At 51.9% G+C, this 243,047-nt stretch overlaps 2 protein-coding genes and 1 long non-coding RNA gene across 8 annotated transcripts; 2 read left to right on the top strand and 1 right to left on the bottom strand.

Annotated features, from left to right (window-relative positions):
* The first annotated feature begins 47,909 nt into the window (after nt 1-47,909).
* Nucleotides 47,910-206,496, top strand: TSPAN18 (tetraspanin 18). 4 transcript variants are annotated; one of them, XM_037522410.2, is made up of 12 exons: nt 47,910-48,023; nt 81,437-81,521; nt 152,820-152,890; nt 157,632-157,762; nt 187,335-187,418; nt 190,665-190,737; nt 192,773-192,967; nt 199,521-199,595; nt 199,949-200,047; nt 200,595-200,777; nt 201,561-201,644; nt 203,258-206,496. In XM_037522410.2, the coding sequence occupies exons 6-12, from the start codon at nt 190,675-190,677 to the stop codon at nt 203,303-203,305; spliced, it is 747 nt and encodes a 248-aa protein (XP_037378307.1). In that variant the 5' UTR covers nt 47,910-48,023; nt 81,437-81,521; nt 152,820-152,890; nt 157,632-157,762; nt 187,335-187,418; nt 190,665-190,674; the 3' UTR covers nt 203,306-206,496. The 4 variants fall into 4 exon arrangements, with proteins under 4 accessions (XP_037378307.1, XP_037378306.1, XP_037378309.1 ...); XM_037522409.2 differs by lacking the exon at nt 152,820-152,890; XM_037522412.2 differs by lacking the exons at nt 152,820-152,890; nt 187,335-187,418.
* TP53I11 (tumor protein p53 inducible protein 11) lies at nt 206,250-218,755 on the bottom strand. Of its 3 annotated transcripts, none has more exons than XM_037522413.2 (8): nt 218,696-218,755; nt 212,572-212,744; nt 211,818-211,969; nt 211,145-211,203; nt 210,867-210,915; nt 210,397-210,493; nt 209,062-209,163; nt 206,253-208,647 (listed from the first exon to the last, which is right to left on the bottom strand). In XM_037522413.2, exons 3-8 carry the CDS (start codon nt 211,944-211,946, stop codon nt 208,517-208,519), a joined length of 567 nt encoding a protein of 188 aa, XP_037378310.1. In that variant the 5' UTR covers nt 211,947-211,969; nt 212,572-212,744; nt 218,696-218,755; the 3' UTR covers nt 206,253-208,516. The 3 variants fall into 3 exon arrangements, with proteins under 3 accessions (XP_037378312.1, XP_037378310.1, XP_037378311.1); XM_037522414.2 differs by having other exon boundaries at nt 211,818-211,952; XM_037522415.2 differs by lacking the exons at nt 211,818-211,969; nt 212,572-212,744; nt 218,696-218,755 and having other exon boundaries at nt 206,250-208,647; nt 210,474-210,493; nt 211,145-211,184.
* A 14,538-nt stretch (nt 218,756-233,293) lies between these two features.
* On the top strand, nt 233,294-240,828 carry LOC119255334 (uncharacterized). The gene is made up of 4 exons (XR_008553452.1): nt 233,294-233,753; nt 233,969-234,071; nt 237,724-237,886; nt 239,733-240,828. It is a non-coding gene; the product is annotated as an uncharacterized LOC119255334 (long non-coding RNA).
* Nucleotides 240,829-243,047: the final 2,219 nt, after the last annotated feature.

Raw genomic sequence — 243,047 nt, 5'->3', positions numbered from 1 at the left:
CTGGCAGGGCCAGAGGCAGGGGCAAGATCGGAGCCTGAGGACATCTCCCAGACTCAGTCTGAGTCTCCTTCCCAGAGGAGCCTCAATGTCAGAGAAAACCAGCGTCACTCGAAAGCATAATGTATTCTGCACACAGGAGCTGACATCATTAAGAATGTTCTCAGCCTTCCGTTCCCCAAGAATTACACCCTATCTCACCCTGCTCTTCTCTCACCCCACCATGCTTCTGACTCCTGTGTGCTATTAGAAAGACAAAAGGCACAAATGTCAGGACCATTGATTTCTTTCTTATTCCATCTATTAATCTGCAAACATTTATTCAGGGGCTGTCAAGGGCCTAATTTCCACAGTGTTCTTTCTTTTGCAGCACTTCCTGGACCCCTACTGTATGCCAGCCCCTCCCCCAGGGCGTATCATCCTACAGCAACACGGGGCTCAGCCCGGGGGATCATCACTGCTTTACAGATAGGAAAACTGAGGTTCCAGAGCAGTGACGTGGCCATGCAGAGACCACCCAACTAGTAGGGCCAGACAGAATTTGCTTCCAGCTTCAGCTGAATTTGGGCAGGGCCTCTCCTAGTTTATCATAGCAGCTGTGGTTTGCCCAAAGGGATTTAGAAATGTCCCTGGGCTCTGTGTATGCCAGGTGGGGGGCTAGAAGGCTGAGAGGAGAAAGAAAATGCTGTGGGGGTATTGGGGGACAGGTTCCCTGAATCTCAGGGCTGCAGGCCCCGGGCCCTGGGTAATACTGTGAGGGTAGCAGGCAGACTGGGAGGAGGAGGGAAGGGGAAGGAAGAGGAGGTGGCATGTGCTGGAGGGGTGGAGAGAGCAGCACGGGCTCCATCCTGCTCCCCTGTGTCCATAGCTGACAAGTCACAGCCATCCTTCATCCTGCCCGGCTGCTCCCCCCTCCCGGTCCCTCCCCTGAGCTCCTGGACCACTGCCATCTTCCGGCACCAGGCACCGGGCATTGCGCCCTTCCCCTCCTAGCTGACCTGTTTACAGATGCGGAATTCAGGACAGCCCGCGCTGTCTCCTCCTCCTGGGGCAATCACACCCCTGGGATGGGGGCTTAGCTACAAGCCTCCCAAGTTTCCCAAAACCCAGTCTCTGCTAAGGCCACCTCCTCCAGGCTGGCAGCCAGTCCCACCCAGTACCTGACTGATCAGAATCTAGCTAGAAGGAGCCTGTGTGAAGCCCGGGAACACCCACAGATGTCTGTGGGAGGAGAAAGGGTGCAGGGATAGAGGCAAGGAGGCCTGAAGTTCTTCCAAGCATTGGTGGGAGTTGGCATCCCACCACCACACATGGCTCTCTTCCCCCAGGGCGACGTGGGCACTAGAAAGACCCCTGCACTGGAGGCCCTCATTGGCCAAGAAACTTTGCCAAGCCTCTCTACCTCTCTGGTCCTTTACCTCTTCATCTTTCAACGGGAGAGAAAATAAACACAGAGTCACATACCAAACAGACATTAATAGCGAAGGTTTCTAAGTGCTCAGCACTCAGCACATGGTGTATGTGTTCTAACACTGTGATGACAGTATATTATAGAACAAGATGTTATAATACTATGTTATTATTCCCCCAAATGGTTCGAAACTGAAGCAGCCTTAGCATCATTCCCATTTTACAGATGAGAAAACTGAGGCCACTTAATGTGATTGAGTCACTCGCCCAGGGTCACACAGCTGGTTGTGAGAGGTTGTGAGTGGTCATTTGCACTCAACCACCTCAATTCCCAGCTGAGCGGGCTCCGGGTCCTGGCTGCTGGCCTGCTCAGGAACGTGTGCACACCCTGCCCGCTCATCAGTGGCCGGTCAGGCTGCCAGAGCTCGCTCAGCCCTCACCTCCTCCCCAGGGTTATGTGGCTCAGGTGTGAGCCGTGTTCCTCTGGCCCCTGGAAGCATCTCCTAAGGGCCTCCTCCTGCTAAGCCTGCTCCTCCTCCAGCTCTGCCCTCAGGAATCTCCACTGACCAGGCCTCTAACGACCCCGGTGACTTGCTGTGCCTCTGACCCTCTCCTGGGAAGAGTCCAGGAAAACTGGGTGAGTCTGCACCCCGGCATGGGGGAGCTCCCAAAGCGAAGGGCCAATTGTTAGTAGAAGGCCAGGGTCAGAGAAGGCTCCCAAGCCTTCTGGGTACAGTGAAGCCCTGTCTCCTGAGCTCCTGGAGACCCTGGAGGGGAGGCCTGGATGAGGGGTCGTGATGAACGAGAGTCATGATGGGAACTGGTGCCCAGACAGGTGAAGGACGTGTCTGCCTGAGGTGTAAGATTGGCGGCTGGAGAGGAGGAGAGACCCTGTCAAAGCATTTTTTTGGAGGGAGATGTGGGGGTGCTTCGATGTCCAGTAGGCCCTGTTTAGGGGGAGAGAGAGGTGGGAGTAACTGCCCCTCCCTCAGTCTCGGTCGAGGCTGCTGTGTGGACCTTGAGAAGAGAGTAGTGTGTGTCTCCAGCAAGTCGGGCATGTAGAGGCCTGGACATAATTGTGGGGGCGCTGGGCCGGCTCCTGGGACTGGTTGGAGTGCAGGATACACGTGTACTTCCTGTGGGCCAAACAGAGGCCGGGTCTGCCAAGGTGTTTCACAGAACATCGTATTCGTCGCCATTGTCAGGGTTACGGGGTCCAGTAAACTTGGGAGACAGAGTCTTTGTGGACCCGAAAAGCCAGAAGCAGATGGGGGAGCCGCCCATGGATGGAGGAGGCACAGGGTGCTCTTGAGGGAAGTACAGTTGAGCATTCCCAGGTGGGGAAGGTCAAGCCCCTTCTCCAGCTCACTGTCTGCAGAAGTCCTGACCCCGAGACTGATTGAAAGTTGTGACATTCCCCGGGGCAAGATGCTTCTCATTGTCAACCTGACTCTGAGTTTGCAGCTAGAAGTTGCAAAGAATCTTGGTCACCTAACAGAGGTCAGAAAAGCTGTGGAACGGCCCACATTTTCATCCACAAATGGGGAGGAAGGCCCTCCTCTCATGATGGGTTTGCAGAGATATCAGGAGGCAAGAATACTTTAACCCCCAAGTTCACCTCATCTAAGGTGCTGGTTTCGGTCGTCTCGGGTGTGAATGTCTCCCCTGCTAGAATGTGAGCGCAGTGAGGGCAGGCCCCTGCGGACCCAGCCCTGCCCCTGTGGACCCGGCACTGCCCCTCAGTACCTGGCCCAGGCGCATCCACTACAGCTCTGTAGAGGTTACTTTACTGTCTTCCCCGCAGACCAGGGTTTTCAGAGGGGTGGCGTCAGGCACCTGGGAGAGGATAGCCGGGGGTCCTGAAGTGGCAGAGGACTGGGCCCAATGCTCCTGACATCTCCAAGTGTCCTTCTCATAAATCAGTGGGACAGGCCATCAACCAGCGAGGCCAGTAAACAGTGAGGCCATCAGACTGCCAGGCACGGATCAGGGCACGGCTCGCCGCAGCCTGGCTGGTCAGACAGACCGACAGACCACCTGATGAGGCAACACTCAGGCTGATGTGGACACCGCTTCCTGGAGCCCCTCCCAGGACTCTGAAAAGGTCTCTCCTCTCCCGAAGACCCCCGGCCCAGGAGACCCGGGCACGCGTGATCCTGGCTGGGTGCCCATTCCTGATCACCGACTTGGCAGCCTCCTCTGCTGGCTCCAGTGCTGCCCCTCCTCCTTCTCTCCCTCCCAAGGTGGGAGCTTCAGGCTCTGCCAAAGCATTACTAAGAGTGGTGGTGACGTCACCCTCCCAGTCCCACCCCGCCCCCGGCCCGCTTACCCTTCACCCTTGGCTGCCCCTGAGATTATGACACATCCTGGGGGGGAGGGGCTGTCCCCTAGGGACAGACGTCCCCTGGCTTATTGCTCAGACTGCCCTGTCTGCCTGACTGGGGGCTGCTGCCGGCTTGGAGCTGTTACCATCAGGGAGACACAGCCACAAGATGCAAACAATCTCTCGGGCTCCTCCAATCTTAGCTGGGTGGCCCTGGACCAGGGATTTTGTCTTCTTGAGCCTCATCTCTAAACCAAGGATGATTGGGCCTCCCCAGTGGCGCGGCGGTTGAGCGCTGGGTTGCGCAGCCTCTGCAGCGCCGGTTCGATCCCCGGCCACAAGGCGAGGATCCCACTGGCGCAGACCTCTCCTGCGGCCCGCTGCTCCCCTCAGCAGTGCACTTCGTCCGTCTGCCTGCTCTGCTCTCCCCTCTGGCTCTGGTGAAGTCTCTCACCCTCCCGCGCTTCTGACTGTGCCCAGTGCTTGTATAAATAAATAAATAAATATTTAAAAAAATAAAATAAACCAAGGATGATCATCAGACCTGCCTCCCAGAGGCGTAAAGATCACAGACCCTCCTCCAAGGCTGGAGCTCAGTCCATCTGGATTGTCTGGGGCTGCTCATTCCTCACTGTTCAAGGTCAACTTCAAAGTTCAATGGCCAGTGCTCTGCCATCACATCACAGCCAATTGGAGGACAAGGACCTCTCACAATGCCCTCTAGCCGCAGGGCCAACACCCACTTCCTGGGACCATGGACCCCAATGAGGCACCACATGTGGAAATTCCCAGTACCGGGCTGAGGGTTGTTAAAAATAATGAGTTTGTACATGTAATCTCCTAAGTTTCCACAAGTTATCTGATGCCTGAATTACCTAGACATTCTCTCCCAAATACATCAACTAAAAAAAAGGCAGGTAAATATTACAAAAACTAGGCAGAGGCCAATAATGAAGTGAATTCAGGAACTCTGGAATATGTTAGTATTAAGCTGGCTTTTATTTGCTAGACACTGGGGACTTCAAGCTTCTGTTCTGATATCTGTGTGGGGTGCTTTACGTAAAGCACAGGGGGCCTACCTAAGGTGGAGGGTCTATCGGGGATACCTTCATGAATCTGGTATCTCACAGGACTCCACCTTGCATAAGGGTAAATGATAAAGAATCTAGAGCCAGAGGGAGAAGCAAGGAAACATGCATGAAAGATGCGTGGAGGAGGAAAATATCTGCAATGAGAATCTGTCACCATTAGCCACCCTGATGTAAATTTACGTCTTGAATTGATGCCACCTAAATCAATATGTACCAAACTGACATGTCCATTAATGTGGTTCTGGGTTCAAAATACTCAAATTTGATTTGCAGGGTCAAATAGAAACTCTCTCTGGAGAGAGTCTCTAAAGAGAGTCTCTAAAGACTCTTACAGGCAAAGTTCTAAAAAATATGAGATCTCAGGGGAAAAATTATAAAGCACCCCAACAAACAAAATACTATAAGATTCAGCAGAAACAAAAGATAACAGGATCAGAAATGGAAAAATGTTAGATGCTGGAATTAGAGGTGAAATACAGAATATTTAAAAAAGAGAAGAGTCTTTAAAATATGAACAAGGTACAAGAGTCCATTCCAACTAGATTTAGAAATTAATCAAATAAAACTTCTAGAAGGGAAAAATATAATCCTTGACTTTACAGAATTTCAGGAGTGAGCCACATAGGAGATTATACCAAACTGAAGATAGAATTAGTGAAATCTAAGCTAGAGCAGTAAAAAGTACAGTTGCATGCAGCTCAAATGAGAGATAGAGAAGAGAAATACATTTTATAAAGTTATAAATAGTAATTGTTATATACATTTTATGTAAGTATGAAGGAGAAGTCAACATACATGGGGGGGGTTGGAGAGAAGAGATCTAATATGGTTAATCAGAATCTGGAAAGAAAGGAGAGAAAGTACAGGGAGAGGCAAAGAGATCATAACCCAGAGATTGCAACAATTATTGGAGGGAGAGAGAGAAATTTCCTCTAATGGAACAGCATTTAAGTAGACGGTCGACTTCTCAACAGCAACATTTCAACCCAGAATATAGCACAATAATATTTTTAGTATTTGACATTTATATTGCTGAAATAAAATAGTGGTTAACCTAGAATTCTCTATGTAATAAAGGTACTTTACAAGAACAGATGTGATAAAATGGAGAGTTTACCACCAACAGACATCACAAAAGGACATTCTTAAGTCCGCCTAAGGTCAAGGACAAAATACAGACGTCTGCTCTTACCACTTCTATTTAATATTGTACTGGTGGTTCTAGCAAGGCAATTAGGCAAGAAAAAGAAATGAATTCATATTGGAAAGGAAGAAGTAAAACTATATAGAGGACGTTCTTGTATATAGGACATCCTAAGGAATCAAGTTAAAAGCTATAAGAACTAATAAATCCAGCCCATTTGCAAGCTAAAGGTAAATGTTCAAAAATATATTGTATTACTACATATTATCAATGGAAAGTCTAAAAATGGATTCAAGAAAGTAATTGCACTTAGAATATTAGAATAAAATATGTAAGAAAACATTATTTAATAAAAGAAGGGTAAAACTTGTACTCTGAAAACTACAAAATATTACTGAAATAAATGAAGCCCTCACTAAATGGGAAGTTATCTCCTGCTCATGGATTGGGAGACTTAGTATTGAGATGGCAATATACTCCAACATGATTTATAAATTCAGTGTAATCTCCATCAAAATCCCAGCTGGCTGTTTTACAGAAATTGACAGCCTGATTCTAAAATTCATATGGAAATTTAACAGACCAAGAACAGCTAAAACAAACTTGAAAAAAGTTGGGAGACTCCCACTTCCTGATTTCAAAATTTATTACAGAGAATATAAATCAAGACTTGAGAAACTGACATAACAATAGACATAACAATAGTCTGATTCGCTCAGACCTCCATAGATCAATAGAACAGAAATGAGAATCCAGAAAACCCACCAGTCCATTTATAGTTAAGTCTGCCTGGACAGTTCAATGGGGGCAGGATATTCTTTTCAACAAATGGATACTCACATGCTCAAGAATGAAGCTGGAACTCTTCCTTAAACTACACATGAGAGTTAAGATGAATCATAAATGTTAGAGTTAAAGCTATTAACATGCTTAGAAGAAAGCACAAGCAAACTGTGTTGACCTTGGGTTAGGCAGAACCTTATGAGTTATAACACTGAAGTACAAGTGATAGAAGGAAAAACTAGATAAAATTGGACTTTATCAAAATTGAAAACTTTCGTGCTTGGAAGTAGACCATCAAGAACATGAAAGACAAACACAGAACCAGGTGATACCTTTTGAAATCACATATCTGATAAAGAAGTAGGATCCAGAATATATAAAGAATGCCTGCAACTCAATGTTAAAAAGACAAGTGGCCGAATTGAAAAAGAGGCAAAAGACATTTCTCCAAGAGATATACACAAATGTCCAAAAAGCATCTGGAGACTTCAATTCATGTTCCACATAATTAACCATCATAATTAACAAAAATCAAAATGCCAGAGAGACCCCACTCCATGTCCAGTTGGCTGGCCATACTAAAACTTTGAAAAAGAAAGAATGAAAATATCAGGTATTGGTGAGGATGTGGGGGGGACTGGAACCCTTCTGCATTGCTGTGGGAATGTAAAATGGTATCGTCACTTTGGCAAACAATTTGTCAAACTATGTAGTCTGAACATAGTCTGAACATAGTCTGAACATATTCCTCGGACTATGACCATGGGGTCCAGTCATCCACTCCTAGATACACACCCAAGAGAAAGGAAAACGTGGCCAATACAAAAAAAAAAATGATGCACAAATGTTCAGAGAGCATTTTTCATAATGGCCCAAAGTGGAAGCAACCCAAGGCATTTGCTGACGAGTGGATACATAAAATGGGACTCACTGGACAATGAGGTCTTTGCTGACCGCAGCAAAGCGTGGCAGTGGGGAACTGTGTGCACTGGACATGGTGTCACCTTTGGGGGCTCATGGCCTCATGTGAAAGGGCTCCAGGCCTGGGTACAGCTGATATCCGGGGTCTTCTACCACTTCCCGTGCCCTTTCCGTGCTGGCCTCCGAGTTCAGCAGGGCATCCATGCCATTCTCTGCTGCATGGGACCCTGGTGGCTGCCCAGAGCTGGTGGTCAGGGCCCCTGAGGTTGAAAGCAAAGCTGCCTGTGGAGGAAACCGCGGTGAGGTGTTTACTGCAGGGCCAGGGCCTGCAAGCCAGGCCTGAGTGCTGACCAGGGACTTTGGAAGGAAGAGAGAAGGGGGTCTGGATGTTTGAACAGCTGTGGTGGATCAGGGCTGCCATCCGTGTTCCCCTCCCCGCACCCCTCCTTCTGGTTCTAACACCCCTTCCTACCTGAGCTCTGGCTGCAGGATAGTCACTTAATGGAGCTTTAGGGCTGGAGGCCATTTTCTGCCCTCAAACAGACTGTTGCGGGAAAATGAGTTTGTGGGTAGGGAGCTCACAAGCATATAGGTAGATTTATGCCCCGAGGGTCCCCAGAAGATAGGCTTGGAGAGCCAGTCCAAACCAGACGTGCTGGTGATGTGTGACTCGTCAGAAGTGACAGCTAGCTTGGACAAAGGATGCCTTCTCAGCAAAAGATAAAGGAGACATCAGGTCTCTCGTCTCCATATACCTCGTGGAGATAGGTCTGGGAAGGTGGGTTGTCCAGAGTGAGGGGTGTATCATAAGGACCGGACATCTAGGGATGGTCACTCTGTGGCCACCTGCAGTGAGCCTGGGTCCCGAGTTCTCTTCCATGTGATGCCACCAAGGCAGGGACCCCATACACTTCAGGCCATCCATTGCCCATGCAAAACCTTGTGCCTGGAGAACCCTGCCAGGAGTGGCTTTGAGGGAGAGCTCTCAAATGCAAGCATACAGGCACCCCAAAAGGGGCTCTCCAGGAAACCTTAAAGATAGTCCTGAAGATTCGCTCAGACCTCCTGGGCCAGGAGTTTCGCTAAAGTGGCCCAGAACAGCAGCAGTGACTCAGAATGGACATGACAGCAGCTTGTACTCCCCACACCCCAAAGGGGGGGCAGGCTCCGAAGGAGCACAGATTTAAGCTCAAATCCCAACCACACGGCTCCTCAGCAGTATAATCGGACTGAGCCTCAGTTTTTCCATCTGCAAAAGGGGGTAGTGACTCCTACCCACAGGTTATTATGAAGATAAAATGAGACTTAAACACTCAGCATATAAAGGGTTTGCTGAATGATCGTTCAGTTCTGCTCTGTTCTGTTCCACCCCCCCAACCCCCCCACTCCTCCTTCAGATCAAGAGCTGCACTGGAAATTCCATCCTAGTCCTGCCCTGGAGCTGGGTTTTCCTGTCTCCTAGCTGAGGGCATCCCTGCCACTATTTTTCTAGAGCTTTCCAACTTCCTAACAGCTTGCAGCCCCTGGGGCATAGGGAGGGGGTGGCTGCAAGTCTGGGGGTGGTGAGAGAAGTAAATTCTGCTGACTTTGCCCTTTTTCTCCCCCTGGATCAAAGGGAGAGGCTCGAGAGGAAGGAAAACCGCCCCATTTCCAACCAGCCTGCTTCCTCTTTCTCTTCACCTGCCAGCGGCTGCAAGATGCAGGGTCAGAACACGGCCTGGAGAGGCAGGAGCATGGGGATGTATTTGGGGTTCAGGTCAGGCTTGAGGGTCCCCAGGAAGACACTTAAAAGCCAAGTTGTCTTAACTTGTTTCTCTGTGGCTGCTTCCCTCCTCCTTCTCCCTGGCCCCTGAAGAACTGTTGCCAATCCTTACACCCCCCCAACCAGGCAGGTGGGCATGGGGGACGAACCCTCCTGGGGGTTTCCAGCCTCCTTCCTGCCCTCCTGAGGGAAGGTGGCCAGGGAACTTGAGACCCAAAGCAGGAAGGCAGTGTCTCCTGCTTGGGTCACTGGACAAGGCTTTCCCAGGGCAGGGCTCCTTAGGAAGTCAGGGCGTCTTTAAGGAGGACTGCTGGCCATCCTCCGCTCTCCCCCAGACGCCCTTATTGCGCTCCCTGCCTGGCTCACCCAGCACCATCCTGGTGCACAGGCCTTGAGCTATGACTATTGAGCTATGCCTGTGTGGTACTGGCTGCAGTCAGGCATGCATGGTCACGCATGTGTGGACATCAGAGTCAGTGGCCACCCTTTGGTGGGCCCCAACTTGGCCAAGGCCTAGCCGTGCAATTTGGCACATTATTTAGCCTCCATGGGCTTCAGCTGTTGCATCTACCAAGCGGCCAGGAAAATACAGTTGACCCTTGTTAGTGAGAGGGGCCAACCCCTGTGGAGTCAAAACCCAAGTATCACTTTTGACTCTCCCTAAAACTTAGCTAATGTGGTCCCTGCATGTCAGGATGACCCTCCCTCCCCACTTAAATCCTTTAATGCTCAAGTCCCTTAGAGTTGGCCCTCAATAACCACAGGGTCCACGCCTGAGGATTCAGCCACGTGACATCTTCGGTTGGTTCATTCTCGAAGGACTCAAAAGATAATAACTTTATTTCCTGTGACCCCACGTAGCTCGAACTGTGCAGTCCAAGGGCATGTGGAATGAGAGCAGATGCAGGCAGTGAGCCGTCCAGAATGGCACGGAGGAAGTAGGCCCTTTGGTTATGGTCTTGGCTGTTGTCCTGGATGTCCTGAGTGTCCCTGTTCTGGGGGTGTCTGAGAACTGGGCTGTAGTTGCCAAGGGTGAGCACCCTCAGTGGCTGCGGTGGGGTGTAAGAGAAGCAAGGTCGACTGCTGCTTACTTGACCTGTCTTCTAGCCAGTGAGGGAGCTCATAAGGCTAGGATGAGATGCTTTGTGGGCCAGTAAGAGTAGAGGAACTGCAGCCTTGCCAGAAACCCACTCATCCTCCCACCCTCTCCATGCCCAGCCTGGTGGCCCAGGTCCAGGGCAGGAGCAGAGGACAGAGGACAAATGTTATTGCCACCATATGGACGAGGCAAGTGCCTGATCCACCTCCTCCCAATAAGCCCGTGATGTAAATATCACACCCACTGTGCAGGTGAAAACTAGGCTCAGGGATTAATCGGGGCTCCAGGGCACCTAGCCCTGGTGGGTGGCACCTAGCCAGGTGGGTGGCAAAGCCGAGCTCTCAACAGAGATGACCAGGGGCAGGTGCACAGGGGGCCTTATTTCTAAATGACTCTATGTGGGACACCTCAGCGTGCACAACACAGGCCTGTGGTCCTAGATCCCACGTTTCTCCTGTCCTAAATGCTGTATAATCGGAAGATATTATTATGAAGATAAAGTGAGACTTGAACAACTCAGCATATAAAAGGTTTGCTGAATGATAGTTCTGTTCTGTTCTGTTCATTACCCCCGTCTTCAGACCAAGAGCTGCATTGGAAATTCCATCCCTGCCCTGGAGCTAGGTTTTCCTGTCTTATAGTTGATGGCATCCCTGCCACTATTTTTCTAGAGCTTTCCAATTTCCTAACACTAGGTAACCTCTTGGCCCACTCCAAAGCCAGGGCAGGACCCAGGAGTCTTGACGGTGCTGGTTCGGGGGAGGGCTTCCAACCCCGACTTTATATTTACTAGCTGGGAAATTTTTGAAAATTATTTCATCCTCTCAAGGCTCATTTTTCATCTACAAAATGGGGATAGCAGTGGTGCCTACTGGAGAGGCCTTCCTCATTTAATCTCATTGGACTAAATGAGATGCATGTCAAGTCTCAGCACCTGTTGTACTTGTGATGTATTCGCTCTCATTGCTTGATTTCCAGATTCTCTTTCTCCCTTCCCAAATGCTTTTATGGCCTAGACAGGGCTGTTCTAGAACAGGGAAGGCAAGGGAAGGAGGTATTAGGTACAGTCAGATCAGACTTGTGCTCCCCAAATTCACAGCCAGTGCTGAAGTTGGTGGAGGAGGACAATCTCAGAAGACTTCATGGGGGAGGCAGCTTGGAAGAGGGGTGTTGACTGACAGGTAGAATTTCTTCTGATGAGAAGACTGGGGTATTCTAGGTTGGAGGAGCAAGCAGGCATGAATGCATTGAGCTTTGGTCATGGGTTGAGTTTGGTGGAACATTGGATTTGCTGGAGGAAAATCCTGAAAGAGGAACTTACAGTGAAACCAGAAAGGCATCACACATTTGATCCCCAAAGTAGAGCTGATGATAGGGTAGAGGTGCATTCATATTTCCTTCCTCTGTCAGGGATTCAGTTATAAAATGGGGGAAAAAAAACACATTTTTCCCCCAGGACTACTAAATGGAAAACAAAAAGAGGGTAAAGCTTCTAACTCAAGAAAGCTGGGTCCCTCTGAAGTGTCTTTTCTGTCCCCCTGCTTTCCAAGCACAGCCCAGACCCACCGCAGACTCAGCAGAATTGCAGTGAGCTGTGGACTTAAGTCTCACTGCAGTGTAAGGTCCAGAAGGCAGCGTGCCATTAGTTCCAGCAATAAACATTTATTGAGGTGTCCATAAATCCCTGATTTCTCCCTGAGATATCTCCTCAGTTCCTGAAGGGATACAGTGGTAGTGCCTGGTTCACAGACAGCTCTCGATAAGTGGAGGCAGGAATGCGGGGATGGGAGGAAGGAGGGAGAGGAATTGGAGAGGGATGGAGAGGGGGCAGAGGGCGGGGCAACTAGCGAGATGAAGAATAAAAGTGGCGGGTGGAGCAGGGAGGGATAGAGGGGAAGGAGATGGATGGATGGATGGATGGATGGATGGATGGATGGATGGGCGGACGAATGGATGGATGGATTGGTAGATGGATGGATGGACGGACAGACGGACGGACGGACGGACAGATGGATGGATGGATGGACAGACAGATGGGTGGATGGATGGATGGGTGGATGGATGGATGGGTGGATGGATGGATGGGTGGATGGATGGATGGGTGGATGGGTGGATGGATGGGTGGATGGGTGGATGGATGGATGGATGGATGGATGGATGGATGGATGGGTGGATGGATGGGTGGATGGACAGACAGATGGGTGGATGGATGGGTGGATGGATGGATGGATGGGTAGATGGATGGATGGGTGGATGGATGGATGGATGGGTAGATGGATGGATGGATGTATGGGTGGATGGGTGGATGGATGGGTGGATGGGTGGATGGATGGATGGATGGGTGGATGGGTGGATGGATGGGTGGATGGATGGATGGGTGGGTGGATGGATGGATGGGTGGATGGATGGATGGGTGGATGGATGGATGGATGGGTGGATGGATGGATGGATGGGTGGATGGATGGATGGATGGGTGGATGGGTGGATGGGTGGATGGGTGGATGGATGGATAGATTTTTGGAAGAGTGGAAAGTGAATGGAGGAATGGAGTGATAAAGAGATTGAAGCAGATCTTGAGAGGTGGTTAGCTGGCAGGCTGGCTGACTGACGAGATGAATGGATGGAGAGAGAGCGCGAAGAAGAGGTCTCTGGTTGACTGGAGGATGGGTGGCTTGGTGGTGGGTGAGTCAAGGCTGGCTGGGTGGGTGAGTAAAGGGAGGGAGTGAGAGAGGGACAGATGGCTGGTTGACCGGATGGAAGGGGTGGTTCCATGGCAGAGGGTTGGGAGGGGTTGAGGTGGGCATGGGGGAAGGCTGGGGAAGTGGAGAAACCGGTGGGTGAAGAGATGGAAAGGTGGAGAGGGAACGGAGGAATGGAGAGATGGAAAGAGGGATAAAGGGGGAGAGAGAAAGAGAAAGGGAGAGTGAATGGAAGGAAGCAAATTTGGATGATGGGTAGAGAAATGGACGGAAAATTGGGGACGTGTCATTCTTTATGGAGATCACCTGTCCTTGCAGATGTGGCGCAGGATATGCCCCTATTTGATTTGGGTTTGATTTCAGGGTGATTCGGTTAATTGAAACCAAGGCAGTGGAGGTGCTTTGGACAGCATGGGCTCCTGCAAATGCTACCGCAGCCCACTTGATCTCCTGCTAGGCTGGGAGTGGAGGTCGCTTCAGGAAGACAAAGAGAGGAGGCAGGGAAGTGTGCTGGGGAGGAGGAGGAGGAGAGACAGCTCAGCTGTTCAGCGTGAGCGCCCCACCCCGGTGGCATATGGGGAACATGTGGCCCCTCCCTCCTGGCACTGGAGAATGGCCGTGCCAGACCTGCTGGCAGCCAGGGGCACAGAGTGTTCCCAGAGGGAAGTGCTGGCAGTTGGGGGGAGAAAGCATTTGAAGCTGCAGAACCTGGCTCTGGAGTAGGCCTGAGGGACTACAGGATGCTGAGAAGGGGGCCTCTGGGCTCCCTGTGCCCAAGGTCCCCAGCAGGGACCAGGCTCCTGCCCCCCCAGGCACTTGAGCCCATCTAGCTTCGAGGAATCAGCCTGGAGGAAAGAGCTCTGAATTTGGGGTCTGTTCTGTTGCCCCCCACAGGACCTTGAACACATGCATCGCTTCTTTCTGGGCCTCAGTTTCCACGTCGTTCCAAACATGGGGAGCTAGTCAATGATGAGATTTTATTACCAAGTAAGAAAAGCAAGTACTATGTGTTGAATTTGTCTGAAAGCCCAGCATTTTCCCTAAAGCACTGTCCATGATCTTGCAATCACGCCCTCCCCCTCTTATGTTTCTGGCAGAGTGCCATTTCTTTTACGAAATAAGGTCTAGTAATGGTAATCCGGTCAGACAACCCTCCTTTATGTTCGCCGTTACTTTACCGGGTGCGTGAAATCCCAAATTGTGAACACTGAGACGAGCTCGTGTCTCACAGCCTTCCAGGGGTGGGTGGAGTCCACGGCTGCAGATACACCTGGCCCCCGTGCTTACAACCTTCCTCTTGAACCTCCACCTATGCTCGAGGCAGCAGGACCCTCGGAGCTCAAGTGCAGGCTGGGGATACCCTCTGGGGCCAAAAGTGGGTCTTGCCCTCAACAAACCATCTCAGCCTGGAAGGTTGATGCTCTGTATGCATGACCCCACCCCCACCCTACTCAACTGGAAGCTGTTCATTCCTGCAGACTCCCAAGGGGCACCCCAGGACAACTCCAGACAGGACAACCGTGGGCCGATGATTGCTTTCTTGAACTATGCAGCATCTGGAGAGAGTCAAGTTCAAGTTCAGCCCATTGGGCTGGGTGGGTCAGACCACAGAGACTTGATTGAAGGCTTACGAGCCTCCACACTCATGAACTGGCTGATCTGGACCCTGAGTGCTCAAAGGCCCTGCCAGACAGGACTGAGGGAAGTAGGGACTGGGAGGTGGGGGCCCAGCAGAGACAGCAGGAGCGTGGGAATCAGAGACCTTCCCAGGCCAGGCCAGAGCAATGCTACCAGAAGCCTCCGCCCCAAACACAGCTGCCTCTCCATTTTCTCCTCCTCTCTAGATAACCATACACACAACCACCCGGTAGCAGTTTTCCCAGTCTACAAACTTGCAAAAGAAACATCCTGGCCAGTCCCAGCGCCATCCGCCAGCTCAGCAGTTCTCCCTACCCCACGCCCAGCTCTGAGCAGACTGGAGGCAGCTTGGGAGGCCAGGGAGCTGCAGACAGGCCGGGCCCAGCCGGGCTCTCCAGTTTCCTGGATCTGAGAGTTTGCACTCATTTATTATTTAGCTAATATGTCTTAATCACTGACTAAGGGATGTGTAAAGCACCCCAGAGGATGGGGTGGGAGTATGTGTGTCTGGGTGTATGTCTCCGTGTGCCGGTGGGTGTGTCTCTGTGTGTCTGTGCACACACGTGCATGTGGGTGGGGAGGGATTGCTGAGGGATTGGAGGTAGGGCTGCTGTGCTGCAGGGGACCTGGCTGCAGGTGGTTTTGTGGGGGAGGTCGGTGCACCCATGTTCATGGGAATGAATCAGAGGGTGTTGGAGGCTCCTGTTGTGTGCACAGCCCCTGAGACCTGTCCTCACTGTCAAGGCAGACCCAGGGGTAAGTCAGGAGCCTTGACTTTCTGAAGCAAAACTCACAGTTCCAGAAAGAGGAAGAAACATGGACAAGCTTAGGTTTATACATTATTTAGGATTTAGTTTTTTAATTGGTAATACACACACCATTTCAAAAATGGAGATAATTGGGAAGAATGTGGGTGAAAAATCAGCCCCACTGCACCCCCCACCTGCATTTTCTCCCCTTTACTTACAGGCTACCCTTGAATCTGCATTCAAGGGCAGGGCCTTTATGTCATGTCTGAGGGATGCAGTCAGGGCAAGAGCATCCAGATGGGGAAACTGAGTCTCAGAAATCACCTCAGCCAGACTCCTGCGTCCCACAAACTAGTTGAGCCAGAGAGGTGAAGGCTCCTTTAGCTGACAAGGCAGCAGAGGCTCCTGACTCCATCCCGCCTTCCCGCTCCTGAGCTCACTGCTCCCCTGGCTGCAGACCAGGGACACTTAAGAGGGCTTGGGACATGGTCAGTGCTGGGACCCTCCCAGACAAAAGCCACACACCCAGCAAGACTTCTGATCAGGGAGGCCTCCTGGGGGGCCCAGCCAAAGCAGGACCCCTGTCTGGGCCCAGACGGGCATCGGCAAGTGGCTGGGGGAAGCTGTTTCCTCGTCTGTCTGTCTTTCCCTCAGAGCAGACTCCTGGGGTGGGGGGAGTACAGAAACATGGCCCCCCTCCAACTGGCTTGCTGTTGCTGGCGAGTGTGGACTCCTCCCTGGGTGGCCTTCGGATTGTAACTCACAAAGCTGAGGGAACCATGGGCCAGGGTGAGGTGGGGGGAGATAATGGCCGTGGGCCCCTCAGCTCCCAGCCCGGTGCAGATGAGCAGCTCAGACCCAGCGGGGAGGAACATCACCCGGCCTAGTCTCACTCTTCGCCGCAGCACTGGTCAGAACTTGACGTGCCATATATTTTCCTCATTTGTTGTGTCTCCCCCTGAGAGATGTTCCACAAAGATGGAGATGTTTCATCGTTTTGGTTCATAACAAGTCCCCAGCACAGGAGGTGCCTGGCAGAGGAGGTGCCCCATGAAGGCTTGCTGAATAGTGAACGAGTGAATGAATGAATGAATGAATGAACGAAGCATTTTATCTTTGAGTGTGAACACCTTCCAGTGTCTCTGTGGAGAGAGGTGGACTGAATGATGGAGAGAGTGGGGGGGACAGACATGAGCCCTGCTCAGAGGCCTGGCCAGTCACTGAGAAGACCCTTAGTCCTGTCAAGGGCAGAAGGACCTTCTGGGCAGAGAGGCTGGGGGAGGGGCTCTCAGTGTCCAGCTAGATTTTCAGATACTCAAGATGTGGCTACCCGCCCCCATTGCCAGAGGGCAGGACAGTTCTTAGACTACCCCCGGGCCCCCCAACTGTGGGACAACCTATCTATTGTGTTCCTGGGCCTGGGCAGGAGGTGCCTGGTGCTCCTATAGTCCAGTGCTGCTGGCTGCCCCAGTGCTGGCCCCACCCCAGTACCACAGAGACCTAGTTCTGGGTCTCCCCCACTGTTTGCAGGCTGATTGATTATCACTTGACTAGGTAGACCCAGGACACCCAGGGGACACTGATGAGGTGAATAGGAGCAAGGGACTCAGTGCCTCCCTCACACACTTTCAGTCCCATCCTCATTCACCTCAAGATGGCAGCCGCCGAACAGTTCCCGGGGCCAGGGGCTGCCTCCTGCATTTTGGACACTTACTTAACAGGCAGCTTTCCGGGAGCTCACCAAGGTCCACCTGTGAGCTCAGATGCTGCATCTTCTCCCCATTCCTCCCCCACTTCACCCCAGGATTGGTCTCAGGCCCTCTCCCTGCACCTCCCATGAAAACAAACCAGGATTTCCTCAGGGCACTCCCCCCCACCCCCCAGGGCAGCACCAACCCTGATTTGGAAACATGCCTTCCTGCCTCTGGGTTTCCTTTTAATTGTCCTTTTCCTCTTACTTGTTGGGGGCAGGGCACAGAGGTAGGAAATACAGCTGGGCCAGTCCAGCTGTTTCCCCAACAGCCTGGAGCTGCTTGGGAAACAAAGTGACAGCCATCTCCCCCAGCTCCCCAGCCAGGTGAGGATTAAGTTAGCAGGCTGCCAAATGTTCTGGGGCGGCCACCCCTGGCCCCTGGGCCAGCCTGCTGCCTGCTGCCCATGGAAGGGGGGAATGGGGGAGAGGGGAGTCTGCCCCGGCCCAGCCAGGGTGCTGACAGTCACAGAGCAGCAATTCTGAGCTTCCTTCCAGCTGCCTCCCACCCCTACCTTGCTCTTCTTTCTGCTGCAGTTTCAGTCCCAAGGCTGCTCCACGGTGTGACTGGGCAGGTCTTCTGGCATCTCTGGCCTCCCATTTTACCTTCCAGAGGGGGCAGCAGACACACTGAGGCTGAGCAGCTGCTGGACTTCCATCATCACCAAAGTCCCTTTGTGTGCTGAGCTCCATCCAAATGCCTGTGTTCACCTAGTAGTTCAGTCCTGGACTTCAGAATGTGCTGGACCAGGTGCTGGTGTTAGGCGGGGCTGCCCTATAATACTGGGACACAGGGGTGACAAAGCACAAAGGTGGCCCTCAGGGACACAAGATGGGGAAGGGACAAAGAGAATTCAATGCAATCAGGGCTCTTGACAAGGAGGGCAGAGCACTGCCAGGCACAGAAGGGAGGTCAGGGAATGTCAAGACTCGAAAGGTAACCACCGGGACAGAGTCCTCAGCAGGCCTAGAACTGCCAGCGTCACTCACCGGCTGCTCTGTGAAGGCTCAGACTTGTCAGTTTCCATCTTGCCTGGTGGACTGTCACCCTTTAAAGCGCACTCATCAATGCCAATGGGGCCTCGAGTGCCCTGACCCCTTGTATTAGTCAGGGTTCTCCAAAGAAGCAGATCTAATGGGAAAAGATTTATTATAAGGGGCTGGCTCACTGACTATGGAGGCCGAGAAGGCCCTTGATCTGCAGGTTGAAAACGCAATTAAGTTGATGGTGTAATTTTGTACAAGTTCAAAGGCCTGAGGACCAGGGAAACCAATGAGGTCGATTCTAGGCTGGATCTGAAGGCCTGGAAAAGGAGAGGGAGGGCAAGGAAGACGGCTGTCCAGCTCAAACAGGCAGGCAGAAAGGAACAGATTCTTCCTTCCCCTACATTTTTGTCTTTTCAGACCTTCAGTGGATTGGTTGATACCTACCCACATGGAGGGGGCAAACTGCTTTATTGAATGCACCAATTCAAATTGCACAAATTCCAGAAACATGCAGATGGGCACAACCAGAAATAATATTTAGCCAAATACCTGGACACCCCATGATTCACTCAGGTTGACATAAGCATTAACTGCCACACCCTTCTCTTTACTTCTGTTCTGGTAACCACCTTCTGGTGGCTTCTGCATCCTGAGAATCTACTGCGGTCCACGTCTATAAACAGCACTCCTGCCCATCCCTGAGGCCCCTCTCCCATCAATCCACCTGCAACATTCTACCCCAGATGAGTTAATTCTCAGCTTTCTCTCTACCTGTGGGAGAAAATCACTCCCAGGGAAGGCTGGTCCCCCTGGAAACACAGGAGCCTCAGGGGGACCCCCATTAAACCCACAGTTCTCTAGCATATCTGGGGACCACTCACCCTCTCTAGCCCTGAATTGTCTGTTTCAGTTCCACTGAGTAACAGAAGTCATTGGCTTAAAATGACAGAATTTATTTAATTCACACATTTGCAGTTTGGGTCAAGGCTAGTGAGCTGGTGCTGCTGGGTGCTGAGAACTCAGAAAAAAAAGTGTGTGTGTGTGTGTGTGTGTGTGTGTGTGTGTTAGGGCTGTGGGGAGGGAGGTAAAATGTTTATAGTAAGTGGATCTGAGCACCCCATGAGGGTTCTTTGTGCTATTTTTATTTTTGCAACTTTATTTTGTAAACTTGACATCATGACCAGATAAAAAGTCAAGGAGATAGAGCAGATCACAAAAATTCCAAACGTTTGAACATTCTGTAGTTACCAGCATTGATTTCACAATGGTCAAAGATCAGGGCATGCTCGGGTATTATCTTAATCTTTGGAAATTTGTTGAAACTTATCTTATGGCCCAGTAGGATCAATTTGGCAAATACCATTGTCCTTGAAAATAATCCTGTCATTATTTGATGTGTTTTGTCATCTGCCTGAGATTTTGTTCTGTTTTTCCTATCACCTACATACTGATTGATCTTGCTAGTTTCCTCTACAAGTGATAGGAAGCTATGTTAAAAATCTCCCACTAAGATTACTGATTCATCTAGATCTTTTTGTAATTCTCTGGGTTTTTTTTTTTTTAAATAACATTACTAGGTGCATATGAAAAAACCTTTATGTTTACATTTGGCTAGATGATAAAGTTGAGAGATGCACTGTAGTAAAATGGGATAACATGCATCCTATTTTATTTTTTTAAAGATTTATTTATTTTTGCATAGAAGAACTGGGGTACAGGCCAGAGGTGTGGGAGTGAGAGAATTCACCAGAGACAGAGCAGGGAACAGAACAGGCAGACTGACCGAAATACACTGCTAAGGGGAGCAGCGGGCGAGACAGGAGAGGTCTGCTGCACCGTGTTGGTTGTTCCCTGGCCGGGGATCGAACTCGTGCTGCAGTGGCTGGGAGTAGCTTCATAGGTTGCCTCTTAATCCCTGCACCACCAGGGAGACACCACATGTATCCTATTTTAAAATGAAAAGTATTGCACTTAATTTCACTTAACTTTAAAAGTATAAAAACAAATGGGAGTTTGAAAAAAAATACGCAGCAAAACAAGTCAGAACAATAAAAACAAATATTGGACATTCCTATAACAGACAATTTGACAAAGTGAAACCCTTTTAAAAACTACAGACACCCCAAGTGCTCTAGAGTTAAGAGGGGAAGAGGGGAAAAAATAAGGGGGCAATAGGGGTGGTAGGGCCTGGGGAGGAAAAGACAGAAGAGCTATAAGAAGTGCTCCAGTTTATTCTGTTATATTTATGTTACCTGAAGCAAGTCTTCATTGTAGCCCTGACCTGATTTTAACAATCATGGTTTTCTCCTTATTCTTAATCCAGAGCACTTTATAATAATGTGGTTGATAGACTATAAGGAATGACAGACCCATATTCTTTCTATTAAAAGATAAACCCTGTTTCTGTGCATTTTCCTTTGTGAAGATTTTTAAGATCTGAGCAGTAGCTTTTTAAAATATAGTCTTTTTGAAAAGAAATGAGTAAAGGTATGAAGCAAATCAGCAGAAGGAAGAGGGGAAAGATGCAAAAGCTGATACAAGTAATGAGGATGAGCATTTTACTGGATGCTGTAAAGCTAAAGAGGAGGCTCTGTACATAGGGGGACTGAGACAGCAACCTAAAACTGCTTTCCATGTACACGAGGGCTCAGCAAATAAGTATATATATTCTAGATAATTATAGCCAGGTTTTTTTGCTGTCAGAGAAGAATTACAAATAGGGGCGGAGCTAGCATGCTGCAAGGTGTGAATTCATGACTTATGTATATGGACAGGTAGGTGCAGAAATCAATCTGGTTATGTGTGTCCCCTAATATTTCTTAGCTCTGCCTGCTGAGAGGACCCAGAGGCAGTGACACCCAGGAGCAATAAGCACGTCTGTCACCCAGATCTTGATTTCTAAATCCCTTTCTCCATACAAGAAACCAGGGCCGCCTGGAGAAATGGCTGACTGCAGGGCAGAAGCAAAAAAACATAAGATGAGCCTGGAACACCTTATAGCACCTGAAGGGGAGAAAGTGCTTACAAAAAAATAAATAGAAAAGATAGAGGTAGGGCCTCCCTGGTAGTGCAAGGGATTAAGCACCACATTATGAAGCAATCCGCAGCCTCTGCAGCACGAGTCGATCCCAAGCCGGCCAAGGAGAAACCCACATGGCGAGGCAGACCTCTCCTTGCACTACCAGGGAGGCCCGCTGCTCCCCTCAGCAGTGTATTTCAGCCAATCTGCCTGTTCTGTTCACCACTCTATCTCTGGTGGATCCTCTCACCCCCTGTATCTCTGGCCTGTACCCCACCTCTTGTATGCATAAATAAATAAATCTTTAAAAGAAAAGAAAAGATAGATGTATGTCCAAAGGACACAAAATGTTTAAGTCACGAGGGAATTATGACTTAAAACAATAATGAGACACCACTACACATCTGTCAGGAAGGCTAATATCTAAAACACCAACACCAGATGCTGGTGCGGATGTCGAGCCGCAGGAACTCTAGTTGGTTGCTGATGGGAATGCAAAAATGTTACAACCGCGTTGGAAGACAGCTTAACGCTAAACATAGCCTTACCACACAATCTAGCAATTGTGCTCCTGGGCATTTACCCAACTGATTTGGGTATGCCCAGACAATAACCTGCATGAGAGTGTTTATAGCAATTTTACTCTCGTTGCCAACACTCGCAAGCAAGATGTTCCCACAGGTGAATGGAGAGGTGAGCAGATAAACACAGCAGCACACACACAGTGGAATATTATTTGATGATAGCAAGTAAGGAGCTATCTAGCCACAAAGAGACACGCAGGAAACTTAAATGCATATTGCTTAGTGAATGAAGCCAATCTGAAAAGGCTGTATCCTGTATGATTCCAACTACATGACATTCTGGAAAAGGCGAAACTATGAAGACAGTAAAAATATCAGTGGTTGCCTGGAGTTAGGGAAGGGAGGGATGCATTGGCAGAACACAGAGGATTTTTAGGGCAGTAAAGCTATTCTGTGCACAATAGTGGTAGTTACATGTCATTGTACATTTACCAAAACCCATAGAATGCACAACGTAAAGAGGGAACCCTAAAATGAACTATGGACTTTATTAATAATTTTGCCAATATATTTTTTTAAGATTTATTTATTTATGCATACAAGAGCTGGGGTACAGGCCAGAGATGTGGGGGTGAGGGGAGGTGAGAGGATTCACCAGAGACAGAGTAGGGAACAGAACAGACAGATCTACTGAAATACACTGCTGAGGGGAGCAGCAGGCAAGACAGGAGAGGTCTGTTTTGCCATGTGGGTTGCTCCCTGGCGGGCTGGGGATTGAACTCATGCTGCAGAGGCTGCAGATTGCTTCATAGTGCAGTACTTAACCCCTTGCGCCACCAAGGAGGCCCAATTTTGCCAGTATTGACTAATCAATTGTAGCAAATGTATCACACTAATAGTGACAGGAAATAGATATTTATATGTGTGTGTGTAAAATTTGGTCATTCAAATGAACAAAATAATGTTTCTTTGATGTATTTCTTCATCATCCACAGTTCCTAGCTCCCAGCTCCCAGAGTTTCTCAATGTTGTAGGTGATAAGGTGTCTCTGGTTATGTTAATGAGTGACTTTTAGGAGGCATCTGAGGATGGAGGCCGGTGGCCAGTGGCCAGGAGATGGACCCCATGATGGAGGGTTGGAACTTCCAGCGCTACCCCCAGATCCCCTGCCAGTGGCCAATGAGTTCATCAGACCTAAGCACGGAAACCTCCATAAGATCCAAAAAGAGGGGCATCAGAGAGCTTCTGGGAGATCTGGGGGAGAATGTCACACACAGAGAGGGCATGGAAGCCCTGCATCTCTCCCCACACCTTGCCCCTGCATGGCCTCCATCTGGCCTTTGATCCTTATCCTTCAGCATCCTGTGTGATGAACTGTGACCTAGGGAGTAAACAGGGTTCCTGAGTCCTGTGTGCAAACCAATCTCAGCTGAGGAGGGGCTGTGGGGGTGTTCTACAGAATAACTGCCCAGCACTCTCCCAAGGGCCCAGGTCACAGATTGGAGGAGAGATGGAAAAGTAATGACTAGATGGGACAGTCCTGGAACAGAAAAAGGGGATTAGCAGGAGAACCGGTGAAATCCAAACACAGCATATTGTTTAATTAATAGTATTGTACCACGTGAGCAGCTAAACGTGGACACACGTGGCATGGTTATGTAAGATGTTAACATGAGGGACATCTGGGATGAGGCACATGGGGGACACTTAGCAACTTTTCTGCAAATCTAAAATTACTCCCCCCAAATGCTTAAAATTAATTTAATTGAAATAGAAGAAATTGTTAAATTCAAATAAGTGCCTTTCTGCCCCCAAATGATATTAGCTCCTACCAGGCCCTTAAAGTTAGGAAACACAATTATATAAAATATTAATCATGAGGTGAGAGTAATTATGTTATATTAATGACATTTGCCCAACTTTATGCCAAATATCTATTGATTCTAGCATGAAAAATGAGGAAATTAACCCAATCACTCCTCCCACTTTTTCTATCATCTTTCACTTCGTATCAATGATATTAAAACAATTATTTTATTGTTGATGTTTATATCAACACTGTATCCTTTACTCCAAATTCACAAGATTTTTATTTCTGTATTTAAATGGATTCGGTGCTTATCACCAATATGTTGGCCCTGGCTTCTCTGTTCTGAGCTATTTGTTTTGCTAAATCTCTTCCGTGATGAGATTTTATTGCCCAATTGTTTGCTTCAAGGACTAAGAATAAAGAAAAGGACTAAGGCACTCATGCCCTGAGTTCTAGGATGCTTAGGAATGTCTGTCTATGGTCTTTTTATTTGCATTTTTTTAAAAGATTTATTTATGCATACAAAAGCTGGGGTATAGGCCACAGGTGCAGAGGGTGAGAGGATTCACCAGAGACAGAGTGGAAACAGAACAGGCTATTGACTGAAATACACTGCTGAGGGGAGCAGCGGGTGAGACAGTTGAGGTCTGCTGCGCCATGTGGGTAGCTCCCTGGCTGGGGATCGAAGGCATGATGCAGTGGCTGCAAATAGCTTCATAGTGCTGAGACTTAACCCCTTGTGCCATCAGGGAGACCCCAAGGTGTGATGGTTCCTATCCAATTCTTCTCCCGTGTTTTTTTCCTGGTATCTGTTCTTTTTTCCTTCTCGGCTCCACGCCTGTTTATTCTGAGTTGTTTGTCTTGCTTTCAATACAACTTTTTAATTTCTAGTTGTCTCTCATTGTTACATCCATTTCTCTTCCGAGTGCCTCCAGCGTCCCTTCTGTCTGCTGTGTTACCATCTCCTTGTCTGGCTCTTGACGACTTCCAGCTCAGCCAGCGAGGTCAGGCCTGCCATCCGCTAGCGAAGGAGAGCTGTGCTTGAACTCCCCCCTGCTCTTGTTTTGTGGTAATGCCTCTTGTGATGGACGCTCGTTCCCCTTTGGCTTATGCCCCTCCGTTTTCTAGATTTTTGGGGGGTGGGGGGGTGGTGTGGTGGGGATCCCTCATTGGCCTTTGTAATCTTTACTCATCTTGGAACTGGACTGCGGAAGGAGGGTGCTGAAAGGAGCTAGTAGGTGGCCTGGGGGCTATTAAGTTTTGTGCTCCCCAGCACCCCCTGCTGGTGCACAAGAATTGCTTCTTCTTGTAGGGAAGCTTCCACCTAACTACATTAAATCCTCCACTTCCCTCCCCTGGAAGGCATCACCCTCCCACCCAATCCCACCTCCATTTCAGTCCTAAGTGTTCTTAGCCTCTCAGCAAAGATCCTAAGCTGAGCGTGCTCCAGAGAGGCCTTCTGCAAGGACTTCTACCTGCCTCCCCTCTGCTGGCTCCTGCGCTGGGAGGTGTTGGGTGCTGGGCAGGGAGAGATGGGGAGCAGATAAGCTCCCTCCCACTCCTGAGCTGACCTGTAGCATTGAACTGGGTCTAGATGAGGAAGTATCTTGTGGCCCACTGCTTGAGCTCAGCTCAGATTCAACCCCCACCCTGTTTTCCTCCAGGCTTCCCAACTGTGCCATTTGCAGGGACACCTACTTCCTCTCACAGGCTCTGTCCCCCCCTTGTTTGAGATGATATTTTACAGCATCTAGCAGATACATTTTCTGGTTTAATAAAAGAGGGAGGTCTTGCTCTTTTTTTCCTCCAAATTCATTGTTTTTAGCAGGCTCTGGGTGCTACATGCACAGTAAATATGCCTTCAATCTGCTGATTGAAGTTCCTGCATTCTTTGACAATCACTTTCCTTGGCTACTAGAACTGTTATTGGGCAGAATGAGGAGCACCCCGGGACCCACAATCCTGCCTGCTCTCAGTGGGTTCTGCCATCTGCTGCATGAAGACAAAACATATTATAGTGCATAACTCCTTCAATGGAAAGGAACTTTAATACAATTAATGTGCAATAAAGAGACGAGAAGGGAAAGCATAGATAAAATAGTTTCCACATGAAACCCCCAGAGTTACCCATCCCCTGTGGGTAAATGTCCAGCCAAACAGGGTTGGCCCAAAGCAGGGCCAATGAGGTCTGAAAGCTTGCTACAGTCTAAGGCACCTTCTGGTGGGGACCCATGGGAAATGGCTGGAAGGGGCAAGCAAGTCTGGAAGGAAAGGAGTAACATCAAAATCAAGATAAAAGCTGCCATTGTCGCCCTCCTCCTGGGTCTCTCACCCATGTCTATTGCAGGTGTCTCCTTCCGTGTCCCCCACATCCCTGGGGCGAGTCCAAAGCTGAGAAGCAAGTACAACTTGGTCATATGTTTCTCTGCTCCCCGTGCCTCCTCCAGGTCTCCTTGACCTCCTCCTCCCTCCTTTCTTCTCTCAATCTTCTCTAGATTCTCCTTCCTGCTCAGCTTCACCCTCACTTGCATAGGCAGGGAACCTGGAACCTCCCCCTTCCCTTGGGATTACCCTGCTCCGGAACCTGAAAATATGCCTAATTTTCCTCTTTCCACCCTGACTTGCTCTCTGCTCCCTCATCAGTAGAATAAGAATTGACCCAGTGCTCTTTGCAGTCTCATCTGGACTGGCTGGTCCAGGTGTTTCTCAAACAGGAGACGGGAAATGTATTCTTGGGATTCCTTGCATCCCTTGAATATTTAGTGAAAAAGCTTGCATGCTTCTGTTTGGATAACAAAATCAAAGAAATGAGTCCATATACACAAAATGCTAAGCATCACGGCTGACACATCGTGAACCCCCCTTCCGGGGGAGCCATTTTCATGAAGGAAAAAATGCAGTTGCCATTCTTCAAGATAATGCCTCTCTTTTGCAGTGATAATTTGCAACAGAAAGACATTTGCTTAGACTAAGATTTTGGTACTTGGGCCAGAACCAAATCAGGGCCAAGATACTTCAAATCAGTGGCCTACACACTAGTCAAGTCTAAAGATGACACACAGATCCAGGACCCCCAAGGAGCTCTGAAATCTCTCGTCTCCACTCTCACAACTTCCCTTCAGCCACAGTGACTTGCTTTTTCCTGAGGTTGGCAGTGACCTGGGAAACACACATACCTTTCCCAGGAAAATGAGTCCCCGAGGAGGCCTCCCGGCCCACAGACTTGCTCCAGCACCTGTGTTCTGTAACGCAGCCCTAATTGAAATCACATTAACATTATGATTCCATTATGGGGAACAAGAGGTTGGCTGCAGGAACTCTCCCTGTGGGGCCTAATCAGCTGGACTGGATCATTTATAAAGGGCTGTGCATCTGCTTGGAGCTCAGTGTTAAGTAAGGCAGACGGGGGCCTATTTATTATTAACAAGACTATGTGTTTGGCCAGGAGAAGTACAACGCTGGCCACAAGGGGTGTCTGACAGAGGGAAGCATGAAGGTACCACCTGCCTGGCCCATCAGGAAGCCCAAGATGCTTCCACCCAGGTAGAAGTGACACCTCTCCCCAAAGTCTTGCCTATGGTGCCCCACCCCATGGGAGAGGCTGGGTGATTGACTGGAGGTCCCATAACAATTAAGTGGTAGAGTCAGAATTTGAACCTTAGGAAGCTGGGACCAGCCCCACATGCTCAGTCAGCCTGCCGTACACAGTCCACCCCTTGGCAGTCCATACTTCTGCTGGACTGGCCAGATGGCCCACTGAGCGTTCCAGCAATTCCAGCTCTTTGAGTTCGTGATATAGATAAATGAACACTGGGAATCAGGCAAAGAAATCAGGACATGTGGTTGGAAGTGAGCTCTTCCATTCATTGATTTCATTTGTTGCTCTACCTTTATTTTTTTTTATAAAGAGAGTAAATTCTTTTTTTTTAAAAAGATTTATTTATGCATACAAGAACTGGGGTACAGGCCAGAGGTGTGGCGGGGTTGGGGGAGAGAGGATTCACCAGACACAGAGTGGGGAACAGAACAGGCAGACTGACTGAAATACACTGCTGAGGGGAGCAGAGGGCAAGCCAGGAGAGGTCTGCTGTGCCATGTGGGTAGCTCCCTGGCGGGGGATCGAACTGGAGCTGCAGTGGCTGCGCATAGCTTCATAGGTTGTGTCTTAACCCTTTGCGCCACCAGGGAGGCCCTGTTGCTCTAACTTTAAATGCCAGTGCTATGCCAGGCACTGTGCTGGGTGCCACAGGTAGAAAGGTGAGTAGACCTAGTCCTCACTCTAGCGGAGCTCAGAACTATGTGGAGATTCCCTGCTCTCTGCAGAACCATGTGTACTAAGCACAGAATAGATGTGACCTGGCGGAATCCTTAAGAGCACCAAGCAGTCTTAATTGTAGTAAGAGCCATAAATAGAGAAATTAATGAACTATACCTATGCCACTATAAAATAGAAGTGTGTAAATTAAATATTAAATTTAAAATGAAATATATTTGGAAGGGACTAGCTGAGGATTAGGAGCACAGGCTCTGGAATTCTATAAACCTCCATCTTCATCCTGGATTTGGGGGTGAACGGTTGTATTATCCCTGTTATTTCACCTCCATGTCTACCCTGCCCATGTCTCTGCCTTCCTTGTCCTGCATTTGGCAGGGAGGTGAAATGACCGCAATATTACCATTTTGCTAGAAGGGGCATTGCTTAGTCGCCACAGATGACATTGGAGCTGGGAAGGGAGCTGTCAGCCTGCAGGGCGTGGTGTAGGCGTGTGAGCCCTGACAGCTCTGGGAGGCAGGGTAGAATGGACCCAAATCATGACTCACTTGCAAAGGTCACGCCCCCCTGGGGCAGGTAAGTCTCCTTAAGGACTCTCAGTTTTGATAGCTGTAAAATGGGACAACAGAGCACACCCATGCAAAGCTAGTATGAGGATGATGTAAAGCACATAACACGTGGACTGACACATGGTAGGAATTCAGGGGAAAAAAAAAAAAAAAACGCCTGAAACGTGTCAGTCATTTTTTTTTTTCTGAAAAGATTTTATTTAGGCAAGAGAGGGCCTCAGTCTTTCTTGGCAGTTGCCCTCATTGCCAGCTTGCTGCTCAGCTCTTCCCTACCTCTTGGCACGGATGTGGGTCCCCACCCTTTTCTTGATGAACACCAGGACCCTCTTGTCCTTGGAGACCCTGATCAGCTTCAAGGTGCACAGCTCATAGCAGGCAGGGCCACTCCCCTCCCAGATCAGTCCTGACACACTGTGCTTGGTGAGGCGCCCCTGGCAGTGGTGGAGGTTGCCTTGCTCACGTTCCTGGCCACTCCCCCAGTGGAGGCCCACGGCCATGGGGAGCTGAGTCATGGCTGCTGCGCAGCAGGTGGTTTTTGCAGCATGTTCACGGTGTGAGGGGCGCATGCTTAGACTTCCACTAGCTGTGTGCACTTAGCAAGTCTCCTGCAGGACCAGCCACGTGACTGGAGGCTCGGGACAACCAGTCCCTCTCTGACCTCCCAGCACAGACAGGGGTGGAAGCTGAGGTCAGTGACCAATGAGTTAATCATTGGCCTAAGTAATGAAGCCTCTTTACAGCCCCCAGAAGAGGAGTTTTGGAGAACTTCCGGGTGGGTGAGCGTGCAGAAACAAGGCGAGGATGGTCTGCCTGGAGGGTGTGGAGCCTCTCTCTGCCCTGTGCATCTCTTCCTGAGTTATAGCCTTTGCAATAAATTGGCCAGATCTAGTGAGTTCTGTGAGCTGCTCTAATAAATTAATCAAACCAACGGGGTCCTGGGAACCTCTGATCTGTAGCCAGTGGGCCAGAAGCATAAGTGACATCTCGGACTTGCACCTGGCATGTGATGTGAAGGCCGTCTTGGGGGGGCTGCTTCCTCTTCCTGTGGAACCCAACACTACCTCTGGGTGGACAGTGTTCAGAATTGAGTTGAACAATTCTTGGTGCCCAAGAATTGTTTGTTGGCTTGGGGACGCCTACCTACACACCCGTTGGAATTGGTTCCACGCCCTCTGAACACCCCCAAATACATAAGCTGAAGCTTTCTGAGATCCAAACCCATGATGCCCATCTCCCCCATGTCCATAGCAAGGACTCCCCATGACCTTTCTTATGCTGCGGCTGGAGAGGAGGGGGTTCCATGGGACAGGGCAAAAATAATCCCACAGAGAAGACAGAGACAGAAACTTCTTTCAAAGCAACCCAAAGGAGCCAGTTGTCTCCCCTGATTAAAAATGGAAGCTGTGAGCCTGGCTGCCCAGCAGCTGAGCAGGGATCAGAAACCACCACCAGCAAGCCTGGGTCTTTCAAGTCATTTATCTGTCTGCATTTCTCATCGCTTGCCATTGATTTGCAAAGGCCCTTCCTGAGAGCCCCTGGGGTGCCCGCCTGGCAGGGTAGCTGGCTCATTGCCACCTCACCCCTGGGGTTCCCCCTCTTTCCTGGAAGGCAGCGGGCACCAGCTGCCAGCTCAGTGGCCTCCGAACTTGGATCCTCCATTAGCAGAACTGCACAGGCTGAGGCCTGTTGTGCCTTCTCCTCACTCACACCTCCCCTCGCCTTGAAGGCTGTGGAAGTTCTGGAGCAAGCAGATTGTAAATGCAGCCCCTGTCCCCCTCTCTTGAAACATCCCCCAGACCACACGCTGCCCCTCCCAGCCCCGGGAGATCCACCTCAGCCCTGTCCACACCTCTCTGAAGTCCCTTCATTAAACCCTCCTCGAAATCCTAGCTGACATGACTTCTCTTTCCTTCACACCATGGATGAGCCACAAAAACTCTTGGCCCCTGAAAGGCAAAGGAGGGACAGAAACTAAAGCTCTGCCAATCAAAATCACAATGAGGTTTCCTCTCACACCTGTGAGGATGGCTTACATCAAAAAGTCCCCTAACAGCAAGTGCTGGTGAGGATGTGGAGAAAGAGGGGGCCCTTGTACACTGTTGTGAGAATGGAAATTGGTGCAGCCATTTTGGAAAGTTGTTTGGACTGTCCTTAAAGAATTAAAAATAGAAATACCATTCCATCAGGCAATCCCATTTCTGGATAGCTCTCTGAAGAATACAAAATCATCACCTTGCAGAATCACATGCTCCATAATGTTTATTGTGAACTTATTTATAATAACTAAGGGAGCAACTTAAGTGCCCACGGAGAGACAACTGGATAAAGAATATCTGGAACAGATACACAAAGGAATACTCTAAGGAAAGATGAAGCTCTGTTCAGCTATCAGGAAAGATGAAGCTCTGTCATTTGCAGCAAAATGGAAGGAACTGGGGCAGGGTGGTGAGGTGGGGAGGGGTGGGGGCGATTCTGCAAAGTAAACTGAGCCAGAAAGATAAAGACAGGTCCTCGCCGTGGTGAAAAGTGTCAAGTCTCCGCACTGTGAAGCTCTCTGCAGCCACTGTAGCACAAGTATGAACCCCAGCCAGGGAGCTACACACATGATGCAGAAGGCCCCTCTCCTGTCTCTCCCGCTGCTCCCCTCAGCAGTGTATTTCAGTGGATCCACCTGTTCTGCTCCCCACTCAGTCTCTGGTGAATCCTCTCACCCCCCCCTCCCTGCCTGCTCCTCTGGCCTCCACCCCAGCTCTTGTGTGCATAAATAAAATAAATCTTTTTTAAAAAGATGAAGACAAATATTGGTAACTCCACATATATGCTTAATATAAGGACACAAAGTGAATGAAGTGACAAAGCAAAATAAAGATAAACTAGTGGACATTGAAAACCAAGCTGAGATGACCAGAGGTGAAATGGGTGGGGGCACAGGCAAGGGTAGAAGGGGTGTAAGAGCAGGTGGAAGGTATTTTGCTTGTGTTTTCTTCGACAATCAAAAAGGTGAACATTTTAAAAAAGAAGTGAAAGCTTTCAGGGTAAGGATGCCAGGACCCCGGGAGAGATTCATGTTTATTCCTGGTTAGCGAGTGTAAGTCACGCTCCCTCCATTACACAGCTTAGGTGAAATGTTTCTCTCTCCCTGGGCCCCCATGAGTGAACAGGCTCCCTTTTTTGACAGCTGCTGTGTCTCAATGCTCTACAGACCGTGTTTTCAACCCTCTTGAACCCAACACCTTTTTTTTTTCATTTTAAAAATGTATAATATCCCCTTTAGTGCTCTGGGATGAGCTCCATGGACTCTGCCACCTACCTACACTCGCAATTTAAAAAATAATGACCCCATATAATGCCCCAGCTGTAATATAAAGGAGACATGTGAAGAACCTTGTGCAAAATAAAATCTGCTTGAACGTGGAAGTGCCCAGCTGTTCTGGGAGCTGCAGTGAAGCTGTCAGGCGCCCGCAGCCCTGCAGAAACTCCGCGCAGGCAACAGCTACAGCTGTGCCGCGGCGTGGGGTTCCGGGGGTTCCTACACCCCCACAGCAGCACCTTCCAAACCCGGAGCACTTCTTGGCATGCTCTGAATAAAACTAAATATAGACTTCGCTTGTTTTTGTCTTTGTGTACACGCTAGGAAAATTCAGTTTATATTCAAACTGCACAGGAATGCTTCGTACTTAGAGTAAGGCAGAGCTCGCTCAAATCTAGACCCCCAAGTTACAGGCGTCCCGTCTCCCCCATGTGGGTGTCCAACCCCAGTGTGGGAAAGCCTTGTGGATCAGGGGTGTTCCTCACCGAGCATCCCTGCCTTCCCCAGTCCACTACCCCCTCCACGCAGGAGCGCTCCCCACCTGCCCCCATCTTTGTGACAGTCCTGAATGGCCTCCATCCACCCCCAAGACATCCCGTGGAAACAGTGCCATGCAGTTAAACAGTCAGTCAATCATCTCAACAAGTGGCTGGAAGGAAGGCAAATACCCCCATTTTACAGATGACCAAGCTGAGGGAGCCCAGGGAGGAGCAGCTGAGCCAGGACCTCACTTGGGGGCTGCTTGAGTGCACCTGGCCTATGCACAGCTTTCCCTCCAGTCTAGAAATCCCAGACTCCACATCGGGCTGTTCCTTGCCTTTATACAACTCTTATCCAGCCCAGGCTGGCACCAGGAACCCAAATATAAGAAAGAGCACCTTTTTGAAGACTTATTTATTTATGCACACAAGAACTGGGGTGTAATCCACAGGTGTGGGAGTGAGAGTATTCACCAGAGAGAGTGGGGAGCAGAAAAGGTGGACCTACTGAAATACGCTGCTGAGGGGAGCAGCAGGTGAGACAGGAGAGGTCTGTTGCGCCATGTGGGTAACTCCCTGGTCAGCCGGGGACTGGACTTGTGCTGCAGTAGCTGGCGATAGCTTGATAGAGTTGTCTTGAACCCCTGCGCCACCAGGGAGGCCCCAAGAGCACCTTTTTGGATAGATCCCTCCCTATACAGCACAGTGAGACCTGAGTAGGGGAGCTGGGATGCACAGGGTCGTGATGGCAGAGAAGAGCTGCACAGGTAAGCACGGTGGGTGAACAATGGGGAACAGCATCCTGGCAGGGGGACAGCATAAGGAAAGGTGCAGAGTGAAGTCATTTACCTCTTGTGAGCGCGCGGGGTGATGGTGGCGATCCAGGTGTGGACAGGAGGCTGTGGTGTCATGGTTCACCCAAGCAGCCCAGTGCAACAGTGTGGCTTTGGTGGAGTAAGCAGTGGGAGCCGTGGGAGGCTTTTGAGCAGGGGGTCCCATGAGGCTGTTCTGTTTGCAACAACCCTTGGGAGCAGGGGTGGGATGAACTACAGGGTGGGGTGAGTGGAGGGGGTTCTCAGCAGGCCAGGGATGTGGCATGCTGGCATTTTAGTTGGTAGATCCCCACATCATGATAGATGGGCTGTCGCGGGCCCAGTGAAGAGAAGCCACTAAGGGCTTGGGAAAGAGGCAGTGGCTAGAGGAGACACAGATTTGAGAAGTGGGGTTGGGACCTTTGGTTTGGAGTGTCCTCTCTACCCGCCGCTCCCTTACCTGCAACAGTGTTCCGTGGAGTTCACGGCAGGGCTGTTAAGTGCGTTGTTAAGTGTGTCCTCTTGGGGAGGTTGTCCCGCCCACTCCATTATTTCCTGCCCAAAACTTGCTGCTCCCTTTGTAACACTCATCCCAGTTGGCAATTATTCCTGTTCATGCCCTGCTTCTTTTCTGTTCCCTATGAGAGAGCCAGGAGTCTTTCTACTAGGGGTCGCATCATTCTCCTAGGGCTTAGTACATCATAGGTCTTTGAAAATGTTTGTTGAATGAATAAATGAGATACCAGTGGGCCCACAGGGACAAAATATCCAGGACTACTCAGAAATGTCCCTGCTTCCCACAAGCCACGCTTAGAGTCCCTTTCCTTTGATGTCGCCCTGTCACCTCCTCCACTCACAGCCCTCGTTAAAGTCACAGAGGGGACATGGACATCAGCATTTCTCCCCGAGCCATCTGGCTAGAAAGGCATGTGTCAGGCTCTTAGGAGAAACCTGGAGCAGGTGTGTGTGTATGGTGGGGGATGGGGGAGAGCTGTGCACTTTTTCTACACTTGCTGCAGGAAGACAGGAGGGGGCACCCTGCAGCCCTGCTCTGTGTGAGTAGGGGAGGTGGTGTGGGACAGTAGGGGGAAGGGAGTCTGGAGCTGGGAACCTGGGTCTTTCCTGGAAGCCAGAGGCAGAGTGCCAGAGGGAGGCATCTCCCCAGCAACTCCCAGGCCCAGGGGAGCGTGCGCAGACCTGAGCTCAGCAGGTCCACCATGCACCAGAAGTCCCCGCCTGGCCTGAGGTCCTGAAGCCCCAGAGACAACCCCTCTTCTGCCCCACAGACCTCCTCAAGGGATTGTCTGCCTTAATAATAGAAGTTAAACGTCATCAGTCAGGCTGTGACTGCCATTGTCTCCCTTCATTCCCACACTGGTCCTGAAAGATGGGCACTGTCTCCACCCTCATTTGACAGATGGGGAAACTGAGGCAGCGGCGACTGTCATTTCCGGGCTATGATTCAGCAGAGGCAAATGGCATGCTCTTAGCCGTGCTGCCTCATGTACCGTCATTGTCGTCACCATCCTAGTCCTGCTTCTGGGTGCCTTGCACATTGGATGCTGCTGGCAGGGGAACTGATGGGGACCCTCTGGCCAGAGGAGTCCACCTACCCTGGAGCCCCTGAAAGCACTGCTCCTGTAACAGGGTGGTCCCCAGGAAAGGGGGAGTTTCCCTGCCCCACCCAAGGGAGGGTGGAGCTGAGCAGGAAGAGGAGAAGCAGTAGAAGGGACTGAGGAAGGAAGGAGCAGGATGGAGCCAGAAGGAGACCTGGAGGAGGCGCATGGAGCCTAGAGACACGTGAAGAAACTGCACTTGTCTTTTGGTCGTGGAATGGGTGACACAGATGTGGGTGAGACCCATGGGGAGGTGACCATGGCAGCTTTTATCTTGATGTTGATTTTGCTCTTTTCCTTCCGGGCTTGTCTGGTTGTTTCTGACCCTTTTCTGTGGGTCCCCACTGGAAGATGCTTTAGACTTGGGGCAGGCTTTGGGGCCTTGCTCTGGGCCAATCCCATTTGGATGGACTTTTACCCACGAGGGGACGGGTAACTTTAGGTGCTTCATTTAGAAACTAGACTCTTTGCCTTTCCTGTATTGTTTCCTAATTAAAGTTCCTTCCCATTAAAGTCTCCTATGTTTTGTGTTGATGCGGCGGATGGCAGAACCCATGTAGAATAGGCAGGTTTGCGGGGTTTGGGCTGCCCCTCTCCCTGTCCTATAACACTCCCACTATCTCAAGCACTCACAGGAGGGCCTGCTTTCTTCTCTCTGTCTCCTTGGGTAGGAAACTCAGCCAGGAGAGAGATAAGGAAAAAAGAGGAGGGGGGAGAACTTTCTGGAAGGGGGTGGCTGCTGCCTCTCCTCAAAGAGGGCAGAAGAATAGCAGGAAATGACCAGAGAGGCAAGTGTCTGCCTCTGGGGGGTGGGGGCAGGGAGGTTATCATCTATAAATAACCCTATCTCCAGGATCCCTGGGAGAGGGGCTGGAGGGCCTGAGGCCAGAGGGTCTGCTCCCTGTGGCTGGAGGGGGCCAGTGGTCATTAGTGACGGCCTGGGATTCAGGTCAAAGGGACAAACAGGATAATGGCTTAATCCGGGAAACTCCCTCTTGCCTCCCGCTGGAGGTAGCTGGCCAAGCAGGTCGTACATTCTCACACCTCCCATGTATTCTTGTATTCACCCACCCACCCATTCATTCATTCATGCCTCCATTCAATCATTCATTCATTCCACTGCCGTCCATCCACCCAGCCTGCCTCCCACCTGCCGCCGAGCCTTCTTGCTGCTTATTCCTTCTGTCCATACTCCTTCTGTCCATACACTCTTCCTTCCCTCGTCACCTCGCTAACCGGTCCTTAGGCCAGCTTAGACACGTTATTCTCCAGGAAGACTTCTCAGATTCCCCAGTCTGGGATAGGGGACATGGACCATCAGGGCCCACAGCCCTGGGGTCTTCCCTTCCTGGGGTGCTTATCACAGTTGTCATTTTACCCGTGTTTTCACCTCCTCAGCTCTCGGGGCGGGGTGGGGGGGAGCCAATAATTCTGCAGCCCCTGGGATGATGCCTGGCACATAGTAGGTGCTTGATCGTATTTCCTCTTCTCTTTCTGTCCCTCCTCCATTTCAGGGCTCTTGAGCACAGAGCTGGCATGTGTGTTGTTGGCACTGGCCCTGAGGCCTAGCGAGCTGGCAGACCAGGGAAAGGAGAGGGGAGCCAGAACTTTGATAAATCACAGGACACAAGGTGGCAAGAGAGAGACCATCTCCTTGGACATCAGGAGAGTAGGCTGAGAGTCAGTTTGCAAGGAGGAGATGAGAAAGTAATAAAGGTGGGTTTCAAGGAGGAGGAAGCCCTTGGGTGGGACTTGACTGTGTGGAGGTGGCAGTGAGCCACGGGGTGAGCCGAGCTGGCTTAGGAGACACATGGTAAGAAAGTGTCTTTGTGGAAATGAAGGGACCCTCTCTGAAGCCGGGGTGGGGGGCAGAGGGAGAGTGATGAAGCAGTATCAAGACAGAGAGAAAAAGAGACAGAGACACACAGAGGATGAAAAGCAGAAAGATGAGGGGGAGACAAAGGAGACAACATTACAGAGAGACAGGGACGGGGGGCGCCGTTGCAAGGCCCCATCACATGGCCAGGCTGTGGGTGGGGGGTTGGGGGGTGCACGGGGGGGGGTGGTCCCGGTGCCTGGACATGGCATGTCTTGCCCTGAGAGAGCGGACAGACTGCTGGCTCCTAATCTCCTCAAGAGAAATGCTCACGGTCACAGGGCCTTAATGGAGCTGATGATTCATGGCTGGAGGCTGCTGCCCGGCGTGTGGTGGGGGAGGGATACGTGGTACATGGACGCTGGCTCTGGCTGATGGAAGGCTGGAGCCAGGCTCGGGCGTCCTTGGGTCCCCTTACTGCCTAGGAGCCTCTGACATGGGGTTCTGGCCCCAAAGGAGAGGCCAGACTGAGCCCCATGCGCACTCCCCTCAGCCTCCGGCTGGATGTGCCTTCTTCCCGCACCTCTTCCTCTCTGGCCCTGGGGACGGAGGTCTGGAGCCTTCCCTAAGAGGGCTGGGCTTCTGGGGGTAGAGCAGGAGAGCAGGAGCACAAAGCCTGAGACCTTTCAGGGGTGCTGAGGGGTCCAGGGCCCAAGGACACTAGGCTGTCTGGGAGGTGACTTCTGAAGAGGAGGGAGCAGGGCGTGAGGACAGCTGGGGAAGAGCACGCCAGGCAGCGGCACCAGGCCTGAGGCAAGCGCTTACTAGAGGACAGTGGGGGGGGGGGGCAGAGTGCAGTCAGGGAGGGCCTGAGAGCCACGGGAGAGGTGGTGCTGGCCTAGCGGGTCGGCCGTGCAGGGTCATTAGGCCACTGCACAGACGTTGGCTTTTCCCCAACAGGAGATGGAACCAACATAGAGGTTTGAACTGGAGAATGAAATGATCTGACTTGTGTTTCAGCAGGCTCAGTCCGCAGCTGTGCAAAGATACTTGACGGGGGGAGGAGGAGAGGTGAGAAGAGGGAACAGGCAACATGTTAGGGGCTTTTGCAGTAGGCCAGGCAAGAGCTGGCCGTCTTGGACGGGGATGGCGGCGGTGGAGGTGGGGGGAAGTGAGGGCATCCCGGGCACATTTTGCAAGCGCAGCAAACAGGATTTCCTGAGCAGTCAGATGCAGGGGAGATTGGGGATGAGTCAAGGATGACACCAGGGCTTTTGGCCTGAGCGACTGGAAGGATGGAGTTGCTCCATCAGCTGGATAGGGAAGGCTGGGGCTCTTCCTGCTGCTTCTCACAGGTTTTGGCGGGAGGTGGGGAAGATCAAGGGTTCAGCTCTGGACATGCGAAGTTTACAAGTTGAACTTCTATTCACCTTCAAAACAACTGCCAGAGGGATGTTTCCTTAAACACCAAACAAGTGAACAAAGCAAACAAGAACCCTAGCATGGGGCAGGGTGGGGAGGGTCTGCAGTCAAACCGGCCCAAAGACATCTTTCCAGGCATTTTCCTACCCATGCCCTCCATGCACCAATGCCTCCGGCCTCCACGGTCTCTCTCTATTTTTTAAAAGATTTTTATATTTGTGCATGCAAGAGTTGGGATACAGGCCAGAGATGCAAGGGAGTGAGAGGATTCACCAGAGACAGTGGGGAACAGAACAGGCAGACTGAGTGAAATACACTGCTGAGTGGAGCAGTGGGCGAGTCAGGAGAGGCCTGCTGTGCCATGTAGGTTGCTCCCTGGCCCACCGGGGATTGAAACTCAGGCTGCAGAGGCTGAGGATTGCTTCACAGTGTGGTGCTTAACCCCTTGCACCACTAGGGAGGCCCCTCTCCACAGTCTCTTAATGCTCATTCATTCATTCACACATTATTTGTTTAGCATCTGCCCTGCCAGACTCTGAGGTAGGTATCAAGTCTCCCCCTCCATGGAGCTCACAGTTGCCCCCTACCACACTCGCTCACACTCTAGTGCCTTTGCACAAGCTGTATCATTTGCCTCAAATCCAGGTCACCCTACTCACTTTCTAAGGTCCAGCTATTACTTTTTCCTTTAGCGGAACTTTTTGATGTCCTAGACTCAGGAAGATTGGTGTTTCCAGAAATTTCTGTCCCTATCATCTGTGAAGGTTTCTCAAAAGCACAGACCCGTCTTTATTCAGTTCTTCATCTCTAAATGCTTGAATGAACGAATCATTGAATGAGTGTTAGGAAGGATTTGGCCGCTGTGATCTTGGTCTGACCCTCACTTAGCTAATAGTGTCTTGGTCATGAATCCGTTAGCAGGAGCTAGCTGTGCTCTCACTACTCTTTCCAAATGAACTGCCGGGAATGTCCTCTTGAGAACTCTGTGGCCTCTTAGAGAATTGCAGTGGGTTCTCCAGGATGGAATCCTGGAGAGGAGAGGAGGCGAAAGGCCTGTTAAGGAGGACCACAGGGTCAGGGAGGCATTTCTGGTCCCAGTTAGTCCAAGCCACCAGCACCAGTCATTCTCCGTGGCCTCTGAGGAGAGCCGAGGTAACCATGGCAACCAGGCACCCGAGCCAGTTGTGGAAATGAGCCAGGCCCGTGGGGAGGCCTGCAGGCCAGGCCAGGCTCCAGGGCCACTCTGTGCATATCAGGTGGGGGACCAGAGAGATGAGGGGAGACCTGGGGTGTGTTGGCTGTGTGAAAGGGGGGTGTCTAAGGCAAAGAGTGAGAATTCTGATCTGATTAACTGTCCCTGTGACTTATACAGGTCAGGGCTCACTGGGCCCAACCCCCTTCTCCAAGAATTAGAAAAAAACTGTGGAGGGCCCCCCTGGTGGTGCAAGGGGTTAAGACACAGCACTATGGAGCTATCCGCAGCCGCTGCAGCACTGTTCATCCCCAGCCAGGGAGGTGACCCACATGGCACAGCAGACCTTTCCTGTCTCGCCCGCTGCTCCCCTCAGCAGTGTATTTCAGTCAGTCTGCCTGTTCTGCTCCCCACTCTGTCTCTGGTGAATCCTCTCACCCCCTCATCTCTGGCCTGCATAAATAAATGTATGCATAAATAAATCTTATGTGCATAAATAAATAAATCTTTTAAAAAAAAGGTGGAGTGAGGGTTATGGAGACAGAGACTGTTTCTCTGAAAGAGGCGGGGATGCAGGGAGGCAAACACTGAGAGAAGGAGAGAGAAAATGAGAAAGAGAGAGAACAGGAAGGAGGGAAGGGAGAGAGTTAGATAATCTAAACAGAGGAAGAGAACTGACAGACGCACAGAGATGGCTATGTGGAGACAGAAAGAAAAGGGGAAAAGCCTATAAGAGATGGACAGTGAAAAAAAGAGAGAAGGTAAGACAGAGCTAGAGCAAGAGGAGGGAGGAAAAAATGATGTGAGGATAACAGAGAGAATATATGGCAAAAGAGAGAACAGAGAAAATAAAGAGACAGACAAAAACAAGAATTACCAGCAAGAGAGAGAGGGAGGGAGAGTCAGAAATAGAGAGGCCAGCAGGAAAGGGAGTGGGAGGATCGAGGCTGGAAGAGCATCAGGTGGACAGCGGGCACTGGCTTGTTCAGGGGGCCTGGCTCCCCACTGTGTCCCACAAGGGTCTTGATCCCCAGCTTTGTGAAGGATCCAGAGAGAACCCCAGTCTGTTCCGGAGAGGTCTGGAACTCCCCCCCTTGCTTCCCCAGGAGAGACCAGGCAGGTGTCCCATCAGGGTATCCCCAGGTGCAGACTGCTGAGGGGGGACTGCGAGCAGCAGCGGTGGCAGCAGCAGGCTGGCTGCGGAGACTTCCTGGTAGCGGCTGCACTACCAGGGCCTCCATATGTCCGTGCATATGTTTAGCAACCTGCCTCCAAACTGAGCTGTATTTACACCCAGAAAGGGTGGCTATTGTTGGGGAAAAGAAGCTGGCACTGCTTTAAATTTCAAGGTGGTGTTGCCGTCTTTGCAGGTTGGGATTCCCAGGCTACCTGCGGTTCCTGCTTAGTAGAAAAATCAGATGTACTGTTTTTTGCCGCCAAGAGATAAATTCCTCCTGGATGATAGTGCCAGGAAAGAGACTTTCTCTTTCAAATAACTTAATACGCTTCCCTCTTCCCTCCTCCCCCACACCCAAGACAAATAAGAGCTATAGAACCCAATGTCTCCTTTTTGCCTTGGCTGCTAGGAAGCTCAGATCTAAATTGCGATTATTAATGTATTTATAACCAGTTTCTAAGCCTGGGATTCTCAATTTGAAGTCCATTCCATAGGCTTCCTCAAAACCTTGAAATTTTATGCAAAATAATCATCTTAGTTTGCTTGGGTTGCCATACCAAAATACCACAGACTGAGTGGTTTACACCACACACATTTATTTTCACAATTCTGTAGGTGGAGAAGCTCAAGATCAAGGTCCCAGGAAATTTGGTGAGAGCCCTCTTTCTGGCCTGTACATGGCTGATTTCTTGCTGTATCCTCACATGGCAGAAAGCAGAAGTGCTGGTGTCTCTTCCTCCTCTTATAAGGGCACTGATCCCATCACAGAGCATCCACCCCACCCTCAGGGCCTTGTCTAAACCTAATCACCCACCCTGGTTCTCGGAGGTGTTGGGGTGTGTGTGTGTGTTGGGTTACCAGGTATCTCAGAAATGAGAGAGGCAGGGAAATGCATCAGTGATATGTAATTAGGTAATTGAGAAGTAAACGACATTTCTTTACTTAAATATTAAGAGTGGATAACAGGACCTGCGAGAGCCATCAGCACAGGGACCCTATCTGTCAGGTGCCCCATGATCTGCCCGCGTTCACCTGGCAGAGTAGCTGGCACACAGGCGGTGAGCTCAAACACTGCCCTGAAGAGTGGGACCTCTGATTTGAGCGCTCATGCCCCAGATCAGCACAGAGACTGATAACGGGGTGCTCAGTGCCATAGCCCATCACAGTTGGGTCTTTTGGGCCAGAGAGGATATGCTATTTGATTCCCCCCGCCCCTTCAGAGGATTTATCTCTCAATTCTGTTTTGCTAAAATTGGTATTTTTTGATTATTGTGTTTGTTCCTTCATTTACTAGCTGCGCATGAAGCCCAGGTCACATGCCAGGGGCTGTGAATCCAACACTAGACGAGGCTGTCCCAGAGCGACTGGCTCCTGCTCGCTCAGTCGTGGTCAGTGTGGCCTCGATGTCACCATGCCCTGAGCAGACCCAAGGGCCCACAGCCAAGGCCATCCTCTTCAAAATATGGAGCGTGTAAGCGAACACTCTGGGGGAGCTTTATGGAGTTAAACTGTTTATGCTGGAGAAGCATTTCTAAAAGCTGCACATGGGGTTTTTTTTATCTACCTTATAATTGGCTCCGGCTCCTTTGTAACTGGGGATAAATCAGACATAAGCCTGTCTCTAGGTTTATTAGAGGTTTACATACCTGGAATAAAAAGCAAGCAAGGAAGCAGGCAGGCAGTAGCAGAGAAGGAGAGAAACCCAGGGAGAAGAAAATCGAGAAGGAGAGAAGTGGACAGTTGGACTAATGGGCCTGGAACCGGGTCTGCAACCAATCACGGAGTGAACTTGACTGAGCCACTTCCCCGCTGTGAGCCGTCAGGTTCCTCGGCTGCAAGGAAGGTTGCTGTGTAAAATCGCTTTTGAGAATGTGTGACACGCACTCCCGTCCCGCTCTTCAGGGAGTCCTCACTCCCTGTCTTCTTCGTGAGCTCTCCTGCCTCCTCTTGTTCCAGAACGCTAGCCGAGGTCAGCAGGCATTGCTGCAAAAAACAAGAAAAAGCTGATCGCCGTCCAATACTTGTTAACTCAAGAACAAGCTACACGCTGTATTTTTTGGTAGAAGGGTCTTGAGGGTCAGCTCACATATTGGCACAGGCAGTAGCTGTTCCCATTAAATGAGTTCGTCAAGATGTGAACATTAATTTGAGTAAGTGAATCGGCCTCACTCTGAAAAATAAAAAAGATGCCATTAAGCAGTGTGGACATGCACACACACACTGGCATGCACTGTTGCACGCACACGCACACACAGACATATTCATTATGCTAACAGATGTATACACGCACAGACACACGCACTCAAGCAGAAGGCTGGCCCATCACTTGTGTTCCTTCCATCCCCCAGCCCCGTGAGCTCCATGATGGGAAGGAGGAACTCAGAGCGCATTGGAAGGTGTTAGCTGTTCCCATTTAACAGAAGGGAACGCTGACAAGATGGAGCCACGAGAGGCAGCAAGACAAAGTGACTAAGAGCTCAGGTCCCGGGGCCAGATGGCCGGGTTTGAATCCCAACTCTGCCACTTAGCTGTGCAACAACTGTCAAGTTACTCAGTCATTCTGTGCCTCACTTTCCCCATCTGTGAAATGGTAGTAATGATAATAGCAGGGATTCAGGAAATACTTTGAAGCGAGCCCTTTGTACTATGGTTAAATAAGAAGCTGTCTCCAAAGAGCAGGTGAAGTTTCTGGAATCCTATGCTTTTGTGCATGTATTCCAGGGACAGCAGGTGTGGACACATTTGACAGTGAGAACTTGACTTTTTAGCCTCATTGCCTTGAAGTGTGTGTGTGGAATATGGAGGCCACGCGGAGCAGTGCAAAGAGGGGGTACTAGTTTCCTAGTAACCCAACCAAGAGCCACAAACTCGACGGTGGCTTCAAGGAGCACACCATGATTGCCTGCTGCGCTGCAGGTTGTGCTGCTGAATCAGGGCATCCACAGGGCCACGCCAGTTCTGAGGTTTCTGGGTGGGTTGTTCTTGCCTCTCGCCATGTCCCAGGGCACCCGCCATCAGTGGCAGACCTCGGTTTGTAGCAGCAACAGTTCAATCTCTGCCTCCGCCAGCTCTTTGCAAAGACTCATGATGTTGTCCTCCCTCTGCTCTGTCTCGGTGTCCAAAATTCCCTTTTCTTTTTTTGTAGGGACACCAGTCTAGTTGGCTGAGACCACCCTAATAGCCTCATCCTAACTTGATTGTCTGCAGAGTCACTATTTCCCGAGAAAGTCCCAGTCACAGGTCCCGTTGATTCAGACTTGAACATCTTTTGCAGGAATACAATTCAACCCATAATAGAGAAAGAGGGGAGGGCAGTGAGGGAGAGGAGAAGGTTGGAGAGAGTGAGGGAGCAGGTGCCAGCCCGTGTACCCAGGTCACAGGAGCAGGACTGTGCTGAGCGCAGCCCTGCCACTATGACAGCCAGGTGCACATCTGTCCCTGGGCCTGGAGATGCCCCAGCAGAGGCCAAGGCACTGAGCCCCACTCCCTGCAGTTGACTGGCACCCCAGAACACAGAACATACATTGAAATGAATGACCAGGGTGCTGCTTTCTGGAAAGCTAGCACCCAAAGGAAGAGGGACCTTTGGTCCCTCCCAGCACAGCCATCCAGAACCTACCTCTTTTCCTGCAGAGGGTAGGAGGAGGGAGTGAGCACCATGCCTTTCTTCCAGATACCAGCCAGCAGCATTCCTGGGGGTGGAGGAGGGCCAGGGCAGCCAGGCCCTTGGGTCCTGTGCTGAAAATACTTAGAGGCTGGCCAGGGTTTATGGTTCACTTGTTTGGGAGTGGAGAAAAAAAGAGAAAGAAGAGGGATCCCTGCAACTGACCCAGGCTCTGGAGGACCAAGACCATACTCTTCAACCCCCCCAAAGGACGTTCCCAGAATTTGCAAATGTATTTCTATGAAAATCATTGCAAAGATAAACAAATTCAATCATACTCAGTTGTACATTTAATGAACTGTCATTTGGGGGAAAATGATTGCAAATTGCATATAAAAAGAGATGATTCAGGGGAAAAATCAGGGACATAATGATTAAATATTTAAAATGCAGACTGACTTGGAAAAGCTGGGTCAAGATGTACTAAGGACAAGATGCCTCCTAGAGAAAGGGTCTGCCCTGGGTTAGCATCTACGTATGATAGACTCCCCTTTATTGAGTATCTATTATGTGCCAGGGGTTGTGCAGAGAGCCTTCTAGGAGAATCTCATAGTCACCCAACACCCAGAGGTGCAGCCCCAGTTCCCACTCTAGAAATGCATCCACTCAGGCTCAGAGAGTGTGAGGGGCTGGTGCAAGGTGGCACAGATGGGGGTGGCACCCAACACCCCTCTGAGCACCCACTGTGGAGGGCTCCAGACCTTGAGAGTTTCACCATCTGATCAGCAATGTCAGGACAAGAGGTCATCCGTTCTTGAGACTGCAAATTCTTTTCAAGTGAAGGACATGTTCTCCTTGAAATCATATGAGATACTATCGCACAAGACAGATGAAAGGGGAACTTGGTCCGGTTACAGCGGGAGGGAGGGTTCTTTCCTCCCCAGGAGTCCTCGGGTTCCTAGGATCAGGGACTGCCAGCACCCCTTGCAACCTATTCAGCTCACCTGTCTCATTCCACAGGTGGGAACACTGAAGCCCAGAGAGGAAGGAAATTGTGATGTGTCTCCAGGATGCGGCTTGTGGTTCGCACCCTAGTGTCCTATGCCCAGCTGCCAGGCACAGCTGTCCAGCACTCGGCCACACTCGTGAGAGTTTGGGGCCTTCAGGTCAAGTCAACATTTCTTCCAGGCGCCAGAGATAATGAAGTCTGAGTGCTCCTTGGAGGGGAGGTGAGTGCTGTCAGCAGAACGTTTCTCCCAGGCCTCCCTAACAAGGGACTAAGGCTCACCTGCCTTCAAGCCCCCTCCATTCTCTCCCGCTCTCAGCCTCTCCCCTCCCCGCGCCCCTCTTTCTCAGTTTTCTTGCTTTCATCAAAGAATAGCAAAAGGGACCCCGGAGGCCATGCCCCCTTTGTGTCGATGGAGATACTGAGGCCAGAGAAGGAAGGTCTCGCAGTGCGTGGAGGCCGTTCTCTGCCACCCAGACCGCCTGCTCTGGTCCAGAATTAAACTCGGGGTTCCCAGTGTTTCACAAGCAACACTTTTTGCCACACACTTAGGATGTTGTTCCCCAATCGTGAGATATCAGATTGTCAAGGAGATTGAGGCCAGCTAGGGTACCCCAGCTGACCTGGGAGCCCTGGGGGAGGCAGGCCTCTTTCCAGATCTCTGATCACAACTTGGAGTCTCAGTTTATTGCTAATGTGTCCTTAACACCTTTCCAGCCCTAGCTAATCTCCTTTTTCAAGGACTGGGGCCCCTGGCTCTGGCTCAGCACTCTCCTTAGGGAGCTGTATCTTCTTAGAATTTTTTTTTATTGTGGTTAAATATACATTGTTCAAATTTAATAACACTGTTTTATTTTCATTGTATTTATTTTTATGGTTACCTTCTATTTATAGTTATGTGATGCTGGTTTTCCATGTATGGTAATGATATAACATTTCTTTGTTGAAAACAAGCACATTTAAGTAAAAAAAAAAAATAACAAAACGAGAATTGATTTAAAGAAAGCTATTAAGCCGAGGTGCGCAGATAGGGCCAGATTCCCCCTGGGGGAAGGAGAAAGGCTGAGGTGTGGGAAATAGGACTTGCTGGAGCTGCCCCCCCCCCCCCCCCCCCCCGCCCCCTCAGGTCCTGCCACCCACCAGCAGCCCTCTGTCCTCTCCTGCACTCTCTCACCCCACCCCTGCCTGCTCCTTCCAATCTCCACACACCTTCAGGAGCTGCCTCCCTCCATGCCAGCCTCTGGCTTCCACCTCCCAAGTGGGCACTCTCACCCTCACTGTAGGCCATGCTGTTTCCCTCTTTAAATTTCTGTGGCGCCTCGCTCCAAGGAGCCCACACAGCCGCTCTTGCAATAGCATTCCATAAAGGCACAGCCTGTGGTTCTCAACCCAAAGGTAGGCCTCTCCCCCAGGGCTGTTTTGGCAGCTGAAGGGGTGAACATGCAGCCTGAAGCCCCTTAGACTTTTCCTTGTCCTCTTTTTACAGAACTTGCGCTGTGAGAGCTGTTTTCCCTTTGGGCTAAGCACTGCTGACTCAGGTCCATTAATAAATGGGAGATCCAGGGCTTTCCCCTTCCGGTCACACCTCTACCCCGTGACTCCCTCCTCAATCTGCTCAGTGACTCAAGGGATGGCTGAAAGAACCAGGCATCTTTGAAGCCCTTGGAGAGACGCGTCCTTTTCCTGGAATGTGGGCAAGGAAAGGCAGCAACTTCCTGGCGCTGGAAACCCTGCCCTGTGGCCTGACATCACCCACATCGCTCAGACTCTAGGGTCAACCCCTATCACTCCCTCACACCTTAGTGTGAATCAGTGGACCAAAGGGGCCTCTTGCAGAGCGTGCGTGTGCGTGTGCGTGTGCGTGTGCGTGTGTGTTCTTGACCATCCAGGGTGGGAAGGCATGGGGTGGATGCTTCGAAGCTGGGACTCAAAAAACAGTTGTCCAGGCGAGAGTGGGCAACCTGAGCCCGCCACATCCGGGTGGTCACAAGCACTTTTTCTTGGGCTGCCTCTTTGATCTGCGGGCTGGCTCTTTTGTTTCGTGGGGTCAAGTGAGATGGGTAGCTGCTCTGCAGAGGAGGTTCAGAGGTTAAATGTCTCCGCGAAGCCCTGGCTGGGGAGGGGATGTGTGGCTGTCTCAGTGGGAGAAATAAAAGGGTAAGTCCTGAGACTGGAGGCATCGGTTTGGCCCCTTGCCATCAAGTCACTGGTATTTGGTCTGGGGTCACCCCCTCTTCCTCTTGGCTGCGTGCCCCCTCTCAGTGGCCTCAGATGTCATCCCTAGCAGCCCTTGGAGGGCGAATGTCCTGGCTCTCAACAGGTACTCCCAGGAGTAGAAACCCTGGATGCAGCAGGGCGCAGCAAGGTTGGATGGAGGACCATGAGGTCTCCATTCTGCAGTCGGGCCCTGGGGGTGCAGGGAGGGCAGAGGTTGGGGGCATGGGGGAGAAGTTTGCCTGGAATGAATACTCCAGGTCTAGCTTGTCCCTCCTCCCGGGTCCCCAAAGGGTGAGGTACGCAGAGGAGCGCAGGAGGGGAGAAGAGAGAGCGTGGGCCCAGGGACACCCCCGTCGTACCCCCCCCCTCCCCGCGCCCCAGCAAGGTCTGGAGGCTGGACTGCAGGAGGAGGCCGAGGGAGGCGCGAGGGGCAGCCGCCGGAGGAGACGTGCCTTCGCGGCCAGGCAGCGGTGGCGCGCCTGGAGCCGAGGGGCGGAGGTTGGGGAGGGGGGAGCGCGAGGGGAGGGACAGCCTGGTGGCGGGGAGGTGGGGCCGCGGACAGGCGGGCGGGCGGGCGGCTGCAGCTGCCGCCGGCGTCTCCGGGGCTCCAGGCTGCGCGGCGGACGCCACGCCGAGCTCCACAGCCGAGCCCGCTGCCCGCCCGAGCTCCGGCCCCGGGGTCCCCGACGCGCGCGCCGCCCCCGCGGGGAAGGCGCAGACGCCGGGCAAGTTGAGAGCGCACCGCTGCGCCCCGGAAAGTTTCCCCCGCTGCCGCCGGTGGCGGTTGGTTGGTGCGGGGTACGGCCGGCCGCTGCCGCTGCAAGGTAGGGGGCTCCTCACCTCTGTGCTCCCGGGCGCCCCTCCGCTGCGCCCCCCGGGACTTAGATACCCCCGGGCGCGCGCCCCTCCTGGGCGACTGTTGGGCGCTGGAGTCGGGGAGGCTGTGGGGTGGGGGGTAGGGGGGAGCCTAGGACGGTCCCGGGGAAACCCAGGAACCAAGTTCTGCTGAAACTAGCATGGGGAGGGGCCGGGGAGCCGTGCTCACCCCAACACTGCCCGGGATCCGGGAGGCGGACTAGGGGCTTCGCCCTGCACAGGTGCAGCACCCCTTGGAACTGCGCGCTCTAGGTGGGCCAGTGGGGTGTGGGGTGCTGGAGAATGGTGGGGGAGAGCAGGTGTGGTTACGAGGTTGGGGTTCTAGGCAAGGGCTGTGCCCCAAAGGAGGGGGTCGCCCCACGTCATTCTGTAAAGGGCAGGTAAGGCTTATGGAACAGGAGCGAGAATCGGGTGGGAAGATTGGGGGGCGCAGCCGGGACGCTGAGAGCCCGCCGCCTTCGGGGTCCCCCGCCGCGGGGCGGGGCTGAATGGGGACACCCACTTTCCTCCAGGACTCCCCTTCACCCGTGTGCCGTGCGTGCTGTTTGGGGTGGGGGGGCTTCGTGGGGTGCTAGGTGGCTCCGAAGCTCGGTTATGTCTGGATTTAGGGGGTGTAGTTAGAGGGTTTGGAGGGTTTCTTCGCCGGGGTGGGCTCGCCCGGGCTGCGGGTGCCCGCTGGACGAGGTGGGTTGGCTCCCGCCAGGGGGCGTCCTTTCCTGGCCTTTCACCCACGGGAAGGCTGGTCCTGGTTTCTGGGAGACAAACGCGCTGAAATGCAGCGCTGACAACCACAGGACCCTCCAACATGCTTGGGGTGCGCCTGGAAAGCACCCCTCGCCCCAGCGGGACCGGGGAAGAGGGCCCGAGCGCAAGGCTGGGGTGCCGCTGTCGTGACTGCTCCGTGTGCCGGGAAGCGTGGCTGTCTGGGGTGGGTTTTTTGGGGGGACTGGCAGGGTGTATGGATGAATAAAAGATGCACCCCCAGGAAAAACATAATGGGGTGAATTTAACACTAACCGTGAATTTGTGTGGAGAAAGTGCATGGAGAATTAACTTTTTGAGATTTATTTGGAATCTGAACCCCAAGCCCCAAAATGTAAAAGTTGTACCTTTGTTCCCTGGATCTGACAGAACCTTGCCTGGTATGGGTAGGATGAGGGTAGGGGGTGGTAAATTCCCTCTTATCCATCCTCCCTTGGGGTACAAGTAAAGTGGGAGACACAGGGTGGGGGTGATGGGAGCCCCTAAAAGATTTTAGCAATCCAGGCTGAAGGGGTAGATTTCTCAGCCGCCAAGAAAAGCTCCTACCCAGGAACCTGGAGTCTGCAGGACACGTTCATTAGTCACGTCACCATTATTGGTGGAACCCTGCTTTGGGTCCCCTTTATCTGACCTCAGGTCCCCAGGAGTTGAGTCTGCAGGTCCGAGATAATGCCTTGGGAAGCCAGACAGCCTGGGTTTAATTCCTGCTCACATGCTTGGCTGGCGATCATCTGAAAAATATCCTCTCTGTCACTTATGGAGTTGTGTGACATGGGAGAGACACTGAGGAGACCGTTGTCTCCTCTCCGATTCCTTCCCTCCCTCCTGCACCCCAAGTTGAGTACAAATGAGCAAACCAGAGAGCATGCAGGGGCCTCACAGCTACCAGTGGAAGTTTTCATCTTTCTCTTTGCCAGAAACATGTGTTCACTGGGCAGTCCTCAACCCCTCTCTGCTGTCCCCAATGTCCCCTACAAAGGGGATGATTCGGGACAGTCCCCGAAAGGGAGGGGAGGTTCTTGCTTTCACTGCAGCCCCCTGACTGTTTTTGTTGGCTGCTACCAAAATTATCCAGGAGAAAGTTACCGTAAAGAAGGGCCAACATGATTCGTATTTTGAATAGAAGTGGAGGAGGAGGGAGGAGACAAGGAAAGGGTGGAGAAGACTTGTCTCTGGATATGTCTTTAAGACATTCCAGAAAACAAAAGAAGTTTTTTGTTTTGTTTTTAGTGACTTGTTTTTTTGTGAAGGGAAGACTGCCCAGCACGATCCAGCCCTGGGAACCTGGGGGTGAGCACGGGCCCCCCTGAGGGCAGACTGTGCCTGTGTTCTGCCCCTCCTCTTGCCCCCATCCTCACCCCACCTGTCCTGAAGACAAAGTGAACCCCACCCTCCACCCCCCAGGGCTGTTGGTGTCCGTGTTTGGTCACCAGCTGCTTCGAGGCAAACTCCCAGATCTCTGATTCAGCAAATGTTCACGTCTTGAGCACTCCTGTGTGCCTGTCTTCCCTGCGCACCATTCAAAAGGCCAACCCCTCACTTGAATGGGTAGGGAAAGTTCCAGGGCACATTCTAGAAGTAGATGTTAATCTGGGGTTGGAGTCAGGACACCTTGGGTGGATTCAAAAGTTCCCCTCCCCACCCCCCAAGAAAATTTGCTGTCAGCCCAGAAAGAGCTCCTGGAGTTACAGAAGAGGTGAGGTATTGATCTTCTGGGGGGCAGATTAGCAGACAGGGTGCTGAACAGGGTCAGGTATGGGAGGGGCGTATCAGGCAGGGGGTTATGACAGGCATTTGTGGGAGGTGGTCTGCAAGGGAAGAAGCAGCAGATTCCAAATGCACCGCTTCTGGATCATCAGTGTGATCGTTCCCAGTCTGTGAAAAGAAGGGTGTTAGCCCAGAAGATTCTGGAAGAGAGAATTGCAACTTAAGTTGGGAGAGTTAAACTTTTAGGGTTCTAGACATCCCCACTCTGTGATATTTGCTCCAGTGGTGGGCCCCTCTCCTGGCTGTCATCCTCCAACCTCTGCTGCCCTTACACGGCAGAGTGGACCAGGCTCCTGTGCCCCATCGGGTAGCTCGGCAGGTTTGGGTAGAGGGTGATGTGGATGACCAGTCCCACGGAAAGCCCCACTGTTGCAGGCACTCACGCCGCCTTCCTCTGAACACCCGTCCACCCCCTGCGAAGAGCAAATGTTGACGGCTTGCTCCTTTTAGGGACCCCTCCTTCCAGAAGGCTGCTCTTCTGGCCTATTTCATCAGTCATTGAGAAGGAAAATCGGGAACATTTGTTCTTGCTCAGTTGGGATGTAGCAAAGGGAGGGGACTTTGGAAACCATGGAGCAGACGATCTGTGGATGGAGTATTTCTGCAACCTGGTGCCACTGAGCAAACCTGCCAGCATGGGTGCCTCCTGCTGCACGGACTGGCACCTTGGACCCGCATCCGTGTCCCGGTGCGGGGGCAGGGGTGGGGGAGGAGATAATGGAACCCCTTTAAAACACACACACATATACACACACACTCACATGAGGGAGATGATGATGATGATGATGATGGTGATGATGATGATGGGGCTGGGCCCCTGTGTTCGCACAGAGCTCAGAAGCAGCTCTTTCATCTCGGTATTTGTTATGCTGACGCCCTACCCTTGTCTGTCCCCTGTCTGCCCCCAAGACTGCTGGTTTAATTAATGATTAAACAACTTGGAGATGAGCAAAAACACATTTGTTGGTTGTATGTGGGCAAACTGAGAGGCCACAGGAAGGAGTGGAGAGGTCACCGGCGCAAGATGAGGAGACTTGTGTTCTAGCCCTGCTACAAATGACGTTGTGTGACCTCAAGGAAGTCACTGTCCCTCTCTGAGCCTTAGTTTCTCTGTTTCTTTAAGCACAGCCAGTTGTTGAGGCTGCGTGGGTTCAAATGTTGGCTTTCTCCTGTGTCACCTTAGGTCATTCAATCTCTGGTGTCTCCAGTTCCTGAACTATAAAATGGAACTAATAAAAGCATGCCAGATTGTTGTGAATAGTCAACGAGATAAAACACGTTACACACGTAGCACGGTTCCTGGCACACGGCGAACGCTCACACGTACTTGCCATTGTTATTGCAATTATTACCTTCATTGCTGTTATTGTGAAGGGGGAAGCATCCACTTGGATCCTTTCCGACTTGAATATTCTGGGGTATGGTAGGGGTAGGGAGGAGGGAGGACTATGTCTATGCTTTGGGGATGGAAGATGAGGGTGAAATGCTTTTGGTTTTTTTTTTTTTTTCTTCCTTTCCCTGCCTCACGGAGGGACTCCTGAGTTAAAATCTTGCTAGCATTCTCACGATTGCCCCCTCCCCATGGTGGCAGGAAGCCCAATTCAACGTCACTGAAAACATCCTGGTTTCTGGCACTTGAGGGATGATATTTCATCAGCTAGCAGTTGCCCACCCTTCCCTCTCATCCTTTTGTTTCCCACCCTCACCCATAGTGTGAAGACCATATGTGCAGACAATGAGTTTAAGCTGATAAACAACTCTGACACCCAAATAGAAGGCCATTCTAGAGGACACTTTCGACTTTAAAATAAATAAACTGGCTCCTTGGCTATGTTGCATGATGTCTGGCCGGTCCATCTTCCCTCTTCGCCCCCTTCCCTTGCTCTGTTGCAAGGCCACAGACCGGGCCAGGTCTGCAATCTCAGGCTTGGCCATTATCAGCCTTCTCTGCTGGCACCTTCGCTGGCTTATCTTCCTCATCTTTCTCCAGCAAGGCGGGCACTCTGAGTCATCCCCGGGGGCAGAGAGTTGGGTGCACTCACCATGGGGCAGGAGCCAGACAACGCTAGCCTCACCCCTTATCTCCACCATCAGGCGTGGTTCAGCTAGCACCCCCATTCTGCAGATTAGAAAGTGAGACTCAGAAGAATCAAGACACTCAGTGGTGGGACTGGGCTGAGATGTGCTCCTAGGTTGATCTGATTGAGCATCCGTCCTGTGCTCAAACCAGTATGTGATATTTCCTCTTGTATCAAAACCTCCTGTGAGTCCCAAGGCCCCAGATATCCCTGAGATTTCACCATCCCCCTTCCTTCTTGCGTTTGATCCTCTTGCAGGCTCAGAGTGTCTTATGAGGTTTCTTTTTTCATCCTGCGTGAATTACTCAGCCATCCTGAGGCTAATCAGGGTAGGAGTTTTGTGGGTGGGGTGGGGTCAAGGCTGCTTATGGGAGGGGAATGATCTTATTAAGCAACAAAAGGTTGTAATTGAAAGAGGATGTGTATTGAAGTGCAGATCTGACTTAGAATCTTGGTTCTGCCACTTACTGGCTATCTGGCCTTGGTTTTCTTATCTGAGAAAAGCAGAATAATGGTAACAATAATGCTGTTAAGACAAGAAACACTAGCTGCACAGCCGATGACCCCAATAGCTCGGAGGCTTAATAGCGTAGGTTTAATTCTCACTCAATTACTTGTCTTGAACACAGATCTCTGTTCCATATGGTAACTCAGGGATCCAGGCTGATGGTAGTTCCACCATCTCTGCAGCCGCATCTTCTGAAATACATGGCATCCAGCAGGGGATGAGCCAGTGCAAAAGGCACAATAACACTCATTGCTCCCTCAGGAGGTCACACAAGCACACATGCAGGCTGCAAGGGAGGTTGGAAGGCCATAGAGAGTTGATGAGCACTGACTTTCTTTGCATTTACATTTCCTAAATAGAGTACTCTGAGGCTGTTGAGATGTGCATTTAAAGCTTCTAGCATAGACCTGCTAAGCCGTAGGCCCTTAAAATACGAAAGTGTGCTTTCCCTAATAATTGCTGGTGTGCGCTGCACTGTATAGACTGCATAGGGTGACACGGAAATTATCTAGGCTGGCTAGTTAGTACATAGCAAGGATGCTAACCCAGCCCTCGACCTTCAGCTGGTTGCTCCTGTGGCCTCCTTTGATTTACTGAAACTGACTCCCCTGACACCTTCCTCCTGGATTCTCCTACTTTTCCACCATCTCTTCCCCTCATACCCTAGCAGAGTATGTTGGGGGTTAGGGGGTGAGGAGGTTTGTGGGGGGCACTGCAGGAATTATCTGAAAGCCAGGGGGAAAGGGTAGGGGATTGAGATGAGGGAAGTCACAGTTTTAGAACTCCCTAGAGAAAGTCATGGGGATCTGGATCCCACCGACAATGCTTCAAGAACTGCTGTGCAAGCTCTGGCGTGCCCCCAAAAGATACACATGTTTTCCGGTGGTTGCTGCCTCTCCCGGATAGCCCCTCATTGGCCTTTTCTTTTTGTGTGGGTTTGATCAGGGAAGACAAGGAGATGAGACTTTCCAGCCCTGGTTTGTTTGTTTTTTTCCTGTGAATCATAAGATGATCAGAACTGGATTCAAATCCTGTTTCTTCTACCTAACATTTATGCTTCTTTCTGGGCCTTAGCTTTTTCTTCTGTAAAATGGGGAGAACATGGGAAAGCTGTCAGGCCAGGCCAGTCCCTGGCATGTGGTAGGTGTACACCTTTCTTCTCTCTCACTTTAGAAGGATAAGATGCCTTTGGCAAGGGAACAGCATGCCAGGGGGGCTAGAGTCACCCGGCAGCCTGCATGTAGGAGTGCCAGGCTCCCTGTGACCTTAGACTGAGCTGGCATGTTGAACGAATATGCTTCCATTTGAAATGGGAGAAGAATTTGGAGCCCTGGCCCTTGGGTTTTAGCCTGCCTTTTCATGTCTAATTACTACTGTGGGCGTGGGGCCTGTGCGTGGGGGGCTGAGAGGGCCCCCTTCTGTGTGGCTGCCTCTTTGGCTGGGACAGATTGCTGAGCTCCCTGGCCAAGTGCAGCTCAGCCTCCTGGGGGAGCAGCCCCACTGCCACCTGGTGCCTGACATTTGGGGCTCCTTCCAGCAGGCCCGAAGCACTCCTGAATCCGCTAGGGCTTGCAGCCCCTAGGGGAGTGAGGCCTTCTCCAACCAAAATATAGACATTCCTTGTGGGGATTAATTGTCCTGCTCAGAGCATCCTACAAGCTGGACACCAGGGTGGAGGGAGGGGTCTTTGGTTAGGAAGAAGATGGCTCCCTAAGACAGGTGTAGTGGACACCATCCCCAAGTTGCAGAGTGACCTTCTACTCCCACTGTCACCCAGACACTCAGGAGGCAGGCTGGCTGCTGTCTTCTTTGAGAAATACCGGCAGGCAGGTGTCTGGGAGTCCTCTCACAGTTCTGGAGGCTCCAAGTCCACAGTCAAGGTGCCCGCAGGCTCTACAGGAGGGTCCTTCGGGCTCCTTCCTAGCTGCTGGTGGCTGTTGCCAGTCCTCACTGTTCCTTGGCTTGTGACACCTCTGTCCCCACAGGTGCTTTCCCTGTGTCTGTCTTTCCTTTTCTTCTCAGGACACCAGTCCTATTGGAGTGGGGCCTAACGGCCCCATTTTTATCTGCTCACATCTGCAAAGACCCTATTCCCAAATAAGGTCTCATTCACAGGTATAAGGGGTTAGGACTTCAACATCTCTTACTGGGGGACATAATTCCACCTGGAACAGGGGTACAGCTATTGTCCTATTGTATAACCAAGGAAACCTATGCAAAGAGGTTAAGTGTTTTGTCCAAGTTTGTACATACAACTGGTAAGTGGTTGGTCTGTTCATCTCTGCACATTTCAGTGTTGATACCAGTTAAGTGGGGATTTGCACCCACCTGGAGCCTAATCATAGTCGCTGGTCAAATGTGCTCCAACCACCGCTAAGCCTCTGTTGTCCATGCTGGTTTCCACACCTGGCCCCTCCTCACGGGTCTGAAAGTGTGCTGTGTGCTGGGTGTTCAGTTGACTTGAGAAACAGCAACCTACGTGAGTGCAGCCAATTGCAGAGAGAGGGTTTTCTAGAAAGAACGATTTGAAGTGACTTCATGAAAGGCACTCTTTATATTCTTTACAACTGGTCTTGCTGGCGCCGCCCATCACACCGCCTCTCTTCTCTCTGGCTGAGACTCTCTGGTTGAGAGGAATTGTTCTTGCTACTTATCCTGGGTTTTCCCTTAGCACGGGAGTCACTGTGGTTTTTGCAAGCTGGCCTCCTCTCCCCAGGGATGTCTCCTGGGCATCTCTGCAGCAGGAGGGAGCCTAAGAAGGGTTCACAGACACCTCCCAGCTCCAGTGCCCAGCTTGTAGCGGCCCACAAGGGTTTGAGGGCTCAGCTGTGGAAGCTGAGGGTTCAGAGATGCAGCCCCATCCCCAGATAGTGAAAATAGAGGCAGCAATGTGCTCTCGGGGTTCAGAGTGTGACTTCTGCTCACAAGGCCTGGGTCCAGCCCAGCTTGGCTGTGAGCCTGGACCCGTGTTTGGCCTTCGACAAATTACTTCTCTATGCTGCCATTTTCCCTCATAGTTTTGTGAAGCAAAATAAGATTAAGATGCAGAAATGTGATCTTTTCGGATTGAATGTGCCACTTCAAAAGTATTCAAGAATGTCAGAATTATTTTGACAAATTATTTTTCTATGTCACCATTTTCCCTCATAGAGTTTTATGAAGCCAAAATATGATGAAGATGTAGAAATATGATCTTTGAGGATTGAATGTGGCACTTCCAAAGTATTCAAGAATGTCAGAATTATTGTAATGATTTTATGATGATCTGTTTCTCTCAGCGGACTGAGGGCAGGGTCCTGTCTGTTTTTCTCCAGGGACTCTGTGGGTGCAGCTCTGAGTGTGGGGTGCACTCGACACCCAGTGGGTACATGCTGAATGACTGAGAGCATGAGCAAGAGGAAGAATTCTCAGTCCTAGCTTCTCTGTCCCCGTACTTCCACGCTGTGTGCCGAGGCCTGGACCATGTGCCCCTCTTGTGTGGGGACACTGGGAATATCGTGGGAACAAACCCAATGCAGAGCCCTCAGGCATTCTGAGAACCCCAGGAAAGGCACATATATATGGGGTGGGGGCAGGAAGCACTCCCTATGGGAGTGAAATACAAGCAGAAGTTTACAGGATGAGGAGGAGCTGGGCCTAGGGGACCTGGGAGGTTGGGGTCACCACAGGAGACTGGATGGGGCAGCCCAGTTGGGAACCTGGAGTGTTCCCATAACTGATGGGGGAGCAAAGGAGGCAGCCAGCAGAGCCGCTCCCACACTTAGGACACGAGAAAGGGAAGCCAGAACGGCTCTCACCACAGAATTATTACCTGACTGTGTGCTGCCGGATCTATGAAAATGCCAGCTGGATCAGAGGGTCTTCATTCAATTTACAGACAAATCAACTCTCAGATTCCTGTTGCTCCCTGCTGCCGCAAAAATAAAATCCAATTTACAGAAGTTCAACTTACACACTTTGTTAGGGAAAACATCTGTTGTGTAATGTGAGCATGTTAGCAGCCGCACACGAAACCCTTCCATAGATTCTCAAGTGTGTTCTAAAGGTTTTCCTGAGGATTCTGCACCCCCACCCCCGCCCAAGCTTGCCTTCCTCTGCTCCTGCCCACCTGCCACCTCGCTTCCTTCTTTACACTCACCTGCACAGGTCTCCTCCACATGCTGTCCCCTCAATGCCGGGCCTTTTCCTTCCCTCTTAACCTTTCCTCATCCTTTGGATTCAAGTTCCCTTGCATCACCTCCTCCAGGAAGCCTTCCTTGACTCCCACACGGGCCAAATTCCCCACCTGTTGACTCTAGTTACTCCATAATCCCTGCCTTAATGGGATTTTGTCATAGTGGGGCCATTGTTGACTTGTCTTGTACAATTGTTTAATATCCCTCTCTCTCATTCCCCATAAGCCCCAGGAGGCAGGACCCCTTTTGTCTTTGCTTATTCCAGTATCCCAGGCACCTGGGACATGCTCGATGAGGCCTCCCTTCATGCTCTCCTCTGCAGGCTGTCTTGCTCAGGTCGGTGTGGGTAAGGAGCACAGCTACTATGCGCTGGTCGCCTGCCCTGTGCAGGCGCACGTCAGCCTCCAGGAGCATGGCTTACATTCTCAACTCTCCCTGAGCAGCCACAGCCTTGGGGGGCAGGTACTCACCCTTCTGCACCTTCGTCTTCTCATCTGTAAAATGGTACTAAAAATAATAGCAAATTGATTGGCTTATGGTGAATTAACTTAAGTAAATTAATTCATGTTAAATTTTTTTCCTCACCATTTTGGAGCCTGGAAGTTCATGTTCAAGTTGTTGTTGCAGGTTGGGCTTCTTCTGAGGCCTCTGTCTGACTTTTGGAGGGTCACTGTTGCCCTCCTGCCCACATGAGGTCTTTCCTCTGTGCATGTGCCCCTGTGTCTCCTGCGTGTCCAGTTCTCTTCTTATTAGGGTAGGAGCTAGATTGGATTAGGACCTGCCGTGACAGTTTAATTATAACCTAATCACCTCTTTAGAGACTCAATCTCCAAATACAGACACATTTTTGAAGGGGTAGTTAGGGCTTCCACATATGATTGGGGGAAACACAATTTAACTCAAAACACCTAATTCAGCAGTATGATTAATCCCATTTAATGGCTAAGGACATGGTGGCACAGAGAGGTTAAGGTATTTGTGCAAGTTCATACAGCTGGTAAGCAGAGGTGTAGAAATGTAAAACCAGGTGGTCTGAACCCCACACCCACTCTGGTCTCTTTCTTGGTTATATTTCTCTGCAGGACACCAAAAATCTTCTCTGTCAGAGTCAGCTTGTGTCTCGGCAGCCAGGGCCGGCAGGAAGTCAGGGTCCAGGGGTCTCAGACACATCTCACCTGGCTCTTTGTTCTCTTCCGTCTTTACATCCCTTGCTCAGCTGCAGCTGACAAGCCTGTGAGGGGCTTGGCTCCTATGACCCTTCACCAGGCTGAGGGGAGCCCAAGAGGGAAACTGAGGCCCCAGGAAGTGAGATGGATCATCCAGGGTTTCCTGCTCTCCCTAGTTCACTTATTTGATTTTCAGGATTTCTCAGATACTCTTTGAAGAGAATCAGGTTTACTGGTGAAAAACATAGGAAAAGAAATCAAAAGCAACAGAGTAAAAGGATATGGAAATAGAACAAAAGCATATTGAATGGAAACTAACTCTCCGTGGCAGCCAGTCTCCTCGCCCCAGGCAACCAGCGACAGCAGCTACTTGTCTCTCTTGAATTGTTCTCTCCTAAACGAGCAGGTCTGTGCAGACAGCGCCCTTCACTCTATCAGCCTGGTGGCTTCCACGGCTGTGCTGCATCTGGCATTTTTCACTGGTTCTAGTGTCTGCTCATCCTCCTCTGCTTGGGTGCCTCCAAGAGCAGACCCCGAACAAGGATTTGGGTGCAAACAGTTTATACATGAAGTTGATCCCAGGGCAGTGGGTGTAGATAGTCTAGGTGCAAATGGATAGTGAGCAGGGAGGGAAGGAGAGCCATGGGAAGTTGTGCTCATCACCGCTGGGGACAACCTGGACCCCATCCCTCTGGGACCCTCCTGCTGAGGGCTCCAGGGATCATCCCAGTGAGCAGTCACTACCTGGCTTCTCTCATTGGGGTCCGGAGAGGCGCTCACCTGTTATGTTAGATGCCAATGTTCCCTGCAAGGCCACCCACGATGCTTTTGCCCAATCCCTGTGCATGAACTGAAACACCTTCTTGCACACACCCCTTTCTTTTTAAAGATTTATACAAGAACTGGGGTGCAGGCCAGAGGCATGGGGGTGAGAGAATTCATCAGAGACAGAGTGGGGAGCAGAACAGGCAGATGGACAGAAGACACTGCTGAGGGGAGCAGGGGGCAAGGCAGGAGAGGTCTGCTGCACCATGTGGGTATCTATCCGGCCAGCTGGGAATTGGACCCGCGCTGCAGAGGCTGCGGACAGCTTCGCAGCATGACCCTCAACCCACTACACCACCCGGGAGACCCTCTCATGCCCCTTTCTTGATGCGCCACCAAGTGGAGACCACCTATGGAGGAGCTGCCAGCTGGCTCAATGGCCATCTCCTCTCCCCTAGTTGCTTGGCCCCCTCTGTTCTCTGCCTGCCCCCTACTGTCCCCACAAAAGTCATGTTGACCCTTTCATCTCATGGGGTCTGGGAGCCTGGGCTAGGTGGGGTCTGTGAGAGCGCCCTGGGCTCCTTTGGAGAGCACTTGTGAGAGAGGCCAGCGGGCCTTCACAGAGGATTTCCACCTTACTCTGGCTTGGAGGAGGCCTCCATTGGCAGATCAAAGGGTTTTTTGTTGTTGTTTTATTCTTTTTTTCCAGAGGCTTCTTGCTGGGGAAGTGGGCTGTGGAGCCAAGGCAAACAGTGTGAGCTTGGAGGCCCCTGTCCACTTGTCCTGCAAGAAGCTAAGAGTCTGGGGGCCCAGGCTTTGGTGCTATGGAGGTGATAGAGTTGGAGCCACAAGTGGAAGCTTCTCCTGGGCCCTTCCTTCCTCCTAGCAGAGACACTGGGGGCTGACCTGAGATGCTGATGGGCCAGGAGGCTTGGCAATGTGGTATTATCATGGAATTAGGGGGGTGGAGTGGAGTGTCCAGAGGTCTGGCCCACAGCTGAAACTCACTTCTGCTGTGGGCTTCTGCTGGAGAGGGGCCCTCTGTGCTCCTGGTCCCTGTCCCACTCCAGAGTCGTCTCCCCTGAAAGTCTGGAGCCTGATCGAAAAATCTCGAATTCCATGGAGGGAAAAAAGCTCTCAGGAAGCTGAGGCGTGGTTGTTGATGGAAGTGGGGGTGTTGTTTAAATAAATTAAGAGGAAAAGAGGAAAATCCATCAGCATGATTTTCAATAGCTGGAATGATACGCATAACATTTCCTCCCTTTCATTTAATAATTTTTCCTTCTCAGAGGGGTTTGAAGAAAGAACGTGTCTGATGATTTGCTGCACAATGAGCTCAAATAAAAATATTCTTTTTAGAAAGTGGTTGCTATGTAATTGAATTTAAATAAAGGGCAATTGTTGTGTCTAAGTAGCCCAACTGCTCACGAAGGTCTATTCGAACCTGTTTGAAGGGTATGACAGTGTGTGTGTGTGTGTGCATACAGAGGAAAAAAGACCTCACTGCTAGACTTTTGGCAAAACAATGAGAATGGTAATATTATATTTAAATAAAGTTGTGTACCCCTGTTCAGGCATGTCTGCTGGGATTAAAATTCCACACCCTCCTGTAAGGAAACTTCCAGAAGGCAGCTGGAGAGTCTGGGTGGCATTTGGATGGGGGCTGGAAGCAAGTGGGAGCCCCCAGACGTGAGTTCAAATCCTGGCTCTGCCCCTCACTAGCTGCATGACCTTTGGCAAGTCATTTATCCTAACCCAGCCTCAGTTTCCTCCTCTGGAGAAAAGGGGCAGCTGCTGGGCCTGGCATGACCAGCGGTTCGTCTCTTTCCTTTTCTAGCCTCTAGAAACACAGCAAGCTGTTCCATGTGCTATGTCCTGAACTGGCCAATGTGATCTTGTTGGATGTACAGTTATATGATTGGCCTATTTTATGGATGGGAACACAGGGGGTCGGGATTATGGCGATACAGAAGTGACCCAGTTAGTGGAGCAGGGTATAAGGAGCTGGACGGGCTGGGCTGAACCATCACAAGGCCTGGCCTTTTTCACTAAAAAGGAGTTTCTACCTGTTGAATGGAGAAATGGGCTCCTGGTGTTGCTTTGTGCATTCGTTCATTCATTCATCATTCTTCTATTGAGTGCACCCACCTCTTACTGAAGATTTGAGGCTGAGGGCGGCACCTCCAGAGGGTGTAAACCTCTGAGCCTGACACTATAAAATGTAGACTTTTCTGGGTCTAAAAGCCCCTGAGCAATTCTCCTGGGTTGCTGAGTCAGGCTGGACCCGCTGTCTTCTCTGCTCATCTCCCAAGCTTCTCACTGTCTCAGGGCCCTCTGCCTCTCCCTCTGAAGACACAATTTCTGCTCTCTCGATCTCACCTGGGGGAGCTCCTGTCCCTCAGGTGTGTGACTCAGGCTTGGTACCACGACCACATGAAGTGCTGGAGGACCCAGCACCCTCTCACGCTCCCTTCCCGCCTCTGCCAGAGGCCTTTTCTCTGGTCAGGGCCCTGGCACAGGACATTTCATGGGTCTAGCAGGCCAGGGCTTCTCTGGGGCCACTACCCATCTTGTACCTGCAGGGGGGTGGGGGCAGCTTCACATCCTGATGAGGCCTGGTTGCCAAGACTGAACTTTGTGCACCTGTATTTGAGAAGCTTCCTTAGAAAACATTGTCCTTCAGAGCCATCTTTGAGGAGTGGCAGGTCGTCTTTCTAGCTCACATCTGTATTCTTGTCTCTTCTGCTGCTTAACAGGAGGCTGTGGACAGAAGTAGCTCTTTTTCCCTTAAAAAAGAACTCAGGAGCTGATGCTGGGCGTGCCTGCACCCCATGCACGTGTAAGCATTCTGCCGGGCCAGACTTCATGCCTAAAGGTGTCACCCAGACCTCTATTGGAAATAAGAGTGGCCGCTAAGGCAGCAAATGGCTGGGTTTTGTGGTTGAGGAGCAACAGGGTGCAGGCAGGGCCTGTTCTGGCCACGTCTGTGGGTAGTGGGGAAAGATCTGGGTGGTGCAGTGGTTAGAGCCAGGGCCTGGGGGCAGGCCTAGTGAGGATTCTGGTCCTGCCACTTTGGAGGGGGCAGGGCTTGTTAAGTCTTGATATTTCTCTCTTTTCCTTCCTGTGACCTAGGTAACAGTGGTGCGGTTGGTGGGAGGGACACGTGGCTATGTGCACAGGGTGAGCAGAGCACCAGACAGACCTCACTGGAGCAGTCCCCCATGAACCGAAGTCCACAGAACTTTGGGGCGAGGGAAAACTAAATCTCCTGGGAAGGTACATGCCCAGAGTTAGGAACCCTCCACCTTTTGGGTCACCCTTGGATGCTTTCTGGTGGCACATCAGTGTCTGAGACCAACTAGGAGTCCCCCAGACTCTGCCGTCTTTTCTAGAGTCCTATCTTTACTTCCCACATGTGCCTGGGGAGCTGAGTGCCTTTGTCGAAAGCCCCAGGGCTCTGTAGAAAGAAAAGATTCTGGAGATGAAGGGAAAGCAGTTTTTGAGGGAGGAAAGACCATCCTGACATAATTTGAGGACCCTGTTTTAGGCATAGTTTGAAAAAAAAATATCGTCTCCAAAGGCAGAATTGCAGATGTTAGGGAACTTTTGGTATTTTCGAACATTTTTGTTTTAAATTTCTAGTATGAATGAAGAACAAGGAGGAGCCATCTGGCCTGGTGGAGGGAGAAAATGACATTGCTTGGTTTTCATTTGCAGGAAATGCACTGTGAGTTTTTCTGCAAATGTTAATAAAGACAGAAAGTGGTAAGACAACACCAGCCTCCTGGGCTGCAGCTGGAAACACCTCCACGCTGGGGCCCCTCCCTGGGCTTATGTGTATTATCGCTTCGGAAAAGGGCAATTTTCAGCTATGTCAGATCACCAATCTCAGCTGCATTAGGGAAAATCTCTTTCTTATAGCCCAGGGATCAGCGCGAGTCCGACGCCTTGGCTGCTCTTGGCTGCAGCCTTGCCTCTCCGCTGGGATCCCAGCCTGGGCGCTGTCTCCACTGTTTACTGCTTAGTGGGGAAGAAGTGAAACAGATGTGATTGGTTTGAGATGAATGAGGTTACCATCATGTTTCTGGCTTTTCCACGGGCTCCTAATTCATTGTGAGAGGCCTCGTGGGGTGGAGGGAAAGAGCTCTGGATTAGAAATGGGGAGGTAGGTTCAAGCTCCATTTTGGCCATGGCCTCACTGTGTGACCTTGAACAAGCAACTAGTCCTCTCTGAGCTTTGTTTGCTATCTATGAAACCCAGGGAAAAACCAGAAACAATCAAACAAAAACAATCCAGGGCAGAGATAAATGATCTTCATAGCTAGCTTTGCAGGCTTGGTGTGGAGATCAGATTCAGATAAGCTGGAGAATAGGGACAGGTCTGGGTTTGGTTCTTTGTTTCTCTGTAACATCCTGGGTATAAGAAGGCTGAGCCACTTAAGAAAGTAGCCAGGGTTCCGGGGCCAGCACTGACTAGCAGCTGCTGCATGATATGGTCCCTGGATGGCAAATACTTTTCATCTCAAATGCCAACTCTGATCGATTGGTACAGCCTGCCTTAAGCCCAGTTGAAGCGTGGATGAGGCTGTGTTATTCAAGCTCAGCGGGAAGGAGAGCCAAGATCAATTATTGATGTCTGCTGTGGTTGGAGGATGGTTGGAGGATGGTAGAATGCTCGCACACAGGGTGGATTTGGGGAACCCTGGGGTGCTGGGTACAGCCTGGGAGCTGGGGATCTGGAGACCCTGCTGTCACTGGCTTGGTTGCTGTGTGATCTAAGACAACGGTCCTCTGTTGGGCTAGATTTCAAAATAAACATGCCTCAGTGTCTCCATCAGAAAGTCTGGTTGATATTTGGGGGCTGGATTACTGCATTTTTTGAGTGATTTCCGTGAAATTCTGCTCAAGAAATAGTCACTAAAAGACAGCCAATCTAGGCCTCAATTCACTCATCAGAAGGTATTAGAATTTTCCACCTTTATTACATGAATTTGCAAGGAGCCAGTATGTTCTTCAGGTAAAAGGCCTGGCCAGTAGCCAAAATGAATGAAGCACACAGGCCAGTGATGCAAAATATAGGCGTGGAGGCCACATCTAAGCTGCAGACGTGTTCTGTTTAAGCTTCTTATTGTTGACAACATGAAACTGACCCAACTTTATACTACTGGAAAATGTAACTAAAACTGAGTATACATGTGCTTTGTGACCCAGGAATTCACTCCTAGGCATATATCCAGCAGAAATGTATGCATGTGCTCCCAGAAAGCCATGTGTGAGAATGTTTATAGCTTCATCATCCATGAGAGGCAATATCTGACAACAATTCCAATGTCCATAAATAGTAGAACAGAAGGAATCTATTGAATAGTTATATAATGGAATACTATGCAGCAAAGAAAATGGATGAGCTGACAACTCTCAGCATCCTAATGTTGAGTATACACCAGATGTGAAAGACTATACACCATAAGACTCTGTTTCTATAAATTGCAAAGTCAGCAAAGTGAAGGTACTGTTCTAGAAGTCATGATGGTGATTACTTTTGGGCAGAAGTTGAGGAGGACTCGGAAGAGGGCATGAGGGGCTTCTGGGTGCTGTTCTGTTCATTTTCTTATTCTGGTTGATGGTTATACAGCTATGTTCAGTTTGTTAATATTCATAGAGCTGCACATTTTAGATCTGTAATATTGTATTTCAATAGAAAGCATGAAGAGGAGTTGATACACAGAGATATAGCAGAAAACCATAAATTTCTACTTTCCTTGACAAGTGGGACCCTCTGACAGCCTGAGCCCCTCTGTGCCAAGAGTGAACTGGGTGTAAGCAGCACCTCTGGTACCCCCTCTGGAACCATGCGCTGCCTTTCTCCCATCTTGCCCCTGGGTCCTCCCTCCCTGCTCCAGATTCTAGCTTTAAGAGAGCCAGCATACCCTTGGAGGATATGGAGTTGGGATAGGGGATGGAAACCTGTTCTCTGAGACCCTGGCACTGCCTTCCTCCCTGGCCCAGCCCAGCTGAACAGGCAGTGGCTTGCATGGAAGCAAGGACCCTTCTCTGCCTGGTCAAGGCCAGGTGCCCAGTTGAGGTGGTGACTGCAGCAACCAGAAGCTAATCCTGCTGGTCAGGGAGCCAGGCACTCCTGCTGAGGTGGGCCTCTGCTTTGCCATGTGAGCACGGGGGCATACCACCTTCACTCCTGGCATCTTAGTTCCTTCTTTTTCCATTGTGCCCACAGCAGCCAGAGCAGCCGGCCTTGAGGCCACGGTTCTCAGGGACATGATGCTTCTGTGAGACCTTGCTGGTTGGGTCTCTGTGCCTACCAGGCCTCCTTATCCCAGAAACCACTTGGACAAGGAGTCCTGGGCACTGAGGGACTCTCTAAGCCTTGGTTGCCTTACCTGGAAAGTGGGCCTTTATCAGCCCCGACTCATGGTTGTTGCTTCACAGTCGTAAATGTGACTGGAGGTGCCTGGGACTGTTATTACTGATTCTGAGAGAGCATCAGGTGGCCCTTTGGGGTTGGCAGGTGTAAAGGATGTGGTCTGAAATGGCCCCTTCATCTAGCTCAGTCTGTTTTGATTTACTCAACTGTGGGAATTGAAAACGACCCAAACGTTTTTCCTCCTCTTGTTCTCTCTCCAGCCCTCCGATTTCCTTTCACTCAGTCGCTCACTCGCTCTCTGCTCGTGTCCCTCACCCACCATCACTCCAGCTCACACTCATCTTCTCTCGTCCAGTCAAGGTGCAGCTGGCACTTCAAATGGCCCAGATGTTTTTCTTTACACCTCAGAGGCTTGCACTCGAGTGTGAGAACAACTCAATATGTATGTCCTGCCTCCCTCCCTCGCTCCCGACCCCTCCACCTTGTTCCTGTGCCATTTTTTTACCAACTGGTTCTATGACTGTGTGACATGGGTCAAATCACTCAACCTCTCTGGGCCTCAAGTGCCTCCCTTCCAACAGAGGCAAAACCACCAGTTTACATTTAGAGATCATCACTTATGCAGCCTCTCAGATGCTCTGAGATAAGGTTCTTTCTGCATCTAAATTTCCTGACTCCACAAGAGTGGATTCGATCTCCTTAGGCCAACTGCATGCCAACCTGAAATGACTTTTTAGCCTTTCCCTGGAACTGAGGAGCCATCATTTTATTTTCAGCTAGAAATTAACAGGAGGTCAGGAGAAAATAGAAAGTTCAAGAAGATGATTCACTGTTGATTTCAGAGAGAACCAGTGTCATTGCCTGTCACTTGACATGCCTCTCACTTCCTCCTGATATCCCAGACAATTTGCCCCTGCTCGTGGGGGAGGGGTGGTGCAAATCAGGACAAAGGCCCTAAGTTTCCCACAGCAAATCCACCAGAAGGATATACTTCATTTTGTGTCCTACTCCCTCACTGCCCCAGGTTCTAGCTTGAAGAGAGCTAGACTTTATAGAGAACACCCCACATGGCTTATACCTTCCCGCTGAACCCTCACAACAGCCCACAGGCTAAATGCAAACATCATTCCTTTGTCAGGGAGGGTGAAGGTGGATGCGTGCCTCACACTGCATTGCTCTGGCAGCTGGGTCTGCAGCTGGGCATTGTCTGTCCTTGATGAAGCTTCTGGCCACCAGGCCATGCTGTCCTGGGTGACCCAGTGACTCCAAAGTGGAGTGGGAAAGCATAGGACTTCAAATCAGAGCCTGAGTTTTAATCCTCCTCTTCTAGAAATTCTTTATGATCTTTCAGTAAGTCTCTTACCTTCTCTAGGCCTTGGTCACTCATTCTAAAATAGAGGAGAGGGGATTTCCCTGGTGATGCAAGGAGTTAAGTCTCAGCACTATGAAGCTATCCGTAGTCACTGCAGCACGAGTTCGATCCCTGGCCAGGGAGCTGACCCACATGGCACAGCAGACCTCTCCTGTCTCGCCCACTGCTCCCCTCAGCAGTGAATTTCAGTAGATCCGCCTTTTTCTGCTCCCCACTCTGTCTCTGGTGAGTCCTCTCACCTCCCTGCACCTCTGGACTACACCCCAGCTCTTGTGTGCATAAATAACTAAATCTTCAAAAAATAAAATAAAATAGAGGAAAGTGATCAGTTGATACCTAAGCCCCCTTCCAGCATGGTATTCTGTGACTTTTTGGGGCAGTATATTTAAGGCAGTGATTAAAAGTCAGGGTGCTGGGTTTAATCCTGGCTTAGGAGATGTGTGACCTTGGAGAGGCTACCTAACATCTCTGATGCCCAGGTTCACCATCTGCAAAATGGGGAGAAGATCCACACCTACTGCATGAAGTTGTGAAGGAGGGAGGTAGGGTATCTGGGACAGTGAAGGTGCTCCCACATTGTCAGCTCCCACTGTGGGTTCACCACCTGTCTGGGGCTGCACAGCAAGCCCCATTGCAGCCACAGGCATTCCGTTCCCAAGTGACGTGGTACCTGGGTCACCGCGATGGCTTTGGATGAAAGCCATCTGGCCACCAGGGTGCTTTAGGGCTTCTTTACAAGGTGCCCTCTTGGGTATCCCAAGTGCTAAAGTGAAAAGGACCTGGGGTGAGTCCAGTGGCACTGGCTTATTTGTTTTAGTCACTGAACTGAAAGGAAGTTTGACTTGAAGGCTCCCACGTGAAGTTGCTGGGAGTGGAGCTGCCCTGCTAAAGCAGGCACCAGGTCTGCCCGCTTCTATCCTCCCCCTGCCACTTTGGAATCTCCCCAGGATCCCCTGGGAAACCCATTTTGAGAATCGAAGGCCATTAGGCGACAAATAATGAATCTGAGACCCCAAAAGGAGCAGTAACTCACCCAGGAACCAGGAGCAGCCACATCTGCTAGAATCATTTTCATTAACGGGGTCGTTCTCCTTGTCTGTAAGAGGCTCTCCTGTGTTTCTTTTGGCCATTGGTCTTAATTAATCACCTAGAGACGCGCCTTTCAATATTGACACTTACTTAGTAGCTGACATTTCTGAATTATTCTCTTTCCTACCTTCCTCTCCTACCTTCCATAGGTAACGGCTGATGGATATTTATTGTTAAATCAGGGAAAACAGGGCTTTTATTTGGAAGCTTTGGAAACATGCTATTTACCCAAATAATCCTGCCTGAGTCTGCAGGCGTTTGGAGACTTAGAAAGATATGTTTGATCAAATAAATAAATTGTGACCTGAATGAATCCACAGATGCGCTGGCTGTAGGGGCTCTCCAGAGCCCTATTTACATGAAGTAGCTCTGCCCTGCCACCCACACTTCCCTGTTTACAATCCCCACACCCCAGTTTGTTTCACTACCCAGATCACATGGTCGTCCTCCCTTCAAAACCTAATTTCCACGCAGATTTAGCCAGCAGTGACCTGCCATGTGAAGAGCTTTGGGGCAAACCAGTCTGCGGGGGTCCCTGGACAACTCCGTTCCCGCTGCATGTAGAAAGAACACCCCAGCAGCAAAACTGATGCAGGGGTACATGGACCAGAGAGAGCAGTTGGCTTGCCCAGGGTCACACAGTGATTTAGAAGCAGAGCCTTGGTCTCTCAGGTTGCTCTACACGAACACCTCTTCGCTGAAGCCAGCCTGCCCTTTGCTTTGTGGTCTGGGTAATAAACCAGCTCTGCTGTGCCCATGTGGGCAAAGAGAGAGGAAGGGAACTCTCCATTAGAGGCTGGTTTTTAGAGGACGTGCTTGGGTTTAGCTGGAGGCCATGTCATCTGAGCTGGTAGAAGGTGTTCTGAGGCGTTAGCCTGCCAAGCACCTAGATCGCTCCCTTCCAGTGTGATGGGAGGTTTGAGAATGGAAGAGATCTGGTCCCTGCCTGCAAGTGTGGGAAAGACACATGTGAGTTCAATTCCAGGCTGGCCAGGCTTGCGCTTGGCTTCCCAGCAAGCCGCTCTGGGAGTGGGTGGGGAATGCGGTCTTCTCCAAGCCTGACCCTGGCAGCCCAGCAGATGTGTTTATTTCTCCCTTTTCCAGTTGGGAGGCTGGCTGGCTGGCTGGCAGGCTGGTTAAACAGGCAGCCGCTGGGCCCAGGCCGCCTGGGGCTCAGATCTTGCCTGTGACGTGAAGCTATAGCCCTGTGCCTCTGTTTCCCCATCTGCAGTGTGAGGAGAGTAATAGTGCCTTGGGCAGAGGGTGCAGGTGAGGGCTTAATAAGATCACCCACATGAAGTGCGAAAAGCCCTACCCCAACAGATGAGACAAGCAAGAAATTTGCCTTAGCTGTGTTTGGGGAATTTTAGATGGGAGGGTAGGTTTTCTTCATTAAAAAAGATATTTATCACTTTACTTTTCTGATTATAAAAGTCATGCTTATTGATATTCCAACATTTTGCTATATTTTCTTCCAGGTTTTACCCCCGTCCTGTGCAGTGTGTGTGTGTCTGTGTGTGTGTGTGTGTGTGTGTGTATAATAGAGCATGTACCATTAAAGTATAATTTTCAAAAAAATCATAAACCATACAAAACCTCATGACGTGGGGCCAAGATTGATTCAACTCATTAGCAAGGGAGTCGTGAGATGGCAAAGTTGGTTCTCGGGAGGTTTAGAGAAACGGTGGTTATGTTATGGAGCAGCTCCGATATAAAACGGGTTGCCTGGCTTAGGACATCCTTTTCCCCCTAACAGTTACAGAAGATTGCAGAAGGAAGGCTGGAGTCAGATGGCTGGGTTGGAGTCAGATCTGGTTAATGTCTTACAGGGCAATCATACCATGACATCTGGGCTAATCTTTCTACTGACAAAAAATCTGTAAGTTCACGGTCACATGTGACTTCAGAGTCCAAAACAAAGTTACATTCTTCTAGAATCCCCTAGATAATTAAATAATCCTTGGGTGGGCCTGCTGAACAATGCTCCAATGTGTTGTTGAACACACAGGCCTCTTCTTGCCTGATTTCCAAATTCTGGATCATTTTTCTTAACAGTATTGATGTATTTTTTCTGATCCTACCTTACAAAACATCACATACCTCACTTTTCACAGCTCATATATCACATCACATCCATTTTCAAAAGAAAAATTTTGAGGAAGGGCCAACAATTCCCCAAAGGGAATTGATCCAGCTTGATTGAGGTGCCCCCTGCCCCCCATCAGGGTCCCAGGGCAGCTGATTTGCCTCTGTCCCGAGTTTTATTATACTCATCAATTTCCCTGTCTCTCTCCCCACCTAGAATGAGTTTCCTGAGATCAGGGATTTGTTGAATTCAGCTAGCTTCCTGATGCGGCTCTCCTAGGCACCTATATTCAGCACAGAGTGAGATTCTGGAATGAATGACATGGGTGTTAAGAGGCCTGGCCTTTGTCAATTACAAAAGTTGATCCCTGCTGTTAAGAACAAGCTGCCTCCTCTCCCAGACTCCACTGAGTCCTTCTGTTGTGTCAAAGAAGCTCCCCCACTAATCTCCCCCTCCCGGACAGTGTCACCCCCACTACCCCACCCCTGATTCTGTTGTTTAATTGTGTTTGGAGGATTGGACACACACAGTCTAGAAACCCGTCTTGTCTCTTCTCTATAGGACACTTCAACTGAGCTCCCTCATTTTCTAACTTTCTTTTCTAATCAGGGTCTTCAAGGGGGAAAAGTTCTTGGCCATCTCAGGCTGGGGAGGGAGCAGTGGCAGGAAGGATTGATCTCCACACTATGAATTTTAAAGCTCTCTTGTTCCCTGGAATGGGAAAAACCCATCAAAATGCTAATGGTTCTGTGGTCTTACCTCCCACCAACCGGACCCTCTTCTGAATTAGAATATATTTACATGGACTCAAGCTGGGAAGAATTGCAAAGAGTTAGGGTGCAGTCCTGCCACCGGTGGACTATGAAGCCTGAACTGCCACGCTGAGGAGCAAAGCTGTGGTTGGCTGTGTGCCTGGTCCCTTCACTCCATCCACTCCGGGGCTCTCAGCTTTGGCCTCCTTGCTAGTTACAGGGGGCCAGTTTGGAAACATCGCTATTCCTGTCCTATGACATTTTCATCCTGCTGCTTTCAGAGGCAGACTCCTTGACAGGTAGTCCCGTCTGTGTGAAAGTGAACAGCGGATCCACATGGAGTTAGGATCTGAGACGCATTGAGATAATACACACCCAAGCCAACTTCAGCACGAGGGCAGTCTCTGCCTGCCTTGACCCATGTACCACAAGCACTTGTGGCCTTCCAAGTCCCAGGTATCTTTGCAAACAGCCCAGTGGCCTGAGACCCTCCCAGATGCATCCTCAGATGATCAGGCCAGACTACGGGGCTGGCCACATGCACCCCCAGTGCAGGCTGGACTCTGGTGCCGGCTCTGGGGTTAGTGGCAGCCAAAATCCTGCTTCGGATTTGGTTCTGGTTCTTAGCTGGGCTCAGCTGTGATTACACTAGCCGCATGGAACCCCACTGAGCCTCAGTTCCTTCCTTTGCTGGTGAGGACACTGGGTAGCAGGGTTGCAGGACTTCCCTCTTTCTTTGTTAGATCATGCAAATGACACCTTGGAGTCAGGCTGGGTTCCACCTTTAGGTTTAAGCCATTGGGTTTCTGGGTCCCCCTAAGATCTAGTGCCCAGGTCTGTGGCCCCCTCCTTATGAGAATGAGTGAGTCTCGCCTAATGGACATTGTCACTTGTACTTTCTCCTTCCCTTTCTTCCTGAACATCTCAGAAATGTTTAATTATATAAAAGTGCTATGACCAACCTTTCCTACCTGTTCAGTGGGGAGACAGAGTACCCTTGCAGCCTGGGAGGAAGAATAGTGAAGAGCAAATATGGGGTGAGCTCCAGTGGATGGCGAGCCCTGTCCTGACCCCTCTGGGTAAGGTGGAAGTGCTTCCTGACTGGACAAAGGGGGAGCAAATGCTGGCACCCTGCAGGTGACTAGGGCTCCCAGGGGAATCACATTCCCCCTCCTGTTCTCTTGAGCTTCCATGATGTCCAGCTCCAGCAGGTGCTGCTGGTGAGGGCACCAGAGACCTGCCTGGCATGTGCCAACTGCAGAAAAGTCCCAGACCAGATGGGAGGCGTGGAGTGAGGAGAGAGATTACTGTAAGAGATGCATTGAGAATAAATAGCTTCAAGCGTTAATTCGTGGGTTTGTCCGCCCCCTCCTCCCTAACCCTCCGCTCTCCCCAAGCCAACAAGAGCTAATGGACTCAGAGTGGGAGTCCCTGGCCCACCAGGCAGACCCTTGGGGGGCCTTGCCAACAGTGCCAGAGCCCTCTGTCCCTTGGATGGTTACCCTCCACTCCCCAAGCAGAACCAAGTCCCAGTCTTTCTGAGGAGGTCACCTCTGTCCCACTGTGACCCTGGAGCAGAATTCGCAGGCCCACAGGGCTTCATAACGGGGACAGAGTGTGATGGTTCTGAGTGATGGGGCGGGTGGCACTAGGAGGGAAGCGTTCTCTGCCCCCTCACCCACACCCCAGACAAGTGCAGGTAGGGAGAGAGGGCAGAGAGAACTGAGCAGCTGGGGGCTTCATTAAGAGCTGCCCTGGAGATTGTCAGGATGCAGGACTCAGCAGGAATTAGTCCTGAACCAGCCTAGCTCCTCTCCCTCATCCCAACCCCCACACCAACCCCCTGTGTTGCTAATTTAAAACAAAGCAAAACAAAGCCTGCTAGACTCTGGAGCCATAAACTGCAGAGCTTTAACTGTCAACAAGCGATGCATCAGGCTGGCAGCTACGCAGCCTGGCTCCTGTGGCCTGGATTGGTGTGCGGAGAGGGGCCATGGCTGAGAAGCTTCCAAGGTTTCATGGAGGACACTGCCCCTTCCTTCTGGGGCACAAGATGAAGAGTCCTTGTGTTCCACCTGGGAGCCAGGAAAAGATGTAGGGAGGCTGGAGTGGGAGGCGGGGAAAGCAGAGTGAGATTAGCAGGAGCTAGGCAGGAATAAGCTCATTATTGGGCTGATCAACCCCCTCTCTCCTATCCTTGCTGTATTTTCCAGGAAGCCTTCCCAGCTCTCCTCTGAAATCCTACTGACTTGGGATTCTAGGGTATCCAGAGACCGTAAACAAGAGTTTTCAAGGTTACCTGGAATGTTAATATACAGCCATGCATTGCTTGGTGACAAGGATATGTTTTGGGAAATGTGACATTGGGTGATGTCCTAGTTTGAGTGTCACAGTGTCATCACGCACACCCAGTTGGCAGTGCCTACTGCATGCCCAGGGTTTGGGGGCACAGCCTCCTCCTCCTAGTATATACAGCCTGTCATTGATGGAGATGGTGTGCCGTGTTGCATGGCTGTATAAAACTTTAGAAAGTTCAGGACCTCCCCGGTGGCGCAGCAGTTGAGCGCTGGGTTGCGAAGCTGCCTGCAGCCTTAGCACCGGTTCGATCCCCAGCTGCTCCCCGGCCACCAGAGGAGGGTCCCACATGGCGCGCAGACCTCTCCTGCCGCCCGCTGCTCCCCTCAGCAGTGTACTTCGGTCCTTCTGCCTGCTCTGCTCCCCGCTCTGGCTCTGGTGAATTCTCTCACCCTCCCGCGCTTCTGACTGTACCCAGTGCTTGTATAAATAAATAAATAAATAAATAAATAAATAAAAAAAAGAAAGTTCAGCCATTGTGCATTAAGTGAATGTGTGGATTGGGGTATCAACTCCATCTGTTCTTTGTGTAGACCCTAGGAAGGGAGGGAGGGGTCTGAGGAGTATGACTTGAACCATGGCTCAAGACCACCCCCTTTTTCCATCACTCCTGCTTCCTCTTTCTGTTGGTGATTATTTTGTACTGGTATCACGGGGATGACTGACTATTTAGTTCCTCTACTCCCCAACTCAGGCCAGTGAGGTAGGACTGTGTCCACACTTTACAGGTGACTTCCCTATGGTAAAGTGGGGTATGGAGCTTTCCCCAGACTCCATGGCTGGCAGGTGGCACATGCAGGCTTCAAAGCCAGGCCTGTGGGACGGGAGAGCCTCCTGACCACAGTGCTGTACTGCCTTTCAGTGCTGAGGGCACCCCCCACCTGCCTGACCCACCTTGAGTCAGCAGCTGACTCTAATGGGGGCTTTGTCTCCACACAAACTCACTCTCGATGGCCCTTCAATTGGGGCTGTGCTGTCTACTTATCCTGACCTGTCAGTATTTGTACAGTTACCCCCCAATTTCAGAGTCCTCCCAAGTGGTGTCTTTGTACCAGCGCGTGGAATTTCATCACCAACTGTCCATCTACCCTAAACCGGCAGCTGGCTTGGCTGCACAGTCGGCAAACCAATGGCCCCATGACGGGGACTTAACTCAGGCAGGGCCGTCTCTGGCCTCCTTGTGGCCCAGTTCTTCACCACGCAGGTCAATGGAGGCCAAGGCGAGAGGTAGCTCTGACCCCTTCTCCAGAGGGCCTTGTCCTGTAGGTTCACAGTTAGGTGAAGTGCTGAGAGGCTGGCGTTGGGGGCTGATAGTGTTGGAACCCCAAGTGGTCTCTGCTCAGATTCACAGACAAGGCGCCCTTCATAACCGCATGAAGCTCGGCCTCTCCGGAACCGAGAAAATTATACAAGTAATTGAGAGTCATTCATTCCCTTGCTTCTCCCCATTAACCTAGTTCTGCCTTCTCACTATTAATTTAATCCATTTTTTTTTGTACCCCACACTCTTATAGGTCCTTTGTCTTCCATCTGCTCTTCTGTCCATTCCTGCATCCATCCTACCTTGCAATCATTTATCCTTCCATCCATCCTGCATGCATCCATCCATGCACCCATCTATCCAGCTCTTCATCCATCTGTCCCTTCATTTCCTCACCCATGCACCCATCTATGCACACAGCCCTCCGTCCAGCATCCTGGCATCCTATAATTATTCATTCATCACTGCAACCAACTGTAACCTAGTCCCTCCTTTCCATCATTCAAGCTATTTTACATACCTGTTCGCCATCCATCCATCCATTATATATCTATCCATCCTATCAATCTACCCATTATCTGTCTACCCATTATTTGCTGAACCAGTCTAGTGGATGAGAAAAAAATCACATGAATAAAAAGAAAACTGTGGTGTGATTCTGACTTTACATGATATCTACAAAAATGGTTAAAAGAACCCAGAGAGGGGCCTCCCTGGTGGCGCAGCGGTTGAGCGCTGGGTTGCAAAGCTGCCTGCAGCCTCTGCGGCACCGGTTCGATCCCCGGCTGCTCCCCAGCCACCGGAGGAGGGTCCCACATGGCGCGCAGACCTTTCCTGCCGCCCGCTGCTCCCCTCAGCAGTGTACTTCAGTCCCTCTGCCTGCTCTGCTCCCTGATCTGGCTCTGGTGAATTCTCTCACCCTCTCGCGCTTCTGACTGTACCCAATGCTTGTATAAATGAATGAATGAATGAATGAATAAATAAATAAATAAAAATAAATCTTAAAAAAAAAAAAGAACCCAGAGAACAGTAATTAATCCTTTCTGTGGGAGTCTGATTTCAGAGAGGATATATTAAGGAAGGTTCTGAAGGATGAGTAGGAGTTCACCAAGCATTTTGAAGAGTGGGAGGAAAGGTGCAGATCAGTGTTAGGAAAGGAAGAGGGGACTCCCAGGCAGAGTGAACAGCAGCAAGGCTGGGCTGAAGATGCTGATAGGGTGTGTGAGTAGATTCGGTTTGACTATGGGGTCTGTGCCCAGGATGAGGACCTGAAGAAGGATCTAGAAAGGCTACCAGGGATCAGATGCAGAACCCATGTACGTAAGGGGCAAAAGGAGGCCAGGGAATCCACCGAAGCAGGAAAGAGACACAGTGTTTCACATTTATGGGCTCAGTCTGACAGGGTGGGCGAGGGCAGGTTGGAAAGACCAGAGACTGCAGGCTGGTGGACCAGGGCTGGGCAGGGCTGGTGGGGTAGGGAGTCAGGGGCCATTTGGGAGACCCGTGTCTCCCAAAGAAGAAGAAAAAAATGGGAAAGAAGAGAGAGAAAAAAATGGCTGGGAAAATAGAGGAGGACCTTTGATCTGGGGTTGGTTACCCGGGGTGCCCTATTTCTGCAAAGTCAGTAGCCGTTTTAAGGCCCCCCTATGTCAGGGTTTCCCCCAAGTGGTCTCTGCACAGGAGTATGAAACGTCCATCACCAGCTGTCCATCTGCCCATGGCGTGTGCACTCGGGGGCATGCATTTTCTATTTCAGTAAAAAAAATTTTAAAACAGAGCAGGGAGCATCAGGGCGGACAGCAAAGCTCTCATCTGGGCTTCATCCAGGACGCTGAAGTGGCTCTCAAATTCCCTCAGGAATGGAGAGCTGGTTTCCTTCCCACAATGTGGATTTACTCTGTAAGAAAGAAGAAGAAATAGATCTAAGTTTTGGGTCAGACCTTGAAAAATGGGAGGACCTGATCGGATCCGTTCATACCATTGGTAAAGCTCTTACTATCGTTTAAGGATTCTAAGACACTTTACTCTTTTCTGTCTCCTAATGTTTTTGAAACCAACATGCATCCTACAAAAAGTGACAGGTCATAATTAACTGGCAGTGTTCTTTTCTTAGAAGCCCATAAAATTAGGGTGTGATTATAATCCACAGAGTCTTAAAGAATTAGGACATGGTGTTCTAGACTCTCTGCTAAGTCCTGTATACACTTGACCTTTGAACAACATGGGTTTGAATTGCTTGGGCCCATTTATATGCAGATTTCCCCATAGATACATAAATGTATTTCCTCTTATAATTTTTTTAAAGATTATTTATGTATACAAGAACTGGGATACAGGCCAGAGGTGCAGGGGTGAAAGGATTCACCAGAGACAGAGTGGGGAGCAGAACAGGCAATTGACTGAAATACACTGCTGAGCAGCGGGCAAGACAGGAGAGGTCTGCTGCGCCATGTAGGTAGTTCCCTGGCTGGGAATCGAACTCGTGCTGCAGTGACTGCGGATAGCTTCATAATGCTTAACCCCTTTTGCCTCCAGGGAGGCCCCCTGATGATTTTCTTAATAACATTTTCTTTTCTTTAACTTGCTTTATGCTAAGAATACAGAGTCTGATACATAGAACACACAACATAGGAGTTCATTGTTCGTTATCAGTAAGAATTCTGGTCAACCGCAAGCTATCAGTACTTGAATTTTGCGGGAGGTGGGATGTCCAGTAATTAACACGTGGATTTTTGACTGCCTGTGTGTTGGTGCCCCAGCCCCACATTGTTCAGGGGTCAACTGTATATGGTCCTCACTTAAACCTTGAAGCACCTAAGGCGCTCTCAGCTACTGTTCATTAGCTCTGCCTCCCAGATGGGGAGTTGAAACCCCAAGTAGGAAGGTGACTTGCTCAAGGCCCCAGGGATGCTGTCGGCCACCTAACATTGATAGAGCCTTGGAAACTGCAACTTTAAGACAAAGCAGGTCCTCACATACCGTTGGTTCATTCAACATTAGCAGGGATTATGTGTGTGTGTATATATATATATATATATATATATATATATGTGTGTGTGTGTGTGTATATATATAAAATCAATATGTGTATATATATATATGTGTATATATATAAAATCAATATGTGTATATATATATAAAATCAATATTGTAATGAAATAACATTGAAGGAGACTATGCTATTTGAGAACTGCCATGGAGGGTGGTGGACTCAGAATGTCAATCTGTGTCACGTCCATCCTGGGGGGATATTTCTGCCACGTCTGAGGCAGTCTGGGATGGGGGAGATGCGGCTTCCCTTTCCATAGCCCAAGACAACCGAGCTCACAGCGACCACTGTTGCTCAGCCTGTCTCCTTTCAACGGAGCCTCATGTCACCCAGCCCCAGTCCCCCTCTTGGCCCCAAACCCTGGGATTCTTTCCTCTCTCCCAGGAGAGCTGAGGGTCTGACATGTGCTCTCTTGGAGAGGAGGGGGCTGGAATGAGATCTCAGGGGATGGCGGGGGAATTCCAAACCCAGCTGGTTCCTCTCACACAATGCAGATTTGCTTAAATGGGAATTAGGATTAGTGCAGGATTTTGTCTCTCCTGGCAGACTGGTAATAAACTAATCTCTCAGGCTGCAGGAAGGCAGAATTCCACCGAAGACAGGAGACAGCTTCAGGCTCAGAGCTCAAATCCTACAAAGTCATTTTGCTATCGACGGGCCTGCCCGCCCGCCTGATGCGCAGCCCTGACATGCAGCCTGCAGCTCCTTCCCTGCGTGGCTGCAGCCTTTAATTTCGATAATGTGTGACATTCACCCGGGCTGCGTGGCTGATGGGGACGTTTGACATTAATACATGTTCCTCGCGGTCCCCAGAGCTCATAAAAGCTCATTATCAGTTCTGAGCTGGTAATGTAGTTCCCGGCTCAGGTGGGCCTGAGTTCCTCGGGGGCGGCCCTCAGCGGTGGAGTTGTGGACATCTGCGTGAGCCAAGGAATTAAACTGCTGCCTGGGTCCAGGGGGCTCTACCTCCCAGGCCCCTGGAAAGTAACCCTAAGGGATGGGTTCAAATTAGCATCCACAGAAAGGGGCGCCTTCTCTGCTGCTATTTGGGCAACAGTTTGTCAGTGTCTGTCCGCATGTGGAATGAGCAGGGCCTCTGAGCAGCCGTCCCTCTGCTGGCACCCCAGCTTTGGAATTGCATGGGCATTGCCACATAGAGATGTGGTTACCGAGAGGATCACACACTCAGGCAGTGATGACCAGACATGGAAACAGCCAACATGTCCATGGTGGGGGATGCAAATGAAGTTGTGATCCACACCTGCACGGGGCACTGTGCAGCAGTGAGAAGGACTCCAGAAGGTCAGGAAGGCCTGTGTGTCCTTACACCCCTTGGGAGACTCAATAGCCCCGAGCAGTGGTGCTGTCAAACACGTGTGGTGAGAGTCCTCCTGTGTTAAAAGCCCTACTGTGTGCTTTGGGCCCCCAGGGACACATGCTCACATACACCTATGCACAGAGGTAGGTGATTACATGGAATATGGTCTAGAAGGCCACAGTACCAAGGCTTTGTGATGGTTCTCGATGGTGAATAGGCTGCATGGGAAATATACATGTGTGTACATGTATATCTCCATGGTGTATACACTACAGTCATGCATCTTTGTGCTTGCAAGGGCAGGTTTGCCTTGCTATCCCAAAGTAGAGTGTTCGATGAACCTTTCATGAGATGATGTGGCATAAAGTGAAAAAGCAATTACCATTAATTTACATTTTCTAAAATTTGTCTAAAAAATAACCTACCAAATAACACCTAAAACCTGAAGTAACAGGAACGGTGTGATGCAACGCACCCTGTGGAGTGGCTCCTGGGGAAGGAGCGTGGTGGGGCCACCCTCACTGCTAGGGGTGTACCCTGACTCTTGAGTGGCTGCTGCCAAACCAACGCTGAGCCTGCTTTGCTTTTGACATTTGTCCTAAACGTGAAAAATCTTTTTCAGTTTTTTTTTTTTGGGGGGGGTGGTTAGTGAAAATAGAAACTAATGTTGGTCTTAAAAGCAAAGTGGCATAGAGCCTCCCCTTCCCACAACCCCTGCAGCACCAGTTCAATCCCCAGCTGCCGGCGAGGGTCCCACATGGCGCACAGACCTCTCCTGCCGCCCGCTGCTCCCCTCAGCAGTGTACTTTGGTCCTTCTGCCTGTTCTGCTCCCTGCTCTGGATCTGGTGAATTCTCTCACCCTCCCGTGCTTCTGACTGTACCCAGTGCTTGTATAAATAAATAAATACATCTTAAAAAAAATTAAAATAAAATAGTGGTATTTAAAAAAAAAAAAAAGCAAAGTGGCATGGCATAACATGAACTTTTGAAAACCGGGGGATAACTAGACACATATATGTATATATGTATGTGTGTGTGTTGTGACTTCCTCAGATTGCAGCCTTAGTCTGACACTGCTTGGGTGGATGTGGGTGGCAAGAGAGCCACATGTATCTAGATCACCCCCTCCAGTCAAGCCTTTTTCCCATCAGTTAGCAGGGAGCTCTGAGGACCTCTTCCGAGCCTGGCTGCCCTGATGCTAGGCCCGGCAGGGTAGACCTTGACCCCACTGCTCTCCTGCAAGATGGCACTTGCACCAGGCTTGGCTTCCCGGGGACCTGAGTTCTAGTCCCGGCTCTGCCCCATGTCAGGCATGTCAGGGGTGTAACCTGGGCATGTCCACTCCTGAGCTCACATTCTCGTTGCTGTAGCGGTGCAGCGACGCCCGCCGTCAGAGGGCAGATGGGGGACTCAGCTGGAAGTTTGTGCCTTGGTTTCTCAGCCCTGCCTGTGAGCAAGCCGGTCCCCCAGAAGCACTAGCCGGAGTCTGGGCTGGCAGGAATGGGGCCCAGATGTGGTGAGGGTCAGCCTTCTCCCATGAACTGGAGAGAAAGTGGGTGAGCAGCTGGTCCTCTGGCCCCATACTCTGGGCTTGAGATGTTTCTCACCACCAGAGACTTCTCGTCTTGCTTCTTATCTTTCCCCAAATACCAGCTCTTGAAGGCACTGGTTTGCTCCAAGGGTCTGCATTCATTAGACTTCACTCATTAATTCTCTTTCCCGCTTTCAGAATTACTCAGATGCCTCTTTTGGCCTGAGGAAAATGGAGTTCCCACATTAAGTTGATAATATTCTCGCTCGAAGCAAAGATATGTGATGTGATCCTGTGATTAGCATGCTCGATGTCACCGCACAGACATTGTACAGGCGCCTGTGCTGGTTTTAGAAGGACTGAAGATAAGCCCCAACCCATGGGCTCCAGGGGCGCCGTCCTGAGGGCCTCTGTGGGGCTGGGAGCTTCGTGCTGACTTTCTGGCCACGGGCACCCTGTCTGGCTTCTGTACCTGCAGAGATAGAAAGGGGAGGGACCCATATAGAGAAGGGTGAGAATCTGGACTGAGCAGCCCCCAGAAACCAGAGGCTCCACTCACCTGGCCTTTTTTTTTTTTTTTTTTTTAATAGAGGCATGTTTTATTTATTTATTTATTTGTTTGTTTGTTTGTTCGTTTTGTTTATACATGCACTGGGTACAGTCAGAAGCGCGGGAGGGTGAGAGAATTCACCAGAGCCAGAGCGGAGAGCAGAGCAGGCAGAAGGACCGAAGTACACTGCTGAGGGGAGCAGCGGGCGGCAGGAGAGGTCTGCGCGCCATGTGGGACCCTCCTTCGGTGGCCGGGGAGCAGCCGGGGATCGAACCGGCGCCACAGAGGCCGCGGGCAGCTTCGCAACCCAGCGCTCAACCGCTGCGCCACCGGGGAGGCCCTCACCTGGCCTTTTTAATATCGATCTCTCTCTCTCTCTCTCTGCTCCTTCTAGAGTTTATCCTGAAGCCACCAGGAAAAGGTCGGTGCGCTCGAGACATCTTGATGCCCCCGAAAGACACAGACATCAATTGAAAGAGGTAGGACCTGGCCACAGGCTCGTCATAGAAATCTCTTGGTCTTGGCTTTCTGATCTCTAAAAGGGGCCTGACACCCAGCCATGGGGTGGTTTGGGGCGAAGGTGTAAAGAAAGCGCAGAAGCCACCCACCCGATTCTTAAACAGAAGATGCCCCAAACACCTCCCACCTGCCTTCCCCATGCCTAGGGTGCTGTGGAGGGTGGGGGTAAATACTGTAAAGTGCTGTGCCCAGGTACCTGGTGGCATTTGCAGTCTCAACCACTTTCCTTGTCGCTGACCTTTGCATTTTCCCTGTGATGCCATCACCTGCTTCCTGGATAACAAGAGAGACCTTGTCATCGGGTCTCCAAGCTCAGCCTCTCACTGTTGGCAGGTGCAGCTGCTGGCCAAGATTATTCTAGGCTGGTGACCAGCCCCCACTGGCAGATAACGCAGGGCCTGCCTGAGGCCCAAGTGGACTGGCACAGAGAGCAGTGAGATGGGTTCCCGCAAGGGACTCCCTCCCGCCCCACGGCATCTGTGCCCCCAGCTCACCCTGCCCTGCCAGCTGCCGCCGGGTATTCACCATCACCCTCCCGGCAGTGGCTGTCCTGATCTCCTTAGGAAGCTGTGGCCTTATCACAGAGCCCCATCTGCCTGGTTTTCTAATTCAGGAAAAGGTGCTGAAGCGAGTCGGAATAAGCTTAACGTCCCCAAGATCTTTCTGCTGGGCAGGTTTCTGTGGGGGTTGGGGGTGGGTGGCGGGGATAGGCCAGGGGCCTCGCTGCATGAGTGGAAAGAATCTCTTAAAGTTCAGAAAGAAGTAGCAAGAGTGGGTGCTGCTGGTCTTGCTTCCAGAGGGAGACTTTCCTCTCTTGCTAACCAGGAAGCAGGTGATGGCATCACAGGGAAAATGCAAACATGGCTGTGACAGGCAGACGAGTTGTGCTGCTGTGGAAAATCTCTGCTGGGGGCTGAGTCCTAGCCCTGCCCTTCATTAGCTATTTGACTTGGAGTCAGTTTTACCATCGCTAAAATGGGCAGAGAGCATGCACCTTGCAGGTGGTTGTGAAGGTGGGGAGTAGCCTGCAGTACGCTCCTGTTGCTTTGAACTATGGCAGCCTCTGGAATAATGTGACCTCCCAAGGTGACCTCCTTGAAGAGGCAGTGGCTCTGGGGATATAAGAGCTGGGTGTTTGTGAATAAACAGTGGGGTTACCCTGGAGACACATACCTCTTTTTGTGCATGGTCTAAAATAGGGTTATGAGGGGGGCCTGGATTGTGTCAGCTCTCTGTTTTGACACCACTGGGGTGTGGGGTGTGAAAACTTCTTCCTGAGTCTTTATCCCCATGGTTTACACGTCACTGCTAATGATCTTTACTGGACACTTTTATAGATAATCACTGAGCCTCCGAGGCAGGTATTAATAAGCCCTTTTGCAGTGAGGACAACTGGAGTTTAGAGAAGTTGTAAATAACTCCAGGCTTCCCCTCCAAAAAACAGCAAGGTTATGACCCAAACATGGGGCTCCTGCCCAAGAATGGTGTTTGTCTTGCACCCCATAGCACCCACAATGTCTACCAAGGCTCCCACACAGTGCTCCTCTACATCCACGAACACCCTGCACCCACAACCACACCCCAAGGTGCCAATGTCAGCACCTGCATATCCACTGTGACTACTCATGGTGCCCACAGAGTGGCAATTCTGACAGATGGGGTGCACACCCATGGTGAGGGCCCTTGTGGCCTTCTTCCCCAGTAATCCACCCAGCCCTGCACAGAGTTGAAAGCTGAGACAGAAGGAGAAGTCCCTTGATGTCCTGATCTTTCCAGCCAGCCCTCCTCAGCAGGCTGAGCTAGTGAAGGCAATTTCTAGAAGGCACTGAAACCTTCCTCCTACTGAGATCTGACAGTGGGAAGCAGGTGGCAGGGAGGGGCAGACAGAGGCTGGCTCCCCCAGGAGAAACTGTACTTGGGCTCACATTTGTCTCATTTTTCTTTTGGTGCTCAGGCTTTTGGTGTCACAGCTAAGAATCCATGGTCAAATCCAAAGTCATGAAGATCTATCCTTGTGTTTTCTTCTAAGATTTTATATTTTTAGTGCTTATATTTAAATCATTGATCCATTTTGAATTACTGTTTGTTCTGATATATGGTGTGAGGAAGGGGTCCAGCTGTACTCTTTGGCACGTGGATATCCAGTAATCCCAGCACCACGTGTTGAAAAGATTATACTTTTCCCATTGAATATCTTTGCACCTTTGTGAAAAAACCAGTTGGCCATAGATATAAAAGTTTATTTCTGGACTCTCAATTCTATTCCATTTTGTCTATATATCTATGCTTATGCCAGTCCCATGCTGGTTTGATTACTGCGGATGGGGTTGAGGGACTCCCACATCCTGGTTAAGGTTCTTCCATGTCTTTTCATGATCAATAGCTCATTTTTAAGCTTCTTTTTTAAAAAAATGTTAAAATATGCATAACATGCAATTTACTGTCTTAGCCCTTTTAAAATATACAGCTCAGTGGTATTAAGTACTTTTATATTGTTGTGTAAGCACCGCCACCTTTTATCTCCAGAACTCTTTGTATCTTGGGAAACTGAAACTCTGTACCCAAAAGACAATAATTTTCTATTCCGCTCATCTCCCAGCTCCTGGCAACCACCATTCTGTGTTCCATCTCGATGATTTTGACTACTCAAAGTCCCTCATGTAAATGAAAGAACACAGTATTTGTTCCTTGGTGACTGGCTTATTTCACCTAGCATAATATCCTTAGGGTCCATGATATAGTGGATGTCAGAATCTTCTTCCTTTGAAAAGCTGAATAATATGCCTTTGTATGTATAAACCACATTTGGCTTAGCCATTCATCTGACAATGGTTATTTGGGTTGCTTCCATGATTTGGCTACTGTGAATAATGCTGCTAAGTTCTTTTGTTTTTAGCCTGAAGCGCTGAATAATATTCTATTGTATGGAGGTACTACTATTTATCCTTTCATCTACTGAAAGACATCTTGGCTGCTTACAAGCTTTGGCAATTATCAATAAAGCTGCTATTTGCATCTGTATACAGGTCTTTCTGTGGACATAACTTTTCAAATCATGTGAGTAAATACCAAGAAATATGACTGCTGGATCATATGGTAAAAGTATGTTTAGTCTTGTCAGAAGTTGTCAAACTGTCTTCCAAACTGTACCATGTGCATCTCCATCAGCAGTATCTCAGAGTTCTCCTTGCTCCATATCCTTGTCAACATTCGATACTGTCGGTGTTCTGGATTTTGGTCATTCTAATAGGTGTGGAGTAGTAGCTCATTGTTTCAGTTTGTAATTCCCTATTGACAGATAAGCATCTTTCCCTTATCCATGTATCTTTGGTGAGTTGTCTCTTCCAGTCTTTTGGCATTTTTAATTGGATTTTTTATTTACTTGTTGAGTTTTTTGGTTCTTTATATATCTTGAATAGCAGTCCTTTGTCTATGTATCTTTTGCAATTATTTCCACCCGGTCTGTGGCTTCTTATTCTCCTGGCAGTATCTTTAACAGAGCTGAATTTTAAAATTTTAATGAAGTCCAGCTTTTATCAATAATTTCTTTCATGTCCTGTGTCTTTCTTACATGTCCATGACTATTGTATCTAAATAGTCATGGCTGTACCCATAGTCACTTAGATTTTCCCCGTGTGTTGTCTCTTAGGACTTCTGTACTTTTACATTTTACATCAAGCTACATGACTCATTTTTAGTTCATTTTTGTGAAGGTTGTAAGATCTGAGTGTAGAGTCTGTTTGGCATGTGGTGTCCAGTTGTCCGCACACTATTTGTTGAAAAGACTACATCTTTACTGGATTGCTTTTGCTCCTTTGTCCAAGATCAGTTGACTATATTTATGGGGATCAATTTCTGGTTTCCTTATGCTGTTCCACTGAACTATTTGTTTATTCCTTTGCCAATCCCACACGTCTGGATTACTGTATCTTTATAGTAAGCATGAAAGTAGGGGAGTGTCAGTCTCTGACTTCCTTGGGTGACATAGCAACTCTCAAGAGTAGCAGCTATACAGCAGCCTCACTAAAATGTCAGGGTGTCTATTTCTTCTTATAAGAGCCTTGGCAGATTTGGCCTATCTCCTCTAGGCTATCAAATTTGTGAGCATAGAATTATTGATGATATTCTTTTATTATCACTTCAATGTTCATAAGAACTAGGGCGGTGTTTCTGATATCAGTAATTTTTATCTTCTTTTTTTCTTCGCTAGCCTGTGTGGAACATTTTTGTCTTTGTTAATCTTTTCAAAGAATCAACTTTTGGTTTTGTTGATTTTTTTCCTATTGTTTCCTGTCCTCTGAAGCCCATGTTTTAATCATGACTTTATCACTATCTGAGGGACCCTGGGGGTAAATTCTTTCCACTAACTGAATCTCAGTTTCCACCTATCTGCCAAATATGTGTGATGATAATAAATACCTATTCTGGAGTTGGTTTGAGGGGAAGTGTCAAATGCAAGCCCACGTTCATTTATTCAACAGCTAATTGTTGATTCCCTACTATGTACCAGGCTAGCACTGCTGTACACACTGGAAATGTTGTAGTGAACAAAATAGCAAATGCCTTGATGGCACTTGTCTCCTAGTTGGGGGAGACAGAGACCAAGCAAACTGAATGTCAGGCAGTGAGAGAAGCAGGGAGGGGGCAGGGAGTGACCAATAAGTTGTGTTTTGAATGGGGGCTCTTGGAAGTCCTTCCCAATCTGCTGTCACTTGAGCACAGACCTGAGATAGTGAGGAGCAAGGCTGGCTTCATCTGGGGGAAGAGCCTTCCTGACAAAGGTGTCAGCAGGATGAGAGCCATTAGGTGGGCAGGGATTAGCATGTTGGAGGGTGATGGCACAAGGATGGTATGGAAGGAGAGGAAGCCAGGAGGGAGGTGCCAGCCAGGATAAGGACTCTGGATCTTGTTTCTATGTGTGATGGGAAGTTGGTGAGGAAGGTGGAGGTTCAAATTTGCAATTGAGCAAGATCACGCTGGCTGCTGGGTGAACAGTTTCGAGGAACCAGGGAGAGCAACATGAGACTGATGTTAGAATCTGAGCAAGAGATGCAGGGGGTTGGAAGTGCCAGTTGGTGGCAAAGGTGCTGAAATCTATTCTGAAAGAAGAATCGATAGAGGCACTGATAGGTGGGGTGGGAGTAAAAGAGAGGCATCAGGCATAGTTGTAGTTTGTGCCAGAGGTGGAGAAATCCAGGCTGCGCTAGGCTTTGACAGAGGGTGAGACATCCAAATGGAGGTGGTTGCAAACCTGGAGTTGACGGGTGAAGCTGGGACTGTAGAGAGCAATTTTTTTAAAAAAAATTATTTATGCATACAAGAACCGGGGTATAGGCCAGAGGTGTGGGAGGTGAGAGGATTTGCGAGAGACAGAGAGGAACAGAACAGGCAGAATGACTGAAATACACTGCTGAGGGGAGCAGCGGACAAGACAGGAGAGGTCTGCTGTGCCATGTGGGTAGCTCCCTGGATGGGGGATCGAACTCGTGCTGCAGTGGCTGCGGTTAGCTTCATAGGTTGCGTCTTAACCCCTTGCACCACCAGGGAGGCCCTGGAGAGAGCAATTTGGAAGCCATCAACTTAATGTGAGTATTTCAAGTCCTAGGTCTTAATGAGACTGCCTGGGGGTGAGTGTGGAAGGAGAAGGTGGTGGGTGGATCCAGGTTCTTGGAGATCCACTGAAGCTGCCTACTGGCAGCGACCTGCCAATGAGCAGCCCATCCAGGAACCGAAGCAAACAGATCTCATTTTCTCAGTGCCCTGGGAGCTGTTGAGTGGCGTGGAATGAGGACAGGAACCAGGAGTCGTAGGCTCAGTGCCTAACCCAGAGCTGTCGGTGCCCGGCAGAAGCAACAGGCACAGAAGGGGCTTACCTGGGGGGAACTGATACCTGGGGCAGAGGGTTTTTTAATACCTGCCTGTTTTATACAACACAATTATTTTCATTACTAATACTAAAATGAAATGAAATCATTTCTAATAATGGCCAGAAAAGAAACACACAGTGAAATTTTCTCTTGGTGAACTTTGTAGATAAAACCATACCAGTCAACAAACATTACAGAAACAGAAAGGGGGGGGGTGGAACAGAGGGAGTTACAGGGTAATACTTTTGAAATTACATGGTAGATTTTTTTTAAAGATTTATTTTTATTTATTTATGCATATAAGAACTGGGCACAGGCCAGAGGTATGGTGGGTGAGAGGATTCACCAGAGACAGAGTGGGGAGCAGAACAGGCAGATCTACTGACATACACTGCTGAGGGGAGCAGCAGGTGAGTCAGGAGAAGTCTGCTGAGCCATGTGGGTCACCTCCCTGGCTGGGGATTGAACTTGTGCCGCAGTGGTTGGCAATAGCTTGATAGCACTGAGACTTTAACCCCTGCACCACCAGGGAGGCCCACATTGGTGGATATTTAAAAAAAAAAAAAAAGTTATCAAGAAACTTCCCAAAGAGTGAACCCGTAAGGTTCAGAGGTGTCCTGGTCCTTGTAGCCGCAGTGCTACCTTGCGTAGTTCAAATCTACTATTAGATCTGCTGCCGTCGGGGCTGGAGTACCAGCTGATACTTAGGCACTCCCACGATTCTGAGTCCTTATTCTGGAAATGAACGTGTGTAGCAGAAGGATCTGGCCGTGTGAGTAGGCATTCTCTGAGTGAGCTTCCATGTAAACACAATGCTCATTAGAGGTTAAGTAATAAAAAGTGCTCATTTGAAGCTGACACACATATTATTAAAACTCACCAGTGTCAACAGCATTTGTTGAGATCTTAGCGCAACAAATAATTTTTTTCAAGGCGTGATGTTTTATCACGAACGCTGTTTCCAACTGTCGGCTTGTAGCTGGCTTTTTGTTTGCTTTTCAGTTCCCTACAGACGGCTCACCCGTTGCCTACTCCTGGCTCGGACTATGCCCACTGCTCTTGGCACGCAGTAGGGAGATGTCCCCAAGTTGTTGCTGGGGTGGGGGAGGGTAGAGGGGTAGGACATGTTCAGGAGACCCCAAGGAGGAGACAGGGTGGCTATTGGCGTGATGTGACAGTGATGGAGATGCAGAAAGGCCTCTGGGTGTTCAGTTTTCATGCAGGTGGGAAGCAGGACAAAGCCTAGCGTCCTGGGGACCCTGAGATGATAGGTAATCAGTTCCAGCTCCTGAAGGCCATCGAGTGCCCTCTATACAATGGGTGGAGAGTTACCCAGAATGTCCTGTCCTCAGGGGCAGTTTGCCCAGGTGAGTGGTTCTGAATCCCCCCAGGGCTGCATCCAGCTGGGTCCCTGGAGCCCTCCCCAGCCGCTTCCTTTCACTCTCGGCAGAGCAGTCCGTGGAGACAGCCGTTCTAATGAAAAATCTCATAAATACCAGGAGATAAGGATTCAGGGCCTTTGGTTTTTATTTCTGCTGAGACTCCTGGGGAGCCGTTGGATAGGAAATGTCCCTTGGGAGCTGAGATTTTCTCCCAGACTTCAAAGGCGGGGCTTCTTAGGATCACACCATCTGTTTAAACTGAACTTGAACTAAGTGGCAGGCAGGCCCCACAGGAGAGGGACCAGGCTCTGCAGGTGGGTGCAGAGTCCACCTTTTGTCTCCGGGGGAAGCCCCGGGGGCCTGTCTTGTGTCTTGTGGTCTGGACCATGCTGGGCAGTGACTCTCGGTCCTTGCAGAGGCCAGAGGCTGGGCTTGGTGCTTCCTGCTGTCCAAAGAGCATCCAGGCCCACCACCCCAGAGGCCTCCTACCAGGGAGAAGTGGCAAAAAGACCAGGCGTGGGTGGTGAGACGGGGGTCCTGAGGTCCTAGGAAGTCACTTTCCAGTTGGGAGGGTCCACGCTCTCAGCCTTTGCATTCACAGCAACTCCGTCACCTTCCCACCCTCTTTGTCTTCTGTTCTTCCTCCCCACTCCACTCAGCCAGCTTCCACTGGGACACAGAGATGTAGAAATTCCCAATCTCCAATCCATTTCAATGAGCTCAAAATCTGATTGAAGAACTTGATTGCTCTCAAAAGACAAGAAAAGTTGCGTGCCCTGGGTATGCCCAGAGTGTGCATATACACTCTGCTTATTGTTAAGAAAACAACATGACAGAGCTTGCAAAATGGATGGAAAGAAATCACCTACGCTCCCTCTCGGGACAAGAGGCCCATGCGTTTCCTGCTTTTGTTCACACTCAGACACGTGTTTAACAGAGTTGCTTCCAGAAAATACCATCAATTCAGCTTCCTGCTTTTCTTTGCTCACCAGCTCCCACTGCATGACCACGTGAGAGATTCCTTCCTGGGCAGCACTAGGCGGGGGGCCCCGAAGCTGACCTGCCATTTGCTTCCAGTGTCCTCTGTGTGATGCATGCCTCTTGCCAAAGTTTGCTGAGTCTAGCAAAATAAAATCACGGGATACCCAGTTAAATCTGAACTTTGTATAAACAACGAATGACTTTAGTGTCAGTACGTCCCATGCCATATCAGCCCCATGTAATATTTAGAACATGAGCTAAAATATTTAGGACGTAAGCCCAGGGTGGCTGGGAAGATGGACGGAGATGCGGTGAACAGGAAGGGCCGCTGCAGCGCACACGCCACCCCAAATGTCTTGTTTATCTGAAAATCCACTTTCCTGTGCATTCTGCATCTTGGCGACGCTATTTCTGGAGTATCTTTTTGTGTTTGTGCAGGCAGTGCTGCTCTAGTTAATGATAGAGAAGACCATCCAGCTGCCAAATTTTCCTTCCCATTTCATGGGAACACTCTTCCTAACTTGAATCTATACCCTACTCTCCACCGTGTCTCCCCCATAACCCCAATCTCCACTGCTCTGTGGTTTAACGCACTTGGCGGGCAGGGAATTCAGCTCTTTTGTGTCTCCTCCACGCCCCCCCCCCTTCCCCAATCTTCTGCTTCTGGGAGTCTCCAGTGAGGCAGATGTTAGGTATGCTCCTTGGGGAGGGGGGGGGAGGGCGGGGGGGGGGGGGGGGGTGGTTCGAGGCTGGTGGGAGGTGTGAATTAGCACTCCCTCGAGGGCCTGTGGAGCCATGAGCATCTTTGGCAGAGCATCCCATGTGAAAGCATGTTCCCCTCGCTGTGCTGGAGGGAGCAAAGCTTTGAGGGCGTTGTCCTGTGCTGCAAAGCCACAGATGCTTATGACCGCCTTCTCTCCATTGGTAAATTTATTTTTCATTCGAAGGCAGCCTCAGAGTGATTAAAAATACAAATCCAAGTGGCAGACAATAAAAAAAAAAGTGATTGACTGGATCCTGGGAAGCCAGGGCTGCCTTGTGGTCGAATAGATTTTCTGTTTAACTGGGGGTTAAGTAGAAAACTCGTTTTCATTCAACCTCTGTTGTTGCAAATCTTTCTAAAATGTATTAGCCTGCTCCCTGGTTTTCCTAAGTGCACCATAATGACCATAATTGAATCTTTTTGCTGACGGAGCATCCTGTGGGGCGTCGGGGCGCACTGTTGTAAATGTCAATCCCCTGGGTGCAGCCAGTTCTGGGGCTTTGGAGCCTGCTGTGTAGTGTGAGCTCTGCAGCCCCCCTACACGTTCTCCTTCCATCTTCCCAGCCACCTGGCTGGGTGAAAGAGACCCTTTGACAGGTGTGGAGATGGAGGTCCCAGGTAAAGGATCTGCCCCGAGTCGTGTCTGGCTTGTGTAAGATCTGGGCCTGAGGCCAGCAGAGTGACAGCGGTAAGCTGCCTCTCATTCTGCCTCTGGCTCTCCCTTGCTGGCTGGAGGAAAACCCGTGGCCTCATGAGCATTGGTTTCTTGAATTGGGCATCATCTTTCCTCGTAGCGCTGAGATTAAGTGAGGGGATGATGTGGGCAGGCTGCATGCCAGGGCCTTCATGTATTTATTTTTTTCTAAAAGATGTATTTATTTATGCATACAAGAGTTGAGGTACAGGCCAGAGGTGTGTGTGTGTCGGGTGTGTGTGTGTGTGTGTGTGTGTGTGTGTGTGTGTATGTGAAAGGATCACCAGAGATAGAGCGGGGAACAGAACAGGCAGACTGACTGAAATACACTGCTGAGGGGAGCAGCGGGCAAGACAGGAGAGGTCTGCTGCGCCATGTGGGTAGCTCCCTGGACGGGGATTGAACTTGTGCTACAGTGGTTGCAGATAGCTTCATAGGTTGCTTCTTATCCTCTGCACCACCAGGGAGACCCCCTTCATATATTTAAAAGGAAATGGCAAATGCACACCCCCCCATTCAACACACCTCGTCCTGGGACCCTACATCCAGCCTCTGTGCTTTGCTGCCATCCCTTCTCTGCGCGCTGACAGGCTCCCAGGCAGACTTGGGGCCAGGACGTCTAGGTTTGAATCTTGAGTTCCTTTTACTCCCTGTGGGCCTCAGTTTTCTTATCTATAACATGGGGACGATAAAGTCATCTGCCCTGCAGGGCTGCCCAGGGTGCGGAGGGAGAGCATGCCTCCCGGGCAGGTACAATGCCCGCGTTGCTGTTGGCATCCTGGCACTTGGGCCAGTGAGTGCAGGCTAGCCAAGCATCCCTGGATTGGTTGCTACTCCAAGCAGGCTCACAGGATTGGGTCTGGGCCTCAGCTCTCTGTGGGTGCCCCAGGAATTTGCATGGTCAGTCTGGGGAGGGATAAGACACCCCACTCTCCTGACTCTGCTCCCTGCCACTGTCTGGCTGATGCTTAGCCCTCCCTGGGGCTCAGGGAAAGAAACTGAGGGGGATTAGTCCCAGGCTGGAGGACTTCTGTCCCCCATGAGTGACTCCCCTTGCGTACAGACCCCTGCCCAGGGCATGCTGACCCTTGAATCGCCTCAGGCTGGCCCTCCTATGCTCCTTTCCTCCCCTTATGCTTTGCAGGCCTCTCATTTTAAGGAAGCAGTTATTTTTCTCCTTATCAAGGGATATGCTTGGAGCACAGAGGCTTCTCCATGTGTGACCTCCCCTGGCCCCGGTGGCAGTGGAGAGGTCACTCTGTCCAGCCAAACCCTGGTCCTCGAGGCCACCTGTTCTGCTCTCCGGGCTGCTGGGTCACAACTCCCTGGGCCTTGTCGGGGGGTCCACTTCAGCCCCCGAGTGACCAGCGAAGAGCTAGCCACCTCCCTCCTCTCCAGGTCACCCACATCCCAACACCCTCTGGGCCTCTCTGGGAGGTGCGGGTGTGGGGTTGCAGGCCCTGGTATTTCATGACGGGAGCATCAGCCTGTGTGCATGGCTCTGTGTCGGCTGGTGTATTTATGCATTTGTCTTTAATGGGAAGGCTGAGCAAAATCCGTGGTTTGTGAATATTTACAGGCAAATTACTATAGGGAGGAAATGAATTCATTCTTTCTCTTCTCCCGCTGTTAACAGATCACACTGAGGTTGCCCGCCCCTGCCTCCCACATCCCTCCTCCTTTTTCTCTTGCAACTTCTTATAGCCTTTATGCCAAGAGAGGCGGCTGGGTAGACACATCAGTATACTTCACTGTGCATTTATTGAGCACCAGCTGTATTCCAAGCCCTGGTTCAGGTGCTGGGGATCCTGAGGCACATGCCAGATCTCACCAATCCCCTAAGTATGGAAAGAGCAGCAACTCTGTGGGAAGAAGCTGCTGCTTTGAGACCTGGGAGCCTGGTGGGCTCTGACTGCAGGCAGAGCTGGGCAAAACCTGGGCAGAGGGCTGCTGCTTATTCTGCGCCTGGAAAGATTTATTGTTTTTAGCAGAAAGGTTGATTCATGTGTGGGAGGGGGGACAAGCATAAAACCTTGGGGTGTAGTGAGGGGACTTCCCACAGAGAAGGGAATCTTCTGGAAGGAATAGGAGAGGAACTAGGCTGCTGACCCCGATCATGCTGACTTGGGGATGGAGAGGGAGGCACAGAGGAGGGGAGGTGGCTCAGGGTTGCCCGGTTTCTATTGTACAGGATGGAGCTGGCCAATCATAGCCCTTATGAAGAGAGGGGAGTTCATCCCTCTTCCCTTGAGGCCAGGAGGAGCACGGTGGGGCAGGAGTACTGCCCCCTGCGCCCTCTCTTTCTCATGGCAGGCACCCCTAATCAATCCTGGCACCTTTGTGAGTACTAGAATTCTCAGTAAAGCCAGTTAGGCAGGAGCTGCCAATCCATGTGTCCTCTGTAGGGAAGGTAGAGGCCTGTGGGGACTCCTGGACCTTGGGGTGGCTTTGGCAATGGATCTGGGAAAAGGAAATTGCTTTTTCTCTCTGGACCTCAGTTTTCTAACCCAGAAAATGGGGGAGAGGAATGGTCTACTTGCTCTCTAGGGAGCTTTCCAGGGCTGGCCAGTCAGTGTTCATAAATCTGACCATTCATCCTCTCCAATGCCACCATCACGTATCTGCTCTGGCTGGAGCCAGGGAGGCACTTCCTGGGAATACGCTGGTGAGCCCGGCCTCAGTCTGGGTCTCAGCTGATCTATGGTCTGTACATCTCAGAGTCTCAGTGCTGAGCTCTGTCCAAGGGCCAGGCTGCCTTGACTGTTCCAGACAGCAGGCTGCCAGCGTGGCTACTGCCCAGCGGCCAGTGGGCATGGTGATCCTGTGGGACAAGGACCTTGGTCTTTTCTAGGCCCACACGCCAGGCATCCTCATGTTCAGACTGTACAGTGAGAGCTTCAGCCCAACTCCAGGTGCTGCTGGGCCCAGGGTCTGGCCCCCGAGGGCCTTGGGGGCTGCAGGCTGAGTGTCTCTGTCCTGGGAGCTTGTTTCAAGTTGAAGCCCTCTGCCCAGGCTTCTGCCTCAAGAGAAGACTCCATTGTGCTTCCTTCGAGCTTCCAGTGAGCCTCCCTACCCCACCTCTTCCCCTCCTCCAGCTCCCTGTTGGCTCTGTCCTCAGTTTACCCCAGGTCATGTGAAGTGACAACAGCCTTTCACCCTGAGGACTCTGAAATGGGGCCAGGGAGAGACCAGACATTTCAGAACTCTCCAGGGCCTCCTCAAGCCTAGCTGCCCTCGGATGCTAATAAAGCTCTGTGCCCTGTACGTATTCTGCCAGGGCCTCTCCTTGACACGCCACGGGAAGGAGGGAGTGGGGGCAGGCCAGATCTTGGGGCACAGGAGGTTAATGGGGGGCAGCAACTTTCCTAGGCTGGGAGCTTTGGGGATTAAGGCTGTGGATGAAATTTGTCACCCCAGGGAGCAAGTGGAGGATGCTACTGTGGCCTTAAGACACACACACTCTCTTCAGTGGCTCCCATTGGGCACACTCACTTGCCCTCACTCCTTCCCTTGGTGCACATGCCCTTCGCACATGTGTGCTCATGCCTGCATGAACCTGCTCACTCTCCTGCACACACCCATCCACACAAACACTCACACCCCTCCACAGGCCTCCTGTACACCCACCTGCTCCCACTTATTGCCCATGTGTCCTTCTCTGCACACACACCTCCCTGCCTCCTTCCACACGTCTGCCCCCTGCCCCCACCATTCATGTGCGCACGTGTCTCTCACAAACACACACACGCACATACACTGCAACCAGACTTTTGGATCATCTTTCCTGTTTCTCAGCTCTTGGCTTACACAACTGTGAATTATGTGGGAACCTTTACCCAGATGCCCAGCACAGCAAAAACTCCAGGGAGAGTAGGAAGATTTCATCAGGCAATAATTCTGGACCCAGTGCAAGCAAGTTTCTTCTGAGGCTGGACGCATTTCCTGACTCCTCCTATCCCTTCTATCCATCCACCCACCCACCTGCCACCCAGCCAGCCAGCCATCCACCCACCCATCCACGCTCTAGTTCATTGATAGCAGTGAATGAGGTATTTCCTTCATGAATGGATAAATCTGTATGAAAGTAGTCTGAATATTTTAAAAGACTCTCCAGACCAGTATTGTTATCAAATAGGCCCAGGGATGTTGGAGACAGAGACAGAGGGTCTGAGGTTTTGTTCGGGAAAATAATCACAGAGAAATACTTGTCTTTTGAATCGGGAACTCTGGAATCCACTCCTGATACTTGCTGTGTATGTGGCCTGAACTTGGCCACATCCTTTCATCCCAAGCTTCAGTTTCCCCACCTGTGAAATGGGGATGGTGGTGCTTCTCTCCCAGAAAGAGCTCTGGACACTGGGGTTGGCAGTTGGAGGACTGGCACAGGGATTTCTCTGCCCATCAACAAAACCCTGTTCACAACAGTGGGCAGGATGGGGCGCAATAGTCTTCCGGAGCAGGCGCGCTCCCTGGGGCCTGTCTGAGGTGGGACGTTGGTGGTTTCAAGTGCTGGCGGGTCTTTGGGCCTGCCTGGATGCCCGCTTTTCAGCTCCGGCAGGTCAGTTTCTTTTTTCTCTCCCTTAAAGAGAAAGCAGCTGAGAAAAGACTGGCTTATCACACACATTAAGGAAATAGGATGCTCTGGAGATTTCTGCAACGGCAGGAGGAGCAGCCAGAAACCGGTGGCTTAGTCATAGCCTTGCTGCACTGGCGGCCCCGGTCAGTCTTTAGTCTTGAGTCTGTAGAACAGAGATAGTGAAGCCTGTTGGAGAAGTTTGGAAAACCTCGCTGACATCTACACACTGGGCCTCACTGAGGGGCCCCCCAAAGTCACCAGGTTCTACCCAGAGACCTGCCTCCCCCCATCTGGCTCCTCCCCTCCCGCTGAGACCCAGGACCTCCTTGATACCCGTCCAGATGTTGGGACTGCCAAGGGCCTGGGGGGATTAAGAGGCAGTGGAGTGACTGTTTATTTTTAAAAATTATAGCACCTTTAATTGGTCGTTGGAAAATATGATGGTTAACTTTAAGAGAAGTGAGACAAACACACCTCGGCAGGACCACTGTTAGGTGTCGATGTATGAGACGCTACCTAATCCATCTTTGTTGCTCCAAGACTGCATGGCACATAGTAGGGATCGACAGATCTTTGTTGGCTAATGAGTAAATAGAACCTTCCAGCATCACGTGCCCTGCCTCTGTCTCTCCTCCCACATTCTTCAGCATGTTTGAGCCATGCCCTGAAGAAACTTTTAAAAGAACACAAAGCACTTTCACATACATTCATCCAGCAATTTTTTTTCTCTTCCCCCTGCAAAGAAATAGAGATTTTATTGAGCTACCATTTATATGCAGACCTAGAGTATACAGTTAATCCCTTTTGACTTTGTATACACCCACATCAGCCACGCTCCCAGCAAGAGAGCTTGTCCATCAGCCTAGAAATTTTCTTCATGCCCCTTTCCAGTCAATCTCTGTAGCATTCCCAGACCACTGGTCTGCTATCACCATAAGTTAGCTTCTCCTGTTCTAGAACTTTCTATACATGCCATCCTCAGTTTGCATTCCTGTATCTGGCTTCCTTCACTCAGTTTCATGTTTCTGAGATTCCTCCATGTTGTGGGTTATATTGGTAGCACATGAATTTTCACTGCTGTGTAGTATTCCGTCTGGGATGTGTGTGTGTCTGTGTGTGTGTGTTTGCATGTGTGTACAAACCTGGGGTTAGGGGAATCAATCTGTATATAACTTTTGAATCCTCAAGCATTTAACCCCCAACAGACTTCTGTTGAGCAGATGCCTTACCAATAACCTAATAGTCGAACATATATTTTGTATGTTGGATGTACTATGTACTGTATTCTTATAGTAAAGTAAACTAGAGAAAAGAAAATGTGATTAAAAATCCATAAGGGAGAGAAAACATATTAACAGTACTAAACTGTTTTTATGGATACCCTAAGTTTACAACATTTGTTTATAATAAAATCTGCTTCTAAGTGGGCCGTATCATTCAAGCCCTTGTTCCAGGGTCAACTGTAATCATTTGTTTACCCATTTACTCTTGGATGGACTTTGGGTTGTTTCTAATTTCTGGCTACTATGTAATCAAGCTGCAATGAATATTTGAGTAAATGTGGACATAGGGATAAAGGCTTTTTTTCTCTTGGAAAATACTTAGGAGTAGAATGGTTGCATCCTAGAGCAAGGTGTATGTTTAACTTGTAAGAAAGTGCCAGGCTGTTTTCTAAAGTGGTTGGACCATTTCACACTTCCACCAACCACGTAGAATAGTCTAGTTTCCCCATAGCCTGGTCAACAGTTGCTATAGGCAGGTTTTTCTTTTTAAACATTCTAATCCCCATGTAATATTTTCTCACTGTGGTTTTAATTTCTATTTCTGTCTGGCTAGTGAAGTTGAGTAGCTTTTCATGGGCTTATTGTCATTTGACTTTCTTCTTTTGTGAAATATTCATTGTCTTTTGTCCATTTTTTATTGAGTTGTTTCTTTGTGTTATTAAGTTAAAAGAATTCTTTAACTGTGGAAAGAAAACATAGGAGAATATTTCACATCCTTGTGGTGGGCAAAGATTTCTGAGCCAGGACATTAAAAGCAGTAACCATAAAAAGGAAATTTGATAAATAGGACTTCAGCAACATTTAAAACTTCTCCTCATCAAAGACACTGTTAAGAGAATGAATAGGAAAACCACAGACTGGAAGAAAATCATCACAACATACATTCCAGAACAAACCACAACAGTTTCTGAGGACTTGCTTATGGCAGGCACTTGCTGCATTCTATGAGGTCCCCCAGAAGCCCTCCTGCCACAGCTAGAGAGCTCTTTGTGGGGTACCCAACGTATCATGCTCTCTCCTGTCTATCTGCTACCCGAGAAGGATAAATCCCCACATCATGTGGCCTCAAGGCTCTGCCCCCTCCCTCTTTTCCCCTGGAAACCTCCACATAGGCTGTTTCACTAGAACACACTTCTGGCAGCTGGTCTGGTCACGCCGCTACCTCACCTCCCCCGTCAGAGCTCCTCTTCCCTGTGCCTGCGTCAGGGACACTTGCATGCACACCAGAGACACAGTCTGGCTCTCTAGTAGGGCGCAGGGTGGGAGGGAGGGATCGGGGTGCAGCCTGCATTGATGACTTGGGAGGAGAGATTGAGGTGCCATGTAGAACCCCATCTTTTGACTCAGGGACAAAATGCAAACTATCTATGGACAAGCGGGCACTAGTGCTGACCAGCTGGAGTGGACACTGGTCCTGGTGCTGGGCCCCAGCCCCTGCTGGGCCACGCTCCTCCTGTCGCTGCTGGGGTATAGGGAGGGATTGGGGAGGCTGTGGGAAGACTCTGGAATCCAGAGAGAGCCACAGTTAATTACCAACTAGTGCCAATGCGCGGCAGGATTTTGTTCTGGTGTGTAACAGGCGGGCTCTTGGCCCTGCTTTCTCGGCCTTCTGTTCCTGGCTCATGGTCTGGCTTTTACCCCATCCTCTCTAAAGCCTTTTTATTCTTGTCTTTATAAAAGTCATATCAATTTTTCAACCAGACCACCAGTTTGGGGCATGTGTTCAGGCACGGATGCCCCAGCTCTGCCACTCAAACCTGTTGAAGCTTTAGTCATAAGGGTCCCTGTGCTGTCACTTCTCATATTCCTCGGCATGTTTGAGCTGCGCTGCCCTGAAGAACCTTTTAAAATACACAAAGCATGTTCACATACATTCATCCAGCAGTTTTTTTCCTCCTCCCTCCCCCAAAGAACTACAAACTTTATTGAGACATGATGGTATAACCTTGTCTGTCTCTGTCCCTGGACAGCAGCCACTACCTCTGTGTGTTCACCCAGAACCCCATCAGCCAGAGCTGTCCTGGCACCCAGGAATTACCCAGTGAGGGCTTGACCCATCCGTGAACACCTGCCTGGCTAGATAGCCCAAGTACATTGCCCCATTTTCCCAACTGGGAAACCGAGGCCCCTAGCAGTTCCAAGGCTGGGCCAGGGTCACACAATTGCTAAAAGAAAAGACCTTTAGGGGTGAAGGGTGGGGCCTCTGGTTTCTAGTATTCGTGCCCTACAATAACTGAGGCCTTACTTCCAGGCTTAAACCCAACAAGGCGAGCAACGCAGGCTCTAAAGGCAGAAAGTGCTAGGTAGATAAAAAGTATCATGAAAAATACCTACAGTGATTTTAATCATCCCTAACCACACTAATGAGACAAAGTGATACTCTAAATAGAGGCAAGGCTAGTGCTAACATCCATATATTTCACATATGACTGCTTCTGTTAAATGATAATGAGATGCAAAAGGGTATTTATAAAACAAAGGTAGGGTATGAATTATAACATACATTGAACACAAGGACCCACCATCCAGACCCAGAGCCACCACTGGAGGCCCTGCTGCCTGAGCCACCTCTTCCCAGCTGCCTGAGCCACCTCTTCCCAGTCCAGATTTTACGTTTATCCTCCTCTTGTCCTTTTTCATGTCTTCCCCGCATCCGCTAACTTTAATATCTCCTCTTTATTTATGTATTCCTTCGGCAAATGCTGCAGGCACCAGTAGAGTTTCCAGGCTTCCTGACCCTACCCCATAGTTGTTAAAAGGGAGAAAGATGGGCAAATTTTTTTCCCTCTAACAAAAAAAAATTCTCCTGCTGGTGCGTGCCCCGCCCTCCCCCCCACCCCCCAGGAGCCAGCCTCCCCCTGCGGTGCCTCTTTGCCATTTCGACCTGCTTTTCAGCCTACTGTGAGTTTTTTTCCACCAAATATTTGTGGCTTTGGCAAGGTGGCGTGTTCTCTCATAGTGATCCCTTTGTCCGGAGGATTTTCCTGCCTGTTTCTCCTGGTGGTTGCCTGGACCTGGGGTGGGCAGAGCAGGACGTGGCTCCTGGAGCTGCTCACTGGTACTACTGGACGAAAGGCCAGGGCAGCTCCAGTGCTGGGGCGGCCTGGGCAGGGGCCGGGTGGAGGTGCCCCTGGCAGCAGAGACTGTGAATGCTTACTATGTAATGTCTGCGTGCCTTTGGGCAAGTCACTCAGCACGCACTTTCCTGGTCTGAAAAGTGACACAACTGTCCGCCTGCCCGCTGGGCCGCCTGGGCCACCTTGAGGACTAGGCAGGAGATGCCCAAGGACCATGGCAGGGCCTAGCTGTTATTTTGATTAGGTAAGACAAGGGCACTGATGGATGCTTCCCACAGGCCTTCACAGTGTTTGACCCTTTGGGGTTGATAGACCTTTGTGCACCCGGTGTGTCGTCCAGGCTCATGACGCTGGGGGGCATAAGCTAATGTGTCTCATGCCCCCATTTGACAGATGAGCAGACTGAGGCTCAGGGAGATGGGGTTTGCCGGCAGTTCCTTGCTGGTAAGGGGCAGAGCAGAGCTGGAGCCTCCCCTCTGCTGGTGGACTGCCCACCCAGCCCTCCTGCTGGCTGAAGCCCTGTGGTTCTGTGCCCTGAAGGCAGGCACTGAGGAGGGTCAGAGTGGAATTCCGTGATGTCTCAGAGCAACTTCCTGGCAATTGCGTGGCATCTGTTGCTCCTGGGGGACAATGTTTAGGGTATTCTCTCCTGTGCCCCTTTGGTCGATGGGCATTTTGGGCAACTGGGGTGGGCTGAGGACTGTAGACACCCCCCATCACCTGCACGTGGGTGGGTCATTTATACTCTTAACCTTTGCCCATTCTGCCCTCAATGTTTAGGACAATCTTAGGAAAGCAAACCATTTTCACTATTAGCCAGAAGAGAGCCTAATCAGGAGGACGTATTATATAAGCCGCTTGCAGGGATGGGGACAGGATGCGGGGCGGGGGTTGGAGGGTGCACAAGGATAGAATGGATTCTCAACCTAAACAGTGTTGGGGACAAAAATTCCAACTCTTGAAAAATAATGGCACAAGCAACCATTTTGGGGTACTTCTTATGCATTAAGCTAATATTGCTTGCATTGATGCACTTAATCCTCATGAGGTATATATATGCTCCAGGTATATACTACCTGATTCCCATTTTATAGATAAACAAATGGAGGCTTAGAATGAAGAAATAACCCTCATGCAGTTCGTAAGCAAGACAGTGGTGCTCGCTGCCTGCTCTAATGGATTCCAGGCCCATCACCTTTCCCGCCTGCAATTTGGTCTTCCCACCGCTGTGGGTGGAGCAGAGCTGACAAAATTCGTACAGTGGGCCCCTCTGGCCATTCTGTGTGCTGGCCTCGCTGGAGGCTGGAGGTGGGTTCTCATCCACGAGAGAGAGGGGAGGCAGAGCAGGGTAAAGGAGGCAATGGGCTTGGAGAAGAGCCAGGTTGCCTGGCTGTATCACTTTCCTGTGCCTCAGTTTCCTCATCTGTAAAATGGAAGTAGTAACCTGATCTCATAAAGTCACCTGATCTCTGGAAGGGTTAAAAGAAACGAAGCATTTAGCACCTGGGGAGGTTCAGAGCAAACAGTAAAGAGACATGGCAGGTGTGAATTTCACCTCTGTCCATGCAAAATCTTGGGGGCAGCTGGACCTGTCCTCCTGCTGACCTGGGATGCTTTTAAGGTGATTGTTGATGGCCCGTTCTCAGCTGAGCCTACTCCCTGGTACTCTCAGAAGCTCCCCACTTGTCCCTGCTCATGGGACTCCCCATTCCCAGCTGTATGACTGCCAAAAGCCCCTCCTGACTGCTTGTGGCGGGCGGTCACCTTGTGTACCCACTGGGAGCCTCCACTCTCTGGCAGAGCAGGTAGCATCACCTCCCAATATGAAGATGAAGAAAAGGTTGTTTATCCAGAGTATGGAGATAACAGCTGGCTGGGTGTGGCTTTTCCATGCCTTGTCTTCCTTGGGGGGTGCCTGGGCCCAGAGGCCGTCTGCAAACAGCCAGCAGGTTGAGGCTGTTGGAGAGCTGGGGAACCAGGGCACAGCCCTCGGCCCAGGCTCTCCACCCCAGGTGGTGCAACCTCATTCTGCGGAACTTTCTGGACACACTCCAGATGTGCTGATTTGCCCCACCGAACAGGGAAACTATGATAGAAGGACTGATAGAAGGACTGATATTTTCATTTTATTGAATTCTTATTAATTCAAATTTCAATAGCCACAGGTGGCTGGTGGCTGCTCTCTTGGAGAGTACAGCCTGGAGGAGAGATTTCCTGACATGGGGAGCATCTGACCAGAGCTGGTGGTACCTCCTGAAGGATTCATTTCTCTTCTATCTGGAGAAGCTGGGTGGGATTAGGGAGGGCACATATCAGACATGATTTTGCACTAATTCCCTCACCACCACTTGAGAGAGAGGAGAGGGTCAAGTGAAAGGGAGGATCCGAGCATGCGGTTGCCTCTCCCTCCTGCAGACAAGCTCTGCAGAGTGCCTGGGTGATGGGGAGACCTACAAGAATCGACACACTCACACTTGGGTAATCCTTGCCCCAGCTTTCTATAAAGCCACACGCAGCAGGGCCTCCCCGGTGGTGCAATGGTTGAGCGCTGGGTTGTGAAGCTTCCTGCAGCCTCTGCAACGCCAGTTCGATCCCCGGCCACCAGGCGAGGGTCCCACATGAAGCGCAGACCTCTCCTGCCTCCCGCTGCTCCCCTCAGCAGTGTACTTCATCAGTCTGCCTGCTCTTCTGTGCTCCCCACTCTGCCTCTGGTGAATTCTCTCACCCTCCCACGCTTCTGACCATACCCAGTGCTTGTATAAATAAATAAAATAAAATCTTAAAAAAAAAAAAAGCCACATGCAGCAGCCAGAGAGGAAGTCAACAGCAAAAGAAGAAAGACGTGAAGCTTTTCTCTTAGTGGCAACGCTACAGTAACACCCTCTTGTCCGACCGCTGGATTCCACTCATCTGGGCACGTCACAGGGACTCATCAACGACTTCTGGTCACAGCTTCGAACATTTCCACGAAACAGAGAAGCTGATGGCCTCACTTCCCGACAGAAACAGTCACAGAAGGGACACAAAAACAACCAACAGATCTTATGGAACTTTTGCCGTCTTTTGCCAACACTGGGATTAAATTGTTCAATACCGTTTGAACCTTTGGAGGGAAAATTGCTCTATTGGCTTTTATGTCTGCTTAGGAGAAAGCTTTCCACAATGTCTGTTCCTTTGTGAACTTGCTGAGTGGCTTCAGACAAGGTACTTAACCTTTCTGAACCTCCGTCTCCTCATCTGACAGAGGCCGGCGATGATACCTTCCAGGGGCCTGGTAGACATTCAGTGAGCCAAAAGGAGGGGGGCCTTGGCAAGAGTGGGGCTCAGTCTGCCTTTGAGAATGGCTGGGAGGAGGCAGAGGGAGGAGTCCTCTGTAGAAGGCTTCGAGATTAGTGATGCTGATCCAGGAGCGAGCCAGGCTAAATGATGCGCCATAAACCCAGAATTATGGCATTTGTGGAATGAGAACAAAAAAACACCCAGATCAGTGGGAAATGAGCCTTTATTTTCATAGTCTGTCAGCAGGACACCACAAGCATCAGAAAAAGAAATCAATAATAGTCTGTGTTCAAAATGTGTCTCCAGGGGCTCCGGGGAGAGGGAGTCCTGCCCACTTCCTCCCAATCCTTGCCTGTGGGGAACAGTGTGGGGAGCCTGGAGCTGAAAGACACCCCCTTCTGGGGCCCTCACCCTTTGCCGTGCCCCTTTCTGGTATGTTGGGAGTCTGGGAGATGCTGGCTGGTCCACTAGGGAGCTAGGTGTCTTGGGGTTTCCTGGGCTGCCCCCCATCACAAAGTGTCCTTGTCCCTGATCCAGGATCTCCAGTCTTGTGGACTCACAACCCTAGTTGGGTCCCCCAGACAGCAGCCTCACAGCGGGCTGCTGTGTGTGTACATGTGTGCATGCATGCACACTTACTCCAGGTGTAGGAAAACAGAAAGGAACATGGGGTGACAGGCGTGTAAGGACACCTAGGACCCAGTCAAGCAGCATGAGGTACCCAAAAGGCCACAGCACAAGGCTTAGCATCTGGCCTGCTCTGAGCCTGAGCACCCTCATCTGTCAGGTAGGGCTGCTCACAGCTAGTTCACAGGGCAGAGAACAGATCAGTATGGGTCCTGGGCACAATGGGCTCCAAAAATTGGTTGCCAGATGACAGGATGGACCCAGAATTCTATCACCCTAAAGTTGTTTCCTTTTGTGGACCCCTTCAGGAAATGCAAGTTTGTGTCTGAAGTAGGAGTTTTCCTCCTGCCAGGGGGATTCTCCCAAGACCCTCCTCCAGGCCCTCACATAATGAAGGTTTCTCCAGCCCCCAGTGTACCCCAAGTTGGGTGGGAGTGGCAGCCTCCTGAGAAGTGCTGTTCCCTGGGAGCTTTTAGAACTGGGTCTGAGGTGGCTTTCTCCTTTGCCCTGTCTTGCCTTCACCCTGGAACCATTGAACAGGATTGGGGTCAGCACTGGAGGGTAAGCCCTGGGCCCAGCACTGCCTGACTCCAGCCTGTGCCTTGGGTGTGAGCCATGAGATCAGTCTCATTGGGTCCTGCTCCTCCCACTTTGGGAGGGAGGAGCAAAGGGTTAGGACTGAAATGCTTCTGGAATAATTTGATTCAAACATTTGAGCTAATTGGCTCATATGTTTAATTAATAATGGACATGTTGGGTCCCCTGAAGAGGTTGGAGAGCTTCCATCTGGACCCCCAGTAGGGTACTGGAAGCCTTGACAGTAATTAAGGGGCTGGTGGGGGCGTCTGTTTCCTTTCTGGTTAATTACTGCCTATGCTGCCTCCAGTCCCCCCTCCCTCACACAGACACTGAAGTGCCAGGGGCAGCCTAGTCACCTGCCCTGTGGACCTTCTCTTCCTCCTGCCCCCGCTGTGTCCTAGCCATATGGGAGCCAGGGCCGAGGTCTTGAGGTTGCTCTGGAAAGATGGGACAGGTTGCAAGCAGCGAGCAGGGTACTGTGTCCCTGGTATACATTCACTGTCCAGGCTCCGTGGCCATGGGGCCCCGGATGCTCTGGTTCTCAGATGTGGGCGCCTTGGGCAAGTCACTGAACCCCACAACCTTCGGTCTATAACAGCACTTGCATCACAGGACTGTTTCTCTGCACAAAGTCAGGGGCTAGTGTTTCAGTCATTCAGAAATATTTCTTGAGCTCTTACCGTGTGCTGCAGACAGTGTTCTAGTACCCTGGTGACAGCAGTGGACAAAGGTCCCTCCCGAGTGGACCTGATACTGTAATGGGGGAGACAGACAACTCGATATACAGTGAATGTGAATGATTTGTGCATCACACACATCGAATTATGTGCATATGATCAAGTATCTTTTACTGGCTCATAATAATTAGAAATATATTTTATTTTTTTGTACATAAATAATGTAAGGGAGTGAGAATTTCAATGAGGGATGGGGCCAGGGACATCTCTCTGAGGCTGACCTCACTCTCAGGAGTGAGAGAACCAGCCCAGAGTCTCTGTGGCAGGAAAAACTGTAGTTCAGGGAGCCGCAGACATGAAGGACTCAGGGCCATGGCAGGCAGGTCACCCCCAGGACAGGAGTGAAGTGATGGGGGGTGAGTGGAAGGAGGCAGAGGAGGCATGTGGGGTCTCAGGAGGACCGTAGGGTGTGTGGCACACAGTAGGTCCTACTTGTGTGTGCTTCACTGGCTTCATTGTCTTGCTCAGTGTCCTTTCTCGTGTCCTCAGTGAGCACACTGAGCGGGGCCAGAGAGCGTGGGCATGAAGGCCCAGAGCCTGTGGCGCCCACAGCCTGCTCCTCAGGCCCCAGTGCCTCCTCAACACAGTGGGCTTGGGTGGAACTAGTGGGAGTAACTTAGAGGCTATGAGGTCCCTGGGCCCCTCTGAATGCAGGAGCGGGGACTGAGGACCCATGAAGGCCTCAGGACACACTAGATGATGCCTTGGCTAACTCTTACAGGAGTGGGCCCTCCCCCAGCTCCCGCCCCCAGCTCCCTCCCCCCAGCTCCCTCCCCCCAGCTCCCTCCCCAGAATAGCTGACTAGGATGTGCCAAGCAGCATGGACAGAGAAACAGCACATGCCAAGATCCAGAGCCTCGAGGGTGTGGCTTGTAGGTATAGGGCATCTCAGTGTGGCTGTCATGAGGGCTTTGCAAGGGTGCAGGGGGTGTGGGTGATGTAAGCGCTGAGACCAGGGAGCCAGCAGCTCCAGCATGTCCTGCTGCGAGACCCAGGAGCAGACCCCAGAACAGGACTCCTGTGCAGGGACTTGCTAGGGGTCTGCCCCAGGGGGAGCTGCTGCGGGAGTTGGGGAGACAGAGAGGAGGGCAAAGTCCCCCAGAGGGTGACTTCAGCTCACCCGTGGGGAAGCTCAGACCTAGTCCTCATTGGAGGCAAAGGGACCCGGCTTTCCTAAGCCCACACTGTCTGCTGTTGGTTCAGGGCCACCCTCTAGGAGGGCCGCAAACTCCCAGGAGGCAGGCGGCATGGTCTCGGTCAGACGTCTACAGGAAGTGGGGGACAGGTGCTCAGGTGACCTGCCACTCCAGTTTTCAGGGACAGAGAGTTTCCTGGGGTGCAGGGCATTGAGGACTAAAACGGGAATGACCAGCCCGTGGGAGCCCCCACAGAGTCCACTATGGTGACCTCACCATCTTGAGCCTCAGTTTCCCCTGCTGTAAAATGGGACTCCTAAGAGCGCCGACTTCATGGGGATGCTGGTGAGATTCAGGACCAAGAACCCAAGCGGAGCCCATTGCCGGTCTAGAATCCCCTCGAAGAGTGTCTGTTCTCTAAGCCTCCCCTTCACTTGCTGGACACCCGGTGACCCCAAGCCCCAGGATGATGAGAGCCAATGTGTCCCAAGCCAGGGGGCCTCCTGTTTCTTGGCCCCCACTCCCCAAGCATTGACAACTGCCCGTGGACTGAGGCCCCGAAGAGGAGGCGGCGCTGTCTTGAAGTGTTCCGAACAGCACTGAAATGTTATGACAGTGCCTCACAAGGGATGCGGTTTCCACGGCAACCCCACACTAAGATAAGCAAGCCGCCTGTATTTTTTTTTCCCCTGAAAGGTTCACGAAAGGGGGGTGGTGGTGGGGGGTAGTTAGACGATCTGTCAGTGGGTAGGACGCGAAAGCAGGAGCCACGGCCATTAATCCTTGAGCTCTGATTGTGTTATCCGGAATGAACATGAGACAGTAGAGGAAGGAGAAGCAGGGCCCCGTCTCCAGGCGCCCCGTCTCCTGGCCTGAGCAGAGCCTCTGGACGCAGGGCAAAAGGAAAAAAAGAGAAAGAGCCACGGTCAAGTTTTGTTTGAGAAATTGCAGCCTTCTCGGCTCTCCCATCTCCACGCCCACCATTTCCTGGAGTTAAAGCCCAACAGCCAGGGACTTCACGTGTGTGTGTGTGTGTGTGTGTGTGTGTGTGTGTGTGTGTGTGTGTAACACAGGGTGGAGGTTAGTATTAAGGACTGAGACTGTGCATTTAGACAGACATGCGTGTAAATTCTAGCTTGGCCAGAGGCTAGGGTATTGGACAAGCTACTTCACTGCTAAAGTCATCCGTAAAATGGGGTCATAATCATGGCACCTGTGTCACGGGGTGGTGGTGAGGATTTAATGAAAAACAAATCTAACGGCGCTCAGCACAGTGTGTGGCACCTGGTAGGTGCTTACCAAATGCTAGTTGTTTGCATTTATTATCACTCACTGCGTCCGTGGGGGAAGTGGTACTCCCCTGGCTGATGCATGAAGGAGGGGCCATAGCTGACCTGGAGCTGGAATCAGTTTTAGCTAAGTCCACCTAAGAGCGGGGGCCAAGTCGGCTGTTAGAACCCTTGGGGTCTTCCCATCACACAGTCAGACCTATGCTCCTCGCTGCGGGGCTAGCTCCTGGCAACCTCATTATTACCACCTTCCCCCTACCCACTCCACCCCAGCCACACCTCCCTGGATTCCCTCAACATCTGGTTCCCGTCCTCCTCACACCAGCTGCATCTGCCCCAGGCACTCCCTTCTCATCTCTAGCCCACTCCAGCTAGTCAAACTTGACACCATCCCGCGGGTGCACTGCCCAGTCCCCTACTCCTGATACGGCCATCAAGCCATGTTCAAGATGCCTGGCCGGGAGCTGTTCTCCCTGAGCCACATGATTTCTCTAAACATCAGCTCCCTCATCTGTAAAATGGCCATAATCATAGTCCTGCCTCCACTTGTCCATTCATTCTGCCAAACGGTAGGGCAGGAGCGGCAGCAGAAGACCAGGGAGGAGGCTGCTGCTGTGGTCCAGGCCAGCCCTGACCATGGCCACCTGAGGCACACAGGTGTACCTGTGTGTACATTCCAAGTCCCTGTCCCTGCTACAGCCTCACCCCTGCCACTCCTGATTGCGTAGGTCCCTGGGAACTCATTTCCTACTGTAAAAGTGGGGAGAAGGGTGGCATTTTCCCCTCCAACCCCCAAGCAGCATCGTCACCTCATTTCAGTTATCACCAGACCTAAAATTCTGCCATTAGAGTGACTTCCTTTGGGGACAAGCATTGCCCTGGGTATCCCTGTAATGGCGAATCCTCTGGAAGAATCAGTCTTACCACTTGGAATCTGATTAGACCCCAGGAGATGTGGCGCTTTAGGATGGAGAGCTGTGGGATGCACCTATTTTCTTAGTGGAGATACGTGGGGCCCCCTCCATGCCTGAGCTCATGAAGACTTGCTCCAGGGCCTTCTGTGAATCTGGAGTAACCCAGAACTGGCCAAAGACCCCTTCTCAGGCCTGCTGAGAGAAGGGGCCTGTTACCCACACTATCCACCCCAAACTGCAAGGGAGGGCTGTGGCTGCAGATACACTTATGAGTCCTATCTTGTGCCCCCCGTTTCCTTCAGACACCCCCTTTTGCCCTTCCCTCATCATAGCTGTACCTCGCTCGTCTGGCTGTGTCCAGGAGAGACACCTCTGCCTGTGCTCATTAGCTTTTACAGGCCAGCTGGGAACTCACAGGATGGCAAGGAGGGGGAAATGAAGGCTCCCGGTTCTTTGCTAATTTATTTTGACAACTGTAATTTCATTTTAATTATTTATGCCCATGCTTCAGAGTTCACTGGCCACCGAGAGAGGTGTGTGTTTCCTGCAGTGGTGAAGGCCTGGAAAAAGAGATTTGTTTTCAGCCTTCATGGATTTCTGCTGATTCATGGGAAATGGATGTCAGGGTCCTTTCTCCCCAACCCCATTTTGTGGATTCCTCCATCATCACTAGCAGATTCTTCTGTTTTCACACCATGGAGATATAAAACAAGAATCCAGCGCTCAGGGTCACGGGGCCGGCTGAGCCACCTTCCCTGTTTCTAGATGGGCTGTGCCTCCTGGGATTTGATTGTCAATAGCTTTCTTCCCGGGATGTGGCCTGCCCACAGTGCCCCCAGGGGACCCCAGGACGTCAGGCTAGGGAGGATGCTGGAGATGACTGTTCTCACCCCCTTGAGTGTGCACAAGGGACATAATGACTCAGGAAGGACAGACAGAGGTAGCCTCTGTCACATAGCCGCATCACCCCTAGGCCAGCAGCCCGGGCCCGTCACCCCTCCTCTGTCTCACCCCTGTGCTCCTGCCCTGGCTGGCAGATTAAAGCAACAGCAAAGATGCCTGTTCACAGGCCTGAGTTTGCAAGGACTTTCCCAAGCTCATGGTTGCCCTTGAGACACTGGCTTGGAGGGCGTGGTCAGGACCCGGGCCTCAGCAGGGTCTGTGGGTTTCTACGTTGTTGGTGCCACAAGTATCCCCTGACCCCATAGAACATCGTGACATCAGGTACCACCAGCCCCACACACTCTTTGGGGGTGTTCCCACTCATGTGATATCCTAGGAGGAGGGGTTGGCGCCTAAGCTCATGAACGACCCCATGAATGGAGGAAGCCCATGAATGACCCCTCATGCCCACAGGGCTCTTTGCCTACCAGCTTCGAGTTCTCACAAGCACTCAGGAAGCCAGACAAGGCCAGACTCACTGCCAGTGTCAGGGAAGCAACCAAAGGATCCGTGAGGCCGACTCCAACTCCTCTGACAGCACCAGGCCAGAGAGTTCACAGCCACTGGCCATTTGAGCCCCAAGGGACCTTGAGGAGGGCAGGTGTTAGGGAACCGGGAAGGGGCCAAGGTGAGGAAGGTGAAGGTGTGAGAAGAGGAAGGCTCCAGTGGGGGCCACCTTTGTTTCCCTCCCTCATTTTGGCAGCTGGGAAGATTCATTCATTCATTCATTCACTCATTAATTTTGAAGGCTAAGAACATTCATTCTCCATCCATCATTCCCTACAGCCTCCAAGGTGGGCTGGGCTCTGGAGGGGAAGTCTGATGTGCCGCTTTAGGGACTGACTATAAGTAGGAGGCTGAACCCTAACTCTCAGGATTGATAGGACCAGTTTAAAGTTACCCTCTGGGTGTAGAAGTGCTGAGCATGGCGCTGGCCATGATATATGGTCTTGGCTACAACTTTCCAAGCAGCGCTGTTTGCTCAAGGCCTAGAGGCTGGGGTGAGAGCAGGCAGGAGTGTCTTCCTGGATGGGTCAGCACCAAGGAGCCTCCTGGATGAGGCTACAGCATCCCAGGGACTATTCCCAGCATGGCCACTGAGTGTTTCACTTCACTCTCTTCACATCCTTTTAGCAAATATTTCTGGAACACGGACTATGGAAGGCATTGTTTTATGCATCGAGACTGAAACAATGTGTAAGACAAAGCCCAGCCTCCATGGAGCTGCTTGGTTGGTGGTTTCTTGTTTTTGTTTCTGCATATTGATTGACAACTTTAATTTTATTTCTGAATATCACAAATTTCAATCAGAATGTTTTAAAAATATTATTCTGCATGTAAGTAACAAGTCTGACAAAGGACAGTTTAGTTGCATTATTATAACTATGTAGTTTTAACCAAATAGCCACTTAACGTGTGTTTAAAATCATTACAAACAGGCAACAATGAAAACATCAGTAGATAACATGGCCTCCTACCCCATGCGCATGTTCATAACACTACTGATAATCACCCTGGTACATATACAGACGTACATGGAGGAATCTTCTCCCAAAAAAGCACGTGGAAGGAATTAAACACCATCACGATCAATACTGGGGACAAAGCTGTGGACGGGGGGACAGGGGTCCTTCTCCCTTAGGGTTCCCTTTGCCACTGCCCTTCATCAATGATTGCAAACAGCTTCTCACTGCCATCACAGTCTTTCAATAGGTACAATGTATCTTCTATATCATCTTGCTTTTCATCTGACTCTTTGAACAGTTTTTCATCTGCATCTTCTTCATCTCTTTTCCATCAGATTTCTCCATGGAGCTTCTTACCTTCCAGTCCCACGAGAGCAAAAAGAAAGGCAGGAACCATTTAAATAAGACACTCCCAAATGGGGTGGGAGTAGCTGCTGTGGGTGGGGTGGCCAGGCAGGTGCACAACCAGGCAGACCCCTGGAATCTCTGTATGCTCCAGGAGACGAGCAGTCCAGGCACAGGGACCAGAAAATGCAAAGTCCCTGGGGATCTGAAGGGAAACAGGAGCAGCTGGAGACTAATGAGTGGCCAGGTGAATTGAGTGTGAGTTGGTGGGTGCTTTAGAAGAAGAGAGAGCAAGGAGTTTAGTTTTGGTCCAGTGTGGAAAGAAGCTACTAGATGGTTTTAAGCAGGAGAGTGGCATGATTTGATTGTATTTAATTCTGTGGAGAAAAGACTCTGATAGGGCCAGAGTAGAAACCAGAGATGAGTGAGGATAAAATCTCAGCATCTAGGCCAAAGACAATGGGGGCTGGAACCTGTGCAGTAGTAGTTAGAAGCGGCAAGCCATGGTAGATCTGTGGACTTGCTGATGGATGTAAAGGATGATGGACAAGAGGGAGAGAGAAAGTGACAGATGGAACTCAGGCCTGGCAATTTTGGGAGCAGAGTCCTGCCATCAATAAAAATAGGGGCAGGGTACACACACCTACAGTGTCTCCCTGAGGAGACCGAAAGATTCTTAAGGATCATTTCTGTGCCAGATTTGCTATTTTATTGCCCTCATGGGCTCAAGTCCCAGTAAGAGGTTGTCAGGAATGGTTTGCAGAGTACAAATGTGAGTAGGGAGGGGAAAAGGCTCATGAAGATACAAAAGTATGAATAAACAAAAGGAGGACTTCATAACATTCCGTGTCTGAGGTGACTCCCAGCCTTGCCCTCATGGGTGGCACAAAACAATAACCCTTGGCCTGAAACAAGTATGCAGCAGAGAGGTCTGGGAACCAATATGTATCTGCTTTCCACTCTGGAGATCCAAGTGTACACATTGGGTTAAATAAAGGCTCTGGTAAGTCCTGCACACACATGCACCAGCATTTCCCAGACTTCCCAGAGTCTTTTTATCACCGGTGCACTTAACATCTGAACATACTTCAGAAGAGGCTCAGCAGGCCAGCCGGCCTCATATCTGCTCTATTCTCAGCCTGGGTCAGGTGCCATTGTAAGCAGTCTCCATGCTTCTTTCATGTAATGCTCACAGCTGCCCTGTGACATGAGTACTGTCATCACCATCCTCGTTTTACATGTGGGGAAAGCAAGACTTGGAAGGATTCGGTGGCTTACCCAAGGTCCCAGAGCTGGAAAGTAGCAGAACCAGGATGTAGTCACAGGAAGTTTCCGGAGAAACTTATCTTCCAGCCTAACCATGATCCTATCCTCGTAGTGTCCGGGTACCCTCCCCCATCCATCCCAGACCCTGGCCAAGTCACACTGGGGCCTCCAGTGTGGGGTCTGCAATGCTAGCTGGCCATGCAGCTCACCCCGCCCTGACCCCAGCCATCCCAGGGCTGATGCCGAGCATATCAGGAGCCCATGCAACTGGAGAGCTTTAAACAGGAAACTGGTATAATTTTGGTCAGGAGCTCAGGCAAGAGAGATGCTGGGCCAGGCACAGCCACATCCAAAAGAAATAGAGGGAAGGTTTAAGGTTTCAAGTTTGTACATTTAAGGGGTATTAAGACAAATAAAGAACTTTTATTCAGCAGTCTTCCGCTTTTCTAGTCCCCCACATTCTTCACTGAATTGAGTGGGCCTGGGATTGGCCAAGGGAGCCCCTCATGGCGAACCCCTCCTCCCACCCCGACCTTTGTGACTTGCCTCCATGCCCTACCCCTTTGGCACCCCCCCTTCCAGGCTCTGTCCCAGCCACTGGCTCCCCTCCTCTCCCTTCCCCTCCCTGAGTTTTTGTTCTTCCCAGAGCTCCCCAGAGACTGGGCCACTGTGGGGGCTGCCAGTGAGGAGGGGACACAATGGAGCTCTTGTGAGTCTGGAGACCCCTCCTGCCTGTTCCCCAGGGGCCATGTAGAACATTCCTCAGCCTTGCCTGAGACCTCCTGAACCCTTGTCCCCTTGGAAAACCAGACTAAACCAGTCTGGTGAGAAGAGAGATTTTTTCAGCCCACCCCTCCAGACGCCCTCACCCACCCCCACTCTACCCCCCACCCTCCCCACTGCCCATGTGCTTTCCACACCTATGGAAGCTGCACCGCACCAGCCTGGGGTTTAGTGGCTTTCTTAGAACCACCAGTTCATTCTTCCCTGGGGTTTCTTCAAGGCCTGTTCAATTGCATTTCAAGTCCACAAATATCTATTAGCCTCTCCAGTGTGAAAGAGCAACCAGAGGCCACCCATGGCTCCTGGGCACAGAGGTGGGGGGCACTGGGGTGCAGATGAGGGCTACTGCCAGGCGCGTTGTAAGAAACAGCATTTATTGAGTGTTTATTATGTGCCGGCTGTGAGCCACATGGGCCCAACAGCCCCAGGAGGCAGGAGAGGGAATGGCCTTCGCCTAAGGTTGCAGTCAGCCCCAGCCACCCACTGCGCTTACCAGAAAGTTTAGCTGGTTGTCTGTCAGCCAGGCTCTCCCAGCCCACAACACCCACCCTCTCCCCAAGGCACATGCTATAAAATTCATGACTCACTTTTGGATCCTGGTCTTCAGGTGTTACAATACTCATTTTGATGAGGGAGAAACTGAGGTTCAAAGAGGTGAAAGGGATGGCCCGAGGGCCCGGGTCATGAATCTGGCAGGTTAGACCCTCTTCTGGCTCAACTGGATTGCCTCCAGCCCTCAGCACAGCGTCAGTGCATCCCTGAGCTGTAGATGAAAGTCCAGTGAATGTGAGAGAGGGGAGGGGGTGCGTGCAGGCGCCATCCCCACCTCTGTCTGGGGAACCAGCCCCAGGCCCAGGGCTGTTCTGACCGGGCTAGTCCCGTTCCAGTGTATTTGCACAGCCTTGGAAAGCATGTTTGCATCTGTTCTCCCAACGAACTTCTTCCTGGCTTCTTCCTGGCTGTCCAGCAGGATTTTGCCTGCAGAAGTTTCTGGTCTTTCCACCACAGGCCAGATTTCTTCCAGGCCCCATGCTCTCTCCCTGAGAGGGGGACTGGCAGGATGGGGTGCGGAGCACAGGGACTTTTTAGGCAGTCCGATTATAAACTGGGGCTAATTGCCCCACCAAGGGGCAGCCTGTGCTGTGAAGTCTGTCTCCTGGGAAAAGGAAACTCCCGGAAGTTCACAATGGCCTTCACCAGGCAGCCAGCCACCGTCCAAGGTCACACAGTCAGTCAAGGGCAGTACCAAGACCAATCCCAGAGCTTCTGTTCCCCAGTCTGTCTCTTTTTAAACTACATGTGCTCCTTTATTTATTTTTAAATCATTTCAAAATAAAAACAGCAGGATAGTTGAGACTGAGAGATGTGGGGTTCTTGGTTATTCTTTCTGTGTGTATGTTTGAAAACTTCCAAGATAAAAATTATAAGCTAATTCTTACCTCCTCTGAAAGGCTATCTCTGAAAGAAAATATTAAATATCATTCTCTTTTTGCGGCCACATCTTTGTCTCCTTCACCGAGCTTAGGATAACTCACAGTTCCCTTATTGCAGGCACACCCCAGAGATGGTGGGGGGTGGGTTCTGGATCACCACCACACAGGGAAAATCATCTTAGAGCGAGTCCCAGGAATGCATTGCTTCCCGGGCCACTCAGAAGCTCTGTTTACATGGTACTGCATCTGCCGAGCATGCGGTAGCGTCTTATCTGGACAAACAGCGTCCATACCTTAATTAAATGTAACACAGAGACGCCAGGAGAGCACAGGCCATTGGAAGGATGGCTCCTGAGGGCCTGCTCAACGTGGGGTCACCTCTGACCCTCCATTTGTGAAAAAACATAGTATCTGTGAAGAACAGTAAAGGGCAATAAAATGAGGGGTACCTGTATTTGTCCCATAAGTCTGTCTCTCTGTGGGTTACAAAGGCCTGCTTTGGATTTTTGAATGGTGCATATGTGGCCAAGCCCAGAGCTGAGCACAGAGAAGCTACCCAGTGAAGACCTGTGGAATCATGCATACAGATGCATGCGTGTATAAATTGCGTATAATTACATACGCATCTGGAGCAAGCACACAGGCTTGGGTGGTTAGGGAAGCCCTGTTATATATGTGGGGAAACCAAGGCACAAGAGGGTGGGGTAATTTACCCAGTTACACAGCTAGTAAGAGATAAAACTGGGATTAGAACCCAGGCCCAGGCAGCTAGCACTAGACTTGGCGGACTTAATAATAATTCAAAAATAATTCAATTTTACCACCCAACAAGGTGTTGGACAGATTTCCCCCCCTCCCATTTCTGCTTTCTCCCCACTCCTCTGTAGGTCCTGGGGCTGCCAGGTTAGAAAGGGGCACGCCCCCTCACCAGATGGGGAGGGCAGAAACATGTTTGGGAACATTGGTACTGGCAGACCCCTGGGGGCTTTCATGGGTGGGATCCCTCCAGGAGAAGGAAGAGCAAACACAAAAGCTCTCAGGTGTTCAGGGACCCAGAGAAGCAAGGGGCCTCCCTGGGGATGGAGTGAGAGGAGGGGGGTGGATGCTGAGGCCTTTGAAGGGCTTGGATTTGACTCTAAGTGTGAGAAACCTTCAGAGGATTTTAAGTAGAAGAACTCCGGGGTCTGATTTGCATTTTAAATTAATCTCTGGCTGCTGGAATTATAGAGGCAAATGGAGGAGCCAGGAAACCTGAGGAGTGGGGACAAAATTCAGCCCCCCACCCCCAAACCTGCTGGGAGAGGGCATTGCTCTCACACACACACACACACACACACACACACACACACATACACACTTGCATGTACACTCATGTCTTCAGTTGAGGGGGGGCCTCAAGAACCTGAGAGCTGGCTGGAGTGTACAGATGGAGCCACAGATGGGGCAGGCCCCCAATATCTAGCCCAGAGGTAGGGAACCTCAGTTTGTCCAGATTGGTCCCCAAAATAGTGGGAGGAATGGAGAAAATTATTTTTTTAATTGTAGCGGGAACTTTAAATTTTATTTTCTTATATCACTGTTCATTTTTCAGACATTATTTTGATTTCTCCCCTCAGGTCTTGTCCCTGTAGTTCTCTCACCACCATCGCACCACGGTTCATCTCCCCTGTCCAGTCCCTTAGGCCTTTCTCCCCTGTTTTGACCTCTCTCCCTCCTCCTCCCCTGTTGTATGCCTCAGATCTGCGGTCAGCTTGCTTTCCTAGCCTTTTGTTCTGTTTCTCTCTACTCCACATATATGATTTCATACAAGTGAAACCATCTGACCCTTATCTTTTCTCTTCTGACTTATGCACTTAGCATTAGCCCTTCCAGCTCCGTCCACATGGCTGCAAATGGCATGAGTTTATCTTTTTGATGGCAGAGTAGTATTCCATTGTGTAGAGAGACCACATCTTCTTGATCCAGTCATCTGTTTTGGGGCAGTTATGTTGTTTCCATATCTTGGCTATTGAAAGTAGTGCTGCCACAAAGATAGGAGGGCTGGTTTCCTTTCACCTTAGTGTTTTTGTGTTCTGTGGGTATATTCCCGGGAGTGGAATCACTGGGCATGTGATGGGGAATGGTGAAAATTATTTTGCAGGTCTCCATAGGAAGCTCTCCCCCAAGAGTGCTCAAACCAATTGATTGTATTGTTGCTGTCCCCATGGTTTTGAGTGTTATTATTTAGATATTAATTAATAATAATTAGGCATTATTTATAATGTTATATATTTAATGTTACCTTGAATAGTATTAAGATACCATCATTATATTAACATGGAGCTGTTGTTAAACTGGTGCACCCGCCCCTGGAGAGTAGTGGGTGGGTTGTGGGGAGAGGCTGTACTAAGCATTGAAACTCTTGAGTGGTCCATGAGACCTGGTTTCTGACCCCTAGGAATCCAGCCTCCTAAGAAAAATAAAGGGCATAAACATAGGCTGGAACACAAATTAGGAAATGAGAGGCGCCAGCAGCAAAATCCCCAAGGATAGTTGAAGCGTTTTTTTGAGGTTAGAAGTTGGCAGTGGGTGGAGAAAGCTTTTCTAAGGTGGCCTTGAAGACCTGGGGTTGAGATGAAAGCAGTCCAGGCTGAGGTAGCGTTGCCAGCATTTGGACGTGGGAATGTGTTTTGGCCAGCAAAGAAGGAACAGTCCCTTTTGGTGGTAATTCTGGGAATATACAAAAGAGTAGCGAACTGTTAAATCGGAAAGGTAGGTTGGGGCCAGGTTTAGAAGTCCTTGAGTGCTGAACTTGGACTTCACTGTTCAACCTTGGGTTTAAGAGTCCTTGCAGCTTCCAGAGCAGGCCAGCAGCTCGGGATCTTACTCTGATAGGAATGTAAAGGGTGTACTGAAGAGGGGAGAGACTGGATCAACTTGTCTGCTGCAGAGGTCCCAGCAATGAGGGAGTCCTCAAGCAGATCAGGGACACTGGGGTAGAGATAAGGGGGCAGATACAAGAGGCAATGTGCAGATTCTACAGGACTTTAGAGCGAATCAGAGGAGGCAAGAAATGATGGCACCTCTGAGCTTTTAAGCTGAGGTGCCGCAGAGATTGTTGGGGTGCTAAGAGAAATGATGAATTTCACAGGCCAGGGGAAGAGCTATTTGAAGGAGCCAGAGAGATGATGAACTCAGCTTTGGGCAAAGAAATCAGTCTCACTCCATCACCCTTCCTACATCAGCATCCCACCCTGGGAGTGCGCTGTCGACACTTGAGGGAAGTTTGACCAGCATTTATTAAATCTGGAAAATAGGAATTGACTCTTGCCCAGAGGTGTCTGTAGAGTCCTTATCGGATTGCATTGTTAGTCATCTTCTGCTTGCTCGGTTCTCTCTGCTTCTAGAAGATGAATTCATTCAGGAACACAAGACGAGGGCCACATCAGCTCTTTGCTCCTGTGGACCCAGAATACATCTATTGTCTGTGTCTGGCACGGGAAGGGTTCAATGTGCATTTGGGAGGAAAGGAGCCAGGGGTGTCTTACTCATCTCAGGTCAGCGCAGAGCCTAGCTCTCTGAAGCCACAGACCCGTGTTTATGAGCCCTGTGCAAAGATGGGGGAGCCATTCTTTGCAGGTCCAGCATTTCCAGGTCCCTGTGGCCGCTGCTGGGCTTGTGTGTTTATCTTGAAAGTTTGGATCTAAGTTTTTGTGTTGTTGTTTTTTTTTTTTTCTGAGGCCTGGTCTCATTCTTTGTTTCATTGCAGATGAGATTGTTTTTCTATTTCATACCTTTCATTAATATGATGCTGCTAAAACCAAGGGCACGAAAGTTACACATGATAAAATCAGCACATAGATAATCCGTGATGACACTGCATCCCAGTTTTTCTTCCAAGTCCAAAGGCATTTACACCCCCTAGCTTAAAACAACAAGTGGATTGCATTTCTGAGGAGAAGCGAGGGGGGCAGTGGAAGGGGGTTGGAGAGGAGAAATTGCAAGCATCTCTCCCCACCCACCACCCCTGATGATTTCTGGGGTGGAGGTTAGAGCTAGCTGGGGGTGTTCAAAGTCCAGCCCCCTGGAGGTCCAGGGCTGGATGGGGCCAGGGGAGATCACATCTTAGCAACCCAGGTAGTTTCAGTTTGAATTTTGTGTTAAAATCTCCTACTCTGTGCCTAGTGCATCTGTTGAATTTTTATTGCTCCCACAACAAGTTCATAAGAAAAGTGTTAATATTCCAATTTTACAGATGAAGGCACCGAGGCTCAGAGAGGTGAAGTAACGATCAAGATCTTATAGCTGGACAAGCTGGAGGGAGGACTAGAGACCTCCATGGTCTTGCTCCATCCAGCACCCTGTTCCTACCACCTGAAGGGTGGGTGTTTCTAAAGCTGGATCCAGAGAACAGCTGTGATGATGGACAGACCTGAAACAGTAGAAAAGACAGGAAATTGGCCAGGAAATCCTCCGCCTGTATAAAGGGCAGCCTCATTCTACACAGGAGCCCCTGGGTAAAGGCATCCCATAGGCTTATGTTCTTGATCTCACCTGTCTTTCTAGAAGGAGACATGGGGATCATCACCTGCTCTGGGGCTTCCACATTTCTCTGCAGCATGGGAGCCTGTCAAAGGGTCCAAATGCACCCCCAAGAGATGATGGCGGACAGAGGATACAATCTCATGGGATTAAAAAGCAATTTGAACATGAAATTACTCCCGAGGCCTGGCAGCCACCCAGGGAGGGGGCATAATTTGACATTTCTGGAAATTGATATTCTCACTTCTCAATGGAGCTGCCTTTATGGGCCGCCTTCTGGCTGCAGCTCGCTCTCCCTGGGCTGTGATAACTGCCGCTTGCCCTTATTCATACAAGACTCACATTTTCACATGGACCTTCACTTATAAACAGCCCTGAGTTAGCTTGGCATTTCGGTCTGTTGTGGTTCACCAGGAGTCATTCTTGAACTTTGTGTCTTATCTCCTTCCCAGCCTACACTCTGCTCAGTCAGAATCCACCGTCAATAATAAGAGCTGACACTAATCACATAGCGATTACCACATGTCAGACCTTGTTCTGAGCACATCACATGTTCTCAATTATTCATCCTCAGCACAACTCTCGCAGGCAGGTACAGTTAGCTACATTTTATAAATGAGACACACAGAAGTTAGGTGACTTGCCCAAGGTCACACAGCTCAGCTGTGATAGAAACAGGATTAGCACTAGAATCTGCTTTCAGAGCACCATGACACACTGACTTTCAAGTGTGTTTGAGCACTTACTCATTTCCTATTCATCTCCTTTTCCAGTTCTCTAAAGGTGGGGCATGAACTTTTTCAGTTCTGCATCTTGGGATCCAGCATGGCACCTGGCACATAGAGACTGTTCAATAATTTTGTTTCTGTTTTCTTTTTTAAAGATTTATTTATTTATACAAGAACTGGGGTACAGGCCAGAGGTGCAGGAAGGTGAGAGAATTCACCAGAGACAGAGCGGGGAGCAGAACAGACAAATGGACCGAAGACACTGCTGAGGGGAGTAGCAGGCGAGGCAGGAGAGGTCTGCCACACCATGTGGGTATCTCCCTGACCAGCTGGGAATCAAACCCATGCTGCGGACAGCCTCACAGCATGCTCAACCCCGCTGCACCACCAGGGAGGCCCCAATAATTTTGTTTTTATAACCAAAGAACTGGAATCTGAAGTTCACTTTCAGGGAAATTTGCATCTGTGGGTGCTGAGAAGTCAGGAAGAGACCATTTGAGGAGCAAAGAGCCTCGGGTGCTCAGCTGTGGCTGGATGGTGCGACTTAGGACAGGATTAGCCAGCTCCCTGCTCAGTGCTGAACACTAGTGTGGGTCTGAAGAAGATTCTGGAATCTGGAGGCGGGTGTGCAAGGTGTTTATCGCCACTGAGCCAAGCACAGTATTAATTGCTGCCTCTCCTGAACATAGGGATCAGCAAGCGCAGGAGGGCTGCTGGCTAGAGCTGCCTGGACTGGAAATCTGCCTCCACCTTCGATTTTCTTTACACCTCACTTTCCTCTTCTGTCAGATGGTTCTGTTTTGAGGCTAAATGAACGAAATAATGAAAAGTGCTCAGCACAGTGATTGACCCTCCAGAAATGTGTGATTAATACAGCTTAGACTTTCAAAATTCCTTTCCTTCCTAGTGCTTGCTGGACCCTTGCCAGCACAGAAGTGATGCCTTAGCGCCCAGGGTTAGAGAGAGAGCACGCATGGACCCCGGCTCCTGACTCATATACCACACCTGACCTCACACCACCTGCTGCCTCCCTATTGCTGGGAAGCTCAATTATACCTGTGTATTTTTTCTTAAAAAAATATCTTATCGCAGTGACATTCACAGGCACTTTAAAATTAACCCCTTTAAAGTGAACAATTTGGTTTTTTCACCACATTGTGCAACTTTCTATTCAGTTCCAGCACTTGCCACCACCTTACCCATTAGGAGTTTCTCTCCATTCCTCTCTTTCCCCACCAATAGGTCTCTCCTCTCTGTGCATTTACCTGTTCTTGAAATTTCAGATAAATAGAATCCTACCATCTGTAACCTTTTGCATCTGCCTTATTTCATTTAGCAGAACATTCCATAGGTTCCTCCACTTTTTTTTGTAAGGTAGTTCTATACTTCATTCCTTCTACAGCTAAATATTATTCCGCTGTAAGTCTGTTCCCCATTTTGTTTGCCCCCATCTGTTTTTTTTAAAGATTTATTTATTTATACAAGCACTGGGTACAGTCAGAAGCGTGGGAGGGTGAGAGGATTCACCAGAGCCAGAGCGGGGAACAGAACAGGCAGACTGACGAAGTACACTGCTAAGGGGAGCAGCGGGCGGCAGGAGAGGTCTGTAGCGCCTTGTGGGACCCTCGCCGGTGGCCAGGGATCTAACTGGCGCTGCAGAGGCTGCAGGCAGCTTCTCAGCCCAGCACTCAACTGCTGCGCCACTAGGGGAGGCCCTGCCCCTCATCTGTTAATGGACATTTGAGTTGTCTCTACCTCTTGGTTGTGATGAATCACACTGGTATGAGCTTATGTGTACACTTGTTTGAATATCCGTTTTCAAATATTTTGGGTACATACCACTTCCTGAAATTTTAAAGGAGTAGGCAGATTTGAATTGCACTATCATATTTTAATATTACTAAACCAGCAGACATTTAAGAATGTTTTATTCCTCCTGTTCTTTAAAATTGGTTTAACTATCTTCACTTCCCTGGTCAATAATTGCAGGTTTACACACATACACATGCATACACACACACAAACAGACACACACACACAGAGGCACACACATAGCTGATCCTGCTCGTGCTGTAGCCACTGCTTTTCCTTTGGTTGTCGTCCAACTAGGAGACTATGTCTCTGCTGATGTTTATTGACATAATCTGATGTTTTGGTTTTATAACTGCCTCCATTAGGCACTCAGCACAATTCAAAGGATGTGAGAAAAGAGAGCAGGAGAGAAAGGCACGCTCTACAATTGTCTTGGAAATAGAATCAGAAGGACAAGCGAGTGTAGTGATAAACCCCTTCATAGCATGTACCATATTTTATGCTCGTTAAAAAACATTTTCTTTAGCTCCAAGTGTAAAATTTAGAGATCTGCAAATATTTGTTTATTGAGTTACTCAACACTATTTTGATGTGTTGACAAGCTCCTTAATGAAGATAGTTCTATGGGTGAAATAAAGATCTCTCAGGAGACTGGGGGGGTCAGCTCACTTCCCGGGATGACAACTGTCATGGTTAACCTGTGGTGGGCAGGGACCGCAGCACCATGTGCTCCCATCACCCTGTTTCCCCGTGATGCACCTGGTGGAGACAGGCTCTGTGGTTTCCCTCTTCAAGCTTCTCTCAGTGATTAATCAATACAAGCCCCCCGCGTCTCCAGCAGATGGGCGTCTTCCACTCTCCTTGGCCAGAGAGGTCTAGCCAAACAAAGAGCATGTGTTTGCAGATTTGCAGGTTGGGGTTCAAATCCCAATCTGACCACTTCCCGGCTACCTAAACTTGGTCAAGTGACTTAACCTCTCTGGGCCTCAATTCCCTCCTGAGTTTCTGGTAACCATGAAAGGAGTTTGAGCTCATAACGTGCTTAGTAAAGTGCCTGGAACATACTAGGGGCTCAACTCTGTAATTGTCAATAGTATGCCCTTCATGCCATAGACATTTTCTATTCCTGAAAATGACAGACTGTGATTAAAGAACTCATCTGCTCTTCGGAGGGCGGTCCAGTGAGATATTAAACATGCGACTCAACAGATCCACGTACCACGTGCAGCTGAAACACAGGGCAGGAGCAGTACCCTCTGGGAGGGGTGTGGGCCTGTTTTCACTGAGAACGACTCCCTAGGATGAAAAGCATTTTGCCTAGTAGAGGGGTGAACCTGGCATTGCCAGCCAGGGTCAAGCATGGGCAAAGCAGGGAAGTGTTCCAGACAAGATGAGCAATGTGGTTAGCTCAGGTGAGCTCAAGATCTCTAGGTGTCCTAAAGGGGTGTGTGTGTGTGTGTGTGTGTGTGTGTGTGTGTGTGTGTGCACATTTAAGTGATAGCTAATCATGCCTTTGCATAGAACCTAAGGTGAGTTAAAAGATAGGATTGGAAGGTAGGGTCTGACTCTGGTGGGGAAGTAGCAATTATTTCAACATTTTTGCCCCTCAAAAAAAAAAAACACAAAGAAAGGGGTCTATGGAAAAATAGGGGGTCCAGCAGCTGTCACAACAACTTCTCCAGCTGCTTGCCCACCAGCCCCACCCTGAAGGGTGTCCAGCACCCTGCATTACCATTAAGGCACATGCAGGTTCACCAAACAGCTTCACTGGGCCAGAGCAGGGGCTGGTGGGTTCTCAGCCAAAGGGACTGTCTTAGGAAGGTGAAAGAGTCCAGTGCTGCTGTATTGATTAATCACTGAGAGAAGCTTGAAGAGGGAAACCACAGAGCCTGTCTCCACCAGGTGCATCATGGGGAAACAGGGTGATGGGAGCACATGGCGCTGCAGTCCCTGCCACCCACAGGTTAACCATGACAGTTGTCATCCCGGGAAGTGAGCTGACCCCCCCAGTCTCCTGAGGGATCTTTACTTCACCCATAGAACTATCTTCACTAAGGAGCTTGTCAACACATCAAAATAGTGCTGAGTAACTCAATAAACAAATATTCGCAGATCTCTGGACCAGGAGCTCTCCATCAGCACAGGCCCTCATGTGCACATGCGCACACACATACACACACAGCACAACTAACTTATTTTGCTCTGTGACAGAGATAAATACTCTGTGTGTGTGAGTTAATTAGTGAAATGACAGAGAACAGCTGTGTTTCTCTGTGTTACTCGCTAGCACTAGGCCTGCCCTTTCAGACACCCCCATCCCCTCACCCCACGGCAGCCTGTGTCTGTATGCGGCTCTCTCACTCCCACAGCGTGGCCCTGAAGGTTTGGCATCTCCAAGGCTGAGATTTTCTCCAGCCCCAGAAGCCTGGCACTTCCTTCTTTTGCAAGACTGTGGCTCAGCCAGGCTGCTTCCAGAGGGGATGACCCTGAGCAGAAGAGGCCAGCTGAATGCCAGTGGACAGGGACTGGTGGCCATGACTTGGGGACAGACACAGAGGAGAGAGAGTAAGCTCAGAGCAGAGGTGGCCCTGATCCCCAGCCTGGTCACTCGTGGCTCCTGACGTGGTTGTGAGCACACACTGAACCTCTCTGAAACTCGGTCTCCACAGGAGAAAGTGGGGACCATAACTCAAGTTTCTCTTTGCGGGGTGGAGATAATGTACTTCAGTGTCCGGCACAGCTGGGCCTCAGCACGAGTTATGAGCACAGGGTGAGTAAATTGGAGACAGGCTATGCGTCTCATGTCCGGGACAGGCTGCCAAGGGCTCTTGAAATTTCCTCTCAGCAGGCACTGCTAGGAGAAAGAACTGGCTTTATGCCTTTCCTTGCACTGTGTGACCTTGACCAAGATACTAGTCCTCTCTAAATGAGGCTGAAAATGAAGGTTATATGGCCACTCCCAGCACCGGGGCCCGTCTGCATGCACGGCAAATACACTCCAAAGGGCTGAGTGTGCGAGCCAGAGGGCACTGGAAACTGGCAGGCCATGGTGAAGGTCTGGCCTCCCAGGGCCAGGCTACACCCTTCTGGGTTTTGGGATCTATTAGCTCAGCTCTGCACATCTGGGATGCTGCCCTCCCCAACCCCCAGACCTGGAGAATGGTCAGAGCAACACAGGGCTGAGGTGTGAAAAGAAGAATCAAGGGTGCAGAGACCCTGGGATTGGGAGATAGACCCTTAGAGATCAGCGAACTTCATAAAGCAACAAAACCACTTTTTCAAAGGAAGCCCAAAATAGGAAACAGACAAAAGCAAAGGAGTCCTCAGGCAGTTTACTTCTTCATTGTATGTTGGAAAATGCCTCATTGTTTGCAGCATGTCAGTGGAGCACTAGGGTGGAGGTTCCCAGACTTCATTTCCTTTACCAATAAAATTAAAAAAAAAAAGTCAGGACTGACATCTGCATCTGGTTGGCAACCTCTTCCTGTTGCAGCGGGAGGCTGTGAGAAAAAGACAGCTGCCCTCTCCTATCACCACTCTTCCCTGGAAGAAAGAATATTTGCACCCCCTCCATCCCAAAGTGGAAGGACAGGGCTCCCCAAGGAGGACACTGGGCTGCATGAAAACTCCCTCGAATTTGCTCCTTGGCTTATTAATTGAATCTGCAGCAGTGAAGAGGCAGGTAGAAACCCTTCCCAGGGTATCTGCACGCTGTTTACATAGTGTTGATGTTCCAATGCCTCATTTTACAGATGTGAGAACAGAGGCCAGGCAGCCTGTTCATTGAACAACACTCCTTAAGTATCTATTCCATGCCCTCACCAGGCCCAGGTTAGGATTGGGACTTCAGAGAAATACCATCTGGAAGGGCTGGAGCTCAGAGTCAGTAGCAGACTCATCCACGCTTTCATGCTCTTATGTATCCGTGATACCCTCGCCAGTCCTCCCTCCGGCCCTTCCTTGCTCCCGCTCTTTCCCTTTCAGTAATTCACCAACAGCTTATCGAGGCATTACAATAAACCAGCCAACTAGGAATACAAACTATGAACAGGACCTCCAAGGTACCACTTTAAGGTCGGGGCAGACAGACAAATGGAAACTTAAGAATGCAAGTGAATGAGATGATGTGAAAGGGTGAAAGTGACACAAAGGTAATGAGACAGAAGAACAGGAGAGAGAGACAAGGGGCTGGTGGTGATGTGTGTCTCTCTGATGAGGTGATACTGGTGTGAAGACCTCAGCCCAAGGCCTGGTCAGTGTGGAACTGGAAACCCATCTGGGCTCTAGCCTGCAATGTGGGGGAGGCTGTCCTGGGGGGTCCTTCTGACCCCCAATAGGAACCTGACATGTGTCCACCCCTGGAACATGATCCAGGTACATAATATGGTAAACTGTAGGCTGGGAGCATCTCTCCCATCTCTCAGTGTCCTCATCCCAACCTGGGTCTGAAACCAAGAAAAGAAATCTATTCGCACTCCTAGGATAGGATTCATTTAACTGAGAATGAAGTGCTCAGAGCTTAATTCTACAACACCACTGCCAGTCAGTCGCTCTGCGGGCCTGCTGGGATAGAAGGTCACCCTCAGAGTTAGGGTGTGGGCTCTAGAGTCCTGTTCAACATCTCTGTCCGTGTGTGTGTGTGTGTGTGTGTGTGTATGTGTGTGTAAGGGGGAGGCTTGACTTTTGAGATTGATATGATCCATTCAATATAAGTTTATTGATCACCTACTGTATACTAGGGCTTATTATAGACCCCAAGGATGTTATAGTGATGATGATGATAAATGATACCCTATATAAACTCAGGTCATGGTGAGCACACTGAAGAAATCAAGGAAATGGTGAATCAAGTGGAGCTGGAGTGTCCACTAGCTCTGGACATCAGAAGGAGTAGTGTACCAGGTATTGGGACCAGAAAAAGTGCTGGGCTGGGAATTGGAATGTAAATAAGACTGAGTCCTGGAACAGAGAAAATTAGGGAGAGCAAAAGAAGGACTGAGGAGACAGGGAAGACCAGATCCTTCCTTCCCCCAGGTATGTCCAGAAAAGAAAGTCAGTGTCCATGGGAAAAACACTGGTAAGATGGGAAAAATACCAGCACCTAGACACCTGAGCCACTGTCATCCCTTCTGTATGACCTGGGGCCAGTCTATTGCCTACTCTGGGCTTCTCTGTAAACCAAAACTGCTGGACTAGACCGGGGTGGGAAAGAGTTTTCCTGTGAGTGCCAGTTCAGACCAGTGCTGTCAAAGCACTGGGCTGAAGGATCCTGAGCTCCCTCTGGGTTTATCAGTAGAGTGCTGAAATCTATTAGTGATGTCTGCCACGGGTGAGAATTAGAAGGTGGTTGCATGCATGCCACACGTTTGCCATTCCTGGACCACTTCTGACTGAGTTAGGCTGGAGATCACATTGAATGTGTCAGTGCTTGTATATGTCTTCAGCCTCTGGTATATTCCCCACTGGCCCATCAAAAGTGAGTCCTGTGTGCACCCCTGGCACAGAGAATATTAGTAGCTATCATATCAAGCTGCGTTAGAGTTTCCACCAGACCCTAGAGTTCATAATCCATGAAGTCCTCAGCAACCCTGGCGTGATGTCAAGCTTTTCTCCATACACATGCAAATTTCCTACTCTGGGCTTAGAGTCCTAGAGAACTTATCTCTGATTATGCAGTCAGCAAGGGCCAAAGCCAGGATTGGAACCCAGCTCACTGAAGCCACCACACTTTTTGCTGGGACAGCTGCTTCACAGAGTAGGTGAGACCCCAGCATGCATTTGGAGACTGTGCTCTGCGTCATCTGGAGAACGAGTTGATGAGAAAGCAATGCTGACTGCCCCTCCTGCTCCCCCTAAACCTGCCATGTCCAGGGAATTCTGCCTCCAAATCAAAGTGAGTGTAGACTTACTGGAAAGATCTGGCTTACAGGCTGCCTGATGTCTGGGTGCAGGATGTGGGCTGGCTCAGCAAGATCCTGGCTGCTCTCCTTTCCCACTATTGTTGGCTTCTCCCTCCTTCCCCCCACTTCACCTGAGTTGGGTCCCTGCCAAGGAAGCGTGGGAGGGTGATCAATCAACATGCCCAGGCCTAAGTGAGGGCAGATTTTAGGGCAGGGATCCTGTGGTTGGCTGGCTTTGATGGCAGAACTGTGTGGTTAGTGACCTGGGTACAGTCTTATGGGGCTACTGTAATGAAGAACCCCTCTTGGGGATGTGTGAAGTCAGAGGGCATACCTGGGTCTGCTTGGCAACCCCTCCAGGAGCCCCTGGTGAGCATAATGGCCACAGTGTGCTGCAGAGCCAGCGAGTGCGTGCGCTGGGAGAGCTGTCCTGGGTTTCAGCCCTGGCTTTGCTGTCTACCAGCATCGGGAGTCACTGGACCTCTCTCAGTAAGGTGGCAGCTGTGTTAGTTATCACCAAGATGATGCTACAGAGCAAAAGAAGCCAATGCTCAGTGGCTAAAAGCCATGTTTATTCTCATGTTCAAGGGCAGTGTCTGGGCTGGCCTGGATTCCAGACTTTGGGCTCCAGGATCCAGCTGCAGATTGGGCTTGAGTCTTTTCCACGTCTCTCATCCTTACACCAGCAGCTGCTGGGGCCTGTGGTCTCTCTGTGTGATTACTCTGGGGCTCAGGCTGAAGAGCGGTGGCCACTGAGACTTGTTCTTCCAGGACCATTGTGGTCAGAGTACGTGCGTGCCCTCTTCACCCATGCAGGGTCAGTCCTGCCTCTGCTCTGACATCCCATTGGTTGAAGCAAGTTACAGGTCAGGCCCAAGGTCAAGGGGTGGCAGGAAATGCCCACATGGGCATGGCCAGTATGTGAATGAGTAGACTTCGTTACAGGAGAGGGAAGACTGAGGAACTCGAGCCCAACCTACCTCCACAGTGGGGAAGGAGTCATAGAGTCACACGTTGGTTAAGGGAGGACCCAATAAGGATACAGTGGACCCGATAAGCTGCTCCAAGTATCTTCTGTGGTCCCAGCCTCCACCCACTGCACAGGTTGGTGCTGGCACATCTACGTCTGCACATGATGAAATTGCCTAATAATAGATTTCTCAGAATATCCCCTGTGATATCATTATATGGCGCACCTGCCAAGCCAGTTCATTATTCACCCAACACTGAGTGCCAGGTACAATGCACAGTGCCTCAGGTCTGTGCGTGGCCCACCTGGTCTCCTTCACAGATTGGAGGGGGGTGGTGAGGGCTCATCCAGGCCAGCTGACTCTGGATCCAAACCCTTAGCCATGGTGGTCCAGGCACTTTCCCTGGTGTGCTTACATCCAGCCTGACAATGGTCCAAGTGGTACTTCAGTCATCTCTGCTTTGCAGCCCAGAGGTCTGAGGCCACAGCATTGAGGCCCAGAGGTGAGATCACCCATCAGGAAACAGGAGAGTCTGTCCATAGACCTCTGGTTCTTTCCATGCTAATATCTGTTGCCTTTAGCCTTAAACATGCATCAGCCAGGAGGGCAGGGAGCACTAGCCTGCAAGTCAGGATATCCAAATTTTGCATCTGTCTAGAGGTAGGATGTGGGTAAGTCTCTGTTGTTTAACTTGGCTGCTGCAGATCTGACAGTGAATGACAGGAAAGCTCATTTCCCTCCAAGAACCCTGCCCGTGCCACCCTGCGGAGTGGGAGATGCTATTTCTATACATCCTCCAGGACACAATCCTCCTGGGCTCTGACCCTGACCTTCCTCTGCCTCTAGCTACGAGGCCAGGGAGTGCCTGGGGCTCAAGGGCCAGAGGATTTCCTGGCTCAGCCCCACCAGCTGGCGGGAGAGCATTCATCAGGACCCCAGCCCGGCTCCTTGCCTGAGTTGTTTCTAACTGGTCCAGGCAGGTAGGGCGGGTGGCCTTGTCCTTGTTGAGGGGCAGCTGGCTGAGTGTCCTCAGCATTTGTCTGGGACTCGGTCCTTCCTTCTCTTCTCTGACAAGCAAGAGGGGAGGCCAGTGCCTACTTCACTCCAGCAGAGGAGGAGCCTATCCCTTCCCCTCCCCTTCCCTTCCCACTGTGTTCTCCACCCCCCACCCATCCCTCAAGACTGGGAAACATGGCAGCCTGCGTCTGCCTCCTATCCCAGCAGAAGGGAAGAGGACGTGTGCGCTAATTCATTGACCTTTTGATGTGCCAGACACTATGTAACAGTAGATAATGTATTGACATGCTCTGTATGGTCTCCTGTGCCCTAGACAGGCCTGTAACATCACTAGAAGATCCCTACCTAAGGGACCTAGGACCTGCCACTGTGGCCCGACTTTTCCAAACCTCAGTTTCTCCATTTGCCAAGGATCCTAGGATATCTCTTACAACAATCCGGAGCACGATCTTCCAGAGTTGGGCCTGGCAGACCCCTTCTGAGCAAACACTGCTTACTCTTAGCCCATCTGAGCCAGGAGCCTCGTCTTCTTGGGCCCCAGTTCCTGGGTTGTGTGGGTCACTTAGACGTTCACTGGCACCTAAGCCACGGAGGCTTCTGGCTTCTAGATGTGACTCTGATCCCAGGACAGAGTCCACTTGCTCTGAACCCCTTTTGTTCAACGTGACCTTAGACAAGCGCTCCTCTTGAGTGGTCTGAGCCCCTTTTTCCAGAGGCAGGGGCTGGGTAAGGGAAGCCTGCTGTCACCTCCAGGCTCCTGTTCTGTGCTTCTGTGCAGGAATTTGCACCCCGACAAGCGTCTTAGTGCTAATTAGAGCTGGAAGGAGTTGGTAATTACAAAGAATGGGTTGGGGTGTCTTGGCTTCTGGCAGGTGGGAGTAGGGACTGCCGAGCCTGCTGTGTGCCAGTCCCAGGGGCCCAGGGAACCCAGCTCTATGAGGGTGGGGGGTGGATTAGGGCGGGAGTTTCTTTAAACCTGCTAATTGTCAGGGTGAAAATATTTTCACACATTTGCTCTCCAGGAGACTGTTATTACTGAGCATACTGGCAGCCTTGCCGAAGTCAAACAGTCACAGTCAACATGGAAATCCTAATTAATAGACGTTCATGCTGCTCTCGGGCATGGCAGCGGAAGTAATTATTGTGATTTAATTGACTTTTCTCCCCTCTGCTATGCACTCTGCATTTTCCATTTTCTTGAACTGGCAAGCTGTTTTTTTTTTTTTTTTTTTTTTTTTTTTTTAAGCATCTTTCTCTTCCCCCCTTCGTACAGACCATCTCTCACACCAGCGCTCTGTTTGTCAAATCCTATTACGGTAAATATTGTGACAGCACAAATCTCTATATTACAGAAAAGTCCAGAGTCTGAGCCAAAGGTTTACTTGTTGTGAGCGTATAGGTTGTACAAAGGTATGGCCAGACCCGGAGAAGGTGTCATGCAAGGAGAAGGGGAAATGATTTGCTCCGTTTCTGGTTTTGCAAGCTCCTTGGGACTGTGGCAGATAGCAGGCCGCTGCACATGCGCCAGCCTAGAGCAGTTGCTGTCAAAACACATTCAGGTTCAAGAAATCTGAGGACAAAACTTCTGGGACCAGGAAACTGAAGAATTGTCTTTGGTTGGGTTCTCAAGAGGGACTGGTTGCTCTGGCTGCTTTGGCTAGCATGGCCTATGACTTCATCTTGACCACCAACTGGCCATGCCTTCAGGGCCTCTCTGTGCAAGTTGGAACACCTTCCACCCCAGGCTGCACCTCAAAGAGTGGGTGGCCCTGTACACAGGTGTCCTCCCTAGCCAATAATCAGCTGTGGCAAGTGGGCAGAACCATGTCACCCACTGTCTACTCTGCAGGAATTTTGGGTAGAGCCTTTTGCAAATAGATACGAAAATGGGAGTTGCCAATATAGTACTCAAGAGCTAGACTTCTTGAGTTCAAATTCTGGCGTGGCCACTTTTCTGCTGTGCATCCTTGAGCAAATTACTCAAATTTTCTGTGTCTTATATTCTCATCTGTAATATGATAGCATCTATTTGATAAGGTTGTCATGAAAGAGAAATAAAATCAGATTAGCACTCACAAAAATGTTAATCTATTAGAAGGGTTTGGTGGACAGGTGAGGCAGTCCCAATGTTTAATAAGCAAGTGAGAATATTCTAGAGGATTGCAACGAGCTCAAGCAATCATCTAGCTTAGCCTCTCATTGTACACAGAGGAAACTCATGCACAGAGAAGAGATGTGACCTTTTTTAAGTTCAAATGATTTTGACTAATATGATATTGGATTACTTAGCATGGCACTAAAATTAAGACCAAGACATTTCCTTGGGCCTCATTGGGGATTATTGAAAGCACTTGACTTTTAATTAGAACATTATAGATAATAAAATAAGGTAGAAGAGAAGATGACCCTGGGTTGTTCTATTTCGTCTCTTTATCCCCATGTGGGAATTCTGAGCTAGGCTCATATGAATGTTTTAATCTTTTGCAGTACATCCTTTCATTGATCATCTTCAGATGCTTCCTTGGGTATTAAGCAAGATGTCGCTGATCGGCTCTGTTACTATAGACACTAGCTTCTCTGAACCTCAGTTTCCTCATCTGAGAAACAGGGATCTATCACCCCACCTGGACTGAATTCTCAAAGGCAAGAGTGGTTTCTTCTTTACCTCCCATCCCTCTTCTAGAATGTTGTCCAATACACAGTAGGTATTCAAAAAAATTTCTAGAAGTGAGCTGAATGATCCCTCGAGGTATCAGGTATGTAGACAGACTGGAGGACAGCTGTGCTGATGAAGGATGGGGCTGATTGAAACAGGAACAAAGCTTCTGAGCAGTTGAGATACTCCAAACTGAACTGAAATGGAGAAAGCACAACTTTTGCTGGGCCTGTGTTAAGGGTGGTGGGGCAGGGAGGCCAGGCCAGAGGGGTTGAGAAGTGATGGAAGATGTAGAAATGGCAGCTGGAGGTGCAGACAACTCCTTTGCCGAGTCCGGCTATGAAATGTATTTCTCACTCAGCAACAGTTCAGTGACAGTGGTAGGTGGCTTTCACATCTTACTTAGGGCCCCAGGTTCCTTCCATCTACAACATGTGGTTTCCAAGGTCACTGGAAGGAGGAAGAAAGGGTAGAGAGGCCTCACCAGCTTCCTCATCACAGGTCTGGGTGGACCCGCATTACTCTACTCATTGGTGAGAACGAATCACATGGCCACAGAGGTACAGAGGAGGCTGGGAAATGTAGTATCTGGCGGGGCCTTCCCAGCCTCAACTCTGCATTCAGGAAGAGGAGCATGGGCCCCCTTGGAGGACAGCCAACCTTCTCTGGCCAGGACTGACAACCCCTTTCAAGTGTCTGATGAGCATTGCCCAGCAGCCTAAGGGACATACTCTAATGCTGAGAAAATGTCAGACTGCAAGTGAAGACCAGGACTCTGCTCCTGAGGGCAGAAGACCCCATTAAACTGGATTGCACAGTATTAAGCCCCGCTGAATCAAGTTGAGGGGATTAAAGGACCAGGGTTGGCGCAAGCATGTGGAACTGACCTTGAGCGCTTGCTCCGTCACACACTAGCTGAATTCTGCTGGGCAGGTGTCCTTGCTTCCTGAGTTTTTACAAAATCCTCCTTGAGTCGGTATGAGGATTAGCAAGAGCCTCCAGGCATAAAGTTGGCAATTATGTGAGCCCCTGTTAGGCCTGCCCATGGCCTGTCTCCCTTCGGGACATGATCAGAAATGATTAGTCTTGACGGAGGTTTAATGCCAAGAGGAACAGAATTGATGTTGTCATGAGATTGTTTTGTCGCCTACATTTTACATCGCTCTTGCAACAATTCCAGGAGCTCACTTGTGCCCTGTGCTGGAGGAGGAGGAGAAAGCATTCTGTCAGGCTGAGCTGCATCTTTCTGTCCCACAGGAAGGCGGGGCTTCACAGGTTGCTGCCAACCTCTAAGCAGGGCACTGGGGGTCTCTCTGTGGCCAGTGGCTGCCAACCAGTTAAAACACAAGGCTGGGCACCAGCCCCCGTGCCTCGTCCCTGCAGTAGTGTTTTGGGGTGCAAGCCTTTGACCCATCATCTATTTCTTTATTTTTTTATTTTTTTTAAATAATAAATTTTATTTTTATATTCCCCATACAATTGCAGCCCCCCCATTCTGACCCCAATCCCTCCCCTCCCGCCCCCCCACCCCCAAAAAGTGTCTCTGGTTCATAGTTTTTTGTTGATTTTGATTTTCACTTTCTTATAGTTATTCATTTTCCTGGTCCCTTATTTAAGTTTTCTAGATTCCTGCTTTGAGTGAGACCATCCGGTATTTTTCTTTTTCTTTCTGGCTTATTTCGCTGAGCATGATCCCTTCCAGCGCCATCCATATTGCTGCAAATTGCATGTGTTTATCTTTTTTGAATGCTGAGTAATATTCCATGGTGTATATGTACCACATCTTCTTGATCCAGTCATCTACTTTTGGGCATTTGGGTTGTTTCCAAAGCTTAGCTATTGTAAACAGTGCTGCTATAAACATAGGGGTGCAGGTGTTCTTTGGAATTGATGTTTCTGTGTCCTTTGGGTAAATACCTAGGAGTGGAATTGCTGGATCCTATGGAAGCTCTATGTTTAGTAGGTCCAGAAATCTCCACACAGCTCTCCATAGTGGTTGGACCAGTTTGCACTCCCACCAACAGTGCAGGAGAGTTCCTTTTTCTCCACACCCTCACCAACATTTGTTGTTGCTAGTTTTTTTAATATGTGCCATTCTCACTGGTGTAAGATGGTATCTCATGGTAGTTTTGATTTGCATTTCCCTGATGACAAGTGATGTTGAACATTTTTTCATATGTCTGTTGGCCATTTGCATTTCCTCTTCAGAGAAGTTTCTTTTTAGCTCTTCTGCCCATTTTTTCACTGGATTATTTTCTATTTCTTTATTTTTTAAAGATTTATTTATTTATGCATACAAGAGCTGGGGTATAGGCCAGAGGTGTGGGGGGTAAGAGGATTCACCAGAGACAGAGTGGGGAGCAGAACAGGCAGATCCACTGAAATACACTGCTGAGGGGAGCAGCAGGCGAGACAGGAGAGGTCTACTGCGCCATGTGGGTCACCTCCCCGGCCAAGTATTGAACTGGTGCTGCAGTGGCTGCGGATAGCTTCAGAGTGCTGAGACTTAACCCCTTGTCCCTCTAGAGAGGCCCTAATCAAGCTTTTCTTTACCTGATTTCTGAGAACTCTTCAGGCTCTCGTGCCTTTGCAGCCCTTCCTCCGTGCATCCCCCCTCTGCTCGGGCAGGCGGGTGTCCCCTCCTGAGTGTCATCAAGCATTCTGGTCACTGCTCATGGTTATTTTGTGTGTGATTTGTTGCCTACCCCCTACTTTAGCTAATCTGTCCACCTCTTTGGGGTGGGGCGGGGGTGGGGGAGAATGGGGGGAGGGCCTGACCACCAGCCAGCTAGGGATGGGGGCAGGGTCAGGGGATATGGTGGCCTGAATATCTCTGAGGAAAACAAACTGTGAGGGGGAGGGTCCCTGGGAAAGATCTGGAAGGGTTGTTTCCCCAGGAAGGGGGATGGGCCATTCTGCTCTACCTTGTACCTCTGGGCCCTCAGGGTCACTCTGTGACTTCCAAACAAAGCTGGGCCCTTGGCTTGGGGGTGTGGGAAGCTAAGAGGACAATGGGAGGAAGAAGAAAGCAAGGAGATAAAGCCCACGGTCCAAGGGTCCATGCCTGGGATCGCAGAGACCGCCTCCTGCGCAGCGGTAGAGGAGGCTTCGGTGTAAACAGGGCCGGGCTTCCTGCGTTATGGGACCAAGGCTGCTTTGTTGTGCTGTATTGTTGAGATGTTATTCCATTTCGGGAGAAGCCTGAGCACAAACTGACTGTCTGATGCTTCCACAGAGACATGGTTATCATTTGTTCATTCATTCATTCCTGCCACAGACATTTGTCGGCACGTGCTAGATGACAAAGACTTAGCTTGGTGCTGGAAATATAAAAATCAACATCTGCTTCTTCTTGGTAAACTCTTCTCTGGTTATTGTTACCTAAACATCTAAAACTCCTGTGAGCGCCACCTAGTCATCCTTGCCTCTTCAGCCCCTAACCACTGAGCTCTACTGTCTCTGAAGTTTTGCCTTTTCCAGAATATCAAATAGTCAATTATCCTTATGTAGCTTTTTTAGACCGACTTTTTTGACAAAGCACTAGAACTGAGGAGTGTGGTTACATTTCCTTGTCTTTCATTTAAGTTTCCTGCATGTCTCTTCACCACTTGATAGGCCATTTATTTTTATTGCTGAAGAATATTCCATTGTAGGGCCTCCCTGGTGGCCCAGGGGTTAAGTCTCAGTGCTATCACCCGTGTGGCCCCAGTTCAATCCCTGGCCAGGGAGCTAACCCACATATGCTGCAGCAGACCTCTCCTGTCTCACCCGCTGCTCCCCTCAGCAGTGTATTTCAGCAGATCTGCCTATTCTGCTCCCCACTCTGTCTCTGGTGAATCCTCTCACCCCCAACCCATACCTCTGGCCTACATGCTAGTTCTTGCACGCATAAATAAATGCAAATAAATCTTTTTTTTTTTTTAAAAAAAAAAAAGAATATTCCATTGTATGGATGTACCACAATACCTTTAGCCTATTTCTTTGTCCTGTTGAAGTACCTTGCTTGCTTCCAGTTTTTTGATGATGATCACAGATAAGACTGCTGTAAACATCTGTGTGTGTATTTTTGTGAGAACACAAGATTTCAATTCATTTGGCATTTGCCCAAATGAATTGCTGGCTCATAGGTAAGTCTATATTTAGCTTTGTAAGAAACTACCCGAGTGTCTTCCAGAGTGATTGTACGAGTTAGCATTCCCACCAGAAGTGAGAAGAGCTCCTGTTGCTCCATGTCTTCACCAGCATTTGGTGTTGCCAGTTTTTTTGGATTTTAATTGGTTTTTAGCAGCATCTTCTTGTTTTATATGCCAGAAATTTTGAAAAAGGCAATTTGAATCAACCACAACTCTCCCAACATTCTGTGCTCCCACTGCTCTTAGAATAAAATCCCTACTCCTTTGACAGTCTGCCCTGCCCGCCTCATCAGGAGCCACTGCCCCTCACCACCCGGCACAGCTCATTGCGCTTCCCAGCACTGTGAGCCCTTCCTTGCCTCGGGCCACACAGAGGCTGTTCCCTCTGTTTCTTAGAGCAGGTGTCCTGCCCTCCTCACCTGGCAGATCCCTCTCACCCCCTCAATATTTAGCTCAGATAGACCTCCTCGGGGAGACCTCCACTTCTCTGCCATGCCACTCTACTTACCGCCTTCATGACACACATTTCAAACTGAAATTGCAGCTATATTTTCTGGATTGTTCATTTAATAATCGTTTGCAAGTGCCCTGGGTGCAGAGGTGACATCCGTTTTTTCATCATCACAGTGCTACACCTTGCAGGGTACTTGGTATAAAAGTGTTACTCTTTATTTTTTTAAAAGACTTATTTATTTATGCATACAAGAGCTGGGGTACAGGCAATAGGTGTCAGAGGGTGAGAGGATTCACCAGAGACAGAGTGGGAAGCAGAACAGGCAGATGTACTGAATTACACTGCTGAGGGGAGCAGCATGTGAGACATCTCCTGTGCCATCTGGGTCACCTGCCTGGCGAACTAGTGCTGCAGAGGCTGCAGATTGCTTCATAGTACTGAGACTTAACCCCTTGTGCCACCAGGGAGGCCCATTACTCAATATTTATTTGCTGATTGTAGAATGGGTGGTTGGGCCAATTTTGCTGAACAAGAAAGGGAAGTAGACAGGGAATATCTGTTGAGCACCGATTAGGTACTAACCACAGTCTGATTTTAGGAAGGAAGATAATCTGTTGCTTTTTATGTGAGGAAACTGAGGCAAAAGGGACTTAGACCAGGGATCACTGACACTCCTACAGGGACCTGAAAACTACCATATATAAGTGAGCAAGTTGAGTGAAAAACGAACAAAGCAGCAGCCTAGGTTCATGATAATGGACATTTAAAACTCAACTTTATTGTCTGGGAGATACCAGGGAGTGGTGGAGACTTTGGTAAACTTCAACACATACTCTACTAAGAGAAGTTTCTTTTCAGCTCCAGTATTTTCAGATCTTCTCAAGTTTTGGAAACTCATAACTTTAAAGATAATTTCTCAATTATTAAATATTGCCAACTAAATCACAATTTTTAAGAAATGCTGCTATGCCGTTCTTATGTTAAGCCAACCAAGTTGTGGCACACCAGACACTGGTTTTCAACTCTGGCTTAGAGTACAGGAAGCAGAAAAACAGAAGAGGTCTCCCGGGAACCCTGGTCTGTCCCGCCCCATCAGAGTGTTGAAAGGCTGTCTCCTACCTCCAGAACCGATGAAAAGTTAATGTGTGTTCAGAGCTCTGGACTCAGACAAGAGATGTCAGGACTTCACGGTACACTAGAGCTGATGAGTGTGGTCACATTTATTTCCTTGTCCCTCACTAAGGCCCTTCTGCTCCTTCTGTCCCTTCCTGGCCCTGCTTCTTTTCCAGTTCTCTACCCAAGATCCTCAAATTCCACATCTAGAGTCTAAACCCCCCCAACCCCAAATGACTCACCCCAACTCTGAACTGCTTCTCTGCATGTTGACATCTTCCCCACGCACCATGAACCCCCAGAGTGACCCATTTCTCTGAGGCATCCTCATTCCCCCAGGGCCCTCCAGAAGGCGCCTCCCACTCCCCTTCTCTGGCCCCACCACCCAGGCTGCTGTGGCTGGGCTTCCCAGACCCGGCCACGGGTCCCACCACTCCTGCTCTCCCCTGGCCCTGCAGCCTCGCTCCTTGCTGACAGTCCCCTGCCAGCTTCAGAGACAGCACCTAGAGAGCCCTAGGTGACTTCCCACTGCCAGTCTCCACTGCCATTTCAAGGCCTGCTGCAAAGATGGACATTTGGGGTGTCCCTGTGACTTTATCTCCCATCTGCCAAATGCCTCAGTTCCCAGCTCTACTCTACACCCCCTTTGTGTGCCTTTGCCTCACAGTGCCCTCCCCAGGAGTGCCCTTGCTCCCTTCTCTGCCTGCCTAAAATGCCCCTGCCTGGAAGATCTCTCCCCCAGCAGACTCACCCCTCCCAATGTTGAGCTCACTTCCTGCCTGGCCATGGGGACTCGGGACAGGGCAGGGTCCTGGGTAGACACGCAAACGTAGGCTCACATCCTAGCCCTCCTTCCTGTTGGCCTTCCAAGTACCTTCGACAAGTAGCTTGACCTCTCTGTACCCCGTTCTTTCATCTGTACAGTGGAGTAAGAGGACTACCTTGCTGGGTTCACTTAATGACTAGAGACCAACCAGACCCCAGCTCCATGGTGGCGTGCAACCAATGGTGTTGTTGGATCATTATTTCTCATTTGACTCCAGTTACTTCATGTCCGCCTCCTCCAGGAAGCCCTCTGGGACCTCCCCAGCCTTATCTTCTTCCTGTTATCATCACTACATTTCACTAATGACCACTTTGAACCTCTTAAGATATTTATTTGAAGGATTTTATCTCCTATGCCAGACAAGGATTTCAGAATGCATGACAAATCTGATCTTGAGGGACTTACTTGTGCTGACTAAATTCACTGAGGATCCTTGTAAACCCAGAAAGAGGACCAGCAGTTCAACCTGCAGAGCAGAGACAGTGTTGGCACCTCTGGCACATGTGCAGACACCAGGTGTGATCCACACTTCAACTTGGCCTTGATTTTTCCTTCTTAAAAGTCACTCTCTGGGTCTCTGGGATCTGGGAGTGTGCAGAGGAGTAAAGTCATCTTCCCCCGTTCCTGGTCCCCAGCAATTAGGTGCTCATTCCTGTCTAGATGAGGAGGCTGCTTTGCCCAGAACCTGCCCAGAGAGAGCCTGCTGGGCAGGTAAATAATAGACAGAAGAGGAATTCATGATGGCGGCGGGGTGATGGTTAATTACTGCTGCCTCCCTCTGCCCGGCCACATGCGTGTAGGTATTGGTCTTTGTTTCCAAGGCTTAAACCCAGGCAGCAGCCAGGAGATGGCAGGGAGGCCAGGAGCAAAGAGAGGGCTTTTTATGATTCTTTCTTTTCCCTTTCAAAAGGACCCTCGGGGAGATGGGGGGAGCCGGGGGACTTGGGCATGGAAGAGCAAGTCATTATCTTCTTCCCAGCCTGCACCTCGGGCACTCTGGCACTGGGTGCTGCCAGCTCCTAAGGCCCCAAAGCCTTCTGCCTCTGCTGAGAGAGCAAATCCCACCTGATCTGAGGTTTTATGTTGGCTTGAGGGGGAGAGCCACGCGGGGTCCTCCCTGCAGCGGGAGGCAGCCTCAGGAAAACCACAGCTTGGGTTCCAGATCACACTGTGTGCACCTGAGTTGGCAGATGATGAATCTTTTTTTTTTCTTAAACTTTGATGAAATCAAGGCCCCACAAGGCGCTTTTCCCAGCCTTCCTGCACTAAATACATCTCCTCTCTCTTCATTTTCTTTTGTCTCCCAGTAGTAGGGGAAGTCAGAGAGAGAGGAGATGCCAGGCAGGCAGACTTGGAGTTAAGCTAATGGGGATTCAAATCCTGCTCAGCCACTTACTCTACTCCCGAACTTGTCTCTGACCTCAGTTTCCTCACCTGAAGAAATGGGAGTAATCCCAGCACTCATCTCAAAGGGTGCTGTGAAGTGGGATAACTTATATGAATCATAGATTGGATGCCCCAGAAATAAGCCCTGGGGCAAGCATTTGTGGATACGGGATTTATTAAGGATGAGTTCCCAGAAGAAACCAGTGAGAGGGTTGGGGGAGCAGAGCAGGGAAGAAGAGGAAACAGACAGGGAGCAACGCCAGGCACCAGCCTACAGAGGCTGCGCTGGCCTGACCCGCAGGGGAACCCTGGGGTGGTGATTTGCACCTCCGCATTTGTTTCAACTTGAGACAAGCGCACTGAGCTTTCATCCTCCCACACCTCAGACATTGGCTAAGGGCCACTGAGCGCTGGGGAGGGCTGCAGTCTCCCAGGCACTTCTGGCTCCCTTTGCATAAGGGCGGAGGGTTCAGTAGCCCAAGGGCGATCCACCCATGAGAGTGGCAGGTGCAACCCTTCCTAGGAAGAAGCACACAAAAGGGGAATCCGGGAGGGAGCCCCAACAGTGCTGCTGCAGTATTAGAAGCTCCCAGCTAGCACACAGTGAGTGTGGCATGTGGCGCCGGGGGTCAGCGTTAGCGGACAGTTCACGAAGGATCAGAGGAGGTTAGGGCGTTGATCTGCAGATACACAGCACATCCATGCCAGGGTGAAGTTGGTAAGTCCTTTGCAAGGCTTCTAGTGCTTTGGAGTTCTAGGCAAGGATCCTTCATTCTGACTTCCTTCTCATGCCTTTCCCAGGGGTCTGGGCAGCTCCTGGGGAGCTGATTCTGCTGGGAAAGCGTCTGCAGCCAGCTCTGCTCAAGCTCTTCCCAGCCCATTGCTTCTCAGGCTGCGTTGTGGTCACTGGGTGGATGTGGCACCGCCGCTGACAAGTGTCTGGATGTCCGGTAGACCCTCCAAAGACATCCCCGTCCTAACCCCTGGAGTCTGTGATTGTATTTCTTACATGACGTAAAGTATGATTAAGTTCAGGACGTGTGGTAGGAGATTCTCCTGGGTGACTTGGGTGGCACTGCTCTGATCACCTGTGTCCTTAAAAAGCAACAAAGGGGGTTTGGCTGCAGGTGAGGTAGTGGTGTGGCCTGAGGAAGAGCAGGTTGGCATTGCTGAGTTGAAGGAAGGGGGGGCTGTGGCCGTGGCCCAGGAACCCAAAGGGCCTGAAAGGAGTCTCCCCAGAAGGTGCACAGCCCCGCCGACACCTTGATTTAGCCCAGGGAAACCCCCTTCAAAGGGCTCTGACTGCAGAGCTGTCAGTGTCGTTCTGAGCCCCTGGACCTATGGTGAATGGTGCCCAGTGGGTGACCCGAACTCTTGGCCGGGAAGGTAGCAGGCAGGGGCCCTGATGACCGCAGCCAGCTGACCTTAGGCAGGTGGGGCCACATCCAATCTGTGGAAAGGCCTTAAGAGCAAAACCGAGGTTTCCAACTAAGTAAAACCAAGAGAAACTTTCAGGCTATGAAACCAAATTAGGGGTAGCCAGGAGGGACGAGGAAAGGGAGGTGGGTAAATTGGGTCAAAGAGGTCAAATGTACGGTGAAGGATAGACCTGGAATTTTAGGGGCAGCTTAATGTAGTCTCCACAGAGGCTGTTTATAACACTGCGCACCTGAAACTCGTAGACTGCTCTACGGAATGTTGCTGCAATGCAAATCATATAGCTAATGTGTATTGTATTTATCAATATATACACACACGATATATGTGTGTGAGTGTAAATATATATGTGTGTGTGTACATATATATATATATATACGTGTGTATTTATACACATAATAGATTTTTCCCTGAAAAAAAAAGTGATGTTTTTCTGAAAAGGAGGAATTCCGCCTCGAGGCTGCAACCCCTTCTCCTGCCTGTTTCCAGTCTATTCCATAGAGGAGGCATGAGTTAATCCCTCAAAAGAAATCTCTGGATATATACACACACATATATCTATCACGTAAATGTGATGTTTTACATATAAAATACGGTGAATGATGAAAATAGATATAAAAATATTACATCATAATTATACACATTATTATAATTGCATGTTACATAATTATATTTTATATGATAGATAATATTAATACTTTATAAAATACCATCTACCTCTACACACACAGCCTACTGGTTTGCTCTCTGGAGAACCCTCACCCACACAGGTGGTTTCCAACGTTTTGGGGTGCGTGAGCTGCACCCCTGCGAGCGTGGCAGTGGACACATAAACCCGTTTCTGCTCGTTTTCCTGGGGTAGAGCTGCCCTGAGGGCACAGCATGTGTCTGGGACCTGTCTCTTGCCCCGTCCTGTCCTCTCTCCACCAGGTCTGCCTCCCTTGGCCCTGAAAGGAGGAACAGCTTCCACGTGTTCTCTGGGCTGAGGCCAAGGAGAAGAGCCCAGGCCCACCTAGCACTCTGCTTTCCCTTTTCTTGGGGTCCCTGGTCTATGTCTCTCCCTTCCATGGGGTCCCCATGTGTCTTTGTGTCTCCCTGTGTCCTCCCATCTTCTCTCAAATCCAAACCCCTCACTGTGGGGAGTCTGCCTCCACTCCTCTGCCCACCACCCCCGTGCCTGGAGGTGCTCTGCTCTAGGGGTCGTCCTGCCAACCCCTCCCTCAGCCCCAAACAAAACCTGCTTTCTCTCTGCCCACTGATTTGTCTAATTGCTTTCTGGAGCCAAGACCTGAGCGTGCAGTGGCGGGGTGGGATGGCAGAATAATGGGGGGCCAGATGCTCAGGGCAGGACAGGGCAGTGAGTCCATGTAGGAAGGCCAAGGTGAGTGTGACTTGTAGAGTCACCGGCTCTCCAGTGGGGGGGTTACCTTGGGCCGAGCTGGGTCCTGTCCTCTCGTGACTCATTCTATGTGTGTGTTCCTAGATGCCATACTCAGGGTGGATGGCTGTCCTCGCCCTCAGCAGACAAGACCCCATGACCAGGTTCTCCCCAGAGTGTGGGCTACCTGGGCTTCACCCTATGGAAGCTGCCTGGGCCACGTCCTCCCATGAAGAAAACTCCACGGTCAGGGTCAGGGAGCCTTGAACAAGCTTATTTGAGGCTCAGTTTATCCAACATGGGGCCCATAATGATGCAGAACTCAGCATGGAGAGCTTCAGGTGGCCGCCCGGAGAGGGAACACAGGAAGGGCTCCGTGAACACTCACCACTGTGGTCACCTGGGGGTGGGACAGGGAGAGGCAGCCTTGCATGTCTTTATCTGTTTCACCTGGGGAGGTGTCTCTCCTTTTTAGGGGGAGTTGATGTAATAACAGCTAAATGTCATCCATCAGACATCAAAAGATGAAGCAACATTTGCACCATGCTTTGGAAGGAGTGAAGCCCCTTTCACAGGTGATTTTGCTTAATGCTCTTTACAGCCCTGGGGCAAGGGAATTATTCTCATTTTGTGAAGGAGAAAACCGAAGTTCAAAGGAATTGAGTAAATTGTGTGCCTGCGGGTACCTCTCTCTGAGCCAGGTTAGAGCAGGATTCTAATCCTGGGCATGTTGGCTCCAGGGAAGACCTTTCGCTATGCAGTTGCTGAGCCCTGGAAGGGCAGGGGCAGACGCTTGTGGGCAAGCAAACCTCAGACTACCTCAGGATCCACATGAGTGCTGCTGCACGCAGCGCCACGGCGCGCCAAGCACACCACGTTAATTATCCTGCTTGATTGGGACACAGCTTGCAACTCAGGCAGGAGCTCTTAGCTTCACTTTACAGAGGAGGAGAAAAGAACAGCCTGGAGAGATGGACGCACAGAGCGGCTCACTCCATGCTCTTGGCTCTTGGTTACTGGTGTGCGGCTGTGCCAGGAGGATTGGTAAGGACCTGACGCGAGTCCAGTCGTAGGTTTGGGCTTTGTTATAGGTCCAATATGTGGCTGTGGATAAGATTTTAAGCTGGGAGGGACATGATGTAGTTTCAATTTTAGGAAGTAAGCAAGTGTGGGTTCATAAAGTCACAGAGTCAGAAAGCTCTTTAAATATGACCTAGCCCACCCCGTAATCTTGCAGTGAGAAACTAAGCCCAGAGGTGGGAAGCAGATGGCCAAGGTCACAGCCAGTCAAGACAGTAGTAGTCCTTGAACCTGGATCTGGGATGTAGCTTCAGGGCTCCTCCCTTGAGAGGCTGTCTGAGCCCCAGGCTAGGCACCACCTCTGTCTACTTCGGGAACAGCCCTGCATCTGCATGGCTCCTGGCCCAGTAGCCTGAGGGATCAGGCAGGCATCCATGTTTTCCGCCTGCCAGGCCCATGACTGGCCTTTTCCCTTGAGGACTTTCACTCCATGACCACTAGCTTAGATCTCTCCATGCCAAAGAAAGATGCGTGGGCCAAGTTTGATTTTTAAACCACACCCTCACCATAGTAACTGCAATTCTGCCTGAATGTACTTGACCCCATGCAAAGATACATCTGCTAGCAATTCCAGGAATGCATTGAGCATTTTGGTCTATGAGGTACAGAGCGTTTTCCATGCAGAAGCATGTTCCTCTCTCTTGGAGAGTTCAGACAGCAGGACCCTCATTCTGCAGACAGGGTGATGAGGCCAGAGCAACTGACTGATTTACCCGAAGTGGGAGAGGAAGCAAAGGGGGGTGGGAGGGTCCTCCAGGCAAGCCAGATGGCAGGGGAAGGAAGAGAGAGAATAAGGTGAGCCCAAAATCTACAGATTCCAGCGTTACAACCTGCCAATCATTCTTAGGCCTCTAAGAAGCATACAATGATAGGGCTGGCAGGCCTTTGAGACAGTTTGATTCGATGCATCTTCTACTCTGGTCATTTTTTTAAAAAATCCTATTTAGATGCCTACCCAGTAAAGTGCATGCACCTGCAGCCTGCTGTCCTGTCCCATCCTCGGAGCCCAGGGAACTGCTATTCTGGCTTCTATCATCATCAAGCTGTTGCTTGTTCTTGGAGCTTACACAAGTGAAATCATGCAGCGTGAAGTCCTCGAGGTTCTGGCTTCTTTAGTTCAACATGATTTTACAATATGGTCCAGCCATGGGATCCAATAGAGCAGATTTTTTTTTACTGTTGTATAGTATTCCATATGAATGCCATCATGCCCCACATAATGATGTTTTGGTGGACAATGGACCACATATACGACAATGTCTCTATAGCCTAAGTGTGTGGTGGGCCACACCACATGGGTTTGCGTCATCACACTCTATGATGCACACCACAGCATTGCCTAATATTTCACAGAACTTACCCCATCGTTCAGCAATGCATAACTGCATGTGTGACAACCAATGTATCCATTCTTCTGTGGATGGTGGCTTCCAGTTCTGGGTGCTTATGAATAAAACTGCAGCTTTCTGGTCCATGGTATTTTGTGGGCCTCTGCCGGCGTTTCTTCTAGGTTTGCAACCGTGAGTGGACATACTGAATTGCCAGAGTAGGCGTTGGTCAGCTTTATTAGATAAAGCCAAATACAGTGGTTAACCCCTTGCCAGTCCTCCGAGCACTGCATGCACGTTCTAGTTGCTCTACCTCTTCACCCACACTTGATCTCATCGGTCCAGTTTTAGTTAACTGGTGGGCTCTGTTGTGACATCTCATTGTGGTTTCGATTGGCATGTCCCTGCTGAGGCATGATGCTGAACACCTTTGCACATGCTTATCAGCTCTTTGAATATCTCCTTTCGGGAATATCTCCTTCCTGTTCAAATTTTGGGCCTAGTTTTAAATAGGGTGTTTTCTTTTTTTCTTACCGATTCGTAAGAGTTCTTTATATATTCTGGACACGAGACTTTTGTCATGCATATGTATTGCAAATACTTCTCCCAGCCCATGATTTGCTTCTTGACTGTCCTAATGGTGTCTAGGGGTAGCTTGAGAGGGAGGAGCCTGGTGTGTATCGAGACCTTCTGTGTGCCAAGCCTGTGCTCCCCCAGCACACCTGACTAAAGGGGCTTACAGACCTTGCCCAGGATCTCAGAGGTGAAAAGTCCTGGGCTGGGCTTCTCTGGTCTCAAAACTCCCTTTTTCTGCTGCTTTAGGTGTCAGTTAAGGAGGACCCCCCCCCCAAGCCAGTCCCACCACCCCCCCATCTTTAGCAGCAGCCCAGCTGAGAGGCAAGATAGGAGAAGTCCGTGTCTCATTGCCTGTACAAGAGGGGGAACTTCCTAATTTGGCCACCTTGTTTTGTTTGAAGTGAATTTCTTGGCATCTTCAACTAATCCACATTCCATTGCAGATCCAAAAGAGCTTCCAAAAGCATATTGAAAAGGTTGGCACTCTCTGGTGTTTGGGATTATTCTTAATGCCAATAACTTAAATGCATATGATTCCTTTAGTTTATGAAGTGCTTCCATGATGGCTGTCTCGTTGCATATCCATTAGTTTAAGCCAGCGAGGTAAGCAGGGAACAATTATGAGAGATCAGGCTCAGCTGACTTTTTATGAAGACTGATGAAGACGGACCTGGTGCTGGGCAGGGGCCATGGTTGAGGGACTCCCGTGCTGAGGCATCTCAACACTGGTGAGTGGCCAGACAGGTCAGTGTCCCATGCAGGGGTGCAGCTATAGGGATGCATTCATGATTCCGTTTTTACTACACAGCAGGCTTCATGCTCAACGGGCACTGCAGGGAGCAGAGCAAACCCCTGCCACCAGGGAACTTGCGCAAATGAAGAAAATGCAGAGGGAGCACAGCTGAGTGCTCCCCTTGCCCTGGGGGAGATGGAAGACTTCTCAGAGGGGGGAACCAGGTGAAATGGGTGTTGAAGGGTGAATGAGACTCCTCATTCCCTGCATCTGGGACTTACCCAAGGTCGCCTGGTCAAGAAATGGGTGAGCTCCTGTCTGGACGCAGACCTTCGGCCTGTGTTCTTTCTGTCCTCCATGCTGTCTCCCTTGGAGCTCCCCAGGCACACGGTCCACACAGAAGTGAGCAGTAAGCACAGCTTGTGGCATTTCCACTCAGGCTGAGCCATCGCCAGTGACAGACCAGGGAGCCGTTTGCCAAGGCAGCAGCGGCTGTTCTGGGTGTGCCTCATCCAAAAATGGACTTACCGAGAGGAGCAGCGTGGGGTTCTATGACTCTCACACAGACTCACCCTTCTGGGTGTCAGCTTTTGCATCTGTGAAGTGGGAATAATAAGACTCTATGCCTTTAACCTGTGCTCAGCCATAAACAGCCCTGCAATTATTATCCCCTTTTTACAGATGAGAAAACTGAGCCTCAAATAGGTTAAATGGCTTGTCCAGCATTTCACAGCCCCAGGCAGTGGCAGCATCTGACTCACTCACACAGTTCATGTGACCCAAGCATCCCAGCAAGCAGCTCATAGGTCTTGCTTCCACCTGTTCCCACCCCCAAAATAGGGCATTTAATGAGTAGCTATTTAGTGAATTCCATGCCCCTTGCAGATGGACTGGTGGGTGGGTCTGTGAGTTTATGCGGGACAGCACATGGCAGGGTCCATCTCCTAAGGGCCCAGAGTTTCTGGGTTTTCCTGACCTGCAGAAGCTAGAGGTAGAGGTGCCTTGTAGAGCAAAACACCATAACTCAATCAGCGCTTGGCTGGTGCAAGGAGCCCCAAAAATTTAACAGAAACTGTCAGCTCTGGGTGCAGGTATGCTGGGGTGGAGGAAATGAAGTTGCACTTATTGTAAACTGTGAACCAAGACAGTCTCCCCTCCCGGCAGGAAAAGGGGCAGGACAGTGCCCTAGTCAGCAAAGTTCTTCCGTCTCTCCCTCTGCACCAGCGGAGGAGCTCCCTTGGGAGCAGGACTGGGCCAGAGAAGCAGAGATGAGTCCGCAGGTTCCAGCCCCTCAGGAGTGAGTGCAGCCCATGAATGAGTGCAACACCATTTATTGAGCACCTACTGCATGCCAAGCGCAGCGTTGAGAACTCTCCTGGCATTTATATTATTGAACCCTCACAAGGTCCCTGTGAATGTGACTCTCCCCTTGGGGTGGTAGGGAGTGAGCAGAAGTGGGGTGCTTGCCAGGCAGGGACAAGAGGCTGTGGGGCTCCAAGGTGCATAGAATCCAGGAAGGCTTCAGAGTCAGGGTGCCTTTTAACCTGACCCTGGCAGAATGGTGGGTTTTTTAAAAAAAGATTTATTTATTTATGCATACAAGAACTAGGGTACAAGCCAGAGTGCAGGATTCTCTGGTGAGAGGATTCACCAGAGAGAATGAGGAGCAGAACAGGCAGATTGACAGAAGTACACTGCTGAGGGGAGCAGCAGGTGAGACAGGAGAGGTCTGCTGCACCATGTGGGTGGCTCCCTGGCCAGGGATTGAACTTGTGCTTCAGTGGCTGTGGATATCTTCATAGGTTGCATCTTAACCCTTGCGCCACCAGGGACGTCCACAATGGTGGGGTTTTGACAACAATATGGGCTTCCTGGAGGGGGCAGCAGCAGAGGCAAGGGCCCAGAGGTGGCAAAGCACAGAGCAGGCAACAGAAGATGGCTGAGCGCCAGCGCTGAGGTCAGAAGCACTACGGGTAAATCGGGCCCCCTCGCTCACCTGCTCTTTGACCCTCAGAGAGTTACATCATCTCTCCCCCCTCCCCTATTTTTGGTAAAAATAGAGGTGAAATTTGCATAACATAAAATTAACCATATTAAAGTAACAATTCAGTGGCATCTAGCATATTTATCATGGTGTGTTACCATCACTCCTCTCAAGTTTCAGAACATTCCCTCAACCCAAGAGAAAGCCCCATATACATCCAGACCCCTTCCTCCCAGTCCTTAACAACCAATATTTTGCTTTCTGTCTGTGTAGAGATTTCATATAAATTAAATTAAGCAATTTGTGGCCTTTTGTGCCTGGCTTCCCTCACTTAGCACGGGGCTTTGGAGGTTTAGCCTCGCTATGGCATGTGTCCCTATTTCACTCCTTTTTTCTGGCTGAATAATATTCCATTGTAGGGATCTTTGAGTGCATTTATCTGTTTACCCTTCAGACTCTGATGGACTTTGGGCTGTTCCTACCTTTTGGCTGCTGTGACTATGGCTGCTATGAGCAGTGTATGTAAGACTCTGTCTTCAGTTCTTTTGGTTGAATTCCTAGGAGTGGAATTGCTGGGTCAGATGGCAATTCTATGTCCACTGCTTCGGACCTCAGTTTCTGAATCTAGACAATGGGGATGATAATGATGGCCATCTCCTGCGTGGTCGGCGGGAAAGGATGAGATGAAGCCCAGTGCGCAGGGCAGCCAGGGTTCAAGGCACATAAGGAAGGTGCCATGTTTAAAAAGGCTGACAGGGCCTCCCCGGTGCTGCAGCGGTTGAGCGCCAGGTTGCGAAGCTGCCCACAGCCTCTGCAGTGCTGGTTCGATCCCCGTCTGCTCCCCGACCTCCGGAGGAGGGTCCCGCATGGCGCGCAGACCTCTCCTGCCGCCTGCTGCTCCCCTCAGCAGTGTACTTCGGTCCTTCTGCCTGCTCTGCTCCCCGCTCTGGCTCTGGTGAATTCTCTCACCCTCCCGCGCTTCTGATTGTACCCAGTGCTTGTAAAAATAAATAAATAAATCTTTAAAAAAAAAATAAAAAGGCTGACAGATTGTGGGAAGGAAGGATGAGGGGCCGGGGTCACCTGGCCCTGGCTGGGCTCTGCTCTGCCCCTGAGCCCCCAGCGTCTGCAGACTTCCTGCTCTTTCCCAGCAGGATGGGGCAAGTGAGCAGGTGAAGGGCATCCTCTGCTTTTGGATCCAGGGGGGCTGGCTCCCCTGACCCCACTGGACACCCCACCCAGGGGATGAGAGATTCATACCTCAGGGGAGCCCCCAGCTGATGTTGTTTTCCAGAAGCTGTTCTTGCCCACGCTCCCCTCCTTCTCGGAGGCTGCTGTGGAGCTGTTCGGGCTTGGCAAGCAGCGGGGGTTCAGAAACCACATTAACAGGTAAAATTCCCATTCTCGGCTTGTTACCCGCCTGGCTGAGCTGAGAAGGGTGTGACATAACAGGGATTGGGAGTGGGGGTGGGGAGGAGCTTTTGAGAATTTGAGAGGGAAGGAGCTCCAGGCCTGTGATATGGAAGCCCAGAGCCCTGCCAGGGAGGAGGTCACTGGTAATTCCCACTCCCTCCCTCTTTCGGATTTGCCTTCCCTCGTCTGTGGTCCCCACGTGGCCTCGTGCACCCTCCCCTGCATCTGCTTCCTGTTTCCCACCTTGCATCCGCTGCACCTCCACATCTGGGAGGCCAGAACACTTGCTCTGTGGCCTTGCACCTCCGTAACGGAGACGGGAGCTTCATATAAATCCCAGGCGAGAGAAATGGATTGAGTATTCCCTGGGTGTTCTGTCAGCATCTCAGGAGGAGCATCAGAGCGCCACAGACCGAGGCTTGACCATCCGGCAGAGGAGGAAAAGCCGGGAGCTTGAGTGGCCCCTGTGTCCCCTCCATGAGTTTCCTGACTCTGGTAGCCCAAGCATCAGAGCATCAGGCCACCACCTGCCCCTCCTTTCCTGCTCTGCCAGCACACAACCCGCTTGCTGCCCCTGGGCCTGCCATGCAAGTCCAGGCCCCTTGGCTGTGCCCTCTGCGTGGAATCTCTTTCCTCCTCTTCACCATCACCCTTAGAACCCAAGTACCTGTTCCAGCACTACCTCACATCTTTAACACCTCTGTTATCCATTCACCTAGGGCCCAGGTGTGGCAATTGGGGGCATTAGGGATACAGGAGAGAGGGGTTTAGAACATCCCCCAGCTTCTGCCCTTGCCCAGCTATCTGGGAACTGTAGCTCCCACTTGGCTTCACTGCAAAGATGTGCTGGAGTCCTCTCCTTCCCCCAGTGCCTAACAGAGCGACTGATACAGTGGGCACTCAGCGAGTGTTTGTTGAATGAATGAATGAATGAATGAGTGAATGAATGAGTGAATGAATGCATGATGAAAATATGAATATCAGTTTACCAGCTTCTGTTTCAATGGTTCTGCTAGAACTTTGCCATTCCTTAGTCTTGGCACGCCATGCTCTGCTTTAGATGTGGAGTTTCTGTTACCAGGGTTTATTATGTGTGGTTACTAATAATAACAAAGCAGCTAACAATGGTATGGCCCTTCCCACATGTGAGGCACTGATCACAGCAACACGATGCATTGAGGCTCAGAGAAGTCAAGGCATTTGCCCAAAGTCACACGGCTACTCAGACGTAGAGACAGAACTCCATGACCAGTATCTGACTCCGGAGCCCAATGTCTTATGTTTACTGAGTGACTGAATGAATGACTCATGCTATTTGATATTTTGGTAAATGAAAGTATTGATTCCCACAGAGAAGTAGCTCCAGCAGCGCTCCTTGTGCACATAGGCTCTCTCCCCTTGGAGGAGCTGCCCCCTGTCCTGTGTGCTCGCCACGCTGGCCTGCCTCCGAGGGCCCCTAGAGTCTCTGCTCAGTGGGAGATGTGGCCAGGGTGCCTTAAAAGACTGTTCTTAAGAGCAGCTGGGTCTAAGGAAGCATTTGTCAGGGGGATGGAGCAAGGAACCAAGATAGTCTGCAAATGAATGGGGAAGGAGAAACCCCAAGTTCATAGAGATGTGCAGGTTCATAAAATGCTCTGGGGCATCCTAGCATGGTGGGCATGGATGCCTCTAAAATCTGTAAAACACTTGTTCATTCATTCGTCCATTCATTCATCGTGAAGAGTTTAGGTGCTTGTGTCATGGTGATGTCCTAAGAAATGCGGATGGAATGTGGGGCACTGTGACCTTCCAGGGCCTGTGCTACCTGCGGGGAAGGTGGGCCTTGCTTTGTAAGCAGTGGGGACCTAGGGAGGCCGTGGAGCAGGACAGTGGAGTTGCCCAAGCTCCACTCCTGATGTTCTGTCTCCCTAGTCCGAGAAGGAGGCAAGTGGGGAGGGAGCTGCATGGCTGTAGAGTCTGTGGCTGGGGGACAGGGAGAGACAGAGGCTTGATTCAGGGAGGTCAGGCCATGGCGGTGGCCACAGAGGGGAGGGTCCCATGTAGGGACATGTTTCCAAATAGAGGTAACTGAACTATTGGGGGAGGGAAGGAGAGAGAATGGAATCCCAAAACCTGATCGTTCCTGGAATGACCATTTCTGGGTAAATCATAGTAGTGGGTGATGCTGGAGCCCCCCTCTGCGCCTGGCACTGTGCTGCTTTCTGCATCCTCTCACATTCAATGCTAAGACAAACCCCTGTGGCAGTTGCTGTTATCATCACCAGTTTGCACACAGGGAAACCGAGGCCTGGTTAGCCTGGCATAGATCACACGCCAGCTAAGGCTTCACTCCAGCCGTCTATCCATAGAGCTTGTCCCCCTCACCCTAACCCCTCACTCCTTTCCATCCTCAGGCCAGCGGGAGGCTGTCGTTATCTCTAAAAAGGACATGCATTTCCAAGAGAGCTGAGAGAAGAGGGTCAGGGTGAGTTGGGGTTCACATTAAAACAGATGTGAGTGCAGAAGCAGCACCTTGGGGAGGAGGCCCTCGGCCTGCCTGGGCTCCCTGCTCTGTGTTGAGGGGAGATCAGCTCGCAAGATTAATGAGTGGACAGGGGAGGGGGGAATGGAGGGGAAGGTAGGAAGAAAAATTGCTGTCCATTATACCTGTCCTTTGGCAAGACCGGGTAATTAGCAAACCCTCTGCAATAAAATATTTCGTTTCAGTGTAATTGCAAAGTAATTATGTGGTATGGGTTGTGTATTAATCGTGTTGATTAATAACACTCAGGTAGTAATTAAACATCTGCTTCATAATCACATGCAGGCTGAAGCTTAACATACTCCCATACACTCACACACACTCACACACGTGCCTGCCCGAGCCACGTGCAAGGCTCCTCGGTCAGTGCGGTGCTCATTTGTGCGTGTAAAAACATGAGTGTGTGCACACGCGTGTGTGACAGAGCCTGGCTGAGTTACGAACCCCTTCTTGCCCGCCATATGATGAGCTGTCCCACCCACAGCCCCTCTCAGAACAGAGCGGAGGCCCCCAGTGTGTGTCTCCTTCCCCGTTGGGTTGCCCGGCACAGGGGCTTCGGGGTTCAATGGGAGGAATAAGCTGTAGTGTCTCAGAACGGTGTTGTTATCAGCATTAGACTGGCTTCCAGGGTCCTGTCTTAGGCAGATTACATTTCTCCTGCAGCTCGGAGAAAGCTCTTATTGTGGAAACCACCTGGGCTGAGGCCCCTGTGATACCCATACACGGCCTAGATTTCATGATCTGGCCTGAGGCCACAGGGGCCAGAGCAGGAGGCTGACCTGGGCATCGGAAGCCCTGGTTCTTCTTGGACCCTTCCCTCCTTTGCTGTGTGACCTTGGGCAAGTCACTCCTTGTCTCTGTGCCTAGGGTTCCAGGTCTATCCAACAAAGAGAACTGAGCTCAGAGGCCTCCAAGGGCCTCTGGGCTCTGCTGTACTTGTTTTCTAATTTGGTTTGCACTAATTAGGAATTGGAGACAATTTAAATCCAATATATATGATCCTCAGTGAGTAAACAATCAGAAATAATTCCTTCCTTTATGACTTCTCAAAGACTCACTCATGAGCAATGAGAACCCAAGCTAAAATCAATAGCTTTTATTTTTCAGACAGAGAAATTGCAGATTCCTTGAGCTGCTGGGCATTGCAATTCATTCTTGTATTTTAAAATTTTATGTTTATGTTTATGGACTGCCATTAGATAATATGGATCCATCCTGAAGGTTGATTTTTTTCATTAACTTAACTCATTTTACTTATTAGTTCACATTCAGAGCCTGGGTTTAATAAGCACACCGTGCAGAAGTCATAAAGCAGCCTTCTTCTTTAACAATATTTTAAAATCAAGACTTCTCTGAGTCCTCTCAGGTTTATTTGCTCATAACTTGTTTCTGCTGTGATTTGAGGCTCCTTGCTGCCAAAGCAGCTCCCCAATTGACCTTGAGCTTCAGGATCCTCATTTGCAATAAGAGAGGGACATCACTGAGGGACAAAAGCAAGGAATGCTTAAATTTTAGAAAGCACGCGTCCAGCAATCATTTATGGTTTCGGAGTGTTCTGCATAGGTCATCCCTGAGAAGTGGCTAGATTTTTTTCACTACATGGCAGGGAGGGAGAGACAAGAGCTAATCCCAAAGAGGTTAAGTGACCTGCCTGCAGCCACACAGTTGGAGACAGTGGTGGGAGTTGGGGACAGTGGTGGGAGTTGGGGACAGTGGTGGGACTGGGATGCAAACCCGACACATCTAGATCCAGTCCTCACCGATACTCCCTCACCCGCCCCCCAGACACCGTGTCGCCCCTCTCACATGCCTCGTGAGCTCACCCGCATGCGTCATGACGTACACATGCCTGCGTTTCGCCAGTTCACTCTCCGTGTTAAACAGTTTAGACAGCGGCGTATTGTGAGCTTCTGCTCAACTGTGGGGTCAAATCCAACCCACCCCACTTAACAGCCATGTACCTGGCAAGTTCATTAACCTCTCTGAACCTCAGTTTATCATCAATAAAATGGGTATATGGCACTATCAGGGTGAGCTGGTAAAATCCAGGTACCCCATGCCTTTGCTCCCTGTGGCCCCTACCCACAGCACCCTGCTCTCACCCCCCCCCACACACACACATTCACACACACAACACCTGCTGGTATCACCAGGGCCACTGTAATAGGCAATCAGGAGAGAGAGTCTTATTTCAGCATCTCTACCTGTGAGTTATTAGGGCCACGGGCTACAGAGCTGACCATGGAGACTGTAGGGACTGATGGAGTCCAACACCCCTTTCACAGATGGAGACACCAAGGCCCACGAAGGAGTGCTGAGTGCTCTCAGCAAGTGAGTGAGTTATTGGGGCTGAAACCCAGGATTCCTGCCTGCAGGTCCAGGGGGTGCCACTGCTGCCTGGGAGTGAGGGGCCCCCCACCCCCATCACCACCATGGCTGTTAACGGAGTGGGTGATGTGCTTCTCTCAGCAGCCTTGAGGAAGCTTGGGCAGGGTGGAAATGAACCACAAAGGCCAGAGTCCCCCAGATAAGCCTCTTCATCAAGTATGTGAGGTTGAGACACATGCATCATCTGGATGGGGCCGAAGCAGGGCCCAGGCAGCCCCGGGGAGACCCTGAGAAGACACATCTGCACAGCAGGCTGCCAAGACCCTCTCTCTGCCACCTCTTTCCTGCAGCCATTTATTTCCTATCATGCCCTTTTGGAAAAAGTGGAGAATGCCGCCCCTCCTGCGGAGCTCGCGCGCGCACACACACACACACACACACACACACACACACCCCCGCCCCCCCCCCCCCCCCCCGCCAGCTCTCACACGTGCTGGCTGCCGTCTGGCGTGACATTAGCGCTCACCAGCTTGCAGTGTTAATGACATTTGCATTTTGCCGACTGGCTGTGGAAATGTGGGCTGGGGTGTAGGATCCTGTGGGCAGGTGGGAGTTTGCAGCCTGGAGGGAGAAGCAGGTATGCGGGGCTGGGGACCCCCATTGGCTAGGAGCGACAGAGAAGCAGGGACGTGAAAGCAGAACGTATGAATGACTGGCAGAATTGAGAGATTTTTGCCTAAAGACTTGCCAGGGACACAGACAACACCCAGTCCAGTGCTCCACCTGCCCCAACAGGCACACGCAGTCCTGGCCTCTTGTCGCTGTCACCACCCTGACATTTATTGAGCAGTTGCTGTGTGCCAGGTGCTCTGCTGTGGGCTGCACAGACACATGGAAGTCTTTCAACCACCTGTAATCCCCAGGGAGAGATGCTATTGTTTTCCCTATTTTACAGATGAGGAAACTGATGTTCTGACTTATCCCCAAGCCCCACTTCTGGAAAGCAGTACCCCAGCATGTGGCTGAGGGCCACCTGCCTCCATGACCCATACTCCTGACCACTATGGCCACTGTCCCTGCCCTGGCCTGGGGTGGACACAGTCAGGAAACCGCCCTCTGCTCTGAGCCATGGCCAGCCTCCCGCCACCTGCTGGGGTGCTCCAGGGCTGTAAAGTCAACAGCCACACAGGGAGATGCAGCCCTGGAGAGCTCCTGACTCCACCTAAGAGTCAGGAGAGAGTCCAGGGTTTAGGCCTCCCTCGGTCACCCACTTGCTGTATGACTTTGGGAAGTCACAATCCCAATCTTGCCATCAGTGTCCTCGTTGGTGAAATGGGACCATTGGTCTAATTGAAACCATTTTCACACTTTTGGAAGAAGCTTTCCTCCATTGTACCCAAACTCTCAGTTTCCTCCTACTCCCTCAGACATAAAAATTGCTTAGAGCCTCCCTGGTGGTGCAGGCAGTTGAGTGCTGTGCTGTGAAGCTGTTTGCAGCCTCTGCAGCATGGGTTTGATCCTGGCCGTCCAGGGGGGAGTCCCACCTGGCGCAGCAGACCTCTCCTGTCTTGCCTGCTGCTGCCCTCAGCAGTGTATTTCTTCAGTCTGCCTGTTCTGTTCCCCACTCTGTCTCTGGTGCATCCTCTTACCCTCCTGTGCATCTGGCCTGTACCCCAGCTCTTGTATAAATTAAAAAAAAACCCAAATCTTTAAAATAAATAAATAGGGCCTCCCCGGAGCACTGGGCTGTGAAGCTCTGCAGCGTCGGTTCAATCCCTGGCTGCCGGGCGAGGGTCCCACATGGCACGTAGACCTCTCCTGCCGCCCGCTGCTCCCCTCAGCAGTGTACTTCGTCACTCTGCCTGTTCTGCTCTCTGGCTCTGGTGAATTCTCTCACCCTCCCACGCTTCTGACTATACCCAGTGCTTATATAAATAAATAAATATACCTATAAATAAATAAATAAACAAACAAACAAATAAATAAATAAATATTGCTTAACATCAAAGCAAATCATTTGTTAAGGCTGCCCCACCCCCACCCCACCCTACACAGGGCACTGTGCTACACACAGCAGGGGCCACGCTCATGTCTTTGTATCCAGGATACACAAGCTGAGACATAGTCATATCTTTCTGCCTTAGAATCATACCCAGCAAGTCCAGGTAGGACCTTAGATGCCTCCTTCCAACGCTGATGCCCAACCCCCAGGCTCTGCAGCCTTTGCACCATCAGAGGCCCCCGCGGGGCCTGCAGAGCATCTCAAAACAGCCGAGTACTCGGCAGCCTTAGCAGTGAGATCTCCCCACTTAGCAGTCGTGGTCTGTCTGCCAAGTCATGGTCTTGTCTCCAACAGGTGGGCATCTCCTGGCCTTGCAGAAATAGAGGCTCTGACGCTGTCACCAAAGCAACTTGAAGACTTTGAATTTGACTCCAGGAAACGAGACTGGTCCTTTTCCAGACTTCCCAACGCTGCGGGCTTCCCAGGTAAGAGAGTTCAGACTTGCTCAGCATGGGGTTTGAATGTTGCTTTTGTTGTACTGTCCCTTATGGAAACACCAGCAGGGCACCCTGTCACTCACCATCCCACTTCCTCTTTTACTCCCTTCATGAGCAGGAGAGCCCAGTGGTTATGGCTCCAAAGGCTAACCAACCTGGGTTCAGGTCCTGGAACCACAGAACCAGCTGGGTGACCTTGGATAGCTTCCTCAACCTTTGTGTCTCAGCTTCCTCCATCAGTCCAGTGAGGAAGTAGCAGCACCTACTGCTTTGGTTTGTGATGTAGGTAAAATCAAAAGGACTTAGGACAGGACAGAAATGCAATAAGCTAAGTCCCCAATAAATGTTGTTATTAATAGGATTCTGCCCTCATGACAATCCATAATTAAGTCCTTAATGTGTTGACTCTGTGAGAGCAGGAGTTTGTCTATCTTGTTCTTTGTTGAAATCCCAGCACCCACTCAGTAAACTGGCCAGTATTTGTTAAATGAATGAATGAAGATTCTTTACCTATGTACCTTCACAGGGGTCTTGACAGGGGTGGGGGAAGAAGGGAGGGAAAATTTTTTAAAGGTCATTTTATCTAGCTAGGAGGAAGCTCCTCCATATCTATTTTCCTTTTCTTCCATTGTATTAGTCAGGATATAATTGCATTAATCAGGATATAATTTGATTGTGTATGACAAAAGCCTTAAATAACAGTTCCTTAAATAAGAGAGAGGTTGATTTATCTCTAATTAAAGTTATGAGCTAAGTGGATCCTTTGACACAAAAACATTAGGGAGTTCATACTCTTCTGACCCGTGGCTACACTATAGTTGGTCTGCATGATCCAGGATGACCCACAATAGTCTCTCCATTCTGGTAGCAAGAAGGGAGAAATCAAAAAAGGAGAGGAAGACCCTTCCTGTAAGAGGGTGCATATGTTCTATTTATGTCCCATTGACCAGCATGTGATCGTGTGACACACCTAGCTGCAAGGGAGGCTGGGAATTAGAGACTTTAGTCTGTGTGGCCATCTGCCCAATTCTGTTACAATGGAAGGAAAGGAAAACAGATATGGAGGAGAGTCCTCCTTGCTAGATAAGATGACTTTTAAGAAAATTTCCCCTCCCTTCTTCCTCTCCTTAGCAGCTAGTGATCTTTATAGTGTCATCACAGTTTTGCCTTTTCCAGAATATCATATAATTAGAATTGTATAATATACTGCTTTTTCAACCTGACTTCTTTTACTTAGCTATATGCATTAAACTTCCTCTATATCTTTCTGAGGCTTCACAACTTGTTCCTTTTTTGTTGCTGAATAATATTCCATTGGATGTGCCACAGTTAGCTTACCATTCACTTATTGAAGGACATCTTGTTTACTTTCAGCTTTTGATGATTATAAATGAAGCTGCTATAAACACAAATGGGATTTTTGTGTGGATATAAGCTTCAATCAGTTGGGTAAATAGCTAGAAGTGTGATTACTGAATTATCTGGTAACAGTATAATTTACTTTCCAAGAATCTGCCAAGCTGTCTTTCAAAGTAGCTGTACTATTTTGCTTCCCCACCAGTAATGAGTGAGAATTCCTGTTGCTCTCCGTCTTTGCCAGTGATTGGGGCTGTCAGTTTTGTGGATTTTTGGCCTCCTATTAGGTGTGTAATGATTTGATCCCCTCTTCAAATTTGAGTCTCTTGAGACATAAAAAGGACTACTTGCTCAAGGTGGTAATGTGGGTAAGAAAAAGACACAGGAACTTTTCCCAGCTGCTTGACATCGGGGCCTGATTCTCCTTTCCTACCCATAGCCTCTGCCCATGGCGGTTTCTCTGAGACCATGGACCAAAGCCCTGGGGTTATTCTTCCTACTACAAGCTCTGGAATGGCTGATTCCTAGGCCCTCATTCATTGTTTAGTATTGGTCTCTGAAGGTCAATGAGAAATGAAGGTCACTGAAACAGGGCAATGAGGGGCAGGTTGAACACATCTAAACTGAGGTTGGAATGGTCTCTCCAGATCAGCCAATAAACAACCCTAGGAGGGCCCAGTCAGCTGGAAAGACTGGGCTACATGCAAGCCCAGGCAGGCTGCTGGCCTTGATGCCCTGTCCTTGGGTCTGAAGGTCCCACAGGCTCAACTCCAGAAGGCCAGGCTTGCCGCCCAGGTAAGCAAGAAGCAATGACAGGCAGAAGTGAAGACTGGCTGCAGGGGACATTGGTGATGAGAGGCCAGACTGAGGTCATATGCCGCGTTCATTGGAAGCCAACATTCAATTCAATCCTGATTAAGAAGACCGGTTACCAAGCTAGCTCTTTATTGGTTTCCAATATACTGGCGATTTGGAGCCTGTTTATCGGTGTCCAAGGGCTGCATCCAGGGCTCAAGTGATACCCGCATCTGTGCCCTCTGCATCCCTCCTTGTGGGCTCAGTCCCTGGCAGCCACCCTACATGGCAGTGGGGCCATGACCTGCAGCTTCAGACTCATTTCAAAGCCAAGGCAGGAGAAGCTTTATCTCCCTGGAGTTCTAACAGAAGTCTCGGAGTTGAGGTTTATTGGCTGGTGTTGGGTCACACAACTATTTCTGAGCAGTCACTGACACCTGGGGGACAGTGCTGATTGGCCAGACTAGGGCTGGGGGTGAGGGCTGGGTGTGTGTGTGGGTAGGGGGGAGTCTGCCTAACTGTATGAGAGGTCTGGTGCCCTAAAAGAAAAAAACCAGCTGCTATTTTCAGAAGAAGGAAGGAATGCTGGGTAAACTATAAAGCAGCAGCTCTCTCCTGGTGCTGAGGCAGCGGTGGAGAACATGGAGCAAGTGGGACGTCTGATTGTCTCCTAAGGGTCCTTGTGGTTCATAGCAGCAGGGGTGGCTCTGACAGCTGCACCCGGATCCACTATCAGAGACCCCGACTTACACACGTGTGCATGTGTGCACACACTGTGTATTTAAAGTGGTGTTTCATTTTCCTAAAGGAGTGCCCCACAGTCTCCCCAGCAGCCACCCCATTATCCAGCCACCGCATATCTGTCTGCCATGGGTCCCCCTCTGCTTGTTGAGAGGGCCTTTGCTCCCCACCTCATTCCCTCCTCACTGGGGAGTTTCTTGAGCTGCTTTAGGGTTAATTTGCCCTAAGTGGCCGCCCAGAAAACTGGATCATTGCCGGCCCTGTTCCCAGCAGAGCCTGCAGGCTCGGCCACCACCTCCTGGAGGCTTCTCGAGGGGCAGGAAGAGAGGAGGCAGCCACTGATTGGGCAGAAAACCCGTCTCCAAGGGCCCCAGGGGCCTTTGCGGGGTTCCAGGCCACAGCAGCTGTCTCCCACCCTGCCCCGCCACGTCCACCCCGGCAGCTCTGTTATGCATTTAGGGTGCGGTGTATGATTTCATTTAAAAAAAGATTGCTCTGCAGAAAAAAAAAAAAAAAAAAAGATTGAAAACCACAGTGTCTGATGCTGCCTCCCTGGCAACTGTGGCCAAGTGCATTTTAAAGATCAGTCCTTAGCTTGATTTCGGTCAACCACAACCCTGCTGGCCCTTCACCAGTCTCTCTCTCCTCCAGTCCCTCTTGTCTGTGGATTCTACAGCTCTGACTCACGGCAGTCAGCACCATCCAGCCTTATATGGTGTGCTCAGGGCTTCGGGGTGAACAACTGCAGATCTCCCGTGTTTATGATGGGGTTCCTGTTCCATCGGCCCATCCTATTTGAAAATATCATTACATCAAAATGCATTTAATACACCCAACCTATCAAACATAGTTTAGCCACGTCTGCCCTAAACGTGCTCAGGACACTTCCACAAACCTACACTTGGGCTGAATGATCCAGCTCAAGCCTCTTTTCTAGCTAGTGCTGAATAGCTCATGCAATTGATTGAATACTAAGCTAAAGAAAAACAGGGTGATGGTCTGGGTGCGCAGCATTCATACAGGCCCAGAGAGTGTTTAAAACTCTAAGCTAAAAGGAATTGCCTGATACGGGGATGCTCCTGTAACAGGGTGATCCAGTTCTCTCTGCTGGTGAGGCTGAGAAGAGCTGGCAGGAGACTGTAGAGCCCCCGGCCTTCACTCTCCTGATGGTGTTTGATGGGAGCTGGGACCGGCTGCTGTTGCCCAGCATCGAGAGAGGCTCATACAGCCTGTTGCTAGCACAGGAAAAGATCAAAACTCAAGAGTTGAAGTACAATGTCTATTGAATGCATATTGCTCTCACCCATCATAATGCTGAAAAGTCTTAAGTCAAACTATCATAAATCAGATACTGTCTGTATTAATTCATTTCTTTGGCCAATAGCTATTGAGCTCCCACTGAGTGCCAGATTGAGAGTGAGCAGAGCCAAAACTTCCCTGCCCTGGAGGGTCCCTGCCCTCTCCCCTGAGAGCCCCAGAGGGCAGGTATCTTGCCCCAACCTCTCCTCCAGGGTTTGTTCAATGCCAGGCCAAGGTCAGGCTTGGTGGATGCTTGTTGGTTGGTTATTTTCTTCTCTCTGTTTAAAACCCGCACCTATACCCGATGCGGGGGCATATTGGGATAACTTTGTCCTCACCATCTGGGACCTGGAGTTTAAGATGCAGCTTGTGATGGGGCCTGGAGAGGAAGGAAGGGCCAAGTTAGCCATCTCTATGCAAACCTGGTGCACAAGTAAATAAAAAGGGGAAGCCAAGCTTCGCCCATCATCCCTCTCATGTAGCAGCCCCTCGGAGGCCAGTGCTGAGAGCCCACTCAAGGAGCTGCTAGCTTCTCACCAGGAGACAGACCCAGAGGACACCCTCGCCCTCCAGGGTTGAGATGAGCACATTTGGAGTAGAAATGCAAAGGAAGCTTGGGGGTCCCAAAACCAGATCCAGAGGTTACTCCAGTGCTGATGGCGGTGGGACATCGGCGGATGCAGCACGCGAGAGGGCTTTGCAAGCTGGGGAGATATGGCACAGAAAGGGCATCCCAGGAGAAAGAAACAGAACAAAAGCCTGGAGGCATTAGCCCCGGGGATTAGAAGACAATGCCAGAGATTGTGTCTTGTGATCACCTTCTCTAATATTTGTCTGGATTCCAAATTTTCAGGGGGCCAGGGTGTTTCTGGAGGATGCATAACCTGCAAATCAGAAAGTGCCAAGGCTTCTAATTTCCTTTTGCTCACCTGGGCCTCTCGCCCTCTCTGGTGGCCAGTGGCCAGCACAGAGCTGGGCACTGGGAGGTACCCACTGGTGGTTGGCGAGTGGATGGACAGATGGATGGATCACAGTGGATTGATTCAGTGTAACACACTTCCCTATCACAGCCCAGGTTTCCAAGGTGGTTGGAGACACCGGGGTTGTTTTCCTGTGACAGTTGATGTTGGCTCCTGTGCCTCATGAAAGTAGAAGAATGGGCTGAACACTAGTGGCTTTTCAATGAGCTTATCAGTTTTTTGGTTGCGGGAGGCTGTGTGCTTGTGCCCTAGTGGAAGCTGTCTGTCACCGAATTCAGCTCCCCAACACCCCCAAGGCTGGGTGACCTTGGGCCTGGGATTCAGTCACTCTCAAATTCTGTTTCCTCATTGAGAAAATGATAGTACTATTAGCATCCAACTCACAGGGCCATGATGAGCATCAGATTAAATAATGGGTGTTAAAGCAAGGAGCAGAGCTCTGGGCACGTGGTAAGGACACAAGAAAGGATGATGCTGGTGTTCTTAACAACCCTGAAGCTATTTGTTGCATAAACTCTCTTCCAAACGGATTTTTCCAGATTGCTCTGCATTTTTAAGTCAAAGGTGTTTTTTAATTATTATTATTACAGAAATAATACATGCCCCTTAGACATTTAAATGATCCTGGAAGATTGAAATTGAAAAGCAAACGCCCCTCCCCCAGCAGCCAGCTGCTCTGTGCTCTTTCCCAGCAACTTTCTCTTTGAAAGTTTTCCAAGTCTACAAACTTTCTCTTTTATTTCTCCCGAAGGGCAAGGGACAGGTGCACGGGCAGGAGGGGTCAGTGGCCAGCTGGCTGTTGTGATGAATTGCCCTCCAGGTCAAAAGTCCTGAGGCTGATGTCCCAGGGCTCCCCCACCCCAACCAGGGCAGCCTGTGTCTATAGGGCTCTCTGCGGTCCCCACAACCACTTTGTCTGAGTCTTGAGGGTTTTGTGTCCTGGAATCCCAGGAAGTGACCTGGGACAGGCCACAGGCGGCCCCTTCTCTGTCACCCTGCCCCAGGGCTCAGTCCAGCAAGTGTCCTCTCTCTGGTGGGACAGTCGCTCCGCCTGACTGTCCACACGCCATGCCTGTGTCCTTGCCGCCATGGCACTCCCTCATCAAGAGGCCAGGACCCAGCCCAGGCCCAGTGCATCCTCAGTGCTAAATGGCCTTGCAGCAGATTTGAGTCTGACCCCCCGACACATGGCCACACATGCCGTGGCTCTTTTTCTCTAGGTCTGATTTCATCTGCTACTGATCCCCCACCCTGCGCCCCAATACTTAAAGGACACTCCACCCCAGTCATGTTGGGGAGGGGTCTTGCCCCTATGAGTCTTAGGCCCCTTTATGCAGCCCACATTCTTGAGGGGAGGATGCTGGATTCCAATCCCTGGGGACCCCAAAGATCTTCAGTGACCTTGCCAAGCCTTGGGATCCAGTAGTGGCCAGTGAGCAATGGCCATTTCTGTGCCAACCTGGGCACAGCATGGTCTCTGTTTGCAGCTCCAAGCCACGAGTTGGGAGTATGGACTCCCAGCCTCTTGCAGGAGACTCAGGTGGCCCATCTGGGGCTGTCTCCTCTGTCACCTTGTCAGGTGACAAGGTGAACCTTGTCTGCACCTTCCCAGAGCAGAACATTTGAGTCTGTAGCTCTTGAGTCCCACAAAACCCACCAGAGCTGCACCCCAAACCTCCTTCCACGTCTGCTGCCTCCACCTTCCTCACTCAGAGGCTCGAACCCCCACATCTTCCTGGGTACCAGCTTGGTGCCCTGCAAGAAATGCAAAGCCCAGATGGTGGGCTGCTGGCCTGGAAGCCAGCATCCCCCGAGGTGTAGGACCCAACAACTTAGCCACCTTCTTGGGGAGACAGGCAAGAACACCACTGCGAGTGGACAAATCAGAGCCTGTCTCGGGAATTTCTCCTGCCATTCATATCGGCTGCAACAGATAAGTCACTACCTCTGTCTGTCTTATTATGATATATTAACATATCTTTGTATTATATCTTTATATCATATTTACTGTTATATTTATTTCTGTAATTATTTATTATCCTAGTTGAGCACTAACTAGAAGTAGATTCTTTCAAAGATTGGAGGTGAAAAATCGTGCCTGATCACCCTCAAAGAGCTTAGGGTTTAATCTGTGCTTCTCGAATGTGGTGGTGCTCAACTCAAACACATCAGCTTCTCCTTGGAACTTACTGGAAATGTGCATGTTTGCTCTGACACTCCAGCCCTAATGAATGAGAGACTGGAGGTGAGGCCAGTCATCTGGGCTTTGACCAGCCCTCCAGGGAATTCTGATGCAAGCTCAAGTTTCAGACCCCATGAGGGCAACAGGCAGAACATGGAAGGGGTGGCGGCTCCCCACTGTGGAAGGGGAGGTGCTGGCAAAGGGTTTTATTGTGATTGGTTTAAAGGCAGACAAAGAAATCTGTGTTTGATTTGGGGTGGCGGGAGTGGGGGTGGGGAACAGTAGATTCCTGGCAGAAGGTTCAGCACATGCAAAGTCCCTGGGGCATGATAGAGCAGCCACATTTGGGGCGCTACAAGTGGTGTGCCCAGGTGGAGTGAGAAGAAGGTGTGGGGGAGGGAGAGCAATAATCAATAGGCCTCTTATGCTCTGAGTTTGGGTATCCCCACCCCAGGAATGCCTGGGAGAGGGGTTCATGGAAGGGTTTCCAAGATGCCCTGGAAAGATGCTGGGGGGATAGGAGGTTGAGGTGAAGAGCCCTAGGCCATAGCAGGTGACAGGCTTTCTTCGAGAGGGCGGGGCTGAGCCTGCAGGGCATGGGGAGGAGGCAGACTCGGCTGGGATGCCCTGGGTCATGGAGGAGCCCTGCCTGTTGTGAGAACATTCTCTCAGGGGAGCTGATGGAGAGCTGGAGCCCAAGTGGCCGTCCTTTGGTATCTGGGAAGTGTTCAGTAAGTGTCCAGCACTGTAATTAGCCTCTGCATTCCTGCCTCCCACCCCAGAGTCTCTGGGGTGAAGGAGACAGAAATTCCATCTACAAGCCTGCATCCTAGACCTGAATGGAGTCGCCAAGAAACACAAGAGCACTCTGAATGTGGAGCTTTGAGGGGCCCCAAGGTGGGTGACAGCGCTGGCCTGGGGAGCTCAGGGGAGAGAAGGCAGCAGGGGAACCCCTACCTTAGTCCCTCCTCAAGGTGCCAGCCTCCCTCACCACCTCCCCAGGTCCAGGCAGGCACGTGAAAGGGAACGGGCCTCTCCCAGCCCGGCCCTTGTTTGGGAAGGGGCCTCTGATGAGCTCATTCTGCGGTAAGGGAAGGTGGGAAGGCGGAGAGGAGGGAACTTGCAAACTGCAGCTAAAATCCCAATCCTTGGGGAGGCCAGAACTGGGGCGAGGAAGGGCGGAGTGCCCCGCCTCAACCCCAGCCAGAGCACAGAGGAGGTCCAGGCAGGTGTGAAGCAGGTTGCTGACCAAAGGCCATCAGGGCCCACTTGGCTGGCTGGGCATTGATTGTATTGGCAGCTCCTGCTTCCTCTGCACCCACTGGTGGGGCTCGTTTTAGCTGAAGCCCAGTTGCCGGAAGCCCACGACGCCTGCCCCAGCCTGGCCTAGAGTATTCAAGTATCACACTCGCCCCAGCCAGCAATCAGAACTGATTTGCGGTGAGCGCTCAGAGGCACTGTGGTTGCACTTGAGTTGGTGCCAGCTGGGCCCTGCCCACTTGGTCTAGGTCCCCTCCCTCAGGATAGCACAGGCTTTACTTTCTGCTCTTCTCTTAGCACAGATTTAACTCTCCAGGGACGTGATCTGCAAGAGTTTGTGGCCTCACAGACTAACTTAGCCTGGGAGGAGTTTCGAGGTCATCTGTTTTGACTCCTTGAGAGATGGCTCAGCTTTCATATCTCTAGCAATGGGGAGCTCGCTATCGACCAAGACAGCAATGTTCAGATTGCCCCAAAAGTTACTCCCTTACTTGCACAGGCCCTAGGTTCAAATCTCAGCCCTGCCACCTGCTGTGTGGCCTCAGGCCGCTGAGTTCCTATTTCCTTTCATATCAGTCCCACCTTTTGATCAATACCCACCTTGCTCATTTATGGAGAGGATTAAACAGACATCTCTCCGACCACAAGCAAATCAAATCTCTCCACAGTGGGTGCACCCTGAGCCCAGGAAGGGTCTGCTGATCTCCCAAGGCCAGTAGCATCCCCAGGATAATGGTCACCCCCCTCCCTGTATACAGCAGCCCCCAGCACATAGCTGGCTCCACCTCTTCCTCTCTCAAGAGCACTCACCAGCACCCTGGAGACAAGACCAAGACCTTGGCTTTTATCCTCACTCGGAGACTCCAAGCCACAAGCTGCCGCCCAGCCCTGGTCTCCAAAGGCTGCTAGAAGGCCAGTCCCCACAGGCTGCCTCCCCATGGCACCCCCTCCCCAGGCACTGCAGAACCTCATCTCCTCACATCATCTGAGGTTCACTTCAGGGTTTTAATGAGGTCAGCTGGTGGGCCTGTTCCATTTCCTCACATGGTGCAGGGCAAGAAATAACAAGAAAGTGCCGAAGCGAAACTGCAGAAAGGAATCGTGAAACAGGCAGCGACCTTGGGCCTCCGCCTGCCGCTGTCATGCTTCCCACACACACGGGCATCGGCACCACCCTTGGGGGCCAGGGCGGGGTTGGGGGGGTGGCCAGGACTGCTGCCTCGTGGGAGTTGCTATTTTGTTTTTGTTTTTTAATAGCTTTATAGAGGTATAATTTACACACCATAAAATTTGCTCGTTTTAAGGGGATGAGTCAATGATTTGTAGTAAATCTACAAAGTTGTGCAACCATCACTACAGTCTGATTTTAGAATATTTTCATCATCCCTAAAAGAAACCCGCTCCCCAAGCCAGCAGTTCCCATTCTGATCCCCCGCCTCAGGCAACCAGCCATCTGCTCTCTGTCTCTATAGATTTTGCCTTTTCTGGACATTTCATACAAGTGGGTTGTACACCATATGTGGACTCTTGTCTTTTATTGCCGGGTGGAGTTAAGTGGAAAGGACTCACTAGTGTGCCCATCTTCCCACAGTCAGAGTGTGGTTTTTGAGTGTTGAAAGAATTCACAGGGACATGGAATGCAATCTTTATTTCAGTGCAAGAAGGAAATTCACTGTCTCCAATCCCACTGTATCCAATCCCACCATGTCAGGACCCCCTCTGCTCGAGTACACCCAGTGTCAAGCAACTCACTCCTGCACCACGACTGCAGGAAACATGCATGTCCTGATCACACGCTAAATGTCAATCCTGATCACATGACACGTGTCAGGCCTGTTAATGTCATTTGATCTTTGGTTCCATCCTCTGAGGTGGAATCATACAGCAGAGGAAATTGCAGCTCAGAGAAGTTGAGTCACTCACCCAAAGTCACAGAGGTAGGAAAGCAGGAGAAGGCAGGATCTGAACCCTGGTCTCTCCAATTTCAAACCAACATATCTTTTCACACCTGCCCCACACCTCCAGTCACATCTTTGCATCAGGGTAGACTCTCATTGTTTCTAGTTATACCAATAAGATGCACACAAACCAACAATATGAACATGGGGAAGAGCAATGGGGAGGGAATCAGGAAGACTTCTTGGAGGAGGTGATGTCTAAACTGGGACTTGAACAGGAATTAACAGGCAGAGCTGCAAGAGTTTCTAGAAAATCTCTTAACTTTCAGCCCTTTTAATATCACACAGCTGCTTGAGGCTAGAGGGAACTGTTGAGAAAAATCTATTCTTGCTCTTCATTCTCCCCTGAACATGACCAGTAAGTGGTGGTCCAGCAGCAGTACTTGAATCCTTCCAGGGAGGGGGAGCTCACTGCCTTACCTGGGAACTCATTCTGTGTGGACAGCTGACTCCAGGTAGGTCCCTTGTCCCACCACCAGCCTTCAAGAGCCTGAGCACAGTAGGCAGGTCCTGGAGGTGAGCTGAAGAGTCCCCAGTCCCTCCATCTGTTTCCCTTGGTGTTGATGTACCTGTTGATGAGCGCTCTACCCTATGACCTCACTTAACCTTAATTGCTTCCCTAAAGACCCTATGTCCAAATACAGTTACATTGGGGTGGGGACAGGGCTTCAACATATGAATTTGAGGGGAGCACAGCTCAGTCCATAGCATGCACCAACCTCTGAGGGTTGCCATGAGTTTAACCGAGTCAATATCTGTAAAGGGTTGAGACATGAGCTGGCGTAAGTGCTATACCAGCCTGTATCATTGCAGTGTTAGTGTGAAATGCCGGGGGTGGGGGGTCCCCTTTCCATCCTTGCTGCAAGTCTAGAGCCTGTGAGGGCTAATAAGTACACATATTTAATAATAGCACTTACAGTCAGTGATAAAAAAGAAGGAAATTCTATTTTCAACAACATGGATGAACCTAGGGGCACTGTGCTAACTGAAATAACTTAGATAGAGAAAGACAAATACCACATAATCTATGTGGAATCTAGAAGAGCTGATCTCTTGGAAATAGAGAGTAGACTGGTGCTTGCCAGGGGGTGAGGGTGGGGGAAATGGGAAGATGTTGGTCACAGGGTGCCAACTTTCTGTTACAATATGAATGAGTTCTAGGAGCTAAGGACCAGCATGGTGGCAAGAGTTAATAATGGTCTGTATACTTGGAAGTTGCTAAGAGAGTAGATCTTAAATTATCTCACCACACAAAAGGCATTTAAAAAGAAATACCAGCAAATGTTTATATCCTGTTTACTGTCTTAAGTGCTTTACCTAATTTAATTTAAGCCTCATGCTAATCTTAAAGATATTCTTAGTATCTAGATTGTGCAGGTGAGGAAACTGAGTCACAGAGAAGTGAAGTGATGTGCCCAAGGTCACACAGCCTTCAGATCCCTAGTAAGTTGATAGCATAGGGCCTCCCTGGTGGCACAAGTGGTTAAGCACCTCACTATGAAGCAATCCACAGCCTCTGCAGCATAAGTTTGGTCCCTGGCCCACCAGGGAGAAACCCACATGGCAAAGCAGACCTCTCCTGGCTCGCCCACTGCTCCCTTCAGCAGTGTATTTCAGTCAGTCTGCCTGTTCTGTTCCCCACTCGGTCTTGGGTGGATGCTCTCACCTCCTCGCATCTCTGGCCTGTACCTCAGCTCTTGTATACATAAATAAATCTAAAAAGAAATAAGTTAATAGCATACAGCTTCTTATTCAAGAAATATGCATTAAGGCTCATGTGCCCATGCTGGGCACCCAGCCCCTGCTCTCTAGGAGTTCAGTTTGGTGGAGGAGACAGACTTTGACCTGCAATGTCAGTACCACATGCTGAGTGTTCTAATGGGGATAACACAGGGCGCTGTCAAGAAGCTTGTAACACCTGTGCTGTGGCACTTAGCAAGACCTGGGGAGACACCAGGGAGGGCTTCCTGGAGGTCTTCCTCCAGGAAGGCAGTCAATCTGAGGAAGAATGTGAGAAAACAGTTTGAAGGAAGAGCTGGGAATGAGAGCATGTGGTTTGTAGGTTGTTGGAGAATTCATAGGCCAATCATCTCATTCGAAGATGTTCCAGCAATCCTGTTGTGGTATCAGCTTTCTGTGGTAGCCCAAGTCTCTGTCATCACAGGGGCTCTCCAGGGCCTAGAGAGCTGGGGACAGCCCCACATCCTGTTGCAACCGAGGGTTCCACGTTGGTTCAGGGAGTTCTGTGGTTTTTCTAGCACACAAAGGACCTGTAGGAACCTGGTGCAATACGACAGTCCAGGAGTTCTGGATATCCCCCAGGAATAGTGTAGCAGTTTCTGAGGCTCCCGCCCTTTTGCCCCCTGGGGATTCTGTGACAAACCCAAGGACTGTGGGCAGCTCCAGGGTCCCATAGCCCTAAGGAATATGCAAATACATAGCAGATGCACACATTTGCCACGGGGGCAAGGAAAGCAGCACAGACAGGGCGGGCACCCAGAGGTACATCTGCAAGGTATAAGCAGAGGGAAGTCAAAGGAGAGGTGGCTGGAAGCCCCTCCTTCCAGGGCCTGGGGGAGCGGAGGAATCTGGACTCCTTAGGGTTTATTTCCTTCTGGAAAGCTAAAAATGAGCACGGAGGGAGGTCTGCAGGGAGCGCTGTCCTGACTTGCAGGCTTGTGACTTGAGCAGACTGAGGGGCTCCGTTGCCTGGATACAGAGGCCAGGTTGCAGAGCCCCCTGAGCAGGTGCATCACTCAGGCCCCATGGCTGCTGCCGTCCCTGAGGGCCGTGGGCCTGGACTCAGACACCGGCATCAGCCCTCCTGAAGCTCCTCTGAGCTGTACCTTCGCACACCGGCCTGGCGGGGTTCATTACCGCACCACTGCCCCAGGCCAGCTGGGTGCTGCTGGAACCACCCAGTGCCTGTTTCAGAGCAGGGCAAGTGGGGCCGGGATGCTGAGTGGGGCAGGGAAGAGCTCTGTGTGAAAGCATGAAGCACCTTCCCAGTTCACCAGAGGAGTCCTGCGCCCCTGGGCAGGCTCCTTCACACCACTGAGATTCAGTTTCCTCCTCCGTAAACATGGTTTACAGAGTCACACAATCGTTTCTCAACCAATGTGAGTAGTTTCACCCCAGCTCCTCTCCTGGAGGAGGCAGCAGGTACCCTGGGCCTAACTGCTTCTGGGGAAAGGCTGTTTCTCCAAGAGGGGCCCTCTGGCCCCTTATTAGTCCACAGTATTTGTGCCTTTGAGTGAAGCCTGCCTGTCAGGCGAGAGCTCTGCGCCAGGCACTGTGCTCTGAGGTTTACACGGGTGCTCGCGTTCAGTCCTCCAGCCACACCACGATAGCTAGTCAGGGCATTTTACAGACCAGCAGCCTGAGAAGCACAGAGAAGGCAACCAGCATCCCAGATCTGTCTTGCTTGCAAAGCCTGGGCACTCATCACCCTTTTCCCCAGATACCCTGCAGAAACACCCAGGGGAGAGAGAGGGAGGTGGTGACCTGGGAACCAGGCAGAGAACAACCTCGACCTTGGTTCCTGCCTGGCTCCCAGCTCACCATCTCCCTCTTTTTCCCCTGGGTGTTTCTGCAGGGTATCTGGGGAGAAGGGTGATGAGTGCCCAGGCTTTGCAAGCAAGACAGATCTGGGATGCTGGTTGCCTTCTCTGTGCTTCTCAGGCTGCTGATCTGTAAAATGCACTGACTAGCTGTCACGGTGTGGCTGGAGGACTGAACGAGAGCACTCGTGTAAACTTCGGAGCACAGTGCCTGGTGCAGGGGACACAGCATTTATCCTTCAGGTCTATGGCCTGGCTGGCATGTCCAGTCGTGGGAGTGGGGGCATAGGAGAAGGCGCGGGCAGGCAGGGGCTGGGTTCCACCCAGGTGGCTCTTTGGATCATTTCAGAAGCCAACCCTCACCAGCATGGGATCTGTTGGGACTGTACCCCTTTCCTACGGTGGCTTGTTTTTTTTTAGAGAACCTGGAAAGGGGGTGCAGAAGGGTCAGGCCTGTGGTCTGAACAAAAACCAGTCCTGTTCACACTTCAAAGGAAGAGGCTGGAGGAAGCAGACTTGTAGCTGGGAGAGAAGGAGGGGCTGGTAGCCCACAGACCCCTGTGCTTTTCCAGTCAAGTGGGGATTAGCCTGAAACAGGATGGCAGGGTTCACCTCCCCCACTCCCTCTGTAACTAGATCTGCCCCCAGGCTGGGATAGCAGACCCCATGCAGAAGAGGGACCCCTTGAGTCTGCCCCTGTGCCCCAGACTGTCTTCTCCCCTGCAGGGGCCCCCAGCCCAGCATGGGCCCAGAAAGCTGGACAGCCCAGCCCAGAGCCAGGCTCTTTGATGCCATTGCCAAATACCAGACCACTTATCCAGCCTCCCCAGAGAGCCAGTGTCCCCAAGCAGAGCCCCAAGCCTGCAATTAGGAAAACAGCAAAGGGCTTAACTTTCTCTGGGCAGGGGGCTTTCCATGGGAGAGATAAGCAGCGTCTAGATTAAGCTGGAGAGTAAAATAATATTTATTCTTAAACAACATTCCCTGGCTCGGAGAAAGTTCTGGCTCTGGGGCTTCCCTCCAGGTCCCCAGGGCATCTTACCTCCCCACCAACCCTTGGCCAGGCCAGTCCCATCGCCCAGGTCACCGCATCCCTGGCTCGCCTCATTCTGCAATGAAAATGAGAAGCCGCAGCATGCAGCGTGCTAGTGGTGCAAAGCACCCAGCCTGTGCGGTTCCTGCCTCCAGTCTGTGGAATTGGGCCTGTTACCCCCAAAGACATCCAGACGCAAGCCCCAGCCCAGACTCTTCTAGCTCTTGACCTTGGAAAGCGGCTTTTTTTCCCATGCATCTCAAGTTTTCCCATGTCAGACGGAGGGACCCTCGCTGCCTCTGTTGTGCAGATGGCCTGGTGTGGAGCAACCTCCTAGCCGGTGCCAGCTTCAAGCAGGATTTCAGAGGTGGCCGGTTGTTTGATGAAATATTAGTAACTCTGCTGAGATAGGCTCAGACAGGTGAAACAACAGCTATTCCAGGGCAAACTGAGATTTAGACCCTGTGGCCAGGCCCCCACCAACTAGCCAGGGAGGGGCCCAGGACAGGAGTCAGTAGGCTGGAGGCCCTGGGTTTCTGGGGGAGCAGGGGTAAGACTGGGTGGAGGGCATGTAGACCCAGCCTGGAGCTCCAGAGAAGGAGGCCCCAGTGCTTCCTGTCCCCCCACTCCTCTTTGTAGACAACAAGCAAGCCATTCTCTGCTTCTCATCCTAGGCCTCAGTGAATTATGTCCTTGGAGGTTGGGACAAGGGTACCCTGCTTTACTCCCAGGGAGAACAAAGACAGAGGTCACGGCTATTCCCGACAGGGCAAGCACTGGCTCCAGGAAAGGAGGGAGGGGCGTAGAGAGTCAAGCAGGGTAAATGCTAACCTTCTCAGCCTGATCACTGTAAGAGGAGCCCTCCTGGGTTCTAATGCAACCTTCACCACCCATGACCTTGCTGTGAGGCCTGAGGAGGTCGCTGCCCCTAGCTGGGCCTTGTCTGCTCATCTCCAAAATGAGGGTCTCAGGACTCACAAAAGAAGCCACTGCCAAGGCTGGAGAAATCAGGGAAGGCTTCCTGGCTGAGGAGGCATCCAGCTGAGCCTTGAAGGGTGAGACGTTCTCCAGGCAGCCAGCAGGAAAAAATGTCTTCCAGGCCCAGGTTGCAGTACCCACAAGGACCAGCAGCTTCAGAGGGTAGGATTAAATTGACTCTTTTACAGTTCTTTAATTCCATGAATGAAACATGTTCCTTGTAAGGAAAAAAAAAAATAGATAGCCTGAGTATAAAGAATAAAAGGAAATTCACCAATCATTTGTTAGTATTTGTTACCATTTTGGCCCTTTTTAATACAATTAAGAATGTGATCTTTAAGTTCCTTTAATATGTGGTGCATCTCAGCTTCTGCACAGACAGGAAAGAACAAAGAACTGTCTTGGGGACGCAGAGTCCTGAAGCCTAGACAGCAGTGCCTGGGGGCGGGGGCCAGGAGGACCCACCAGTGGGGCAGACACACAGGCAGACTCAGAAACTGCGCAGCCCTGGCGCCTGCTCCCCACAGACCTCGAAGAGCATGAGGCCAGATTGCCAGGGCCCAGGGGGAGGGTCTTTGTGAACATGAATGAGGCCTTGTGGGAAGGGCTGGCACTCCCGCTTCTGGGAAGTCCCCGCGCCTGTCAGCTGGCGAGAGAGGCCTTCGGCCGCCAAGCAGCCTAGGGGTCCCCTGTAATGGCTTAACTGCGGTTTCCTAAGAGTCTGGCTGCGGGAACGGCGGCCTGGGGAGGGGGCCTAATGACACTGTGAGGTCACTGTTGTGATCTTGCCAGTGCTTAGGCGGCGCCTTTAAATGTGGCTCATCAGAATGGCTGCACTAGGACGGTCGGTGGGGGGGGCCCAGACGGCCACGCTGGTGAGCGTTGGCGTGAGCGGACAGTGCTCTCCTTGACCTCCCCAACCAAGGGGCTCTTTTGAGGCACATCCACATCTTCCTTGAGGTCTTTCTTCTGTTCTCTGAGCCCCTCCCACCAGTTGTTTTTCCCCAGAGGCCTCACCTGGGCGGGTCTCACCTACGGAGACAGGTAATGCAGCACAGGGGAGAGCCCCAGCCCCCACACCTCCTCCAGGAGACATCTCCCTGGACCATCTGGGCTGGAAGATAGTCTTGACCCTGGGGAACCCCAGTGCCTGGGGCAGGGGGCAAAGGTCATGTGACCACCTGAACCTGGTCACCCTGGCAATGAAAACAGAACGGAGGTGTTCCATTTCCTTCCCAGCCCCTCTGAAGTCTGTTAACAGTAATTATGAAGTTATGGGGAATTCCCAGCCCTCCTAATTAGCGTTAATAGGGGCTGGGTGAGCTAGTCGTGGGAAAATAGATGTCTTTGTCGCCTTCTCAAGGAGACCACCGCCTTCTACCTTGAGGTGTTCTCCCCCTCTCCCCCCGGCATGGTCCCACATCCCTGTGCACACGCCCACTGCCCTTCCTAGTCCCTGTGCGTGTGCATACATACACGTGTGCACACATGCGTGCACACACACCCATGCACACACGGCAGCACATCACCCCTCAAGTCCTTCGATGATCCTGGATTAAGACGTTATTTTGCAAACCAAAACCTGACCAGCATTTCAGCCTCACTCCAGGCCCTTCATTAGAGATTCATTCCCCCACACTGCACCCGCATCTAGAGACCCCAGTGAACCGGCCTTCCCAAATTAGACTGCATTAACAAACCATTACGTGTTCCAATTAGTGTGGCGCGCGAGAGGCTGGCTGAGCAGGGTAATAACGTGCGCCTCTTCCCGCGCTAACAGGCTGGGGCGCGTTTCCCCAGGAGGGACCAGCCATGTCGGCTCCTCCCGCCTCTGCTGGAATAAGAGAGCTGTGTCTCTCTCAGGCCTGTATGCTTGCCAGCGGGGCCCTGTGGCCCTCCTGAGGAGGCTGCCCGTGGACCCAGCAGAAGGCAGGGAGAGAATGAGGGAATGAAACCGAAGTTTATTGGGCAATACTGGCTGGTAGGCAATATTCATGGCTTGCCTGACATCACACAGCAGGAACCTAGGACTTAGAATTTCACAAACTCTTCTAAATTTCTCCAGCAGCTGTGGAAGTGGGGTAAAGTGGCCCCAAAGGTCTGGGGTTGTGGAATTTACTCAGGAAGTTTCCAGTGCAGGCTCCACTGCAGTCCCTGTCCCAGGGTCCCTATCCTAGTCTCCTAGCAAGACGATGCCAAGAGGGGGGCAAGATAGTCACACCCCACAGACTCATTGGCAGCTGTGGTGAGATACACACGTGAAGACCTGTAACCTGCCGTGCGGGCCTGCCGTGTTTCGGGTATTAACTGAGCCCTGCTCCGGCCCGGCTGGGTTTCATCATCCGGATCACAGTGACCAACAATAGCACGGCCTGCCCGGGGCATCCGGCCAGGACAGAACCCTAGACATCACTGCCTGCTGCCTCCGGTCACTCAAGCAATAGGGTCCAGTTTCTTTTAGGGTCACCTCTTACAGGCAGTCCCATGGGATGCCTGCACAGAAGCTCCATATCCTGGAGAATCTCTTCCTCGAGGTCACACAAGCTCACCGAGATGGGTCAAACCAGAGCCCAGGCCAGTCTCTGCCCAAAGCCCACTCCCGCCCTGCCCGAGCCGCATGGTGCCTGGGACGCCTGCCCGTGAACTTGCTGAGCCTTCCTTTTTCTTAATTACTGGGCAGTCAGGGGGAAATGAAACACCTGCCAGGTTCTTCCTTTTCCCAGCAAGGAGGCTCCCTGGGACCCCTCCCTCAGCAGGGCCCCGGTAGTCCTGAGGTTGCTGTGGGCAAGCGTGCTTTGTTCAACAGCTCACACACGCAGAGCCTCTAAATTAAACGTGGCCACCACCCGCTGGGGGGTCACGGTCCCAGGGCAGGGCTAGGGGATTTATGTCCAGAGTGAAGTGTGCTGTGAGAGAGGAGTTCCAGCTGTTAGCAGGTAGTGCTGCCCCTCTCCAGGAAGTGGAGTGTGTGTGTGCATGTGTGTGCGCGCGTGTGCACACAAGCATTCAGAGGAGGAGGGGAGCAGACAGCAGAGGAATGAGACTCTGAGGCTAAGACAGAGAACGTGGCACCCAGGATGCGAGACAGAGAGAGACTTGGCCCCGCCGCCAGGGAGCCGGCTGGCTGCACTCAGTTCCCCGAGCAGCACCTTTCATTCCTGCATCCTCAGGAACTGCAGTCAAGGTTGCAATTTGTCTGCTTTGCACTTGACCTGAAGTCTCCTCCCACAGCCCTCTCTGCGCAGCGCCTTGGTCTGGGTCACATGCGACACACAGGTGCCGGGCACTGTTGTTCCAAGTGCTCTCTGCACGGCTGCTCGTGGGTGCCGGCCCTCCTTATTGCCCAGCTCAGACACACCCCACGTCCCTGGGATCCGGGGGTCCTAAGGGGCAAGACCCACCCTCCCTCCCCGCTGAGCTCCTGTTTCAGCAGGACCTTTTCAAGCCCTGGCCCTTTCATTCTTTGGCATTTCTTAGCTCTGGAGGCTACAGATTGGGCCATATTTACATTTCTAAATGATGAGCCTGCTCTTCAACTATTCAGACCCCCATTTCCATTTCTAAAAGGACAGGAACCGAATGCTTTCCACCCAGAAATGGAGCCAATGAAATATGGCTTCCAAAAGAATAATTATAGCTCCCGCTTCTAGAAAGCATTTCCTTGACTGGGGCAGTGTGGTCATGGTGGACATTCGCATAATGTGAGGGGCTACAGGGTACTCTGAAGCTCCTAGGGCAGCAAGTGGGGTAGCTGATGCCACCAGGACACTCTGATGCTTGGGATCACTCTGCTCCCCAGAAAATCAGGGGGTTGGTTGATAGAGCAAGGGCTAGACCCCTTGCCCCCCATTCCCACTCAACACTCTTTTAGCAAGTCCCTTAATTCTGGGGTGCTCCATGGTGTGCTCACCAGCCCTAGAGATCTCGTAGACACCCTCTGAGCCCAAATACTGGAACTGCCTAACAGCTAATAGCTATGTGACTCTGGGCAAGTTATTCACTTCTCTGTGCCTTGCTTTCCCTGTCTCTAAAGTGTACTCACCTTATAGATGGTTGTGAAAATGAATTAAGTGAACAGATCCCAAGTGTATACAACTGTGCCTGGCACCTAGTAAGCACAGACTCTCACCATGGCCGGCATCCCCACCAGCCTCCCTTCCCTAGGATACAGAGACCATGACTGGTTCAGATCCAGCCCCGCGCCCCACCAGCCTCCCTGCCCCTTCTAATTGCTGCTTGACCTCAACAGAGCAGGGAAGAGCCTTCCAGGCACAGCGGGCTGATCAAAGGGTTCATCCTTGCTTGTAATGTTCTGTGCATGGGTCATTTGTCACCCGTTAGAACCTCAGAGAGGGGCCAAGGCCTGCAGCAGGCAGGCTGACTGGGGCTACCCAGACTGGGCAGTGGTCACGGTTGAAGGGTCCACCTTTCCTAGCCCTTCAGTAACCTTGATGCAGCAGAGCCCAGTTCCCAAGAGCTCTTGACAGAGGATGCCATCAGTGGGTAGGGGGAGTGCAAACCGGGCAGGCGGGTCAGAGCCTGAACCTCAGGCCTAACGAGACCCTCCTGCTGGAAACCTGCCCCTGTGCTGTGCAGACCACTACACACCCCATCCAGAGCTCTTAGCCAGGCCTTACCAACTCCCAGAAGCACAGCCAGAGTTTGCCTGGCTTGGCTTAGCCGCTCCCAGTGTTTTCTGGTAACCCAGAGCATTGTCTGTCACACCTGATGCCTCCCCCATTCCCAAACCTGGGTGACCAGCAATGGTGAGGCTGCTAGACTTGGCAGAAGCTGCAGTGGAGGATGGGAAGGTAGTGGCGAGGGGATACATTAATTTCTGTATCTCTTCTTTAGCCCGAGATGGGTCCCTATGTGTTGCTTAATTAGAGAATCCACAACTACACCCTGTGGGCCAGCCCTGCCCAGTACTTTGGTGACTGCAGCTGTATGGCCTCAGCCATGCCCACACCTTCCACAGGAGCTGTGGCCACTTTCTTAGACAAGGCCATGCTGGGGGTTGAGACAAAAACAATGTGGCCACAATGCTGAAAGCATTTACTGCTGGCCTTTCACAAAAGATGTGGCCAAACTTGCTCTACTTGAGAGCGTGGCAAGGCCCGTCTTGTCCCGCCGCAGTCACAGCTCCCTCCCTCGGGCCTCCCAGCCTGCCGGACACCAGCCCCTGCAGTGAGCAAGGCGGGCATTCTGGCCTGCTGTACAGATGGAGGCACCACCAGGGTTGAGTTACTGGTACTTTTTCATCCAAAGGAAGTGGGACTCCTCTCCAGGAGCTCGGTGAAACCAAATATTGCTCATCCCCGAGGATTCCTGGCAGAGTGGGCAGCCTCCTGCCTGGCCCGGAAATGCTGGCGTTGGGTGGGACTGGCGAGCAGGCTTCCCTGGAGGCCGAAGCACCTCCTGTCCCTTTGTCTGATTCCTGTGCTATCTCCATCCAATATCACCCCTTACCCTGCCCCACCCTGACCAGCATCTCTCTTTACAGCTCCCAAGAGCAGCTGGGGAGACTTTTTATGGGCAGGAGAGAAAACAGGCTGTCTGAACCCTGCCAGTCTGTCTGCTCAGGCCCTGGCCCCAGATACTCCTTTTGATTCATTTCCTCTCAGGGTTTCCCCAAGCCAGGCGGGCTACTCTGTCATTCATGGCTTCTCTGCTTGTCAGCAGTTTGCCCTCCAGAACTTGAGCTCCAAATACCTATAGTCTCTGTCCTACAGGAAGGGGCAGTAGCCTTCCTAACTCGGGCCAGGTGACTAGAATCAATGGCAGTTGCCCTGGGAAGACCCAGTGTCTCTGATATTTATCACCAAGCAAATGTAAGCAGGGCACCAAGCTCCGCAGGGGAAAGGGCTGGGGTCCAGTGACAGTCCCTGGGCCGGGAGGTGCAGGGAGCCTGCAGGGAGCTGGAGGATGCGTGGAGGAGGGGGAAGCCTTGCAGTGTACCTTGGACTCAGGAAACCTGCTGTCTCTGGGTGGGGAAGCTTCCAGAAAACCCAGCCCAGAGAGGCCATCCTTTCACACACACACACCCCCACCCCAAGACATTGCCCAGGGGGCCTGAGGGCCAGGGAAACCCCTTCATGGAACACAGACAGGCTGAGACCCCAGGAAGCTCACGGCAGAGAGCAGCAGACAATGAGAAAGGGTGGGACACTGACAGCAACCTGGGGCAACTGACGGAGCCCCGAAACCAGCAGCCAAACCTCAGGCACAGCTCCTGGGCTGAAGTCCAGCTCCAGTTGCAGCTCATCTCAGGCTTAGTTGAGATGGAGCATTCCCTCCCCCTAAAATTCAATCCTCGATGCCCTGCTTGCCTCACTAAATGGTTGTGAGGATCAAGAAGGGCTTTGGGAGTCATAAAGCCAAGTATCAACGGCAGGAGCTGTGTCATGATGAATGTTGAGCAGGAGGGGGTTTGGTTAGATGCCAGGAAGAACTTCCCTACCGAAGGAGCAGACATCAGAATGAGGTTGTGGAATCTGTCTTCCTTTCTGGAGATCTGTAAGAATAAGATAAGATCATTTGCTTGTTTAAAATAGTCTTGATGCTGGCAGAGGCACTGACCAAATGACTCTGGATGTCTCTTCATCTATTTCATGACATTACGGTCAGTTCCACCGGGTGGGAAAGTGCCGGCGGCCCTATCTGTGAGTGTGAGTGTGTATGTGTGTGTGTGTGTGTGTGTGTGTGTGTGTGTGTGAGAGAGAGAGAGAGAGCATGTGTGCCTCTCTGTATGTACTTCAGTGTATGACTTTATCTCTGCGTGTCTATACGTGTGTGCCTGTGTTGTCTGTCTGTGCACGCTCACGTGCATGTGTGTGTCCACATGGCTGTGTTTGTGCTGCTGTCTGTGTGGGTTTGTGTTAGAACATGTCACTGAAATTAAACGTTAAACTGATTCATCTTTATTACTAAGTTGTTGGAAGAATTTTCTCTTGTCATTCTATCCAGCTTGGGAGACTGTGGATCAACACCAAGATCAAAAGGGATTTTCAATTTGATTTTTATTTATTTGTGGTTGTTTTCCAACTTTCTGAATTTGGGCTAAGAGCAAAAGGAAGAGCATGGTGATGTTGGTGTCTGACTTCCCTCCTGCGGCCTCAGTTTTCACATCTGTAAAGTGGGGGCACCGCAGCCTCCCAAACAGGGTAGTTTGGAGAGTTACATGAATTTGAATGTGTCAAGCCCTTGGCACAGTGCCTGTCCCGTAGACAGAGCTTCCAACATGCTGACCGCTGCTGCTATCAGCTCCATCTTCCCTAAAGTCGTAGCAGAAGGAGCACTGACGTGGTGCCACATTGCTTTGGATTCTGCCACGCAGCAGCTGTGTGGCCTTGGGTGAGTCACTTCACCTCTCTGATCCCAGTTTTCTCAGATGTAAGTTGGGAATAATAAGATAGGATTACAGTGAGTTAGTTGGGAATAATAATGTAGTATTACAGTGAGTTTCAAAGGAAAGAAAGAACTTAGCACAGTGTCAACAATGCAGAGTTAAGGAAAACAGTGTTCTTTGTCCTCTAGCAAAAGAGAATTCCCCCCATGGGTGAGTCACCCAGCCGTGAAATTCTGCCTTATTCCGGCCTGGGTGCCTATCCTATCACACAGCAAGAGCAGCCACAGCAGCCCTGGGCATCCTTCTTGTATGGGGGGTGGGATGGGGCTGTTCTGGCTCCCCACACCCTCACCCTGGCTCAGACCTGTGCCCTTTCCTGCCCACTTCCCAGGCCCCCTTAATATCCAAGAAACCATTAAATATATTTAAATCCGGGTGTGGTAAGCCAGGTTGTCCCAGCAACAGCCCCAAGTATTTTGGGATGGATTGTCCAGACTTTCAAAGGGTCTTTTGCAGTTCCAGGCCCTGGAGGGAGGGGAATGAAGGGTGGGAAGGGAGAGTTGGGGGGGGGGGCTGGGGGCTGCAGATCCCCTTCCCCTGCCGAGGCTGATAGCCGCAGCTAGTCAAGAGAGACAGCCAAGGGCTTGAGGGCCAGAGAAGGCTCAGGCTTTGCCCAAGTTTCCAGAGTCTGCACTGGAACCCAGGGCTGTGCTGGCCGGTGCAGTCTCTTCCTCGCGTGCTTCTGCTTACAGGCACCTTGTCTAATGGCCCCAGACATAGGTCCCCAGCACGTGGCAGCAGCCCCCCTCTGAATCCCAGTTCTGCCCCTCATCGGCTGGGCTGCGGAACGCTTACTCTTCTCTGAGCTTCAGTGGTCTCCTGGGTAACTCGGGGCTAATTCATCCATGGTCATTGATGCTGGAACAGAGCTGCAGGATCCCAGCACCCAGGAAGCAGGAACAATTATTGTATTGATAACAGTCTGTCCAGTAGCCCCTGTGTACCCTGAATGGACTCAAAGAGGCACCGAGGCCTGGTATCTGGTGGGGAAGGGCCGACAGCAACCTAAGTCCTGTCCCTGCTCCCTCCAGTCCTCGTCCCGCTCACTCTTCCCAGGGGCCTGGCTTTCCCTGGGCTGCATTTTGAGGATACCTCAGCATGTGGCAGGGAGCCCCCAGGTTGGGAGTCCTACTAGGTGGTCCAACCCTGACTTTGCCATGTACCTTCAGGCAAGTCCTTCCCCCTACCCCAAAACTGTAGTGTGAGGTGACCTTTGAATTACCTTCTGGAGATCCCTTCTCCAGCTGGCGTGAATGCACCAGAAAACTCTAGGCTGCTCCCCCAATGGGAGGCTGGCTTGCTACCCAAACCATCTCCCAGGACCTTAGTGTCCCTGCCCTTGAACTCAGCCCCTGATCCCATCTCAGCTATACTGCACAGTTGGGCCCCTCACTGCACTTGCACTTTGGTGCCCTGAGGCCAATCCTGTTCCTGATTCTGAGTGACCTCCTGGCCTCCTCTTTTCTATACTCATGCCCAAGTCCAAATTGCCCAGGTGGCCTTGTCTGCAGCACCCTGCCAATAGCAAGTAAAAGTCTGCCAGTGGGTGCAGAGCCTTCATCCCCAGAAGCCTTTCCAAATGGTCTAGCTCAGTGAAAGGCAGGAGGATGGACCCATTGCCCTGTATCTGGTCCAGGGTTTGGGAGTGGGGGAGGCATGGTTTGTGGCAAGGGTCACTCAGGGAGCTGTAGGCCCCAAAGTCCCCCAGGCCATCCCTCTGGAGGACAGCCAGGATGGAAGAACTCGGAATCCTGCTTTGTCCCAATTCCTCCACCCTATTCTATGACTTTTGTGCTAGTGACTTCATCTCTCTAGGACTGCCTGTCTCCTGGGGTGCTTGGGAGGATTCAGTGAGGCTGTGTGTAAGTGTTTTCAGAAGTCAAATGAAAATGTCAGTTCCAAGAGGCTGCTCTGAGTGGGGGAAAGAGCTCCTGGCTCTGACCCTGCTATGGGATGTGGGGCAAGACCATGTCTCTCTCTGGGCCTCAGCGTCCCCAACATGGCGTCAGCCCCAACTCAGTCTCTTCCTTCTGTGAAGATTCTCTGCCCTCTTGACATTTCTGATTCAGTGTGTCTGGGGCTGGGGAAGCTGTCGTTTAGGATCTGGTCGCCTCCAAGACAGACTCTGCTCCATAATGTTAACCCTCACGGCACAGCCCCCAGGAGCCTAATTAGATTTTATCCCCGCTCAGCTGTGTCCATGTCCCCAAGTCCGTGCCATCACCAGGCATGCCAGGATTTCGGGCCAATTGCTTGTTTGCGAGACCGTCTGTCTTGGGATGAAGCCCAGCAGGCACAGCCACGGAACAAATAAAGTCCTTCTCAGCTTTGAACCTGGTCTTAAGAATCATTATTATTCTGACAAATCGGGCCCCGTGTCTGTTGACCGACATTGTGGCTCCAGGCACAGGCGGCCTGGGTGTCAGGGCCGGGGCTTCTCTACAGCTCTGGGTCTAAATTGCTGCTGCCACAAAGGGAACAATGACAATAGCATCTTCTCTGCAGAGATCATTGCAAGGAAAGGCCCATGCATGCCTTGCATTATTAAAAGTTGGCCCTGAATACACACCTCCCAGAGTTCTAGCCCCGGCCCCTCCAGCCCCACCTGGCAGTTAGTGCTGGGTTGCTCCTCCTTGTAGTGTTTCTGTGCCCAGAATGCTTGGTTGATATGGCTGTTAACACCCCTCTCTGAGTACCTGGTTATTGAGTCACTGGACTGGAATGAATCAGTAAGGAGGGAAGGAATCACCATTAAAGTGATCGGTCTCCGTGCTTGGACCACACCCAGGACTGGCCTGAGCAGGTGCCTGGGGTGCTAAAGGACTTTCATCCACATCATCACCTTCTGTCCCTGCAAAGACCCTGCAAATTGTTGAGAAGCACCATCTCACATAAGAGGAGGTGGGGCCCCGGAGGCGATGAGGCCCGTCCAGGTCCAGATCTCACAGCTTCCTGGGGCAGAGTCCCTGCCAGTTGGAACCCAGGTTGCTGGAGGTGAGACCCCTTGGAGACTCAGACCTGGGCCACAGCGCCCTCACCTGGCAGGGGCAAGACATTTCTCTCCCGGACGCAGGTCCACACCCAAATTTGCGTCCTCAGATGGGAGTGTGTTCAGGACTCACATCCACCTGTCTCCTTGTCTCTCTCCACGGAAAGCGTGCCCGGGGCTGGGGGCAGTGAAAAGAAAAGGAGTGATTTATGAAATGAGCTTCTCTTCTTAATCAGAGAACCCCTCCTGGGTCCACTCTGTGCAGATGGGACTGAGCCGCCATCTGGGGCAGTGGGAGGGGCAAGATTAATAAAGCTGTCTGGCCCGGGGAAGGGGCCTGGCAGAGGGAAACCCTGAGGCGCTGTGTGACCTCGACCCCACTCTGCCCCTCTCTAGGCCTCAGGGCTCCCATCTGTCGAGGGATGGCAGGATGGGGCCCTCCCCCCAAAACCTCCAGCTGGCACTAGGGAGGGTACTAGTGGCTCTTGGGATTCTGCCTGGCTGCCTGATTCGGGGCAGAAGCAGCACCAGGTTGGAGACCGGCCAGGGCACACAGCACTCCTGTTTCTGGTGTCCTCCCTGGTGCCACATCCACAGACTGGAGTCTTGTCAGGAGATCTGGTTTGGGGCTCAGCAGACTCGAGCCTGAATCATGGCCACGTCTTAGTCACCCTGTGAAGGAACTCAGGTTAGGGATTACGTTCTCTGAGCCATGGTTTCCTTCTCTGTGAAGTGGGACAATAACAGTGCCCACGATCTATGTGCGGACTAAGTGAGAGAACACAGGGGAAATGCTTAGCAGAGTCCAGAACACGGTGCGCTCAACACGTGTGTGACTATTAGGTTCAATTCTTACTGTACCCATTACTTTGATGTTGGGGCCTCTTAGGGAAAGATGCTTCTCTCCATCCTGACCAAGCCATATGTCCACTGCCAGGATGCCCGCTGGACGGGACTCGGGTATCTGCTTGTTTCCAATAAAGTGATGCTGGTCAAAGTTCCCCAGGGGCCAGGGCTCTGCAAGTTCCCAAGTGTTCACGAGTCACACCCTCTTCGTCCCATGTGCTTCATATTATGAATGTTCACAACCTCCTTTGGCTTCACAATTGAGGATCACAGTTTTGAGTCCCTAGCACGTCACAAGGGTGCTGACTTTCCAAGGTTCCTAAGGGACCTAGCCAAGCTGGGTGCCACTGGGCTGAGTACAAGCAGTGCACAGCAGACCTCTCCTGTCTCGCCCTCAGCAGTGTATTTCAGTAGATCCACCTGTTCTGCTCCCCACTCTGTCTCTGGTGAGTCCTCTCACCCCCCACACCCCAGTTCTTGTATGCATAAATAAATGAAACTAAATCTGTTAAAAAAAAAAAGAAAGAGAAGAAAGAAAGAAAGAAACACCTGCAGAGTCACAGGCAAGCCGGCTTGGGGTGATAGCTGCTGTTCTGAGTTGTTGCCCTGAGTTGGAGACAGAACTTGGAATCTCAGGCGCTGCTCCGCTTTGCCACCTCCATCTCTAGGCTCGGTTTCCTTCTGTAAAATGGGGCCAGAGTCCACCCGGCTGGGCTGTGTGGGGGCGGGCGCGCAGTGTGATGCACAGGTGGATAAAGCACTTCCTGTCAAAGCCGGTTTTGATCTGACCCTTGGCTTTGGATTCCAGCCCCATCTCTTACTAGTGTGTGAGGGTGGGCAAGACGCCTCTCTTTCCAGGCCTGTTTCCTTGTCATAACATAAGGATGATGGCGGCACAGCAGTTTCCTGGGGTTGTGCTGAGCATTTAATGAGCTCCAGTGTGTAAACGTGTAACTCAAGTCTGTACACAGATCCAGAGGGGTGTGGCATGCATGTTTCCATCAAACAGGGTCACCAGCTCCAGGGGCCTTGGGGAATTCTCAGAAGGGAGGCCCCTCCTCTGCCTTTCCACCACCACCTCCATACTTTCTCAAGACTCATTCACCAGCACCATCCCCCTGCCTGGAGAACCTGACCCGGTGGAGGTGTAACAGTGGGGAGTTAGTCCTCGTCTCTGGGGGACCCAGCCCCATTGTCATCTGTTTCCTTGTCCAGCTGGGAGAGTCTTTTCACTGTCCAGCTGGGAGAGCCAGCTTATCTGTATCTCCATTCTCTAAGCCAGCAAGCGGCACAGAGCAGGGGCTCAGTAAATGTCTACTGAGCCCATGGATGGGTGGGTGGTTAGGTGGATGGATGGATGGGTGGGTGGATGGTTGGGTGGGTGGGTGGATGGATAGGAAGATGGGTGGATGAAAAAAGGAATCTTTTACCTACCACCCTTCCACTCACATGAATGAGAAGGAATCTGAACTGGCACCTGAGACCCAGAAATTTCCTCCATTCCCATGAGTACGCCCACCACAGCCCAAGCTCCCCTGGCCGCGTGGTCCCTGAGGCTGTCATCTGGCTCAGTGTTGAGCCAGGCAGTGCGACACACCAGCGGTCTCCATCTGACTGCTGAAACCAAACCCGCATCTCCACACGTCCAGAGCTAACTCTCTAATGGAGCCTTCTGGCAAATCATTATGCAAAGCTAAAGAGCCCTTCTCAGCATCAAATTTCTCTCTCCTGGGAGTCAGGGCTTCTGGGGGGGGGGGGGTATGGTGAACAGAACCCTGCTGGCACTTTCTCTGTGGAGACATTACTGCAGATGCCCAGGTGGCATCCAAGTGGCATCCAGGTGTGGGGGGCCCCACGCCCACTGCCTCCTCCCAGTTCGTCAGTCACACACAGCGTTGCAGCAGAGGATGTCCAGGCTAGAAACCACGTGTGCGTCCCCACGTAGCCCCAGCCCCCGGGAGGGCACTGGCTGCCATGTGGGCAGAAGGCCCATTCTGCGCAGGCCTCCCCGGCAGGATGTCCCTGGTGCTGAGAGCTTTTCATCAGCACTAACAGGCCCAGATGAGCAAGGCATCGCCCTCCAGGGGGAGGTCAGGGGGTGGGTTTCCATGAACAGCTTCCTCAGTGTCCCTGCTCCTGCGGACAGCCCGCGGTCACGGGTGTTTTCTCTTACAGGACAAGCTGGGCCAATAAAAGAAATACACAGGAGCCCCTCTGACCTGGAGACTCGGCCCCGCTGACGCCCGAGGAGCAGCCCAGGTGACTGTCTGTGCGGCCCGCCCCCCACTCTGTCCACCTCCCCTCCGTTCTGCCTCAGGCTGTCTCTCCGGGTACCGCCGCTGACATGCGCTGTCTCTCTCCCCCTCTCTCCTTTGCTCTTTCTCCACCTTTCCCTCTCGTCAGAGTTTGTCTTCATCTATTTCTCTGGTTTTCTGAGTCTACTGCTTCCTGCCTTCGGCTCCTCCGTTCCCACCCGTCATTCACTGTCCTTCCTCCATGCTGCCTGCGCATCGTGGCCCCCCTGTGCGCCAAGCAGCAAAGCAAAGGTTACTGGTCTGCGGGGTCTGCGTCCTGAGGCGGGAGATGTGCCGCCGTTCAGCAAATAAATGACACAGCGCCTGCGGCCTCCTGGAGGCCCCGCCTGGGCTGCGGGCCCTGGGCTCCAGCCTCAGCTCCCTCGCTGATTCATTCTGTAACTTGGCAAGCTCCCTTTCTCCCTTTCCCTTCCTCGCATCGCTTTGCTCTTTTCCCAAGCGAGGGTGCCGGGCCTGGTCAGCACCTCCCTACCTTTCCTGACCAAGGGCTCTTTTTATGGACATGCTGGTGACATAAATGATACAAAGCCTGGATCCCAGATCAGGGCTTACACAAACAGTAGTGTCAGGTGCGTTTCCCTTAAATCCCCTTGAAGCTCTTAAATGCCTGTTTTGTTTTACATGAAATAGCCGGTTGCATCTGAGGGTTGTGTTCTGTGAGGAACACCCACCTGTAAGCCTGGCATCCCCACTCGGCCAGGTGAGGGGTGCATGACAGGCACAGGAGCCTTGAGATCATGAGATCCATGGCTCCTGCCCAGACTCACCCTGGGCCAGACGCCCGCATGGAAGGGCAGCTGGAACCGTGTTTGCTAAACGGTATTTGTGCTGAATTCACATAAAGTCAAGTTTGCCTGGAGTGCTGACCCCTGTGTGTCACCCTCTGGGCCTCAAAGATGTGAAAAATTTTATCTACCAAATAGCGCTGCCTTTACCAAGTCATTGATGAAGTAGGATCCAGTTTCTCCTTCGATTATGTAAAGAGCTGAAAACCCAAAAAAAGCTTCGGTGGTTTAATTGCTCTAAAGCCCAAGACGTGTGCCCCTTGAGCCAACTTGCGGTGAGGAGATGATTTCAGAGATGTTATTTGAAATCCCACAAATAGCTTTAGGATATTGCTAATCTCAGGGAACCCCATTTGAGAACCACTAAACACTCATTTTCCTAGCTCAGCAATCCCCCACATCCAGTCCTGCCCTGCCCTGACACGGAGGACCACAGCTGAGGTGCCAGTATCTGGCAAGTGGGTGAGAGCAGCCCCCTCAAGCCTGGACCACTGGGTGAGAGAAGGGACTGAGCCCCCATGTGTGGGCCTCAGTGTGAGAACTCACAGTGTTGTGTTTCTTCGACCTCGGTGGTGCCCCTTCCTACAGAGGCAGCACCACGGGCTCCATTTTGCAGACATGAAAGCAAACTCCCGGAGAGGTTATGGGATTTGCCCAAGGTCACGAGGCTAGAAGACAGGACAGCAGGGTCCAGTGTGACCCTGTGGCGCCCACACACTGATACCCTCCCCTTCAGTTCTGAGGGTTGGGATGCCTCAGGGGACCACTCAGCCCAGCCCCAAGGAGGACCCTGGACCCCAGTCTCCTTCATCACTGCTTCATCATCTTTCCTGAAGAACAGCTAAGCCCTTGGACTTGAAGGTCTTAAGCGTCTACCAGCCCACCCTCCAGAGACGACCAAAGTCCCCACTCCCCTTAGCGATAACTAGGGGGCCTGGGTGGTGATGTGCTTAACTTCCGGAGGACTTAGTGGATAGGTGGAGCTAATAGAGAGATCCCAGCAGGGACTGGAGATCCCACGTGTCTGTCACTCTCATCTGGCCAACTGGCTGAGGAGGCATGTTCACGCTTCAGAAGTCCCTTCTGCGGGCGAGGCAGGCAGAGTTGTTGGCCTTTGGCCACCAGCCTGGCGGTGGGTGATGGTTTTTTTGCCATTGTTGGTCCCCTAAACAGCAGCAAATAAAGTGTCATAGGAGGTGTGAAGAATTTTGGTCTGTATTTTGAAGGAGGATGGGCAAATGGGGCAAGAGAATTACCATTCACTGAAAAGGGTGATTAAGGGTTGAAAGGGTGATTAAGGGCTGGCACATTGCCAGCCACCTGGGTTCTTATCCCAGCTCTTCCATGCTTGCACCCTTGGACAAGTCATTTCTCCTCCCTGAGGCTCAGTTCCCTCATCAGGGCTGCAATGGCTTCAACACCCAGTGCCTGGCCTACTGTCAATGCACAATGAAATGTTGTCTGAACAGAACTGATTCAGTGATTCGTTGCCAGGCATCCTTTTAGGTGGGAGCAGGGAAAGTAGGGGGCTGCCCGTCTCATGATGAGAGAGTCGGACATGGGGCTGGCCTTCCCAGGAGCAGAGCTCGGGCCCTAGGTAGGCGACACACCTCTTTTCCCCTACAGTCCCTTGCCCCCATGGCCCTGCGAGGTCTGGGGTTCTGATCCTGCTCCACGCCTTGGAGCGCCGAGCAGTAGGGTCCCATCTAGCCAATGAAAGTCTCACCTCTGCACCCACGCAGCATCAGGAAGCAGTACGTGGACACTTGCTTGTGCTGGACATCAGACTAAGCAGGTTTACTTCAACTCTCCCCCCAATATCCCTGCTGCAAGGAAGCTTCTGTTTTTTGTTTTTTGTTTTTTAAGATTTATTTATTTATGCATGCAAGAGCTGGGGTGCAGGCTAGAGGTGCAGGAAGGTGAGAGGATTCACCAGAGACAGAGTGGGGAGCAGAACAGGCAGACTGACTGAAATACACTGCTGAGGGAAGCAGCGGGCGAATCAGGAGAGGTCTGCTGTGCCATGTGGGTTGCTCCCTGGCTGGGGAATGAACTCGTGCTGCAGAGGCTGGGATTGCTTCATAGTGAGGTGTTTAACCCCTTGCACCATCAGGGAAGACCAATCAAAGCTTCTGTTTTTAATCTCTGTTTGCAAGTCAAAAAAGTCAGAGAGGCACAGTGATTTGCTCAAAGCCACACAGCAAATGAGACTTGAACCCTGACTGGCTGGCTCCCCAGTTCTTGCTCCTAACCCACAGGGCAAAGCACCATCCTGGGAAGGAAATTCCCCCCTTTCTCCACTCCGTGTGAGGTAGGAGCTGACTGTTGGGACCCCATGGCGGGGTCAGGGGCTCTTCGCGTGGGGTCTCCGGCAAGAAGACTGAGGGGGTCTTGCTCTTTTGTAGGTGGCGCGCCATGGAGGGCGACTGTCTCAGCTGCATGAAGTACCTGATGTTTGTTTTCAATTTCTTCATATTTGTAAGTATTCCTGGGCACTCCCGGGCCTCTGTGGGGTGGGGTGGGCAGAACTGGCGGGAACAGGGACCAGTGCTAGATGCAGGTCTTACTGCCTAGCCAGGATGTCACAGAGGTGAGGCCCCTGGCACGGCCCAGCCCACTGCCAAGAGCCTAGGTCAGGAGGGGCATTCTGCAGAGGCTGGCCCAGCTCCTCTGACCAGCAGCAGGGGTCTCTTCCTGGCTGCTCTCTTGGGATCCAACCTCTGGTACAGAGGCAGGTAGGGGTGAAGCAGGGTGATCAGAGGGCAGCAGAGGGTGCTCCATCCCACCCCTGACCCTGAGGCTAGCTACCCCCAGCTCCAGTCATCAAAGCTGGAGGGACTAACTGGAGTAGCCTCCTGGCATAATCAGAAACCCCTCTGGGTCTGGGGGAGCTGGGTTGAAAGCCCAGCCCTGCATCTCTGCGATGCGACACACCTTCCACCTCTGAATCTCAGCATCTTCATCCCTGCTTAGCCATCTCAACAGGTGCCTTGAAGAGTGAGATTAGTTTAGGGAGTAGGCCCTCCCCCACACTGGGGTCCCTGCAGGCCTTGCTGGCCCAGCCTCTACCTCTGACCCTAGTGCAGCCAAGACCTGGCCAAGCAAATGTCCACTAATGTCCTTCGGAGGCCCCTGTCTGTCTCCATCTGTTTTGATACACTGCAGATGGAGTATATCTGCAGACTGGAGTATATCTGCAGCCCCCTCTGGGAGTCTCCCCCACCCTCTAACCCTGAAGGGCAGGGAGCACTCAAGGCCAACATTTTAGACCTGACTTCCAAGGGGGTGGCCTTGCACTAGCCCCGGTATCCCCACCCAAATTGGGGCTGGGTCCCCCTGCACTCTTTGTCGGTGCCCCGGCCAAACTCAGCACACAGTTGCTGAAGCCTCCAGCCTCCAGCCCTGAGGAGGGATGCAGGTTCTACTGTGGGAAGGCAGGGGAAAGGCATGATAAAGAGGGGCCGAGATGCAGACCCCATCATGGGCTGTCCCGTGGGTCCTCTCTCCCGCTTTCTCCCTTCCCCACTGCTGGCCCCCTCAGGCCCCTCTGCTCAGACCCAGTGCCGACCACACCTAAAAATATCATCTTTGCCCCCAAGCCATCCAGCTCTTCCCCACAGTTTCCAGACCCGGCTCAGCCAAGCCAAAGTGTACCCGAGCCACGGTCTGTCCTTTCTCAAGCCTTCTTACCACGCCGGGGCCGCAGACACTTCACAGCCTTCAAATCCACTGACACCAACGGGGTCTCCTGCATGATCCACCTCAGGGAAGAACTTGTATCCTCTTTGAACCATGAGGAAACTAAGGCTCAGAGAGGTTGAGCCACTTCCCAAGGTCATAGCTAATAAGTGGCACAGCTCTCTCAGGACTAAGCCGCCTCTCTCTGAAGATAAGTCGGATGTGGAGAGGGAGCCTGTGGAGATGAGACATAAACAAGACTTTCTAGGACTATATTTGAGAGTGGGGAGCCTCAGCCTGCCCCGCTGAGGACAAAGAGGAAGACTTTTGTCTGCGCGCCCAGCCCCTTGCTTGGCCCTCAGGCCCAGCGTGGCTCTCAGCTTGCGCCTGGAGAGTGTCCTTGGGGCCGCAGCCAGGGAAACTCAGGATTCGGCTCTGCCTTTGCCGTGAACTTGCTGTGTGACCTTCGTTAAGTCACTGTCCCCACTTCCTCCACTGGGGCTCAGTGTAGAATCAGAGGTTGGACCAGATGACCCCGTTATTCCGTAGCGCTGACATTTAAGGAGAATATAAAAGTAGCACATAAACGCTACATAATGTGGTTCTCAGCAGCCTGCAGGGGGCATGGGTAAGAGATGGGGTGTGGGGGAAAATCCAAATCCAAAATGAGAGCATAGAAGGGACATTGGTCCACGCATGGATGGGGTGCCCACCACTCACAGGGCTGGGCCTCGGTGCTTCGGCCCCCCGGAGTCTTGCTCAAGGAATGGTGTGTGTGTAGTATCTAACCCCCCGTTCTTTCTTTTCCTCCCTCTTCTACCGGCCCGTGGAGCAGCTGGGCGGGGCCTGCCTGCTGGGCATCGGCATCTGGGTCATGGTGGACCCCACAGGCTTCCGGGAGATTGTGGCCGCCAATCCCCTGCTCATCACGGGAGCCTACATCCTCCTGGCCATGGGGGGCCTGCTGTTTCTGCTGGGCTTCCTGGGCTGCTGTGGGGCTGTCCGTGAGAACAAGTGTCTGCTGCTGTTTGTGAGTACCCCATCTCCCCCCACCCACGGGCGCCCTGGCAGGGGGTAGGTGTTCCTGTGCCTGTACTGCAGAGGACTCACGAGGAGGGTCTGAGCCAAGTAGGCTGCCCACCTGGATCGGGAAGGCCACACTGAGCTCTTCCATTAGCATCTGTGGCCCCAGAGCCTGCTCTCTGCACTGCCTGCCACATGGGCAAACTGACCCAGGCGGAGAGAGGCCTTGGCCTTCAGGTGGAGCAGCCAGGCCTCTCCCAAGCATGGGCGGCTGAGCACATAGATGCACAATGATGCTCTGACACTTGCTTACTTCTAAGAACTCAATAATCAGCTCCTTGGTAAGATAGCTAAGACAACTATTGCATAAATAGCTTTTGCATTTCCAGTTTAAAATAGAAATGATATGATCTCAAAAGATTCTTTATTCACTAAATAACTAGTCCTTGAACATCTATTTTGGGCCCATAGTTCACTAGGTGCTGGGACGGAGGTACCGGCCAAGAGTGGGCTGTCCTTCCTCCAGGGCCGGTGTGTGGGAAACCCTGCGCCCACGCAGACGAGCTGGGCAGCTGGCCAGCCTGGGCCCGTGTGTTTGCCCTGCCCTGTCCCCTCACCCACCACGGGACGTCCTTTTCTTTCTTCATCTCTCTGAGCTTTAGCATCTCACTTTTAAACAAGGTCTGGGCCAGTTTGGCTGTGAGTTGGAGGCAAACAGTCTGAGCAGCGAATGTTCTGTTTCTGTGCCCATGAGCTCGGCCCTTGGGCCTACTTCCCTGGTCCTGGTGGGTTGGTCTTCTCTCTCTTTTATGAGGTCCCTTGGCCCCTGGGGCTAGGGAAACTGTGGCGTTCTCCACCAGGTAAGTTAAAAGCAGCCCTTCTTGGAGAAGTGCGTGGGGTGGATGGGAGACGACCCCCCGCTGGGGTGCGTGGGCCTGTGAGTGGGTGGGCCTGGAGTTAAGCATGAGGGAGACCTGGGCTGGTCAGCGGAAAGGCTTCCTTCCAAGGTGCCTGTCTGCTCCTGTGATGACCCCGCACCCCAGGTGAGAACAGACTGCACAGTCCCCTTTCGTGTCACTGTGAGGCAGATGCCCCACATCCTAGAGAGAAAGTGAATCCGTTGTGAAGTGTGTATGTGGACCCTTGGGTCCCTTTCACCACCACCAAGCTTTTCACTTGGAAACAAAGCAGTCCTCTGGCGCCCCCTGGTGGCGAGCGCTCCACAGCGCACATGGCGCAGGGCCGTCTGGGCTGGGACTTCAGAAGGGACTTTTCAAAAGAGTTGGGATGTGGGCTCCAGGACACACCAGACCTCCCTTCCCCACCTCACCTTGGCCCGTGGGACTCATCCACTGTTAATGGACTCATCTCTGAAGCCAAGACAGGAAGCCTGGGGCTCAGGGCTGGGAGCAGGCTGGGGGCCTCGCAAGCTCTCTCCCGCTAAGTGGCTGCCTTGGAGTCTGCCAGCTGGACGAGGGCTCTGCCGTCCCCAGTGTTTATGAAGAGACTGAGGCCCAGAGACAGGACGAGACCCGCCCAAGGACCCGCAGAGAGAGTTAGGTCTTGGCTGCTGGGCCTGGGCTACCTTAATAGCAGCTGCTTCTCACCCTTTTCTGCTAAATTTCTCCATTTTCTCTCTCACTCCTTCCCTGCCCATCTTCCTGTCTCTCTGCCTCTCTTTAATCTCAATTTCTATTTCTGCTGCTTTCCTCGTCCCTCCTGAGTTCTCCCTGCCTCTCTGCTTCCCCTGTCCTTTCTCCTCCTCCTCTTCTCTCCTCCTGTCTCCCCTCCCTTTCTTCCCACCCTCTCTCCTCTCTGACACCCGGCACAGACAAGCCCCAGGGCCACTGTGTGGGCCAAAGGCAGGGGACACTTGGGCCCAGGTCTCCTGCCCCTCTGACCAGAGCTGATCTGGGGCTCCCAACCTGGACTGACCTCAAGCGGCCCTGACATTACATACAATACATTAAGTCAGGCCTGTGTGTCTGTACTGAGCACTGTGTGTATGGGGTGTGTGCATGTGTATTTCTGGGGGGAGATGTCACAACTTCTGGAAGATTTTCAAAAAGATGTGTGACCTAAAAATAAGAAGAGCTTTTTCTGTTCTCCAACCTGTACCTGGCCCGGAGGTGCTCCCAGCTCCGGGGTGAAGAGTCACCCCTGGTAGCCTCTGAAGTCCCAGGTTCCTTCCAGAAGCCTGAGCCTCCTTTACCTGCTGGGAGGAAGGAAGACTTCTTGAGAGGCCAAGAGAATCAGCATTGAGTGTCTCAGGAACCCTGAGTCTAAGGCCTTTGGAGAAAGGAGGGGTGCGGTTCACTGAACATCCCCTGTTCTCTGCTCTGAGGCTAAAACCCTCAGGCTCCTGGTGACCCTGAGCCTTGGATGTGAGTCTAAAGACCACATCACCCAAGGATCAGCTTTTCTGAAGACCCCAGATCTTCAGATCAATTCCACAGCTTTTTCACCTACAATAGGACAGTGTCAGCCTGCGGTTGACAATTTGTGGCACCCCCTTTTTCCCAGTTGCTTACCTTAGAGTCATGTTCAAGAAATGATTTTAGCTGATTTATTTAGAATCCATATTTTAAAAAATGTTTTATAACGAAGGCAAGCTAAATTGGAAAAGAGAACAGCAAAAAGAGTGAGTATATTTTAGAGAGATAAATGAGCTGTTTCCCACAAAGTATGCAAATTTGGTAACTATTTATTAGAAATGAGACCCGGAAGCAGCCATGCCCGGAGGCAGGTGGTCAAAGCCTGGAAATGCACTCAAGGAGGCAGAAGGCTGTTTCCGGCCCTTTGATAAAGTCCCCATCCTGCGCAAGTGTTGTAAATTGGATGCTCAGGCACTGCTGGCAGATGTGTTCTTAGACAAATGGGATGAGGTTAGGGAAGGCCCTGCTTAGGGGAAGCCCCAGGATCAGGACAAACCCCATGGCCTGGCTAAGGGGAATCCCCTCCATAGAGCCAATGGCCACCCGGTTCAGCAGGAGGAATTCACCTCATTCTGGAGAAGGCAAGTGGTAGAAGTCAAATTATGATGATGCTGCCCTCACAACCCTGCACATTCTTTCTGGGGACTCACACTCACACCCAGATAAGGTAGCCCTCAGCCCCTGTGCTTGGGGGAGCCCTGCTGGAGCCAGGAGCAGCAGCAAGGAGGTCCACAGACACCCTTCCTCTGGGGAGAGCCACCCTTCCCAGCCCATGAGTTGATTTCATCTCATGAATTTCATTTCATGAATCAATGTAAGCTCCATGAGGATGGAGGCCACATCTCGCCGTGTGTGTGTGTGTGTGTGTGTGTGTGTGTGTGTTTGCCAGTACCTAGCACAGCGCTGGCACAGAGTAGGTGCTCAATAAGCAGCCCTGGAATGAAGGAACAGAAAGGAGTCAGTGCCAGGGGTGTGAGGAAGAGCATGGACACTGGAGTCAGAAAAATATGCGTTCTAATCTCTGCTCTGTCACTTTCCTCGCTGAATTTCAGAGTACGCTTATGAAAAGGTATGATTTTTTTAAAAAATGCCTCCTTTCCAGCCATAGGTTGTGATCATGGCTTAATGAGAAAATGTACTTCTTGCTGCACTCTTCTCCTGGCACATGTAAGCGCGTGATAAATGGGAAACTGACAGAATTGGTGCTGACCCTACAGGCCATCTCAAAGGCTGAGACCCAGAGGCTCTCGTGGCTTCCAGAACAACATGGAGCTAAGGGGCTGTGTTCTGGAATCAGACTCTCTGTGCTTATCGCAGGGGTACACCTACCAACTGGACCAGCTCATTCAAAGTACTACCCCCTCAGCACCCCCATCTCTCCATCAGTAAAGTGGGGTGCTGATGATAGCAGCAGCTGTTTTGCCAGGCTGTGGCAGTGTGCAGTGGGATGGCCCAGGTACAATCCAATACCCAGATCGTAAGCGCTCAGCAGGCGGGCGCTACACTGTCCTTCCAGAACTAGCCTGGGTGGCCAGGCCGCCACTGTGTCGGATCCCCATCTGAGCGGCTCTGATCTCATGCCGGCCTTGTGCGGGGTGCTCTGCCTGGCCCATCTCTTTGAGGCCGTGTTAAGTCATCCTGGACCACGCCCAAGGAGAGCACGTGGCGCACATGAGGCCAAATGCCGGCTCATCTATAGTTTATAGCTGTCTCAGCCAGAGCCCGCCGCATCGCATCGCCCGGCTTGAACACCATTTCCGGGGCCACTCTTTGCCAGGGGAGGACAGCCAGCAACTCCACAAAGAGGCAGAGGATAGGGAAGGGTTCCCCAAGAGGCCATGCAAGGTAGAACCGGATGACCATCCATCAGCAGCCAAATGGAAGTGCCAGGAGCCCTGCCAGAGGCCTCCATTACTGTCGTGGGGGACAAGAGGCCACAGGTTTGGAGAACACGTCAACCAGGCCAAGAGCCAACCCGCTGGTGGGGTGGGGATCAAAGTTGGGGGTGGCAGAGTGGACTGTGGGTATCATGCGGGGGGGCCTGTCATGCTCCTCTCTGCCTTCCAACGTCAGCCCAAGTTCACCCACACAGCTGACCCCTATAAGGCTGCCACCAGCCTGTGGGAGCCAGACCCAGTGCTGAACCTCACTCGCCAGCACAAAGAGGATGGGGCTTGCACAAGAACTTTCAAGGTACACACCTCTGGAGTCATCATCTTCCTTCTCCAGCTTCCCCCCTCAACTGTGGAAATGGGGGACTAAACAGGAAAAGACCTCTGGGCTCTGATGCCCAATAAGCCTCTATGACTGCAGAAGCCCAGGTGAGAGGGGCTTCTGCCTGGTGACCCCCTAGGACTTCGCAAGAGATGAGGGACTCCAGGGCGAGCAGAGTGAGTGGCCTGGCTGAGCTTGAGGCTGAAAATGAAAATGAGGGATGAGGAATGAGACGTAAAGGAGGAGGTGGTTCTCCCGGAGTCACACATGTATAGAACACAACACCCGGACAGGTGTGGGAGGTGTCTCACATCCACCTCCTGGGTGCACCATCTTGAAATCCATCCTGAGGCTGTCCCCAAAAGCGATCTATAGCCCAGGCTGTTTGGAGAAAGTGCAGGGCCTCTCAGGGAAACCAGATTTGAGTTCAAAACTCAGAGCTGGCGAACAACCCAGACCCAGGGAGTCAAAGGAAGGGGCACACGGCAAGAGCCACCAAAATAAACCCGCCTGTGTGGACTGCAGACTCTGGTCCTGTACAGACCCCCAAAGCTGTCCTCTCCCCCTAACTCTTGAAGCTATTGCAGAATCTGCTGCTAAAGCATTAGCTGTCCAGAAAAAGTTCTTAGACTCTCCGACCAAAGCTGTCAGCAATCTTGCTTGCCCATCAGCCGAGCAAGGAGGTGTCTGCGTTGCAGCCCCCCATGGCTGCACCTGTATTATCGCTTCTGGGGAAGGTGAAACTCAGTTGCACCACGTCAGCCACGTGGTTTAAAAAGCATGACTCACTTAGCAGGGTCTGTCTTCTGTTGGCTGGATCTTAGGGGCCCTGGCTCCAAGTGCCAAACATGAATATTTGATAAAGTCAATTAGGTCCCTGCAAACAAACAAACAAAAAGCATGGGGGGGGGGCCATGACTGGGGCCTCCCTGGAGTGAGGACAAAGTGGCAGAGCCTTCATCAGACTGGAAGACACTTGATCCAGGACCCAGGAGAGGGGCACCCCACAGGCGGCAGGGATTGGGGGAGAGTGTGCCCCAGAGCCAGGCTCCAAGGCACAGGGCAGAAGCCGCCACTCAACTGGCTTTAGAGTCTCTAATGCAAGAACCTCAAGAACAAGTTTTGATGACACAGGGGACACTTAGCTCCCTTATTTTATATTCCCCACAATGGCATGGGAAGTGGGTGTCACCCTCATTTTACTGATGGGGAGACCAAGCCTTAAAGAGGTTGAGGAAAGAGGGGACAAGGAAGAGGGGGATTTCCTTGACAGCCTGTGAGGCCTGTCAAGATGAGGGGCATCATGGCTATTTTGGGGAACACTGAGAAATACAGTGAGTGGAAGAGAGGGGTGTCTGTTAGATTTCAAACCCCAGTCCTAGGTTTTCAGATTTTTCATACACCACCTTCCTGCAAATCATGCTCCTTTACTAGGGCTGAAGAGCAATGTTATCTCCCCACTTCCTGTGGGAATGTGAGACAGCAGGATGGGGAAGGTGTCCCTGAAACTGGTAGGATGGGGGAAAGCCAGCTAGTGATCCCTAGGGAACTCAGGATTCCAAAATCTTGAATTTCCATCTGGAAGGGGTGCAAAACATATTTCAACATTGATATTCTTCTGAGACTGCCAAGTAGGGTTGCTCAGGTTGTAGACTGCACAAGGGACTTGGTCTAAAGGGCCATTTGCATGGAAGGCATATTTGTCTGTCTACTTCTGCATTTGTTAACAACCTTGTTAGCTCCAGGGATGGATTGTGGGTATGTTCATGATGAAAAATGGCTTATGGAATGAAGGTCCATTGTCTCAGAGAAAGAAAGCATTGCACCAATTGTATGCCAAGATGGAAGGGTGCATCAGCCAGCAGGTGCCTGTCCCTCAGTGCTCACAAGCCTACCCCTTTCTCTTGGCAGTTCTTCCTGTTCATCCTGATCATCTTCTTGGCGGAGCTCTCAGCGGCCATCCTGGCCTTCATCTTCAGGGAAAATGTACGTACCAGGCATGCACCCCACCAACCTGCTGTCACTGAGGGGTTGATGGCCATTCATGGCCAGTGCCTCCCTTCTGCAAAGAGACTCACAGAGTCAGCCCCTCATCCAGCCCAGATGGTGGCTCACCACTGGCCTCAGTTTGCAAGGGTGTGTGTGTAGACTTCCCTCTCTCCTCGGTGAACTGCTGGTGGGAGCAGGCTATGGGCGGGGGTGGGGTAAGAGCCCCCAGAGTTGGCGGCCTAGGAGAATCCCAGGCGCCCGGTGCCAGAAGCTGAGGCCACCCCTGTGGAGAGGCCAGGAGAGTTGGGGCACACCAGCCTTCTCAGCCTGACCTCTCCTTCTGCCCCCAGCTCACGCGTGAATTCTTCACCAAGGAGCTCACCAAGCACTACCAGGGCAACAACGACACGGACATCTTCTCTGCCACCTGGAACTCGGTCATGATCACAGTGAGTGACACCGCTCCGCTCCCTCCCCAGGCTGTGGGCACTCAGGGTTAGGAGGCCCAGTGGGCACAGGTCTGGCTCCAGAGCTGCTCTGCTCGTGCGCTCATGCCAGACACCAGCAACCAATAGGGCTCACCCACCCAGCCCAGACCCAGCCTCGGAATGGGCATCACTGGGGACTGTAGGCAGCCACTGCCCCATGTCCACGTCCAAACTCAAGATGACACCCATTCGCCAACCCTGCTGTCGGCCCGCAGGTGATCGTAATCATCACCCGTGAGGGTAACCCCAGCCACTACTGTGTGCTTACTAATACCAGGTGAGGAAGGAGTTGGCACCACTGCCCCACTTTTGCAGATGAGAATGCTGAAGGCTCAGAGAAGCTAAGAGACTTTCCCAGGGCCATACAGGAGGAGATGGGGAGCCAGCCCACAACAGGGTCTCAACTCTGTTCCACTGCCTCACTGTGGCCTCTGGAGGTGCCAGGGGCATCCCTGTCCCAGGTCCAGCTTCCGCCCACCAGACCTGACTTTCTTTGCTCTCTTCCCAGTTTGGTTGCTGCGGGGTCAACGGGCCTGAAGACTTTCGCTTTGCATCCGTTTTTCGACTCCTAACTTTAGACAGTGACGAGGTGCCGGAGGCCTGCTGTCGGAGAGAACCCCAGACTCGGGATGGGGTGGTGCTGAGCAGGGAGGAATGCCTCCTGGGAAAGGACCTGTTCCTGAATAAGCAGGTACCAGGCCGGGCTCCCACAGCAGGATTTGGGTGCCAAAGCTGGGTGGGTAGAGCCATCAGCCCACAGGTCCGAAGGAACCCCGTGAAAGTGTGATCCAACATGGGACTCCTAAACAGGGCTGGTGGAGCCTCCAAGCCCCCAAGATCCAACCACAGTGGAGGGGGATGGGGGTCTTTGGGGTGAGGGTGGCAGATGGGCCACATTACCTCTGCCCCTCCCAGCCCTGCCTTCCTGCATTGGGGGAGGAGATGCAAGGCCCCCTGATCCAGCTTCTGGGGCACTCTCCTCTGCTGTGCCCCCAGGTGCTTTTGAGCCAGGGGCAAGGGAGGCAGGGCAGGCACAGGGCTTCTCTAGGGATGCCACTCAAGCTGCCCCCCTCCTGTTGGCTGGGACTTGCTCACATGGCCAGGCCCACATGCCACCCCCAACTCTGCTGCAGTCAGTGCTGCTTCTGGTCTGGAAGGCGCCCCCAAGGTGCCTACCAACCCAGGTGTGTGTGGGCTACGGCCCATCTCCCTGTCCTTTCTCCAGAGCAGGACTCAATTTTGTTGCTCTTGCTCCACACATTGAGGTTCTGATGCTTAAACAGGAGCTTAGGAGCAGGCACGTGGCTGCCCAGCTGCTGTGTCTGTGGCCTCCTACCTCCACGTGCTTTCCACCGAACATCCCAATAGGGGCGTGATGGGGCAGACCTGCTGCTGCCTGAGTTTTGGGGCTCACACTTCCCAGTCCCCAGACTATCCCTCCCGGCTAGGGGTCATCTCTGGTCCTTCCCCCTAGGGCTGTTACACGGTGATCCTCAACGCCTTCGAGACCTACGTCTATCTGGCCGGAGCACTTGCCATCGGGGTGCTGGCCATCGAGGTGAGTGAAATCCCCCAGAAGCCAGTACATACAGGCAGATCCCCCCACCCTACTTCTGTCTCCATGTCCTTAACCAAAACCAAGTGGGTCCCCCACTGCAGGGATCACCGGGGGCCGAGCCCGCTGTGTCTGCCCACTGCCTGAGTCTTGCTTGGACTCTGGAGCAAGTGTCCGGGAATTGGGTCATGGACAGGCCCTCAGAATCACTCCCATCTCCTCCCACCCCCATGTCACCGCCCTCTCTCACTAAGCCTCCCCAGCCCTAAGGGCCAGATTGAAGATCAACACAATCTGAGGACTGAGAGACGGGATGCAGCCTGTGTTTGTAGATAAGGTGCTGTTCTGTGGGGCGATCAGGGCCACAGGGGCCTTGTTGACCTCACAAGGGCAGTCTCAGCCCTCTTTACCAGAAAACTCCAGATCCCCCTCAAAATAAAGCAACTGCAGACTCCCAAAGCTACCACTAGGTGGCACTGCAGCCAAGGACAGAGCTGCCCCCTCACCTTCCCTCTCTGGATGACGCACCTGCGGCTAAGGAGTTTCCTGGCCGCCTCGCCACACCAGCCATCTCCAGGAAGGGGCACTTGGGGCTCAACCATCCTGCAGGAACTGAAGTTGGGCAACTCAGCCTGCCCCTCCCACCATGTAGGGCAGCCTTCCAGGGCGCCCCCTACTCCTGGCACCAGAAACCTGGCCAGGCTTGGCTTCTCACTGTGCACCCCAGAGCTGCTCAGCACCCAGCTGGAGACCCGGGGCAGCGACAGGGATTATGATTCCCTCCCCTATGCATGCAGCAGGCAGAGACCGAGCTCCTACTGCGTGCCAGCACTGCAGGAGGTGGGCAGGGCTCCTGGGAGGAGACAGGAACGAGAAACATGCATCGCTGCAGGACCCCGGCAAATATGTCCCCACACAGGAAGAACATGGCTCTTATAGCCCAACCCACCGCACCCAAAAGAAGCAGAACCCTGCGCCCAGAAGGGCCTCTACTGAGGTCCGGCCTCATCTCCCCACCCCAGGCCCTTGGACGCAGGTTCATTGATGATGCTCCTGACTGCACGAAAGGCTGCACTTCCTTGCTACCAATAACAATCCTGCTCACTTTTTAAGCCTCTGTGTAACAGGCCTGTCTCACCACCTGCCTGTGAGCCAGGGGGGAGGCTGCAGGGGTTTTAAGCGTGAGCCTTAGGACCAGAATGCCTGGACTCCCACCCTGACCACCCCACTGATTAGTTGTGTGGCCTCAGACAAGTTCATGACCTCTCCGTGTCTAGCTTCCAGAGGTTTCTGAGAAAGCACCAGAACAGTAAGCTCTCAATACACACTCAGGCCCAAAGACAAGCGTTCTGTCCAAAGTCATCACTGGCAAAGAGGGGAGCTCTGAGAGGGGAGCCCATATCCCAAGCCCTCTCCTTTCCTAAACGGCACCAAGGGGAGGCCGCTAGGAAAATGGCTCAGCCCCGCCCCACCCAGGTGTGCAGAGAGCGATGGGCAACACCCCCTCCTGTCCCAGAGGCAGTGGCCCCTTCCCTCAGGGAGGGCAGCCCCCCCCCCCCCCCCGCCCCGAGAGCTGTGGGTCCAGCCTGATGCGCCGACTCCTGCTGTCTTTGCAGCTTTTTGCCATGATCTTCGCCATGTGCCTCTTCCGGGGCATCCAGTAGAGGGTGTGGCCTGAAGCCCGAAGACACCTGCCCACCACTGCCCGCCACCCAACGCCCTCCCCTCCTCCGCACCCCTGTCCTGGCCCGGAGGGGCCACACCAACATGAGGGGCCAGCAGGGGCAAGGGGAAAAAGAGCTATTTTTTTAACAAAACAAAATGAAGAAAAAAATCCAGACTGATGTCCCTGGCCTGGACTCTGGGGAGGGTGCCACTGGCTTCCCCGGGGGTCCCTGAGGCCAAGACTCGATGGGCGCTGGAGCCAAAGGAGCACCAGTCCCAGGTCTCCTCTCCGGCCCAACCGGACTCGGGCCACCCCAGACCTGGACCCTCTCCTCGAAGCTTCGGGACCTGGGGCCAAGATAAATGAGGACTTAGGCAACAAGGAGGCAAAACCAAGTATCAGAGAGAGGTCACCAGAGCCCTGGGGGCCTGAGGAGACTGGGTCACCATGTCCTTGAGGACTCAGAACCTGCACGCGCTCCCTCATCCTCCGTTATCCCTGCCTTGGGCTGGAGCCAAGAGTGGGCTGCAGACACTGGATCCAAGAATGGCCCAGCTGCTGGGCTTCTCCCCTCCACCATCTGTTGGACCCAATCATCTGGAATGCCCAGAGAGAGGCAGTTTCTCACCTCCCGTCACACAGCACATGCACGGTAGTTTGAGCAAGAATCAGGCCTCTGCAGACCTGTTGGTCATACCCGCCTGGTCTCAGCATCCTGGCTTCCCCCGAAGAGAGAGGGCAGTCTGACCAGGAACCGTCTCTTCCCATCTCCATTGCTGAGATTACTCTGGACTCCCCCCCCCCATCTGCCCTTCCACCTACCTTCACACACTTCCCTCCAGCCCCTGGGAACTCACATATGTACACATGCCACGTGTCATTTCCACACTGTTCGTCTCTCTGCCCAAGCCCATGCCCTCCTGTTCCCCACTCACCCCCTGGCTCCCAAAGCTGGAACAGCCCCGGGACCACCTAATTCGTCCCTTTCCACCCAAAACCGAGGCGTGGATGTCTTCCACAAGATCCCTGCCAAGACTTCACCCTCTTCTTGAACACCTCCAGGGACAGGGAGCTCACTACCTCCCAAGGCAGCCTCCTGCCTCAGGCCGCAGTGACCAGCATCAGGGCAGCACACAGACCAGGCTTCTGTCTTCTGTGATTCAGCCCCTGCCATCCGTTCGTTCTCCCTCTCCTGAGTGTTCAGGCCACACATCGTCTCTCTGAGACTCCTTGTCTCCGGGATGAAGAACTCCAGGGCATCTCGGCTCTTCTGCTGTGACGTGGCTTCCTGCCCCTTCTTTGTCCACAGCACATTATGAGTGTTCCCTCCACGATTGGGCAGGGAGCAGTTTGCCCGGTCATCCACACCCACAAATCATCGCAAATCAATCCCTCATATCCAGACCTGAAATTCTAGACCAGTATTGCTAACTGGATTACAAGGCCTTGACCCCAATCAGTTTAATCATGAGAGGCTGTGAAGGATCCAAGGTTTGGTCTGGTCTGGTCTCAGTGGGAGAGGGCAGTGAATCCCAACTAGTGATATCTGGCAAACACCTTCAGTTTGACTCGTGATGTCTGGCAATTACCTTAGGTTTGATTGGTGCTGTCTGCCATGGCCTGGGACTGGCAGGGGCAGCTGAGCCTGCTGGCCTCTCCTGCTGTCCCTCTCCAGGGTCTGGGAAGAGCCCATTCTGTCTTTCTGGCTCTGTGCCAGCTTCCAGCCTGCCTCTGGCTTTCCAGCTACTGGGAGACAGAGCCCAGTGCCCCCTGCTCTGACCTGCCCTTCCGAGATGCAGCCAGAGCTCTGTGCCTGCTGTAAAGACCCCATGTGACCCCCTCCTATGGCTCCCCTCCCCCACTCCAAGTTCCCCAGTCCTGGCCCTCCCTCCAGGTCCCTGAACTGGGTCTTTCCAAGGTGTCCCTATACTGTGTGCCCTGGCAAATCCATAAATAATGCCATGAACAACTTAGTGAGAGGGCATCCCAGGGGCCAGGGCCCTATAGCTGGCACCTCAGTCTAACCTGACAAGGGCCTAGGGCCTGCCCCTCTTTAGACCCACCCACATGCTTAGCTCAGGCTTCCTGAAGGAGGCAAACGGCCGGTCTGAGATTGACAAAAAGCAAACAAAAAAACAGATTAGACCAGTGTCTTGGGGGTCAATCAGTAGCTTTGTGGCTTCCAACCAGGGGTATCCTAGACTTCAGGTTCCTATATGCACCACCCCCCACTGCCCACAGAATTTAGGGCCTTGAAGGTAAAGAGAAGAGGCTGGCATCTGCCCCCCACCCTCCATTTTTTGAGCTCCTTAAGTGTTAAAGAGGGAGGAAGGACAGGTTACAGGGGAATGTCTGGCTATGGTGTGTTTAAGGGTGGATGCAAGACTCTCACCCCCAAGGGCTTTCTAGAAAGATGTCAAGGAGCCCTGACCTCCTTGACCACTCTCAGGCAGGGAAGGAAAAGCAGTCTCTGCACTTGAGTAGTAGCCCAGGATGGCAGGTGTGTATGAGGACGCCTGAGGCCAGGTCTCAGGGCGTGAAAAAGGCTTGACCCTGAGCCTCCATCCCTGCCCAAGTGCAGCCCATGATAGGTGCTGGGGGGAGATACGCAGCTGCTGGCAGTAGGCAGGGACAGGGTCAGGAATGCCTGTTTGCCCAGAGGTCTTCTGACCTCTGACCCCAGTAACAAGGCAAGACTGGGAGACTTCACATGTCAGTCATGTGCTCCAGCCCCCAACCAAGTACCTAAAACCACCTTCCTACTTCAAAGGCACAGGCCTCGTGTTAAAGGGAATGCATCAAAAGGGCTCAGGGCTGGGTCCCCCCCTTGCTCCCCCGTCCCACTCTCCTAGTCATGCCTCAGGGGCCAAGTTGGGACCCCCACCCCAACCAGCTGTGGCCTCAGCACCCGCCCCATCTCCTCAGGAGGCTCCCTCTCCCCTTCCCCACTGGGTCCCTACGTTGAAAGTCTATTTTGAAGACTGTAGCTGTACCTGCGGTAGACAGCAGAGCTAATTTATCATGTTTATTCCCTGTGAGCCCCCCCTTTTTATATTGTATATCAAGAGGAGTTTTGTAATATAAAACAGGATGCCCACAGATGGTTTTGCACTTGTTTTTGTGACTATTTCTTACAAAAAGAAAAAGGAATGAGGAATAAATAGTCACCATGGAGAAAGATGGTCTTGATTGGGGTGGGCTGGGCTGGGCTAGGAGCCTGAGCAAGGGGTGCTGGGTTCTGGTGGCAAAGGGGACCGGGATTCTCGGTCTTCCCAAACCTATATGATGGAAAGCTGGGTCCACACTGGCCCTTCTCACTAGAATGGAGGGTCCCTATGTCTCCCTGCTCTTCGTCACGGCCTCCTCCCAACAGACCTCCCCTTGGCCTTAACATCCTGCCGCCAGGCTTCTTCCTCTAGGCCCCACTGCAATGCTTCTAAGGGTCGCTGGAGGCAGGCAGCCCCATGCCCACATGCCTTCCCTAACACCTCTCAGGGCCAAGGCCCTGACAACCCCCTTCCCGACCCCAGCTGAGTGAGGACAAGTGGCTGGCTCAGTCCTGACAGATGCCCACACAGACCTCAGCTCCAAAGCCTTGGGCTTCCCTGCCTGCCCTCTGGGGTTTCCCCTCCACACCTGGTGCTCATTAGGACAAAAACGCCCATCACCTGCGGGCAGGTGAGCCAGGTCCGAAAGCATGGGTCAGATGGAGGGCTGTAGCCGTGCCTGGGGGCGCTGCCCACCGGCCATCAACACCACCTGGTGCCGCCACCGCTCCTCAAGGCGGGAATGTGATTCTGGAGAGAGGCACAGAGTCAGCAGCCAGAGGCACACACCAGGTAAGAGCGGCCCTTCCTTAGTGCCAGGCTCTTCTGCTAAACCAGGTAACCAGCCGCACAGCCCTGAGCCTCCCTCCTCGACTGGGTAGCTGTGGCAGCTGTGGGGCGCGGGAGGGGGGTCTGGGGAGGCCCCTATGTCAGTAACCAGAGCCGGAATGCACAGATGGATCATCCCTCTCCCCAAGCCTCGCCCCACACATTTTCTGGCTGGGAAGCAAGTCTGAGGCCTGGGCTGTTCTCCACACCCTCCCTCCACACCCCTCCTCAGCACACAGGGGCTGCCATTTCCAGGGTGCTGGAGGGAAGGAGAATGCTGACAGCAGGGACAAACGAGTGGCAGCTGGGGGAGAGGGGCACACAGACCATGGGGAGGGACGGGCGGCTCCTCCGCTGCTCTGAGGAAGCTCCAGGGCCTAGTCCAGGGCATTGGGAAAGGGGATGGGGGGCCGAGAGGAGGAAGCCAGATGCAACCTTTTTATTTTCCTGCGCAGTCTGAAGGGCCCCCATCCTACGCAGCCAGGCCCTGGGGGCAGCGGGAGCCACAGGTGCAGAGGGTGCAGCCCCCAGGGAGGGGTGTGGGAGAGGCCCCCGGAGGGCATGCCTGCAGGCCCAGGAATCAGGAAGAACCACTGCTGCTTTATTCCTCCTCCAAACCCCATCACTTCCAGTGGCCTCCAGCGGGGTTATCATGTCCATGCCCAGGCGGGCCTGTGGTGAAGCCTCTGGCGGCCTCTGGGCCTGGGCCAGTAGGGGAAGAGGGCTCCTTAGGGCCTCCAGAAGCTGGGAGCATCCCCGGTGGGGACGACACTGGGTGTGTGTAGCCCAACTCACAGAGCCTGAGCGGGAAGAGCAGTCTCAAAGCCGCCTGTCGGGGCTGCTGGGCTGTGGGCAGGGCGGGGTGTGCTTACGGGGTGTGCCTCCCAGGTGGGGCAGGGCCACAGACAGGAGCAGGGACACAGGGTCAAGTCGTCAGGTTTTCCAGGCAGAGAAAGAAGCCAAGTTCAGCTGCTCCGCTCTACACTGGCTGAGGGTGTGGAGGGAGGACAGGAAGGCAGCCACAGCCTCTCTCAAAAGGGTCGCCCGGAAGAAGGGTCACCTTAGCCCCACACCCAGACACCAGTTCTCCAGTATCCGTCCAGGGGGGCCAGAGACAAGAGACCCAAAAACAGGAGGTGTCCCTGTGTAGGCTGAAGAGACAGTTGCTGAGGGCCAGTCCTTCCCCAAACCCGGAGACCACAGTATGTGGTGTGCCCGGCATGGGGAAGGCAGCCACCCCTGCCACCCAGGTAGGGTCCTTCCTGTCTTCCAGGTACCAAAGGGAAACTGAGGCCCCAGGACCTCCCTGCCCCGAGGGGGCCGGGCACGGGCAGCTAGACTTTCTTGGGTCTTCGGCCGACTTGGTAATAGTAGTAAATGCTGATGGCGACAAAAAGGAGGCTGGCCAGGTGCAGCAGGATTCCCAGGGAAACCAGGCCCGTCTCGGCCAGTGTGGCAGTGACCACTGTGGGAGACAGTTGGAGGGGAACAGAGGTCAGAGAGTGGGGGTACGCCCTACCCCCGACCCTGAGCCGGGGGTCCTTCCCTACCCACACACCTGGATAAGCTATGCCCACGTGGCAGGCGGAGGGGTGCAGGGGGCATGTGGACACACTGGGTGTGCTGTCACACCTGTGCTGGGCACACACTTTTATTCAGGAAGATACAGGTATATGTGGGGTGTGTAGGCACAGGTGTGCAGGCCCAGATATTAAACACAGCCACACCAGGCCCTCCCCCTCGGGCAGCTTTTCCTCTCTGGAAACCCAAGTACCAAGAGTTGGAAGGCAAAGGTGAAGGGGAGAGGGGGCAAAACCACCTTCACCCTCATATACCCCATCAGTCTCTCCCCTGCCCCGCTGGCCACCTCAGCACTCACCCAAGAACTGGACGCCGAAGTAGCAAGCTTCCGTGAGCAGCGTCCACCGAATGATCACTTTCTCGGCCGTGTAGAGAGCGTTCCACATGATCAGAGAGATGCCTGGGTGTGAGCGGGCAGACGGGGTGGGCCGCCTGCTCGCCCACCTGGTGGCCTCCTCCTTTTTCTCTGACCCAAAAGACAGTCAGGATCCTGACTTCTGCCACCCCAGACTCACTCACGGCTCAAATGCAAACTCACCAACCGCTCCCCATCCCATCCCCGCCAGGCTCAACGCTGCGCCTCAGCCAATAAGCTCACTCCCGCTCCTGTAACTTCCCAGGCCCTATGGGACACTGGGCAGGTCGCGTCCCCTCCCAGGGACTCAGTCTTCTCACTGGTAAAATGGGAGAACTGAGCCTGGACATCCCACCCTCTCCAGGTTCTCTCTCAAGTCAGCACTGGCAGAGCCCTGAGTTCACGGGCGTTTTCTCTCCAAATGGACGCCCGCAGACAGGAAGCCTGAGGCCATAAGGAGTCACAGGGAATTTCCTGGCGGCAGGTAGGCAAACTGGGCTTTCTAGTGGAAGAACCACAAGCCCCGCTTACGAGGGTCTGCTGGCTCGTTCATTTCGTTGCAACAGCCCTAACCCCAGAGCGCCCGTTCTCCCTTCCTGGGTGAAGAGCTTGCAGCCTCCCCAGCTCCACCACCCCAGGCCCCATGTACTGAGCTGGCCTTCGGAGGTAGAGCAGAAGCAGCATCAGCTTGAGTCTGAGGAAACTGGGTGCAAAGGTCCAGTTTGGGGACCACATGGGGCGGTGTGGTTAGATCCAGGGCCCACAGCAGGAGGTAGAAGAGGCAGCTTTTTAGGAAGGGAAGCAGGAGTCACCCCATGGAAGACTCTAAATGCCAGGGAGGAGCTGAGCCTCTATGCTACAGAAAACAGGGAGCAATAGACTGTCTTGGAGATGAAGGACACCACCTGTACTAGTTTAAAAAGTTGTCCCTCTGTGCGACTCGGCTTAGAGGGGAAACAGAAGTGGTTCAAATGAGAAGACCAAGCGTGTGAGAGGCTTTGCCTTATGAGGCCCTGGAGGGCAGGGTTTGGGCCCATTCCTCTCTGTACCCCAAAGCCTGGGGGTGGGGGGGAGTTTGCCCCAGATGATGGCAAAAGCAAACCCAGCCACGGGTGCACTCCGCGAGTGCTCACAAGATGGCAGCACGCACCCAGCAAGAGACAGACTCCTCGGCAGACACAGGGCTAAGGGAACCCTGCATAGAGGAAACCCCGGGCATTCCCCTCAGCCCAGGTTGGTCCCATCACCTCCCTCAGAGCCCATCCCAGGGACACTCACTGAGGAGGGCACCACCATAGAGGCGGATGGGAGTCTTGCTGGTCACCTGGGCTCCATCAAACACGGCGTCATAGAGCTGGTCTGGAAAGGCAAGGGCCTGTAGACAGTGGGTGCGAGGTTCAGGGTAAGGGGTCATCTTTACCCCAAGAGTGGGGCTGAAGTCCCTGGGGCAGTGCAGGGTCAGAATCTTGACTGCCCTGTTCTCACCCCTCCAGGCTGGACCGAAGGCTCTGGACTTCCCAGGGGTGGGGAGAGGAGTGGAGTCAGGACCAGGGGACAGGGTCGCTCCAGGGCAGCGCACAGATAGGCGTGAGTGTCGGGAGCCGGGAAAGTAGAAGCAGCCAGAGAGCCCTGACAGAGGGGCCTGAGCAGGCAATGCCGGAAAGGCAGCAGGGCCCCCAGTGAGCCGTCCAGAGGAGGGCTGGGGGAACCAGAACCAAGGCCAGGTCCAGGGGTAAGGGGGGACTCACCATGATGGCGATGCCAGAGAAGAGCACAGCAGATATGAGCTGCCAGACCCTAGGGGGCGTGCAGAGGGAGGTCACAGCCAGACCCCTGAGGCTGCCCCCATCCCAGAGGATCCCTCCCCTCACCAGCCAAGATGCCCAGGGATGGATGGTTTCCAGGGAGGGAGTGAGATGGGATGGAATGGAGAGTAAGGCGGTTCAGGGGCAAGGCTGAGGGGGTGGCAGCTTGGGCAGCCCCTCCTATAACCTTCCGCAAACCAAAGTCAAGTGTAAATGCTCACCTGAGCCCCAGAGGCTCCCGAACAGCAAACTTGATTTCATTGCCCAAGACCTGGCTGATCTGCAGACACAGAGGGTGGGGGCAGCCAGGTAAAGAAAGTTCTCTGCACATCCAACCCACCTGCACAGCCCACCCCCCAGCCCCACCCCGGGGCCCCTGCATGCCCAGGGACCACCAAGTCCCCGGCTGTGAGGGTCACACTGAGGCATCAGCTCCAGAGCTTGAGGGAAGCTAAAAATACACTGGCTGAGAAAAAAGGCGCAGGGGCCTGTGGACCTGGGCTCAAAGCCTGGTCCGCCACTCACTGGTGTGGCCTCCAGCAAGTTCCTTCCATTCTCTGAGCCTGTTTCTCCATCTACAAAATGGGCTAGTAGCTGGGTCTCCATCTCGCAGGGGTCAGCAAGATTAAATAATGCTGATAAAGCAGGAGGTGTGATATTGGATATATATAATAAGCACTCAATGAATTCAAACAATGTACTTTCCTTGTTGTTATTATTCCCCCAAATTCTCCACTAAGATTCTGAGAAAATAAGCTCAGTCCTGGGGTTCCGGCAGTTGTCTGGGCCTGTTACTCTTCTCCCCAAATGGCATCCCACACCTGGCTCCCGCACTTGGAGCTATAGGCAGATCCCTGGACTTGGCAGGCTCCAGGGCCCTCCTCTGAGGCCCACCTTGGATCGGTGAACCTCCCCATCATCGTCCTCGCCGCCCACACCCAAGATCTTGCGGGTCTTCAGGCGGCTCACGAGGTCCGTCTGGCTGTGCTTCTTCATGAGAGGTGGGGGCTGCTTGGCCGCCATCTTGTCCTGGAGGTGCAGAGGTACTGAGGGGAGACAAAGGGCTAAGGGAAGGGGCCTGCCCAGCTTTCAGCCCTGGGGAGGTGGAGGAGGGCAGACCTAGGCCCAGGATCTGCTGAGCCTCCCGCTAGGGGCAGCAGGCAGAACGCCAGACAGGTAATCTGAGGGCTCAGATGCAGGCTCAGCTCCCTCAGCACCCAACTTCATGACAAAATGGGCCAAGTCACTGCCCCTTTCTGGCTTCAGCTTCCTCATCTACAAAATGGGTTGGGACGGATCTCCCAAGGCCTGTCAGCATTGCCACCCAGAAGAGGAAAGGATCTGCCCACACCTGGACCCTGAGTTCTGGGGTACAGGACCACCACTGAATTATACTGTCCAGATAATTCCTGCTGCCCAGCAGGAATTCCTGCTCCCTCCCTCGGACACCCAGACAACCCCCTTCAAACCTGCCAGGACTGAAAGAAAGCCCGTGGGTGGGTGGCACAGAGCAAGGGTGGTCAGGAGCACAGGCAGGGCTCTGGGTTGGCAGTCCAGGCCTTGACCCCTCCCTGCCATCAGCACCACCAGGCTCCCCTGACCCTGCCCAGATCCTCCACCCCCCCCCACCCCCTGCCACCCACTCTACCTCTGGCTTGGTCCCTACACTTCACCAGGTGCTGCGCTAAGTGAGGACAGGCAGGGATGCACTGAGGCCCCGTCCACGTCTACAGTCTGTACGAAGCCTGTATGGGGATCAGGTGTGTGACCTCAGGGCAGTAGAGGCTTCTGGAAGCTGGTCCTGGGGTGGTCCTACAGATCCTGCAAGACAGACATAATTCACATCCATTTTAAAGAAGAGGAGACAAAACTTAGTGGGGTTCAACACAAGTTCTCCCTATCCTACTGCCAGTTAGAGGCTGGTGTCTCCCGCATCTCCAGCACCTCATCTCCTTGAGCAAGGCAGAAAACTAGCCCCCTTCACAGGCAAGGTGTTGTCTGGGACCCGAGCTGCGTGTGCAGCCCTCCCAGGCCAGGCCTCAGCCCCAGAGCCGGTCACCGTGTCTGCCGGCCCAGTCAGAGCTGCCAGTATGCCCAGGTCACCTCCCGTCTTCCAGACTTCCAGAGACTCCCAGTGTCTTAAAACAAATCACCCAGCAAATAATCAGCACAGAGAATCAAATTGCGGGGGTTTGGATAACATGGCTTTTGAGAGTCTCCCGGTGTCTTAAAACAAATCACCCAGCAAATAAAATCAGCATAGAATCAAACAGCTGGGGGTTGGATAATGTGGCTTTTGACAGGGATAAGCCAGGCAGGTCGCAGAGCACCCTGAGTTTGGAAATAAAGGGGAATGTTGGCATTGGGGTCTTTCGTGAACGGTGCCCGGGCCCTTCCGTGCTCTTCCCCACGGGTGCCCTAGAGTCTGAGGCCCTGAAGAGTTCCCAAAAACCAAGGGGGGCAAGCTGGGGCAGAGGCAAGCAAAGCCCCAGAAGCTGACCCAGGCCAGGGAGAGAGGGGGTGCCTTGGGGGTACAATGTCAGGGGAAGAGGGAGGGCTTAGTCTTAAGGATGGGGCAAACTCAGACTCAAAGCCCTAGTCTTTCTCTTCACTGTTCTGTGACCTCAGGGAAGTTACTTAACCTCTCTGAGCCTTCAGTTCCTCATTTATAAAACCAGACTTCTCAGCTCACAGGTTTCAGAGAGGCACCATGAGAACAGGCAGTCGAGGGGCCTGGCACCAGCACGTACCCGTAAAGGACAGTGATTAATAACTTTAAGGGGGCAGCTGCCCGGACTGGCTCTGGCAGCAGATCATATGGGCCTGGGGCCTCATTCCCATGCAGGTCCTGGGGGCCTCTTCCAGCTCCCCCATAGCCTTCCAGGGAAGCCTGGTTTCCATAGAAACGGATGGACTGCAGAGCATCCCTGTCAAGGAGAATGTGCCCTGACAGGAGGGGGGAGGGAGGGGCCTAGAGCCTAGATCACCCACCAGCTGCTGAGCCTCCTGGTGATTCAGGAGGAGTCATGGCTGCTGAGAGTCACAGCCAAGATCCGCTTCCGCCACCAACAAGACCCTCTGCTGGAGGGGCAGTGCGTGTCCCTCCCCATCTGGTCCCCAAAGCATCCACCCTGGCAAGGACGCCCAGGTGGGAAGGCTCCAGGTAACTCCACTCCAACTTGCATGTTACAGGAACTAAGGCCCAAGTGAGAGTTGACAAAACAAGTTCGCCGTGCAGGCACCGGCCGTCCCGAGCACCTGCGTGCATGGTTGCTGTGTGGCCTGGTCTGTCTGCTCTCCAGAGAGCACTGAGCTCCAAGCCACCTTCCCAGCTGCATCCCTGCCTTGCAAGCCACTGGGGTGTCACCAGCATTTGAACTCTGGGGTCCAGCCTCCTTTGGGTTAAAGTCCTGAGACTCCAGCAGGTCCTGGGAAGGGCTGCAGGGAGAGCCATTGTTCTGTTATCACAGGGTTGCAAAATAGCTGGAAATGGGTCCGGGCTAGGGCTAGGGCAAGGGGGAGGGGTATGAGAGGACCTCCAGACCCTGGTCAGAGAGAAGGGCAGACATGGACCGCCAGCCAGTAAGGGGTGAGGGGAACTGCAACGTCCAAGGCTGCACCATCTACCCTGGGGTTCCTTCCTGGAGCAGAGCATCAGGCCCTTGGGCAAGACGGGGTCTAAAGACACCAACCCAGAACCCACCACCTGGGCTCTCAGGCAGCGGACCTGGCATCCCAGGAGCTGTAATGGCACAGTGGGTAAAGGCACCTGTGGATTCTGCCGTACCAACCTGTGCCTTTGGGCAAGTGACCAGGGCCCTGATCCTCCAGCTCAGTGGAGATGATGAAGCCTAACTTACTGCTGGGTTGTTGGAGAATCAGAGCTAAACTAGAAAGTCACAGGACACAAAGGAGGCTTGATCGGCACAACTGCATTGCCCACATCATCTCAGCGGCATCTGGGGTGCAGATTTTGATGGGGAACCCCGGGGTCCAGGGTTAAGGAAGGAAACCAGGCAGGACTGCCATGGAAGGGGCTTCCCTTCATTCTGGCCCTGGAGAGAGTAATTATCCTAAAGGTAGGGCCTTTCTGTCAGCCTTGTGGGAGTGGGGGTGGGGCTGCTCCACCTCTCGGGTCATAGCAGCAGAGCTGGGGGCAGCATCTGTTGCAAAGGGCGGGGACCACAAAGAGTGGAACTAGCAAGGGAGTGGGGAGCATGAGGCAAATCTTGCTGTGCTACAAACCCAACTCCCCCTCCGGCAAAGCTCCAAGCTAAGAAAGGGATTCCACACCCCTTTTCCAAGAACCTCCAGGAACATGGGAGCTGGTGGCAGAGGGTTAGCAGTGAAGCTGGAAGGCAGTCGTGAGCCCTGAGTCACTGGGCTGGGAGACAGTGAGCTGAGGTCACCAACAGACCCTGCCAGGGACTCAGTTTCCTCATCTAACCATCAAGAAACAGGAGTGTGATCTCCTGGGCCCTTGCAACTGTGGTATTTGTGATTTGGCTTCCAAACCCCGTGGCAGACTAGCCACAGTGCAGCCGCACTCCAAGACCCACCCCTCACCGCCCCCGGACACATATTTCTTCTGTCCGCTGCAAGTTAGCTTTCTTTTCAAGGTGCCTAATTTCCAGAAAGGCACAGGAAGGCCCAAACTTTCACCACAAAAATCTCCAAAGCTTCAGGGACATAAAACTAACATCCCCTACTGTGCTGCAGAGGGCCAGAGGGCCCGGCAGGGTGAGGAGGGATGTCCCTGGGAAACTCACCCAGGGGTCTGAAGCTGTTGCTGTGAGCAAGGTGGGGTGCCGGGGAGGGGGGTGGTTCAGTCCCCCATCACTACTCAGAAATCACTGAGCGGGTCCTCCTGGTCCCTACTGTCACCCCAAAAGGCAGAGCACATAGGGAATTCCTGTTCTTTTCAACCCAGGGGTGAGCCAGCTTCCCCCTCGACCCAGTAAGGCAGCTGGTGCTTCCTGATCTCAAGGGACCCTGTCTTGGGGACAGCCTGATTTCCAGATCCCCCGGGGCCAGAGTCCTTTCGAGAAGGCAGCAGGCAGACCCCATTCCCCTGCCAAGTCTCCCCACTGCTCCCATCCCTGTAGATGCTCCCTTCCCCTGTAGAGGAGTAGGAGGGGCACTCCCTTAAAGGGATGCTGTACCATTCTGAGCCAACTTTTTAGAAGCAAGTGGTGATTTGCCTTCTGGGTAGGTTGGGGAAGGCAGGCAGAAGGCAATTATCCTGTATTTTTCCCAGGACACTGATGGGTCAGAGCAACAATCCAGGATTGACCATATCCCCAGGGTTTGGGGCTCTGGCTTTGTGGTTAAAGGTCATGATTCAAAACATCTATGCTTAAATCCTGGCTCTACCACTTACTAGCTGTAGGGCCTTGAGCCAGTGACACTGATGGAGGATCAAACCCATTATCCCCTAAAACGACTTCAACACCACCTCCCTGGGACTCAGCTTTCTCATCTGCTAAATGGGCATAATACTGGCACCTGCCGTGGCACTGGCTATGGTCTGTAGAGCCTTTCCTTCCCAAAGCTATACCCACAAAAAGCTCATACCCTCAAAGCCTTAGCTAAAAGTCACCTCCTCAGGGAGACCTCCCTGACTACCCTACTGAAAATGGCCACCCAGACCCCTGGCCCCAACATCCCCCTACACAACCTTTCCCCCTCATCTCCCAATACACTGTGTAACTTGTATTTGTATCCCCCAACCCCTGTAAGTGTCAGCTCCAGGGGGGCAAGAATCTTTATTTGTTCACAGTTGTCTCCCAGGGCCTAGGACTATACCCAGTACTTTGTTCACTAAGTTATTTTAGGGAAAACCTCAAAGATTTTTTTTTCAATAAGTGAAAGTAAATAAGAGTGTAAGACTATGTGAAGGGGGGGGGGTCACTGTTGATTCCATCATCTATCTTAAACCTCGCCCCAGGAAGAGCAGGCGGGGCTTCCAGCAGAGGATGTGACAGCTATCGTAAGGTCTTGGGGAGGACAGATTGCTGAGTGTGGCACAGGGTCCCTCCAGGGCCCTGCAGAGAACAGGGTTGGGCAGTGGCCTGACTTTGGTAAAGGGTTCAAGTGCAGGCCCTGCATTGCCTGATCCAAATTTGGAAGAATCAAGCTGTCAGTCCCCATGGGTGGAAAAAGCAGAGGCCAAGGTAGCTGGTTCCAGGATAACTGGTCCATTTTATGGGCTATCGGGGTCTAAGATTATTTCCTTACAGCCCAACAGGAAAAATCCTTACTCCCTGGGCTGTTTTGGGGGGCCAACTCTCGACTATCCAACAACTCCTCCCACCCCACCCCACCCCACCCCGGGTCCCTGGGATGGGCGAGTCACTGGAAGAGGTTTTGGCCTGGGCAGCCACTCCACAGGCCTTTTTGGGGCTGGGAATTCCTCAAGCCCCGGGGCTTTCTCCCCATGGGACGGCCCCAGCAGTAAAAGTTTGTCCCAAGGAAATCAACCAGGAAGTGCAGGCGGCAGGGTGGGGATCCACCGTGGCCTTCCACTTCGTTCCGCGGGTTCAAGGCCTGCGCTCGGCTCAAACTCAAGCTGTCCAGGTCGCTCCAGCCGAGAAACCCACTCCCGCCCCCTCACCTCGCCACACCCCAACCCCCACGCCCAGCCGCTCGGCGGCGGCGGGCGCCCCAGGCTCTGCACGGGGTGGGGGCGGGGGAAGGTGGCGAGCAGACCGCGAAACTAGCGCCCAGCGCGGCGGGGCGTGCCGGGCGCGCGCGCAGCGCCCACGCGGCTCTGCTCCAGACCCCCCGGAGGGGTGCGCGTCTGTTGCCCACGGCAGGTGGCCTCAACCCGCCCTGCCCCTGGCCACGGGCCCGACACTGTCCCCTTCCAGCTCAGCGAGCGTGCGGGGATGTCTGTCTCAGCCTGTGCCTCTCCTACCACCGCCCCCCACCCCCTAACTGGGGGGCTAGGCAGGGCTTCCTTTTCTGTCCGCTCCACCCTAGCCAGGAGGCTTGACTCTTTCCCATTTTTGGTCCCCCTCTTCAACGTGTCCTTTAGCTCCCAGTCACCCACTTTCTGAGACCCCAGTCTGAGCTGGGGCGCTCCGGGCGGGGAGCTGCGGGTTGTTGGGCGCCCCAGGGCCCTTCGATCCAGCATCCCCACCCCCACGGCTCCGGACCCAGAAGGTCGGCGAGACTTGGGGGCAGCAGGAACTCAGCCACCTCCGTCGGCGGCCCGGCGGGGGCGCAGGGGGGCGCAGGGGGACTCGCAAGTTTGAGCCGCGCACTCCTAGCACCCAGAAACAATGGGGGGGGGGATAGAGTTGGGGGGTGGGTAGGGACAGACAACCGAGCGTGGGGCTGGAGTCAGACCCCAGGGAGGGAGAAACTGCTTTTTGCTGCTTCTTGCTCTGAAGCAGAGGGCAGCGCACCCGAGCGGGGGAGACGCAGGGGCGACATCAACCGTCCAAGAGGGAGGGCGCGTCGCAGGGAGGGTGCCGGGGGCGAAAGGGAAACCGAGGCACAGGGAAGGGCCGCGCGCAGAGAGCAGGAAGGAGAGGGACAAAAGAAACAGCCCGGCGCGCCTTGGAGCCCTGGAGAGGGACCCGCCGGGGTCCCAACAGAATGCGCCCAGGGCAGGAGGTCCGGGGCGCCTGGCTGGAGCGCGCGCGGTGCTGCTGTCCCCAAGGGTCCCCGCGCCCGCAGGAGCCCCGATGGGCTGCGCTGCGCAGCACCGGCCGGCGCCGGAGGGGAAAGTGCGAGTCTGGGAAGCGGCGGCGGGAGACTGAACTTACGTTCCTAGCGCATGCTGCGCGGCGCTGCGCGGGGCTGGCGAGCCGGGGGCCGCTCGGGTCCTCGGGCGCCTCACATCGTGCCGCCCGCGCGGGGCAGGGCTGGGCAGGGCTGGGCAGGGCAGGGCCGGGCTGGACTGCGCGCGGCGCCCTGCGCGGCCGGGTTTACCGGAGTGTGGCGGCCCCCACTGGTCCCTCCTCCCTGTGCCGCGCACAAGCCAATGGCGCGCCGTCCCCTCCCACGCGCCGGGCTGCCTCGCCCCCGAGGGTGGCCGCCGGGGCGGGCGGGAGAGGGAGGTGCGGGGGAACTGGGCTCCGGAGCTCCCCAGCCGGCCCTTTCCTAGAAACCGCCTGAGGGGGGCGCCCTCACGCCCCGGGAGAATCGAGGACCCGGACTGCTGGAAGACTTTGTTGGCAAGTTCTGTAGATTGCACCCCTCTCGTGAGACGAGCAACACCCCCGAGGTTGGCACGCCACGCTGTCTTAGATATCCTTGGGGTGTCCCTGGGGCTAAGCCAGTGTCTGAAATGGAAAGCCAAGGGTGCAGTAACACGGCCCAAAAGAAAATCCCCATCTGCTGGGCACCTGCTCCCTGCCAGGCGCTGGTGCTCTGGAGTTACAAGTATTAACTCATTTGACACCCATTCTCAGGACACCCTGTGAGGTTGGTACGATTGATCCCGTTTTACAGAGGGCATTCGCAGTCAATAATGTTTGTTTCTGCCTTCCAGCCCAGGTCCACCCTTCTCTCTTGGTGTGACTTGCCAGATCACATCACACACACTCCACCCCTTCTTCATCCTCCACCCTAAAATCTAGCCCCAAAGATGTTGAGTAAATTGCACTGCCCTGGGGCTCAGGGGGAGGCGGGGTGGGAGGGGTCGGATGCCTGTTTGAGCACTGCAGTTAGAACTTTTATCTGTCCCATGAGACTGGGGTTTGGGTTCTGCAAGCTCTCTGGCTGCCTAAAAAGAACAAGGCTCCTACAAACAAAATCCCTTCTCAATGCCCCCCCTAACCTCAATTCTAGGTTCATTTCAAACTGCTCTTCTACCACTCTTCATCCTTCTTAGAAGAGTATCTACATGTCTTCATCTTATCTGGCGACCACACTAAAGCGGGTGTGTGGGGGCCGGGACCCCAAGGCCAATGGCTTGCTCCATTTCACAAGGTAAGTTAAATGGGGCACAGAGGTGGTAGCCCCAGGCAGTTAGCTGGGTGGGCGCCTTGACTCCAGGTCCCAGCTCTCCTAAGCCGGTTCCTGAAGGGTTAGTCAGGCTGACTCTAGAACCAAATGGCTTAGGTTCAGATCTTGGCTCAGCCTTTTGGTGACTGTGTGGTCTTGGGCAAATTACTTAATCGCTAGGTATCTGGTTTCCTCCACCTACAAAAAGGGGGCAGATATAGTAGGAGCAGCCCATGGTTGTTGTGGTGATTTAGAGTTAAATAGCGGCCGCTCACATGTATTGGGTGCCGACTGTGTGCCAGCTGCTCAGAGCTGCCGTGCCAAGCAGACTCCCACTGCCCTCCCAGCGCCTGGTCTGGACAGGAGAGGCTGTGCTCTTTACACGGAGGTAAACAGAACGGTGCCTGGCTCATCACAAGTGCCCAACGACTGTTCGCTGTCCTGATTACCAAGGTAACAACTCTGATCCTGTAGCCCACACTGCCAGCCTCCCTGCTCCCAGCCAAGCATCCAGCCAGTGAGAGCCAATAAAGATGAATAAATGAAGGGCAGTGACCATCGGTTGTTCCTAGGTGTGTTGGATGAAGCACAGATCTAAAATCCACCGGGCTCGGGACCCCATAGTGGTCCCTGCAACAACTCAGAGGCTCAACTCATTGCCTTTACAAAGCTGGCTCAAGCAGAGATGATGACTTCTCCCTGAATGGCTCCTTCTACCTGCCCAGCATCAGGACCCTGGCTTGCTAATAGGAGGACACCAGCCGCGTATGTGTGCAGTGTCACCTCCAACTGCTTCCCTTGCCGTGGAGACATGGCCAGTATACCCCTTGGTGTGACCACTGGATGTACCCTAGAGTCTGACCTTACATCCATAGAAGGATATAACATACATAGAAGGATATTGGGGATCCCCAACCAGGAGGAGGCTGCTGTGGTGTTAGCAAGCACCTGCCACTGGTAGCTCTCAGGCAGAGACCGAAGAGCAAGAATGAGGGTTGATAGGGGAAGGGGGAGCTTATACTTTCCATGACATTTGTTCTGGCTAACCTGGAGCCCAGGGTGTCTTGATTCTGTGTTTTCTGTGTTCCCTCAGTCCATTAGCAGGGTGCCAGGGAGTACAGGCTGGGCCATCATCCTTCAGGAAGGTGTCCATCTTGACTGGGACCTTCCAGCTCACTCAGGGGTACATAGGACCCAGCCCCCAATAGGGGGCTCACAATTCCTGGAGGACAGACAGACCTAGAGCAGCAGAACAGCTCCCAGTGGCTGGCAAAGTGTTTAGGGGCCAGAGGAGAGGGAAGAAACTATCCATTTACCCCGGCGCCCACATTCCCTAAGAGCGCCCAGGGGAAGCTCTTGGTCTCTTCTTAACTGTATACTTTTCTAAAGTGATGTTCATCTTCTTCAAATCTCCGCTTAACTTTTCTAAGTTACCCCATCTTGCACTGAGCATTAAAACGTTCACCCACTGGGTGTTAATAAGGATGAAAACTGACATTCGTGAAGTGCAAGAATGGGCAGTGGCCACAAGGACTAGGTCGTCACTACAGTGCAGGAGGGGGTGAATGGAGGAAGCTGGCTTAGGGCCCCGACTCTGCTCCTAAGTAGCACGTGACCCTCTGCTGCCCCCGAAAAATGGAAAGCGCAAGACCCTCCTCATAGCTTGTGCAAGTCCCGTGAAGAGGTTAGATGGAAAAGTGTTGCAAACAGGCAGCGCTGATTCCTGTTATTATTATTGTGATTCTCATCATTTTCTCTCAAAGCCCCCAGGGTGGGGGTGGAGTGGGGTGCGGAGGGGGTGAAGCCTAGAGCGAGCCAGCTGGGAGAGGGGCACTCCCCTGCAGCCCCCACCAGCACCTGGGAGCAGCTGGGCCTCCATCTGTCCGGGTCCCCTCCGCAGGGAAGGCAGCGCTGCCTTTGTGCCTGTGTGAGTGAGTGTGCGTGAGTGCGCCTGCCCATCTGTGTGTGCGCCTGTGCAGGCAGGTGGTTGCTGGAAGGTAGCGTGGGCACAGGGAATGCCAGTGTCCGTGGCCAGAAATCACTCGTGGATAGCAAATCCCTGAGGCAGAAAGCCGATGCAATTGGACCTTGAAGATACCGGCAGTGGAGGTGGAGGCGAGAGGCTGGGGGCGGTGGTTGGGTGGTTGAGTCTGGTCTTTGGAGCTAAGGCCTGGGATGGGTCTCAGCAATGGCCCCTCCCTGGAGATGGGCGGCATGGTGGGCGCGTGGAGCACAAAGAGGAGCCCAGGCCTTGGGGTGGACCCCCTGGGTTCAAGCCCCGGTTATGGGACCACGGGCCAAGGCTTCCCTTTCTCTGAGGCTCAGTTTCCCAGTCTGTGCAGTGGGAATGCCTCCCTCCTCGGGGTTACCGAGGGTTTAACAGAGGTGCTGCTTGGGGTGCTCTTAGCAGGGCAGGGAGCAGGCGCAGAGTAAGTTGGTGGTGCTGATACTGGCAGAAGTCAGCAGCCCAGAAGAAGGCAGCAGGAAGGCAGGAGAGGGCCGAGAGGGGCTGACGGTTCTTGTAAACCGTAGAAGGCAGCACTCTGTCGGTAGTCAAGCCCCGGATGGTCAGGAGCATCACTTTGACCCAGGTCAAAAGGCCACTTCCTAGGACACGCAGGGAGGCAGGAATTGGGCTCTGTAACGCCTGCTGGTTCCCTTCCTGGCCCCCCTCACCTCCAGCTTCCTCCCTGTGAGCCTGTCTGGTAAGAAGACTTCTGGGGCTTTCTTCTCCAGCCCTGCTTTGCCCTCCACAGTGGGCCCAGGCAGAGCACAGCTGTGGGGACTGGAAGGGGCCATGGGAGCTCAGGAACCGTGGTACAGGCCTCCCCACTCTCCCCACTCCAGTTAGGGGAGACTGCCCAGGCCTCCTTCCCTCCACCCCCGCAGCTGTCCTCCCTCCTATGAATCATCCCGCCCCCGCTGTTGCTGCTGCAGGACCAGGGAATGTCAAGCAGCTCCTCACCTGTGAGAGAGAACCCATGAGGGTGGGGGTGGAAGCAAAGAGGCTCAGCCTTTCCCAAAGGAAGGAGTGACAGCTGGGGGGCCAGAGGACCCCACCCAGCTCTTTCCAGCCTGCAAGGGTGCCAGGCGCAAGGTGGCTGAGGAGAACAGGACCTGGAGTTAGAGCATCCTGCATTCGGGATCCTGGCCCTAGTCCTCTGCTAAGGAGCTCTCAGCCTTCGGCAAGCTACCCAGCCTCTGTGAACCTCAGTTTCTTCTTCTGTCAATTGGAGAGAGGAAAATCGTGATAGTGCACAGGGTACTGGAGGAATAAATGAGGCTCTACATAGAAGTCCTGGCTCAGGGCCTGGCTTACAGGGAGTCCTCACTGTGCGGTCACTGGCTGAACGCATGAGTGCATTGGAAATGGCAGTGATGGGATGAGGGGTATCCATGCCCCGCAGGAAAAACATGCCCCACCAGCTGGGAGCTTTGGGCCTAGATCAGGACACCTGTTGCTCTGTGGTGGTGCTAAAGGGGGCAGCTTCCTAAACTCAGAAAGGGTGAAGTATGGACGCCCCAGGTGGGCAGACCGGAAACTTCTGCCAGTGGAACAAGAGCCTGGGGCTGGATTCTGACTCTGAGCCCTGACCCAGAAAAGAAATGCTGGGAGCAGGGAGGGGAGAGTGGGTGTTGGGCCCTGGGCTTGGGAGGCTGCCGGACTCCTTCAGGCTGAGCAGCCATTCTGGGCTGAGGTCAGGACCACGGCGCCTGGGTGGCCAGCTAGGGCTGCAGCCAGCCCTGTGCCTGCGCCTGCCCCTGCCCAAGGGAATGCTAGGCAACTCAGGTACCACATCCAAGCTCTTAGCATCATCTCAACTGATAATGTTCCAGTCCTTCCCATGTGCCACCCTGTTTTACATGTCTTTAATTGTAACAAATCACAGGTTGGCGCCCTGCGTAGGCCTATTTTACAGATGAGGAAACTAATGCCCACTGAGTTACCTAACTTGCCCAAGGCCACACCCTAGAAAGCAGTGAGTTCAGGATGGGAACCCCTCTCCCCACACCCTCCTTGTCCCCCAGGCCTCTAGCTGTGCTGCTGACCAGGGGAGGGAGGAGGTATGGCTGGTCCTTCCTTGCCACGCTCTGTCCCACTCGGCCCCAGGCCTCTCCGGAGCCACCCCTGTTGGGAATAGGGCGTCACCTGTGCCAACAGACTCTGATTTGAAAAACTGCTTTCTTTAGGGCAGTGGTTCTCAAAGTGAGGTTACAAGGAGCTGTTAGAAATGCAAATTCTCAGTCCCACCTCAGACAACAGAATCTGAACCTCAAAGGGAGGGAGCAGCTGGGCCAGCCTCCAGGTGATTCTGATGCCAGCAGGAGTGGCAGAACCATTGCTTTGAGTCTGCAAAGCAGGTGATTTGTGGATTCTCTCGTCCAGAGGCAGATCAGTGTTATTATTCGGTCCATTTTACAGGTAAGGCTAAGTGTGTGTCTCCCTTTGTCAGGTGGAACCCGCCAGGGAAGTGGAAGAGATGGGCCCCGGAATCCATACTTTTGGGTTCTGGAATATTTTTCTGCAATCTCAGGGAGCAGACTGCTGACCAAGGTAGGGAATGGAGGGGCTCAGTGCTCAAGAGCTGCTGGGTCTGGGGGTGGGGTGGGACCCCCTTGGGGAAAGGGGTGGGCCTATTTATCATTCCCTAGGAGGTGCCCCAACACAAATCTACATAAATAAAGCCCAGTCTGGCATTTTGAGTGATGGGTTTATTAATACTCTAGGGCCTCTGCGAGGCAGTTTGCAATAACAAAGGCGGCCCCAGCAGCCACGGTGCTCTGAAGGCCTCATTATGTAATTGCAGGGAGGAGATGAGGCCTGGGGCACACACAGGCCCTGAGCACTGTGGGCCTCTCTAATGGTGGGCTTGGGGGCTCCTGCCCTGGGAAGGCTGCAGCCTGGGCAGCAGGTGGTGGGAGCATCTGCTGAGGAGCCCCGCCCCCCCACACCTGGAGCAGGAGGGTTAACCCCTGCATGGCTCGGTGTAGCCCTCTGCTCAGAGCAAAAGGGCACCCAAAGGCAGATCCCCAATTCCCAGGATCCCAGAGGCCAAGCCAGAGCTTCCCCCATTCCCACTCACCACCCAACATCCTAGCTCTACCCTCATTGTGGCTAGAGTGGGGGGCAAGAGATACCAACACTTTGAGCAATTTGTGGGCACAAGCCCCCTGTCAGATGCCTGACAGTTTCAGTAACGTGGCCCGTTTTCCAGACAGGGTCCGAGGCTCTGAAAGAGCCCATGTTTTGTGCACCAAGAACTCCAGTCCTCAAATTCATTAACTCCAAAGCACAGGTTTTTTTCTCTGCGTCCTACAACGGGTCTTCATAACCAACATGGATCAGGTGTTACGTCAACTTCCCCTTTTGGAGTCAGGGTGCCAGGATGCTGTGCTGGAGGAGAAGAGTCTCTGTGCATCTCTGCACCCTGCAGGGTTCTGGGGAAGGGCTTCTGTGCAGGCAGCACTGCCACTGGGACACTGGTGCCCGAGAGATGTGCCAAGGACATGCCATGGCTGTGTGGGTTGGGGGCTCAGCCCATCAGGCCCTGCCCCCACTCTCCCCATCATGCCTAGACCCTGAGAACCAACCCCTGCCTACCTGGGCTCTCCAGCACTTCCGCCCTCCTGGCCTTTGCCAAGGATACAGCCCTCAGGTGGAATTAATGTGTGGGCACATCTCAGACCCTGGCTTCAGGCCTCCTCAGCCCTACCTCTAGTTCTGCCAACCCCTAGCCCCCACCTACCATAGGTCAGATGACTTGATGGCTCCGCACAGCCCCGCTTCATGGAGAAGTTACTTTCTCCCAAGTGGCCAGCTGAAAAGGGACAGAGCATGGCTTAAAATCTTGGCCTTTTAGCCTCCTGTTTCTAATCTCCCTCTTGCAGGATTATTCTGACAATTAGATGAGAAATAGTTAAGGACCAGCATATAGTAGGTACTTGTAAAGGCCGGACTGGCCACAGTGCAGGTTTTCTGATCCCATGCAGACCGGGTAAAGGAGGAGTCAGAGTCCTCAGTGGTTTTGCAGGTCTTTTATTGGGGTTCACGAGGCATATGGCAGGCAGGGGTGCTGGCTGGGGGGCTGGGAGGCTGGCAGGCCTCCCAGCCCCCAGCAAGTCTTTACTCTATCTGGGCTATCTGGCGTTCTCTGCTTCTGCGTCGGCTTCTCCTTCAGGTTCTGCTGCTGCTGGCTGGGGCTGCTGGCATCACCCCGTGACGCCGCCCTTAAAAAGCACAGTCTTAGCTCAGCTGAATCCCATCTACCTATGGCCACACCCTATTCCAGGTGCCCGCCATCAGGCATGCATTCAGGACAAGGATCCATCATCTATCCTGATGGCGGAAGGGCAGAAAAGCCTGATATTTTCTTTACCCTACAGTCCACCCCCTCAGGGTTTTCTGCCATACAGTCTATACATATATATATACAATTTTCTTTTTTTTTTTTTTTTAAGGCATGTTTTATTTATTTGTTTGTTCGTTTATACATGCACTGGGTACAGTCAGAAGCACGGGAGGGTGAGAGAATTCACCAGAGCCAGAGCAGGGGCAGAGCAGGCAGAAGGACCGAAGTACACTGCTGAGGGGAGCAGCGGGCGGCAGGAGAGGTCTGCGCGCCATGTGGGACCCTCCTCCGGTGGCCGGGGAGCAGCCGGGGATCGAACCGGCGCGGCAGAGGCCGCGGGCAGCTTCGCAACCCAGCGCTCAACCGCTGCGCCACCGGGGAAGCCCATATATACAATTTTCTAAGCAAACAAACAATGCAGCCATGGCCCACAAAAGCAAATACATCAAATAACAAAATACAACAGAACACAAATAAGTCCAGGCAGGGCACCAACCAAGTGCAAAAGACAATTATTGGTACCAGCAGATGAGCCACCAAATCTGCTGCCGAATGCACTGCTCATATGAGGGAGGGGAAATCACACACGGCATCTGCTATATCACACCAGGAGCCGTCAGGCTTCCTGGCCTTCTCTGGCTGTAGTCTCGGCTACAAGGCACACACAGCATCCACCCCCAGGATGCACTAGCTCTGGGATTGGCAATTTTATTCTGTTGGGGGTTATCGCCAACCCTCAGGGTTTCTGTCTGCAGTCGCTCCAACACTCGGCCTTCATGGCCACCCATGCAACTCACAGACCCCTGCACTCAGGCCAACCCACTGCACAAGCACATGGGTCGGGGATCAAAAATCTACATGCGGCTTGGGCTCCACCCCAAGCCACGTTCCCCACCCATCCCCCAAGGACAGGTTCCTCAGCTCCTCACCCTCACTCAAGAATGAGCAGGGCATCACCCACAGGTGATTTTACGAGACTCACAGTTCTTCAGCATACCCAGACTGCTTAACAGCCACCTCAGGGCTTCTCAACTTAGCATTAGTACCAGCTTTTGCCTTCTTAGTTGGCTTTTCTCCTCCACCTGGCTGCTGGGCATGCACAGGCTGCTTTTGGCCATCTAGGCCCACTGGCCACCCCCAGATTCCCATCTCCTGGGGTTTACAAACAAAACTGTTCCACCCCCAGGGTCCCAAAACATATCAACCTGCAAGGTCCTCCGCCTTCTGGCGGGATTGTCAGTCCAAGTTTATCAGTCCATGTCCATTGGCCTCTCCCTGCGTCAGCAGCGGCCTGCTGCCTCAGGGGTCATTGGCTGGTCCTTTCCAGTGTCATTGGCTGGTCCTTTCCGGTTTCATTGGCTGGTCCTTTCCGGTTTCGTTGGCTGGTCCTTTCCGGTGTCGTTGCCTGGTCCTCTCGGGCGTCTCCTCCATGAGAGGTCTCGTCCCACAGCTCCGGACCGTATCCACCTTCTGTGCCGCCATGGCACCTCCAGCGTCATCACAGGCAAACAGTCTGTTCTCCTTAGTCCCTCCAGGTCTTCGGAGGGCTCCATACCCGTCTGCATGGATCCTGCCGACTACGCCAATTGTAAAGGCCGGACTGGCCACAGTGCAGGTTTTCTGATCCCATGCAGACCGGGTAAAGGAGGAGTCAGAGTCCTCAGTGGTTTTGCAGGTCTTTTATTGGGGTTCACGAGGCATATGGCAGGCAGGGGTGCTGGCTGGGGGGCTGGGAGGCTGGCAGGCCTCCCAGCCCCCAGCAAGTCTTTACTCTATCTGGGCTATCTGGCGTTCTCTGCTTCTGCGTCGGCTTCTCCTTCAGGTTCTGCTGCTGCTGGCTGGGGCTGCTGGCATCACCCCGTGACGCCGCCCTTAAAAAGCACAGTCTTAGCTCAGCTGAATCCCATCTACCTATGGCCACACCCTATTCCAGGTGCCCGCCATCAGGCATGCATTCAGGACAAGGATCCATCATCTATCCTGATGGCGGAAGGGCAGAAAAGCCTGATATTTTCTTTACCCTACAGTACTCAATAATGTTTATACGCCCCCTTTCCCAAGCTCCCAAGGCAGTCTCACCTCCCAGCATTTTGGCAACCCCTCGGTGGGGGTGGCTTGAAGAAGGGAGCCGCAGGAAGGCCTGGCAGAAGGAAGTGTTCTGGTTTCTGAGTATAAATAAACGATTGTTCTATATCCTTATATTAAGAGCAGGGCACAGCAAGCCTTTGTCAGTCTAAGCATGTTGAGCTGCAGCTTCTCTGTGTTTTGCCAATTGGTAAAATGTGTTTTCAGCTCAAGGAAATAAACAGAAGCCCACTCTGCCCAGCCGCACCCCCAGACCTGGATGGGGGAAGGACATGTGACCTCAGCCAGGCCTGAAGAGAGTAGGTGTCAGTGGGTGCTGAAGCAGGGAGAGATACCTGTGGGTCTCCAGACTGTGAGAACATCAGCAGGACTCTACCTCGCTAAGCCTCAGTCTACACAGCTGAAGACAGGCCTCTCGCAGTGCCCTGTCCATTTTACAACGGGAGGAATGCGGCCATGAAAGCACTTTGGACTCATGAACACTGGTATTGTTACTATTTTTTTTAAATACTTATTTACTTATCCATACAAGAGCTGGGGTGGAGGCCAGAGGTGCAGGGGGTGAGCGGATTCACCAGAGACAGAGTGGGGAGCAGAACAGGCAGATCTAGTGAAATACACTGCTGAGGGGAGCAGCAGAGGAGACAGGAGAGGTTTGCTGCGCCATGGGGGTCACCTCCCTGGCCGCGGGTCGAACTCGTGCTGCAGTGGCTGCGGATTGCTTCACAGTGCTGCAGTTCACCCCCTTGCACTACCAGGGAGGCCCCTGTTACTATTTTAAAGATGATTCATGTTAAGAGCAGGAAGAGCCCCCGGCACCATTTGCCTCTCTCTGGCTCTGCACCCAGCTGCTCCCCTCTCACCCCATAAGCTCCCCTCTCTCACTGGGCTCTCATCTCTCCTCCGAGCCTACCTCCCAGCCCTTGGCTTTGCCTCCTCTTGCCCAGCAAACCAAGAAAACTTTGAAAAGTTTGATCAGAGATGATGAACATAATTTCCCCTCTTTTTTAAGAATAAAGTCCAGACTAGGCCAAGCTGACCCTGGTGCCCTTCACCTCTCTTCTCCCTCCCTTCTCTCCAGCCACACCAAGGCCACCTTCCTAGTTCTTGTGTTCGCTAAACTTGTTTCCTCCTTCGGCCCTTTGCACATGCTGTTCCCTCTGCCTGGAATGCTCTTCCCATCAGGCCTTCACCTGGTCGCCTCTCTCTCTCACCACTGGTGTTAGCCCAAAGGTGACCTTGACAGGTCCCAGACACCCCCACTGCCATCACTCAACTGCTTCACCTGTTTCACTGATGACTAGCGTTACCTTTAAACTTTTAATTAAAAGGTTAATTAATTAACCTGTTTCTTTTACGTGCCTCCTCTAGAATGTACCCTCCTTGAGGATAGAGACTTGATCTGCAGTGTTCATCATTGTATTCCCAGTTCCTTACTTAATATATATTATGTAAGGTAGAAGAGAGAATAATAAGTTACTAAAATAACAGTGTAAATCAGGGCCGCAGAAGTTAGTCCTATAGTAGAGGGCAGGTAGCAGTGCACAGCCTGCGCAGCAGTACACGGCAGCTCCAGAGTAAAAGCCATCATCCATCTCCCGCTTGGTTCTGCAGGATTCGTAATGAGCTTTAAATTGTTCCCGTGAAAAGGGATGGAGAAGTGAATGCATGCTTACACACAAAAAGCAAATGATGACGGAACCCCATTTTTGAATCAGAGAAGCTTGTAATCTAGGGGGCAGACAGACATCTCTGCAGATGCTACCCCAGTCTCTCTCTTGAGCACCCCTCTGTCTTGTGTCCAGACCAGTCCTGTGTGGGAACTTCTGCGGGGACTTCTTTCCTCCAGCATGACCTAGTCTGCCTCTGCCGGCTGTCACGCGAGCTTATCTCTGCTATTTCCTCTGGAAACCTTTCCTGACTTCCCACTGGCACCCCCAAACTCCAGCCCACCTGGGCCCCACAGACCCTGACACCCCCCCCCCAGTTGACCCAGCCTCTCCCTTAGGGTACTGCAGTGGAGAGATAAGTAGGTTCCGAGTGCCCAGGGTTGGCTGAGTTACTCCTGGCACAACTGTGGGCTGTGTCTTCATGCCTAGCACAGTACGGACACCTGGCAGGTGTGTGAAAGTGCGGGGAAGCTCAAGGGGGAAACTATGAGAGCAGGGGTGGGCTCAACTGCCGCCCCCCCCCCCACGAACTCCTCCACCTGGACATTAACCTCTAGAGTCCAGGGTGCTCATTAGAACCTCCCTTGGGTGCTGCATGAGGCAAGCCCCAAATCTACCCCCCACCCAGCCGCCTGCTTTTGGCTGCTGCCCCCACCAGGGGTCCAGGACAGCCTGGAAGATGGGGAGACATACCCCAGCCCCCCTGGCCTCTCCCTTCTGTCCCAACCCCTGTCTTTTCTTTCTTTTCCTTCTGTTTTGCTTCACACTCAGTCCCCTCCCCCAGCCCAGAGAACGCAAACTGAAAAGGCCCACACTGGCGGCAGCAGCGTCAACAGTGAAAAATAACCAATTTAAGGAGTAATCGCTGCTGTAATGATTGTCTACGCCCTGAGTCACTGCAGAAAATCAGGCTGAGGCTCTGAGACTCCCAGGCTCCCTGAGTTGTGCCGCCTGGGTTGTTTTAATACCCAGGAACTCCGTGTCCCCACCTGGAAAGTAAAGAGATTAGTACCAGCCCGAAGGACCTGGCAGCGTGCTGCCTTACGCCAGGACTCTCCCTGGGCTGCAAATGTGACAGGAGCTAAGGTAGCACACAGCCAGGTGGGGGATCATCCTCGATGGTGCCTGAGCCTGGTGGGGAGTGGGGTGGGGTGGGAGGGGCGTGGGAGGGATGATGCAATATGGCAGGGAGAAGAGAATCACAGCTTAGGGGGCCTTGGGAAAGACTTAGCTGAGCAGGAAGGGTGAACGGGAGCTGTGGGAAGTGATGGAGTGATGGAAAGACAGGCCAGGAAGGGGCAAGAGATGGCATCTGGCGTTTCATCAATTTACAGATGGGGAAACTGAGGCCCAGGAGGGAATTGATGAAAGCCACCTACCCACTGGGGGTGGAGCCCATATTTGAAAGCAGGTGCCTTGACTCCTGTTCCAGTGCTCACTCTTTGTTGGCAAAAAGCTCACAGTGACAGTGAGGACAGTGGGGGTGTTCACTGCGGTCAGCTCTGCTCAGTGCCACCTGTGTGATATTTCCTCTCATCTTTGGATAGTCCTGTAAGGTAGGGTTAGAATACAGGCCCTGTTTTACCTTAATAAAGTTCAGAGAGGTTAAACGGCTTCTTCAGAGGCGCACAGCATGGCCTTCTGAACCTCTGCAGTCACTCTGGGCTTCTCTGTTCTCCAACACCAACACATCAGTGGCCAAGGCGTAAGAGCATCTCTGGGCTGGCTGCCTGGGTGGGCTGGCCTTCTGTGGGGTCTCTTCTCTAAAGAGGGTTAGGGAGGTGCCCCTTGTCCAGAAGGATAGGGAGGGAGCCTGGACTTTCCCGTCAGTGCCCACAGGAAGAGGAGCCAGCTGGTCAAAGAGAGGCATACATTTGAAGTCCCACAATGAGAGTCTGCCTTGCCAGGGCCCTGCCAACATGCCAGCCGCCCCTGGTGAGTGCATTCCAGCTTCGGGGGAGGAAATTGGGGAAACTGTTAGAGGGGAGGGCAATGAGAGAACAGCTCTCAGTGGCCAACCAGTCCCTCACCCAGACCCCACACTAGAGGGGAACTCAGGGGACACCTAACTATCTCTTAGCAAGTGGGGATTTAGCCCTGGGCACCCCAGAAGCAGGACCACCCATAACATGAGGGGAGATGTTTTAAATGAATTTTAAAAATGTTTAAAAGTTACTGTTGGCATCATGGAATTTCCTTATAGTGCTTGGAGAGCTTAGTGTTGTTTTTATTTAAGATTGTCTTGGGGATGAAGGGAGACACCACTATTTATGCAGGATTTGGGGTCTTTAAGTGTGATAAGTGGGAGAGCGAGGGGTGTCTAAGCGTCATGCCCTCTCTCCCTAGGGGACACAGCAGGGGCTGCTAACACAAGCTTTTCTCTAAGGGGCCAGGAGTGTCCCTTGGCAGCTTGATCTGACCAAGCTTTGCTGTGGGAAATTTGCTTTGTGAAATTGTGTACTTTTGGGGACCTCAACATCTTCGTCTGTGAAATGGGGCTAATTAATTCCATCCTGCCTATGTCTCAGGTCTTTTGGCTTCCATTCAGGCTAGAAATAAACAGAGAGGACAGCTGGGATGGAGCACCTATGAGATCTGAAAAGTCCCTACAATCTTATCCAAAATGCAGACACACGGGCCCTCCCCAGGCGCCCCGGAGTCAGGCCCAGGGATATGCGTTTCTCTCCACCCTCCCCTCAAGGGATGCTGATGCTCACGCAGCCTGAGGGCCACAGCATGGTGGCGAGCACCCACCAGCAGCCAGAGATTTGGGTTCCCACTTGGCGTCTCCTCTGAAGAGCTGTGTGGCCTCAGGCAGTTGGTCAGGACCTTCTGTGTGGACCCTGGGAACTGGCCCTGTGGCATCCGAGGGCATAGCCCTCATGGTGCCTTTCTGAATGGTCTGGGTAGAGCTGGCTAGACCATGGCGGGAGGGGAGAGGCCAGGCCTGGCAACAGAGGCTCTGTGAGGTAGGGGCTCAGGACTTGGAATCTGGCCCTGACCACTTCTCTAAGAGCAGGGCAGACCCACCTCCCCCGGCTTCCAGCTGGGCCTCCAGGCTCGGGAACCCTGGGGGAGGAGTGGCAGGTGGGCCATCTGCTCAGGCCTGGGCTGGGGGAGGAGGGGAGACACAGGCCAGCGAGCACTGAATGGCCTCTCTGTTGGGACCCAGCCTGAGGAACAGATGGCCTGGGCGGCTGGCGGGTGAGGGGGCGGACAGAGGCCAGGCCTGCCCCTTCCCTTCTGCCAAATCACAAAGTTCTGTCTTCCTGAGAGAGGAGGCCCTGTCAGCCACTCACAGACAACAGCCAGGAAGAAGAGGGTTTAAGGGGGATTAGTGGGGCCCAACAACACGCTGTCTGGAGACACCTGCAGCCTTAGCTAGTGCAGAATGGGGGCGCCCCTCCCCTCCCCGCCCCGGGGAGGGAAGGGCCGTGGGGCCACATCAGGCCCTGGGAGCTTAAGTTCACTTGAGCCAAGCTTCTCCCACTAGTTTTACCAATGGGAAAACTGAGTCCCGGGAAGGAGCAGGGACCTCACTCCTCAACCCCAAGTCAGTGACAGAACTGGGAGTAGGATCCAGTGTCCTGACTCCTGGCTGGCAGCTCTTCCTGTCACACTTACACATCCTCTAACACGCAATCGAGTCCCCATTCTGGAAACCGGTCAGCCTATCCTGGGAATGTTCGAATGGGTGGCCTAGAGGCTGTTGGCTGTGGGTCCTCCAGGTGGATCCTTTGTTGTAAAGAAGTCACTGAGACACCAAGAAGGTAAGGAAGCCTGGACACGTCCCACCACCTGCCCTGGCCTTTCTCCTGTGCTGCTTTGTCCTTAAAAGAATGTTGAAAGGGACTTCACGTCACACGTCACAGAGGCTTTCAAGGAATCTGGTAAAACAAGGGTCCTTTGGGGTCGCTTTCTGGAAAGAAGATATTTTCTCCTCTCTCTAGGGTTTCACAGAGTGTCAGATTTCTTTCCTTTTCAGAGGCACTGAGCCTAAGCCAGGATGGTGCCAGCCTGAGGCTGTGGCTGTCTCCTGTGCCAGCTAATCCTGGTTTCTGCCTACTCCTGAGCTGAGGGCTGGAGAGGTATGCAGGGATGGGGGAGGGCGGGTGGGAAAGGAGGGAGAGAGGGAAGAGGGAAGAGTAGAAGGGAAGAGGGAAGAGCAGAGGTGGGGTGGGGGTACCTCATACTCTGGACCCCGGTGTGGACTCCATCATTTACTGCCTGGGTGAGTTTGGGCCAGTCCCTGAGCCTCCTCCGTCTCCCGGACCAGACTGGAGATACCCCAGGAGGGACCCAGGGTGTGGCACAAGCTCCAGTGCCTCAGCCCTGCCCCCCACAGAGCCCCAGCTCAACTGCACACACCCCTGAAAACTCAGTCCACCTAGTCAAGAAACCCCAACTATTTCTTCACCTGGGTCCTGGCAGGCTTCCATCCTGCTTTGCTGTGTGTCTTCAGATGTGACCCTATCCCTCTCCGACACTCAGCATTCTCAGCCCTCAAAGGAGGGGAGTGGACACCTTGTTCTCCATGGCCTTCTCCACCCCTGAATAAGCATTCCGGGCTTTCTCTGAACCCCTTGAGCCTGAATGGTGTAAGGGATCCTGGAAAGCTGGGAGGCCAGTGGGGAGGGAGGCTGGTTCCCCAGATCCAGTAGCTTCTAGATGTGGCCAAGACACAGTCCAAGAAAACACCTGTAGATCATCTCAGATCTGATTCACTCATTTAATTTATTGGGCACCTGTGATTGCCAGGGACCACCCTGGGCTCTGGGCACATAGCAGTGAAAGCTGACAATGTGGGGTCTTCCTGGTGGTCCCCCAAACTTCTCATCTAGTGGAAAAGACAACCAACAGAGCCCACAAGCAGATTTACACCATGACAAAATGGGATTGGTGCTTTAAAGATTATAAAAAGAAAAAAAGTTTTATTTTTTTCCTAAAACCCATGAGATGCAAGACTTGATCAAATCCACATCCCCAGACCTTTGTAAGCTCCTGCTGGCTGCTGCTTGCAGTAGACATCGGTTAGGAAGCAAGGGGTGGGGGGGGCAGGAAGTGGCTAAACGCAGAGGTCTCCCAAATGGGGTACAAGGTCAACGACAGGAAAGGAATATTAAAAGTTGTTATTTCAATGGTGTCCAAAAAGGGAAGAGAAAGAAGTTTACGGGCAAGTATAGATGGACGCTGATGGCTATATTTGACGCTATGGCCGAGGGCACAAGAAAGTGGGCATGGACTGAAACCATGGGCCCACAGAGCCTGGCCGTGGGACCTTTTGCTTTTATTATTTTGAAGACCTTTTCTCTTTACATGAGACCAGTTCAGCAGATTTATAGATTGCACCACCCCTCAACTGATTTTTAAGAAGAAGAGGAAAGAGTCGGGAAGAGGCGGCAAATATCACATGAGCATCTGAGTTCAGAGGGAGGCCGGCGTGGGCGCCTGTGTGTCCACTGTGCTCAGCCACAGGGGAAACAGAAACAGTGACAATCTGGGGCGGGTCCAAGAAAATGACCCCCAAATTTGAAAGGTGAGCAAGAAGACAAATGGTGATCAGAATTTATGTCCACTCTTAGGACGAATGAGCTGAACTATCCGTATAGATTTTGCTTCGAGATCATGGCTAATGAGGACAGAAGTCCATCCCTAATTATTAAAGCATTTGAAACGATCATTTCCTTTTAATCCAATTTCATTTTTAATTTATATTCTTGTTCATATTTGATAACTCATGTTAACACCGTCATGCTGATTATTATTTGTAAATGAATCAACATATTCACGTGTTTATTGAGCATAGGTTGAATAACTATATGTATTTTGCTGTTTTAAGGGCATGAACACGTGGGCGGAGCCCCCTGGCTGTGATGTGACGAGTCAGGCCGGCCGCTGGCATGGGCAGTGCTGATTTCCTGCCGAAACTGTCTAGATGGTGCCTCCAGGCCCAGCCTGTGGGGGTGAGGGGAGCCCCTTTTGGGAATCCTCAGGTTCCCACCAGCATCCAGGCAGCCGTCTAGCTCCCTCCAAGACAGCAGCTGGGAGAAACACTTCCCCCAGCCCAGGCTCTTGTCTGGAGAGGTTTTTTTTTAAATTCCCCAAATGAAACAGAAGTTCATTCCCTTAAAGGGTAAACGGCAGATCCTGGCAAGGCTTTCCGATTATTTATTCACTGGCCGGTTACAGAAGAGAACATACATCCTGGCTGGAGGAGATGGTGTTTCTGGTGCCCGCACAGGGGAAGGAGCCCTGGTAGTCTGCCAGCTATTACTACCTTTCTACCAAAGGCTTGCTTTTCTGGCCTGTCCTGATCGTGCACATCCTTCCTGAGTATCTATTTCTCTTCACAGCCTCCTAGAAAGGCGCTGAGATGCCAGCTGTGTGGATTGAGGCCAGCGTGGCAGGGCCTGGGACCTATGTGATCCCAATGCCTACCCACCAAGCCCAGCATCAGACTGGCAGCCCCTCCTTGGGGAGGAAGTCTTTCTGGCTTTGGGGTTTAAGATCCCCTGCAGGTACAGCGATGCTGCTCCATCCACCCTGCCCCCCACACCCCCAGCCACGCTGGGAGGAAGATGAGTCAGAAGCCTGCAGCAGGGTTGGGCAAGGCCTCTGGCCTCAGGCAGCTCAAGACCCTCTGGTCAGAGAGTCGGGGCATCAGACTCCTTCCCTTCCACTTCCTCCCAACTCTCCTTTGCCCCCAAAGGTCCTCAGATGCGAACCCCAGAGGTCCTCAGATGCCCCCAGATGCCTTAAATTGGGTTATTCTGCTCCCTGCCTCCCTTCTCCCCACAGAGCCCTGTCTGTTTCTCCTGTCGCACGATCCAGCCAGAAACTCCCCAGAGTGTGTTCCCAATCCTGTTCCCAGGCAGCAGTTCCCATGCTGTTGGCATCAGCACACATTTATTAATAAAATGAGCAAAATAACCAAATGCTTTGGCAACTCCTGAAGTTTGCCAGAAGCTCTCTGCGTGCCCAGTGGCACCAGGGGGTGTGGTTGGGCCCTGGAGAGGGAACCTGTGAGAAACCAACAGAGGACCTGTTTCTGATCACTGGTGAGACCTTCCAAAGCCCACCGGGACTGAATATGGCCCTGCGCCCTGTCACAATCTCCCAGCCTGGCCCCACCCTCTTAGCCTGGGTGGCTCTGGGGAAGAAAGCCATGACTGGGGCAGAGTGACCTGCAAATGGCTCTTGGAGGACCTTGCTCAAGAGAGCCCCCTCCTAGCCCTCCTCTTGGAGAGAGGCCAGACATTGGGCCCCTTCCCCCACCCAGGAGGCTGTGCCCTCCACACACACATCATCAGGCCTCCGGGACACCTGGACTGTCCCTTGCTGGGCTCAGGCCCAGGAACCTGGTTTGTTGCACGTTCTCCATTTACATGTGTTACGCCAGCACTCAGGAGCCACTAATGCAACCTTTATATTTGTTTTAATTTATTTTTTAAGGATTTATTTACTTATGCATACAAGAGCTGGGGTGCAGGCCAGAGGTGTGGGAGAGTGAGAGACAGAGACAGAGTGGGGAGTAGAACACGCAGATCCACTGAAATACACTGCTGAGGGGAGCAGTGGGAGAGACAGGAGAGGTCTGCTGCACCATGTGGGTTAGCCCCCTGGCCAGGGATCAAACTTGTGCTGCAGTGGCTGTGGAATGCTTCATAATGCTGAGACTAACCCCTTGTGCCACCAGGGAGGCTCTAATGCAAATTTTCAATTTTTACCCCCCCCCACCAGAATAAAACCCCCAAACTGGAGATGAAATGAAGAGAAGACAATTGTTCCTGCCTTTCAGGGCCTCTGTGGGGATTAAACCAGTGCATGGATGTGAATAATGCCCTAACCCACTAGCACTCACCGAGGCTGCCAGTGCACTCACTCAGTCCTCGTCACAACCAAGGTAGGTACACTATTAAGCCCATTTCACAGATGGGGAGACTGAAGCTTGATGTCAAGTAATTTTGGCTGCACAGTCGTGGGTGGATCCATGTGCACTGCTGGGACAGTGCCTGCAACATAACAAGTGCCAAGAAAGGGAGCTCACTGGGGTTCGCTGGGTCTCAGGGGTAAGAGAATTCACCAGGGACAGCATAGAAAGTAGAAAAGGCAGATTTATTGATTATCCTGCTAGAGATACAGGGGCCAAGATGAGAGTGTCTGCCCAGCAAGGGAAGTGTGAAGCAGTTTTTATTCTCTGAACTTGTGGGCTTTCTAAGATTTAGGACAGGTGTGTGCTAGCTTCTGTCTATTAAATGTCAGACTGATGAGTCCTGCATTTTCAGACTTGACATCGGCCTTTAATGGCCACAGGTGGTCTTTGTGGCCCTGTTTCAATAAAGCCACTTGGCTCCCTGCCCACGGTCTCCAGGCTAGTTCCCAGGGTAACTCTTCTGTTTTCCCCATAATGTTCAGAACTTCCTAATATCCCACAGTGTTTACTGCAGCATTATTTACCACTGATAAGATATAGAATCGATCTAGGTGTCCACATTGGATCAAAAAAATGGGGGCTAGCCACCCCATTCAGGTATCAGGAGACATGAAATGTTACCACTTACAGGTAGCGCTGACTTTAACCCCTGCACCACCAGGGAGGCCCCACAGTAGTTACTCACTCCAGGTAATGGCCTCAGGTGCACCCATGAGGCCCTGCCCTGTCCTCAGAGTGAAGACCGGTGACTTACCCAAGATCATCTAGCAGGTGGCAGAGTCAAATTCAAATACAGATCCTCCCCCTGCTTAAATGTTAGTGCTTTGGTATTTGTGATTTCCTTTAGACAGCCTGTCCCCTGTTTGACCCAAACCCCCACCTCCTGGGAACCCTGGAATTGCAATAATGAGTATGGAGTTTGAGCCTCTGCTTGCTGTGTGACCTTGGGCAACTTGCTTCGCCTCTCTGCTTTGGTTTTGCCATCTAGAAAAGAGGAAGAGTGATACTTCTGTAACTTTACTGGTCCATGTGAGAAACTGCATGTACACATCAGGGTCCTGGGAAGGCCTCAGTCTCATTCAGTTGCAGCTGAATCACTGGCCAGGGTTGTCGTCCTTGCTATTCCAGTTCTTTTTGATTGAACAATGAATCAAATGCCACGAGCAGCCACCTGTGCTCAGCTGGGCCCCGGGGTGCAGCAGGAGTTAAGGCGCACTGGAATCTGGCTGTCCACCTGCCCAAACATCTAACTTTGCCCTGCAGCCTGCCTCGGCCACCACCCAGCTGTCCTCACGCAGGCCTTCCCGAATGCAGGTCTCTCTGTCTCTCTCTCAAATGTCAAATCTTCCTTGTCTCTGAAATTCAGAGGAGAGCATCCCTCGTGGACCAGCCCTTTCTGCCCTTCTTCCTGTGGTTCCCCTCAGGATAAGCATGGTGTCTGCTCCATGGCATTGCTGTGAAAATTAAATGAAGCAATTCAGGCGAAGGGCTACTGCCAGCTCCTGGAATATAGGCAGACCTCAATAAATGATAATGATCTGATGATAATTATAAGGATGGAAATGTTATTAATTCCACTGATGGGATAAAGCTCTAGCTGATGACCTGCAGACTGCTTGAGACACAGGGCTAGTTGAACACTAAAAAAAATGTTTTTGGTGGACCTTTGCCTAGATTGGGGGTAGGGAGGAGAGGAGACAGCAGGAGGAGGATACAGAGGTAGGTCTTTGGCTGTGGTCACTTTTGGGGACATCTGCACATCGTGGGAGCCAAGACTCTGCTATCGACAGTGACACCTCCCTCCCCACCCCCGCAGGAGTGTGGCAGGATTGAACTGCATGACTGCCCGGAGCTGTGAGTGATTGGACTCAGGTTGGACATGTGCCCTACTGGAGGCCAGTGTGTGCTCTCCCGCCAACATTAGGCTTCGTGAAGAGAGGGAGAGGGAAGCCACGGCCATTCGGTTTGCACGTGGCTGGGCCAGAAGAGTAGACACGATTGCTCAGGAGGCCCTGGTCCCGGAGGATCGAGAGGTGATATGTGACAAGGAGGAAGAGGAACAAGCCAATAGGTAGAGAGGGGTGGAGAGGAGAGAGAATTGGTGCCCACAGCTCCCAGCTGCAATTCCAGTCTCCCCAGGACCTCGCCCTTCTTGCTAACCCACAAAGAGGAATCTGGAAGCCTCATAAATAAGTCCCCCTTTTTGCTGAACCCAATTTGCATGATTTTCTCTGGCTCAAAACTCGAGCCCGCCCAGCGCAGCCTTACTGCCATCCAGGCCAGGAAGCACCCGGATGTGGAGGTTGCCTCCATCCTCCAGGCGCCTCCATCAGAAAGGCTGGGAGAGAAGAGGAGCTGTGACAGGAGTATCTGGCGTCCCAGGACTCTGGGGACAGAACTGGGCTGTGACCCCAGAAGCCGCCAAGGTCCAGGGCTCCCCTCTTGCTCTCTGAGCACCAGGCAGGGGCTGGAGCTCACGCTAGCCCTGTCTGTCTAAAGCCGTTGTCTTGAACGTCTGAACACTTGCAGGCTAGGAGGCTGGAGCCTGCCCCACCTGCTTGGTGTTTATTCCACCCCTCCCACGCGTGATTGCTTTCTCCCCCTCGGGGAAGCTTTTCTGGATCTTCCCATCAGGACAAATTGTTCTCCTTCCCACTTTCTTGGAAGTTCCTCTGTGGAAGCCGTAGCCCTGCCCAAGCGAGCTGTCTGGGTACAAGGGCCCCCCACAGGCTTCAGAGGAAGGGGAGGTGGGTTCAAATCCCAGCACTCCCACCTGCTTCTGTTTCTGAGATGCAGGTGGAAATGGGGTGTTTCAAGGGACTTGTGATGCCGTCCACGCAGCGCACTCTGTGCCACCCTGGTGTTCAGTGAAATCTCAAAAAATGGTTGCTAGCCGAAGGTTTGTGTATGCAGGTCTGTCTTCCCCTCTGGGCCAGGAGGCTTCCAGAGGAGCGAAGAGAGCCATCCTGTGTCGACAGCCCCCCGCCCGCGGGGCCCGGCACCCAGGGAACAGCTGTTGGGTTCTTGGTATTGCTTTTGTTTCACATCAAGGGATTCATTTATTGATTTTATTTTTACAGGGGTGACGTTGGTTTACAACGCTCTATGTTATTTACGCGCGTAGGTTTACAGCTCTTCAGAAGTGTTGCCATAGGACAGCCCCCACCCAAGCACCCACAGTCCATTGGGCTCCCTCTCCCTTCCCTCCTCACAGCCTCCCCTCTGGTAATCTCATTCCGCTGTCAGATTTCTAGGGTTTGTTTGGTTTCCTTTTGTCCTTTTGTGTGTTTTACAATCACCCCACACAGCAGTGAAGTCATCTGGCATTTCTGCATTTTGGATCTACGCACTTCCAGTAGTATTCCCACGCCTGGTGGCAGGGCCATGTTCTGCCAGGCCCCAAGTGCGAATGTCTAGCCAAGCCCAGGCCTGTGGAGGCAGCCTGGCCTCGTGTCCCAACTCTCCACTGAGTGCTTTGCTGGGTGTGGGAGCTCCACACTCAAAGTTTCAGAGAAGACCGGGCCTTCCAGATACTCAGAATCACCAACCCAGATGACCCCAATCCGGGCCTCACGGCCTGTCTGCCCCAGTAGGACTCCGGCTTTGGCCAGGAGGTGGGTCTAGGCTGTGCATTAGTCTCCTCTGCAGCACCCCCACCCCCTCCAATTCCATCCTGACCCTGATTTTCAGCACAGGTTGCCCTTCAGTTGCAGAAGGAAGGGGTTTCTTTTAACAGTATATGGGGGTCAGGGGGTGGTTCTTCATGGCATGTCCTGAATTGACACTTGATCCACCTGAGCCTGATAGTTTCTCCTTCTGAGCCTTCCAAAGCGGTTCGCAAAAGCCAGCCAACCCCAATACAAGCCAGCCAGCCCTTGTATTCCCCACTGCACGTACCCTGTCCAAATGCTAGAACCTTCACATGAACTCCGGTCTCACCTTCCACCTGGGCCTCATCCCAACCCAGCACAGATGATGGTCCTTAATAAGTGTGAGGCTCAGCGTGCCAGAGGGGTCACACCCACCCACACCGCAGGGTCCTCACTGCCTCTGCCAAGCGCTCTGGTTCCATAATGCCCACCTGTGGTGTTGCCCTCAGCTAACCTGGGGCCAGCCAGCTGATTCTAGGGGGTGCCTTGAAGCAGAACCCGACACCAGCACATGTGTGCAGGGAGTTTATTTTGGCGCTGATCCCCGGGAGCAGAAATGAGGCCTTGACCTTAGAGGCGGAAAAGCCAGCATGTGGTTCATCATCAGGTCCCGCTGTGGGTGCTGGGGAGCAAGGTCACACCTTCCACCTGGGCCTCATCCCAACCCAGCACAGATGATGGTCCTTAATAAGTGTGAGGCTCAGCGTGCCAGAGGGGTCACACCCACCCACACCGCGGGGTCCTCACTGCCTCTGCCAAGCGCTCTGGTTCCATAATGCCCACCTGTGGTGTGACACAGAAACTTCCAAGCAGAGTACAGCAGGACCCTCGGACTTGTCAGCCGGATGACACACTGGCAGAAGCATTCACCCTTCAGCTCCTGTGCCCCGCTGCTCAAGATGTGCCCGGTGGAAGCCAACTTCCCTCATGTTCACACGCTGAGCCTGCTCCTGCCAGGAGCCCGTGCTGGGCACTGCACAAACTCCAAGGTAAAAATGGAAAGTGCTCGTGTTCACATGAGGTGGGATGCTGTCAGCACAAAGGGAGGTGAAGCTCGCGTGAAAGCGTTTGCTGCAGCCTGACTGGAAATAGAGGTGTAGCTGGTGCCTGCAGGCTGTGAACACCGGCTCTCTAGCCAGACAGTCTGGGTGCAGATCCTCTTGCTGTTCTTCATTTTCCTCCATCTATAAATGGGAAGTGCTGCGAGGGAAATACTTTATTGGGTTGTTTATGAGGGAAATGGTAAAATTCACATGAAGTGCTTCCAAACAGTGCTGGGCCCGTAACAAGCCTTTAGCGAGGGCGACTCCTCCTATTATTTCCATTTGATAGTTGAGGAAATGAGAAATGTACTTGGAAGAGGTGGAGACAGGAGGGAGAGGAGAAGGGAAACAGATTTCGCTTCTTGCAGAGAAACCTCAGCTTGCAACTCACAGGAAACCCTGGTGCTTCCCAGCGGAGGTCCTGTCCTCTGCTTCTGC

The sequence above is a fragment of the Talpa occidentalis genome, unplaced genomic scaffold, assembly GCF_014898055.3.
Source record: "Talpa occidentalis isolate TD23 unplaced genomic scaffold, MPIMG_talOcc4v2.1 talOcc4.3, whole genome shotgun sequence".
NCBI classification, from domain to species: Eukaryota; Metazoa; Chordata; class Mammalia; order Eulipotyphla; family Talpidae; genus Talpa; species Talpa occidentalis.
This window is presented reverse-complemented; position numbering and strand designations above follow the sequence as displayed.

Bases quoted from the DNA above. Each gene is read 5' to 3' on its own strand.
- TSPAN18 (XM_037522412.2), top strand. From the start codon at position 190,675: ATGGAGGGCGACTGTCTCAGCTGCATGAAGTACCTGATGTTTGTTTTC. The intron at 192,968-199,520 runs GTGAGTACCCCA...TTCTCTTGGCAG, and splicing joins ACAAGTGTCTGCTGCTGTTT to TTCTTCCTGTTCATCCTGAT. The intron at 201,645-203,257 runs GTGAGTGAAATC...CTGTCTTTGCAG, and splicing joins TCGGGGTGCTGGCCATCGAG to CTTTTTGCCATGATCTTCGC.
- TP53I11 (XM_037522413.2), bottom strand. From the start codon at position 211,946: ATGGCGGCCAAGCAGCCCCCACCTCTCATGAAGAAGCACAGCCAGACG. The intron at 210,494-210,866 runs GTGAGTCCCCCC...CACTGTCTACAG, and splicing joins TCTCTGGCATCGCCATCATG to GCCCTTGCCTTTCCAGACCA. The intron at 208,648-209,061 runs GTGAGTGCTGAG...TGTCTCCCACAG, and splicing joins CTTCGGCGTCCAGTTCTTGG to TGGTCACTGCCACACTGGCC.